Below are 288,358 nucleotides of genomic sequence, written 5' to 3'. Positions count from 1 at the left end.
TGCAAAGGACAATGTTTTCATTGCAAAAGAGAATTCCAGATGTAGGGCTGTGAGAAATGGGAGATGGGAGAAAACATCTGAGAACTTGAGGTAAGATAAGGTACAGAATCAAGAGGGTTTCCTGGAAAAGAGGGAGAAAAGGCAACTTAAAGCAGGGGAGAGAGAGTCTTTAACAACAATAATAAGGCACATTTCTACAGCACTTTAATCCTATAATGAAGGTATTTAGTGAGAGATACTCTGAGCATAATTAACTCCATTTTATGGATGAAGAAATTGATGTGCAAGTGATTAAATAATATGTCCGTGGTCACATAGCAAGTAAGTAAAAAGCAAGATTCACACCCTGATTTCCAATTCGGTTACACCATGATGCTCTCAGGAGAGGAGCTATTGTCTTGTCATATCTTTCCATCCTATGTTCCCAATGTAGTATAGAAGAAAGAATGCTTAACTTAAGAGTCAGAAACTAAAGATTCAAATCTTCTCTCACTATAGGTGAGGCTCAAGTCTAAGCACTGGGAATTTTGTGGTGGTTGTTGAGTCATTTCAATCATGTTCAATAGTTTGTGACCCCATCAGGGTTTTTCTTGGAAGAAATACTGGAGTGGTTTGTCAACTCCTTCTGCAGCTCATTTTATAGATAAGGAAACTGAGGCAAACAGGATTAAGTGACTTGCCCAGAGTCATATAACTAGTGTCAAGGTAAATTTGAACGCAGGTTTTCTTGACTCCAGGTCCCATGCTCCTTCTACAGCGCCACCTAGCTGCTCCCAAACACTGAAGTTGCAAAGACTAACTAGCTCCTACCCTAGAGAAACTTACTTCTCATGAGGAGAGGGACACATGTATACATATAGGTGTTGGACAATAGCTGGTCATTGATCACTCTTTCTTCATTGGTTTACATACAGAAAACAAAAGTCGGATAACAAAAGTAATGAGGTATTGACATATTAATGAAGTGTCATCTAACTGTAGAAAATGCATTTAATGATTGTACAATGTAACCTAAATCAGATTGCTTGCTTGGGGTGAAGTAAAAGAGGGAGGGAGAAAAATTTTGAAACTCAGTCTTACAAAAATGAATGCTGAAAATGATTGTATTATGAAAACATGTAATTGGAAAAATAAAATACTATTGTAAAAAAGAAGGGAGAAAAAAGAAAAGAAAATGCATTTAATCCTTTTATAGTGTGTAAAATCCTTGATTGAATTGGAAGGGAGTTGGGGATTGGTTGGTTGAAAATTGGTTACCTCCGAGTATTCCAAATGCTAACCCAAATGCTAAGCCTGAAAATTATAGAATCTATGGGAGCAGTTTGAGTGTTGTTTCCAGGAGAATCTAGACCCACAGCTACTGTGTTGAGGATACACCTGTACATAACCTAAAAAAGAGAAAATGGGGTCTCCCCACTCTCCTCCCATTAATCATGATGTCTAACAGAAAATCACTTTGCCTAGTCAGTTCAAAAGACTTCAAAGTAGAGTTGAGACATATGTAGAAGGAATTAGAGACATATACTCCAAGCAAATATGGATTTGGAGAGACTATTACTCAAGGAATGAAAGTTTCAAAGAACATGGCTCTGACAGTAGAGAGAATCAACCATGAATTCAAGGGAGAACTAATCCTTGAATTTGAAAGGTCCTTGATTGTGAAGAGAATAAAATGTCAAAAAGAGGAATCTGCTTTTGGTGCTAGAGGCAAGGAGAAACCTCTAGTGCTTACCAGTCAGAGAAGTGATAGGTCAGACCTATGTTATACAGTCTTGTATTGTCCATGCAGATACCCCACCAGCACCAATGTGGAATGGTTGGAGCAACTTGAAAGAAAAAAGCTGGCAAGAGGAATAAGAAAGGAGGGTTGGAATTTGTGTCACATTCTTTTATCTATTTTTTTCTTTCCCAAATCTTTGTTTATTAATATGCAGTACAAGATTAAGAAACATCAGTGTCATCATATAAAGCATTTGAATTAAATGTATCTTTTCCCATTTTAAATAGTATTTTATTTTTTCCTATTATATACAAAAACAATTTTTAACATTCCTTTTTTATAAAATTTTGAGTTTTAATTTTTTCTCTCTCCCTCCCTCCCCTCCTTTCTTTGTAAAATGGCAAGCAATATTATATAGGTTATATATGTGTAATCATGTAAAACATATTTCCATATTAATCATGTCATGAAGAAAGAAACTGATTCATTCTTTAACCAGATGCCATGTGGGAAAATGCTGGGTGTCTGGACATCTTTCTCTTCCCTACCTCCTCAATCTCACTTTCAAAGAGATAGTGACAAGCGGCAAAATTGCACCATCTGAGTCTGATGAAGGTTCCTGATGTACTGATAAGAATAATGATTGGTGAGATAACCCAAGTGTACCTCAAAAACGTTACCTTTCTTCCCAGTGTCTGGGTCATAGGAAGTGATTACCCCTCTGTTTCTTATTCCCATGAGAAGGAAAGGATCTGAGCAGACAAAGATGTTTTCTATTCTTAGGATCAGAAATTGCTGGTGCAATTGCATAGTTAAATCCCTTCTGCTCATTTATTCTTCTCCTTGTTATACTGTTTAATCCATCTTTTATAAAAGAAATTAGAGGACACTGACCCTCATTGCCTCTGTTTCTTTATTGTAAAGATGAAGATAATAATAGCACCTACCTCCCAGCATTGCTGTGAGGACAAATGAGCATTTAGCATGGTACCTAGAAAAGTACATCATATAACTTCTAGCCATTATTACTGTTGTTACTCATAAACAAATAATATATATGATAACTTCTGGATTAGGGAGTGAGCACCGACAAGCAGGAGGATCACAAAAGACTTCCTCCCATAAGATAGGGAATATTCAGTCTGCAAGCCACAACCCCAGGCAATAAGGAGCTAAAAGCTAGGTAAGACAACCTCCCACGGCTTGAGTTCTACGAGGTTATAATTTTGTATGGTCTGTGAATGTTGTTATTAATATCCAAATGGCCTTTGGCAGAAAAAAAGTTTCCCATCCCTGCCATAGGAGATGGCTCTTGGACTGAGTTTTGAAGGAAGTTAAGGATCTACAAAATCAGAGATGAGAAACGGGAGTGTTCCAGGTATGGTGTCTGTGCAAAGTTTTAGAAGGAGATTGAAAACTAAATACAAGGAGCACCAGGAAGGTCAGATGGATTGGAATGAAAATTGATGAAGTAGATGAATGTTCAATAAGCCTAAAAAAGGAGTCTAGAATTCAATTGTGTGGGGTCTTAAATGTCAAAGAGGTGACTTGGTGCTTTATGTTACTGACAATTAGGGAAACCCTGCCATTTCTTTGCTACTCCCCCACTTTCCCAAAGCTGTTGGTTTTATCAGATAGTAGAAAAAGTTGCTGCATGGAAGTGAGATTCAGAGTAAAGTTTGAGGTATTGTCCCCATATCCCTGTTATATCACATCACTCCCACATAAGCCTGGTAATGGCACTTACCTCACAGGGTTGTGGTGAGGAATAAGTGATATAATGCATGTAAAATGTTTCACAAACCTTGTAAACAACAAATTGCTACATTCTGCTTTCTAATATATTCTGCTATCCTTTTCTGCTTCAAGTTTGAGTATATTCAATTCATCTTCATTCTTATGATTGTTTATTGTGTATTTCCTTCTATCCTACCTTCTTACACTTTATCCTTTCTCTATCAAGTGCCCTGCTTTTTTTATAAAGAGTATGGTGAGAGAGAATTGTGGTTAAAAGAGTGGATTATATTTGATGCAAAGGGTTTTTTTTCCCTTCTTCTTTTTTCATCTTCTCACTCAGATCATACAATAGGTTTAAAAAGTTTTCTTTTAAATTCTCTTTCATGATGTATTCTGATGGAAGTGGATATCTTCAACATAAAGAAGAGCCAACTCACTTCCAGTTGATCAGTGATGGACAGAAATAACTACACCCAGAGAAGGAACACTGGGAAGCGAATGTAAATAGTTAGCACTACTGTCTATCTACCCAGGTTACTTATACCTTCGGAATCTAATACTTAATGTGCAACAAGAAAATGGTATTTACACACATATATTGTATCTAGGTTATATTGTAACACATGTAAAATGTATGGGATTGCCTGTCATGGGGGGAGGGAGTGGAGGAAGGGGGGGATAATTTGGAAAAAATGAATACAAGGGATGATGTTATAAAAAAAAATTGCTCATGCATATATACTGTGGAAAAAAAATTCTCTTTCATGATCCACCCTATAGATTGAATTTTGTTTTGTCTATGACAATATTTCCTTGAATATACCCTCATACTTAATCTTCCTTTTTCCCTGTCTCATTTCTTTTCTGTTTCCCTATTGAATAAAAGTACTTAGATATGTATGTGTGTATTCTGCTCTCAGATTTTCTCTTTTGTAGATGAAAATGAAGTTCAAGTGTTATCTACTCTCTTCACCACTTATCTGTATATCTAGTCTTATTCTTCACTTCACTTCTCATCCCAATTATATATGACAGTAATTTCTTCTCTTTTTGTCTCCCTTCTTCTTTAATATATTAATTTCCCCTCAATTTTCTTTCTTTCCTTAAGACATCAAAACATAACAAAACAATTCTTAGACCTTCCATCTTATTAGCCCCTTCTATGATCCTTAATAACATTAAGGTTTTAAAAGGTATATTTGTTTTTCCCTATTAGAATGTAAACACTGCTTTCCTGTATAGTTTCTAATTGCCCATATGAATTTAATTTTATGTTTCTCTGGACTCTTGAATTTGACTTACAAAATGTCCACTCAGCTATCTGCATCCAGAGAGAGAACTATGAAGACTGAATATGGATCAAAATATAGTATTTTTGTCTTTTTTCTTCTTGTTGTTTGTTTGCTCTTTTTATTGTGTTTTTTTCCTTCCATTTTTTGATCTGATTTTTCTTGTGCAGTATGATGAATATGGAAATATGTTTAGAAGAATTGCATATGTTTAACCTATATTGCATTGCTTGCTCTCTATGGGAGGGAGTAAGAAGGAAAGAGGGAAAAAGAAAGTTGGAACACAATGTTTTGCAAAGGCAAAAGATGAAAGATAGTTCTTTGCATGTGTTAGGTAAAATAAGTTATTAAAATAGGGGAAAAAACCTACTCAGCTCTGACTTTTTCAATAAGGATGCTTGAAAATTCTCTTTTTTATTAGAGATACATTTTTTCCCCTTGCAGAATTAGACTGTTTTGCTGGGCAAGTTTTTCTTGGTTATAAGTCCCAGTCTTTTCAATTTTTGGACTGTCTTATTCCAACCTCTCCTCTTCTTTTCAAATTTTAGCTGCCAAGTCTTATATGATCCTGACTGTCACTCCTTGGTATTTAAATTCTTTCTGGCTGCTTTCAGCACTTTTTTTTTTTTTTTTTTAACCTCAATCCTTTGGATTTTGACTATGATATTCTTTTTATTTATTTATTTATTTTTTTGCTGAGGCAATTGGGGTTAAGTGACTTGCCGAGGGTCACACAGCAAGGTTAGAAAGTGTTAAGTATCTGAGGCCAAATTTGAACTCAGGTCCTTCTGACTTCAGGGCTGGTGCTCTATCCACTGCACCACCTAGCTGCCCCGACTATGATATTGTTAAAAGTTTGGAGCTTTTGTTGATTTATTTTTTCTCCAAATGGGGATCAATGAGTTATTTTCAATTTTTGCTTTGCCCCCAGGTTCTAACATGTCTGGGCAATTTTTAGTTGTCATTTCTTGGAATATAGTATCCAAGTCCTTTTGTGATAGTGATCTTCAGAGTAGTATAATAATCCTTAGATTTTATCTCCTTTACCTATTTTCCAGGTATATTGTTTTAGAGGAGAGATACTTTACATTTTCTTTTTCTTAGTTTTTTTAATTTAATTTTTATATTTCTGTTTTCTCCTGAATCCATTGATTTTTATTTGGCCCATTCTAATTTTCAGAGACTCTCTTACTTGGATTAGGATTTTTAGCCTCTGTTCTAATCTATTTAGTCTTCTTTCAAATCTTTCCTCTAGATCACATATTTCTCTTCCATTTTTTCCTCTAGAATTCTAATTTCATCTATAATATGATTTTCAAAAATTTGTTACTTTTCTTCCAGAAATTTTAGCAGACCTTGTAGTAAAGCTCTTATTTTGAGATTTTGTTTATAGATGTCAAAGAGTTATTCTTTTCTTTTATATCTATGTTTTGTGTACCTTGGATCAAAAATATTTCTTTATCGTTTATTTTTTGTTTGCTCATTTTCTTGCAGTCTTCTTTCCTGGATTTGGACTTTATGTTAGGGCTAGACTATGTGAACTCCAAGAGGGAATGATGAAGCTTTAGGTGTGGTCCTGATCTGTATTATTGGGGATCCTGCTGCTTCCTCCTAGTAAAAAGTGCTACTTTCTTTTAAACACTCTCAGAGCTAACTCAGACCAGAAAACCATAAATTTTTAGGACTCTAAGTGGTCTTATATAGACCATGGTCTGCTTGCTGTGTTGTAGTATGAGCTTTTCATGCTAATTACCTTAGTTCAGTGTTTGAACAACCCAGCTTCAGGTTTGCTCTTAGTTGCATCTCTAATAGATAGCTGCTGGCCCCAGTCTTTCAGCAGACTGGAAAGTATTTATGTGGGCCTTCCCGGATAAATTCCCTTCTCAGAGCCTACAGGTCTTTTGGGGACAGAAAAAGGCACCCATTATCATTTTTCCTTGAATTTCTTTATCACCATTCTTCAATCTTTGTTGCTAGCAGTTGTGCAAGAGAATTTGATTGTACAGTTTTCTCTCACACTACCTTTTCTTTTCTTTTTTAGTATTTTATTTTCCCCCAATTACATTGTAAAAACAATTTTAGACATTTGTGTTTTCAAGTTGAGTTCCAAATTCTCTCCCTTCTTTTGACTCTTCCTCATTGAGAAGGCAAGAAATTTGATATAGGTTATACATGTGTAGTCATGCAAAATATATTTCCATATTAGTCATGTTATCAAAGAAAACAAACAACAAAAAAATACCCAAGAAAAACAAAGCAAAAAAGTATGCTTTGATCTGTATTCTGACTCTATCAGTTCTTTCTCTGGGAATGGATGGCATTTTTCATTATAAATCCTTCAGATAAATGTATTGATCAGAATAGCTAAGTCACTGGAGTTGATTGTCTTACTATATTGCTATTACTATGCACAATTCTCTCCTGGTTCTACTCATTTCATTCTGTATCAATTCATGTAAATCTTTCCAGATTTTTCTAAGAGTATCTAGCTCAGAATTTCTTATAGCAGAAAAAAATATATTCCATATATCACATTTAACTATTTCTCCAACTGATGGACATCCCCTCAATTTCCAATTCTTTGCCACTCATAAAAGAGCTGCTATAAATATTTTTGTACATATGGGTTCTTTCCCTTTTTCTTTTTTTATCTTTTTTTGGAATATAGAACTAGTAGTGAAATATTTTATAGGTTTTGGGGCTTATAGGCATATTACTTTATATAATGATTTACATATATAATTTACACACAATTCCACCAACAAAGCATCAGTGTCTCTATTTTCCCATACTCTCTCCAACATTTGACATTTTCTTTTACTGTTAATCTAGTAGGTGGGAGGTGGCACCTCAGAATTGTTTTATTTTACATTTCTTCAGCCAATAGTGATTTAAAGCATTTTTAATATGACTAAATTACTATCTTTTCTTGTACCTAAATCTGCTTTGCACACTTTAAAGCACTATATGAGATACAATACTATATTAATCATTATTTATTTTTGTGCTGTTTTGCTATTACTGGTATTCCAACTCTAAATCCTGTAACCATATTATGTTGTTCACTTTGGTAGCAGATTATAAATTACTTCATATCAAGAACTGGACTACCCTCTCTAGTCCAATCTTCTCATTTTACAAATGAGAAACTGAGACTGAGAAATTGCCTAAAGGTACAATGGGAAGCAAGTAAAAGAGCCAAAACTTTTACCCCAGTTTTTCTGACTACAGAACTAATTATATCAACCTGCCTTTGAAATATGTTAAATAAGTAATTGAATTTAGATTATCTCTAGTTAAATAAATGACTTTCTAACACTGAGTCCTCCTTAGGACCTTGGTTTGGATTTGGAAAGGACCTTAGAAATCATCAGTCTCATTTTCTTTATTTGTTTTAGCTATAGGAATAGAGATTACTTGTGATTTAACTAGTATAAGGGAACTCCTTTCTTTAATTTATAGTTCTATAAAGTTTTCTAGAACACAAAGATTAGATGATTTGTACAAGGTCACACAGCATATATTTGTCAAAGGTAAGATTTGATCTTTGGTTTTAAAATCAAGAGTAGCTCTCTATCCAACATACCTCACTGACTCTCCAGCCTCTTCCTTTTCACAGATGAAGAAAAAAGGCCAGAAAATGAAACCTTCCTGCAGGTTGCACAAATGATAAAACTAAGATTCAAGCTATTTTCTGATTTCAAATCCTTTGCTCTTTCCATTATGCCACAAGAGGTAAGATGTAGCAAATAATTATTGTGGAAAATACAACATAATCAATGTCACAATAAGCACAAAGTTTTCCGAATGTTTTGAGGAAGGAAAGGCCATTTTCTTTTTAAAAAAAAATATTTTTATTTTTCCCTAGTTACATTTAAAAGGTTCTTTTTTACATTTGTCAGATTATTTCCCTTACCTTCACCCCCATCCCCATTAAGAAAGCACATGTAAAGATATGCAAAATTTATATTTTGTATTTTATAAATCAATATTTTGTATTTCCATATAAGTCATGTTGTGAAAGAAAACATAGATCTCCCCTCCCCCCCAAAAAAGACCTCAAGATAAAGAGAGAGAGTATGCTTCAGACATAATCAATTCTTTCTCTAGATATGTATAGCATTTTTCATCATAAGTCCTTCAGCGTAATCATGGAACATTTTATTGCTGAGAATAGCAAGATCATTCATATCTGATCATCCTATAACTTGTTTCCCTTAGAATACTAATATTTCATTATAAACGCATATCACAATTTATTCAGGCATTGCTCAATTGATATGCATCCCCTCAATTTCTATTTTTTTTTTTTTTTTTGCCCTGAGAGCTGCTATAAATATTTTTGTACATATAGAGGAAAGCTCATTTTCAATAAAAAAGAAAATAGTGAACTGGGACTTGAATGAGGAATAAGGGCTTTCTCATTAAGTTATTGAACCAATTGACTTCTATGGTTCATTTCAACTCTAAGTCCTAGAAACCAGGACTGTGACCAGGACTTAGTCATCTTTCTAACTTTATCCCTACCTCTTACTCCCAACATTCAACATGGTAATCTGAAGGAAAAAGGAAGGAAAGAAACATTTATTATAATCACTTACTATGTGACTGACATTGTGATAACTGCTGGGAATACAAGCAAAAAATAAAGGGAGTCCCTGCCTTCAAGGAGCTTAAATTCTAAAGGTAAAAAACAACATGCAAAAAAAAAGAGCTAGAAAAGCAAGGAGTTGGGAGGAGATGAAGGAGGGATTGAATATGGTTTTGAATTCTGGAGTCAGGAACATAGCCAGGAGTGGAAGGAAGGCTAGCTTGGGCTCCTCCCTGTAATGGAAGTCTCAAGAGAAACTTACCAAAGGAGAAAGAAGCAGGCCTTATGGAAGGAATATTGTGTTAAAAAAAAAACAGAAAAACAAAAAAATCCATTGGTGGTTGAATGTTCCAGGGAAGGGAGGTATCAAGCACTGATGAAAATTCTAGGATATAACAATAATAGAGAGTTCTGTGCACAGGAAGCATTTGATAAAGGATGATGAAGCTGTTAACTTTAATCAGATTATCCATTCAAAACTTCCACTTTAAACCAATGAAAAAAGCTTGAATTTGCCCACTAGAAGTGTAATCAATCCAGTGAGTGGTTCAATATAAATCAGGGCTGCAGATCTATTATTGCAAGAGTAGAAAAAGATCATGGTACTTACAATGGGAGGAAAAAATTTAGAGATCATCTGTTCGTTTTACATACAAAGCCAAGACACAACTAAAATCAAGGAAAAGGAAATGACTTGTTGCAGTAAGATCCATAACAAGCCGGGGTAGATCCCAAGGCCTTTCAAATCTCAATCCAGAGTTCTCTCCAATATATACCAAACAGATAACTTGGAAAGAATTGCCAATGAATAAAGTAACTCAGGGTGTACAGAAGACAGGCCAAGCCCTGGTTTCAGACAACACCTCGCCCTTCTCACCCTCAGGGGAACCAAGTGGCTTCTCCCGGGGTGAAGAAGCAGAGACCGAAAGCCCAGCTTAGAAAAATAACCAGAAACCAGGTGGGGGGGGGGAAGCTTTGTGTCTGTTGCCTCTGTTCTGCTGGGTGACAAACTACAACGGAGACAGATCACCTTTCAGTAGCACCGGGGCCAGCATTCAAAGGGAATTCTACCCAAACGCATTCAACCAACATGTAATAAGTGCTTACTTTGTAAAAGAGAGCCAGATGAGATAGGGGATGGTGAACAGAGATAAGAAGCCCTTTAGCAAGTAGAACCAGAGATCACAAGAGCCCTATCAGGAAAAGGAGCCCTGGAAAGGAGGGGAAACACTACAAGATTACATGAGTGATGAGTCTTAAGACTACTTTGTAATTTCTGCTGACAGTCCAGGTGGACACACCCCTTGACTTCAAAAGATTTGTATTTTTGTATTTATTTTTAATAGGCTGCTGTTGATGGCAGAGATTAATTACCTCCACCCACATAGGACAAGAGACAAAAGTAGCAGCCAAGCCCAGAGAAGCGGGCGGGTGTAGCCATTACAGGGCTTCACAATGAGTCTCTCCCACTGAGATGGAGAGCAGGAAGTGTTTTCTTCACTCCCCCCACCAGCAAGCTGGCCCTCGGGCCCCCTCCCTCCCCAAACTGGGTCTCCCCAGATGCTTGGCTTTGGAGAGCTTGATCGAGTCCTGCAGGCTATGAGAGCAAGTGTAGAAGCAAGTGCATTGGGATGAGACTCCAGGACTTCAGGATCCGTCACTCCTTTGCTATGCGATCTTGGGCAAGACTTTCAAGCTCTCTCTACCCACTGAAATAACTATGAGGTCACTGCCTTTCTCTGTCCCTCTCTTAGCTTCCTCCTCTATACAATAAGAGGGTTGCACTAGTGATGGTGTCTAAAGTCCCTTCCAGCACTGATTTATAGGAAATCTTTAGCCAATGTCCTGGGGCTTCAAGGTGGCCAAACTGGAAGGGGAAGGGAAGAAGAAAAGGAGAAAGGCTGGGCAGCATAGAGGAAGAAGAATGGGCTTTGGAGTTACAGGTTTGAATGCCACTACAAGCTGAGAAGCAATGTAGCACAGTGTACTGAAGCTAAATCCAGAAGCTGAATTTCAACCCTACCTCAGGCACTCACTAGCCAAGTCACTAAGTGCTGTTTTGCCCAGCTTCCTCATCTATCCTCATCAATGGGGACAGTGAGAGCGTACTTCCTAGGGTTATTATAAGGATCAAATGAGAAAAACACTGGCCAGTGCCCAGCACGGGTCAGCTGCTATCTACATGCTAGCTACTTTATCTCACATGGTTACTAGGAGTGAACCATTTCAATGTCTGTTCCAAGAAAACTTCAAATGCCGTCATGAAGAGTCAGACACAACGAAATAACTGAACAAGGAGGGACCTGGTCATGGATCGTGAAGGAGGATTTGATCAGACAACTTGAATTCTGGGAAAGAACATAATCCGTACTGGGTTTTGCTGTAGTACGTCAAGCCCTTTGCAAATTTTAAAATGCTACATAAAAGTAGCATTTCTTACTTGTTGTTCTTACTTCTGTAACTATGGGCAGACTACTTGTCCCCTCAGGACTTCATTTCCATATCTATATAATGAGTTTTGGATTAGATGCTCTTTCAAGTCCCCTGTTAGTTCTCAATCTCTACTATAGAGAGAGGTGATGGGAGGATTTGGATGCCAGAATGTGGCAGGCCCCAGTCCCAGGCTCTGCTTCTATTTTTTTTTCTGGAACACCTGCAGGGCTGATGGGCAGGGGAGGCTGGGAGTAGCTAGGGCAGGAACCCAGACCAGGGAGGGGTGAAAGCCACCTGCTCCCTCCCTGCCTCCCAGCAGGGACTCGTGGCCTCTTCACCACCGCAGTCTGGCGCTCTCCTTCCGCACCCTCTTCCCTGGATTCGTTTTCTCCACCCCCTAAACTGGGGCCTTGCTCCCCTGTTCTTGTTGGCCACCTGCCTAGCGCCTCCACCTATATTCCCTCCCATCCCTTTACATCTGGGAACCCTTCTGCTGTTGTATGGGGGTGACCTCTGGTGGCAGAATTTGGAAACACAGCCCCAATTCTACCAGGTTACCAATAGGATTCAATAATCAGTTCAAAAACTTTTTATTAGTATTAATGACAATCACCACCACCAAAGGAAACTGTTACATTTCTGTAGAACAAGGAGTTTTTTTTTTTTTTCTCACAATTAGGGAGGAAATGCAAACAGATTCACAGATTCACTTCACAGATGCAGAATTACTTGCCCAAATAAATGTTAGCACTGCCATTTTGCAATGACCTAGATTTGGAGATGGGAATATGACAATGAAAAGAAACAGAGTGATAGCCATAAAGGGTTTTTACCATTTATTGAGTAGTGGAAGACTGGAAAAATGTACTGTTTTATAATATAAGAAAAAATCCCTTCATTTGCAATGAGAAGAGCCCCAGAGAGACTGACTTGCTCAAAATCATAAATAAAGTGGCAAACCAGTAATTATTCCAAGTCCCTTGATTCCACTGCACCATCTCTTCCAAGCCTAAAGCCTATGTTTCTTATAACTTTGAAAAGAAATGAGTAAAGAAAGGTTGTTTCTCCTTAGGGAGAGATTACCTGACCTGATGCAGAAATGGGTCCCTAGCCCTAACAGACTGGAGTCTGTTAGCCTTTTAGGAAGGCTGGTCCAAGCTCTGCTTCTTCCCAATCATAAAACACCTCCTATAGTGTTGTCATAGGGAATAATCTTAGGGTTCAGCTAGTTCTCCTTTTCCTCTTCTCTTTCTTCCTTCTCCTTCTCTTGCCAGATACCCAGTTTGAGGAATTTTGCTATGTTGAATTTGGTCCATTTTCTTTTTATCTGGTACATGCTGTATCCCATTCCCTTCTTTCTGCTTCCTACCTTCTACAGACTGTAAGCTTCTTGAGGACAAGGACTGTATTTGTTTTATCACTGCATCTGACTTAGAGCACATGACTTTATACATATGTAGTAAATGTTTAGTTCATTTGAAGTGAAGAGTTGAGTGAAGAGTTTCTTGAGAAGCAGTTGAAATAAAAAATAAGTGAGAATAAGGTTTAGTATCCTTTGTGACTTTCCTTGACCTACCACCCCATACCATCCCCTTTGGCTCCTTTCTACCACCATCCATTAGCCTGCCTCAGCCTTATAAACTGTTTTACTGTAAAAATACTTTTTGTCAGTTAATTCCTTTCCTTTCCTTTCTTTTCTTTTCTTTTCTTTTCTTTTTTTTTTTTGACCAAAGGAGTAAATGCTAACTAAGGCGTTAGCTAAGGCAGGGATGTTAACTAAAGTCCTAGCTAAGGCAAGGCTTCTTAAACTTTTTCCACTCATAACCCCTTTTTGCTAGAGAAATTTTTATACAACCCCAAAGATATAGGCACACAAAATAAGTATAGAAATCAAGTATTTACTGATAATAAATCATAAAGAAATTTATTTTAAAACAATTCTTTGGTATATATATGTAATTTTATCATTTATTAAAGATGAAATCAAATTTGCAAACTAATGAGATTGATGTACTTGTTTATTTTTACATAAATACTTACATCTTGGAGGAATGTTTGATATCTCTTATTGTTGCCAAATTTTCCATGACTCCCTAATTCAGTTAGGTAATCCTTTATGTTTTGACTTAATATAATTTATGAAGTTTTGAGCTAGGATATGAATACCTTCAAAGGGTTTTGGCATTTTAGCAGTACATTTTCTTCTTTTCAAAGAAGTTTTTTGAATCTAAGAAAGGAAGCTACAATTCAGTATAGGAGTTTAAAATTGTGGACAGGGCTTTGAATGCAATACCTACTTCAATAAAATATCATATTGAAGCAGTGAATTTGTGCAATGGATATGGAATGGATATGGAATCAGGAAGACCTCAATTAAAATCTGTTTCCAGCTGGTTGTGGGATTCCGGGGCAAGTTGGCTTACCACAGATTCCTCAACTATAAGATAGGGATAATAAAATCAGAAGCTACCTTCTAGAATTGTTGTGAGAATAAAATAATATAATATTTGTGGTGATATTCTCTTCTCTAAATTGTAATCGTTAACATCTTGTAGGATCAGATCAATCATATTGAACCATGCTAAATTAGATAATTATTGTCTCTTCATTCCAGTGACTTAGCACCTTCTAAGAATCCTAACAATTTGTAAAGTGTTTAGCTATGTGCCTGGTACACAGGAGGTATTTAATAAATACTGGTTAAAAATAGTATAATTGTATACAGTAATAGCAAGATTATATGATGATGAACTGTGATGAACTTGGCTCTTTTCAGCAATGAAGTGATTGAAGGCAATTCCAATGGACTTGGGATGGAAAGAACTGAACTATGGAAACTTTGTTGTTGCAGTTGGTTGGTTGCTTGATTTTTTTTCTTTCGCGTGTTTTTTCCCTTTTAATATGATTTTTTTGCTCAACATGATGAATGTAGAAATAAATTTAGAAGAATTGCACATGTTTAACCTACAGTGGATTGCTTGCTGTCTTGGGAGGAGAGCTGGGGGAGAAACAGAGAAAAATTTGGAACACAAGGCTTTGCAAAGATGAATGCTGAAAATTATTTTTGCAAATATTTGGAAAAATAAATAATATAATAGTGTAAAGATGAGTCAGCTAAGTGGCTCATTGAATAAAGCTGGGCCCAGAATCAGGAAGACTTGAGCCCAAATTTCACCTCAGACATGTCCTAGCTGTGAGACCCTGGGCAAGTAACTAACTTAATCCACTGGAGAAGGAAATGGTAAATCATTCCAATATTTTTGCCAAGAAACCCCCAAATTGGATTATGAAGACTCAGACACAACTGAACAACACAATTAAAGAACACTGACTGTGCTTGGAATCAAAAGTCCTGGATCTGAGTACTGACAAATGCAATACTAGCTGTGTGATGTGTGTCTATATGAATTAATATTAGTAGTGCGTAAAATCAATCACTAATGCAGAATCATTCGGAAGTAATCCCATATTTTAACCTTGCTTGACTTTGGGAAGGGTGGTCCTAATCCCATCTCCGAATAATTAGTAGGCAGCTGCTTAACATGGCTTAATGTTTATTTATCCCATTTCCTCATTTGAAAGGCGGACCAATTAAAACACTTAGGGAGGTGCTGAGGAAAGGCAACTCTAATCCCACTTGCTCATGATCACATGATCCAAATCAAAGTGGTGGTTCAGGTGTGTCTGATTCTTCCTGACATTTGGGTTTGCCCTTTCCTTCTCAGCTCATTTAATAGATTAATTTTTACTAAAGATGAAATCTCTATGGATTAAATGACTTGGCCAGGGTCACACATATAAGAGGCAGAATTTGGATTTGAGTTTTCCTGACCCAGAGTCAGCACTCTATCTAAAACCACTTAGTTTTACATTGCCTGTCTATAAAAACAGTATCTGGTTTGAATCCCAAGTTGACCCAGTCAGCAGCTAACCATGGCTTCTTCTGCCCTTGGTATTAATAAACTCCTTTTTAACTTTCTCTTTCTGAGTTTTCCTCTTTAATATAGATTTAAGGTCCAAACATGGATTTTTCCTCTTAACAGTATTAATAGTAACTTATTGTTGAGCTGTTTCAGTCATGTCTGACTCTTCTAAACCTCACTGGGGTTTTCTTGGCACACATACTGGCTTGATTTGCTATTTCTTTTTCCAGTGCATTGAATGAAGAAACAGGGAAACAAGGCGTCTTGTTCAGAGTCACATAGCTAGGAAGTGTCTGAGTTTGATTTGAATTCAGGAAGAAAAGTTTTCCTGACTTCATGCCTGACATTATCCACTGCACCACCTAAATACCCCCAATTCTATTTTCCCTCTTCTTCCTTATATCTAATCCATTACCAAGTCTCATTGAGTATCTTTGTTATAGTATCTCTTGCTCTTGCTCCCTTCTCTCCACTCATGTGAATACTAACTTTCTTCAGGACTTTCTCATTCCCCTTCTGGAATATTGTAACAATCTGATTGGTTTCTTAGGCTCTCTTCTCTCCGATTCATCCCCCACAATACTGCCAAAATAATCTTCCTCCTTCCTTCTTTCTCTTCTTCCTCCTTTTCTAATTGTTTCCTCTTCTTCTTCCTCCTCTTTCTTTTTCTCAATACAGACCTCATATCTCTTTGTTCCAAATAATTTTAGAATGCTCAGGCATGAAAAGAATCAAAGATCTTAAAAAATATTCATGTTGACAAATGTTAAGGGGGGATGTGGGGAAATTGGGGCACCAAAGCACCACTGGTGAATTTTAATTGATTCAACTATTCTGGACAACAATTTGGAACTATGCTCAAAGGGCTATAAAATTGTGCATACACTTTGACCTAGCAATACCACTACTAGGTCTGTATTCCAAAGAGATAAAAAACAAAAATCAAAACAAAAGGACTTTTATGCACAAAAAATATTTTATAACAGCTCATTTTGGGGTGATAAAAAATTGGAAATTGAAGGTATGCTCATCAATTGTAGACTGGATGAACAAGTTGTCGTATGTGAATATACTATAAGGGCTGATAAGCAAGATGCTCTCAGAAAAACCTAAAAATAGACTTACATGAAAAGTAAAGTAAGAACTAGGAGATCATTGATTATACATCGTAACAGTAATATGACAGTGAATGACTTAGCTATTCTTAGCAATATAATGATCTAAGACAGTTCCAAAGGACTTATGATGAAAAATGCTATTTCCAAATAAAGAACTAGTAAAGTCTGAATTCATATCAAAGCATATATTTTTTTAAAAATTGTTTTTGTTTTTCTTGGGTTTCGTTTGGTCTGTTTTCTTTCATAACATGATTAATATGGAAATATGTTTTGCATGACTACACAATGCCTTCTCAATGGGGAGGGAGGTAGGAAAATAATTTGAAACTCAAAGTTTTAATAAATAAATGTTAAAAATTGTTTTTATATGTAAATGAGGTGAGGGGAAATAAAATATTAAATAAATAATTTTTAAAAAGAAAATGTTCTTGTTTAAATCATTAAATATTGTTATTATCAAAAACTAGTCCATTAGAGTATTATTTTTCAATATTAGAAATTTTAATTTCTATTAATAAATACAAGTGTCCAAATTTTAAAATAAAAAGTAAGAAAATAAGCAAAATGAAAGAAAAAGAGATTACAAATGATTATATATATATATATATATATATGTACATTTCTGTTATCAAATCTTTACTAAGAGTTACAAGGCCTAACTTTAACAAAGAGATAACCAAATCTTCCCTTTTCTTTCCATGATCCCTTTTGAACTTTGTTTGTGTATGTGTATTTAATCTGGATTTGTTGTTGCTATTATTGTCTTTAATTATATAGCTAGAGCCAGTGTGTATATTGTTCACTTGCTTGTTTTCTTCATTCTGCTTCACTTCATCTTCCCACTTTTTTATTTCTTATGATGCAATAATGATCCTTTACAATTATTAATCATGCCAAAAGCCTCTGTTGATTACTCTGGTCCTTAGAATTCTTTCCTACTTCAAATTATATCATATTTAGTTATCTATATAAATGTTGCTTCCCTGAGCAAAGCATAGGTTCTTTGAAGGAAGGAAAGGTTTTTTTTTTTTTTTTTTTTTCTTTTGTCTTTGCTTACCTCATTTTCCTCCCCACCAGCAAAATTGTAGAAGGAGAGAAATTTAATTAAGGCTCATTGAATTAGTTACCTAGTTTGATTCATGGTTTGTTGTTTTTGTGTTTTTGTTTGCTATTACAATCTGTACTGCCAAGAACATTTTTTCACACATAAATAATCTCTTCATTTTAATAACCTCTTTAGGATGTATACCAAGAGAGGGACTACTGGGTTAAAAGTATGCAAATATTTTTGTACATTTCTGAATACATTTTTGTGTTTATATAAAGTTTTAACTCATTCAGAGCCCCAACAATAGCTTTTTTTTTTTTTTTTTTCCACATAAATTGTCAGATTTATTGTCATCAGATTAGGAAAAATAGCTCCTAACTATTTATTTAATTTTTTCTTAATTGGTGGTGAATTTATCCATTTAAAATTTTTTAAAAGATTTTTTATTTTCAAAACATATGCACAGATAATTTTTCAACATTGATCCTTGCATAGCTTTGTGTTTCAGATTTTCTCCTCCTTCCCCGCACCCCTTACCCTAGATGGCAAGCAATCCAATATATGCTAAAATATATGTTAAATCCAATATGTGTAAACATATTTATATAATTCTCTTGTTGCACAAGAAAAATCAGATCAAAAAGGAAAGAAACTGGATAAGAAAACAAGATGCAAGTGAACAACAACAAAAAGAGTGAGAATGTTATGTTGTAATCTACACTCAGTTCCCACAGTCCTCTCTCTGGGTATAGACACCCTCTCTTCATCACAAGATCATTGGAACTGACATTAATCATCTCATTGTTGGAAGAGTCACATCCATCATAATTGATCATCCTATAATATTGATGTTGCCGTTTACAATTATCTCCTGGTTTTGTTCATTTAACTTTGCATCAATTCATATAAGTCTCTCCAAGCCTCTCTGAAATCATCCTGTTGGTCATTTCTTACAGAATAATAATATTCCATAATATTCATACACTATAATTTATTCAGCCAATCTCCAATTGATGGGCATCCACTCAGTTTCCATTTTCTGGCCACCACAAAGAGGGCTGGCACAAACATTCTTGCACATACAGGTCCCTTTCCCTTCTTTAAGATCTCTTTGGGATATAAGCCCAGTAGTAACACTGCTGGGTCAAAGGGTATGCACAGTTTGATAACTTTTTGAATATAGTTCCAAATTTTCTCTAGAATGATTGGATCTGTTCATGCTCTACAGAATGGCTGAATCAGTTCACAATTTGTAATGCTGGAGAAACTGAGGCAAGATAAAGATTAGAGAGTTTTTAATATTTTATTTGAGAGGGAGAGATTGTGCTTGGGGGTATGTTGCCCCAAGGGCTGATGTCTCAAAGCATCCAGCAGGAATGTTAGTTTCTCATGAAATATATATGGCTTTAAGCTCCAGTAGATACACAAAAGGGGGGGGGGTGCAGAGGAGTCCATACTCTGGTGATCGGGAATCTCCAGGTAGGGACCATCAATCTGGTTCTGGCAGGTTGGGGGTTGGACCATAAATTCTTACAAATTGGGAGGATTTAGGAGGTGTCCAACTAGAGCCAGGAAGTCTGAAACTTAGAGATATAGATAATGCCAATTAGGTATCTGAGACAGGACATCTAGATTATCTTCTGTAATGTCAGATCTCCATAGCCCTAATTATCTCAGTTCTAATGAGCAGCAGAGATAGAATAATTCAAGGAAACTGAGGAGAACAATTCAGGGAAACTGAGGTAGGACAATTTAGGGAAACTGAGGCAGGACAATTAGAGGAGACTGTGGCACAATAAATTCTACCAACAATTTATTAATATCTCCTTTTCTCCACATTGTCATTTTCCCCTTCTGGTCCATTGATGGCTCACAATTTAAGAGGAGGGTAAAACAATGACACAAATAACTATAACCTACAATATTCCATGGCAAATTATATAATGTCTGAGCTAGCTCTCTTGAGGGCCTCAGGATCAGTCAAAGTCCTTGGTCTTTAGGAGGAGAAGTGAAGGAGGCAGGCAAGCTGCCATGCAGCTTGTCAAAGATGAATCCTGGACTCTGGGTCTGGAGCCTGAAGTCCTCTCTCCTTAGGGTGCTGTGGCAGAGAGACTCTGACCCTTTCCCTCAGCTCTCCAATCCTTGCCTTTGATTACCTCATCACAACACATTCAGCAAACCACTAATCATGAGGAGAGCCATCACATCACCATATATTTATAGAACCATTATCATACATTGAGTGTCAATTAGCCTTAAGTACTCTGCTGTCTTAGATTCAAATACACCTTTTCAGAGTTCCAGTCCTCTACAAAATTAAATGTGCAGAAATGTATGTGAAGCATCAAGAGAAGGGTCTTTTCAGACTAGTATGATTTGTAGGGGCTTAAGGAAGGATTTTGTGTTGGATTTGTGATGGATTGAGAAAGAAAAAATTATTCCAAGCACAGTGAACATTAAAAGTAAGGGTGAGGTGATGGGAGACGAAAGAAACAAATCCGGAAACAGAAGAGTAGGCCAGTTTGGCCAGAGAGAAGAGTACTTAGTAATAAAAGATAGGTATAATCCACTAAGTGCCACTTGAGTGAAATGGGAAACCGAGGACTTCTCAGAATAATAACTGTGGGTAATTCAAGATTGGGCACCAAGGATCTGATAATCATTAAGGCTCTGGGAAGAAGAGCAAAAGACTTGTTGTTCTAGAAGAAATACCTGAGATAACGCCTTTGATCTTTACTTAACTGCTTAGAGAAGAACCTGACTAATTATTTAATGGCCTGGAGATATTCAAGAAGTCTCCAAACTAGCAATCTCTATTTGTTGATTGAGGAAGCCTGAGGTAAACTAAATCTCCTTGGTTATTCTAGAAACCTTTTAACCCCTCCGGTTTGACAATCTCCTTATAGTGAGGAATTATGTGGTTTCTCATAAAAATCACTAATTAAGGTAGATTGATCCTATAATCTAAATTTTAGTTTATGAAGGCTTGATGGGTTTGGGGAAAATGAAATTCTTTGTACAAACCTTACAATAAAGTGCTCATACAAGTGAAGTGGATTGTGATCCCTATAAGAAACTGTATTTTCTATTGATCTGTGATTCCTTTCAGAATCTCAACCATTCCTGGGGAAGGCATATTTTCCCCAGATAAGTTATCTTTCCAGGATGTCACGGCCTTTGATTCAATTAGAAATCCTGGTCAAAAGTTCCCCTTTGAAGTGTTGTTAATTCCAATAGGAGATCTGGGCTCCCCCAGGCTGACCTTGTCCCAGCCCCCACCAAGACACTCAATATAATAGCTTCTATCAATGAAGATCTTTTGCAGATGGTCCTCAGTAGCTCACTCACCTGCCAGGATTTTCTGTCCACTGAGAACTGTATTCTCAGTGCAAAACTCCGTTTTCCCATAGATCTACCACTATAGAAGTCAGTCTATTGGTAAAATGATTTCTACCTAATAATAAATCTTCATTTTGCAACTAATAATTCGGGAATGAGTGAATTCTTTCACTCCTAAAACCTGTGACGGATTTAAAAGGGATTCTTGGCAATTCTCTTATAGTCAGTCTATACCTCTAGACCACCAGGAATCTGGACCACTCGAACAGCATAAGCACGCTTTATTTGCCTTGTGGGGTGTTATCTGTCAATAAAAATTTTTGAAGGTCGTCTTTATGACTGTTCCTGCCAACTACCTTGCCTCCCCATCTCTATTAGTAGCTTATGCGGGAACAGTGAATATAGATTTCCAGACTGAGCCTTTATTTCCTTATCTTTAAGTCAGAAATATTTACCTATATGACATCTGGCCTAAGAGAGAGGAGTGTCATAGAGAAGAAAAACGTGATATTCTCTATGTTAAAAGAATTAAAAGAAAAACTGGAGAAGGAAAATAAGTGGTAGAATTCCTTAGATGTACCAGATTCTGTTTTGTTCCCATTTGTATCAAATGTCTATCCTTTTTTGATAAACTTGTCAAAGAGCCAGTTTCACTGCAGCCCATTGACAATTCCCATGTCTTGCTCTATTTGGGAGATGCTGTCACCAACAAATCATATATCACCTGCTGGAAGCATTGCCATTGTAAGTATGCTGTTAAGTTTCTGACAAATAGAGGCTTTACACCTTGTGAATTCTATCTTTATGGAGCCAGAAGGGATAATGATGCTGTGATGATGAGAGGCACCTTTGAAAATATCAAGTTCCTGAATAAGTTTATTAGAAAACCATATTCTAAAACAATTAATTTTTCCATCAGGACAAACATGGAATATATTTGAGGCTGCAGAATTATGTAGAATATGTATTATAATGATTATTTTAGTAAAGAAGAAATATGGGTCTAAAAAGTGAAGCCTCTGAGCTGCCAAGGGACCATATTTGATGGGTGTGAAAGCTGTGGTAGCTGAGAGTTATGAAAAGATTCGCAAAGACTGTTTGATTGGAATCAACATTCCTCTATTATAATTCCTTCCAGGAGAAAATGCCAGTTACTTGGGTCTCCTGGCAGTTTTCTTTTTCATTCCCTAAAGATCTATCACTGGGAGTAACCTTAACTATAAAGACAAGCACTGGAAAAGCTTTTAGCATGATTGTTTCATTTGAAAATAATGTGGAAATAACATGTATTATTAAACCATGTGGCTCAAAAATTCTTCTAATATCTATTGAACATGGATCCCTTTCATACTGCTTAATAACTGTAAATACCTTGTTCGATGAATCCAGGAATCCATACTATAAATCTATAGACAGTCCCAATACACTCAATTATCTCATCCATTGTCATAAATGATTGTGATTTATCATACTGACCACAATGAGATCTTTTTTTTATTTTAAACACTATAAAAATGGTGCTTTTAACACTGCTAAAATCAGCCTAAGGGGAAGAGAGCTGTAAGTATGGGGAAGGAAGTAGAATACCTCATCAAACAATTTTGTAAACAAACAAGTCTGAGTTTGAACTTGAATAGTGATAAAGACTATTTTTTAAAAACAGCTTTCCTGAAGTTGTTTTTACCTAGAATAAAACTGAGTTCTACTGTTTGTTAGTTTAAGAGTAACAGACTGAGGTACAAGAAGCCAAATCTCATTACTAAATTCTGGAAGCTGAGAAACTGGAGTCTAAATGGAATTTCAGCTTTTATTTTATAAAATTGAAGTCTGCTTTAGTTTGGAAATAGAGGCCAACATTAGCTTCAATCAAAGGTCTTGATCTCCAGAAACAAGGGTTTTGTGTAGAAGAAAATGAGCCTTTCCAGTTTGGGAACAGTTTTTATCTATGAGGATCTAGGACGAAGATGAGCTTAGCCTATTCCATAGTAGTCCAACATATTACTTATAGACGTTTAGTAATTTGCTGGTTAAACAGCAAAGCATAATAATAGTATACAAATGAAACAGAAGTTAGTCACTTTCATGTGAAACTTTTACTTCCAAGAATACATCATTTACCAAAAACTCATCTTTTTACTGTTGCTCAAGAGCTGAGAAAGAAACTATTTATTTGATGGGACAACTATCAAAATGATCTTCTCCAGCCTTTTTGGAAGTGGCCTAAAATTATAGCAGATCTGTCTAAATTACAAGGTGGCTAAGCAGTCCAAGCAGTCTTTATTTTAAAATTTGGTCACCTTTTGAATTATTTAAAAACATTCTCTGTTCCTTTGAATCATTCTTTTATTTCTTTAGGCCAGTTTTCATACTAATTGTGTTATCACCCTATTTGAGAGCATCAATGTTTAACCTATTCTGGACACTCTTGTTTTGCAAACCTATATTCTTGCTTACTAAAATGAATTCCTTGGTATGACCCAAAGAAGTTGGACCACTTAGAGCTTAGTTTATTTCTGAAGCTTTAATAAGTTGTTTTAAATGTAAGGAAATTCATTTTAAAAAACTTAAGGAAATTCACTTTCAGAAATAAAACCAAGAGAAAGGAAAGATAATGTAGTATTCTTTTTGAAATATAATTACAGTTTTAAATAAATTAATATTACATATATAAGGATGATAAGACCCTTCTTACTATTTAAACCAGTGGACAGGGACCACTAAGTAACTGTTTCCCAGAATAACCTGTGTGAAAGTTTACAAATAAATCATAAATATATATTTGGATGATAAAATATATCAGGTTGAAGTAAATTATTTTTCTTCTCCCTTCCCTTTTCCTACCCACATGCCATGAGTACTAAAAATTAATTCTTGCCCAATAACATTTGTATTATTTAAACAACATTAAAAAAAAATACTTTATGTAGAGGGCTGAAACTGAATCAGACAAGAGAGCACTTAAAGCTACCTCTTTGATGTAAAACAATGTATTAGCATATAATTGGATGATGGCTTTTCTCACCATTGGTGCTTGCTGAATGTTTGGTAGTAAGATAATTGTAGGCAAGGATTGGAGGGCTGAGGGAGAGAAGTCAGAGTCACTTGCCTGCAGGACGAGGAGGAGTGAGGCTGAAAACTCTGGCCTCCAGAATCCAGGCTACATTTTTGGCAAGCCACATGGTATCTTGCCTGCCTCCTTCACTTTTCCCCCTAAAGACTAAGGACTTTGATTTATCCTGACTCTGGCTGACCCTGAGGCCCTCCAGGGAGCTAGCCTGTACTTTACAACTTTATCATGCTCTTGTGTATCCTTGTCAGTGTATATTTAAAATTTACACAGAAACATCTTATAGTTGGAATTGTTATACTCTAAATGATAAAATAGCCATGGTGATTTTCAAAAGAAAATGCTTGATTTTAATAATTGCAAATAATTTGGTAAAAGTCTTTATAAACTTGCAGCCTCCAAGTAGAGCTACTAATAGCAACCAACCAATTGTCTGATCCATATAAGGACATTTTGCATTTTTCACTAGAAATAAAGCATTTATAGACATTTAATCGTCAGTGGCAATTGTCATCTTGAGCCTTAATTTGTTGTCCATATCTTAATCTCATATTTGTATATCACAAAGGAGAATTTTCTTTCCCAGGAGATGACAAGATCATACTTCTTTTTCAGTAAGAATACCATTGGCTTACTATTTGTTACATGAGGAAATTCAGGCATTCAGTGATGAATTTGTCTTGTGCTCTTTTAGCTGTCAGTTTCTTGCATAGAAGACACCTCTTACACACTGAAACTAGAAGAAATAAAGCAATATTTAAGGAAAAGAAGTCCTGTGGACATGTCATAGATTCATGTCCAGTTGTAAAAGCTCACCATCACCTGAAATTTTTAAAAAAATTTTAACAACAAGTTATACTAAGCGGAACGCCCAATTTCATGGCTTATAAATCTGCGGTTCTCTGATATGAAGTCAGTGAAAAGGCTTTTTATTGTTCAATTGTGAGTGATCCCATGCTAATTGTATTCTGTGATTCTGACTAACATTTGAAGGGAAGGGAATGAGTTGCATCCCCTATGCTTTGGAGAGTAGGAATGTGATCCACAGCTACCTGGTCTCACTTTAAAGTTGTACATATGGCTGGGGGAATGGAGACATTCCCAGAAATGACCCATGGACAGTCCATCAGCTACTGAAGCAATTTGGAAGATTTCCCGTCTTGTCAGTACAAGAGTTGCCAGCATCATTTGCACCTGCCTATAGTAGAAGTCTATCTATAGTAGGATGGAGAGAATTTATACAACCACGATGTGAGCATAGTCCCAATTAAAAGACAACTTTTTTCTTTTGGCATTTGTCTTTGAGGATGGCAAGGGGAACAAAAAGACACCTGGAACTTTCCTTGGTTTGTTTGATTTGGAAGAATAAAACAAAAAAGATATTATTTGAGTTTTTTAAATGTTTATTCCTCAAATTGTGAGAGTGTTGCCGTTTCTATCCATTTGACATCTAGTGTAAGACTGTAGAACCATATATATAGTAATAACATTTGAATAATTGTAAATCAATATCTACTGCTTTAAGCCAAAAAACAGGATAAAAGTGTTAAAAGTATTGTATAGAAATAGATCTGGAGGCAAAGTTCAAATGATGACAATTGTGCACATAATGTAATCAATGCTTAAATAATGTCTAATAAAGAAAATTATATTATCAAATAAATAAATAAAAATGAAACCTATATGCAAGGAGTTTGTACTCTACCAGGTTTCCTCAAACCCAGTAGAAGGACATGCTCACAAATATACACAATATTTAAACCTCAGCTTGCTTTCACTTGTCCTGAAACCTCTTTGATCTCCAAGAGGTATCCATCATTCCCAGGAGAACAGCTGAATGTTTGCATTCAGTCATTATGATTTTACAAGTCATATTCCAGTTAACCATCATCAGTCAGGAAAAGGTTGATGGCCTAGCAATTAGTGTTCAGCTGGTTCTCCCTCAGAGAGGGAGCTCTCTGGGGCCCAAAACAGAGATTGAGATACACAAAGAGGGGAGGTCAAAATGGCAGAATAAAGATCAAGCAAGAGATTTGGCGGTAGAGAATCAACAGGAAAACTGAGATGACAGATGTTGAGAGTTCTGGCCAAAAAAGCTTAACAGGAAGGAGGAAAACAGCATGACCCAAGGGAAAGACCAGAGAGACACAGAATCTTTGTTCAGATCCTAGCACTGTCACTTAACCACCTGTATGACCTTGAACAAATCAATTATTTGTAAAATGATGGGATTGGCTATGAATGACTGAACAAATGGCATATGAATCCAAAGGAACACTCTCATGGCTCCAGATCTAGGAGCCTGAAGAACTGGATTCAGACAGAATGTTAGAGGTGGGCCTGATTTCCAGTCATCCAACCCCCTTATTTTCCTAATTGAAGACCTGTAATCTAAAGAGGGAAAATCAAGTCTAGCAGAATGGAACAGTGTGTTTTAAGTGCAAGTCCTTTGACACTCCTCTCCTCCAGTTAATTGGTATTTCTTATGGGTGATTTCTCATGATTCTCAGTGAGAATCAAACTATGGATAGGGGTAAAAAAAAAAAAAAAAGCCAAGAGCTCAAAGCTGTCAGCAAAGAGGTAATTGGCAGGATTCTTCTTGGGTCCCAGCCTAGAGTTCTTTTCCAGAGGGGTTGCCAAACAAACTGCCTTCTGTTCCTTAAAGGGGAAACCCTATCAGAAGCCAGGATCTGTTCAACAGGCTTTAATCTTATCTCCCAGCTTTTTCCTTTCCCCATGGTTGGGAAAAAGGTGGGAAGAGATTCAGGGAAGGTGATGGAGGCAGTGATTATTAACCTAAGATAAAAGGCAAATAGGAGTCAATCCTCTCCTATTTCACCTATTCTACTATTAGTAACAATGATGCTGAAACAACCGCTTACTTGATCCATCCAAAATCAGGTTATCTGGAAGGTAATTACAAAGGATCATAGGATATCAGAACTGGAAGGAATCTTTAAAAGTCCCAAGTTCTATATCCCAAAGATATTTAAAGAAGGGGAAGGAACCTGTATGTGCAAATGTTTGTGGCAGCCCTTTTCATAGTGGCTGGAAATTGGAAAATGAATGGATGTCCATCAATTGGAGAATGGTTGGGTAAATTATGGTATATGAATGTTATGGAATATTATTGTTCTGTAAGAAATGACCAACAGGAGAAATACAGAGAGGCTTGGAGAGACTTACATGAACTGATGCTGAGTGAAATGAGCAGAATCAGGAGATCATTATACACTTCAACAACAATATTCTATGATGATCAATTCTGATGGACAAGGACCTCTTCAACAACGAGAAGATCCAAATCAGTTCCAATTGATCTGTAATGAACAGAAGCAGCTACACCTAGAGTAAGAACACTGGGAAATGAGTATGGACCACAACATAACATTTCCACTCTTTTTGTTATTGTTTGTTTCCATTTTTGCTTTTTCTTCTCAGGTTATTTTTGTCTTCTTTCTAAATCCGATCTTTCTTGTACAACAAGATAACTGTATAAATATGTATACATATATTGTATTTAACATATACTTTAACATATTTAACATGTATGGAACTACCAGCCATCTATGGGAGGGGGTGGAGGGAAGGAGGGGAAAAGTTGAAACAGAAGTTTTTGCAAAAGTCAATGTTGAAAAATTACCCATACATGTATGTTGTATAGAAAAAGCTATAAAAACGTCCCAAGCCCTTCAGCTGACAGAGGAGGAAGCTTAAAATCAGGAAAGTAAAGTGACCAAAGGTGAAAAGGGTCCTGGGTTCGTGATCAGAAGAATGAAATTCTTTCTATCTTCTCCTCCCTCCTGTACCTCCAGCATACTTGTAAAGATTATGTTGGGTTTTTTTAAATGTTTAATTTTTTTCAATTAACAAGCATTTATTTTCTTTCCCTCTCATTCTCTCCCATTGAAAAATACTCAAAACCAAATCTTTGCAAAAATATAGTTGAGCAAACAAATTTCCATATTATCTATGTCCAAACATACATGTCTCAATCAGTGTTTAATAATACTTATTGACTGATTGATTATTGAATAATAAATGATGAATGTTTATTGCTTGATATTGAATCCATCACTTCTGTAGAGAGGTTGATAGCAGGCTTCATCAAGATTCCTTTGGTATCATGGTTGATCGCTTACCTCATTCAGAGTTCCTAAGTTTTTCATCTTGACAACGTTATTATTTTGTAAACTGTTCTCCTGGTTCTGCTTATTTCTCTCTGCAAAAGTAAATTAGAGCAGCTAGTGGGACAGTGGATATAGCATGGCTCTGGCATCAGGAAGACCTGAGTTCAATTAGACCTCAGACACTTAATACTTAGTAGTTGTATGACTGGGCAAGTCACTTAATGTTGCTTACTTTTGACTAATCAGTTAATAAACATTTATTAATCCTCTACTATGTACAGGGTAGCTTGTTGGAGTCAGGAAGACTCATATTCTTAGACAATTGCTAACTATGTAAACCTGGGCAAGTCATTTTAACTCTGTTTTCATTATTTTCACCTGAGTCTAATGCATGCAATCAAAGAATTTCAGAGTTAGAAGGAACCTCAGCAGCTATCTACTCCAAAATAAATTCTAAAAGACATTTCCACCCTTGCCTATCCAAGAAGTGGTCATCCATATAGTCTCCTGTTTCCTCTATTTGCTTTCCATCCTCTATTTGCACAGGATTCCTTGGATGTGTCACATAGAAAGATGCATTATCCTCTTAGGAAAACTAAGTTGGTATCTCTTAAAGAGGCATCTTGCCATGTTTCTCCCTTTTTAGCTCTAGTTCTCTCCTTAAAAGCCAAGTCTAAGGTTGTAGCCCAAGTGTATAATGCTACTGTAAAGAAAGAGCCAGGAGAGTTCCTCATATGGAAAGAGCTTAAGGAGATATGGGATGCAGAATGATCTCACCAGTCTCATTCTCTACAAAGCATTTACTAAGTCTACAATGTACAGATTAATCCACTGGACTTTGTTGACTGAGGTTCAAAGAGGGATAAGTTACTTGCCCATGATCACACAGCTTTTATCAGAGGCAGCTTACTATCCATTATGCTACATTGATTCCTCATTGTCTCTAGTAAGTTTATGTAACCCTTTAATTATGTTTTCATCTCTCTACATGATCTTACTAAAGCATATTTTAATTGTAATTCTTAATAATACACTTTAAATTTTTACTTCAATATATCAGTGGAACACAGATCACAACCCACTTATAACTTTTTCTTCTGTAGAAGTTTTGTCCTTGTCATCCCCTAAATCCATCATAAAGGATCCACTTCACATGCTAGTGACTTATTTCTGGGACTCATAATATTTCCAAGATATCACAGCAACCCTTATGCTATCCATCTGCTATTCTTCTTTTATCACATGATTGACCCACTCCTTTTTCTCTTGCCAACATTTTTCATTTAATTTTTTTTTTACATGTTGGTAATAGATTACATCCTACTTACTCTTACAATATATCTTTACATTGCTTTTAAGTCTTTTGTGGTCTTGATTATTGAGAGATAGCAATAAGGGATATGTCACACACACACACAAAAAAAGGTTAGCCAGTTAGAATGTTTAAGGGGATTAAATTAAATAGGCAATGACATATTCCTGACTTTTGACTAAATTATCATTTTATGAAAACTCTTCTGATTTATCAGATCAATGAGGCCATATTTGGAAGTATTAAAAAGATGATTTTTGGTAGCTGGTAGCAATTTGGGATTGGATTGTAAATGTTGCAAAATTTGTCCAAAATCCTACATAACTCCATCCTCAATCTGGGGCCAACTCATTATCTATCTATGGTGGCTTTCTAAGACATATGTATTAATGAATTAACTTAATGGGCTATATATACAACTGAATGTAATTATCTAGGATAACATGAATTCTTCATCCACTTAGTTTCTTCAGTGTGGATAAGCAGGCTAATATACTTCAGATGGAAGTTGATCTCATTCAAGAGATCTATCCATTTCTGGGACTTGATACAATCGGCACAATATCATAAAAAATGATGAGATATTCTCACCATCCTTAAGGATCTCTCTTCTATTGGACGTTATTCATGACATATTGAGAAGAGTTCTCTCTCCTTAACCTGCTTATGGTATCATGGAATCATAAATATAAAGAAAAGACCTTGAGGACGAGCTAATCCATCCTCCAAATTTTACAGATGATGAAAGTAATGCACACAAAATTGAGGTAATTTACTCAAGATTGAATAAATAAGTGGTAAAGTTGGCTTTCAAACCCAAGTCCTATTTCTTCTCAACCAGTGCTTTTTCCTCTGTATAGAGCTGCCTTTCTACATCCTTTTTGATTTTTGAACATCTTTGGAAAGCATTTGTCTTTATATTTCATGCTCAGCTTCTAGATGCCAACAAATTTATCTTTAAATAAATTTATCTCTGAACATGAGCATAGAAGATACTGGATGAAAGCTTTGGTTTACTAGTCTATGCTTAAAAAAAAAAAGATAAACGATAAACTCAGGGAAAGAGGAAACTATTGTTTTATGGCATAAACATTTTAAGTTACATTGTTATTTTACCATTTATTCAACTAATCTTTAATTGTTGGACATTAAACTATTTCCTAATTTTGTGCTATTACTAATTAATGGTTATTAATATTTTATATGGATAGTTCTTTTTATTTTTAGTAATACCCATAAGAAAAATTTTTAAAAGGAATAAAAAGTCTTTCTGTACAAAAAGAAATTATAGTCATATTATGTATTAATACATTATTGTAAACCAGGTGCCCAACAAAAGAATGGCTAAAGGAACTGTGATCTATAAATTAATAAAACATATTACCTAATGGGAGATGAATTTGAAAAATTGAAAGAAAAAATAGACTTATATGAAGTGATACAGCATGAAGAAGGTAGATCCAAAAAATTATATATACATACATACATACATATATGTGTATATATACTAAATACAATTATGGAAATGAATTTGACTGTTCTTATTTAGCAGTAAGATTATTATATATGCTGTTAAGTGCTCATTCCATGTGTTATGCTTACCAATTAACATCAGAGGGCATACTGAGGTATCAGACTAACTATCTGCCACTCCCCCTTATCCAGCTGGTGTTGGTGTTGCCTTTCCCATTAACCTAGGAGTTGGTGTGGATTATCCAGTCAGATAGTGGTTCAATATCACTACATCCTTTAAGATAAGCTTATCCCCCCCCCCCATTTTGTTCTCATATTTCTGATAAGATCCTTATACGTGAATACTTATACAAACTCAGGCTGATGAGATCAGAATTACACATGGTCAACCTTCTTGGGATGATAGAGAATGCTAAAGCTGGATTGTTTGCAGACACTCAAGAGAGCTCAGATTATTTCAAAGTTATTGTGGCCTTGAGAAATTGGCCTCTGCCCAAGTTCTGGGGTTCCAGACAGAAGAAAAACAGACAAGAATGAAACATGAAAAAATGTGTGAATAGAAAGGAGAACAAAAGGAGAGAAGGCAGACATATGGCAAGAATGGACTGGAGCTAAAACCAGATCAAACTGTGGATCATTATGGCAGTTGGAGAGAGGAAAATCCAACTAAAAGCTTTTTCCTTTCCTCTGCTTTTTACCAGAGCACATGGCTAGGAAAATTTGCACTCAGACTTAGAATCTCAATCATTTCTTTTGTAATCCTTCCTCAAACTCAGACAGGAGGAGGGAATAGGAGAAAAAGGAAGTGGTAACTCTGGCTGTGAGCTTCACTTCAGCTTTCTTTACCTTCTCTGTGTTTTTATGTTATTTGATATTACTAATAAATGCCATTGTTGGTGATTTTTATCTAATTTGTGATTTGATTCCCAAGGATTACTGCAATTAGAATTTATTCAGTTTTGATCATTTAGAAAGAATACTAAAAAGAATGAATAAGAAAGTGATTCAGTAGCAGAGAGATGGTGGGGTTAGTGAAGTTGTCATAGAAAGTACCTGAAAGGAATTGCATCATTCACCCACTGACTTACGGGCTTGGAGTCCATGAGACTTATATGCATAGGAACAAGATTGTAATGTAATTGATAGAAAGAAATCTTTGGGGGAAATAAAGAAATCTTGGGTGGAGAAATTGCCTTTCCCAATAGGTTAGCTTGTTTCTATCTTCTTTCTTGCCTATAATATTTATATGTATCAGAGCTTGGACTTGAATACAGGCTTTCATGACTGAAACCACTTCTTTTTTCTCTGCTTTTCTCTACCACTTCACATTGCCTCTCCCAGCTTGAAAATGATTCTTTAATAGGACCATTTGAAACAAATAAGAGCAAATAATATCAACAAACAACACCTCTGACTGCCTCAATCTGAGGTCCTCTACATTAGTCTGCCCCCATTCCTCACTGGCAAGAAAGGTCTTCAGATGCCCAAGCGTCTTATGCTCACCCCATGCTCACTGGAACTAGCAAGGCATTTATTTAAAAGATTTTTGGTCATTAAAGCTATAATGTTGGAATTTTTTCCATTAATAAGGAATTTTGGTCTCTCAAGAGGTTAGCTTAAAGCAGGTAGCTTTCTCTTAAGATTCCCTGTACGGTTACAATTAGAACAGAGAGTTTTGTGAGGGTGGGTATGGTTGTAGGAATCATTGTGGTAGGAGGGATGTTTGATGTTAACAGGAATCCTGCAAAGATGCTTCCTAGAGCAAGTCGTATAATAGGGTTGATTAGGTTAGAAGTTGTTGAAGTGTATAATGATCTCCTGGTTCTGCTCATTTCACTCAGCATCAGTTCATGTAAGTCTCTCCAAGCCTCTCTGTATTCATCCTGCTGGTCATTTCTTACAGAACAATAATGTTCCATAACATTCATATACCATAATTTATTCAGCCATTCCCCAATTGATGGACATCTATTCATTTTCCAGTTTCTAGCCACTATGAAAAGGGCTGCCACAAACATTTTGGCACATACAGGTCCCTTTCCCATCTTTACTATTTCTTTGGGATATAAGCCCAGTAGTAGCATGGCTGGATCAGAGGGTACGCACAGTTTGATAACTTTTTGAGCAGATATCAGTGATTTTATTAGTGAATTAAACAGTATAGGATTGTTTGTTAGCTATGTTAGTGCTGTTAGGGTAAGAATTATGAATGTTAAATCCACCATATATTACTTGTATTTATCAGCTGCTGAAACACTAATGTCTTAGGATTTGTTGGTTGGTTGGAGATGGTTGGAAGTGTCTTATGACCTTTGGAAAGCCCCTGCTGAGACCAATCAGTGAAATATAAAACCTCCCAAGCATATAAAAGTAGATAGTAGTTAAGATGAGAAGGTTCCTATTTGTGTGGAAGATTTTGGACCCAATCAACTCCCTAATGAATTGATGAATCATCCTGAAGTTCTCAGTGACTTTTGCTGCAAATCAGAAATTTTTGGACCACATAGGGACTTTAGAGATCATCAAAATCCAGTTCTCAAATTTTACAGGTGAGGAAACTCAGATAAGATAATTGACTTTCCTAGGATCGCACAGCTAGTAAAACTCTACAGGAGATATTTGGGTTAGTTTTGTGGAACTTTTCCCCCATTTAGTTTTTATTCTTTGCTACAAGGGGAGACTTCCTGGGTAGGGAAGCTAGGAGAGGGAGGGACATATTTGGGAAAAGAAGTAATGTAAAAACAAAAGATATCAATAAAAATTCATTTCAAAATTTAAGTACATTTTCTTTCTTTCTTTTTTTTTCCAAATGGCAGACTTACAGAACTATAAGATAGCATTTATTATCATTTACAACTATCATTTGCAATCATTGATTACCTGTCAGTAGACTTTGCTTTTACTTTGTGAGTTTGTTAAAACATGATTTCACAAAAAAGAGGAAAAAACACTGACTGATTTATTCCTAATGACATCATTACATATGGTAGCTTCTATCTGTCTACAGGGAAGGAAGTAGTGAGATTAAAAAAATAGGATGTGAAAGGAAGAACATGTGGGAGAATTAGATTGTACTCTTCAGAAGGGACAGGAGAAATCCAGTGGGTATTGCCTGGTTAGGCAAACTTCCACTACACTAGTCATGGCAGTTAGACAAGCACTTCCTCTATTTTACCCCAGTGGGAGACAGTATGTTACAATAAAAATATCACTGGTATTGGAATCAGAAGACAAGGATTCAGTTTTTTAACTATCAATTTTATCTGTCCAATAAAAATTGGTCAAGTCTCTTTACTTTTCCAAATCTCAGTTTCTTTACCTAAGAAATAAATGGAATGTGTAGGTGACTTCAAGATGCTCTTTTATAAACCATTAGCCATTTATTAGTCTGATAAGGTGAGTGGCCCCAGAGCCTAGTTTTATTCTCACAGAGCCTCAGAACTAAAAGTAGAAGGCTCACAGAGAATGTTAGCCTGGAAAAAACCCAAGAAGTGGGTTTCAGAAGCGATTTATTTCTAGGTCATTTAATATATCGTCTGGGATCAAATGTGCCTGCTTAAACTTGAGGCATGGCACATCTCAATTTTTCAGGCCCAACCTAAAAAACGTTTTCTGGAGTCAGGCAACACACATGAACTAGTTGGCCCCAGAGGCTTAACCATGTAAATTAAGTAGAATGTGATTTATTATATAATTCATGTGATCTAAACATATAGAAATTGCTGATCATATGGCTGATACAATCCTGTCTACTCTGACCAGCTTATTTTATAGAAGTGAAAACAATGATTTGTTCAAGATCCCACCTCTAGTCACTAGGAAAGACTGCCTTAAAATTCAGATTTCTGACCCATAAATCTAGTGCTTTCTTCCATCTTTGGAAGGGAGGTGGGAATAGGGTGCAGGTGGGGAACATTGGGAAACTAGAAGGAAAAACCTGAAGTTCTGATTAGGGGTTGGGTTTCCCAAATAAGATTGAGGAGAAGGAAGGGGGATGGAGTCAAATATCCCTAATTGGTTCCAGCAAACCTGATCTTCAGTTAAATACTGGTTAAATTGGGACTAGAAATTTTTTAACCTCGTAAAATTATCCATTCCATTGATTGGATGGGGGGGGGTAGATTTCTTCCTTATAGAAGTTTTTTTCTACAAAAAAATCCAAATTTGTTTGGGCTGAACTAAAGGGAGAAAGGATTACTCTACAGGTTGGTCAGTAGGGGGACCAGTGCACTGTTGGAGGATGGTACAGGTATGACAGCTGAAGCTAAATAATTCCTCCAGTGAAGCTGGAGCAGGTGATGAGGGGGAACCTAGAGAGAGGAAAGAAACAAGATAATTTAGGGGTAATGGTCCTTGAAGGACTGGGTCATCTCATGCCAGATCATAGGAATAGACCAGCTGAGCAAAGAAAGAAAGGGGAGGGAGAAGAAATTTTAATCGCCTCATGAATTGTAAAATGTGAAAGGGACTTTTAGAGAGTAATTTAATCACCTAATTTTACAGAGGAGGAAATTGAGGACTAAAGAATGGAAGTGACTTGCCAGAGCTACTAAGAGATAAGATTTACTGAATTCAAACTGCTTCACAATATAAGAGAGAAAATCAGGAGAAAACAGAATTGTCTTTGAATGGAATGTCTCCACTTTGGGAGTTTGCTCTGATGAAATCTGTAACTTTTAAAATTCTGGAGAGGCAGTGTAATGTAGCAAAAAGTATTACCAAGTTTGGAATCAGGTTGCATAGAATTGAGTGTTGTTGGAACAGATGTCTCAAAGTCCTTCTGTCTCTGAAGGTCAAGAATTCTAAGTTATCTCCTCTCTTCTTCATGCATCCAGCTCCTCAGAAGGTCCCTCAAAGAGAAAAATGCATCAAAGGAGAAAAATACTGAATCAGTCCCCAATTGATGGATTTTTTTTTCAACTATAGCAGCTTACAAAAACTGTCCACTGAGGTTTAATAGTGGGGGATGGAAAGGGTGGATGGAGAGGTAGTCTATCTTTTCTGCCTCCATTTACCTAGCATCTATATCATCAGAAGTGCAAATCTCTGAAGTAGGGTCACTGCATCATAAATTTAAGTTGGGAAAGACTTTAAAATTCACCTGATCCATGCCTCAATCAACATAATCCTGGGCTTGTGTCAGGAAGACCAAGTTTGAATCTTGCCTCAGATGCTTTCCAGCTGTATCATCTTGAACAATTCACTTAACCCTTTGTACTTTAGTTTCTTCATTTGTAAACCGGGAATAATAATAATTCCTATTTCTGAGGATGCTTATGAGGACCAACGGTGAAATGAATAGAAAGTTATTTACAAACCTTAAAGCACCCTTTCCCTTCAAAATTCTGCTCAACAGGCTGATTTCAATAAAGTCTGGGAAGAGTTACATGAACTGGTACTGAGTAAAGTGAGCAGAACCAAAAGAACATTGTATACAGTAACAACAAGATTATGTGATAATCAGCTGTGATGGACTTGGCTTTTTTCAACAATGAGGTGATTCGTGGCAATTCCAATAGATTTAGCATGGAAAGTGCTATTCACATTCAGAGAGAGAACTATGGAGACTGAATGTGGATGAAAGCATAGTATTTTCACTTTTTTTGTTGTTATTGTTTGTTTGTTTTTTATTTCTTGTGTGTTTTTTTCCCTTTTGTTCTTTCTCTTTTGATCTGGAAATATACTTAGAAGAATTGCACATCTTTAATATGTTGCTATATCTTGGGGAGGGATAAGGGACAAAAATTTGGAACACAAGGTTTTGCAAAAGTGAATATTGAAAACAATCATTTGCATTTACATGCAAATATAAAATAAATAAATACTATTAAATTTTTTTAAATGAAAAAAAATTCTGCTCATATCATACTTCTTATATGAAGTCTTTCCAACAATGTTTCATTATTTCCTCATAAAATCTTTATCTAATATTTGTCTTACATTTCATATATATTTCTAAGATACCTGTTTATACACATGTTGTCTCTTCCATTAGAAGGTAAACTCCTTGAGGTCAGTTTCTGTTTCATTCATTCAACCTAGCACAGTGGTTGGCACTTAGTAGGCACTAAGTAAACAATTGTTGACTGATGGGTCAACTATTATTATGAGATATTCCTAAATTCTTGTATTTTTTCCAAAATTTTAAAAGATTTTTCAATTGTGATGCAGTTATGACATCTGGAGTAAGAAAATCTGTATTAATATAATAAATTTACATTTGCTGCCTGTGTGAGCTTGGACACATCATTTCTCTTTCTCTGGCCTTCAGCTTCCACTACAAGTGATTTGACCTAAATTATCCCTATAATGCCTTCTAAATCCCATGATGCAAGTAAAACATAACTAAAATCTAATTTCTATATAGAGGGCTATCATATCAGGATCAGCCAGGAAGACCTGTAGATAAGTTCCCACTTTTGGACCAAAAGCAATAGTCTTTTTTGAATAGTTATAGTCCCAGAGTCAGGAACTCTTGAGTTCACACTTGGTCTTAGATGCTTAATAGCTATTTGATCTTGGGCAAGTCACTTAATCTCATTCTACCTCACTTTTCTCATCTTTAAAGTGGGAATAATAATAGCACATATCCACCATTACCACCATCCCATTACTGTTACAAAAGATAAAGTAAGATAATTTTTTGGAGCTCTGTAAATATCAAAAATGTTAACTGTTAACTATTAATATTATTATTTTCCTTTTCAATGGGTCTAATTCCCATTGTGATGATGCAATGACCCTGAGTTATTTTTAATCAAGCCCATGCCTGTCATCAATTTAAAATGAAGTTTATTTTGGATTTCGGTTTACCAGCTGTGCTAGTCTCATTAATTGTTTTCAAATAGGAAACCAACAGTGAACAGAGGATGGAAAAATCTGGAAAATCCCCTTTTGTTCAAATCAAATCTTCTCCCTGGCTAGGCAATTTCAAGGCAGTTTCCAGGGGTGTGGGCTGAGAAAAGTCCCACCAGTAGAAAGACAAGCACAGTGATAAATGAGTAGTGGAACTGTGAATCAGTCCAATCACTCTGGAAAACAATCCTAAAACATATGTTAAGAGTCACTAAACTATATATACTTTGACCTAGGGATCATAAGGTTAGGCACATATTCCAAAGAAATCAAAGAGAGAAAAAAAGGCCCCAAATATACTAAATGAAATTATAACAGCATTTTCTGTAGGAACAAAGAATTAGAATGGCTACACAAATTTGTGACATGCAAAAATAATGAAATATTTCTATATCATAACAAAGTATGGATATGAAAGAAACAGAAAAGTATGGGAAAATTAATTTCAATTGATGCAAAAGCAAGAAAACAAGATATCCAATGACTACAACCATGTAAGTAGAAAGAATGAAAATGCCTGAAACTATACTTAAACAAGTCTGAGAAAGAAATGAGAAAATGTACTTCTCTCTCCTTTCTTTGCAGAAGTGAGGGACTATAGAAGTAAAACTCTGTATATACTACCAAACTTAATTGTTGTGTTGGGGAGTTTTGTACTATATTGCTTCTTCTTTCCTCTTTCTTTTTTATTCTTTCTTTCAAGGGTTAGATCTCTGAGGAAAGGACAAGGATATTTGAAAATGAGATTCATAAAAAAAAATATTAATAAAAAGAAAAACAATGAATAGCATGAGCCTATCTTTGTGGAAAGAACACTGGCATTAAAATCAATGGACCTGGATTCTAATCCTAACTCTAGCACAAATTAGCTAGATAATCCTGTCAAATCCCTTCCTTCTAACCCTCAGTCTTCTCATCTATAAAACCATGGGATTTAACTAGATTATTGATGTTAGGATTACTAGTAGAGAAACCTCAACTTTCTCCTCTCAAAAAATGTTATATTTAGACTTATTTAGTTTTGAGAGGAGAAAGTTGAGGTTTCTCTACTAGTAATCCTAACATATTTCAAAATTCCTTTCACTGACATTCCATGTGTCTAAGACTTATTTTTATGTTTGCAATTTTCTGTTTTGACCCATACCTGATATTTCCCAGGTAAGTAAATGAAGAACTCATTACTATATGTTTATAGCTGGGCCCCTCATTACTTCAGTGTCAGATGTCCACATGATTATTTCCTCTGCTGAGCATGTCATATCCTTTACTGACAAAAATACACTTGGCTCTATTCATGGTGAGGAAATATCCTTGTCTTAATCCATTATGTTGGCAAATAAATCTCTGGCATCCCAGAATTGTTTATTTTTAACCTTAAGGAAATAATCCTGTTCTTCTATGAGGGGTTTCCTTGCTGGCTTTGTTATGATTCCATATAAAAACTCAAAGGAAATAGAGAAACATAGCCTGAGAGCCGGAAGAAGCCTTTATAATTCAAGTCCTTCATTTTCCAGATGAGGAGAATGGACTTAGAGAAGTTATGGGATTTACCTGAGAGGCAGTGAATACTTTAGAGGTGAGATTTGGACCAAGTCTAACCCTTTTTCCATGATGCTTCAGAGTGTAATTGTGAGCAGAAGAGGGATTGATTGTTCACCGAGAGTGAGTCAATTCAAGGTCATGATGCAGTACAGAAAAAAAGTATCTCAGCAAAACCTAGAGAAACATATGTATTCAGGGATACTTATCCAGGGATAATCCCTGGACTTGGAGTGGAAGACCTGATTGCAAATCCCAATTATCTACTTGATACTTACTACAGTATCTACAGTATCTGAGTGAAGCTGGGCAAGTTATTTTTTAAAAGAATGTTTTGGTTTTATTTTTTTCAATTACATGTAAAAACATGTTATTTTAAATTATTTTTAAGTGTCAAATTCCCTCCCTTCTTGAGACAATAAGTATAGACATAGATTGTACAAGACATCAATTTACATCTTAATCTTAACAGCTTCTTTCTAAGATTACCCCCAATGGATCCTGTATATCTCTTATGTATACATAGCTGTATGCGTGCTGTTTCTCCTATTAAACTGTGTACGACAGAGATGGTTTTTGTCTGGCCAAAAATATTAGTTGATTGGTTGTCCTCAGTTTTCCTTTCTGAAAATTATACGGACTGGACGAGACAGTCTCTTTCTCTAAAAATCCTTCTTTCTCTAAAATCCTTTGGAGTTTGGTAAGGTCACAGAATCCTATAATGTCAGATCTAGAAGGGACTTTGGAGATCGTCTCTAGTTCAAACCTCTCATTTTTTGGAAGAAACTGATGCTCAATGATGTACTCAAGACCACAGAAGTAGGGAGTAGCCCAACACTGACACAAGACCTCTGTAAAGAGAGTGACTGCTTCTTTTGTGCAAGACGAGCCTGGAGACAGTGTGGTTCAGCCAAAGGAACACTGGATTTGGAGACATGTCTTTGTAGGGGCAGGGAGGTGGTACAGTAGGTAAGGCACAGGCCCTGGTGTCAGGAGAGCTGACGTCAAATCCTAGCTATGTGACTTACTAGCTGGGCAAGTCATTTTTTTGCCTCAATTTCCTTATCCATAAAATGAGCTGGAGAAGGTAATGGCCAAACACTCCTGTATCTTTGCCAAGAAAACCCCAAATGGGGTCATCAAGAGTCAAGCATGATTGGAAAATGACTGAACAACAACTCCTTATTTATAAAAATAAAAGTACTAGATGATCCCTTTCATCCTATAATCTGTGATTTTATGAGGCACTAAATACTGAAAATCATGAAATTGCAAAATTACCCAACACTGGGGATCTTCAGCCTTATCCACCATCAGATGCAGAGGGGCTGACCTTTCCTTCCAAAAGAACAAAGAACATTCTATTCTGCACACCATTGCCAAATTAGTCTTTCTAAAACACCTCCTTCATCACATCTTTCTTGTTGCTATAAAACCTTCAATGTCTCCTCATTAGGTCGGAAAAGGTCCAAGGGTGCTAGTTTGGCATTCAAAGCCTTCCTCAGCCTGGCTCCAAACTACCTTCTTTCCTTCCTGCCCCCTTCACTCTCCATTCCCCAACATAAAACCTCTTCTTTAACCGTGCTGTGGTAATGACTTCCCCAGTGGGGGACACGCTCCCTCCTCCCACCATGGCCATTTGGAGTCAGATTGTGAAATCATCATTCCTCCCCGGAACAGAGAGGAAGCATTTCTGTGCCCCAGGCCAGGTTGGAAAATGACACTTCCTGTTTGTTACTAACTGCTGAAAGTTCTGACTTTCTTGAAACCCATGGGATTTGACATCACCAGAATGAATCTCTTTGGGTCACAGAGGGTAAGGTTTTCCTCTTATTAAACCTATGTGCATTTTTTAAAAGTCTTACTAAGAAATTTATCATTGTATTCACCTTTTCCCTTATTTTCTCCCAAGTCTTGACTTCATGTCCCTCTCCTCACCCTGAGCAACCTATGCAAATTCCAATTGCCACCAGTTCTTCTCCTGGAAGCCCTCTTCAAGGTCTCATATAAGTTCCACCTTTTAAATAGTGCAGTAAAAACTGTTAAGTTTAACTGAGTGCTGCTCTGGGCATTCACTAGCTGAGTAACCTTAAACAAATGACTAAACTTCTCTGAGACTTCATTAACTCACCTGCAAAATTGGGATTATGATAACTTGTACTATCTATGTCATGATATTATTGAGATGAAAATACTTTTAAAAAACCCAACCTGCAGACTTATAGAAATGTGACTTATTTAGTGAAAGCTTTCCTAAGTATTTTGGTTCAGACAATTAAGGCACTTAGTCCCAGTGTCACTTTTTAAACAATTACTCCAATATGACTTTCAACAAACAATTCAGAAAAGCATATTTAAATGTATTTATTATATACAAGGCTCTGAGGATATGTTAATGGTTTGCAGAATATAGATATAGATATATAAATCATAGATTAGAACAGCTATTTAAATTGATCCAGTCCAACCCACTAATTTTAGAAAGGAAGAAACAGGTCACTAGAGATTCAGTGATCACACGGTCACCCAAGAATTGAGTGGCAGAGCCAGAAATCAATCCTGTCTATTCTGATCCCAAATCCCAAATCTGTTTTGATTCAAACAAAGAGAATGGGAGAAAGTATTCTATGGAGAGAATGTTTGGTGAGACAGTACAGTGACTACAAGAGGAGTAAGTGACAAACTCATTTCCTTTTGGATTGTCATTGTAACTTATGAATTGATGTTTATGGGTTTGGACCTTGCACTATATCAGGTCAATATACCAGCATGGGGAACAATTGGTAGGAAGGCTGTGATGCATTCCAACCTTACCTATTTCAATGGCACAGAATTCCTCAAGCCCCATCCCAAGAGCAGGTTTTAAAAGGATACTGTGTGGGATGTAGAAGACCCTTAGCCAAAATGACTACTCAGAGATCACTCCATAGAAAGCAGAAAAGTTGCTTATTGAAAACCTCCGGAGGATGAGCCATCCATTGAGAGATAAGAAAGAGAAAGCTTGTGGTAGGAGGGCTAAAGAAGTAGTAAAGATACACAGCTTTTATAAGAGATTACATCACAAGTAAGAGAGCATTGAGAAGGGAAAGGGGAGGTATTTAATTGGTTGTTGCTATCCGGAGAGATTGGAATGGAAGGTTTCTGTTTCCCTGAAATCACTTGATTTCTAGGAAACAGAAAATCAGGCCTTCAGGCTTCAGATAGATAGTGGTCAAGCTAATAGAATAAATATCAATAAATATCAAATACTGATAAATGTCATCAGCTCAGCTTAAGTAAATATGTTTATAGCTGGCCAAGGCTCAAGTAAATATGGGCCTGAACATATTATACAGGTCATAGGGGAAACACAGAAATAATGAAAATAAAATACAGAAAAAGGATTCACATATTTCTGTAAGTTCTTCACCTTATTTCTCTATTCCACACAATACTAAGCAGCATAATATACTAAGAGATAGGTCTGTGTGGTGGGAAAGATGATATATTTAGAGGCAAAGGACCTGGATTCAAATTCCAACTTCATTGCTTGTCCTTTATATGACTTTGGACAATCTTTTTTTTTTTTTTGACAGTATATATGCATGAGTAATTTTAAAAAATAACATTATCCTTTGTATTCATTTTTCCAAATTTTCCCTTCCCTCCCTCTACTCCCTCCCCAGATGACAGACAATCCCATACATGTGTTACAGTATAACCTAGATACAATATATGTGTGTAAATCCAATTTTCTTGTTGCACATTAAGTATTAGATTTTTGGACAATTTTTTAACCTCTTTAGACCAAATGACTCGTAAGAACCCATCTAGGACATAGGTTTAACCAATGTTGGTTCAATGAATTCTGGGGAGATATAGCCCCTGAGTAATTTAATGGTCTGTGAAGCCTTCAGTGGTTTCTCAGCAATTCAAAGGACTCTTCCTACTGTCTTGAGAAAGAAGGACCCAGATTAAGGCAAGAGGGAAAAAGAGGCAAGTAGAGCAATCATAGTGCTTTGAGTTATAAAGAACTTTATATATCAATGGGTTCTCTCAGCAATTCTGTGACAAAGCTAGCACAAGTGTTAATATTCCCATTTTTCAAATGAAGAAACTAAAGCACAATGATGATAAATTATTTATATGAAGGTATATAACTTTTAAGTATTGAGCTGGGATTGACATGGACAGATAGTGAATATAATGGAAAGAGACATTGTTTTGGAATCAGAACTCTGTCTTCAAATTTCAATTCTTCTATGTTATTACCTTTGTGAATTTGGGCAAGATGCTTCCCCTATTTAGGCTCTAGAGATGTTTTCCTGCCATGGATCATAAGTAAGTCACTTAATCTGTTATAAAGTGAGGATGATAATTCCTTTTTCATAGGGCTCTTTGTGAGGATCAAATATTGGCAAAATCTTTGTATATTTTAAAGTATTGTATAAATGTCAGTAATTTTTTTTATCTGTAAAATAGAGTAGAGGAGGTGAGAGAGGCTCGATTAGTCAATTCCTCTTCTTTCAGTCTTTAAGGAATGAGATGTCAAGCTGAAGCTTGGGCATTTCTCCAAGAGGGTAAATTTGTCCCATTGCAGTAGAGGCCTTTGGCAGCCAGGGAATAGCTTAAAGCTATGTGTGTATTTTTTAAAAATATTATTATTTGAATTTTTTTTAAGTTAAAAAAAATTTAGCCCTCATTTAAAAAGTTCTCACTTCCAAATTCTTTCCCTCCCTACAGCCCCTCTCCTACATGTTAACAAGTTAAGCAATATGATGTGTACATGTCTTATTCCTCCCCATTGAAATATATATTTGTAACCCTGTAGGGAGGAAAATAAAAGGTGGTGTTGGAGGTGGAGGGGCAGAACAGTTCTAAAAACAAATATCCCTCTCTCCTCTACCTAGACAAGATCCCTTAATCAACTATCCTCCTATTCAAAGTGTGTTTGTTAGCATTTCCGGTGTTCCAGGATGTTAGGAAAGATGCAAAATTTAGATTAGATATAATCCTTGCCCTCAAGGAACTTCTAGGCAGCCTGGGGGAAATGATACAAAGATAATTATAGGAAGCATTACATGATAGTAACACATGTGAAGTCACCAAGTCACTACTATGCATGGTTCTAAGTTCAAGGAGGAAGTTCATTTCTGGTTTCATGGTGGCACCTAAATTTAATCGAAACTTTCAATATGTTTAAATAGGTGAAAAATATAATATATAGTTCTATAGCATTTTAAAAGCTTCTTTTGTAACATTTCTATAGAGCAGCTAGAACAAGTACCTCCATTTTTAGAAGGTAACTAAAAGAGGCCTTATGATTTGTCCATGAGCACACAGCTCATGTTAATATTATTATAGAATTAACAATTTTAGGAGGCATTTTAGAGGTCCTCCCATTCAACTGTCTCATTTTGCAAGTGAGAGACCTGAGACCCAGAAAAGTTTAGTCACTTGCCTTACAGGTCGCAAATGGGAAAAGTGGAATTGGAACTCAGATCTTATCAGGCATCTTTATCTCGGTGTTAAAGGCTGATTCTGTTGCTTTTCATTGTCCAATTAAATTGTTAATTAAGCTTTGAAGAGGATAACACATATTCAATTCCAGAGAAAGAACTGATGGAGTCAATGCAGATTGAAGCATACTCTTTTTAACCTTATTTTTTTTTGTGGATTTTTTGGGGGGTTTCTGTCTTCTTTCACATGATTAATATGGAAATATGTTTTGCATGATTATACAGCTCAGGGAGGGGAAAGAAAAAGAAGGAGGGGAAAGAATTTGGAACTAAAAAAAATTTTTTTAATGAATGCTAAAAATTGTTCTTACTTGTAATTGGGGGGAAAACAATACTAAAAGAAAAAAAAAGAACAGTATGTATGATTCTCTTCTTGTCTTTTATCCACTCTACCTCGTTTCATAATGATTTGTGTAAGTCTCATAGCAAGATTTGAAAGGAACCTTATCTGTCACCCAACACCACCATAGATCTTTTAAGTATTTTGTAAGATTTATGAGAGGATATGGTTTTTCTTCTTTGTACCTCTAGAACAGAACATAGTGCACTGTATGAAATGGAAGCTTAAATTAATAACTGTATCAAAATTACTCCAAATCACAAATAATAAGATTAATACAATTTAAAATAGCTTTGAAATTTTACTTCATACCTATCAAATTTATGGGGAAAAAATAGAGAAGATGAAAATGGTCAAGGGTTTAGTGTGACACAAATCTGCTTTTAGCCACCAGGTGGTGCTGACAGTCAGTCACTGTGTAATGCCTTTGCTCACCTAGGTGGTTTGCACATACCTAGCAGGGTGGGGGAAGCAATGCTTATGTGTCATGTTCTCCATGGTTACTGGAGAGTTACTATGTCATGTTCTCCATGGTTACTAGAGAGACAGGACCTACCTCCTCTGTTCCACCTTTCTCTATGGGACATTGTGCTCATGGGATTTTCAAGGAATTTATGGATTTAGGGAATCCACCAATCAGAAATTAGTTCGAAACCTCCACCTCATTATCTAACCCTGCCTCTTTTTTTTTTTTTTTTTTTTTTTTTTTTTTTTTTTTTTTTTTTTAATCATGTTGTATTTCAGTGACTTGTGATTATATAACTTTGATATATTGGACAAGGTCCTTTGGAAGTAGACACACAGCTGGAGTGCTGAATAGGATGCTTTTACATTTAGCATGGAATCAATAAGTAAACAGTATTTAATAACCAGAAAATTCAATGCATAATATATCAGCGATTAAGAAACTACAAGATCTTTACTCTCCAAAACCTGAAAGATTCCTCCAGACATAGTACTAACTAGACCTAGGTGGTCTAGGCAATTTATAATTTGAATCTTCCCTGGTAGGCAAAGGAATTTAACAATGCACTTCTAATTTGTTTCATTCACACTTTCTATAAGAAACAAATACAGAAGCTCTAGATCCAGAGTCTCAGAGCTTAGATTACTGTATGCATTATGAACTAGAATTCAGGTGGAGTTGCTGCTTTTTTGTCTTAGTTGACTGGTCACTGTTGGGGATCTCTGGCCCCATCTAGTTGTATCCAACCTTTTATATAACAGGGTGAGTGAAATTGGAAACCAGAACCAGAAAGGAGCCATGGCATCATTCATTCCATCCTTGAAGTTACTATATGTCTTTAACTCTTCTTTTGATTATTGCTCTCTGCTGCTGTCACATTAAATCATCTTCTCTGTGTGTGTCCCTGTGTCTCCCTCTATCTCTGTCTCTCTCTTCCCTGTCCATCCCCAGCCGAAAGCCTAATTATTCCTCAAAATACAAGAGAAGGCTAACTACAGAGTGACAGAGGTCATATGCTCTTGGTAAAACTTGGATCTGATCCATTCATTCTGGAAAACAATTTGAAATTAGACAGGTAAGAGTCCTGTACCTTTCCAAGGTATAGATAGCATCAAAGTCAAAACTAACCTTTTAGTCTAAATACCTTACTTAATTAGATTACTAAAGGTGCCAAAGAATCTTGGTAATGCCCCAAGAATCATCTATAAATTATCAAAAGACTAGGGAAAGGATTAAAATCTAGAAATTGATATCCTATATACTAGCTGGGCAGCTAGTAAAATGGATAGAAAGCCAAGTCAGGAAAACGTATCTTTCTGAGTTCAAATCTGGCCTCAGATACATGTGTGATGCTGGGCAAGTCACTGTTTGCCTCAGTTCCTCAAATGTAAAATGAGCTGGAGAAGGAGATGTTAGGTTGACCACTCTGTGTCTTTGCCAAGAAAACCCAAATGGGTCAAGAATTGAAAATGACTCATTAATAACAACAGAAATGTTAACTGATATGAAAGGACAGCTTGAGAGAAAAAGAGAGGCCTTAGCTTTGGTCTGCCCAGGTCTCCTTTTTTCCTCTTTGGCCAGAGGAAGACTTTGTACACTATTGATCTACATATTGGTGTCCAAGCATAGCCCCTGGATCAGCTTGTGGCAATGTCTGTATCAGCAGCCAGAGACAGAGTGGACCTATAGCTCTACAATGAGCCTAGCAAAAAAACCTCATCCTATCTATATATATTTCCTAAGGAAGAATCCACTTCCCCTAAACTCTTTATATACTTATGGGACAGTATTTGGATACATTTGGGGCATGTTTTATACCAACTGTTTTTCTAATACTTGTTTTTGAAAGCACCTTAAGGCGAGCTGTCTAAATTGATTCTTAAAGCATTAGATATAATCAATTATGCTGATAGTTTTCCTAATATTGGACCTGTCCTGCATTCCTAATATAAATCCTACTTGGTCATAGTGCTTTATCCTGGTGATAACTTGCTGCAATTGCTTTGCTAATATTTTATTTAAGATTTGCATCAATATTCATTAGGGAAATTGATTTTTATAATTTTCTTTCTCTGCTTTGACGCTACCAAGTTTAGGTATCAGCACCATATCTGTTTCATAAAAGGAATTTGATAGGACTCCTTCTTTCCCAATTTTTCATAGTATTAGAATTAATTGTTCTTTAGATGTTTGGTAGAATTCACTTGTAAATCCAGATGATAGCATTAGAGAAGAGATATTGGAACCCTTCTGAAGTACCTCCCTAGAGCTCTAAGAGGAAACCCAAGGGAAAAAGTGAATCTTCCTCTGGAACAGTGATTTCAGAATATTGCTACACAAGAAAAGTGACTAAAATGTTTATAGCCTTTGACCCAGAGGCATATACCCCAAGAAGGTCAAAGAGAGAAAGGTCCCCCATATGCCAATATATTCATAGCAGTATTTCATTGTGTTACAAAGAATTGGAAACAAAGTCGATGCCCATAGATTGAGAAAGGAATTTAAAAATTGTGGTATATTAATGTAATGGAATGTTATTGTGTTGTAAGAAATGTCAACTATGAGGAATTCAGGGAAACATTAGAAGCCATGAATTGATGCAGAATGAAAGAAATAGAATCAGTAAAATAACATATATACTAGTTACAATATTCTAAATAATAAGAACAATAAAATGAAGTCTGTATTTTTAAAGAACAATCTTAGGGGAAATGTGAGGAAATATGCTAATCAACTTCCATTGGAAAGATGGAATATTAGATGTTGACCACGCATGTGCTGTTAGACACTTTTGTTTGACTGTTTTTCTTTGTTAACAGTGTAATGGAGACAAATTGCAGGACTCCCTTCCCCCATCCCAACTACCACCACCATCTCTTTGCTTTGGATAGAGCATAGTCCATGGACTATTTGGGAATGTGGTGCTAGGAAAGTAAAGAGAGGTACATTGGGAAATGAGGATGATGTACAAAAAGAAGTTAACAATAATTTTTAAAAATGTAATATATGTTTAATACATGTTTTTTGAACTTTGAATCGAAATGGTTGGTGAAAGGTACCTTTTTCTTTTTCTCTTAGAAAAGAAAAAAAGAGAGAGACAGAGACAGGGAGAGAGGAAGGAAGGAGGGAAGGAATGAAGGAGGGAGGAAGGAGAGAAGGAAGGAAGGAAGGAAGGAAGGAAGGAAGGAAGGAAGGAAGGAAGGAAGGAAGGAAGGAAGGAAGGAAGGAAGGAAGGAAGGAAGGAAGGAAAGAAGGAAGGAAGGAAGGAAGGAAGGAAGGAAGGAAGGAAGGAAGGAAAGAAGGAAGGAAGGAAGGAAGGAAGGAAGGAAGGAAGGAAGGAAGGAAGGAAGGAAGGAAGGAAGGAAGGAAGGAAGGAAGGAAGGAAGGAAGGAAAGAAGGAAGGAAGGAAGGAAGGAAGGAAGGAAGGAAGGAAGGAAGGAAGGAAGGAAGGAAGGAAGAGATCTGGACTAGATGAATTCTGTAAGGCCCCTTCCAGTTTTCAACTAATGTTGCAATCCCAGGGAATCTGGAGTGATGTAGATGGTGTGATAGAAAGATTAGTGATTTTAAAATGACTGGTCATAGCTATGATTCTTTTAAGGCTGGGAGCTCAGCCCTGGGACAGAGGCATCTGCAATTCATGAAGTGGTTATTAGTCTAATTTATGAAAACTATTCTGGCACTGAAGGGAGACAGAGAGCCTCTATCTCTACTCTGAGCATAAGGATTGTGGCCTCTCTGTCCACTGGAATGAAAAAGGCAAATTCAATCTCAGATTTTGTCTTGGAGGGAAAAAAATAGAAACAGGACAAGGACATATTTCTGACAAAATCATAGAGGACAAAGTTTCTCTGAAATGCTGTCTTTTCTCTATTGGTCTTGAATTGGTCCTTGAATACTACTTTTATGTACTCTGATTTTTCACAGCTAAATCTGCTAGGTTAGAAAGAACTTTAGAAGTTATTTGGGGCCCAACATCATGTAGATAGTAAATAATAGAGTTGAGTTTTCAACTTGGATCCTCTCAAGAATCTGGCGCTCTTATCAAATAGGTTCTAACAAGCACTCCTTGAGCCAAAGTCTCCCACCGTATCTGGGGCCATCTTTAGTCATTCTGTTCTTTCTAATGAACCTAGATGGCTCTGGAGGAAAATGTGATATTGACGATATTGCACAATTCTGCTTCACTTATTCAATTCACTTACAATTTAAAGCATCCTCCTCCTGGTGTCACTGGCCCTCTGAACAAAGGACAAACAAAAAGAACTGGGTTGAATTGGGAGGAAAGCAAATACAATTATGTTTCCAATTTAGGACCCTCGAGTGCCTTTAATCTCAGATAAGGGTCTAATCATAATTTACTATACACCCTCTCACCTATTTTAATAGTGTTCTGGTTGTTGGCCCTGACTCAAGTCTTTCCCCACTCCAATCCATTATCCATTCAGTTGTCAATGGGATTTTCCTACAGCATGGTTCTTGTTGTCTGACTATGTCCACTTTCTGTTCAGCAAATTCCAATGGTTCCCTACTATCTACCAGATAAAATATAAACTCTGTTTGGCTTTTAAAGCTGTCCAGAATTTGACCCCCTCCTACATTGCCAGACTTCCTGGATGATTCCCCTCTATGCAACTAGGTGCAACTAAGTACACTAACTAATCTGCTATTCCTTGCATATGTTATTCCATCTCTGACCTCCATGGAGGGAGGCTGTCTCCACCATTAGTATGTGAATTCCTCCAGGGCAGAGATCGTATATTTGTGTTTATGGATGTATATGCACACTCATACGTGAGTTCATTCTAAGAGTTCAATGGTCAGACAGATGGCAAGGTCCAGGGGGTCCTTAAGATGGTCCTTAGGATGATAGTAATGAAGAATCCTGAGGGTCTGGTTAGCACTAGGCCATTGGGAGAATTAAAAAAGGAAATTAAGGAAAAGTTCTTTCTCCCCCCAATATGTTTGATTGGCTTCAGGGTTGTCAGGGACCTGAGGGACCCTGAAGTCCAGAGCTGTTGGGTCTTTTTTGGGCAAATAAGCTGGTTATTTCCTAGACTATAGAAATGAAGGTTTGACCAGATAGTCACAACATAAGTAAAGCTGAGGGCTCTCATTAAGAAGGTAGAAAGAATTGTTGAAAGGAAAGACTAAGTTTAAAGCCAAGACTAAAAGGATAACCCTGTTCCACCATCTTCCTGAGATATGGCAGGATCTCAGGGGAGTAGAACTGAGCTTCCACTAGTCCTATGATAAATATTCCTGCTCTTTCCCATTAGAGGATTGCAGTTGAGCCTGAATCTGGAGATGATAGAGACCAACCACTACCCAGAGAGGTCAATTCAACTAAGATTATTTAGGAATAAATTTTGAGGAGAACATGCTTCCTGAAAAGATGCACAGATTTGTGCAGCTGGAGAAGAGGAAGCTGAAAGTCTTATGCAGCTAGGAACATGAAAGTTGCAGCCAATTGCCTCTGAGGAATGAAGTTATATGGGCTGGAAGAGGGTTAGAACAGATGATGTGTTGTTGAGCCTCTGCCCACCCACTCTACATTTCCCTAGTTTCTTTTTTTCCCCTGGAGTTCCCTCATAGGGGCCTATAGCTTTTTTCTTTGGGTTTACAAAGTTATTTATCTTTCTTTATCTTAAAAGTTTACTTTGCATTAAATACAGATGCTTGCTGGGGTATATACTTATTGGGATTAGAGTTGAGAGGAAGTTTGAAATGGAGGAAAGAGATCATGAGAATTAAAACTGAGGTATTTATTTACCTTAGGGTTATCTCTGCTTGGTGGCTTGGAACTAGAAAGATAAGAGAATTAGAAATTATTCTTGTTACAATTTCCCAGAATAGTGCTTTTGCCTGGAAACTCATCTACTGAGTAAATAATAAGGTAGGAATGAAAAGAAGTTTGTAAACAATTCTCTTTACCACACTAGTAGAGCCACACACAGAACTATACACACACAAACATACATAGATACACTTGTATGTGAGATATGTGTCTGTGTATATAATATAATATAAACTCCTTGAGGGCAAGGATCATTTGATATTTGCCTATATCCTAATAATTAACGCAGAGAAGGCTTAACAAAAATGTTTTTCAGTTATTTGACTGACATGATGATATTGATTTTTTTTTCTTTTTTGTTTGTTTGGATTTTTGGGGACTTTTTGATGACATTGATTTTTTTTCTTTTTTGTTTGTTTGGGTTTTGGGGGAGTTTTTGTTTTTTTGCTGAGGCGTTTTGGATCATGATTTGCCCAGGGTCACCCAGCTAGAAAGTGTTAAGTTTCTGAGACCAGATTTGAATTCAGGTCCTTCTGACTGTAGGGCTGGTGCTTTATCCACTGTGTCATCTATCTCCCTGCCAGACATTGACTACTGATATGAAAACATATTAAAGCATCATGCAGTAGTGAATACTTGCTACTATTTGCTGTTGCTACTATTACTCTCATGACTTGCAACTGTTATTCCATGGTACTCTGAAATAATGCGCTGAGTTCTGGAATGAATGGAAGAGGATTGTTGAAGAAGGTATGGGATATATATACACATCTCATTTTCTTCATGGGGTTACAAGATGATGATGGCAATGGTGGTGGTCACACCTGGTCAGGAGGGATCAGTACCAAGTAGAAAGAGTGAGGAAACTATTGAAGGTTTAAGCAGAGAAGGGTTCAGGTCCAGCTGAGAAAAGCAGGAAGCTACCATGAATCCAGAATATAGGTCAGAAATTAATAAATATATCCACAAACATTTAAGTGTTTATTATATGCCAGGCACTCAGCTAGGTTCTGGGGATAAAAGATGAAAACCAAAATAGTCCCTGCCCTCAGAGAGTTTACATTTTCTTGAGGAAAACAACATGTATATATGTAAATATATAAATATATATATTTATTATATAAATATATATATAATAGAATATATAAATATATATAAAACATATATGGAATAGAAGGGAAATGGGATTTTCAAAGCAAATAGAGTAGTTGACCTGGAGTCAGGAAGACCTAAGTACAATCTGATCTCAGACAATTACTGTTACTCTGGGTAAGTCATTTATCCTTTGTCTCCCTCAGTTTTTTTAATCTGTAAAATAGGGAATAGCATCTACCTCCTAACACTATTATGAGGGGAAAATGAAATATTTCTAAGATACTTTGTAAACCCCAAATCCTATATAAATGCTAGTTATTATTATTATTATTATTATTAATACAGGATAACATTTTAATATGTAGATATTAACTGCATCTATACCCTATGATCCTTTTTAGAAGACCAAACTATTTTTATTGGGTCAAAAGGGGAACAGGTGATTGACTAAGCAAACCCCTTGGGGCTTTAAATAGCTAGATGTTTTTCAGTTTCTGTTGGAGAACTTTATAGTCTAGGCTTAGGAGTCCTTGGGGGAAGCAGAGATCTCTGCAGAGGAGAGAAGGGATTTTCCTCCCTCTCCACTGGCATGTCATTAAGCTAATGGACCAGTAGAACATAAGGCACCCAGTGTGGAGCAGAGATACACACTTGGGAACAGACACGGATTTAGACAGAGACAGAGGAAACAGTTTCAATTAGTGTGAATCCTCATAGTAGAGAAGAGCTGAGAATATGGATTCAAGAAAAGAGCAGACCCTTGGAGCACCACGCAGAGACAGCACGTGATGTCTGGACTAAGTGAGGAAGAACATCCTACTCATGCAGTACCAGCATTTATGAGTCACCACTAACCAGCTATGTGTCTCACTGTCATTGTACTCTAATGCAAGCAACCTTTCCCATTAACACTTTGTATACTTGTTGCAAAATATGTCCTAGATTTGGAGAGGGAATGTTTTGTATTAAACGCTCTACAGTGTTATCTTAGTAGTGGCTTTTGCTAAAATTTGATTATGTCCACTGGTTCATCCTCAAGAGAAGAATCCCATGGTGAAAACTTTGAGCTACAATGGAGAGAATAACCACCCACAGCGTTACCCCTAAAAGTTAAAGTGGCAGCCATGTTTGAGAGAGCAAGCTATGACTATGAGTACAATTGGGGGAGTAGCTCAGAGAGATACAATAATAAATACAAAGTGATTTGAGGGAGGAAACATGCAAGCAGGGAGGAGATCAAGAAAGATATTTTACAGAAGACGGTACTTGAGTAGGATTTTGAAGGAAATTAGAAATTCTAATAAATGGAGGTCAGAGGAGTTATTATATTCTTTATTATATTCTTCCTAAAGATTTGGAGACTTATCTGGGATGTTTCCTGTTTGTGAGGGGTCCCTCCTATACTGAATACTTGAGCAGGTACCCTCCAGAGAGTTCTCCTATGCTCCTTGGACTCAATTCAAGAACTCCCACTCCAACTGGGTAAATTCCTGAAGAGAGGTACTCAGAGAATACAGAAATGAAACTAAACAAAGTTCTGGACCAGGCTAACAAAGATAGAGGAATTATTTGGCTCAGGAGATAAGTCAGCATAGAAAAGTCTGGCATCAGTCATATAAGTTGTACAGACAACCCAGGTAGGGCAAGAAACTGGTGAGCTGGGAAAAGACTCTAAGAGCTTAGAGTCCATAAGAGTGCTCTCCTTTTGGCAAGAAACTGGTGAGTTTCCTGGGTCTCTAGGGTTGAAAGACTCTAAGCCGTTTGAGTCTGTAAGGGTGTCCAATTTTCCTTGGGTGAGATTGGGTGAGTTTCTTCAAAGGGGAAAATATACTGTGGACCTTGGGAAAGGAACTATCTAAGGTAACTGGTTTTAAAAAACCTCTCTGGTGTTCCGAAAGATACCCCATTAGGAAATGCTATTGTTTTATTTGGGCAGGCACTCCTCTCAGAGGAAATGTCTTCTGGACAAAGTATGGATCCCCCAAGGTCTGAGTGTGCCAAAAATTGAATCCATATATAAATTCAAAGGATCTATGTGATACTGAGTATGTAGCCTTGTGGATGCCAATGGCAGAACAATCTGTATTGAAGGAAGAAGAATAGGAGCCACTATCTCCTCCTTATGCCCCCCAGCTGGCCACTGCTCCTATGGCTACAACTTGGTAAACCTCCTCCTCACCTCAGCCCCAAGGAAGGGCCAAGAATGGGAGCTCGATTGATTTAGAACCATCTCTATCTCCTTTCCTCACAATCCTCTTTGAAGGGAACTTGAACAAATATTAAAAGATCAAAAGAAGAATTTAAAAGTAGTTTGCATGTCTGTATGAGTCTACATTTTGTCTTCTATGTTTCTCTCAATCAGATGAATTACAAAGGAAAACATCTGGTAATTTGAGATTTTTTTTTTTTTCTGAGGCTGGGGTCAAGTGACTTGCCCAGGGTCACACCAATTGAGATTTAAAACTTGTATGAGTTGTACGTTAACATTTTGTTAAATTTGTTAAATGTCCCTGCTGGACATGTGGTTTTAATTATGTTAGATTTGATCCAAACTTATTTAGATATTACCTATATTATGAATCTTAAGGTTTGTCTTGCTTTAAATCCCTTTAATAAAGAAATATACTTAAAGGGTAGAGTTAATAGGAAAAAGATTGTAGAGGGTCAGAACTCTGGAGAAGTATTCTTGAAACAAGGATACTTACAACAAGGTGTTAACTCATATGTACTTAGCATGGTGATGTAATGATTCTCTAGTTCACACAAAGTCTGCTATAATGATGTAATTGTAATAGGGTATTTAAGGGCTGAGAGAACTGGATTCTCTCAGTCAGAGTGAACAGACTGAAGGAATCAGACTGGGACAGACTGTGAGAATAAAGACTTTAGATTCTATTCCTGACCATCCTCGAGGTGACTATCCTGCTGAGACCAAGGCCGGTCTGGAGGACCTCCAGAAAGCTGGCCTGGACGTTTCAAAAGGTGATTTAAAAGCAAGAAAGGTTGGTTGGGAAAGCAATTGATAGGACTGGAGATTCTGAAGGAAATTTTTTTTTCTCTCTCCAAGCTCCACTATCCCCATTCCATGCTGTAAGGATGAGTGAATGAGATATAGAAGTAAAGAAAATATATTCAGCATAGTGAAGATGTTAAAAGCAAGTAGAAGAAAGCAGGAAAGGTATTGGATCAGAATAAGAAAAAAATAGAAATGAAACAGTCTGAATGAAGGATCTGAAAGTTTGGGGAACTTTAGGGAACCAGAAAAGTAGTTGGCTGCTACTTTAAGAACTCTAGCAGCAAACAACCTACTTTTCATCATCCAGTACTTAATCCTTTCCTGGTTCACAAAAAGAAGTGAAAGGGTTGGAAGACATTGGAGCAATTAAAAAAAAAACCTAAAGAATATTGGTAATTATCTTATAAGAGGAGAATGTTAAATAAGGCTATGACTAGGAAGATTTTAGCTAAATTTTACTAGGGAAGGCATTGGGGTGCTCAAACAATGTGTGGTGTCTTTTTAAGAAAATTTGGAAAGGTAAAGCTAGGGTGACTGAGTAAAGGCAGGAACTCATTCAATCTCTCCCAAATCACTCCAAATTCCTTTAAATGATGACACTAAACCAATTTTACAGCATCAGAACACCTGAATAGAACATTTTTTAGTTGAAGACAACTTGGAAGATCAGCAGAAAAATTCTGTGATACCAGGGCAGGAGTCTAGCCTGCAATCCTGGTGCAGGTTGAGTCAGTGCAGCCTTGGCCCCAATCCCAACTTGCTTGTCAACAAAGCAAGAAAATCTGGCATACTGGAATATGTATAATTGCAAAACAAATACCTGAAAAGTGTGTAAAATATCTAAAGATAAATAAGAAGATATTGGGGAGATGTCCTTCTGGAGGGAGGAAGCCTGGCTCCAGAATATTCAAATTAAATTTTCCTGAAATTACACCAGTGGGAAAACTGAGATACTGGTTATAGTGAATCATTTAATAGGATGGGTGGAAGCTTTCCCCTGAGTTCTGATTCCTTAAGAGAGTTAGTGGAGTAAAATTAGTTAGTGGAACAAATTGTGCCTAAGTGTGGATCAGTAAAAATACTATTGATTCTAATAATGGAACCTATTTTACTTTTTTTTAATAAGATTTTTTTTTTACTTTTTATAAGATTTTTTAAGCTTTTTTTTTTAAAGATTTTATAAGAAATAATGGAAAGGGATTGCAAATTGAGTGGCAATTGCATACACCTGGGCATCTGCCCTCATCAGGGAAAATGGTAAGAATGATCAGATCCCTACAAAATGGGTTACTAAATAGATGTTAAATACTAAATTGCTTTGGACCAAAAGTTTGCCTATTGCTTTGTTAAAGAATTAGAACTGTCCCCAGAAATGATCTGGGACTTTCCCCCATAAGAGATGCTGTTTGGTTTATTTGGGAGGGAAAAGGGAAAGACTATTTTTAAAAAGCTTTTTATTTTCAAAACATATGCATAGCTAGTTTTCAACATTCACTCTTGCAAAACCTTGTGTCCCATTTTTTTTTCTCCCTTTCTTCTCCCCACCCACTCTCTTAGATGGCAAAAAAATCCAATACATGTTAAACATATACAATTCTTTTATACATGTTTCCACAATTATCATCCTGCACAAGAAAAATCAGATCAAAAAAGAAAAAATGAGAAAGAAAACAAAATGCAAGTAAACAACAAAAAAGTGAAAATATTATGTTGTAATTCACACTGTCCCCAACAGTCCTCTCTGAAAGAACCTCTTTTTGAAACAAAGGGTAAGTTTTTTAAGGAATTGTGCACTGACTTTCAGTCCTAAGAAAGCAAGGATTGCTGGTCCAGATAAACCTTTATAGTTTGCAGTTCCAGGAGACTGGGTGCTTACTAAATCCTGGAAGGAGCAAATTGAGAAGGACCTTATCAGATGTTACTAATGACCGAGACTGTGATCTGGAGGCTGAGATGGGATGGATTTATTACACTAGGCTAAAGGACTTAGGGAGGAACCTCAAGGATGGACTATTAAGGATAATTTATAAACTCTAAAATTGACTCTGCACGAGCAATGAGGAATGTGTTGGTGGGAGGGGAGAGTAATTGTGCTTGTAGGAATTTAACAGTATTGATCAGTATTGATAGTGTAACTGTTATTTATATTTTCAGAAAAGGTTTTTAGGGACTCCTCAAGTGAAGGAAGTTGAATTAACACTTTTTAGGATGAAGAAATTATTAATGCTGATTCTGATGTTCTTTAACATTTAATGTTCTTTTAATGTAAAATTAGGACAGACCTACCCATTTCTATATTCTTTCCCTCTTAATACATTAGTGCAATTGGCAGATGTAATGACTGGTGCCAGCCACTGAATTATGGCCATGGTACCTTACATCCCTGAGTCTGCTCTGGATTTTCAATAATTGGTCAGATGTAAGAGATGGTGCTGGATTTTGGATTGGAATAGTCAGCCCCTCACTAAACAAACACAAGTATATCAAAGAGCACATCCCACAGAAAAAAACCCTAAGGGTAGTTGGGTGAACAGGCAAGAACATCAAGCTTAGCCCCTTTTCTGGGATCCCTGTGGATTTCCTTAATTTGAAACCTTGTTATGTTTCTTGAGACCATCTTATTAGCCTTAGGAAAAAAACTTGTTTGGATTTTATAATTTCCAACAAGGAATGGGTTTATTTGGAATCTACAAATTAGATATGTTAGTATTAATTAGTATTAGGTATGTTAGTTTTAATTGTTTGTATTGAATCATTTTAAAGTTGTTCCCATTGTTTAGGGGGATTATGAGAACAGTGTTCTTTGTCCCTTTAGATATGGTTAATACCTGAACATGTTTTGTTATAGATTGGCTAGTGAGCATCTTAAAGTAAAATGCTTTGTGCAATGTTGAATTTAAAACCATCTACTTAGTTTTGAAGATAAGCTAGGATAAATTCTAGGATGAATCTCTTACTATTATCAGTATAAGATTACATCAATACTTATTGTGATCCTTGAAAGCTAAATTCAGTTTTGATTAAAGAGACTTGCTATTTGAGATAAAATCTTTTGGGGCTGTAGCTGATATTATTTGGAGTTTTGAATTCAGGTATGATTGTGTCTGATGGATCATCAAGCCAGTAACCCACCATCTGAAAGAAATATGCCACAAACTACTCAGAAGAATGTGACCCTGAAATGCTACAAGTGGAGGTTAGTATCTGGGCAAGTGTTGAGAGGACAATTTTGCCTCTGCTCAAAGGGGGAGTCTTCTGACTCAATTTCCCAATGGTATTCCTTTGAACAAGAACCCACCTGATTATTCAAGTCTGGAATAAGATGGAATTGTCACTGCATGATAGGTTGGAACTGTGACAAAGTCACTGAACTAAGGATGCTTTATCCTCTCATGAAAGTGCTCTCAAGCTGAGACCTGAAGGACCCATTTTGATGCTATTATAATCATGTCCCTGCTTTTTCTTCTTATAGCAAATTTCTAAAATTAGAGCAAATGGTTAGTAGAAGCCATGAACATAATTCAAGTATGTAAGGTCTTACAGGTTTCAGTCTGAGAATATGTGGTCATTTTATCCTAAATAAATAGGCAAGTATTTGGCCTATTCATCTATCTGTTGCTAGATGCATATGTCTCTCTGTTGTTGCTGATTTTCGTGATAGGAGTCTATTTGTGAAGAGTTACATACTGCAATTACTGGGAGGCAAATGATTGGGGTAATGAGTGTCCCCTAGATGGAATTTGGGGACACAAAACCCCAATTTATGCACAGGCTATGCACAAAATAATTAAGGCACCGAATTTGTCAACAGATCAGGCTCAGAGGGATTGGAGATTGAGGAAGACATGGTTGAGGAAAGATATCAAGAAGAATGTGGGGGGGGTCTTCAAAGGTTAATAAATATGAGGAGGGATTGAATGAGTGAAGACCTCTCATAAGAATGTGGCCTCCACCTATACCCTAATTATAATTTGAAACTTTGCAGTAACAAGTTGGGTATAGCCAAAAGTCAGGTGTTTGATTATCTTAGATAAATACATTTCCCTAACTTCTTCCTGACCTTTTCATTAGCATTAAGCTCCTAATACAGTAAAAAATGTGTCATTAGCTAGTATTCTTTGTCTCTGGGGTAGATTTCTGCATTCAGAATGGGAGTCCAGACTCCCAGCCAGAAGGAAGAAGGGCTAGGAAGAGGGGAGTGGGCTTCAGTATTAGGGTCTATATAATACTGTGCTTTGCAGCTTGTGCTTTGCACTCCTTTACCCACATTGCTGTTGTTGGGAGCTTCCCTTTCTTTTGAGATAGTAATGAATCCTTTTTACTTTTTACCTTGAGAGTCTGATTTTAATTTGAGTAATGGTTGCTATCCCACACAAGCTGAACAAATGGCACTCTGGAGAAATTGTACCTGAGGGAAAGTGCATAAGGACATTACAAAGACAACACTACTCTCTGTGGTACCAATAGCTATGAGTTATAGTTGATACCTGAGGCTCACCACCATGATACTCTCAAATGTAAGACTGCTTTTCCCATCGATTCTGAATATTTGTTGGTTTAAGTGGGGAACAAAATATTTTGTAGCTATTGTATTAATTCTAGTTATTTGCTGAGCTAAACATATACACTGTTTTTTTTTTTTGTTTAATTTTAAATTTTTATTTATTTAAAAATTTAAACACAAAACAGAAAAAGAAAAAAATGCCATCTGCACAGCAGAACACAGGAAAGGATTCAAAATCTAAAGCAATAAATTTCCATTTCAAGAGGGCCTATATAATAAATAATACACATTGTGTTCAAAGCTGATCATCTTTGCTTCCTTGAAGGTTATCTTTTGTTCTCTGCTTTGTACTTTTTACTTTATTCTTTTCCTCCCCTTCTTTTCACTTCTCTTCCACCTAGAAGGCTACAATTAAGCTCAGATAAATGTATATATTCACACACACACATATACACACATACACACATTTATGTGTGTAAGTAGAAGTTGGAAGAATATTTCCCAGGGGCTATTATAATTATATTTATTTGAAAAACAAATTCAATTGCAGAATTCCCTTGAGAAAAAGGTAAAGAGGAATGGAATTAAGCTTTTGAAAAGTGTTTTTCACTACAAATTACTTGGTGCCTTTTCATCACCTGACTAGTTGTATGAGCTTAAGTAATTCACTGGTCTTTCCTAGTTCCCTAACCTTATTAATGCCTTTCCCTTCCAAATGGCTTTCTACTTAGTTTGTATATAATTTGTATGTGTCCAATTTTTGACATATTATCTTCCCCTTTAAAATGTAAGATCCTTGAAAGCAGGGATTGTTTGTGGTTTTCTTGGAATCCCCAGTGCTTAGCATTGCTTGGCTAAGAATAAGCCCAGTTAGGGTAGTATGAGTTTAATAAATGTTGACTTTATGCTGCAGTTTCTTCTTTGTAAAATGTGGGGCTAGAATATATGATCTTTAGGATCCTTCCATTTGGAAAATCCTATGATTATAAATCTTAGCTCTTTCTCCTAGACCCTATGCAAATCTGTTCTTCTGTTCTTCTCGCCTGTAAAATGGGCATCAAGTAATATCTGGTCTCAACCAGTAGTAAACCACAAAACATGATTTAAATTGGATTTGAGTCAATAAATATGTTGCATTCTTTAGTTGTGTTTTATATACATTTTTATATTGCATTAAACATTATGTGTACTTTATATCATGTAATTAATTATATGCAATTATACATATATGTATAATTATATAAATATATAATTATACATTTTATATATATTATGGGATTATATTATACAGATATTATATTATACATTTATTTTTACACATTTTATCCTGTCTAGAAAGAGGTTTGATCTAATTTTCTCAGAATTGGTTTTCTAAGTGAAATGTCTAAGATTACGCAGAAATAATTGGACCACATCACAAAAATTACTTATTATTTAAATTAACCCCCTAATTTTTCAGAGGAGGAAACTAAGATGAAGTGACTGCCTTGAGAGCCAAATTCAGGCTTTATTATAATCTATCAGATTTTTAATGAGTACAGTTGATTAAATCCCATTTCTAGGGATGCTACTTTTATCAATCTTACTGTACCTGGGCTTGTGACTCAGACTCAGTGCTGGTAGGGGAGGAAGAGCAAAGAGAAATGGGAACCCTGTGGAGATCAGACTGGATGAGGAAGGAAGTAGGGCGGTTCTGGGGGAAAGCCCCAGATATTTTCTACATACTATGTCTGTAGAATTTATACTATGTCTGAACGGGAGTGACTTTGGAATTAACCACTCGTTTTATGATGGGAAACACTGAAGCTCAAATTAGGGAAACCACTTACTTGTTCTAATCCACACGAGTATTTTGAAGTAGATTGAAGCCAGAATTCAGTCCTCCTAATTACTAATACAGCCTTCTTCCCTAACCACAGCTGTGAGACTGCTGGAAATTCTTGATTTGCAGACTGTTGTTTCCTTCTCCCATCCTCCTCCATTCTGTGGCTTGGGAAAGTCCCCACCATCACCAACTCCCCAAAAAACACCTTCTAACTCCCGAAGAGGGGGGAGAAGAAGGGGACCGCAGGCAGATGTGATGCTGGTGATTCAGGAAATGCTCAATCACCACTGAGCTGAGCTAGATTGTGGGGACCAGGAATTAGGATTCAAGGTGAATTTTCAGAGCACTCAGACCTACCTCTCTCTGTGGCTCTGTTATAAGCCAGAATTTGTGAAAAAGGCAGAACCAGGAAGGGGGAAGAAAAGCAAAGAATAAAGTGTGCTTTTATATCTTTCAAAGTCTATATATAACAAGGCAAAGTACTGCCCAGGTAGTAGTTGCTAGGGGCCTGCTTTAATGCTATGGAATTAGAGAGAGAGGGAAGAAGCATTTATTAAGTACCTACTATGTGTCAACTCAGCAGCTAGGTAGAGCTCCAGCCCTCAAGCCAGGAAGACCTCAGTTCAAATTCAACTTCAGACATTTACTAACTGGGCAAGTCACTTAACCCTCTTTGATTCAGTTTCCTCATCTGTAAAATGGGATAAGGAAATGGCAAACTACCTTAGTATCTTTGCCAAGAAAATCTTCATGAAGAGTAAGACAGAACTGAAATGACTGAAAAACAATAACAAAAATTAAGTGTCAGGTTCTGAGCTAAGTGCTTTACACATATTATCTCATTTGATGTTCACCAACAACCTGGAGAGGTAGGTGCTATTATTTTCCTCAATCTCCCCCCCCCACCCCAGGAGAATTTTCTCAATGGCTTGTTCGAACCAATGTTCTGACATTGCTGGTATTCAATGTCAAATTGGCTCAATATGTCATACAGAGTCCCAGATGTATATATATCTAATTTTCTTCAACCATCTGATTCCATGATCAAAGCACTTTACTCATCCTGATGCTATTAAAGACTTGGCTATTCACCTTTCATTGTTAGGTCAAGAGAGATAAACAAGCCTTTTATGATTATATTAGTTGTATTGGGGGTATATAAATGTGATATAACACTTTTACACTAGCAAACTTTCTTATAGGTAGACCAAAGATTATCTTAAGCCCAGTTCCTATTAAAATCATTAACATTCTTTTTTAAAAATAATTTTTATTATATATTTTTTATAATATTATCCCTTGTATTCATTTTTCCAAATTATCTCCCCTCTACCTCTACTCCCTCCCCCCGATGACAGGCAGTCCCATACATTTTACATGTGTTACAATATAACCTAGATACAATACATGTGTGTAAATACCATTTTCTTGTTGCACAATAAGCATTAGATTCCGAAGGTACATGTAACCTGGGCAGACAGATATTAGTGCTAACAATTTACATTCACTTCCCAGTGTTCCTTCTCTGGATGTAGCTACCTCTGTCCATCATTGATCATCTGGAAATGAGTTGGCTCTTCTTTATGTTGAAAAATCATTAACATTCTAATGGATCCGTTTTTCACTGTGGTCCCTTCTAACTCTAAGATGCTATGATTTTAAATGTTACCATAATTCACATTTATCTATAGTACTATAATATAATTTTGTAAAGCACTTTTCTTCCAACAAGTTTGTGTGATGGGTTGATACTAGTGTTATTGTCCCCATTTTACAGGTGAGAAAACTAAGGCCCCAAATTTTAGACTTCCATGGCACCCATCAGGGAAATGCATTGAAGCCAATATTCCAACTTTCCTCTCTCCTGGTTTCAGTGCCAGTGTTTTTCCCTCTATTCCATTCTGTTCTCTGAATACATAAGACATAGGTCATACAAGTCTGATGGTCTCTTTAAATGGAAGGGCAAGGATAAAACTGAAGATTGCTGCTAAGGACTTTTCAGAGAGACTTCAGAATAAGGTAAGGAAGAACTTTCTAACAAGACAGATGCCCACCTGTGAAACTGATTAACTGGGAGGCGATAGATATTTTATATTTTGTGTAGATTACACACTCCTTAACATTAAAGACTTTGATTTTGTTGTTGTTGTTCTTCAGTTACTTCCCACTCTTCATGACCCCTTTTTGGTGTTTTCTTAGCAAAAATACTAGAGCAGTTTGCTATTTCCTTCTCCAGCTCATTTTGTAAGGAAAATGAGGTAAACTGTTAGAGTCACACAACTAGTAAATGTTTGAAGCTGGACATGAACTCTCCTGACTCCAACCCCAGCATTCTATCCACGGTACCACCTTGCTGCCCCGTAGAGTTAGATTAGATTACCTCTAATCTCTCTTTTTTCTATGATCTTATGATAGGTCTTTTTATTTTTTTTAAAGCACCAATTTGAGTAAGACAACCTGAAAGTCAAAAAAGCTGAAGTGATCATAGGCTATATTAACATTAAAATCAAGGGAAGTGATTGTTCCTCTGTCTTGATCAGATTCACCATTAGTCTACTCTGGGTACCATATTTTAGAAAGGATATGGATAAAATGAAACATGTCTAGTGGAAGGTGACTAGGATGGTAGAGCTATGGATCATATATAGAGGAAAGGGCTAGCAGCCAGGAGACTTGGATTTGAAACCTAGTTCACTAACTTGTTGAAAGATGTTCATACTCTCTGAACCCTCTCTGTCTCTGTCTCTATCTCTCTCTCTCTCTGTCTCTCTCTCAAAAAATTACTCTGAGTTCTAAATTCTCTCCTGTTAGTCCCTCACCTTCCCATTGAGAAGTCATATAAACATATTTCCATGTTAGCCACATTGCAAAACAAAAACAAAAAAGCAAGAAAAATAAAGAAAGGGAAAAGGTTATGTTTTAATCTGTACTCAGAACTCCATCAATTCTTTCTTTGAAAGTGGATAGCATTTTTCATCTTGGATCATTGTATTGATTAGGGTTGCTCAGTCTTTCACATTTGATTATCCTTACAATATTGTTGTAATTGTGTGCAATGTTGTCCCAGTCCTTTTCCCTTCACTTTGCATCATCATTTCCTTTTATTTTTTTTTCAGGCTTTGCTCCATCATTTCTTCCCACAATAGTATTCTATCACACTCATAAACACAACTTCTTGCTGAATTATGTTTAACTTCATTATGCCCCCATTTGTGTATGATGAAGGAGATGAATTAAATGATCTCTAAGTTTTCTTCCAGCTCCAGAGAGTGGAAGACATAATCTTTAATTGTTGTCCATCTTTCTGCCATATTTCCTTTTATTTAGGGGTTAGGGACCTCTTGAAAATGTAAAAAAATCTAGATAAACTAGAGATGGATTTGGCCACATCCCCATCTTGATGCTGTGAATGAATGGTGGAAGATCAGCTTCCTCTCATTTTGGCAATTGTGTTTCCTACAAGCATTAAAGGTAAAAATGCAAGGGAAGGGTATGAGTAGCTTGCATTCACTTGGCTTATATCTTAGGCTATAGCAGGCAGCTAGAATGTCTTCATGTTTTGATTGCATTAATAATACTTTATTCTCTCAGTTGTATGTCTTAACACTGGGAATCCCTTGTAGTGGATTGTAATTACATATGAGATAAAAGGGTGACATGATAGTCAAGAAAACAAATTAGGTTTTGGTTACTTTGAGAACAGTGTTCAGAATGAGAGAGGTAAAGGTCTCACTGTACTCTGTCCCCAGGCCATGCTTGGACTACTATGGTATGTGGAACATTAATAAATGTTTATTGATTAACTACTGTGTTTCTTTTGGGGAGCCATAGTTTAGGAAGTCTATACATAACCTGGAATGTGTTCAGAAGAAGACAAGTAAAATGGCAAAGGAGACTGAAGAATGTCATTTGGAGATGAGCTGAAGAATTGTGAAAGCTTATCCTAAAGAAGACCAGATGTAGTGGGGAGGATATTCTCCTCAATTATATAAAGGATTTTCATATGGAAGAAGGATTAAATTTGTTCTATTTGGTCCCAGAGGGCAGAACTAAGAACAATGAGTGGAAGTTGTAGAGAAGTAGATTTTAGTTGCAGATTAAGAGTAGTTTATTATGTTAATAGATGTAAAAAAAATCTTCAACAAATTATAATATTCATTTATGTTAGAGTTAAATATGCTGTAAGAGACAGGAATGGAAGTTCCTTTCCATAATATGATCAAATGCATTTATCTAAGACAATAAGATAATGTTACTTGGCATAAAGAAATACTAGAAGTTTTCCCATTGAAATCCAGGGTAAAGCAGGAATTCTGCCTGTCTCTACCATTATTATTACTAGAAATGCTTACAACAACAATAGCAATAAGATAATAATAAGAAATTAAGGGAATGATCTTATTGTCTATGTGATCTGAGACAAGTCACAACCTTGTTGAATTTCAGTTTTAGTATCAGTAAAATGATAATATTTGTATGATCTATTTTCAGGATATATAATGAATCTTAAGTTATCCTATAAATGAATTATCATTATAATTGGCCCAAAAATATTCCTAAATGGGATCCTAAAGGATGAATTGAGTGAGTTTCCAGTTTTGCGAAGCTTATCTGTTATTTACAGACACTAGTGTTTTTTCCTTTCTTATAGGAGAGAAAAGAAAGCTCTATGTTGGGGTCCAGAAAGCATTGAGATCTTTAGTAAGGTAGTGAGAAATGAGAATTTTATCTTGATCCTAGCAAGGAATAGAGAGTTCAACTCTGAGTTTCCTTGTCTTTATGATGTATAAGTGCAATCAGAATTTGAATTGAAGCCCTAGGGAAGAGAGAAGAATTTTTAAAAATTCATTTGGTATGTCCAAGAAGAAGGATGTGGCCATAAATTTAATCTAGAGAATTTGTCTTATCTAGGGACCTGGAGACTGTAGAATGTAAACCTGCTAAAGAGACGGTAGATCATCTAGTATGGTCTGATCTAATCCATCTTCTAGCCATCACTTCATATGTGGACTATTGCAGTAGTCTTCTGGATCAGTGCTTCCTAATTTTTTTCCACTCATGAAAATTCTTGCCTGAGAAATTTTTTATATTACTTTGAATATATAGGTATATAAAATAAGTATCAAAATCAAATATTTACTAATCATAATTTTGTGACCCCCACATTCAGTTACAAAAACCCATATTGGGTCATGACCTACAGTTTAAGAAACAGGGTCTAGATGGTCTCCCTGCTCCAAATCTCTCCCTGATGTGATTTAGGAGAGCAATTTCTGCCAAATGATGTGTTTGGAGTTCAGCACCAAATGATGGGATTGATGTAGGTACCAAATTTTGGGGTTTGTTCATGTGAAGAATCCACAATGGCCTTTCTTTTTGGCAAAAGGTAGATTTATTTAGGAGAAAAGGTTACAGACAAAATGAAGAGATACAATAGACAGCCAAGAATGGTAAATATGAAATAGAGTTGGGAGAGCATATAGTTACCAAGGAAAAGGGTTTTTAACAATTAACAACGGAAAAGATAAGTTCCCTAGTGGAGCTCACACAGAGAAAGGGAACATCCCATGAGGATGGAGTATGCCCTTAGCTGATAGACTAAATCCCCAGATTTTAGCATCCTAAAAGATAAGTATAAGAAAGAAAAAGACATCCTGAAGTATGATGGGAGATGAGAAGAGAGATTGTGTGGCATGGGGGAGGAGGAAGGGCAAAGACACCACAAGACAAAGTGCCCTGGTGGGCTATAACCCCAAAAGGGATTGAGTAAATATAGCATGAGACATGGACAGATTTATAGAGGAAATTTTAGGGGTTTGACATAACTCAGATTTCTGACAGGACATAACAAGATAGGGCTACCAACAACCTCCACAGAAGACTATAGAGTTGAACTGATCCCCATTAGTGGCCTTATGTCAAGGAATAATTCCATCAACCCCACCAAGTTATTCAGTACCTCATCATCCCTACTCCATTACCAAAATGATTTTCCTAAAGTGCTTCTCTGACCATGTCACATATCCCTTCTTACCTCTCAGTAAAACCCAGGGATTCTCTCTTATTTTTAGAATTAAATATAAAATCATCAGTTTCCACTAATTCCACTAATTACTAGAGTAATCCTTTACTGGATAATTCCTTTAACTGAGGAATTCCTTCTAGGACCACAGTTTCAAAGAGTGCCCAGCCTATCCATGTTCATTTTTCATTTTTTCCCGCCTGCCCTCTCCCAGCTTTTCAGCTCCCTCTTATATGTTGTCTTCTCCCTCTGGGATATAAGTTCCTTGAGCATAGGGGATGTCTTTTTTGTTTGCACCTATATTTCCAACTGTTTAGTACAGTGTGTGGCATATAGTAAGTACTTAATGCTCTATCTGTTGTTATTTTGTGGTACCCAATTCTTCATGACCCTTCTTGGAGGTGCTTGTTTGTTTTTTCAAATATAGAAGACTGTTTTGGCTTTTCCTTCTCCGCGTATTTTACAGATGAGGAAACTGAGGTAAATAGGATCAAGAAATGACTTGCGGGGCAGCTAGGTGGAGCAATGGATAGAGCACCAGCCCTGAATTCAGGAGGACCCGAGTTCAAATCTGGTCTCAGACACTTAACACTTCCTAGCGATGTGACCCTGGGCAAGTCACTTAACCCCAGCCTCAGAGAAAAAAATATATATATAAATAAATAAATAATAAAAAAAAGAAATGACTTGCCCGGGGTCACATCAATGGTAAGTGTCTAAGGTCAGATTTGAACTGAGAAAGATGAGTCTTTCTAACTCCAGACCCAGCATTCTATTCATTGTACCAACTTAGATGCTTAACTGCTCTATATGTCACTATTTATTTATTATTTAAAGCTAATTATAATTGAGCCCTTTCCTCTTATTTATAGTTTACTCTTCTCTACATACTCAAAACCCCAGAATCACTTGGTCACTTTGCTGTTGCTCAAACAGCACTCATCTCATTGCCTTTTCACTGGCTGTCTCTCATGCCTGAAATATTCTCCCTCCTCATTTCTACCTTCTGGATTCCCTGGCTGCCTTCAAGACTCAGCTCAAATCCCTCCTTCTGCAAGAGCCACAAATTATTAGTTGGTTTATGAAAGTGGGCAGGCACGCTTAGTTCTTTGAGTATTCACTGAGAAAAACCATGATAACAATGGGGAGTGAGCCTGCAATCATACTTTAATGAGGCATAGAGGGTGTAGGGACAAACAGCACCGAAAGTACACAAACAAGCAGGAGGGGAGCATAGAGAGGCAGATGGCATGGGGATGGGGAGCAGGATGGTGAGGGAAGGCAGCAGCAATGGGCAAGATGAGGAGGAGGAGGGGAACCAGGGAGTATCACTTACTTAAGCATGCATTGGAGTTGAGAGCACTAGGTGACATGGACCTGATAGAAATAGAAAAGTGCTGGGGGGATTTTGGAGATTTATTTTTTTAGAGTTTGGGGGAACACTCTTATTTTTGCCACCATGGGGTTGATTCATTAATATATAATATATTAATATATGCAATAAATAATGTGATATTAATATATCACAAAGTTGTTAAAATTAAGATGTCCACCACAATCTCAAAGTTATCATTAATTCTTGATGTTCTGCTGGTCACCTGGATGTCTAGAACTTTTCTGAGATTTAGTATCATAGGACCAAAAGACCCTGAGATCAAAGCAAATCCTCTGCTTTCACACACAATGTGTGATTTGGGGTTATTATATGATATTGTTTATAAATTATGCTTCCTTGATTTGGGGAACGGTGTTGAAATTGGATCTTGTTCTGTTTTCCCTGACCATTTTATCACCTTTCTAGTCAACATAGTAAGTTGTAAGTAAGTAAGGAGCCAGTATAAAAATAACAATAGCCTGAAAGTATAAGTGTTAGGGGGAGCCTAAAATCACACATAAACTGTCCCCAAAATCAAAGAAGTACAATTTGAAAATGATACTATATATTAGCTCTTTTGAGTTAGGATTTTAACTCTAAATCTCAGTTTTTTCCTACCACATCATATCTCCCTTGTCAATTTTCATCTGATGGAGGAAATTGATCCTGAACTTTGTCAAAATGGTCATCTTGTAAGATAAAGAAGGATAGATGTGGTTAACAAGGATAAAGTGAGATCAAATCAGAAAAGGGACTGTCATTACTTTAGGACCTGAGGGAGAAACAGTAAGGGATGGGCTTCTCATGATAGGAAAAGAAACTTTCTCAGCAAAATGTTCCTTTCTTGATCATTCTTCCTTGAGGAAAATCTATCAAATGCATTTTGGGTGGACTGACATCCATAAGTAATTAAATCCGACTTTGATCCAGTGATATTGGCTTCCGAGAGCTTCATGAATAAGATTCACTATCTCTCTGCTGTGGACATTCTCTCTGGCTTTTTCCCATGCCTGGAATGCTCTCTTTCTTACACTTTCCTACTAACCTTCATGGCTTCCTTTAAGTCCCAACCTAAATCATGTTGAGAGGACAGCTCTTCATTTGGGCTTTTACCCTGATTAACAAGGCAAAACTCAGGAGAAAGAGAATTAAGAGGATTTATTATAAATACTTTGAGGTAGCAAAATGTAAAGGGGTTGTTCACCAGAGATCAGCCATAGCTTCAAGGTGGGGCTAGCTTTAATTGGGAATTTTTATAATGTGATAAAGACGATTCAAATAGGTCCATCTCAACAGAAAAAGGTTGGACCCTTTCATTACAGATCTTCCTCAAGTCAGCAAGTACAAGACAATTTGCAGGTAGGAGTAACAACATCACAGAAAGGGTTGGTAAAGAAGAACAGGTGATGGAAAAAGCTGCAGACTCAATGTCACCTTCCTCAATCAGAGCTTCCCCAGCTTGCTTTTTCTGATGAATTGTAAGGGCTTGTGATAACTGCTAGGCTACTTTCTTCATTGATTTGCCTTTTTTTGCTTATTCATTGAGATGTTATTGCCAAATGCAGAACCACTAAATTAATAACTTCTAGGCAAAACTTTTCCCACCGAGGAGAATATATACCAATTTCGTGAGTCAGTGCTATAGCTGCACCCCAATGCAATAACAAGAATCCCTTAGGTCACATAAGTCTCTTATTACTCCATTTCCTTCTTAGTGAGAACTATCCCAAGCCCACTTGGTATCTAGATTGAGGGTAAATAAATTAAATGCTTAAAAATAATATTAAGTAATATTTTGCTCTTCCACACACCTTAACAAATATTATTTGCCCAAGGTAGCTACTATGCCTGTATTTCATTAGCATGCTGATCATTTTTCATTTTAATACCAGAGGAAGTTTTTCGATCAAAATCTTAAACTATCCTATTCATCATGGACATCACCTGCCTCATCTGGTCCTTAGCCACATTCTTACCTTTCACTGTTGTTGTAGGCAGAAGCTCCAAGCCTTCCACTGAAAATTATCTCTATTTCTCTTTGTTGGAGGATGCTCTTTCCAAACAAGGTGTCCCAAAAGTCTTTGTGCAGATTTAAGCTCTTAAAGCTTTTTTTTTTTAAGCCTTTGCATATATCAGAGGCAGAAAATATTTTTTTATTATTTAATTTTATAATTATAACTTTTTTTTGGCAGTACATATGCATGGGTAATTTTTTACAACATTATCCCTTGCACTTATTTCTATTCAGATTTTTTTCCCTTCCTCCCCCAACCCCTTCCCCCAGATGGCAGGCAGTCTTATACATGTTAAATATATTACAGTATATTCTATATACAATATATGTGTGTAGAACCGAATTTCTTGTTGCACAGGAAGAATTGGATTCAGAAGGTAAAAATAACAGTTTACACTCATTTCCCAGTGTTCTTAAAGCTTTAATATTTAAGTTTTAAAACAGCTTAAACCTGCATAAATTCTTTGGGGACACACCATGCTTTGAAACTCCTCCCTGCTTTCCTCCATTATCCAAGAAATATGTAGGAACGCTGATTTTTTTAGATAATGAAGGAAGAACAAATAGAACCCAGTTATTTGAGGTTACCTGTTTCAAAGGAATCCCTCTATTTAAAGCTCTACTCAACATTGTTACAGTCTTACTTTAAAGTAAATACAGGACCACTTTAAAAAGTGCCATTCTGAAATGGGTCATCCAATCAAGGTGCTCCTCTGAGATAGCTTTGTAATATCTTCATTTCAAACATTAATGAATAAATAGAATATGGAAATAGTCAAAGCTAGAAGGGTTTCAGGAAAGTAGGCACACTAATATACTGTTGGTAGATCTGTGAATTTTTTTGAAAAACAATTGGAATTATGTGAGAAAAGTCACTAAACTGTTCCTGTCTTTTGATTCACCCATCCCCTTACTGGATATATATTGCAGTGAGGTCAAAAGCAAAAAAGAAAGATACCAAACCTATGAAAAATATTAATATCAGTTTTAAGGTAACAAAAAAATAGGAAGTAGGTGTCTATCAGTTGGGGAATGACTGAATAACTATGAATGAAATAGCATACTATTGCACTATAAAAAAGGACAAATAGGATTAATTCAGGCTAACAGGGAAAGACTTTTCTTTAATCCCCAATATTTAACACAGTTATTGGCAGAAAGTAAGCACTTAATACTTACTGACTAGACTTGTATGAACTTGTCATAGGAGGGCAGCTTCATGTTACCCCCAAACCTGGGTATCAATGATTGACCCAATGCAGGCAAGAGATACAAATCAATGCTTCCTTAGCTTGTAAGTTAGAGTAGACAAACATAGAGTGAGGATAGGTGTTGCTGGTCCCTGTTTTGGTTCTGGTTCTGTTGAGGACCATGACTCTCCTTTGTCTCCTGCAAGTGATGCTGGAATAATGATAAATGTAGCCATAGAGAAAGCAGCATTCTGAATAGGTGGGACTCTCCTTTCAAGGTTTTTTTCATAAGAGCTGCCTCAGGATTGCAAAGTCTGTCATTGTATATGAAACAAAGAAGTCTTTGTGTTCTAATTTTCCTATGCCTCCTGTTGCTTACGTGGCAGGTCTGTTATTCAGCAGCATCTCCTAATTCCCGAATGATTTGTAATCTGATCAGCTCCACAGCATAGGGGCTAACCCCTTGAAATTCTACCTGTGTCCCTAAGGCCTGCTCACACCCAGGGAATGGGCACAGGCCTGTCTGTGGCGTACCAAGAAACAGATGCTGAAGGAAGGAAGTAGATCCAGAAGAAAAAATATATATACAATGACTACAATAATGTCAATTAAAAATATAAAAGGCAGCTGAACTCTGATGAATTGTAATCATTACTCTCATTGTTGGAAAACAGATGACTAAACAGTTTTCCTCATCTTGGTAGGGAAGTGGGGGAATATGGATATGAAATGTTGTAGAAGGCAGACCCAGTTATTATATCAATTTATTTTGTTTCAATATTAGGCATATATTAAAATGATGAATATTCTTTAAAGGTATCAACAAAACTTTAAATGAGTAATGAAAGTATCATCACTTTCCCTCTATTCAGTTTACCCAATAATTCAATAATATTAAAAGTAATAGTAATTTTTTTCAGCCCTGTCCACTTTTCACAATCTTACTTGGGTTTGGTTTTTTTGGGTTTTTGTGTTTAGTTTTGTCTTTGGCAAAGGTACTGAAAAGATTTGTTATTTTCTTCTCCAGCTAATTCTACAGATTAGAAAATTTTGGTAAGTTTCTAAAGCCAAATTTGAACTCAGAAAGATGAATTTTCTGACCCAAGCTCAGTGCTCTATCTACCTAGCCACCCCAATAACAATAATAATAATAATATTTATAAAATGCAAAGCACTTTAAAATTTAATCTTCATAACAATCCTGGGAAGCTAGTGCTATTTTTATCTCCATTTTAAAAATGAGGAAATGAGGGAGACAGAGGTTAAGTGATTTTCTTGGAGTCATACAAATAGTAGTGGCTGAAGTGCAGTTTGAAGTTGGGTCTTCCTGACTCTAGGCCTCTAAGATCTTATCTCAAAGGAGATGTCAAGTAGACATTATATTGGAATACTCACATCCATTTGGGCTAGGAGAGTTAAAGATTTGTAATGAGGAATGAACATTTAGGGGGACCTGAAGAAAAGTTGAAGGTGGCTGAGACTGAAGCAGAGTGTCAAAATCATACAACGTCAGACAGAGCTGGAAGCTCTTTAACCAATTCCTTCATTTTCTAGCTAAGGGGAAATGAAATAGCTTCATGGAAACAGACTGTCAAATCTGGAAGAGAGTATTTTATTCACTACCTTCATTTTATAAAATGTCTCTCCATCTCATCCCACTTTAAAAATAGTTCCAGGCTTGCTATAGGAGGTGAGAGGTGACTTGTTTCCCCTTTTTCTCCATCAGTCACTGTAGGGGAAACACATCCCACAGGTTATGTTTTCACAACACAAAGTATATCCTCCCCCTCATATTTATACAACACTCAGGCTGGAGCAGTTCCAAACAGCTTGTCTCTCCCTTTGAGTGGACTTTTCTAGAAACTAAATTAAATACTGTTATCAGTACAGCTAGACTAATTAAAAATGGAGAAAACTGCCAGTCAGTTTTGACAAGATTCAGGAATTCCTCAGCCTCTGTCTATACACATCTTCTTCAGCTCAGGTTCTTCTCTTTAAGCTAAGATTCTACTTCTGCTTTAACTCTTGCCTCTCTCCTCTTTCAGTTTTACTCTTTTCCTCTTTAAACTTTTTCTCCAAAATTCTTAATTTCAATCACCTTAAACTCAATCTTTTGCCCTCTTTCAAAATTCTAGCCCTTCCAAATTGCTTTCTGGATTCATTTTCCTATTGCATAACCTGAGTACATTAACCTTTTTCTCTGTCTTCTGACAGGTTTCCCTTATGGACCCTGCATTTGTCTGGAGGAATTGTGATTTTAATGTAAGGGTTTATGCTTTAGCTTAAAGAGAAGGACCTGAACTGCAGATGGAAATGCTCCTGAGCAGAAGTATTTTAAAAAATAAAAATTTTAACTAAGGTAGGGCAACTGGAGCTTCTCTTCCAATAGCAGCATAAAAAGGGGACAGAAACTTTCTGTCTTCCGCAGTTCCAAGATCACACTTCTCATGACTTGAACCTCAAAGTCCTCTGCCAGCTTTATTTCTGCAGGAGTGGGGGTGACAGATAAAATTCAAAGTTGGCTGGAATGCAGAGTTGGAGAAGAAAAATAATGTGAAAAGCCTGGAAAGATAAACTGGGACTAGACTATGAAGGGATTTAAATGCCAAGTGGAAGACTTTATTTTATTCTAAGAGACCCATATATCATTTGACCCTGGGCCTCAGTTTTCTCATCTGTAAAATGGACTATGACTTGTGAACTACCTTCCAGCTCTACTATTATGATTGATTATTCTACTATATTATAATTATAATCCTATAATCCTATGAATACCAACTTCAGCATTTAGATTTTATCCTTTAGGCAATGAGGAGTCCCTGAAAATTGCTGAATGTGGGGAAGGACATATTGAAAATCGAGTACCACATTTTATCAAAGTTGAAAAATGCCTCCAAAGAGGCAAGAGGCAGGGAAGTTCAAGGGAATAGGGCAGCTGCCCACAGCTGCTCATTATTGCCCAGCTGTATTTAGAGAGCATCAACAATCCCTCGAACATGGCAGATGCTATATAATTGAACTGAATAGGTGTTCATTTAGGAGTCCAGCTTCTGGGTGCTTGAGTTAAAATGTGTTTGACAGAGGAAAGGGACTGAGTAGGTGTGGAGAAGAGGAATGGGAACAAGAGGGAGAAAGAATAGAGTGTTACTATGAGTCAGTTATCTTGGTCTATTAGCTCTATTTGGGTTTCTGATCTCAGAATAATTGACAGACTAGCCTTTGATTCCAGATAACTTAATAAGAACTCACAAAGATGTGAGGGTTAGGGAGTCTTTCTGTTTTTATCTAAATATTGCCACAGCCTAGCATCACAACAGACATAAAGTAAGCATTTAATAAATGCTTGTTGATTGAACAAATATAAATCCTACAGTATTGAAAGGCTACCATTCATTTGGTGTAGAAGGAGAAGTTCTCTTGAATCTGAGGGAGAAACAAGAGTGGTACATGACAGACTAATCAATCTAAAGTCACTATTATCTCTTCTCAGATCCTGATAGAGATAGCCAAGGTCCCTGAACCACAAGCCTGGAACTAGAGGCGCCATACCCTTTAGATCAAAGCTTCTTAAACTGTGGTTCTTAGACCATATGAGTTCATTACTGAATGTGAGGGTCATGAAATTATGATTTATTATCAATAAATGTTAGATTTGCATATCTATTTTATGTACCTACATACTCAAGGTTGTGGAAAAGTTTCTCAGGTGAAATGGGGTCATGAGTGGAAAAAGTTCAAGAAGCTCACTCTAGACCACTGGCCCTGCTTCCAACCCAGACCTTTCAGCCAGCATCAAGGAGAACAATTCTTAGGAAGAATGGACCTGATATCCTTACCATCACCAAACAAATGTCAATGATGAGCAAGTAAGGTCAAGAGTTTCCAAGAATAATCCCTCATGTGGGATGATTCAGGCCAATTCCAATAGACTTGTGATGGAGAGAGCCATCCACATCCAGAAATAATGTGGATTACAGCATAGTATTTTCACCTTTTTTGTCATTATTTTTTTTCATTTTTTTCTCTTTTTGATCTGATTTTTTCTGTGCAGCATGATAAATGTGGAAATATGTATAGAAGAAATATACATGTTTTAACATATATTTCATTGTCTAGAAGAGGGGTGGGAGGAAGGGAGGGAGAAAAATTTGGAACATAAAGTTTTGCCAGGGTGAAATGTTGAAAACTGTCTTTGCATGTATTTTTTTAAAATAAAAAGTTATTATTAAAAAAAAAGAATAGTAGGTTTCCCTCCACTAGCCTTCTCTCTCCCCCAGAACACTGATCCTGATTCCATTCTGGCCCCTGAAGCCATAATTCAGGAGAATAACCTTTGTGGAGATTTTCTCTGCAAGTGTTATAGTTCCTGCCTCTTCTCTTTGTAGCCACAGCTATGGAAGTCTCCAAAAATCAAAATTCTCACTACTTAAATCCTTGGTATCATAATGTAAGTTCATTGTAAGTCAGGATTGTTTCATTTTTTGTGTTGATATCTTTGTCACATAGACTACTGCCTGACACAAAGTAGGCACCTAATACTTATTGATTGTTTGACAATGTCAAATGATTCAGCTTTAGAAATGGATGTGGTTTTATCTTTTATGCAATGCGTTGCCATCCACTTTGCCCCTGTACTCTAAGGATCATGGGATGTTTATATCTGACTTGAAGCTGAAACCTTATATAGGTATTGATTGTTGCTATCAGAATGTAAATTCCTTGAAAATTGGGACTATCTTTTTTTCCAATTTAGCACAATGCTAACCATGGAACAAATGCTAAATAATTGCTTTTTCATCTATTCCAGTTTGCCTGGATCTAAAGATGCATGCTGCTTTGTACTTGTCAGCCTGCAGGGCCTTGTGGCTATTGGCTGAATGGTTTCAGAAGATCTCTGGGGAGTTCTTGTTCTCTTAGAAGAGATATTTATATTCTATAGAAAGACATGTACGTGTGTAAGAGGAATATAAGATAGGTAACTCTAGCAGGAAGAAAGGTAACAAATATTATTAAGCATTTACTATGTCTCAGGCATCATGCTAAGTGGTCTTCAATTATCTCATTTGATCCTTGCAATAATTATGTGATATAAAATAGATGCCATTACTATCCCCATTTTAGGTTTAGCATACTGAGGCAAACAGAAGCTAAGTGATTTGCCCAGACTCATATAAGTAGTAAGCATCTGAGACTGAATTTGAATTCAGGTACTGACTTCAGAATCAGTACAATATCCACTTCACTATCATAAAGGGAAGATACCTTCCTGCTGGGGAGGATCAAAAAAGACTCCTTGTAGAAGATGGCATTTTATCTGAATATTGAAGGAAATCAGTTATTCTAAAAAGCAGAGGGAAGGATGGGATATCATTCCAAACATGGAGGACACTGTGCAAAAGCAGAAAAGTAGGAGAGGAAGCTTTGTGCATGAAGAACAGTAATTAGATCCATATGGCTAGACCACAGTGTGTTCCTGGAGCAGGAAGAGGTGAGAGTTAAAGAGCTTTTATGACAGAAGAGTATGACATGGCCAGAATTGTACTTTAGAAAAGTCACTTTGGCAACTGTAGGGAAAATGCCTTAGAATGTTAAGAGTCCCTATGTGTGGAGATTAAGTAGAAGACTAAGGCATGATGAGGGTCTATGAGAGAAGAGAGAGAGAGAGAGAGAGAGAGAGAGAGAGAGAGAGCGCTATGATGTCATATTAAAATTTAAAAATTTCAGCTTTGGGTCATCACATGGCTGGAAACAGCCCCAAAGTTTCCATAGGGCTCATGGAAGCAGACAGAGACTGCCTCTACAATCCACCAGGAAGAGTAAACTTAAGCATTCTCCATATCTCTATTAAATAGAATTTTGGAGCATCTGCATAAAGGTGATTGCTATTTTCTTTTCCAACTCATTTTACAGATGAGAAGACTGAGGCAAGGAGGGTAAAATGACTTGCCTAGGATCACAGAGCTAGTAAGTATCTGAGTCTGAATTTGAATTTAGGTCTCCTTGACTTGAGAGCTGGTGCTCTATCTACTGTACCACTACCTGCCTAATTATGAAATGTTTATTGAAGACTAATAGCAAGATGAGTACAGAGAGATAGAGAATAGGTCTCCTGTGGTTTATAGATTTCTGACCTATGACACAAGGGTCAAACAAAACATATAAATATTTGGTAGTGTCCACGCTCACAACAAGATGGATGCAACAGAACAAGGCTAATTTGCTGTCCCTGTAAACAGTGTCCAGTGAATAAGTTACAGGAATGAATGAACAAAATATGATTCATTAATATTTTACTATGTGCTAGTCACTGTGCTAACTGGTGGGATACAAATACAAGAAAACAAAATAGCCCCAGTCCTCAAGGAGCTTCTATTCTGTAAGGGGAAAAGAGAGAGGGTCAGGGAAGGGTGGGAGAGAGGAAGGGAGGGAAGGAAGGTGGAAGGAGGCTGGGTATCCTATTTCAACTTCATATCATAAAACATATTTCTAAAATAAAAGAGATTCAGCACCCAAGTGAAATTCCTGCTGTTTTTGTTTATTTAGTGACCTTGGGACATTTAAAATAGGAATAATGGAAAATGAATCAAAGAATGTCGGAGCTGCAAGTGGACCTTAAATATCATCTAGGTCAACACCCTCACCCCTCCCCTCCCCGATTTCACAGTCACGAAGCTCAGACCCAGAGAGGAAGGGATAATAGGAAGGTCACACAGTTAGTTATTTAGCAACTGAACTAGGACTCAAAACCCAATCTCCTGACTCCCAGCCCAGGGCTCTTTTCATTACATCGTGACTGTCTCCCATTTGAGGAAGGGGAGGGGGAAGGAGAAGGGAGGGAGAAGGGGGAGAAATGGAGAGGGAAAGGGCTCTGGGAAAGGGGACCCAAAGGGGATAAAAGTAACAGCTTCAGCCTTGCTAAAATGTATCAGGCCTCTTATAACATAACCAGTTATCTGTAATAAACTGGCCTCTTCCTCAGGAACTACTTGAAATCTCTTAAAAAGGGGTCTTGTTCAAGCAATCCACAGACCATGAGAGCAGCTCAACACCTCCTTGCAGAAGCAAGAGCTGGTTTTTCACTGCTGCCCACGCAGGCTGCCTCCCCTGACTGTGATTCTTCATCACCATAGAAACCATCCCATTTGGGCGCCCTAATCAAGACCAACCTGGAGCTTTGGTTTTATCAATCTGCATTTTGTTCTCTGTGCTAGGACCACTCCTGGCTCTGCTGGGAGAGAAACACAGACCTTTTCATGACCAGACTGACTCTTTGCTAATTCTCAGAACTCACTCCACAAGCAAAGGCTATACCTCACTTTTCCCATCCCCATCCCCATTCCCTATCACACCTTGGAGGGAAACAAGGAGAAAAACCTGAGAGATTGCCTGTAAGTGTGAGTGGAGATTGGAGGAATACCGTGGAAGGGAGGTTGAGGCAGGAAAGGATTCACTGATGTCATCATCACTACATGGACAGATTGATAATCTGGAGTGGTCCTGGAGTTGAAAACATACCTTTTTTCCCCATAACCTAGTGGTGATCTTCTTCAAACTTAGCTGGTTGCCTTCAGTCTACCAGTGAGCCCTACTTCAAGCCTTTCCAGCTTAGTAGGACTTATTGGGCTTGTGCTTCGCTGATGTGGCCTCCTGGAGTTCAGGGCCACCTCCACGCCACAATGAGACATTGTTTGAGGACTTCACTGAGGCAGCCTTGGCATACTAGCAATTAACTCAGTTTTACTACAAATCTGCATGGGTTTCTGGGCCACAGGCAGACTGGAAAAGGTACAACTCTTTGTTATTGTTTAGTAGTCCAGTCATGTCTTAGTCATTGCGACCCCATTTGGGGTTTCTTGGCACAGATACTGGAGTAGTTTGCCATTTCCTTCTCCAGCTCATTTTACAGATGGGAAAACTGAAGCAAACAGGGTTAAGTATCTTGCCCAAGGTCTCACAGCTAGGAAGTGTCTGAGGCTAGATTTGAATTCAACTCCCCTTGGTTGCAGGCCCAGAGCTCAGTCCACTGCACCATTCAACCACTTCAAGGTATATCTCTACAGATGAGGAAAAAGAGATCTCTAAAGAAGGAAAGGGAAAGCAATTGGTTAGTTGCAGATTCTGATCAAACTTTAATCCAAATATATGTGGGTGCAAGGTTAGGGGCAAGAATAATGGACATGAAATGAAAAGACTTTATCAATTCTAGCAAAAAGACATTTCCTTTCCCTCCCTCAATATTATTTCATTTTTTCAATTACATGTAAAGATAGTTTTCAACATTCATTTTTCTAAGATTTTTGAGTTCCAAATTTTTTTTCTCCCTCCCTCTCTAACTTTCCTGCCTCAAGACAGCAAGCAATATGCTATAGGTTGAACATTACAATCATTTCGAACATATTTCCATATTAATCATGTTGTGAAAAATCAGAACAAGAGGGAAAAAAACACGGGAAAGGAAAAGAAAAAAAAAAAGGTGAAAATCATCTACTTCAATCCACATTCAGTCTCTAGAGTTCTCTCTCCAGATGAGAATGGTATCTTCTATTCCGCGTCTATTGGAATCACTTTGAATCTTCTTTTTACTGTGTCCTTCTTTTATATCTTTGGGATCCCAGAAGAGGCACTGCTGGATCAAAGGGTATGCACAGTTTGATGGCCCTTTTAACTTAGTTCCAAATAGATCTCCAGAATGGTTGGATCAGTTCACAATTCCACTAATAATGTATTGGTGTCCCAGTTTTCCACATTCCCCTCCAACATTTATCATTATTTTTTTCCTGTCATTTTAACCAATCTGAGAGGAATGAATATCAGTAGTTCTTAATCTTTATATTGCAGATTCTAGTTAAATTTCAGTTAGAGGTCAGTGAAAATTATAATGATTCTTTCTCTTTCCCAACCAAATTTATAGACCTCCCTAAAATCTAGCCATTGATTCTAGGTTAAGAATCAAATCTTGCACCAAGATAATCTCTATGATAAACATTTACTTTGGTACAATGGAAAAAGCATTCTCTCAAGAGCATTTTGGTACAGAATTAAAATCCTACCTCTGATTCTTACTGGCAATTTATTCTCCCTCTGCCTGTTTATACAACTGTAAAATGAAAAAGTTGGGATAGATAACATTTGAGGTTCTGTCCACATCTATAATCCTTTTATCTTGTTAAAAATGTCTTCTTATGATGAGGAGGCTGATTTTAGAAAAGCCGAGAAAGAATTACATTAATGGATGCTGAGTGAAGTGGGCAGAACCAGGAGAATATTGTACACAGTAACAAGATTATGTGATCAACTGTAATGGACATGGTTCTTCACAATTCAGTGATTCAAGGTGATCTCATCCACAAGACTATGGAGACTGAATGTGAATTGAAGCATAGCATTTTCATCTTTTTTGTTTGCTTGTTTTCTTTCTCATGTTTTTTCCCCTTTTGGTCTTATTTTTCTTTCATAATGTAACAAATATGGAAATATGTTTAAAAAAGATTGCACATATTTAACCTATCAGATTGCTTGCTGTCTTGGGTGGGGAGATAAGGAAAGGAGGAAGAAAAATTTGGAACATAAAGTCCTAAAAAATGAATGTTGGAAACTATCTTTACATGTATTCAGAAAAATAAAATACTATTGAGAAATAAAAAAAGAACTGCTGATATAGAGGAAAGGACATCAAAGTATCACTAAAGAGACTAGGTCTACCTACCACCAGCTGTGAAAACTTTGGCCAAAGTTTTTCCCTTCTCTAAGTCTCAATTTCTCTCTCTGTAAAATGAGAAAGTGGATTAAATTACTTCTACTGTTTTTTACTGTGATACAGTTGGGAAAAACCAAACCCAGGAGCTGGTAGATATAGGTTTCTACAACTCACTAGTGATATGAAGTCACTTTTCTCTGGGTCTTAGTTTCTTCCTCTGAAAAGTGAGAAGTGACTAGTGCTTAAAAGTGACTAGATACTTTTAAAGATTCCTTTTATCAATATTATGCTACAAGGTATGTTATTCAAGTTTTAAATTTCTTTTCTTTTATAACCAAAGATCATTTACATACAAGCAGGGGTTGAAATGGATGATTCACCCTCCATCTCTGCTGTATTTTCTCCTGGGTAGAAACAATACACAGGAGAGAACAGCTCCACACTTCTTGGTACATTAAAGAGCTATCCTTCCCAGGATGCCGCCCCCACTCCTATAATTTTCCTCAGAAAAAAACAGCTGCTGAATACCTTCAGCTCATACTTGAGGTAATTACACCCAAACTACCTTCCCTTCCAGCCTTCCTTACTAGCAGGGGTGGCTTTCTGAGGCCCACCCCTCTCAGGCCCTCCCACATGTCCATCTGGCCCCCAGAGGGTGTGTGGGCAGCTGAGGAGTAATTTGTGAAATAGGACTTGAGATCAGGCTTTAACAGCCTCCTTCTCCCCTTCTGAAACTGTCAGCCCTCTAAAATGAAGGAGAGAAAAAACAAGAGATTCAGTCTTTTTCCAGGCTTCTCAGTTTGGTCCTAAAAATCAGAGTTGCTTTGGAGGGTATTACTTTGCTGTGAGTCTGGCAAAGGGGGAAAGATCAGAGTTGGTTTGGAGCCCTCTCCCTGAAGTCCAAACTAGTTCCCCAACTCCCTGTTACATTGGTCTAAAAAAGACAGGAGCATACCAAGGGTGAATGATTTTGAAGATTTGTTACTTGACTTATCTCCCCTAGCAAATTAAGAGGTAAAAGCATTAGGAATGCAGGACCTGAGAAGAGGTCATTCTTGCCAGATTTTAGCCTACTCAAGGTAAAATTGTGAGATAGCAAAATAATGATAATAACAATCTCACCTGTTGAAGATGTTTTAAGATTTAACAAGTGACTTTCCTACAACAGTTCTATGAAATAAACAATTGTAGAGGAGGAAACATAATTAACCAGTTTCAGAGTTTAGTTTAATTCAATCAATTTAGTTCAATAAAGACTTATTAAGTACCTGTTATGTGCCAGGGGATACAAAAAGGCCAAAAACAGTTCTTACTCTCAAGAAGCATGCAATCGCTTTAAAAAATTGTTTTCAATTTATTTCAAACATCCTTGAAAAACATTTTTTTGAGTTCTAAGTTCTATCCTTCCTCACTCCTCCCTCATCTATTGAGAAGGCAAGCAATGTGATATCAATTATACACATGAAGTCATACAAATTTCCATACTAACTATGTTGCCAAAAAAAACACATATGCACAGAAAAAAGCAAGAAATATAAAGTAAAAAAATATGCCTCAAATTGCACTCACAGTTCTCTCTCTAAATATGGATAGCATTTTACATCATGGATCTTTGGAATTGTCTTGGATCATTGTATTGATCAGAGAGGCTTACCATTTAATGGAAGTTATAATAAGCAAACAAACCATAGGTAGGATAGCATAAATAGGAAGTAATTTAAAAAGGAAAAGAGCTAGAATTAAGAAGAGTTAGGGAAGGCTTCCTATAGAAGATGGGGTTGCAGTTAAGAATTAAAAGAAGCCAAGGGAGGTCAGTAATGGGAGTAAAGCAGAGATAGAATAGGGAGAACATTTCAGGCTTGTGGGACAGCCAGAGAAAATTCCTGGAACTGAGAGATGGAGTGTCTGGTTCGTGGAATAACCAGGAGGCCAGTGTACAGGATTGAAGAGTATGTAAGGGGAATAAAATCAGGTTTGTTTTAATGTCTCCAGTCCAGGATCTTTAGAATGAGGGACCTTCCTCCTTTTTATACATATCCTTCCTCCTTTTGTATATATCCTTGTTCCCTCAAGGGAGTCTCCCTTAATAGAGCTGGATTATGAGTCTGGAGGTATGGGTGAATTCCAGCTCAGCCACTAGGCTACCTTTTATTTCCTGAAATAATCCAGCCTATCCTATTTTGACTCACCCTGTCCCTTACACTTACTCCTTTCATCTGCAGAAAATCTTATTTCTTCAAGGATACGATTCCTCCATGAAGTCTTCCATGATCTCCTCTCTCCCATCCAATGAAGGTCTTTAAACCATATATACATGGACACTGGGGATACGTTGATTTAAGAGACCACACATTAATACAAACTATGTTTTATTGTATTTTCATTTATTTTGTTAAATATTTCCCAATAATATTTTAATCTATTTTGGGCTACACTCAAGAGTTTTATGGGCAGCACATAGCCAGCCCTGGGTTTGATATCTTTGGTAATCACAGCAAAGTTCTCCTTTTGCAAATGAGAAATTGAACCAACAAAAAGTCAGGACAAATGACCCAAATCAATCAATCAATCAATCAATAAACTAATCAATAAACATTTATTAAGTACCTACTATGTGCAGCAAAGTGCTAAGTGCTAGACTCAAACCTAAGCCTTCTGACTCAGGTCCTTTGCTCTCTCCATTGCACCATATAACATCTCCCATTTCCTCCACCCTGATCTTTCTCCTTTGGAGTAGTGGTCTTCTCTTAATCCTTCCCACTAACTCCTATTCCAGTAACAGACAGTAAGGGATAGTAAATAGAGACTAGACCTGCATTCAGCTCTTGTTTACTTGAACACAAGCAAGTCACTCGGCTCTCTTAACCTCAGTTTCCTTATCTGGACTAATACCATAATACCACAATAACCATAGAATTTCACAAAGTGGAGTGCTTTGCAAACTTCAAAGTGCTCTATAAATGCCCATTATCATTCCTTTAAGAATTACTTTCACACAAAACCCAGTCCTGTTCTTGAATGGAAAAAGGTATTGGTTTTTCCACCGTGGAATTGGATTGGAGGGGGGGAAGGGAAGAGAAACTCAGAATGAGAGAGCACATCAGGCAAATAAATTAAGCCTAAAATCTGGCGTAACCAATTTATTTAGACCTGAATTTGCTCTTTCCTCCTGTATTAACTAGGGGCCTGGGGTGGATAATTAAGGGGGGTGGGGAAGAAATTGCTGTTCTGAGAAATAAGGAAGGTGATTGGCCGCTCTGTAACCATGGCAATGAGTAGCTATGACAATATGGAGATCAAGCAGTAGGCAGATGCAGCACTTATTCATAGCAAATTGATTCTCAGGCATAGGGTGGGGGAAGGGATGGAGCAGTTTCATCTCAAATTGAGAAGGATCAAAACAGTGACCTTGACTCCGACCAAAAAAATGCTCTCAGTGAGAGGCTTGGGGATGCTGTAATATGGACCAACAGGGCTGACTTCACACATAGGGAGGAAGTTTAGTACAAGGGAAAGATCACAGGACTTAGATTCAGAAGGATGTCAGTCATACCGCCGAAGTAGCAAGTCTCATCCCTTCTCTCCATATTCAATTCTGTAAAATGAAGGTTTGGAAAAGGGAAGTCATTTTATTGCTCTGTGACTCAGTTTCCCCATTTCAAAAAGGTGGGGTTGAATTCAATGGTCTCTGACGTCCCTTTCTACATCTACATCTATTAAATTCTGAATGTGTGGTCTCTAAGGTCCCTTAAGGACTAGGAGAGAAACATAAAGCCTTATGAAGCAGCTTCTGCTACCCTCCTAGACTGGTACTTATATTCATTGAACAGATGGACTCTATACCAGGAAAATAACCCCATAATGAAGTCCATTGGTCCCATTTTGGATAAGTAAACTTTTAAAGAAAGTTTTTTTTCTTTTTTTTTCTGGCATGTTTGTCTGGCTCCAAAGAGCAGAAAGGTGTTTACAAGCCAGGAGCTGATTGCTGATTTGTATTGCAGAGAGTATTCCCTCATCAGGATCAACTTGTATAAATAAAATTTTCGAACTGGTTGAAAACTATAATGGATGGGAAGCGAATCTGCATTTATTAGGTGCTTTCTGTCTTCTGGACAATATGCTAATTGCTTTTTACAAATATTATCTCATTTGATCTCCCTATTTAAAGAGAAGAAAATGGAGGCAAATAAATGATTTGTCCAGGATTATATAGCTATTACATGTTTAAGGCCTGAGTTTAAATATTTCTTTCTGATTCCCGGCTCAGCCCACGGTGCTATTAGTTACTTCAACAATTCAAAAAGCACTCCCCAAAATGGTTAGTTGCAGAAATTCCTCAACGTTCTTTGAAATTTAGGTGAGGCTTTAACCATGTCAATATTCCAAGACAGCCATTAATCAATTAATGAACAAGCATTATTAAATAATGGCATTCATTAATTACTTAGTGTCAGGCACTGTGCTAGGTACTGGGAAAATGAAGAGCAAAAATTAAACACATGAAATGAAATGAAAACCTTTCTATGCTATGGACATTGTGGTGGTGGGGATAGATAAATGTCTTCACTTTTTTAGTGATTATAAACTGTAAGTTTGAAAAAAGACTGACTAATCTTCATCCTGAAAGACTTAGAATATGCTTTTATCATAAACTCAGATGTATATAAAATATAGACTACCTGTCCCTGAAGATGCAGGAACACTTCCCCAACACCTCTGCCAGAGTTTCTTAACTTTGGGTATATGAACTTCTTTTTTAAAAATATTTTCAAAATTGTTCATCAATATGATTGATTTTCCTTTATGACTCTGGTATTTATTTTATGCATTTAAAACATTTGGAGAAGAGGTACATAGGTTTCACATTATCCCAAAGAAATTCATGACTCAAAAAAGATTAAAAATGCCTGCTTCATGCAAGCTCCTATAATAGTTTATATTTACATAAAGATGTAAAGGTTGCAACATTCTTCCCTGCCTGCAAGACAGGTAATGCAAATATTATCTCCATTTTCTGCCTGAAGAAGCTGAGGTCCAGAAAGATGAAGGGACTTACCTATGATCTTGCAGCTCTTAAGTGCTGGAGCAAGGATCTCCTGATTCCAAGTCTTGAATTCTTTCCACCAAATCACACCATTATCTCATATGACCACTTTCTGTTACTGCAGAAAAATCAACCTTTTCTTTTGCAGTTATAAATTTGAGGCAAGTTGATAAAGTCCTTCTGCCAAATGCTAATTCTGTATGAAAGAGAAATGACTGAGAGGCCTTTTAAGAACTGTTTATTCATTCATTTATTTATTTATATTATTTAATTCATAGAAATTATAAATTGTAACCTGAAAATCTAGCTTAGAAAGGGAAAGAGTTTATTTTGCATGATAATGCTAATTGTAAGATTCTCTGTATGCTTGGTGTCCTACAGAAAAACTGGGGGTACATTCACTACTCATTTACTTAATAAGCCTTCCTTGGTTTTGCTTTCTTGGTTTCAGTTCTCATCTCTATGAAGATGATTCCTTGACTTTTATATTTCTTGAACTCTTGACTCCCATTAACTGCCCATTTTCCTCTCAAACTAAATATTCCAAATAATAGAACTAATTTTCTTCAACTTGTCCTTCTTCCAGGGCAACTTGATAGCATTTAAGTGCCTATTGCCAAGTGCAATGCTATGTTAACCAGTCAATAAATATTTATTAAAGACCTATTATGTGTCAGTCACTGGGCTCTGTTAGTCAGCCAGCCAATAAACATTTTTTAAAATATCTTTTGGACTGGAGTTATTTTGCTAAATATTGGATGTAATAATAACAATAATAATAGTTAGAAGAAATATAGTCCATGCCCTTGGGAGTTTATAATCTAATAAAGGAGGAAAACATACATACACAAGTTGATAAGAGGGATGTAGTGCAGTCCAGTCTAGGGAGTGCTGGTGGGAAATGGAGTTGGGTGACTGTGAGCCCCTTTTTCAATAGAGGCTTTGGGGGGGATGCTCTTTGCTTTTTCCTCTTGCTATTCAATCAAAGAAGAAGATACTAAGGTACTGAAGAAGTATGAGTACCAAAGCTAACATAATCCCTCAGGATGATGAATTTCCTGGCCTGGGAACATGATGATGGTGGAATCCAGTCCAAAGAAGGTAGCTGATGAGAAATGGAAATAGAAAGTCTACCCCCTTCAACATCCCACCCAAAAGACTTTGACTTCAAGAAATTCAGAATCTAGTGCTAGAGACATTAAAACAAATATGTGTATATATGTATATGGTGATTATGTATATACACATATGTATGTGTATATATATTATGTAATTTGAAATAATTTTAGCAAAAAGGCTCTAGCATTAAAGGGGATCAGAATAGACATATTTCTGATGAGGGTACTACCATTCATACTCTTTCAAGTTTGCAACCTCAGAGATATCTTTGATTCTTCCCTCTTCTTCAACCCCTAAATTCAGTCACGTATGAAGTTTAGTTGGTTCTATCTTCAAGACATAATATCTTATTTGGACTCTCATCATTTTTTTTGCCTAGGTTATTACAAGCCTCCTACTGACTTCTGACTTTCAGTTTCTCTCTAAGAATCAAATCTTCACATTTGCCAAAATAACTTTCATGTACCACAATTTAAGTCTGATCATTCTCAAGGAAATCTTATGCCTCCAGGATAAAATACATCCACTAGTTATTTAATGCCCTTTACAATCAGCCTTCAGCCTACCTCAGGCTTATTTCTCATTATTCACTTTTATGTATTTTATTTCCAGCTAATTTGGTGTTTTTGCAATCACTCAAACTCAGGATGTCATCTCTTACCTCTGTGTCTATGTTCATGCTGTTTTTTCTTGCTTGGAATGCACTCCCTCTTCATCTCTACCATTTGGTACCTCAAATTCCCCTTCTGTTCCATAGCTGTGAGGAAGCATTTTCTATTCACTTTTATTGTCAGGACTTTTTTTCCTCTCAAATAATTTTTCACTTTCTTTTTTTTTTTTTTGTATTTTTTTTCTTTTGGTCTTTGTCTTCTTTAACAACATGACTAATCTGGAAATGTTTTGCATGATTACACACATACAACTTAAATCAAATTGCTTGCCTTCTCAAGAAAGCAGAGAGGGAGGCAGAGAATTTGCAACTCAAAGTTTTAAAAAACTGAATGTTAAAACTTATCTTTACATGTAAATGGAAAAAATAAAATATTTAAAAATTTTAAAATCAAATACTCATGCATATGTTTATATATTGTATTCTTCCAATTGACAATAAGCTCTGTTTAAAAAATTTTTTTCTTAGTGAACCTAACACCTAGCATTTGTGCCTTGTAATAGTGATAATGCTTTCTTGTAAAATTGTCCCCTTTTTGGTACAGAGGCACCTTTATTGAAGTGGGAAGATATGCTAATCATATGCAGCAATGAAAACCTAATTGATACAGGTTTTCAAGAATCTAAAGATGCTCAGAAGTAATAGTTAATAATGCTGAAAGCAATAAACCTTTATTTGGTACATTTTAAGAGAAATCCATGGACATATGGATAGAATAAGAGAAGACCAAGGGAAGAAAGAACATAGTTATATATATAGATCAGACTTACTAGAAAAATAAGGACACAATCAGACTTCTGCAGAAGCTGGATACATCTACAACTTGGCCAGGACAAGTGGAGAATCCATGCTTTTGGTACATTGATACATGGAAGCAGGAGGGAGGAATTCAATGACTCAATCAGAGGAGATGCTTCTTGTATGGTATTCAGGTTGTGCCAGGTTTTCATCCCTCCTCTCACTTTAATGTAAACTTACTTGGGCTTCATCCCACATAACAGTCATTCAGCAATGCAGAAGAGGGCTAGGAGTTTTACAAAGAGGGATGGGTTTGCTAGTAGGCATGTTTGCTGGTTTTCCTACCTCTGATGTCCCAAGCAGGTTTTCCTATCTCAGATGTTTCAGTTAGCTAGGAAGCATCAAGTTTCCAGCAAGAAAGATTCCAGATATGGGAAACCAGGAGGAGAAGGGGGCGGATGTTAAGTTAAGGGGGTGGGTTCCAGAGAAAGGGCATTGTTAGGCCGGAGAAGAGAGGATTTCTAGAACGAAGATTGTCTATCACAATAAGGGTCAGGTTTTTCTGGACTCAGAGCAGACTCTAGCTAAGATGTACTAGTCAGATTTAGGATATCAAGGAATAGAAAATCTCTACCATTTTGATCCAACTACAGGCTTCAATGAATGATGTACAAAGCTTGTGAACATACCCACTCATACAGGGAGCTTAATGATGTATGCAACAATAACTATAACAATATAAACAGAAATAATTTTTAAAAAATGAAGTCAGTGTAATTATAATGACAAAGCTGGGCTTTGGAGAAGAGTTTAGAAAGTGCACCTCTCTCCCTTCTTTGCAGAAGTGGAAGATTATTATATATTTTCCAAAAAGGGGAGAAGGGAAGGAAAAGGGAAAGGGAAAGGAAAGGGGAAGGGAAAAGGAAAAGGGAAGAGAAAAGGAAAGGGAAAAAAGCAGGAGGGAAAGGGAAGGGAAAAGAAGGAAAAGGGAGATGAGAAGAGGAGAAAGGAAGGAAGGAAAAGACCATAGAGATTGGGTGAGATATGTCATGATCAAGTATGGTAAAAATTCTGATTTTCAAAAGAAGGGAAGAGAATGGAACTTAACTTCAATTCCTGACAAAATGTGTTTGGAATTTCTCCCTCTCCTCCTTTCCTCTCCCTTTCCTTTCTTCTCTCCCTCCCTCCCTCTTTCTCTCTCTCTCTCTCCCTCTCTCCCTCCCCTTTTCCCTTCTCTCCCTTTTTTCTTTCCCTCCCTCCCTTCCTCTCTTCCTCAATCTCTTTGTCTCTAACTCTCTTTCTGTCTCTGTCTTTATCTCTGTCTCTCTGTCTGTATGTCTCTCTCTTTTGTTGTTCTCTAACAAAAAACTATCCTAGGTCTGAGATACTCTGAGTCACCACCTACACACATATCTTACTAGCCCTTATTGATATGTGCATTTTTATCAGTCAGCCAGAGAACACAGGAGTTCAAACAAAATATTGAATGAAACAGCATAGCAAATAAAGTGACAAAAGAAGATTTCCTCTATGTGCCCATGGAGTATTCGCTCTCACAACTCTCAGTAGGAGGAAAGCACACAGAGAGTATGTCTCACTAGGGAACATGCACAGAAACACACATAAAGAATACATGGGATCAGGGACCATGTATGGAAAGACCTTCTCTTGGAACTAAGCCACCCTCTGGGCCAGGGAATCTCACACCTTTAACTCCTAGGGCTACTGATACCCTCACATTGCTCTTTCTGCTTCCTGGGTCTTATGAGGTTGGATTGTTCAGCTTCTGGCTAAGAGATCATCAGCTTCTCTCTTTTAAGCCACTTGTGGGTCTGCCCTGCTTGTATGTAGTAACTATAAATTGTCATCTTACCCTCCTCCCCAAGCTCTTTGATCATTACCAGAGGCTGTGAAGCATCTTTTACTCTGAGGCAAAGCCAAGAAAAGTGCTCTGAACCTCATAGTCTGAGGTACCTCACCTGGGGTACCTTTTCTTGGGGGAAGGGGGGAAGTCTCCCAAGCCCTCTCTGTCTTGTTCTGCCAAAAAAAAAAAAAAAAGAAAAACAAGCCAGAAAAGAAGCTAAGGGAAAGAGGTAAGGTCAATGCCCTTTCTATTCCAGGTCAAACTTCCAATTTTAATTATGTATGTCAGCCACAAAACTTCCTCACTTTCTTACTATATTTTTGACAAAGGGAAAAACAGATAAACAAAACCTCCCTGTCTCCCTATATCTGATCAAAGGATGAATAGTGAACATCTAAGAAAGAAAGGCAACTTGATAGAGCAAGGAACAGTCATGGCAAACTAACCTCATTTCCTTATCTTATAGTCATTAGGTTGGTAAAACAGGGCAGTGCTCCAGATATTTTTTGACAAAGTATTTCAAGCTATTATTAGAAAAAAGATGGAGAGATAGGACTGGATTACAGTTATTTGGATTTTGAATGAGCTATTTGGTTGAACCCAAGAAATTTAATGTCAATTTAGGAATAGCTTCCTAGTAGATTAATCTAGGGATATATGCTCTGGCCTATGTTGCTAAATTATGGTACAGTGACTGGAGAATTAGACTTGCAGTCATGTGATTCTGAACAAATGATTTCCCTTCTCCAGCCTCAGTTTCCTCATCTATAAAGTGAGGGGGTTGAACTGAATCATCTCTAAGGTCCCCTTCTGTTTCTAAACCCATAATCTTGTTTTTATGTGTACATGACTAAGAAAATAAATGGCATATTTTTAAAAAACATGTCATTGTTAAAAAGTTTGAAAGGGTAACTGGTGTATTTGATAGTTATCAGTTAGGTGTGCAGTGGAGAGTGCTAGGTATGAAGTTAAGATCAGAATTAAAATAACCTTCAGATACTTACTATGTGACCTTGGATAAGCTACCTCTGTTTGCCTCAGTTTCCTTGCCTGTAAATGATAAAAATAGCACCTATCCTGAAGGGTTATTGTGAAGATTAAATGAAATATTTGTAAAGTGCTAAGTATAGTAGTAGGCGCTATTTAAATGCTTGTTCTCTTCCCATAAGATCTGGAAAGATTTGAAAAGTTAATACATGGGGTCAAATCTAACACAGTGAAATTTAGTAGAGTTAAATGTGAAATTTCACAATTGAATGAGTTCCAAAAACCAACTTTGCATGTACAAAATGGGAAAGAATAGTCTGAAAAAATACCTGGAGGGTTCTAGAAGACCACAAGCTTAATCTTCTCATGGCTGAGAAGAAGTTAATGCAATATTAAGCCATATTAAAATCCATCCACGCAGGAGAGGTGATACTCTTTCTTTTTTGGCCTGGAAAGACCATATCTTGAACTGAATTTAGTTTTTGGGTGCCATATTTTAGGAAAGACATCGATAATCTGGAAAGCTTTACCAGAGGACAACCAAGATGGTGAAAGTCCTCAAGACAAAGTTCAACTGAATAAAATGGGGGTGTTTAGCCTGAAAAAAAAAAAGATTTAGACTGTGATAACTATCTTCAAACATTTGAGTGGAATGCCATGTGGAAGAGGGATTATATTTGATTTTTTTAGCCATAAAACTCAGAATTTGGAGTAAAGGCCAGAGGCAAAAAAGAAACAAATTTCGGTTCAATGAAATGGAAAGCATTTTGACAATTAGAGCTATCCAATGAAAGGAAGTGAGTTCCTCTTCACTGAAGATCATAGAACAAAGATTGGTTGACCACTACCCAACTATGCTAAAGGAAGGGATTTTGTTTAGGTCAAAGGTTAAAATAGATCTTCAATGTCCTTCCCATTTTAGGTTTTTGAGACCCTTCCCAATGTGAATATTCTACAGTTCTGTTATTGATGAGTTATTTTGGTTTTTAAAAAATTATTAGCATATTGCAGTAAAATCTGGAAAGACTTGTATGAACTGATGCAAAGTAAACTAAGCAACAATAGGAAAACATTGTACACAGTATCAGCAACATTGTGTGATGACCAGTTACGACTGACTCAGTTCTTCTCAGCCACACAATGATCCCAGATAAGTACAAAGGAAAGGAAAATACTATGAATAATCAGATAAAAAAACAGATGCACTCAGAATGCAGATTGAAGCTTATTTTTTCACTTCTTTCTTGTGTTTTTTTTCCTTTTGATCTATTCTTTCATAATTGTGACTAATACGGAAATATGTTTTACATGACAACACATGTATGAACTAAATCAAACTACTTATCATCTTCAGAAGAGGGAGGGAGGAAAGAAGGGAAAACAATTTGGAATTCAAAATCTTATAAAAATAAATTTTAAAAATCTTCTTGACATGTAACTGGGGAAAGAAAGAAAATACTATTAAAAAAGTAAAAAAATACCCCCATCTGATAATCAACTTTCTGGTGTCTTCAACCTAGGAGCAGGCCTCAGATTGCAGACTTTTTAGATGTCACTAATTTTACATCTGTTTCTTTCTACATTCTAGTCATTGGTTCTAATTTTACACTATAGAACTTCTCCTGCCCCTGAGGAACTTTAAGTGGAAATTGGTCATCTACTTTTCTAAGTCATTATAAAAGGCATTTCAGTTTAATTCTGCATTGATGAGTTAGGCTCTTAGAATGAAAGCTCCTTGTAAGAATTGCTATGTTCTTTATACTTATATCTCTTCACCTAGCATATGAGTGCTTAATAAAGATTTGATAGGTACCTATGTTTTAGCAGCTTATTTAGCCTAAATGTTTAGTCAGAATAATAACTATGGGGATTATGCTGGAAGTAAGACTAGTGGTTTGGAATGCTTTGCCATTTTCAAAGATTTTGGCTAGTTAGTGTTGGAGGTGGCAAAGAAAGTGGGCACCTTCTCCTTGTAACATTCTTAACGCTATAACCTTTTAAATATATTTTATCCTCACAGTTCTGGGAGCAGTGGTATATTAGTAAGTATTTAACACTTGGATCTCTGGTGTTAAAATAGGGAAAATGTACATGAGATACACTTTTAAGTTTAACCTATATTATCAACGTTTTCAAATTTAGACAAACAACAAAACAATAAACAAAGTCCTTTTGTCACATCCCAAGGAGTAAATGCTCTCTGAAAAGTTAACCACTTACTGACTAGCACAGCCTTGCCTGTGAGGAAGGTTTGTTATTATTCCCATTTTATGGTTGAAGAAAGAGATCCAGAGAGGATAATAATTTTCTTAGTGTCACATAGCTAAGTGTTTCAGGTTGATTTTGAAATTAGATCTTCCTGAAATCAAGTCTGTTGTTCTGTGTCCTATATCAATCATTTTGCTATTCAATAAATTCCAATGGTTTCCTGTAACCTCCAAGGTGAAATATGAAAATCTTTGTTTGACTTTTTAATTTCTCAATAATATTTCTAGTTTTTTTAAACCTTACATCCCCACTGTGGGTTTCAATGGCCTCTTTGCTATTCTTTGAACAGACAGTTCTGATTTACTGTCTCTTAATCTGAAATTTTCTCCCTCATTTTCACTTCCTGCCTTCTTAGCTTCCTTTAAGTAACAATTAAAATCCTATCTTCTGCAAAAAGCCTTTTCCCAATCCTGCTTAAAGCTCATGCTTTCCCTTGGTGCTAATCTCTAATGTGTCCAGTATATATGTCTTGTTTGTACATAGTTGTTTGTATATTGTCTTCCCCACTGGATTGTGAGCTCTCTGAGAACGGAGGCTGTTTTGTGCCTGTCTATGTATCCCCAGTGCTTAGCTCAGTGGCTGGTCTTATGCTATTAGATTCTGCATGGTAGGCTACTCTCTCCACCAGAATCTAAGAGGAGGTAATGGTCAAAATGCTTCATTCATCTTTACCCAAAGTCAAACAAATAGGAAACATATGAGGGGAATTTGAACACAGGCCTTGGGATGTTCTGAGCTATCCACATTCCACTCCACCATAATAGCATTATTTTTGGAACCACGTTATTTTAGTATCCCAGAGGATACAACAACCTTGATAGCTCAACTGCCATAAGATTTGGGATTGGAGAGTCTGGGTTCTAAACTCAATTCTATCACCAACTACTTGGGAATGATATCTTGGGCAAGTCATTTAGCCTATAAAGACTTATTTTCTCACCTGTGCAATGAAGAAGTTGAACATCTCCGGTCCTTTTCATCCTTAAATCTATGCTCTTTTATTCTCCTGTAGGTAATATATTTTTACAAAATTTTTCCTTTATAACAACCTGAAGGGTAGATAGTGCAAGTGTTATTATCACCTGAGAAAACTGAGAATCAGAGAAATTATGTGATTTTCCCAAAGCTATACAAGTACAAAAATAATGGAAGTTTGACGTGACCTCAGATCTTTTGCTTTCAAGACAAGAATTATTTCCACTAAATTACTCTGCCCCTTCTAACACTCCATTCTCTCTCAAATCCATTCTCTTTTTCTTACTTCAATTATTGCACACTGGTTCATTTCCCCTTGCTCCATTTCCTTGTCCTATCCCAATAGCCTCTTCACCAGTCTCCCTGCCTCTGTTGGGTCTAAATATCATGCCCTTATTTCATAGTTAGGAGGGATAGATAGAGCAACTTGCCTGTCTTCACACAACTAGTACATTTCATATAGCAACTCACTTTTAGACTGGTGCCCTTTATGTCACATATTTTCTTCAAAAGATACAGGCTTCCACAGAAGGCATACCTGATGAACACATGCACTTGCTCACCAAGTCAAGAGACAGGACATGGGAGGCTTCCTCTCCCTCCACCTCCTGCCTTTGAGCCGTGATGTGAAATGAAGTGAAAATGGAGCACTCCCATTTCACTGAGGATATTCCCAGCAGCTAAAACTGGAGACAATAGCTAATAATAATAGCTAGTATTTATATAGTACTTTGAGATTTTGCAAAGAACTGTACAAATATTATTTCATTTAATTCTCACAACAACCTTGGGAGGTAGGTACTATTATTACTCACATTTTATAGATGAGAAAACTGAGGCAGATAGACATTAAGCGACTTAGAGTCACATAGCTAGTGTCTAAGGTAGCATTTGAAAGCAGAGCCAAGATGGTGGAGAAAAGGTAAGGAGTTACCTTGACTCCCCTAATTTTCCTCAAAACAACTTCACGCCATGGCTCAGAATGAATTCTGGAGAAACAGAACCCATAAAAGGATGGGTAAAACTATTTTCCATCCCTCCAAAAGCACAAAAATGGGGGGAAAAAAGATGTCCAAAAATTTACTGAAAAAACAACTCCTTAAAAAGTAGAATTGGCCAGGTAAAAAATGAAATACTTCATCTAGGGTAGCATTTGAACTCTGGTCTTCTAGTTTCTACTGATCCACCTAGTTGCATAATTTCATCACACTTCTATTGCCTTTTTCTTCCAAGTGCTCTTCCTAAAAATTTGTCTTTTTCTCTTTTGTGGATCAGCCTAGTTCTCTGGAGTCCAGACCTCTGGAAATTCAACTAGATAGGCTTACACTGATTTCAGAGACAATATTATCTCTGTGGTCATATACCAAATATGGCTAGTAGAAATGCTCTTCTAAAGTTAATAAGATTCTTAGCCCTTATGCCAATTCCCCTCCCTTTTCTCCCCACTCTGACCCCAGTCAGTGAGACCTAAAGCTGGGTCTTTCTAATGTATTCTCTAGTCTGTGACAGAAGCAGTGACTTGTTAGATTAATGGAACCAGTACTATTCAGACAGCTAAGAACCAAAAGGGAATGTTATCAACTAAGTCCCACTGAAAAGGGTCTAAAGAGGCCGAAATATCCTTCACAAATACAAAATTAACTTTGCTCATCAAAGAGCTGCCTTTCCAATATGCAGTTAACTTTAAATTAGTCACCCAGGGAAGATTAGCTCAATAAAATGGATTTCTCAGGCTGGAGGATTCAGATTTATCATCTGCTGAGTCTGAGGCCTTGGGAGCCAGGACACAGTGTCTGCATACTTAACAAATGACTGGGCTTTCTTTCTCTCCTGTGATGATAGCCTCATTATCTCAGAGAACAAATGGGATATGAACAGACAGTCTATCCAGCTGGGGACTATTAGCAATTTTGCTGTGACACAATAATGCTAGCTCACATCACTATTGCACTTTAGACTTTACAAAGTACACTCTTCCCAAACACCCTGTGAGGTAGGTAGGTAGAGAAAAAATTAATATTCCCATTTTACAGTGGAAGAAACCAAGTTCAGAAAGGTTAAGTGATTGGCCCATGATCACATAGAAGTAAAAGTCTGGTACCACAATCAGGAAGACAGTATAGTTGAACTGTGGGATCAGGAAGAGGGAAGCTACAATCCATAATCCTATTGAGGACATCCGTTTTTTCCTTCCCTTTGAGGCAATCTATAGTTTATAAAACCAGAACTAATTCAGGCCTCTGGGCTGGGGTTCTCTAAACAGGTTTTCTACTGACATCACATGGCTTCATTTTTTGACAGGAAGGAAAGTCAGAGTCAGGGAGTCTGGGTTACCTGGATAACTCTCCCTTTGTGTTTATGTTTCTGTGTTGTGTTCACCAGAGGAAAGTCTTGCTCATTGGGTTGTGATGTCAGTTACTGAAGGTCTTAAGCACAAGGAAGTGGTGATCTCATTCTGCCAGCATGGGTTCAAAAAGAACAAATTATTGTATGCTCCCACAGACTTAATTCTGCCTCGAAAAAAAACAGGTCTATAATAAAAGCTTGTTGAGTTAGACTGAAATGAATTGGGTTGATTTTGAAAAATATTATTCTGTAGTTATATCAAGAAAATGTTATAGGCCAGTATTTTAGCAAATTATTTGGTACAATCTCTCATATCATCACGGTTAAGATAAAGAGAAGTAAGGTAGGTTCAGGACTGCTAAATCACTAGACCCAATGAGTAGTGATTAGTGAAATTCTAGATTAAAGTCTGTAATGGGATCTGTCCTTGGCTCTCTCCTGTTCAATATTGGTATTAATAACTTGGACAAAGTCAGAAATAACATGTTTATCAAATCATCAGGTGACACAAATGTGACAAGGATATTTAACACATTGGGTGATAAAATCAGCATCTGAAAAGATCTCTACCAGTTAAAATGATGAACTGAATCTAACGAGATGAAATGTAATAGGAATAAATATAAGATTATATACAGTTTCAGAAGAATAAACTGCAAAGTTATGAAATTAAATGAGTTATGGAGTTCATTTGAAAAAGGTCTGGGATCTTAATGGACTACAAACCCAATGAGTGAATAGTATGAATGATTTAACAGTCAAAAATCAAATGTGATCTTGGATAGCATTAATAGAAATGTAATGTTTAAACAGAAGTACTAAGAAGTCCCTCTGTACTCTTTAAGACAATATTTAGAGTATTATGGTCAATTTTGAATGATAAATTTTAGGGAGCATATTAACAAGCTGGATCCTAGATCCTTTTTAAAGGAAATAAAGGTGATGAGACAATTTCTGATCACATTTATGATAATCAATGAACGAACTAGAGATATTTAGACTTGGGAAGGAAGAGAATTATTACTATCTAAATATTTGAAGGATCATTATATGGAAGAGGGATTAGATTTATTTTGTTTGGCCCCATAGGAAAAAATTAGCGGCAATGGATAAATATTAAAGAGAGGTAGATTTTGGTTTGATATAAGGAAAAAGTTCCTAATAATCAGATCTGCCAAAAAGTAATATATGTGCTATCTCTGAAGGGAGTGAGTATCCAGCAGAGGTCTTTGGGAGGAGACAATATGATCACTTGTTGAGGATCATATAATCATAAATTTAGAACCAGAAGAGACCTCAGTATTTACCTAGTTTAATCCCCTCATTTTAGAGAAGAGAAAACTAAGGCCCAGAGAGAATAACTCAAGATCAAATAGGTGCTAAATGGCAGGGATGGGATTTAAACCTATTTTGTTTGACTCAGCAGATTTTCCATTGGAAGAGGAAAAAAATGTGTAGTCAAAGATAATTTCAAACTTAGATGACTTACAAATTGATGATACTATGTACCAGGAAATCAGTTTACCAGAAAGTAGCTTTATGGAAATTATAATAATGTAAAGGTGAGGTTCCTAGTTTTCTTCAGAAAATGCTAAAGTTCTGCAGAGGCTAAAAGCCAAAGACATTGAAAGGTAAAGCGGAATTACTGCTTTTTCTATCTTTTTGAGTAAATATTATGTCTTGGCTTTAACACAGTGATATCATTTTGGTCTTCAAAAATGTAGGCCAACAATCAACCAACTGGTATTATGTCTTTAAAAAATTACATACCTTAATTAAAAAATTCTAGCTAAAGAATGCTAACACCTGGGTCTTGATCAAGTCATACTCTTTTTGCTGGTGGATGGTCTTGCATCTAGTTGTTGATGGTTGCTGCCTGATGAAAGTAGAAGTTGCTGAAGTTTGGAGTCCTGTGACTATTTCTTAAAATAAGACAAAAATGAAATTTGCTCCATAGATTGACTCTTCCTTTAACTTAAACTGTTGTTGGGTTATTAATTGACTTAATTTCAATATGTATCTCATAGAATAAAGACAGAGAGAGAGAGAGAGTGAGAGAGATCTTATTGGGTGCAGATTTCACTCCAACAATTACATTAATAATATCAAAGATAACTTATCACAGACATATATATATATATATATATATATATATATATGTAGATATACAGACATAATAATAACGAAAATCCAGTAAAAACTGCCAAAATGTGATACACAGACATGATGTAAGCACATGCTATTGGAAAAATGGCACCCATAGTTCCATACAAGTTGCCACAAACCTTCAATTTGTAAAAAACAAAACAACAACAACAACAAAAAACAACAAGCAAACAGCCAGTCAACCCTCCCACCCCCAACGATATCTGTAAAGTACAATAAAACAAGATATGCCTGTACTACTTACAAGACAAGATAATCTACTTCATCTCTCTCAATCTGGTTTACCAATACTCCCCCTTCTTTAGGGTTGTTTGTAATAAAGTGTTTTGCTAATCTTTATGCATTATGTAAAAATGAATGATGACATTGATAATAAAAAGTAAAAGGCCTTTCATAAGAAGTTAGAGACAGTAATCAAATTTTTGTTTCTTATAAAATTCATAGGATTTAGAGCTGGAAAGGGAAGTTAGAGATTAATTAATGCAACTATCTCATTTAACAGGAGGAGGAAACAGGCTCACAGTTGGGAAATGCTTTTTCCAAGGTCACAGAGATAGTAAGTAGCAGAATAATAGAGACTAGGCTACTATTACAGAATCTTGGCTAGAAATTAGAGATGCTCAAAGTAATTCATTCTCACTGATGCTTTTTTATTAGTATTTTTTCAAACAGTATTCACAGATTTTTGTTAGACTGCCATAGTTTCTGGTATGATGTTTGACAATAACACAGAGAAATACTGTCCTTTTGCCATGGACAGGAACTAAAGTCCAGGAGGGCCTCTGTCCGAAATCATCTTGAAGATTATTTTCCTAGTCCCAACCCTTCTGGGCAAGAACTTACTATTGACAGAAAGATGATGTTAGCTTGACAAAAAGAGGTCAGGGTGTTTCTTGGGAGCAGTGAAATCATGCTTTTTTCTGGTCTGAGTGATCTTTTTTTCTCTCAGTATTACATGAGCTGGCATAGTAGCCAAGAAGGAAAGAAACCAGGAAGGGCATGGGTGACTCCCTATATACTCATAGTGCAACTCCTTACACAGCAAAGAAAAGAACAATAAGTTAATTGATTCTAAAGTTGTTCTCATTAATTTTGCAAATAATCCTAAGCAGTAATTGAAGGAATACAGCCTCTCATCATTCTTCTTGGCACATATCCATTTCTTTCCTAGGAGGGAAGGGAGAAGAGAACAAGTATTATTAAGTACCTACCTATGGGCCAGGCAGTGTGCTAAGTGCTATATACATACATATGTGTATGTATATATATATATATATATATATATATATATATATATATATATATATATATATATATATATATATATATATACACACACATACATGTGTATATACATGCATATATGTATATATATAATATATAAATTACTTTATTCTTATACCTCTGTTAGGTAGGTGCTATTACTATTCCTATTTTAAAGTTGATGAAAATGAGACAAATAGAAAGTAAGCTGTGTGATTCATCCAGGGTCACATAGTAAATGTTGAAGCTGGATTTGGATTCAGATCTTTCTGACACTACTCTGAGAAGCCCTATCTACTTTACCCTGTAGCTTGGAGGAAGGAGTGAGGGAGACAATCTTTTTGTGTAGGGAAGATTGCTAAAATAGGAACAACTTCCTGAAATGGGAAAGAAGGAAATACAAAAAGACCCTTCTCTTTTCCCCTGGTGATTTTTTTTTTCCTATGGCTGAATCAGGCTGGGGTAAGTGATGACATGAAAAACATAGAATGTTAGAGATAGCTGGTGGTACAGTAGCATGGTGCACTGGGTCTGGAGTGAGGAGGACCTGAGTTCAAATGCAGCCTCAGATATTTACTAGCTATCTGGTCCCGGGTGTAACTTAACATGTTTGCTTCCGTTTCCTCAACTGTTAAATGGGGATTTTAATAGCATTTACCTCACAAAGTTATTGTGAGGATCAAGTGAGATTTTTTTTAAAAGCTTCTAACACAGTGACTGGTACATAATAGGAATCAAATAAATGCTTATTCCTTCCCTCCCAACTGGAAGAGCCTTTAGAAATGATCTAATTACAATCCTGCCATTCCAACACAAGAAGTTGCTTTATTAAATAAGTTAGTTATTATCAGTCATCAGGAGGGTCATAGGACTAGTTAGGAGAGAAAATAAAGTTCAGTAAATAGTTATTGAGCCCTTACAATGAGTCTATCCTCCAACAGTATCTCTTCTAATAGGAGAGATAAGATATGAGGCAAGTGATGCAGTAGAAAAAGCTCAAATTAGAGTTAAAAGATGCAGCTCAGAATCCTGATTCTGCACTTAACTCATATCTCCTCTTGAGACTTCAATAAACTCATCTATAAACTGAAGGTATTCTTCAAACGTACAGCTGGGTAAGATCAATTTAGAAATCAACTTGTTCAACCTCCTCATTTTGAATAGATCACTGGGGCACCTCTTTTCACAGGTGGTCCCCCAGAAATGTTTTCCTCAGGTCAGCTAGCACTCACTCAAAACCGTAGCCATGAGCCCCTAACTATGGATTTGCTTTTATCATTGAGCCAGAATTTTCAAAACAAAAGTTAAACAAAATTTCATATAAAGGATCCAAATACATATATACATACACATACATATTTCCACCATCACCACCACCATGAACAGGGATAAATAGGAATCTTCTCATGGCAGAAAGACAATCAATGTGAGGGTTTATGCCTTAGAAATCAGCAAATATTACAAATCAGGGCTTGACTTGTTTTGTTGATTATCTAGATTTAAACATGTAAAGAAGCAGATGTTAATAAAGCAGATTAAGATCACAAGATGTTGTCTATTCTTTTTTTTTTTTTTTTTTGAAAACTAGTTGTTAAACATTTACCATCATACTCCGATATGTTGTAGCATAAGTTATCACATCACCAGTTGGGAAAGACATATGGGAAATATGTATACAAATATACATATTTCAGGAAACAGTATATAAAAGTAAGGAATCTTTGTAGTCAAGGAATAATCATGAATAGACAGATACCAGGAAGTCATGTGGTCAAGCCTATAATGATTTAGAATCACTAGTGTCCTCTTATAATATCATCACAATGCTCTCTGATCCTCTCTATTGAGTATTACTTCTCTGTTTTCTGCCTAGTTATCATGTTATCTCAGGTAAGCATCTCTAGTTTCTGAGTTCTTCTCTACTACTAGTTAATAAGATGTAATGATTAGAAAGCCTCTCCTTGACCTGGACAAACTAATAAATGTTTTGTAAATGGTTGAGATTATGAGTTACCACATCTCATTAAAAGAAGCCTGTCAGCCAGAATCTCTAAAGTTAAGATTAGGTATATTCACTTAACTGATTGTGTCTGATATAAGTTCATGATCACAGACAAGGATTGGAATATTCCTTATAACTCTTGACAGAATTCCTATGCCTTCAAATCTATTTTAGGGACTCCACTTAAAATAAACACAGAAATTAGGCTAATAGAGCCCATTTTGCTTTCCAAATCCTTTTTGACTGTCATATGAAATCCAGCAAAAGTAAAAGCTAAATGAAAAATTATGGTAATTGTCCTCTATTCTCATAATCCTATCTTTATTTTATGTGTGTATCAGTAATAGTAACAAAAAAAATCATTTTTTGAATTGTATTCTCATTAGCATAGAGCTCCCTGTCTTTTTTATGTGTACATAGCAATATGGATTTGCTTTTATCATTGAGCCAGAATTTTCAAAACAAAAGTTAAACAAAATTTCATATAAAGGATCCAAATACATATATACATACACATACATATTTCCACCATCACCACCTAAAAAGGATATGTAATTTGTACAGAAATAAATCTAATTCAAGGAAGACTATGAGAAATATATTTGAATATCAGTAGCCTTCCTGACCCCCCCCCTCCCCTCAACAAAGAATTTCCAGGGAAGTTCAAGAATCTCAAATTCATCGTAGGAGTGTAAAACTGATGGTAATGGTCCAAAGCTTCTTTCCTGTTAGAGGGAAGCTTAAATATCAACTAATCACCAACTTTCCAGAAATTATCCTTCCCCACCCCCAGCCCACTAGCATATCAGCACTAGATTCCTAATCTAGGATCCTTTATCCCTTCCCCCAATTCCCTACATCAGAGCCCGGGATTAGGAAAACTAATCTGGTAGTGGCTAGAATGATGAGTTGGGGGAAGGAGAAACTAGAGGCCAAAGAAATAAAGCTAAGAGGGTGATTTCAGTTATCTAGGTTTGTAACAGCATAGCATGACAGTTTAACTGTGGTTCAGGGTCCCTTCTCTGTAGCGAGCTGTCGTCTCCAGAAGCTGCTGGATCGCAAAAAACTATTACTTCATATAGACCAAATTTGATTCTAGATAGTGGCTCCAAGAAAACAAGTTTGTCATTTTGGCTCATTACCCCCACCTGGATTTACTACAGGAAAATATCCTAAAATATTCTTAGTATAGTACATATCTAGAGTTCCAGAAATGTACATAAAAGAGGTTCCCAGTTCCCATAGAAGCACTCAAGATGGCATATGCAAATTGGATACAAGACAACCTTTATTTCATAACACAAAAAATGCAGAAGATGCAAACGATTCCCAGAAATCCATAATCAGATACAAAACTCTGAAACAGTCCACAAAACTCTGAAATAGTTCATAGGTTCCTCCTTATCCTGGAAATAGACTAAGCTTGTGGTCATTATAAGACCAGATTTTTGGCATTCATAAATGCTTCTTTCCCACTAAATCCTATAGTGTCCTCAAGAATTGAGTACTGGAAATACTTAAGTACAGACCCACTCCCATCCCCCAAGATAAATTCCCTTTAGCAAATTGCTAAAAGAGAAATCCTGGTCCATGTTCTGAATAATAAATTCATTGGCTTTGCTCTCTAAATAGGAAGATTCACAGGAATTATACAAATAATCCTCTTATTTTATTCCCCAAGGATCTGGTTTTATCAGGAAATCCTCTTTTTTTTTTTTTTCAGGAAATACTCTTTTTTTTCTAGCTTCTAGAAGATTATAAATTTTACTTCTAGGGTCTAGAAGACCCAATTCCTAAATTCCTGGATATGGAGAATCTGTAAGATCATTCCCAGCAAACCTCACTTCTCAAGAGGCTGGAGTCTTCCATCATATTATAAAAGGAATTCAAAATTCTCTCCCTTCTAAAAGAGTTGAGGTTCATAAACCAATGTCCTTCTTAGACTGAGCATACATGTTCATCTGCTATGTTCTTATGTGAGAAATCTACAGGACTCTGGTTATAACCATCTGTTGAGTCCACTCTTAGGATCTCTCCTATCAAAATATTCAAAAAGCATATTCTAGCCTCTATTATGATCCTCTGAGAAAAGAGGGGAGAGGTTACAAATGTTAAGTTTTTTAGCTTGTTTTTTTATGGGTCACCAAAAATGGCAGCTTCTCCACAAAAGTCTTTCCTCCTTGGATCTGTCAGCCAATAACTGGAAGCTCTTGTCTCTAAGATGTCATGGGCATGAGAACATTTCTATGAGGAAATACCCCTTAACTGTCTACAAACAAAAGTGCATACCCTATAATCTTTATTGGGGAAGTTTATTGGGGAACTCATTAGACTGACTTTCAGTTTCCCTAATCAGTTTATCTTATAGTAGAAAGAAAACTGGACCAGTAATCAGGAGATGGGAATTCTAATCAGTTTTGTCACCAATTGTTTGACTATGAACAAATGATTTGACTTTCTTTATCAGTTATGTGAGGAGATTGGAAATGGGAAGATCACTAAATCTAGAATTACTTGGCCTAGGTTTGAATCCAGACTTTGCCACTTAATGTTAGTTCTATTGTAATGCCAGAGAAACTGAGGCAAGATAGAGATTAGAGAGTTTTTTAATATTTTATTTGGATTTCTGAGAGGGAGAGATTTTCTGGGACAAAAAGGATCCATTTTTGGTCTCAGGACTGCATTAGACTTTCATCTTAAAGAATCCAGCAGGGAATCTGAGTTTCCCATGGAATATATATGGCTCTAAGCTCAGATAGACAAAGGCAGGGGTGGGAGACAATGGAGTCCAAACTCTGGTGAGTGGGAATCTCCAAAAAGGGACCATCAGGTTGGAGGGGGGGTAGGACCATAAATTCTGACAAACTGGGAGTATTTGGTTAGAGACAGAATGTCTGAAATTTAGAGATAGAGGATGCCAATTAGATATCTGAGATAGAACATCTGGAGTCTTATCTTTTGGAATTTCAGCTCTCCACAGCCCTAATTATCCCCCTAATGGTCAGGAAAGGTGGGGAGGTTGCAACCAGGAGGATTGAGGCAGAACAATCCAAGGAACTGAGGCAGAACAATTTAGGGAAACTGTAGCAGGACAATTTAGGGAAACTGAGGCAAGTCAATTAGGGAAACTAAGACAGGACAATAAAAGGGAACTGTGGCACAACACCATAACTTTGAGAAAATCACTTGGACAGTTGGAGTCTTGTTTCCTCAATGTATCAAATGCTATGGTATACTAGATAACTCTCCAAGGTCTTTCTATAGCTAACTCAGTTATCTTATGATACTTTGATTTCTAAATCTCCTTCTAATTTATGTTTATGACACAATGATTCTCAATGTCTGGTTGACCTATAAAATCTCTTCTAGCGCATTACCTTTTATTCTATAAGGTAATGAGGTCCAAGGGGATTGCAGTTAACTTCTTCAGGGACTAACAGATTCCCTTAAGCCACAGCCTCCACTTTAGCAAGACAGAAAGGTCAGCTCTGGGCCAAAAGGAAAGATTAAGAACCTTTGTTTTCAACCCAGACCAAAGATGACAGCGACTGCAGCTGGTACCTTCTTGGAGGGGGTGAGGAGGGCTGATACCAGAAACAGCCAGTCTGAACTAGAGGAAGCAGGTGTTCACAGAAAAGTAGTTAATTAGGAGGTGAGAGGTTAGCCTTGGGAGAGGGATTAGGGATGATTAAGGGGGAGCAGCTGGATAACTCTGAGGCTAGAAGGCTTTGTTCCTTCTCTCCCTAAAATAAGTACTTGGGTGGCCTTCACAGAACAATCATAATAATACAGTGAGATCGTCTTTAATGTTTACAGAATGCCTTTCTCACAACAACTCCATAAAACCACTAGTACACATGTAGTTAATCGTATTTTATAGTTAAGTACTCTGAAACTCTGATAGGCAAAGTGATTATCCGGCAGTGTGGTGCAGAGAAAAGAATGTGAGATTTAGGAATAAGGTACCCACTCCAAATTCTAGTTTTGACGCTAGTTGTGTGCTATTGCTTGAGTGCCTTGAGTCTCAGCTTGAATATTTATAAAATAGAGCTAATAACACTTTATTAGAAGGATACTACAAAATATATATCATACTTTATGGAAAAAGCTAGCTGCAGTACAATTAAGTATCAGAAATAGAATTAAGACCCTGGTTTTCTACCTCCAAGTCAAGCCACTTCCAACCATATATATCTCAGTCTTCCTTTGATATAATAGGAAATAAGGGATGATTTTCTTTTCAGTGTAACTATCAATTATCAGTGTAGGACTTAGGAGGTATGTATTTTCTTCACTTTCCCTTCTCAACCAGAAAGGGAAAAAAGTTGAGCTCCTTAAGAGTCCACCTATCTCTGCCTGCCACACAGACTTTCTCCTCTAGTCCCTCCAAGCTTCAGCTCTGCAGTCTCCAGATGAAGTTTATTTATAGTGGCAACCAACTCATTCTTATAGGGAATATCTGCATGAGCCCTGAGTTCAAGTTTTAGGGTTGAGGGGGGGGAAGAGAGAGAGAGAGAGAGACAGAGAGAGATCGAGACAGAGACAGAGACACACACACACAGAATCAAACTTACATATTATCCTTTAGAGAAAGACTTCTTAAACTTTTTCCATTTGCAACCTCTTTTTGCCTAAGAAACTTTTTGTGACCTTGAAGATATAAACTGGGTATACAAATCAAACATTTACTGATAATAAATAATAAAGACACTTATTTTAAAATAATTCTTTTGTATACATATAATTGTACCATTTTTAAAAGATGAAGGTAAATTTGTATGCTAACGAGATAGATGTGCTTGTTTATTTTTACATAAAGAATTAAATCTTGATAGAATATTTGATACTGCAAAACCTAAAGTATTCAGAAACTTTTTATTGTTGCCAAATTTTTCGCCACCCCAATATTGGGTAGCAATCCATAGTTCAAGAAACTTTGCTTTAGAGAATGGAGAAATAGGAAATGAAGGAGGAGAAAGGAAAAGCTTCTGCTTAATATAACTCAGGAATTCTTAAATCTTTTTTGTTTCATAGATTCCTATGGTAATGTGATGAAGCCGATGTACCTCTTCTCAGAATGTTTTCAAATATGAAAAATAAAATGTATAAGATTGCAAAGGAAATCAAAGTGTAGTGAAAATAAAGATGTAATTTTTTTTTCTCATCCAAGTTCATGGATCCTTTGAAAGCTGCCCACAGACTGCTTAGACCCCAGATTAAAAACTCCTGTCTAAACACAAAATGAAGGAAGATGGGAAGAGAAAGTGGGATGGATAGAGAGCATTCTATTCAAATAGCAGCAATTTACAGAAATGGACAAAGGGGGAGGCAGAGAAGGGAAAGAGATACTCTCCAAGTTTAAAGTCCAATCAGTGCTGCTACTGTTTCCATTGGATAAAACTTTTGGCCTCTGGGGACCATCATGGAATCCTATTTCTCTGTCATCCCAGCTGCCTCTTTCCATCCTTCTCAATAGTTCCCTCTTTTGATCTGATTTTAGAGTTCCTTGGGCGTAATATAATGCTTCCATTTTCTCCCAAGTAAGGAGAAAGGGATGGAATTTGCATTTCCCAAGATGCCTAGCTATTATTCCAAATATTTGGCCTATGATGACCTTTGCACCAACCCTGTCCAAGATGAGTGTTAAAGTAGGATCATCAATATTTGAACTGAAAGAGATATTGTAGATCATCTAGTCTAACAACTTCATTTTATAGAAGAAGAAACTGAGGCTCATAAAGATTAAATTAATGATTTGTATCACACAATAATAAGAGTCAAAATTTGAATCCAGGTCCTCTGCTCCTAAATCCAACATATTTTCTATATTACTCTGAGCCTGTTGTATGTATGTATGTATGTATGTGTATCTGGATGTCTGTGAGAAGGCTGATGGCTGTCATCTGGGTAAGGAAGAGGGATAACTGCTTTCTCTTTTAGGTAGGTTATAAATCCCTGAGGTAAGTTGCACAGTGTGAGTTACACACAATTTTGTATAGTAGATAATTGCTTCTGGGCTTTTGGACTCTCTACCCTTCACTGTCCTACAGGTAAAGGAGACATTATTTCAGACCTGGGCATTATTGTGTTCCAGCTCTTCTCTACCTGAGCCTAGTTGAAGCAAAGATAAATCATCCTGAAATGCTCCCTAGGCCATATCTTATGGAAGGAATGGTTCTGCTTTCTGCAATAAAATCAGAACTGCCTTTCTGTGCTCTGCTAAAGAGATCATTGTTTCCTTTTTTTCAACAGTCTATTCATTACTTTTAAAATACCTTAAGTTGCCTTACTCTGAAATTTTACCATTCTCTACAAATATTGACCCTGTCTCAGAATCTCTATTTCCTTATTAAAGGCAGTTGGTGAATTGAAGGAAAGAGCTCAGGACCTGGAGTTAGGAAAACTGAATTCACACTCCAGTCTCAGATTTTTACAATATTTTTACAATCATTTAAACTCTATTTGTTTCAGTTACCTTATCTGTAAAATAGAATAATAATAATTTGTGAATGTAAAATGAGATTGGTACATGGTCTGGCACATTGTAGCTACTACATACATATTCCCTTCCCTTCATTCAAATGGGAACATTTAGACTGGATGATCTCTTTATGATTGGTAACCTCAAATGGTAACAATCTGGGGTACTATGATTATAAATTTCTTTACTTCTCTGATACTAAGTTTCTTTATCTGTAAAATGTGGGCAGGGGATAGTGAATGGACAATTCTAAATTCTATATCTGTAAACATGTCTCAGAATTTTCCTTTGGTTTATAATTGAAATTCCCTGTATGAACTCATCTTGGCTTCTTTGAATCTTGCTAATATTCTTTTCCTTTCAATTTTGGCTTTGCGAGAGGTTTTTTTCTGCCCAATCTCCTCCTGAGATTTACAGGGATTCCTTTTCTGACACCAGAGGCAGGATTTTGTTGCATTGCCTACTCGGATTGAGGTTGCAGTTCTAGGTCTTAATCCTACTGAGAGGAGGAACAACTAATACAACAGAACTTGTGATTGCAAGAGAGCAGGGACCCTGGACTCTGGTCACAATTCCAGAGTTGAAAAGAATGCTTGTGGTCACTCACAAACCAGTGTACAGTACAGGAGAGTGGTAAACACACTTCTTCCTAGATCAAATGACCTTGGAATCTACCAAAATTTACAGGTTCCCAAAATTACCTCTAACAACAGCTACACAAAAAAGTATGAAACATGGGACAGTGCCCCCTCCTCTTGGGAAGCAGAGCCACACTTTAGCATAGCGTTAAAAATAAAAAAAATAGATTAGAAAATGAGCAGACAACAGAAAAAAATTCTGACCATAATAAAGTACTATGGTAACAAGAAGAATCAAAACACACACTTCTATCAGTCAAAGTCAAAATTCCTGCATTCAAACCCTCAAAAAAAAGTATGAATTGGTTTCAGGCCATTGATGACCTCAAAAAGAATTTTAAGAGAAGTAGAGGAAAAATTGGAAAGAAAAATGACACTGATAAAAGAAAATCATGAAAAAAAAGATTCAGCAGCTTGGTAAAGGAGGCACAAAAAATACTGAAGAAAACACTTTAAAAAACAATAGGTCAAGGGGAAAATGAATAGAAAATGCTTAAGTGGCTACACTGGGCTCTCTCCTTAAATTGAAATTTTAGAGTTCATGTCTCTACCCTCCAATCAGAGGGGCAGAGGATATTGATGAGGTGAGAGTAACAAGAATGATTAGAGTTGCTAAAATAATGAGCTTTTTCAATGCTGAGTTTCCTGAGAGTATGGTAAAGAACTCCAAAAGAAGATAGCTAGGTGGGAAATGGAGAAACTTTGTGTTAAGGCCAGTCAGACTCTTTGGACTTCTCCATCCACTGCTCTCTTGGTCTGAGCTTTACAAGCTCCTAACTTGGGTTTGGGCTTGGGCAATAAAACCATAGGCTTGTCCCTAGTTTGAGCTCCCACAAACTACTCCTGAACCTAGCCACTGTCAAATGACTGGAAAGTTCTGAAAGTTCAGAGTATCAGAACTTGAGATTCCCTTTGGTCTGAGTGCTCTGCTTTGGTTATTAGTTGCAGGCTTTACATAGGACTGAATGTTGGATCTGAGACCCTGATATGTGGTTAGAACCACATATCTGATATCTGCTTCTATTTCTGCTCTTTTCCCAGAGTGTAGCCTCAGATTCACAATCACTTTTTATCTTCATCAGCCAAATCCATTCTGGATTTTATTATGGGAATATAAGTGATGGAGTTCTTTTGGTACCTGTTCTTTTTCCCTGAACTATGTTTGTACCATCTGTGCTGGATCCAATACTTCTCCTATATCAATTTACTTAAATGCTCAGAGTTTAAGCAACAAGCAAGAAAAATAAACGTCCTAAAGCAGGAAATTTCACTCATAGGTGCTACTGAGATTTGTTGAGCTAAAATTTATGACTGGAAGATGACTCTGGGAGCTATGACTTTTTCAAAAGAAACAGGATAGAGAAAATGGGGGTGTGTTAACACAATATATTAGGAAAGTATATCCATGAGAGAAAATCAGAAACCAAAGAAGTATATGGAGAGTATCAGGATGATGGTTTTAGGAAGGACAGAGGAAAGCAATAATATTTTTAAGGTTTACTTGAACATAAAGAATAAATAGATGAGAATTTTGGGAACAATCACAAATCTGATAGATTTGTGACTCAGTAATTATGGGAGATATTAATCATCCAGATATCTATTCTCTCTCTCTCTCTCTCTCTCTCTCTCTCTCTCTCTCTCTCTCTCTCTCTCTCTCTCTCTCTCTCTCTCTCTCTGTTTCTTCTCTTTCTCTCTCTCAAAAGCAAAGAAAAACCCTAAAAATTTCTCAATGATTCAAAGATAATTTCACCCTTAAGAAGACAAAAGAATCATTAATTTCTTGCAAAGACCAATTTTTTCCTATTTTTATCTCCAGCATTTATTTGAATGCCTAGTATATAGTAGGCACTTAAATATTTATTGATTAAGTTCCACTTGAGAAAATAAGGTAGGAAACATGAGTAAACAAAAAAGAAATCTCACAATAAAGAAATGGTATATTAATAAGGATGCCTAAGATACAAACCTAGAAGAGGAGAATACCTCTAAAACATGTACAAGCAAAGAAAACCTAACTTAGACACAAGTTCAATTAGAAATACAAGAATGAAGCAGATGTAAATTTAAGAGTTATTTTACAAGTGAAATGAAAATTCTAGAGGAAAGAATTGGAATAGAAAGGAAAAATATGAACGAAATACTTGGAACAGAGGTTTGTATCCGACTCTTTGAAAAACAGAATAGAGCAAATAGATGTTAATGACTGTGAGACAACAAAAAATATTTTTTAAAGAAAAGGTAAAAAGACCCTCCAAAAGAAGAAATTGTAAGGAATTTTATTTTTTAAAGTGACTTGAAAAACAGATCAAAAAGAAATAATTTAAAAATCACTAAATTAATAGTCATACCTCCTCCCCCAAAAGAGCATAGACATATATTTCAAGAAATCTGATCTCTTAGAACCAGAAAACAAAGTGAAAATAGAAAAAAATCTATCAGTTACCTCCTGAAAAAAATTAATATTTCAAGAAATATCAGAGTCCAGAACCAGAGTTTCCACAGCAAAGAAAATATACTTCAAACAACCAGAAGGAAAGAATTCAGATACCGAGGGAGCCATACTCAGCATCACACAAGATTTAATAGTAACTGCTATAAAGGAGTAAAGATGTTGGAATATAATATTTCAAAAATCCAAAGATTTAAGCATATAAGCAAAAAGCTGAGTATAATATTAGAGAAGGAAAATGAACTTTTAGTGAAGTAGAATATTTTCAGTTATATTTCCAAACTCTGAAAAAAAATAAAGATTAGTAGAAACACTGCAATCAAGAGAAATATAATTGTGTAAAAATAAGAGAATAATAAGAAGGGACCAAACAAGAATGTAGTGTTTATATTCTAATGGAGGTAGGGGAATTATATCATTGCCCTCTCAAAATACTAATATCCTCAGGATTAAAGAGATAGTTGAATGAGACAGAGGGCTTGGGAATGGATTTTTTTTTATGCTTTAATTATCTTAAAAGAAGAAAGGAAAAGGAGGAGAAAATAGTACAAGAAGGAAAGGAAAGAGGAAGAATTGAGGTATTGAATCACACAATCACAAGTATTACAAAACAAGTACTGCAAAACAAGAAGGAAAAGAAAGAAGGAACAGGTACATGAGTTTCACTTTCAAATGAATTGGTTCAAGGAGGGAAGAATACATGCACATACTTCCGAGGGAAGAAATATTTCTCTCTTTCAATTGAGAAGAGAAGGAGGAGAGATTGTAAATAGATTATTGCTTGTTTAAAAAAAAAACCTCTATTATGATAAGCCATGGTCCAGAAATTCAAATAGCATTTTCAGACACTACTTTATTCACTTGCTGTTTACCCCTCAAATTATTTTTTCCCCTCTTCTGTCTAACCCTTGCCTTAAACAGTGAGGAAAATACAGCTTGTGCCCCTAAGGTCTTTCATTTCTTGGTCAAGACTTCACAATAATTGACAATACTTTGTAGATTCTTTCTGGTAATATAATTTGTGTCCATATAGACCACCAGAAGTTTGGAACTGCTTTCATTTTGATAAATCTTGGGAGATTTTCTCATGCCTTGAATCTATGTCCCAATAAGACAAAAGAAACCATCAGGTCAACAAGTATACCCTAAACCTCATTACCCCTGGACAAGAAACCAATTACTCCTGCTTTCTCAATTTCCTCAGCATTTACTACATAGCAGGGATTATACAAGAACAGACATTGTAGGGACCATATTTGTATCATCATTGGTTCCTTTCATATGAAATCCTTTATTAATGTTTGGAATTCAGACTGAATGGACACATCTCATTTGCAAAGGCTAGTCTAGTAGGTATTTTAGTCTGGGGCAGAAATCAATGTTTGGGAAGAGAATGACAAAATCATGGAATGAGATGGTTCTCTTCTTATTTCTCTCTCATCTATGTCCTGTTCTAGGAAATAGGCAGAGGAGATCATTGTCATCATCATGATCAATAAAACTTTAATAAGCCAAATGATGTAGGGTTTATTCTTATATAGAATAAAGAACATTTTGATAGGAATTAATTGGAGTTGAACTAAAAATATCTTTTTTAAATGTAAGAGTCTATGATTCTGTGAATGATTTCCCTACTAGCTATTTTGACATTACAAAGACATGGCCATTAACAGGAATGTGGAGAAGGTTAAAAATTGGGTCACCTGCTTTCAGTTATAAAGGAGTTATTGCTCTCTTAAAAACTAAAAAAACTACAAGCTTCCATATTTTCATATGATCTTTTTTCAAATGCCCCAAGGTATCAAATTAATATTGACCTGCCTGAGTAGACTACTTCTATGATAAAACATGTTATTATTCTAGTATGATGTGTTCCTTTTTTTGTTGGCTTATAAAATAGTATTCTAATCTCTTGAGTAGCATTTTTCTGTTTAAGCCAAAAAAGCATTTTTCTGTTCTATCATGATGATCTTTAAAAAAGGTCATCATATTTTATTGGTCAATCTCAGACAAAAAGAACACAATTTCTCAAATAAAAAAAATTAATAAATGAAACTTTAAACCATACAGGAAACTATTCCAATAAAAATTAAGAGAATAAACATATGTGGTGGGAACCTAATAAAGTAAGCTTTGATGACCCCAGAAACAATTTATCATATAGCAAAAGAGACAAACAGGCTATTTGCTCTAGTGGTTACCTATTGTTAAGCAAAAAAACAAAAAAAACAAAAAAAACAAAAAAACAAACAAACAAACAAAAAAAAAAAAAAAAAAACCCACCAAAAATACAAAAGGACCAAAAGGACTAAGGAGTTGCTTGTAAGCAAATATGAAAAGTATGAAAAATGTTGTTATGATTCTTAGAGACCAATACCCATGTCAATACCAAGCAATCCTGCACAAGGTGTAATTCAGTTTTTATCCTAAAGGATGTGAAAAGCCTGGAAGAAAAGCATCTTTATTTTCTAAGTTGTCGGGAAGAATGTAGAATTTCTTGAAAAAAAATGGGAGAAGAGCTTCAAGGAGAAACTAAGAGAGGAAAGGGGCATGAAGGGGCAGAAGAGCATTTTAACTCCTATCAGCAGGTTGAAGAATATAAGAATATGACATAGAAGGCTGGGAAGAAAGTGATCTCTGAAACCTTGGAATTAAATAAAAGTCTAAGGCTCTTTCAGTGAAGGCAGAACTGAATGCTCTCAGGAGGGAGCAGCTTTTCATGTTCCAAGGAATAGTGATTCATTCATTCATTCCACAAGTATTTATTAAATTCTTATTATATGCCAGGTGCTGGGCTTAGTGCCCAATCCATAGGTAGCATCTGAAGAAAATCATCTACAATGAATTTTTTTTAATGAAAAATCATTTAAAATCATCAAATGTTCTAGAAGAAAAGATGAATGGAGATGGTTGGTGACTTCCTGCTGGAAAGGCACCAAAGCAGCTTTTTGCCAACCTCACATTTAAAAAGGAGGTCTGTTCTCTTCTCAGAACATGCATTCAAGACCTTGGTCATTTGGGATTGAGAGCTGGATAGGGAAACATTTTTCAGGAAAAATATGAGAAAAGTAAAAATATCCTCAAGTGGAAACACAACCCTCCCTGAGCAGTAGGATATCATATAAAAAATATTGGCTTTGGAGTCAGAAGTTTTGTTGTTATTTAGTCACTTTTTCAATTATGTATGATCCTTTGTTAGCTCTTTTGTGGTCTTCTTGGCAAAGATATAGGAGTTGTTTGCATTTCCTTCTCCAGCTTATTTGACAGAAGTGGAAACTGAGGTAAACAGGATTAAGTGACTTGCTCAGAATCACACAGCTAGTAAGAGTCTGAAGCTAAAATTTGAATCCATGAAGAGGAATTTTCCTGAATCCATGCCCAGAACTTTTTCCACTGCACCATCTAGCCGCCTCTTCTGGGGTCAGAGGACTTTGGTTCAAATCTTAGTTGTCCTGCTCACTAAACTCTGATAGTTGAACAAATCAATTTAACCTCTGTAGGTTTCGGTTGCCTCATTTGGAAAATGTGAATACTGGAACACCAAATGAGCTCTGGAGTATATGATTCTATGACTCACACCTGTGTGGCTGCTCTGTACTTCTGGAGCTACAGTATCCAGCAGACTGGAATTACCTTAGAGAGCCTTAATGGTCTATGTGGACTATGAAAGACTAAAGAGAATCTCATAGTCTTAAGTGGAAACAGTGGGTCAGTGACCCAGAATGAAAGCTGGCTCTCAGTCCAGTCTTTCCTTAAAATTCCTTAGTTATGATATTCTGAGATTTCACCCTCACCCACTCAGAGGAACAAAAAGTGGAGTGAGACATCAGCTAAGAGATTGTGTAATCCTAACATTGTAGTCTTGGGAAAAGACTTTAGAGATCATTTATTTGCAATTAACCCCCTCATTTCACAGATAATGAAACTGAAGCCCATACGATTGACTCTCAACTTTTAAGGTTGCATTATTAATATTTTCTCCATCATTTTCTTAATTCTAGACAATTAAGAAATAAATCAAGCCCTGATTTGTAGTGTTTGCTGATTTCTAAGGTGTAAATGATCACACTCAAAATTAACAATAGGATTTCTTGGCATATACTTGAAAAGTGATTTGCCCATATGTAGCAGAGCTGAGATTTGAACTGAGATCTTCTAGTTCTAAATCCAAGGTTTTTTCTTTTCTATTACACTGGATTTAGTCACTTTTTCAATTATGTATGATTCTTTGTTAGCTCTTTTGTGGTCTTCTTGGCAAAGATACAGGAATTGTTTGTATTTCCTTCTCCAGCTTATTTGACAGAAGTGGAAATTGAGGTAAACAGGATTAAGTGACTTGCTCAGAATTACACAGCTAGTAAGAGTTAATTGATTAATTAATCAACTAGCAAGTATCTATTAAGTGCCTATTATGTGCCAGCTACTGCTAAATATTAAGACTGCAAAATCCCAATTAAAATTATCTCTGTTCTCTATTCTAGCCTATGAAAATTTCTAATTGGTTTATTTTATATTATAGAAGAAGCAGGAGAAAAACCCTCTGTGGTGAAATTTGTATAAAACAGCTGGCTGCAAAAAAAAAAAAAAATAGAATGGAGAGATTGGCCAAGGATGGTCTTATGTTTGGTTTCAATCCAAAACCTGGAAGCTTGGTGAGCCTTCTTCTGGCCATTAAGTAAGTGAGGAGCTGGCACTCTGGTGATGGCCTTTAAACTTTCTAGGAGACAATCATTTTCTCCCATTTCAGGGGAGGATTGCTATGAACCACCAGGTGGAGAAGGGGAGCAGGCTGCCCTCCTTCTACTTGGCAGCCAAGTGTTCCTGAATACATGATGTCCATTTTTTTGTGTCTGTTATTTCCTTATCTTAGGTAAATGATTATCCAAAGATAAATAGGAACAAGTTGCAACCTTGTAAACTTCAAAATGTTGGAAGAGTTACTAGAAGGCCCCTTTAGCAAAGAGAATCAGTAGCAGAAACCGCTGGAGCTAGAAGCAACACTAGCTAAATCTATTAGGGAGCCAGCCCAGCCAGGGACTCGCTTGACTCAGTCCAGCAGTGGTACGATCTATCAGCTGGAACATCATGTCCTTCAAAGGACTAGGCCAGGTGATAGGGTCTTTACTCTACTATCTTGGCCCTGCCTGGGCCAATCTCTATACATGTGCCTGACTAACTTGGGGGGAAGGTGCACCCCTAATATGGGAGATTTTTCCTAACTTTTATCCTTTGTTTTACTTTCTCAGTAAATATCTCTTTGTAAAAGTTAATTTATATCACCTGGTTAATCAATATTGAGAAGAATACACCAGATTGAAGGGGATAGAACTTCTGAGCAATATTTTTAGAAGCCAGAGCCCCTCAAGGTTTACCCTCTAGAACCATGAGGGGAGAAATAATTGCTTTCTGCAAACTCAAGCTTCCAGTTTGAAAGGGAATTAGGAAAGTGAACCCAAAGGTGGTACTAAGAGCGGCGATCAAAGGTATAGCCCTCCTATTGTAAAAATACTTGTTGATTGATTAACTGGCAGAATTATTTTTCTATCATCTCACAGTACTCAATCTCGGCTGCTTCCTTGAACTAGAACCTTTGCATGTGTACGCTGGATTCTAAAAGTATAGAAGTTAAGAGTATCAGATGCTAAGCAAAGTGAGCAGATTGAAGAGAACACTGTATACAGTAACAGCAAGATTATGTGATGATCAACTGTGCTAAAATTGGCTTTTTCTCGGCAATGTGGTTATTCAAGACAATTCCAATAGACTTTGGATGGAAAATGCCAATCATATACAGAGAGAGAACTATGGAGACTGCATGTGGATTGAAGCATAGTATTTTCACTTTTTTTTTCTTTCCCAAGTTTTTTTCCTGTTCTGATTTTTTCTTGCATAATATGACAAGTATGGAAATATGTTTAAAGGAATTGCTCATTAAAATGAAAAGATCAAGAAAGTAATAAAAATGGTGCAGAGAAACCATACAAGATGTCATGATTTTGAAACTGCTTATAGTGAAGGAATGGGATTTATTCAATGATGACCTCTGAGAGTGACAAGTTGGCGCAATGTCTAGGCCATCTCAAGGAAAAGTCAGTTGGCATCCCACCTCCTTTTGCACCTCAGCTCGTGGCTGAGCGCTGAGTGTGGGGGCTAGAGAGAGAAGCCTGATTCAGCACTCTGAGCAGCCCCAGGATCCTAAGTAGCATAGGTACCCAGCAGCAGGTACACCCTTTGCAATTAACTTGTCCTCACTTAGCTGTCTCCCTGGGGGTGTGGACAAATTATGAATTCATTGCCCTAGTTATAGGAGAATTACCTCATGGCCCAAGTTCCCTCATCTGGCACTGTTTAGATGGACTGAGAAGTTAGGGCTGGGTCAGCGTCACAGTTGCCTGGCTCCTGTTTGAGTCAGTAATCTGTTTTGCCTCTGTCTGTGCAGTGTCTGTGTTTATTCATGTGTGTGTGTGCCCATGTACTTCATGATCTGTGTCTTTATGCTGGGAAATCTCCTGTCTCCGATTGAAACAACAAACACACAAACTGAGTACTTGGTTGGATGAGCTCCAGTCGCATATTGCCAATTGCCTCACTGAGTCCAATTCGTTTATCATTCTATAATCTGTAATAGAAAGTGCAATAGATTTGAATCAGTGAATCCGTTCTACTATTTACTATCCATGTATCTTGGGCATTTCATTAACATCTCTGAAATTGTTCTTCATTGGTGGGTTAGGGTTAGATGACACAGTGTTTAACAGGTGTAGTTATGTGTGGTGTGTGTGTGGGTGTGATACTTTAGTACTATGGTGAAGCCGTGGATCCCTCTCAAATATCTTTAATGCATAAAATGATACATACAGATCACAAGACATCAATTTATGGATGCATTATCAACAGATTAAATGCAAGGTCTCAGTGTAGGAAGCTCCACAGTAGCAAAGACTATCCCCTCAACATGTGATAGGGAGAGTTTCATTGTCCGGCTTAAAGGGAAACAAAATAGACATCTCTAGCTTCTCCCACCCTTCTCCAAGAAAAACTTTAATTCCTATCAGGAGAGAAAGCAGGAAGTTGGGGAAGGAATATCAGGCTAGAATTATATTGTTATATTGTTATGGATTTTATATATATATATATAATTTATGGATTTATGGAATTATATTGTTAGTCTTAAGATGATTTTCTTAAAATTTTCCCATTCTTATCCCTTTTTTGCCTGAGAAAATTTTATATGATCCCGACTATATAGGTGTATAAAATAGGTATCAAATATTAACTAATAATAAATCATAATTTCACAACTTCCATATTCAGTTAAGAGATCTTATATAGGGTCACAAACTACAGTTTAAGAAGCTCCCAGGGTTTAGGGCATGCGACCAAGTTCCACCTAACTTCTTACTGCTTTTCTATTGTTGGGGAGAAGCAGGAGCCCAAGTTTTATACCTAAGGATTGCCCCCTTTCCAACCAAATATCAGTTTCACAATAAACATATCTAGTGAATAACAAAAAAAAGTCATTTATCCAAATAACAGTAAAACATAAATCAGAAAAAAGTATACATAAGAGAGAATATAAACCAGACAATACAGAGTAAAGGAGCTTTCCTTTTGGGAGTAAGGTAATTCAGCTGAGCCAAGGCAAAGTACTAGATACTACCCAAGGGAACATTCCCTGAAGTCTCTATTAAAGAGCAAGTTGGGGATAGGGACATGATGAAGACTCCTAACTTCTCTCAGGTCTTCCAAGAGTGGTTTTTTCCCTTCAGCAACCTTAATTGCAGTTGATATCCTTCATCTTTCAACTTAAAGTGAACAGCCAGAAGTGTGGGGAGATACTTCAGCAATTTTGAGCTTAAAATGAGATGGAAGAAGATTCCTTTCTCTCCTACTCTCTCTAATTCCTCACACATCACAGAACATTGATTTCTACCAATAAGTAGAGAGTCCCATACTTTGGGACTGAACTTTGGGACTGGGGTTACATAAAAGTTCATATAGCCCAGATTAAGAACTCCTGTGTATATATATAAATCCACCCCAAAATTTTCTGCATTCTTTATTGTTATGTCCTGCTTTCTAGAGCCCCCAAGTTGGGGTGACAAAACATACTATACTTTCTAGAGTCCCCATGTCAGAGTGATTATACTATATCCTCTTAGTGGAAAAGTGATGAGGTAGGACTCCCAAGGATGGTGGAAATATGGAGTCCATGTATTCCAAGGTCTTTCCCCTTTTTATACCCTCATACCCTTATGTAACTAAAACAACACTGGCCACAGTTAAGTATACACTGCTCAAGTAGGGCCACAAAAACAACTTGTTATTATATGTAATTTCCCACTTGGTATCACTTCCACCTGCTATCACTCTACTACAAAGACAACACAGGTTGTCACCTCCCCCTTACTTTTCTGGAAGGCTGAAAGCCCTTAGGGGAGATGGGAGCCGAACCTGACACTGTCAGCAGCTTCCCTGTGGGCTGAAGGATCTTATACCTCATCCAGAGTTCCCCCACTGTCTATGACTCTCTACACTTTATGATCTTGATCATATTTGTTTTATTTGTACAAAAACTTTTAAATTTAATCAAGTTACTCATTTTGTACCTAACTTTGCTCTCCATCTCTTGTTTATTTATAAACTGTTTACCTATCCATAAGTCTAATAAGTCATATGTTCCATGTTCCTCTGATTTTTTTTTTTACAATATCTATCTTTATATCTAGGTCATGTATCCATTTTTACCTTGCGAAGGAAGAAAAAAAAAAAGGAAAAAAGAATTTTGTTGGATAACTTTATTATACTGTTATATAAATGCTCATATTAGTCCATAAATTAAAAATAAATTATCATTATTTTTCCTTGAGGCAATTGGGGTTAAATGTGTTAAGTGTCTGAAATCAAATTTGAACTCAGGTCCTCCTGAATTCAGGGCTGGTGTGCTATACTGTGTCACTTAGCTGCCCCTAAATTAATTATTTATTTACCTCTAAGGATCTATTCTAATTCCAATTCTAAGCTTCTGTGATCTATACATTTTATTACCTCATGTTGACTGATTTTCAGGTTTTGGTTACTTGCAATCTATTTCACAAAACTCAACTCAAACACAATCTTCTTTATGATACTTCTTCCCCTTTCCTAAATGTTGTCACAAAGATGTTAGAAGACTACAGCTAAGATGCATATGGATTTACTGCAGAAGCTGAAGTCCTTCTGATTTGGGGGGCTTTTGACCTTGCTAGATACATTCCTTTCAGGGAGAAGTCATCATGGCTGATAAAGGAGGGAGTGCACCTTTGGTATTTCATGCAGATCAACACCATAGTGGCCAGAACTCCTTGCTTATAGGAACCATGAGCAGAGATCAGAGAAATGGATAGCAGCTACAGTTCATCTGGCTGAAGATGGTAATCAAAGTGGGAGTGAAAGCAAGGAGTAGATGCAAGTGAAATAAGGGTAAACTGAGATTAGCCAAAGAAAAAGCAAATCCAGCCAAAATACCAAGTGTGTGATTGACAAGATAACCTGGGCCCAGGTCATAATTCTTTCACTGTCCAGGGAAATCCTCATTTCCTTTTACCTGTTGAAGTATTTTCCCCCTATTTCCCTTCCAACTAGTGGGGAGAAAGATAAAATACCTCATCATATCTCAGACTGCACTAATTGTGCATCTTGAAGGCCTCATTTATTTTAATAATTTTCTTTGTATTTTTATGTTATTTGAAACCGTGATTAAAGTATGTGATCATTTCTAATTATATTATTGAAAATTTAGAGAAGATACCAAATACAGAAGGGGAAAAAATTTCCCCAGATCAGACTAGAATGGTAGTGAGCTAGAGAGAATAATATTTTGGTAATATTCCAGAGAGTATACTAGACTGCCTTTTTTAACCTGGCGAGATTCAACAAGGACATGCATCTATAATCATAGTGGTATTTAATTAGGGATGAGCAGAGCAGCTGATATGGTTGCATCCAGAGGTGCTTTTGACATTGCTACTGCTGGAACCTAGCCTTGCCTTACTTTGGAGAACTCCTAGATACACATACCCTATAATATTCATGATTCTAAAACACAGAGGGCCCCCTTTCCCTTATACTTCCTTTCTACCACCTCCAGGAAGAATTTTTTTTTTTTTTTTTTGTCTACAGGCTCATCATTACATTTACTGCACAAGATCATCTCCATAATCATTTCAAATAAGGTTCAATAAATATTTAATAACAAAGATGTAGTGGTCTTGTGGAAAGTATGTCAGGATAAAGGAGGATTCAAATTCCATATGACAGTCATTATGTGACCACAAGAAAATTACTTAAGCTTTCAACCTCAGTTTTCTTATCTATAAAGCAGTGAAAATATTTATTGTACTTACTTCATAGGGTTGTGAGAATCAAATGACATAAGTACTTTTTTAAACTTTAAAGACCTATAGTGGTATGTAAATTATTTGAGATGCATCAAATAATTCAATTTATTGATTTAAACAACAAATCTTTAAACTTTTTATATTTTAAAGCACTTTAAAAATAAAATATGTTTTCCTTTATTACGATCATTTGTTTTACATGATTTAGTTCAGTCCATAAGATTTTGACATACATTCTTTAATTTTTAATTGTAAGTTTTTACTGGGCAAATTGAAGTTTACAATTCATTTTTTCCAAGTTGTTCCTTAATTGTGTCCCATACATTTTCAGTTGAATATTCATGCTTAGTGCAAAGTCATCTTGCAATATTTTATCACTATTTTGGAACTTGTATAACTGTGGAATAATTCTGCTTCTTGGTATATCAATATAATTAATGGAGTTCATTATTCCTTTAATAAAGACAAGACTTTCAGACCCTCTGAAAGTTAAAGAAAAAGTCTTTTCAATAATTTATTTGATGGAAATTTTAAGCCTGATAAAGATGCCTAGATCTTATTGGCTCACCCGGATTTTTTCTGAGAGGAGTTTTGGTATAGATTCGAATGAAAAATTGTTTCATCTGTAAAAATCACTTTTATTTCAATATTTAGGACACGTTTTATATTATCTATTGTTTTACATATGTAATATAAAGTCCATGACAAACTTTTATCCCCAAGCAATGGTTAACAATTTTTGTTATTATGGGTTTTTGCAGATAATCCAACTTCAAAAAGGTTACATTTAATAATAACCACTCCAGTTGTCCAGTCCCTTTGAAGGTCTTGCTTATTTTCTAAGTATTAATTAAGCTATTTCATAGCAAAAGTTTGTCAGTTCTTGCCATTGCTTTTTAAAATTTTTTGACTATATTTTATTTTCTTTTGTGCTTAGGTACATCTGATCCTGGTTCACTATGGATTTAAATAATACTTGAAAAACAACTTCCCCAAACCAACAATCATCAGAGTATCTCTAACAATCTTTGAAGGATACTCTTTGAGAGCTACAACTTCTGAATATTTTCTTGGAATAATTTCTAGTCTTAAAAACTATAGCATTAAAACATACACACTAAAAGAACAATGAAACACATGTCTATTGCACATAATACAGCACTCAACCCATAGGGAGCTAACTAAAGCTGGACAAACCAGTTTAAGATCTGATAAAGGTCAGACATTCAGAGTCAGTCCAATCAATTCATGTCACAAAAGGAAACCATATCAAATTATTACTATTCCAAATAATTCATACAAGATTGTATGTAAATGTTAGATATTAAATTTCTATTATACAGGGGCACAGTTAAGATGGCACAGTAGATAGAGCACTGACCCTGGAGTCAGGAGAAGCTGACTTTGAATCTGGTCTCAGACATTTACTACTTACTAGCTGTGAGACTCTGGGAAAATCACTTAACCCCATTTGCCTAAACAAAAAAAAAAAAACAACAAATTTCACAAAATTTCTATTATTCATAAATCACTATGATAAGCATTAATTATACAAAATTATTTGCCTTTTTATCATCCATTTATTCATTCACACATGAGAAAGGAAGAGTTTTTGAGTTGGAAAGTTAAGGAATCCTGGATTCCAAAACTATTTGATATTTATTGAACAAGGAGTTGTTTTAAGATTGGTTCATAATCAGGCCTTCAGAGATGAAAATTAAATCATCTATAAGATGTGTGTGAGATCAAGGTTGCCCATGGAGCCTCTAAGTTTAGCGAACTGGAAGTTTTCTAAAAAAGAAAAAAAAAAGATAAATGAATCTACGTAGCTAGATGTTTTATTTCCCCCCCTAAAATGCCCAATACCTCCTTTGAAAAATGGTGATGATATTTCTTAACACTTTACTTTATAGGATCATAATGAGGTTCTCACCTGTGTAGATCATAACCCATCTTCATACTCACTCTTAGCTATTCTCATATATGTCTTCTAAGTCCTCCCAAGAAAATCAACTCCACTCATGGGAGTGCTTCCTTTAGTTTAGTTTAGTTTTGTTTTGTTTTTAACAGAATACCAATATAATAGTCAGGTTGTCCTAACTTATATCCCTTACTCTTATTCTACAACCAGCCCACTTCCTTTTCCAATCATACATGTCCTTAACACTATCTTTTACTCTTCTAAAATGCAAGTGATCATTGGGAACATTGCTGCAACCTGTCTAGACTTACTACATATCAGCCTTTTGCCCTTTGGATCACCTGTAATTACAATTCTTCAGAGATCACAGCATTCCAAAATTCATGACCACAAACTATTACTAGGGGAATATTGGTTTGGGGATTGGGAGGCAGCACAATAGAAAGAAAAGAGGGTTGGGTTTGACATCAGAAAACTTGATTTGAATCCTGATTTTACCACTTATGACCTCTGTGACCTTCAGCAAATCATTTCAGCTCTATGAGTTTCACTGAGAAAATGAGTTATTGGACTAGATGGCCTTTAAAGTCTTGTTACACACATGTAAAATGTATGGGATTGCCTGCCATCGGGGGGAGGGAGTGGAGGAAGGGAGAGGATAATTTGGAAAAATGAATAAATAAATAAATAAATAAATAAATAAAGTCTTGTTACAGCTGTGAAAATAAATAGGTTGGGGATCAAATCCCAAATTTCTAAGTCTTTCAACTCAAGTGCTACTACACTTTTCCTAAATCCCTCAGTTATCAGTGCTTCTTTTCCTACAGAAAAATATTTTATATTTATTTTTTTTTATTGTTACTCAACTATGTATCTGTTCTTTCCCCTAAATAGAATGTAGGGTTCTTGAATGTCAATTTCATTTTTGTTTCCTAGTATATTGTCTGGATCATTGGAAGTGCCTGATAAAACCTTGATGAATAGATGAATAAATAAATCCATCAATGAAAGGTGACCCAGCTCCATCTCCTGCTTCTATTCAACACTGGATCCAGCTCACTAGCATTGTCCAAGACAGATGCAGAGATGGACCTAAAACATTTTTGCTGACTTTTAAAAATTTAAATAAAAATAGTTAGAAGCAATGTTCAATATGCCTTCCATTTGTGTAGTTACAGATTATAAAGTGTTCTTTCTTATTAATCAATCTCATTATCACAGTAACTCTGAAAGGTAAGGATTTTTATTTCCATTTTAGAGAGAAGAAAAAGTTTAGGAGGGATCAAATGATTTCCCCAGATCACACAGCTAGTAAATGGGAGAGCCCGGAATAGAATACCAATCCAGGATTTCCTTCCAATATCAAACTACCTATTATTGCTCATGGCTGGCATGAATTCTATCACTCAAAAATAGACAAATAAAAATAACTCTGGCTCTTTAGATTTTTAAAAAGGGTGTTTCAGAATTTATTAGGTCATCACCTTATGTAAAACTTCATGTGGATTTCCATTTGGAAACCAGAAGTTGTAAAGAAAGGCAGCACAAAAAAAAGCCTGTGATTATTTTTAACATCAAATATAAAGTGACTCAATTGCTGACCCATTCACTTTATTCAACCACAATTGGTTTTTATGGCTCTAGTCTGGGTATCATCATATCTGCCTATATTGCTGAAGAGTTGAATAAAGGGAGAAAAACAAAAAAAAGCTGCTTCTTCCTTGGAGGAAAATTGAGCAAGTGCTGCTCTCTACCCTAGAGAACCTGCCCATATACACTTCAAGAATTTCTTCATATTGCAAAATATCTGAGCAACACGGACTAATGAGTCCTTGACTAAAAGCTGGGCCAGGCTTACTATTGTGCAACTTTTAGGAGATCACATGAAATAAACCTGGTCCTACATGAATCAAGAACTAATAGGATGGAAATTTAAGGATGGGGACAGTTTAAGGAAGCAATAAAGTACAGAGGAAAGACAATTCCTTTTGAAGTCAAAAGATCTGCATTAGAACTTTGCCTTTGATCTCTATCTTCATTGTGATGTTGGAAAAGACACAATATCCTTGGATTTCTGGTTCTACATTTATTATTCTAGGAAATAATAGCCAGGGTCTGCTAGGTGGCACAGTGGATAGGACACTAGCTCCAGAGTCAGGGGACCTGAGATCAAATTCTTCCTTAGATAGTTACTAGCTGTGTGACCCTAAGCAAGTTACCCAGTTGTGAAAGAAAGAAAGAAAGAAATCAGCCCTGGCCAAAAATGATTTAATAGCTTGAGTTTATTTTCATCCCCTTCTTGGATCTCATCTAGAAACCGAGAAAAGTCATAAATACATGACCTCTGAGGTTCCTCCTTAGGATTCTATTTGCTTACCTATTTTTCAGAGCAGTCTACTTCTTCCCCAGTCTCCACCACCATTCAAAGCAGCATTTGGCACTCCGAAAGGCTTCACTGTACAGCCTCACTGGGGCTCAATGATCCCTGGAGTAATCAATACCTACTCATACAAAATTACTCACCCTCCTTCAAAAACAAAACAAAAAAGTTTTCCAAGTAAAGAGTCTTTACAATGTTTTTATTTTATAAATCATTCTCATTTTACATGCTTTATTCTATATCAACTCCTACAAATCTTCCCAAGTCTCTCTGAAATCATCCTCTATCATCACTTCTCACAGTCCAATAGTATTTGCCATATTTTATCTTTCTCTTGCTCCTGAATTAGCTTTAAAAAGTCTTTTCTGATTTCTGTTCATCAGTGGCTTCAATTCATTGTAATTATTATTAGTATTAGTGCTTCTGGCACTATTCTTAAAGATCCATACTGCTCTTTTTTATCCATTCTCAGTTTAGCTTCTTACATTTTCCTTACATGTCTTTCTAAATATGTTTCTCAATTCCCTGTACACACCAGTCTTTGGAGCAATTCCATCTTTCCTTCTTTCTCTTCAGAATATTTTCTGCTTAAGTCTTTGAAATTTAACTCTTGAGACTTTGCAGTCCATCTTTGACCAGTTTCTCCTCTAAAATATTGTCATTTGATCCTAAGTATACCTACAACACACCTTTAAATTGAATCTCCAAAGAGTGCTTCCATTGCGCTTTTCATTTATAGTCAAAATATCAATAGTGACATGATTCTGATCTGCTAATACTAAGTCAACTAATTGATCATTAGACAAGGATCTTTCCATGTACCAACAGTTAAATAATTTTTTATAAATGGTTTAAAAAAACACATGATTCTTAACATCCTCTACCCCCTTTCCCAAAATCTTACCAGGCATCAGTACAGAAATGAAAGGAGGCTTCCCAGTAGAGAGAGCCATTTTGTATTTTTCTTCATTTCATGCCACGACTGTAGTATTTACATAATCAAGGAATTTGAGAGGTGAAAGGTATTTCAGCAGTCATCTACTTCATTTAGAACAGAAGTATCAAACATACTGCCAGCAAGCATTGTAACCTTCAATTCAATCAGATTAAATTTCAATTAGGAAATATTTAACAAAACAAATAAAAATATAATAGAATGTAGACATTAATTTGTATTTTTATAAGTCAATAGAGATCCTTATATACAGTTTTGGCACTTCTATTTCTATTTGAGTTTGACCCACTTCTCTTGATGTAATTTTAATCACTGTATCTTTAAAAATTCATTCTAGAATCAAAGTTAAGCTCATTGACCTATAGTGTGCAGAGTATCCTCTTCCCTCTTTTTAAAAGAGTATTTTATTTTTTCAAATACACGCAAAGATAATTTTCAACATTCACCTTTGTAAAACCTTATGTTCCAAATTTTTCTCCCTCTCCCCCTCTCTAACCTCCCTAAGACTGTATCTCTTCCCTCTTAAAACAAAAATCTGGATTACATTTATCCTTCTCCAATCTTGTAGAAATGTTCCCATTTCCCAAGAAATTTCAAATATTACTGGCAGGGGACCAGTAATCATATCTGCCAGTTCTTTCATGATCCTAGAATGTAATCCATTCTGTTATAATGGTTGTTTTGAAAACAAAATATTCCAACATGATTGATATATTAATGAACAATTTTGCATTTTCTTAGATATGATTTTATCTGGAAAAACACAAGAAACAGAAAAATGCATCCTGTTGAACTGAAACATGTAGGAAGATATAATAGGCACATCTGTATATCCCTCAAACATCTACCAATTATCCCAGATCACCATGTGTTTTAGCATTTTTTAATATTTGTGACCTTTTCTATATACTAAAAAAAGCCTTCCTAGGTGATTGAAGAGATGATCCACCTATGGGGCAAAGAAGGAGACAGGAAGCTTAGCTTAATTGGGAGAGGCTTGAGCCAATAGACTGGTTCTCAAGTGGGACACCAAAAATGATAAGGTACAAGTCACAAAGGTAAGGAGTTGTCTGGAATGAGTTCACAGGCTTAAACCATCTCAAGCTAAAAGGACATAGCTTTATTATAACACTTAGCAAGTGGGCAAAGTGATGTTAAATGAAATGAGCAGAACCATAACTCCTATATTTCCATATTAGTCATGTTGTAAAAGAAAACACAGATCAAAAAATCCCCCAAACCCTATACATATATAAAAAAGTGAAAAAATTGTATGCTTTGATCAGCATTCAGATTATCAGTTCTTTCTCTGGAACTGGGTAGCATTTTTTCAACAAAAGTCCTTAAGAATTGTCTTGAATTACTTTATTGCTAAGATTAGCTAAGTCATTTATATTGTACATAATAACAGCAATATTGTATAATGAACAACTGTGATCATCATAAAATTTTGCTGTTACTATATGTGGGATAGGGATTCTTAACCTAAGATTCCCATGGACCTTTCAAGTGGTTCACTGAGAGATTTTAGGAGGTTAGAGAGGGAGGAGGGGGAATTATATTTTATTTTAATATAGTTTCCTTTGAAATCTTTTGTGTTTTATGTATTTAAAGGCATTTTAAGAAAGATTAATAGACTTCCACAAACTGTCAAAAAGATCCACATACAAAAAGATTAAGGACACCAGTACTAGTTGATGATCTCAGTAATTTGGGTCCTTTAGACAAGCTTAAGCACCCATGCCTCCTCATAATGCCCCAACACAACTCAAAATGCTTTCTTCTTAACTCTTTCTGAATTTAGTAGTATTGGAGCATATAGATTTAGAACCAGTAGAACCTCTACAGATCATCAAATCTAATTATTTTGACTTTTTTTTTCACTTATGTCATAGCAATATTCCATTACATTCATATACCACAAAAAAGTCGATGGGGATCCATACTTTTTTTTAACTCCTTGCTACTACAAAAAGTGCTGGTATAAGTATTTTTGCTATGTATGGGAAATATCCCTCTATCTTCAACTTCTCTGGGAACTCATATAAAGAAACTAGGACTTAGGTTAATTGACTTTCCAAGTTCAAAAGCTTACAAGTAGCAAAGAAAGGATTTCTTTTCTTGTCTTCCAAAATAGACTATAAACACCTGAAATAAAGAGACAGTGTCATGTTATTGGGTCACTTAGGTGGTGCAAAGGATAGAGTGCTGGACTAGTAGTCCAAATACAGCCTTAGATACTTAACTAACTGTGTGACTTAGCCCAATCATTCTGTGCTTCTCAGTTTCTTAATCTCTAAAGTGGGAGTATTAATAGAATTTATTTCTTAGGATTGTTGTAAGGATCAAAAATGATAATTGTAAAGTACCTGGTACTTTACAATATACAATATACAGTAGGCATTAGATAAATGCTAGCTAGCTATTACTATTCAAATATCCTCTTTGTACCATTCTCAGTTCTTTAGATATAGAAAACATATAGTAAAGTCTCTTCTAATTGACAATGGGCATTGTGGGGGTAGGGTACAGGGTCATTTCTCTTTGTATCTCTTCAGCACACAAAGGTATATAATAAGTATAGAGGGAAGAGAACTGGATTTGAAGTTAGAAAACCCAGGGTCAAATACAATCTCTTCTAATTCCTACCTATGTAATCTTAGGCAAGTAACTTCCCTTCTCTGGAGTTTGGGGAGGGTCTGGACCTAATAACCACAGAATTCCCAACTAGGATAAATCTGTCCATCTCTTAAGCAAGATCTGGGAGTCAGGAGCTTTCCCTAAAGGCAAGGCAAGGAAAGGAAGGCAGAAATCTAAGAATTGACTACTTTCCAACTCCTTGGGGTCTTCACTATTTATATCAAGAATTTTATTTTATTTTATTTACATTCTTTTTTTATTAATTTTATAATTATAATTTTTTGACAGTATATATGCATGAGTAATTTTTTTATAACATTATCCATTGTATTCACTTTTCCAAATTTTCCCCTCCCTCCCTCTACTCCCTCCCCTAGATGACAGGCAATCCCATACATTTTACATGTGTTACAGTATAGCCTAGATACAATATATGTGTGTAAATCCAATTTTCTTGTTGCACGTTAAGTATTGGATTCCGAAGGTATAAGTAACCTGGGTAGAAAGACAGTAGTGCTAACAATTTACATTCACTTCCCAGTGTTCCTTCTCTGGGTGTAGTTGTTTCTGTCCATCATTGTATATCAAGAATTTTAGATCCTTTTCAGGTTAATTGGACTTCAACAGAAATTTTGGAAAGACCCTGCAATGGCTTCTCTTGAAATAAACAAAGATCTCTTTCAGTAATAATTCATTGACTCATCACATCCTCAAACAAACCAGAGCTATTGGTGTGTATATAAAAGACAGAGACAGAGAAAACACACACAGAGATAAAAAGATAGAGGCAGACAGACAGACAAAGAGACAGAGAAAAAAGATGGAGAGAGAAACAGAGACACAGAGAGAGACTGAGAGAGAGAGAGCTTGAGAGGCATATAGGGATATAGATACAGGGAGAAATAGATACAGAGAGAGACAGAGACAAAGAGACAGGGAGGGAGGGAAGAAGAAGAGAGAAAGAAGGAGACAGAGATAAAAAGATAGAGAAAGAAAGAAAAAGAGGAAGAGGAGAGAGAGAGAGAGAGAGAGAGAGAGAGAGAGAGAGAGAGAGAGAGAGAGAGAGAGAGAGAGAGAGAGAGAGAGAGAGAAGGAGGAGAGCACACCTCTTCCTCAACAAGTGTACTTAAAGAAAATAAAGGAGGTGAGTAGTGGGGACAGAAGGAAGTGTGAAACAGATAAGAATAGGAAGCCATCAGAGTACATTGGACCAAATTTAATGTAAATAAAAAATGAAAGCTTAATTGAAAATAAAGTTTTCTCCACTCATTTTCTTCTCTCCTCCTTTGGCTCTAAAACTTACCTTCTGTGTGGTGATAATCAAATAATCCTGGGATCACAGAATGAGACTCAATAAGTAACTTTGCAGGAATTTGAATCTGGGTCCTTGGTTTCAAAGCCTGTGTCCTTCCCATAATATCAGGCTATAAACTACAGTATTCAGAGCCAGTAGGGACCTTAAAGAACTTCCCATCCAGCTCCTTTTTTTATGGTTAGAAAGCTGAGGCCCAGAGAGGGGAAGACCACCCATCTAGCGAGTAGCAAGAGTTGGGATTATACCCATGTCCTCTCCCTCAAGCCTCAGAGCTTTGTTCACTAGTTTACCATTTTGCTAATATCATAATAATATAAACTCTTCTGAAATACAAAGAAGTTTACATGCTTTTTCTCATTTGATCTTCACAATAAACATTAAGTGCCTCCAGTGTGTGAAGTACTTTTCTCACAATTCTGTGAGGTAGGAAGGGCAAGGATCACTTATTATCCTCATTCTACAGGTGAGGAAACAACTTCTCAGAGCACAAAGTAACCTGTCCAGAGTACCACAACCACGGAACTAAGACTTACCCAGCACCATTCTCAGTGAGCATGCTCCTTTAAGACAATAGCTGACACGTACTCTGATGGATTCATATGCACAAAGACCTTTGCTGGCTTCATGATTTAGGAGCATTGAGATTGGATTTCTAGGGTTTTCACTGTCTCTGTATTTTAGGGAAAAGAAAGCACCAACTCTCAGCTGAGTCAGCAGGTGTTCAGTTAAGACACAAGGTAGGACGTGACCTTGACAGACTGCCTTCATTTTGCACCATACCAGATTATCACTCAAAAGGCTGTTTCCAAGAAATCTGTACTAAATCACCAGTTCTTGAAGATGCTGAGAATGGCCCCAATGCTTTTATACCTAGAAAATTACCATGTTGAGGTAGTAATTGAATGCCATTACTGCCTTTTAGTGTGGTTTCTCTGTTAAGGAAGTCAGAGCAGCTAAGTAATGCTGTCAGCAAGCTGCCGTAGTGGGGAGTAACACTTAGGACTGCAGCAGACTCTCCCACCCAGAGTTTGCCAGAAGCAAAGAATAATTGCTGAAATTTCTAATTTTTTAGAGTCATTTTCACTTGTGTCTAACCCTCTGTGACCCCATTTGAGATTTTCTTGGCAAAGATGTTGGAATGGATTAATTTCCTTCTCCAGCTCATTTTACAGATGAGGAAACTGAGGCAAAAAGGGTTAAGTGATTTGCCCAGGGTCACACAGTTTATAAGTATCTGAGGCCAGATTTGGACTAAGTGTTCTTGACTTGAGGCCCAGTAGTTTACCCATGGAGCCACCTAGCTATTCTAACTGCCCACCTTAACCCACCCCCACCCTTGTTTCTCATAGCCTGTCTCATTATACTGATGCTATAGGACTGATTATCTTGAAAGAAAGGAGGACAAGAGGGTTAGGTGAAGCTTCTTTGCAGAAGGTGACTTTGGAACCTCATCTCCCTAGCTGTCCTGGCCCTGTGTGCTCCTCTGTATTGTGTATGGCTCTGGTGAAGTCCCCTGTCCTAATCAATACTACAAGCAGCCTCAACTCTTGGACAAAAGCGACACAGCGTGGGACCCTAGATTTAGAGGTAGAGAGGACCTCAGATATAGATAAGACCTATAGAGCTAATATAATAATAATAGCTAACATTTACAATTTTTACCATGTGCCAGGTACTATGGTAAGCACTTTACAATTATTAGCACATTTGATATTGACAACAACCCTGGGAGGTAGAAACTAGAATTATCTCCATTTTATGGATGACAAAACTGAGGCAGAGATTTAATGATTTGTCCAAAGTTACACAGCTGGTGAGTATCTAAGCCAGGATTTCCTGACTCTGGGCTTAGTGCTCTAACTATTGATGTGACTTGTCCAATAGTATTAAGTAGCAGAGACTAGGTTTTGAAACCAGATGACCTAATTTAAAATTCATCAGTCTTTCCACTGTACCACATTCTCTCCCTTGAGATCTGGGCAATCATTATGTCACAAGATCAACCACAGCTTTGTCCTTGCTAATAATTTTTGAATTTATTGCCAAGTCTAATCTATCCACAGAAAAAAATAGAATTTCGAATTGAAAGGATGCTAAGAAAGCATTAGTCCATCCCTCCTCTCATTCAATAAGAGGAAACTGAGTTCTAAAAAATGGAAACCGTTTGCTACTTGATGACAGAGTCAAGATTAAAACTCAGTCCTTACTCTAAATCAGTCCCCTTTTTTCTATTATACCATAATGTCCCTTTCAGCCTTTTCCTATTCTCTGAGGTATACCTGTGCCAAAGCAAAAACCCCGAGTTACTCACTCTTGGAGATCTTCATTATCTAAAATACCATAAGTAATATCATTCTGACCTCTAACATCAGTAAATTAAGATAAGATCCTAAACAAAATCATATTTCTCCATGGTTTTTTGTACATTATACTATCCAAGATGGCAGGAGACAAAATGGTAGGGTTTGCCCTTGATATCACCTTATCCCCTTTCAGTTTTATTGCCCTTCCATGCCCTCATCTCTTAGGCATTTTGTTTCTAGAAGTGCTCTGCACAAAGTAAGTGCTCAATGAACAATTACTGAGTCAAAAATGCATTTGTTGATAAGGGATTAAAAGCACTAGATTTGGAATTAGGAACTCTGGATTCTAGTATCAGCTATGTCATTGCCTAAGAAGCATCAGTAGCCTATTTTTGAAAGAAGAGGGTTAAAAAGTTATCAAACTGTGCATACCCTTTGATCCAGCAGTGTTACTACTGGGCTTATATCCCAAAGAAACACTAAAGAAGGGAAAGAAACCTGTATGTGCCAAAATGTTTGTGGCAGCCCTTTTCATAGTGGCTAGAAATTGGAAAATGAACGGATGTCCATCAATTGGAGAATGGTTGGAGTAAATTATGGTATATGAAGGTTATGGAATATTATTGTTCTGTAAGAAATGACCAGCAGGACGAATACTGAGAGGCTTGGAGAGACTTACATCAACTGATGCTGAGTGAAATGAGCACCAGGAGATCATTATATACTTCAACAACGATACTGTATGAGGATGTATTCTGATGGAAGTGGATATCTTCGACATAGAGAAGATCTAATTCAGTTCCAGTTGATCAATGATGGACAGAACCAGCTACACCCAGACAAGGAACACTGGGAAATGAGTGTAAAGTGTTTGCATTTTTGTTTTTCTTCCCTTATTTTTACCTTCTGAATCCAATTCTTCCTGTGTAACAACAACAACAACAAAAAAATTTGGTTCTGCACACATATATTGTATCCAGGATATACTATAACATATTTAACATGTATGGGAATGCCTGCCATCTAGGGGAAGGGGTAGAGAGAGGGAGGGGAAAATTCGGAACAGAAGGGAGTGCAAAGGATAATGTTGTAAAAAATTAACCATGCATATGTACTGTCAAAAAAAGTTAAAAAAAATTAAAAAGAAAGAAGAGGGTTACAGGAGATGCTCTCTAAGGTTCCTTCAAGTCAATCAGTCAATCAATATGTATTTATTAAGCAGCTACTAGGTGCCAGGAATGAAATTCATGGCTCAACATAGTTTTTTATTCTATCTTCACCTCTGCAATCTAAGACTTCTCTACCCTTCTCACTAATCTTTTTTTTTTTAAAGCTTTTTATTTTTCCAAATACACGCAAAGATAGCTTTTAACATTCACCTTTGCAAAACCTTGTGTTTTAAACTTTTCTCCTTCCCTCCTCCTCCCTCACTTAGACAGCAGTTTACTGTAAGTTAAACATGTACAGTTCTTCTAAACATATTTCCACATTCATCATGCTGCACAAGAAAAATCTCACTATTCTTTCTTGTTAGACTTATCAGTAAGTAAATATCCTGAAGGTTATAGGGTAACCAGAATGATATGTTATATCCTCAACATACTTTGCAACTAATTTAGAAGTAGATATCTCTGGTGAGCATGAAGTCATTATTACCAGATCATGAAATTTAAAATGCTACCAATCAAAAAGTGAGAGCAAAGGAAAGAGTTTATGTGGACTCCTTTGAGTTTTATCTTTGGTACAAAGAAGGCTGGAAAATTATAAGACAATGGTAACCAATAATAAAGATGCATTAATTATCAATTAGCTCTTTAACTCTTGAGAGACCAAAACTATAACTAAATATTTAAGAAAAACAAATGCATTGAGTTTAGAAAAATTCCTTTGAGCAAACTGTGTTATTTTCTTTAGCTTTGATATTATTAATGTCATATGATCACTTTCTACCAATGTCTCTTTCAGTATCACCTCTTTGGTCATATGGTTGTTTAGTTCAGGCTCTGATCTTTCATATTCATACCTTTACACATGAGATTCCCTGTGCTTGGAATGGAACCCTGATTTTACTTCATCAAATCCCTAGACCTTTAAAGGGCAGTTCCAAGGTCACCTCTAAATGAGCTTTCTTAATTTGTTCTTCAATCATTTCTGTGGTGTCCAACTCTTTGTGGCCCCATTTGGGGTTTTCTTGGCAAATATTTTAGAGTGGTTTGCTGTTTCCTTCTCCAGCTTATTTTATAGATGAGGAAACTAAGGCAAGCAGGATTAAGGGACTTGCCCAGGATCACAAGGCAAATAAGTGAATGAGGCTGAATTTAAACCCAGGTGTTTCTGATTCCAAGTCTGGAACTCTATCCATTGCACTCCAATTGTTAATGTCTTCTACTGAAATTACCTTGAATTTATTTTATAAATATTTATGTGCATATACGTTATTTCTCTTGATAGAATATAAGCTCTTCGAAGGCGAAGATGGCATATAGCTGGTGCTTAGTGTTTATTAATGGGTTGAACAGACTAAAATATGTTTTATGTTTACTTATTTCTGTCTATATTGTATATTCTCAGTAAAATATAAACTCCTTGAGGTTAGGAATTGTTTGATTTTTGCATGTGCTCAGTAACAGGATAGATGGCAAAGCCATACATTTATTATGTATTTACCATGTGCTAGACACTGTACTAAGGGCAGAAATACAAATATAAGCAATAAAACTGTTCATTGTCCTCAAGGATCTTACATTGTGATAGAGAGAAATAACACCTAAAAACTGGAAAGAAGGGCACCAAAGGGTGCTGGTAAGGAGGAAGCAAATTCCAAAAAGTGACAAGCTGAGAGGGAAATGAGTAAGATCTGGATCCCTTATGAAACCACAGTCTGGACTAAGGGCTCATTATGCCAGAAGAGCAGGTCTCAGGGTAGAGGTAAGCCTTGGTAGGATGAAGGTAGAGAAGTTTGGAGAGTGACTGATATGAGGAGCAGATGGTGGGGGTGCAATAGGAAATGTGTACTGATCTGGTCTGGAGCTGGCTAGACACACTGCTTCACTCACCCACCAAGGCAGCTTGCTCCTAGGCAACAGTGCCAAACTTGTGTGTCCAAACCCTGCAGATATTAATTTTGTAAGTCTATTCTCAAAGGATGTTCCAGGTAAGGAAAAAAAGGCCCAGTAATGGTAGGGTAGATAGAAAAATGGCCACTGTAGACAGTTGTTTGGGATAAGAAACATCTGTTTAACTTGTACCTGAACAGAAGTCTCCTTTCAATTCCCAATAAATGGCCATCTTTTATTCTCCTTTCCAAACCTCCGACTCAGAGGCAGAAGTTTGGGAACTCAGAATTCCTATAATTTGAGAAACAAAATTCCTAGCAATGACAGGACAGCAAATCTTATTAATTTCTCACTCTTTATGTGTTCCTGACTTAGAAATTGTTTATTTGCTTCTAGACTCCTCTGACTTTTAGTCCAGAATTCTTTCACCTATCCCATGTTACCTCCCAGCAGACCCATGCCCAGGTGAAAGGATGACTTTCATGACCAGAAAGATTTGAAAAATGTTTTGCTTCAGATCATGGAACCCAACTTGCTCATTTTATAGATGAAGCAACCAAAGGAAAAATGATTTGCTCTTGGCTATTCCGTTGGTATCAGAGTTGGGACTAGGAGGCTGGAATCTTGATTCCCAGTTAGGGAATTTCCATTGGCAACTGTTATTTCTGACAGCTATTAAAGAATAACAGCTATTATAAAATTTCCCTTCTCTGTTTATGTGATGTTTGGAGGGATCAAGAAAAGCTTCATGAGGAAGATGATGCAGAAGATGTATCTTGAAGAAGAGAGGCATTCTGGGACACAAAGGTAAGGAGGGAGAACATTCCACCAATGGAGACTCCCAATTAAAAGACATGCACACAAGAGATGGAGTGATATGCGAAAGGAACAGAAAGAAGGCCAGTTTGAATGGACCCTAGCAGATGGGAAAGGAAGTAATGTAAATGATGTTGAAAAGACAATTTGGAAGTGAGGTATGAAGGGCTTCAAAAGTTAAACAAAAGAATCTGCATTTTATCCTAAAGACAACAGGTTGCCATTGGAAAGGGAGCAATAGATAAGATTTAAATGCATGGAAAAAATCACTTTGGCATCTGTACAGAGAATGGATGGGAGAAGAGGAAAGACTTGAGTTGCTAATTAGAAGCCTGAAACAATATTCTGGCTAGAGTGATAATAATGGTGATTATATGAGTAAAGCAAACGTTTTGAAAGCAAGAGATGTGGTGATAGATTTGTTGTGTAGGAGTGGGAGTGAAAAGTCCAGAATAATACCATGGTTATGAACCTGGATGGTAAAAAATGAGAGAACTCTTCATAGAAACAGGGAAATTTCTTAGTGAAGAGGTTTGGAAGGAAAGGTAATGAGTTCTGTTTTAAATATGTGAAGTTTCAGATGTGATCCAATAGGCAGTTGGTTATATGAAACTGGAGCTCAGGAGAGAGATTTGAGTTGGTTATATAGCGAATAATAAAAACAGACAACATTTATATAGTGTTTCCTGTGTGCCAAGCATTGTGCTCAGCACTTTTTGTTCTCATAACAACCTGGGAGTTAGAATGCTATAATTATCTCCTTTTCATAAATGAGGAAACTGAGGCAAACAGAGGTTGTGACTTGACCAGTCATACAACTAGTAAGTATCTGAGGTCACATTGGAACTCAGATCTTCCTAACTCCTAGCTGCACTATGCTAGCTAACTGTCCCTGGATAGATTTATGAACCATCTATCTGCATAGAGGCAATAGCTAAGCCTACCTACAGAAAGCCTTTTCCTTTAGAGTTATGTAAAGCATGAGTAGGTAGTATTGTTGACCTAGTGGCAATTGTCTGAAAGATAGCATAGCACCCAGCCTCCACATGGTCTGTCAATCAGCAACCTTGAAATTCACACTTCTGCTTTCTGTTATCCTACCCATTTTCAGGAATTCAAGTTTTCAAAGAGTCAGTCACTTTAGGACAGAAAAGCAAAATAAGAGGCAGTGCCCCATGATTAATTTGTCAAGGCTCAGTTTCAAAGGCAGTAGCAATGTTTCATTTGCAGCAGTAGGCCTTAAATCTTATTGAAATATATGTGAAAAATTTAACTGTTGTACACAGTAGGCACTTACTAAATGTTGGTTTGAGTTCATAAGAAATCCAGAAATATTACTTTTGGGAAGTGGGAAGAAAGGAAATGGAATAGAGGGAGGAAAAAATGACTGCTGTGTCAGGAAAATCTAAGTTCAAATTCTGCCTCAGATACTTACTTTACTATCTGTGTGACCTTGAGCGTAATTTGACCTCTATTTGCTTTTATTTCCTTATGTGTAAAATTGACATAATAAAAGAGACTTTTTAACAAGTTGTCATTAAGATAAAAAAAACGTGTAAAACACTTTACAAACTTTAAAATAACATAAAATGTTTAGTTGGTTGGTTGATTCTAACTCTGTGACTCCATTTGAGGTTTTCTCAGCAAAGATATTGGAGTGGTTTGTCATTTCTTTCTCCAGCTTATGTAACAGATGAGAAAATTGAGGCAATGTGAAGTGACTTGCTCAGGATCACCTAGCTATTAAGTATCTGAAGCCAGATTTGAACCCACATCTACTGACTCCAGGGGATTTAAAAAATCTCTTTGGGATATAAACCTAGTGGTGCATTGCTGGATCAAAAAGTACACACAGTTTTATAATCATTTAGGCATAGTTGCAAATTGCTCTTCAGAATAGTTGAATCAGTTCACAACTCTACCAACAAGTGTACTGTAATTCTTACAAGGATGCCTGATTAATCTAACCTGGGGAATATCAGTACTTATGGCAGTGCAAGCCTGGTTCAGACAATCAGTTACTTCCCTTAGATAGGTAGGAATGGACATCTTTACATTCATTTGTCAGGTGCAGCTCTTTCATCCCTGTGTTTAATTAGTCTCTGAACTTCCCTTTCCCTCCTCTTTTTATCCCGACCTGCCTCATCACTGTATTCCCAATGTCTCACTCTTAGAGATCACAAAATCTTGAGAACTCACAAGTCAGCTAGTCTGATACATATCTACAAAGAAATTATCTATATGGCATCCCCAACAAGTAGCCTCTAAAGAAAGTCCTCCAATGACAGAAAGACTATTATGTCCTGAGGTAGTCTATTCTGTTTGGAAATAATTTGAATCATTAGAAATTTTTTCTATCAAACCTAAATCTGTTTTAAACTGAAAGTTCTACCCCTTGCTCCTCATTCTGCTTCCCCCCCATAGCCTTGTCCCTCTTTTACATGACAAGTCTTCAAAAACTTGAAGACAGCTATCCTGTTTCTCATGTCTTTTCCCCTTATTGCATCAAGTCTTTTAATTGACCAGTCTAACAACTCTTTTGTAAAAGAAAATGAAATTCATTGAGCATGGCTTGTTCTTTATAAAGCTTTGCTGTCCCTAAATGACCGTGTTTTTCCTTTCAAAGTGCTTACAGATCATCTCTTTATTGATATGTTCCAGATTTTTATATATAATAAAATCATACTCTTCGTTTATGCTGCTACATTACTGATCATCACATATGAGACAATCTATCTACCAAGCAATAAAGACTGTGTGATCTAAGTAGAAAGACCATTTAACTTGGAATGGGAACATTTGAGTTTAAATCTCAGCTCAGTAATTCATCAGCTCTGGACTGAACTAGATCATCTCTCAGTTCTCTTTCAGTTCCAAATCCTCTTTATTGAGCACATATATACATATTTTCAGAGTAATCCCAGTAGAATGATAACTTGGGATGATCAATGTTGACCTTTGTTTTGGATCATTCCCCCATTGCTACCAGGTGCAAAGAGATAGTTATTTGAGAGAAAACTTTAACCATGCTAAAGAAAACTTTTGCTAAAGAAAGTCTTCCAATGGGACTGTCCAGACAGATATGAAGCAAAAGGCACAGGGATGAAATAGCTGCACCTGGCAAATGAATAGGAAAATCTCCAGTCATACCTATTTAAAGTAAGTAATAAATTGTCTGAATCAAGGTATAACTTTTACCTATGCAACAGTACATTCATTCCCCTTGTTCCCCAGAATCCTTCAATACTGCAATTTTTTTTCCTCCTGGAATAAGTTGTCTTCTCTTCATTAACAATGATAGCCAGCTCTGTCCTTTCTTTTTTTTTTTTTACCACTTTTGAGTTATGGCCTCTGTGTAATTTGCATAATTCAGTTTAGCTGTTTCCAAAGAAGAGTTAAGTGAAAAAGGAACTTTTCTCACTAACCTTACTAAACCACCACCTCTGAAATCTGTGCTAAAGAAAACCAAAAGGCAGAAGCTTGCTCTGATGGGAATGGCTATAAAGAAGTGCTTCACTAGAGACCTGAAACAGACAGATATGAAGCAAAAGGCCAATGTATGACATTCCACTAACCCTGAATCCAATATGAAAAGGTCCAATATCAATCTCTGATTCCTTGAAATCATCTAGGGCAGGGACCAAGGCTAATGAAACATGAATTACACAACATAAGATGAGACTGAGATAGCTTTGAGATCTAGTCCAGCGGGTAATCACAATCAAAGGAGAAGGAGTCAAAAATTAGCAGTAGGAGTATATAAAGAAAATATACTGAAATCAAGAATCTGGTGAAAAAGAAAACTCATTTAAAGATCTTGATCATAAGCAGATAAACCAATAGAGAATATATCAATATCAGAATAGAAAATCTTCAGATCAGCTAAATAAGTCTAAACTACTGTGAATAAATATTGCAAGACTAAGTAAATTGAATCAATAACTGGTAAGATAGAGGAACCTGTGAATAACCAAGAAAACATGGAACCACAGTAGGATGTTTCTGAATAGTTTAAAAAAGGAATGAAGACTGGGAAAGAATTTGCCACATCAAAAAGAATTGGCAGAATAAAAAAACTTGGATCTGTGGGAGGTAAACCTCACCAAAGAACAAAAGAAAAAAGCAATTCATTGGAAATGCAAAGACATAATATAAATGAAGAACAGTCTGGAAGAAGAGAAGCAAAAAGCAATAATATAAAAAGAATATCCACTCTTCATAGAAGCAGAACATTGAACTAGAAGACATGACATGTAAAGACAATTTAAGAATTATAGATCTCCCAAAAGGACATGACAAGCCCCAAAACCTCATTACCAGAATGCAAGAAATAAAAAAAAGAAAATTTCCCAGAACTTCTGATCACAGAAAGCAAAGTACCAGTTGAAAGAATTGCCAGATTACTTCTAGAAAAAACCCTATGATGCAAATTCTAAGACACATAGTAGTTTAATTTAACAATTTCTAAGACAAATCACAAATTCTTCAATTGACCAGAAGAAAGACCTTCAAATGTAAAAAAAGGAAATTCAAATTTCCTTTAAATTTGATTATTCTCTACCCATCAGAAATTACAGAAGGGAATGGAATAACATGTTCTGAAGAATAAAGGAAAATAATGAGCTCAACCCAAGGTGATAATGTTGAAAATAGCAATCTAACCATTAATGAAAATTTTTTTTAAAAAATATGGACATTCATGAACCAGCTACTAAATAATTGGTTCTTTGCAGAGGAAGTAATAAGCATTATCTGCCAAAGAACAGTTGAACTTTTGACATCAGTGAATTATAAGTCTTTTCAGTATCCCTCAGTTTGTTCTGTAAGCTTTATGAGCCTAAAGTCCATGTAAAATAACTGTAGACAACATAAGATTCTTGGGGGTCTACCTGCCAAGACAAACCCAGGATCTATATGAACACAATTACAAAACAAAACACTTTTCATGGAATTTACAGTCTAACAGAAAAATAAACTTTGTTAAAGAGTTAAAGTAGAATTTCAGTGAAATGGGGCAAATGTTTAGACTCAGAGAACTATATTACAAGCATTGCAGCTTACCTGTATGACTTTGAGCAAATCATTTAACCTATCTGTCAAATGTGTGCTTGTGCTGGTTATATGTCACATTTCTATGATGAATCTATCTCCTTTCCCATTCATCTATCTCTTGGGTAATATCTCTTGCCATTTTTTTTTTTTTTGCACAATTCTTCATTAGTAGAATTAGTACTCATTTTCCTTATATGTCTTTCCTTAGCCTTTTGGATGAATGAATCATCCTGTTAAGTTCATTGGAGAGCTGCCAAATAAAGTGCTACTTATAAAAACATAGCCAACAAAGACCCTCTTTTCCTTGGCAATTGTCTTTCTAAACCTAAATTGGAGACTGTAATATTCTCTCTAAAATGTAATTTTCTCTTGTTGGGGTTTTCTTAGGGTTCTCTGGGAGCAGCCCTCCTTTCAGTTCAGTAATCACCCCAAATACAGCCAGATGTTTAAGTCCAAATCCTTTATTGTCTTTTTCCAAGTCTTGTCTCTTTCCTGGACCCCGTTAGCTTTCTTATAGTCTAGATCCTTTATTATCTCCTTCCTGGGGCTGGGCACCTTTCTGGAGAGCCTTTCAATCTGGCCTTGGTTCCGTGATCTTGAGCTCCTGCTTCCTTCTCTGGCCTCTGAATCTCCTCGAATTCTAAGAGTTTGCACTTAGCCTCCAGCTACAACAAAGGTGGAAGATGGAATGAATCTGTCTCAGCCTCAGAGAGCTTCTAGTGTGCTTGTCTTTCTGGCCCTGAGAACTTCTTGCTTATATTCCCCACACTGAGTATACACCAATCATTATATCACTAGGAAACCATTATTTGTTGTAGAATTAAATCAATGCTAAACTAGATTTAACCACTGTCTCCTCAATTCCACATAGTACCTTTTTTCAAGTTCTGGCCCATAACATCTCCTTGTAGGATTAAATCAATCATACTGAACCATGCTAAATTAGATAACTATTGTCTCTATCAATTCCATTGACTTAGTACCTTGTAAGAATCCTTTGTTTCAAGTTCAGAGTTTTGGTCCACAACAGGAGACGTTGTAATATAGAGAATAGAACTATAGGTTGAGAAGCAGGAAGCCTGTTTTTAGTGTCAGATCGATCACTGTCTAGTTGTATCATCTTGCACAACTCACAATCTTTCAGCTTTAGACTCCCTGTCTGTAATATTAGCAGGGGGAACTAGAATTAGGGATTCTTGGTTTGAGACCCATGAACTTGCTTTTTAAAATATCTTGATAACTGCATTTCAATTGATTTCCTTTATAAGCTAATGTATTTTATTTGAAGCATTTAGAAATATAGAAATATTTAGAAATATCTATTAGCCTGCTAAAGGATTCCATCCATGACACAAATTGGGTTAAGAATCCCTGGGCTGCCTCATTTCTAAGATTCCTTCGAGCTCTAATAGTCTGGGTCTATGATCTATGATCACAAACTCCTGGCTATGCTCATTTCTTTTCTTACAGAGAGATGGTCTCTGCATCCCACAAAAGCCTCATTAACTCAGGTTACAGTCCCCAAGGAGTGCTCAAAGCTAGAGTCTCCCTTCAAAGACCCAGCTAGAATGAGAAATGCCAACAGCTTTCTTTGCTGAATATTAATGAGATAAAAATCAAGATCTGGAGTGTCTCTTTAGAATCTTAATTTAAATCCTCTAACAGGATGAAGACAGGAAGGCAGATCTGAGCACAGTTTCCTTGTTTTACTTCCATCTCCTCATCCCAAGTCACACAGACAGCCCCTGAATAAAAATCATCTTTATATATGGCAATTTCTTTCAATCATAATCATCAAACTACTTCAAAGAAACAAAGGTTAGAATGTTATAATCTGAGAGGCATATAAATTCAATACTGCATCAGATCTAGGACTGACGATAAGGTATTTTGGCTAAATTAAACAAAAAGAGACAGAGAGACAGAGAGAGACAGAGACAAAAAGGAAGAGAGACAGAGAGAGACAGAGACAGAGAAAGAGAGAGAGTGCCTGGGTGGTATTGTCACTGTCAAAAGTTGGTTTAGGGTTTGAGGGACTGCTTAAGTTCAGTGAAGTTCCTAGGTACAATTTATTGAGGTCAAAACATGTGCTATAATGAGGATGCATTTCCTTAACAGCAATGTAGCCTCCCCCGAGGCTAATAGTCCTAATAGTCCAGTTGCTGGATCATAATGGGAGCTGGCTGGTTCTGCCCAACATTTTAAACCAGTTTACTGAGTGGGAATTAAGGCAGGACAATGAGGCCTTTGTCCCAGGGCTCTAAATTTTGACAGTAGCTACATAGCTTCAGTGACCTTTTCCCCAACATTGGCTTGCTCTTCCCTTTACTTTGGTATCCTAATCTTCCTGTTTGCCTACCACAGGCCTTTCCTGGTCTATACAGGATTTTCTTTCTGTCTACTTTCAAATGAGTACCTTTTGCCATTTGTCAAAAGGGCAAAAATTCTGAGCTGCTGCTTTACTAATCAGACGATATCAATTTCCCTCCCTCTCGCCAAACCTGCCAACATAGGATTTATATTTATGCTTAGGAGAAAACAAGCTGCTTGTGCATATAATCTAACAATCATATATGAGTCAGACATAAATATACAGTTGAAAGTAGTTTCTTTGGTGCTTTGCCATGCCATAAATTTGCCAGTCACCATTGGCTGTTTTTGTTGAAATATCATCCCTGTTACCTCTAGAGAGAGGAGCAGGTGAGGGTAAGGAGGAGTCAAGTCTGGGCAACCTATATCAATCATGAAATATAACTTTCTCAAAGGAGAGATTTATGAGGGTCTACAATATCTACTTTTCCTAGAGAGGATTTTGCCTGATAATCACATGATAAAGTAACAAAAATTCACTTTTCCCACCATATAGCATTATTGTTGTTGTTCAATCATTTTCAACTCTTCATAACCTCATTTGAAGTTTTCTTGGCAGATGCTGCAGTAGTTTGCCATTTCCTTCTCCAGCTCACTTTACAGATGAGCAAACTGAGTCAAGCAGGGTGAAATGACTTGCTCAGCTTCTAAGTATCTGAAACCAGATTTGAATTCAGGTGAATGAGTCTTCTTGACTCCAGCCCAGTACTCCATTACCTGAGCCACCTCACTGACATTTTGTTGATGGAAGTTATTTAATAAATGCTTGTCAAGTTGAACTGAGTGATTTGCCCAAGATGACCAAGTTAATAAAGGGTAGATTCTGGACAAGAAGATAGTTTGTCTGACTCCTGGACCTGTGCTGTTTCCATAGCTCTCCTCCATATACTTTCCTCAATTTGATGTAACCTCTCCTAAGGGAATAGGAATTTAGCATTCACGGGCATCCAAGTAAAATTACTTCCTTCCCTTTGCATCCTAGACAAACAGGTAATTCCTGAGATCCTAAAGTAAATTATTACCCTAATATAGAATTATCCTTTTCAGTTTCAAGATCACATATTTGATATTAAGTATTAAAGTACTTAATAAATATTGACTGGCTGATAGATTGAAAGCTTCATTTTCCAAATAAATTGCTTTCTTATGTAATAATAATACTACATTCATATAGTGATTTATGCTTTTCAAAGTGTTATTTCCATGAGAGGTATAATACTCCATTTTTAGATATGGGGAAACTGAGGCACACAGCAGCTAAGCAGTTTGTTCAAGTTCACACAATTATTGACCAAGTCAGGAATCAAAATCTGATTTTTGACAGCCATTTTTGTTTTCACTGCATTATCATTTAGTCTCTCACATCCCTCAATATCAAAGATAAATTTCTAAAAATCCTTTTGGCTCTAAGATTTTATGAAAACCAGACCCAAAACCTTAGAAAGTAGAGGCTTCCCAGTGATTTAATATCTGCCCACAACTTTAGGGAGAAGAAAAGCTGAGCACCAAAATAAGACATGAGCAGAGAGAAGCTGTCAAGGATTCCAGAGGCACTGCCCAAGCTAACAGAGAAGTGCTCTGAAGATGCTATTAATGATACAACTATCAATTACCTTTCACCAGCATCCAGTTTTCTCTTTGCCTGGGATTTCATGCACCTAATAGCAAAGCCTCAATTACAAGATTCTTCCAGGAATATAAGCATGTCCAAATAATGAGATTCTCCAGATCTATGTTGTTTTGCCACAAAGAAATCTCAACGTGGAAACTATATGGGGCAGATAAACTGATTTTACATATATTCAATTCTTATCACACACACTTGATTAAGACAGTTCTTATAACATTTAAATATTCAATTGAGATTCATTGTTCAGTCATCATTGAGCCTGTAGGATACCTTGCCACGAAGCCCAACTGATTGGAAGCTGATTGCACTTCCAGAGACAAGTATGATTTGGAAATTTGGATAATCATGGAATAATTCTTAACTGAGGACTACCCAGAGAGACACATCATCAACTCAGATGTGAGAGTTCCACCTTACAATCCTACATAAGTATTGTACCTTTTGATAATGAGTAGAGGATACATTGATTGTGCAACTATAGCCCATCTTTGTAGCATTAATATCCTCTCAACATTATATGAATGGTTTGCTCATTTTCCTTTAAGCCTATGTTTATACATGTAGTGTATTATGTAGCTACTCTCCCCAACAGGAACAAAATACTTTGGGATTCACATGTGAATTCCCTCCTTACTGTTTATACCACAAGTTTAAGTAAGGGTTAATGAACTATGATACTTTTAAAAAATTCTTTCTTCTTCCAAAACCCAAACCTCTGCAGTCACAGTTTAAGTGGCAGTTATGGGAAGAAAGGCCCAGACTTTCCCTGATTTTGTCTACTGCTTAGAGGCAGCCTCAGATTGAGAGAGGAACTGATGGTCTTGTTAAGAATATTGGTGGCAGCTGTTGCCTTCCTACCCCCACAGCTCAGCCTCGCCTGGGCTCCCTGATTGTGGTAACAGAAACAGAGGAAAGCAGGGGAGTAAGGAAAGGATTTTAATTATATATATTGTGAAGCAAGTAGATTTGACGACAGTTTTGAAAGTCCCTTCTCAACCCACCCTCCTCAATATAATAGGAATGTAGCTAAGTTAGATCATCACTTATACAGACATGGCAATTATGTGTTTCTAGTGTTTATGTAACACCCCTCAGTGGCAAAATTTTTGGAGCCCCTATGACTATTACATAAATTCCTGACCTACTTTCCTAATGAACCTCCAGTCATCAGTTCACTTCTTCTAGCTGATTGTTGCAGTTACTGGGGACTTCATGGGATGAATAATAGCAATCTATAAATCAACCAGTATTTATTAATCTCCTATGTGCCACACATTAGTACAAAGATATGATAGAATAGTCTTATAGGAGACTTACTAATATGACTTTTTCAGTTGAATCAACAAATATTTAACTAGATGAGCTTTATGATCCAAAAAACCCCTTCAAATCCTGTGGTTCTTTAATTCAGAAGAAGAGAGAGAAATTATAAACATGAGGAAAATTAAATAAGATTAATAACTCAAGGCAATGATGTAAAACACTGTCCTGGAGCCCCTACTTGACTCTGAACTAATTATTTGACCTTTTCTTCTAAAATGAAGACTGTACAACTGTGTACTCATGCCTCTAGGGTACAACTTTCTAGGATACAACATCTGGTTATGGCAACCCACAACCCTAAAGAGTTTCTGAATGCTGTGGGGACCACCCACAAACTAATCAGTGACCATGAAGGACCGCTCTTCTGTTAACCCAATTGAAGGCAGCCAATATTTTGTCTTTGGAGGTTTATAATTTTTTTAATTATATAGCTACAGAATTTCCGAGGGCAGAACAATGAAATAATATGGGGAAAGTTTATCATGTTTGCACACAGAATTTTATATTCCCAGAGTAAGAAAGAACCTTAGCCTCTATTTTAAAGCTTATCTAAAGTATAAATCTCCACTGTAATATGTCCAACAAGTAGTCATCACATCTCCATTTGAAAACTTATAATGGCAAGGGATGCATTATCTCCCAAGGTCTCATGTTCCATTATGGAACATTTCTGATGGTCAGAAAGTTTTTCCTTTTATATACATGTTAACATTTAACAAAAACTTAGGTTGACTTATTTGTCCAAGGCAATGTATGCAATATGCAAATGTCATTTTACAGAGAAGGAAACCAAGGTTCAGAAGGAAGAGAAAGATAATTTGCCCAAGATTTCAAAGCAAATTGGTATTGTACAACCAGATTTCTTGGATTGGTCTTAAAGAAAAGAACTAAGGACAAGAGTAAAATTCCAAAGAGGAAAATTTAAGTTTGATGTAAGGAAAAAAATTTTAATAAAGAAATCTAAAAGTGAAATGTCCTTTGGCAAAGTACCTTTGGAAGTAGTGTTTTCCCTCTCAATTAAATATTCAAGAGAAGGCATCACATTCCTTTTGTTGGAATGTATTCTCTCTTCCAGACTCTTCAGTTCCTTGAGGATCTGGTTAAAGTTTTTTGTAAAAAGACCACCATATCTAACCCTATCATTTTGCAGAAGAAGAATTAATATCATATCAGTGATTAACTCAAGTCTCCTGACCACCATCAGACCAGCACCTTTTTGGCCAAATTGGTGAGATTTGGCCTTATGGGATAAGGACAGAAAGATTTACTTGTCAGATAAATTGTAGGAGATTCTTAGTCCAATGTGGGGTGGATTTGAATACTTATAAAGTCTCTTCCAATTCTGAGATTCTGACTGCATAAAACCAGCTCTGAGATTCATATTCTATCACAGATTTTAAATGTAGATGGTACAATGGAAAAAGTAATGGCTTTAAAGTCAAGAAAACCTGAATTCAAATTCTGCCTTGGATGCTTGTCAGCTGTGTGATTCTGAATGATTTGCTTAACATCTGAAGCTTCACATAAAATGAGAGGATTGCACCTGATAGCCTCTGAAGTCTCTTGTTACTATTTTTTGTATGCCAATTCAATCATCCAACATATGAACCTCTTCCCCCCCCCCCAGTTTCACGTCTTCTGAAAATCTGATAACCATGTCATCCATGCCCTTTATTCAAGTAATTGAAAAATAGTTGAGCAGTACAAGGTCAAGGTCAAACCTCTTCTACTGGAAATCTCCTGCAAAATGATATTAACCCATTAATGCTCATTCTGTGGGCTTAGGCATTCAACAAGTTCCAAATCTGTCTAACTGTACTATTACTTAATCCATGTCACTCCATCCTGTTATCATAGCTTCATAGATTTAAAACTGGAGAGGACTACAGAGGCCATATAGTCCAAACCTCTCATTATGGGAATTTAGTTAAGGATTCACTGAACTTGCAGGGGATGCATAAAAATGAGCAAACTGAAGCTCACCCAAAAATATTAGAGATAGCACTTGAACTCATATCTTCTGAACTTTCTACTCTCTCATATTGCTTTCCTTTATTTGAGAGATTTTATCAAAGGTCTCACTGAAATTAGCACAAAATTTTAGAGTTAGTCAAGACATCAGAGCTTACCTGATCTGTTCCATATTAAAAAATAATTCTCTCTACAAATGCTCAAGAGGTGGTCATCCAGCCTGTTTAAAGCCTTCTGGTGATGGGGAATTCAATATTGCCTAACAGCTCATTATATTCTTGGATGTTTTAGCTGTTAGGAAGTTTTACTTCACAGGGAGCCAAAATCTACCGCTCTTTGACTTCTACCCAAGGGAACACTAACACTCCTGAAGTAAGTTGAAATGAAAGCTAAGCCATCATAAACTAAGCTATTTCTTGCAAATTACTCTCTGAGCATGTGCTTAATGACACATCAGATTTATGTACTCTGAGTATTTTTAAATCACTTTATGATCATTACCATATTCACACAGAATCATCTTGTGTGAGGTTTAGGGTAGGAAGTAGAGATTTCCTTTATAAAACTCCTTGTGTTAAAAAAAAAAAAAATTGGTATTTCACGGATGTTCATAGGCTTGTTATTTCAGGTGAAGGAATGACCCTTCTTTTGCTCTAGGCGGATATGAGAGGAAAAGGGAGAGCCGTACTTAATGTGAAAAAGGAGAATATGACACCAGTAAGGACTGATTGTAGTTGTTGGGAAAGGATAGAAAGTGTACCAGTTTCAGGACCAAAAAGGATCTTTGAATTTAGAACCACAAGAGATATTCAGGTCACTTAGTCCAATCTTTCATTTACAGCTAAAATAAATTGGGTACAGAGGGAGGAAGTAATTAGCTCAAGGTCATTAAAAAGTATGACTGTAAAAGAGCTTGGATTATAATTCAGGTCTTCTGACTTGATAAAAGGTTCTCTTTCTACTATGTAATGCTGCCTTCAAAGTAGAATGGGATGAGGTTGAATGAATTGAGATCTGGGTCAAAGACTATGAGATAAAGATATTAGGTCTAATAGTGACTAGCTACATAGAATGGTCAAGCTAAGCTTTCAAAAGAAAAAAGTATATTAATCCTTTTTTAAACCATTTGTACAATTTCTCCTCTTAGTTCTTTGATTATTCTCAATCTGATTCCAGAGTCTTAGAGTGCTGACAACTTCCTATCCTGATCCCCAAGGAAGTAAATTATTTTTTCCCATCATTGAGAGGATGACAATTAAGTTTGGGATAAAAAGGATTAACAATATAACAATAACTACCTGTTCTGGTACTGGGGTGTGTGATGCCAGATGGCAGAGAAAAGAGTGAACTAGGTGCTAGAAGATGGGTTCATTTCCCATCTCGGCCTTATTTCCTTTTACAAATTGGGGGACTGAGTGGAGAATAAGATGATCTCTAAGGTTTTTCTAGGTTCTGATACTATATAGATGGGTAGATGAGTTCAATCAGACTATTTGTTTCTTGTTATTGTTGTTCAGTTTTGTGTCAGTTTTCAGTTCTGCCTGACTTCATGACAGTTTTGGGGGAGTTTTCTTGGCAGAGATACTGGAGTGGTTTGCTATTTCTTTCTTCAGTTCATTTTATAGGTGAGGAACTGAGGCAAACAGAATTAAGTGACTCAGGATCACACAGCTAATAAGTGTGTGAAGTCACATTCAAATTCTTGACTCTAGGCCCAGTTCTGTATCCACTTCTCGACCTAGCTGCCCAGGTAGCCTAGGATCATTTTATTTAGAGCTGAAAGGAAACCATTATTCTGATCTACTTATCTTATAGAATAGGAAACAGAGATTCAAAGAGAGGAAAAAAGTTACTCAAAGCCAAATACTTCATGTATTTGTTATATTTCAAGGCCACATAATTTGAACTGTGGTGTTTTGTGAGAATAGTTTCAGCATGGAAGTTAGAAAGATACTTGATGAGGTGGGAAAATAACCTTGCTTCCTTGGGGACCAGGGTGGAAATCTAGCAGAACTCTGGAATAGGACTGAGAAAATGGAAACCAGGATAAACCAAGAGGAGAAACTGTAAACAACAGTTTCAAAACAACAACAAAAATATAATATGAAATGTTACTTTTTTATCTGTAGATTTAGCAAACATTTACTGGATTCTAACTTTATGTGAAGCTCTCTACTAGTACCCTGAGGGAAGAGGGGAAAAGAGAGATGGGGAAGGAGCCAAAAACACATAAATAGGAACCAGACATAGACTCCATCCTCATAGTCCTGTAAACACAAATACTGGATTAGTCCCAATATTGGCTTCCACCTCTAAAATAAAAATTTTAAAAGAAGAAAAATAGCCCACAAACTCTGAGTTCCCCTCTTCACCTAAGGACTGCCATTGGACAGAGAGAGAACAATAGCCACCATCCTCTCTACTCCCCAAGCAGGAAATCTTTCCCACTTTCAATCTCACCATTATATTAAAGGATCTCTAAAGCTCCTACATTTTTCCCTGCTTTCTTCCTTAGAGGAGTATGAGTATTGTCAGTATTGCATAAATTTTATATCGTGGGACAAAGTTCTGGTCACTTCACTCTAGTTTTGTCATTGCTCCAGGTCCCCTCCTTGAATGGATAGAACCTACATCCTGTTCTCTTGCTGCTCCTGTAGTTTGGTAGGTTCAAAGGCTAGCAGGGAACTGTTGGATCCCTTCCTTGTTCTTCCACATTGATGGTATTGTGACACTGGTCTTAGAAAGTCTCTTGTTTGGATGCTCCCAAGGACTAGCTTTTGTTATAGACTTGGATTATATCATAGGTTAGTGGGAATGCCAAGGTAAAGTTAGTGGGAATGCAGCTTAATACTGCAGAAGCACTTATGTCCTGTCTCTACTACCCCCCTTTCCCATTGTACAAACCTTCCTACTGCAGAGATTCAAGCCCCATTTTGGAATTAGTATTGACTGGCTTCTAAAAGTTTTAGCCACCTAGTCTTTGGTCAGTACTTCAGGTCTGACAAAGATCATCTTTGAGCCAGCCAGTGAGAGCAAAAGCTTGATTAACTTTGTGAGGCAAAGAAAAAAAGTCTTCATCTTCCTCCTTTCTTTGCAACTAGCTGTTCCAACCCCAGTGGGTCAAGGAATAAAAAAAATTGTCATTGCTTTCAAAGAATCTCAGGAAAAAAGAAAGCAAGTTTAAAGGGAGGGGGAAGAGAGGAAAGAAAGATAATAACTTCCTTAAGTTCTTTGAAAAAATTCTAGCATTGCAGAAGATTTGGAATAAATATTAGAAGGAGGGAAACTTCTATATTTTCAATGAATAGAAACATTATATATGTACATATATATGTAATTTGTATAAACTTAAGTGTATACTGTATCAGTTACAGTAGCTTCTTATTGGAGAAAACTTCCTAAACTATGAGTTGCAACTTCAATATGGAGTCATGTAGCTGAATGTGGGAGTTGCAAAATTATGCAATATTGCAAAATCTATAATTATTAAGTGTTTGATTTGTATATCTATTTATATACCTATGTACCTGGGATCACATAAACACTCAAAAGGGTTCACGAGTGGAAAAAGTTTAAGTAGCACTGTTTTTGGCCATCCAATGCTGTGGAATTCCTGAAATTCCTCTTGAATAGATAGATAGGGAAATAGATGGACATCAGAGGCAGATAATATAGTGTACAATGCTTACCAGGAGCCAGGCACTATAATAAGCAAAGGGTTTACGAATAAAAGCAAAGTAAGGGTACATTATAATCCTTCCCATAATGGTCCTAGAGTGTCAGAGGTGGGGGAAAAAAAGGCTTTAAAATTAATGATTTCGCTTCCCTTAATTTACCAATTAGGAATAATAGGAAAATTAACTTGGTCTTGCCTTCATACAAGGTCATATAGCTTGTTAGTAGCAGAACCTATATTTCCCAAGTGCCATACCACTGCATCTCCAAAACAAGCTGATGTATGGCAAAGAACAGTGCGTTAGACTTTGAGACTGTCATTATTAGCTCTGGGAGTTTACTAAATGACTTCCTCTCTCCGTTTCCTATAGGCAGAAGGAGAGGGATTGGACTAGAACTCTTTGTTCTCTTCTGGTTCTCTTTCTGTGGTATTATCATTCTGTGCACCCTTTAGCCTTTCTGAGAAATTGACACACACATTTGTTTTTCTCTTCTCTTTAACACTTACTGCTTTACCAGACAGTCACGACCTAGACCAACAGCCCCCTCAGCTCCCCAAGTGAACTTTTCCATGTTTCCAAAACCCCATGTTGATGTAATAGTTTCACAACATCAGGATTATATGTTTGCAAGAGCCACTCTTTTCAAACATGCAATTTTGAAGAGCAAGTTTCTTGGGAGCATTTACAATGACTGCATATCCAATTAGGAAAGCAGAGTGTGGGTTGGACTGTGGTGGAGGCTTTTAAACCTCCATAACAAATTCTCATCAAGTCCCCTATTTTAGAAATAACAAAGTTGGAGATAGGTTAGAAAGCTCTGCCAGGCCACAATTCTGGGTTTAAATGCTACTTTTAGTTTGTATTAATTATTTTTGACAGAAACTAATAGATCATAAACTCCTTGAGGGTAAGCCACTGTATGGCTTTTGATCTTTGTATTCCACATTTGAGCTCAGGGTCTTGTAGAGAGTATTTGTTCAATTTGTTTTATAGGTTGTCTAGCAAAGGATATGGATTAATTATATAGGGAAAAAAAGAGAGACAATGGAATCAATTTTCCCTTTTTGGTCCAAATCTATGACTTCATTGAGAACTCCCTCTACCAAATGAAATAGACATTTATACAATTTATAATTTAAGAGAGTTGCCTAAGGCATTGAGAGATTAAGGTCTCATAGACAGTATACATGTAAAAATGTACAAAATGTATTTAAAAGGTCTCTGGAATCTAAAGGCTAGCTTTTATCAAGTGCACCAAGCTTCTAACAAAATGACACCCCAAATAAATTGATACTCTAAAAATATTTAAAGAACCAATGGGGGCAGCTAGGTAGCGCAATGGATAGAGCACCAGCCCTGAAGTCTGTATAGATTATACATATATAATCATTAAACACCTTTCCATATTAGTCATATTGTGAAAGAAAAAACAACAAAAGGGAAAAACCACAAGAAAAAAAAAAGCAAACCAACAAATAGAAAAGGTGAAAATACCATGCTTTGATCTACATTTAGTCTTCATACCTCTTTATCTAAATGTGAATGGCATTTTCCATCTCAAGTCTACTGAAATTGTCTTAGATTACCACATTGCTGAGAAGAGCTAAATCTATCATGGTTGATCATCACATAATCTTGCTGTTACCATGTATGATGTTCCCCTGGAAAACAGAACTTATTTATTTTCCTCTCTTCTCTTCAACCTTCCAATTTTCCAAACTTCCGTAATACTCTCAAGGATACCACCATTTTCCTAGTCATCCAGGCCTGCACCCGTGGCATCCTCCTTGATTCCTCACTCTCACCCCATGTATACAATCTGTTACCAAATTTTGTTTACACTATGATATCTCTTATGTGTGTATGTGTGTGTGTGTGTGTGTGTGTGTGTGTGTGTGTGTGTGTGTACATACCCTTCTGTCTAGTCACACAGATCCTACTGCTCCAGGCTTTCATCACCTCAAACCTGTTCTATAACACTAGCCTCTTAATTGCTTTATCTGACTCAAGTCTCTTCCCATTCTAAAGTTCTAAAGTGATTTTTCCAAAGCATATATTTGACCATGTCACTCCAATGCCAATGAATTCCAAGTGCTCCTCAAGATCAAATATAAATGCCTGTTTAATATTTTTTAAAAATCTGATCCTTTCCTGTGCTTCCAGTCTTCTTATGATTTATTCCTTTCTTTGCACTCTAAAATCAAGTTTCAGACTATTTTTCATTCCTTGAACTTAAGACTCTATGTCTGATATCTAAGCTTCTTTTAATGGTTATCACAATGTCTGAAATGCTGTCACTGCACCTTCTTCTCCTACTTTCCCTGGCTCCCTTCAAGACTCATATCAAATTTCATCTTCTGCAAGAGATCTTTCCTGTCCCCACCAACTGCTCCTGCCTTCCCCTTCAAGATTTCCTTCCATCTCTTTGGTCCACATACTATACTTCCTAGTAATTTTTCAGTTTGTTTTATCATTATATTGATGAAAGAAATTGATGGGATAGTTTTGTCTTTCTTTGTATCCTCAACACTTAGCATAGTACCTGCCATTCAGTAAGTACTTAATAAATATTAATTGATTGATTGCTTAATTCACTAATAAGATCCTGTGAGACATCTACCCTCTTCCAAATGGTGGAAAGTCAGGTCCCTTCAGCCCGTTTCCTCCTTGCCAGGTGTACATTGCCATTCATAATAATTGGATTAGTGGGGAAGTCACTGACCAAAATTCTTTTTATAATGATCTTACCATCTAAGTTGGTACTAAACTCTACAGTCAGGAGTATACTAGTAAATGTTTAACAACTGACTCTCTTAAAATAAATAAATGAGTAAATGAATAAAAAGAGGAATGAATGAATGGAAAAATAAATGTATGCAAAGTTCATTTTAAATTTTGATCTACATTAACATTTTCTCCTTACTCTCTTAAGCCTGGAAAATCAACAAAATAATAAAGTTCTGATTTTAGCATTTTCTAATTTTTCAGGTACAAATGCTAACAGTGAAAATTTAAGTATTAAGTAATTCAAACCTATAGGTCAGTTTAGCACAGCACTACCTAAAACCTACTGGGCCTAAATGAATGGGATAAACTTCATTCAGTTAAGAAAATGGCCTTGATCTAGCTCTAATTGTGACTTGAGACTTTGCAATAACAAGTTGAGCTAATAGCTAAAAGCTGCCGGAGTTTGAATATTTCCCCACAGTCCCCCACCCACCTCTTAATTAGCATTTAAGTACTTAATGGGTAAAGAGTTTTGTTATATACTAGCACTCTTTCCTTTCTGGGATAGATTTCTGAGTTTAGAGTGTAAGTAAGCCTGGATTCCCCCAAACAATGAGAGAAAAGGAGGGGGGGCTTCTGGTTAGGGTCTATATAATATTGCGTTTTGCGGTTTGCACTTTGCATTCTTCTACTGACACCTTGTCTATTGGGAGTTGCCCTTTCTTATGAAATTATAATAAATCCTTTTTTTCTTTTTATGAGATTCTTTTATTTTAATTTGGGTAAGGGATACTGTCCCACACACTAACCATCTATTCCACCTTTATACCTTCTAGATCTCTGTGCATTGCCATCTGACTCAAGGACCTCTGGACCTTGTGATCCACCTGGCAGCTAAACCCTTCATCCATATGTTGTCTCTCCCAATTAGAATGTGATCTTCGGGAAAACAGGGGAGGGGTTAGCTTACTTTTCCATTTGTATCCCCAGAGTTTTGCATAGATCTTGCTTAATTAGTGCATTTTAAAAATTCATTCAGCCATCTAAATCTCTTCAAAAATTTAACTACATCCTATTTTTGCAGATGTTTTACATTTTTTCCCCTTCACACATTCTACAATTCAGCCAAATAGGTCAGTTTATTGTTCCCTTGACCTTTTGTGGACTCTAATTGACACAGAGCCAGCTATTGATTTTACCTTGCTATATGATTGATTCATTTTCCCCCAGTACTATATTTTTTCGATGTGTCTGATATTACTTCTCATATATAATTCCTAATTTGTAATATGTTTCAGTCTATCCATCATGCCCATTGTCCATTCTTTAAATATTAACATTCTTCCAATGAGGTCATATAGCTTCAAATAATAGAGTACTACCACTGTCTCCAAAAAAAAATTGCAATTCCTGGAGCAGTAGAATATCCACAAAGTCAGAATGTGAGTAACTTGGGGAGTAATAGGTGGGCAGAAGTATATTCCAACATGTGGACAGTGATGACTTGCATGCAAGAAGTGGCATAAAATCAATCATCCAAATGAAGAGATAGCTCTGACCATACCAACCCTGAAGCTCAAAGTACTTTAGGTTTCCTAGGGATTACCATAACATTTTAAAACTGTCCCTGCATAAGCACTTTCAGATACATGTTTTTCCCTAAATGAGGGAAATCAATCATAAAGTCTATCAAAAGGCATATGAAATAAATTCACTGAAAATTGAAGAAAGCAAATCTAATAAATTATCTAGTTGACCTTGGCAAGTTAGAACTATAGGCCCTATTTATAAAATGAAAGAGTTGGAATTTTGGATGACAAGATCTCTGAATAGTACTATGATCAACCACAGTTCCAGAGGGCCATTGATGAAGTACAATTTCCATCTCTTGGCAGAGAAATGATGGACTAGAGATGCATGAGACATGCATTTTTAGACATAAACAATCCATAGATTTGTTTTGCTTGTTCATTCCTTTTTCTTAGAAAGGAGAGATTGTTTGTTTTTTAATTTGAGGAGAATGGGAGAGGAATAAAAAGAATGTAGTGATAATGATGTAAAAAAAGAAAAAAGAAAACTTTTTTAGATGCATAGAAGAAAACAGAAATGTTTGGAGGGACAAACAAATGAGGATAGTTCTGGAACCAAAATATAAAATTGAATATATACTTTAAAAACAAAGTTGATGAAATAAAGATTCATGGTTTCACGAATTTTGTTTTCTTTCTTTACTTATCTTTATATGTGGAAATGTTCATGTTTGTTGAGATTAACAAAAAAAAAAAGAAAGAAAGAAAGAAATTTGGGTTCTTTTAAGTGTTGGACAAAATGACTTACTTATAAGAGTGTAGAGAGAGGCAGCTAGGTGACACAGTAGATAGAGCATCAACTCTGGAGTCAGGAGGACCTGAGTACTAAACCAGTCTCAGACACCTACTAGCTGTGTGACCCTGGGCAAGTCACTTAATCCCAATAGCCTCCTCCCCCAAAAAAGGGGGAGTTAAGATTTTTAAATGGGAAGGCATAAGGACTGGAGTCAGGATCACTTATCTTTCTGAAATCAGTCTGATCTCAGACACTTAGTAGCTATGTGGCTTCAGGTAAACCACTTAATCCTGTTTGCCTCAGTTTCCTCATCTTTAAAATGACTTGGAGAAGGAAATGACAAACTATGGCATATTTTTGCAAAGAAAAAAGGTCATGAAAAGTGGACATGATAACAACAAAAAGCTTTTTTTAAGTTCTAAGATAACATACACAGAATAGATTACAGAACAGTAAATACAAAGTATTTTGGTTCAATAGATCACACCTTTTTTTCCTGTGAAGAACTGTTAAGACCTCCATTAATACCAGTTAGAGTAACTAGTGGCATTATTGGTATAATTATATACCAATTATGTTAATGTTAACCAATTAACATAAGATATTAATCTTTTAAAAATGAATGTTTACTTCAAAGATCTAACAAGAAGAGAAGTATAATAATCATTTTATCCAATATCTAGAACATATTCTGTCTTGTACATCTTGGTCCATAGGGAGGTTATCCATTTGAGAAAGAGAAGTGAAATAAATGTGGATTGGAGAGATGGAAAGAGATGGAATGTGTGTGCGGGTGTTTGTGTACCCACATGCGCACACATGCACCCATCTATGTACATTCAGAAATTGACTTCTTCAAATGTTAACTGAATTCATGAGGGAACATGAGATCATAAAGAATAATCTCAAAATGGTGATATATTGAAAATTATGTTCTACTGTGCTGGAAATTGCTTAACAACTGCCTGCCACAGAACAGCTGTCTGGCAGGATTTAGGGTAGACTGGATGAAAATACTTCATTAGTGGTTATAAAGGAGGAAGACTCAGTATCTGCTCTCAGTCTAGTTAAGAAGACTGAGCATATTATTTTCAAGAAGATATAAGAAAAATCACAAATGAATGTGGAATAAGGGAGAGAGCACTGAACAGAGAATCAGGAAACCTGGGTTCTAGTCCCAGCTTTGTCATTGGCTCATAAAATCTCAGAATTCAATAGGACTTGAGAGGTCAACTAGCCCAACCTATTCCTGAAAAAAAGAACACCTCCTACCACAAACAGACAAGTGGTCAGTAAGTTTTATGCATGGACCTTCAGGGAGAGAGACCCTGCTATACCCAATGCAGCCCATTCCATTTTAGATAGTCATTTGGAAGTTGTCCCTTAACACCAACCCAAAGTATGAATGTTTGTGATTTTTGCCCATTGTCCTTACAAACCATATGCCAATCTGTATTTTAGGACTAAGTAGAAAAGGTTTAATCTGCTTCCCTGTGACATGTCTTTAAATACTTGAAGATGTCAATAATGTTCTATTCCCCATCCCATCCCCAGTTTAAATCTTTGAAAGTACCCTGTTTAATTTATTTTTTAAAGCAAGGAATACATAGTAGAAATTTGTTTATTTGTTTAGTTCTTTCAAATGATCCTTTTCTGGAATTATCTTGAGGCCCCTGCTCATTCTGGTCACTCTCTTCTGGACACTCTCCAGTTTATCATGCTTCTGGAGATGGGCTAAATAAACATTTGATGTGAGGTTATTTAGGACAGAATACAGTGTAACTATTAACTCCCTAGTCTTAAACATATTAGGACAGTGATGGGTTAGCAGAGAATGGGGGAATTGCAATTAGAAAGACATGAGTTCAAATTATGACTCAGATAATTTCTAGATATATAATCATTTAACCTGCCTATTACTTCAAAATCCCAAATGTATGTGATTTCATTAGTGGATGTTATCATTCCCTAAACATAGATCATATGTCTCACCACAAAAGATAATTTTTCAAAGTTGCTATAGTACAATTAATAATCATAACTGTAAAAGTACCTGGGATGAACTCAACCACAAAATGAATAAGATTAATAAACAAAATATTGTTGGATTCTGTTAATCACACTAGTAGGGAACCAATGATTAAACAAGCTGTTTCCTAAAAAAGAGGAGTGATAAGACTCAAGATGCAGAATGAGACATATTTCTGGACATGGCAAAGTGTGGTTTTGTTTTGCTTGATTATGCTTATTTCTTATAAAGATTGTGTTTTTTTTTCTCCTGAGAAAATGGAGGAAGTAGAGAAGAAGAAGGAGAAGGAGGAGGAAGAGGAGAATACCTAAAGCATTTTTTAAAATATGTAGAAGAAAACAGATGGAAAATCAAAGGAAACATACACCAGGACAGCTTTGAAAGTACCTTGTTTAATTTATTTTTTAAAGCAAGGAATACATAGTAGAAATTTGTTTATTCAAATATGATCTGTTCCATTTTAAATATAAAAATGTTATCTTTGTTAAATTTAAAATGTAAGTTTTTAAAGCTGAAATTTCATGTAACTTATATATAGAACTAAAAGCAGGATGCTTTAAAAAGATTATCTATAGTTTTTTGTTATGAATTTAGGAATAAAAATAGATATATTTATAAAAAGAAGACATGATTTTAAAACATAATCATATTTTCAAATAATCTCCATTTGAAACTAAACAAATTGGGTAACATATTAATGTTAATTCTTGTTAATAAGATGTTTTTAATACAGTATCATAAATTTCTAGAAATGCCAATGAATAGAAGATAAGCTTCTTGAGGAGAGGAACTGTTTTTCAATTTGTCCTGAAATTAATACTTATTGAATCAAAAAAGGAAAAGTTGCAATTGAGGAGGATATGATATTTAATTGTTTTAAAAAGTAAAATGTGAAAAAGGCCAAAAAAAATCTTTGAAAAGTTGAAGAAGGTAAGATTTCATATAGCAGGTAAATTGATATTCTCAACACATAGGTCTGACTATGTCACTCCTTTGCTTAAGGAGTTTCCCTATTGAGTTTGAGAAAAAAAATGTGAAATCCTGTGTTTGATATTTAAAATCCTTAACAATCTATGTCCAGCCTATCTTTCTAAACTTTTATGATATCACTCCTTATTTTGTGTTCTACGTTACATCCAAATTTATCTACTTTTTGTTCCATATATATGAAATTTTTTCTGCCACCCATGGCTAAACACAATTTAGTCTCATACCTGGAATGTTTTCTTCATCATTGCCTTTTATAATCCTAAGCTCCTTTCAAGACTCAATTCAGATGCTACCTGTTCTAATGAGGCCTTTCTTATTACCACTATACCAATTTTTAGCCTAACATTCATAGAAGTTTCTTTGTATTTATATATATATATGTGTTTGTGTCTTGTATTACATTTACTTATCTAACTTTATTCCATTTCAAAAAGTGCCCGTTTGTTTTGTTTGGAATGAAAACAAATGACTTCTGGTTTCCTTGGTCTTCCTCATACTCAGTGGAGGAAGAAGGAAGGAAGGAACAAGGAAATAGGCTTTCAGAATCTGTCCCTCTTCATGAAGAAACACTGAAATGATAGGACCTCAAATTTATTCTGTGCAGCAACTTTCAGGGAACTCCAAACCCTTTACATATTCCTCAGAATCTTATCATCACAAAGGCCTCATTTCAAGTGCCAGCTCGTGAAGAAAAACAGGCTTTGGATGATTTCCTGAAACCAGAATTGAATTGAACACTTCTTCTGTTTTTTCTCAAATGTGGAGGAGATTAAGGAAGCCAAAAGTCATCTACCCTCATCACAAATCACAAAAACAGAAAGAAAAAATTTGTTTGGAAAGTTTAGAATTTTTAAAAACTTGCCAGTTTGTCCTTAATATGCCCAGAAAAATAAGAGGACTAGGCATTTCTATAGCACTTTAAGGTTTACAAAGCACTTACATATATCATCTCATTGAGTTGCTAGAACAATTATCTCCTTCTTATAAATGAAAAAACTGAGGCTGATTTGCCGCGGGTCACTCAGCTAGTAAGTGGATTGATAGAGGATCTGAACTCAAGTTCACATTCCAACACTCTTATCATTTAGAAGTAATAATATTAGACGAAATTTTCTTTACCAAAAGTAAAGGGGTAGTCTCATTCTTTTGTTTGTTAAGTATTTTACTTTTCATCAATTACATATGAAAATAATTTTTAACATTTGCTTTTAAAACTTTTTAGTTCCAAATTCTTTCCCTCCCTTCTTATTGGGAAAACAAGCAATTGAATATAGATTATACATGCAAAACATATTTCCATATTAGTCATATTGTGAAAGAAAATAAAGACCCTACCCCCCCAAAAAAAACAAGAAAAATCAAGTTTAAAAGTGTGCTTCAATCTGTATTCAAACTACATCAGTTCTTTGTCTAGGGAGATTTGAATTTTTCATATAGTCCTTCCTAGTTGTCTTGAAACATTGTATTGTTGAGAATAGCTAAGTCATTCATAGCTGATCATCTCACAAAATTGCTGTTACTTTGTAGACAGTACATTTAACTTTGCATAGTAACCCCATTCTTCATTCCACATTTTTTAAACCTATAAATTGTTTTTAATGTCTTTCCCTATGCATCCAATAATTTGGTACAACTGTTTCTTCTGCAAGTTGTTGTTATGATTAATGGAAAATTATTTGGCCTGTTGTTGTTTTTCTGGGATTTCCTTTGGGAGCCTGAAAACCTTTCTTGCAAAAAGAGGAATGCTGCAGTCTGGGGTTGCTATGGTAACCACTCATTGTTCCAGGGCGGAGTTGTCACAGCATCAATGCCCTTCCTGCCTGGACTGATACATTTATCTGTTAGGAAAAACTGGGTAATTAAAGGGGTGGATCAATCAAACAGACTGATAGATGTAGGTACAGGTGATCATCACTTTCATTTCCAAGATGTTTTTATAAAGAGGCTAGCCACATTATGTTATGAAAAGAGCCCTGGACTTGAAACTGGGACTGGGTTTGAATCTCAGTTCTGCTATGTGACACTGGGAAAGTCTTTCATCTTTTCTGGACCTCACTTTGCTTATTCCTTCCTTTACAGTTTTCATTCTTGGCTGATTAGCTCCAAGTTTAAAGGCAGAACACTGCAATGTGGTTAGAAATGCTTCTCTCTCTTCCAAAGTGCCTGTATTCTCCCCTGCCATCAATAGAGACCTTCCCTGAGAGAATTCTACTGGTTTTGCAATAGCTGCCAAGCCCAAGAAGAGAGAATCTGCTTGCTTACCAGAGAGGGTGTGGGCCACAAAGAATACCGATTCATTTGTTCCTTAGAACTGGGCTCAGTCCATTTTCCAAGCAGGGAAGCCCTCTGTGTGGGTGAGCATTACTTAGTCCTTGGCCCTAATCCCCTAGTACTGTTCAAAGATGCTTGTTTATAAATTGCAGGGTCAGAGATGAGTCAAAATGCTTTCCTCCTCCCCCATACCACGCCTGGTTGGATAATATGTGCTTTCTAGTGCTGAGATCTCTTCAAACCCAACTCTTGGACTACTTTGTTGGATGCTTAGGGTTCAGCTAAGGGCTTTCCCCACTCTCTGGAATGAGTCACTATGGAAAAAATTTTGCAAAGGATAGATATACTGAACAGTGATGACCTGGGATCACAATGACTAGCTAGGAATCAGGTATGGATCAGATAGTTTATCCCCAAACAGAAAAAGGAAATACTAAACAATAAAGAATCTAAAATGTTTAGAAGAGAATCCAATAACACTACTACTATAGTGTAATCAGTTAGGAGGTGAATATTGATATACAATCTGCTGTCATCCTACTTATTGCTTTTTTTTCATACCAATCTCCTCCATATGCGCTATGATCCCATCAAACTGAATTACTTTGCCCTCAAACATACTTTGATCTGTGCCTTTACTTGCACTATTTCCTTTAATTAAAATATCTTCCCTTCCCTTCTTTTCCTTAAAAACTCCCACCCTCAAAAGCCCAGCTCAGATGCCACATATTCTGATATCCAATATTCTGATTAGTAGTAGTCTTACCTCTAAGGACCTCACCTAGCACTTAACTTTATAATTCTGTAATACAGTTATTGTACCATCTAATGTCTTATAATTTTCAAATTGGTGTCATCAGCCTATGAGAATATAAGCTCCATGAAAGCAAGGACTTCATATAAACTGACTCTCAAGCATCAGATATTAGTCTTTTTTATATAGTATCTTACTGGTGTTTTTAAAAAGGTTGAATATAATTGGATTAGTTGAATACTGCTTTGCTGTGGTGGGTGGAACTAACATTTTTGTAGTTAAATATATAATAGTAAGGAGAGAAGCAATTCTGAGAGCAGAATGACAGAGAACACAAAATCCCAGAACTTGAAGGTTCTTTAGAGATAATAATAATAATTGCTAACATTAATATAGTATTTAAAGTTGACAAAGTACTTTACATACACTACCATATCTGATCTTCATAATAGCACTTCCAGGCATTTATTGTCCTAATCTTACAAAAGAGTAAAGGAGGCTGAGAAGGTAATTGATTTGCCCAAAGTCACAGGCTAGCATTCTAACCATTGCACCACCTAGATGGCTCCATTCTGATACCTATCCAGAGCAGGAATTCTTTCTACAAGGTTCCCAAAAAATAGTCATACAGCCAAAGGAGACAGTAAATTTTAGCACTGGCTAGAATGCAACACAATTGGCAATGATGTGAGCAAGGTTTTTTGTTGTTGATATAATTAAGGAAGAAATTCAGGCCAGTGGAGATAGAAGACAGTGACTTTACCACCTTTGTTTTATTTCTTCTTTAAGTCACTTTGATGCTAACTCAAAGAACATCATATGTGTGAAATGGGCTTTGTATTCCAGCTTCTATAAAATTATCATAGGGTTATTTTAGTAGAGCCAATTGAAATAGCTCTTGAAGGTTCAAGGATAAACATGGATAGCAAGGAATTTCTTACTTTTTGTAAAATAGATATCTGGGACAACAGTCAATTCAAATCCACAATCAAGTAATTAAAAGAATGGTCTTATTCTTTGATTGCAGATACTTTACTTGATTTTTGGTTAATGCCTGTTGACTAGATGTAATAATGTAGCGTGCTGTCGTCTCTAGAAGCTGCCGGATCGCTCTCTGGGAAGAGATCTGCTGTGTCTACTCAAATCTTTAAGACAGATTCTTCTTCCTGTAGTGAACCGTTGTCTCCAGGCAGTTGCTGTTAACTCTTGTCCAAAGAAGTGACTTCCCTTCCTGCAGAGAGCCCCGTCAAGCCTGATGCAATGCAGAGTCTTTCTCTTGAATCCTGGCTCTGAATCTCCTCCAGCTCTTATCCTTCTCCAGGCCGATCTGCTCTCTGCGCCCAGTGCTCTCTCTTTTATTCTCCCAGAGAATGGGCGTGGGATAATGCAAGGGCTTCTGGGAAGAACCACTTCAGCCAATGGGCTTGCTCCTTCTACCAAGTCAACCTGAGTTCTCACCTTGTAACTATCCAGACAACCTCAGTTCTCACTTAGTAATCCTAACATAATAACTCATAGCTTTGGCTATGACTACCGAGCTCTTGGCCCATCCTTATCATCTTAACATAGCTTAACATTGAGAACCACAGTAAGCTATGGTGTTGAAGAAATGTGAAGAATACCTTGAAGTTGGGTTAGTTTTCCTGGGGAGGTTATATCAAGTGTCATCCAATTTTCACTTGAAGATGTCCAATAAGGAGAACTCACCATTTTCCAAAGCAATCATTACTCTCTTGAATGCATCTAATTGTTAGGGAGTTTTCCCCTTATATCCAGCCTATAATCTGCTTTATCCATTGCTTTTGATTCTACCATATAGGCACAAGTAGAACAAATCAGTTCCTCTTTCCATGGATTTGTCCTTTATATTTGAAAAGACCAATAATATTCCCCCTTAGTCTTCACTCCCTTAGGCTAGACATTGCCAGGCCCTTTACTCCTTAGATGGGCATAGTCTTGTAGCCCTTAATATTCTGGTCACCAAACACTGAATAATATCCAGCTTGAAAATACTATTCTTAAAATATATCCTCCAGAATTGAATACAAAAATCTAAATGTGGTCACAGTTGGGAAACAACACTTTGTTTGGAGTTTGAGTCTCACTTCTTATGCTTAATATATGTGTGACTTCTGTCATTTCATTTCTTTCAGTTTCAGCTTCCTCATCTATAATGAGGTGATTAGACAAAATGATTCCCAAGGCCTCTTCCTGCTTAGGTTCTAGGATACTCTGAGGAGGGCAGAGAATGTGGAATTATCGCTTTTTATGTCCATAAAAGATTTCTCCAAATGAAACCTAAAATTATGTTGACTTTTTCTTTGCTCTACTACTTCATGGGGTTTGCTTTTGTGTCTATATCACCATGGCTACCTTGTACTTTCTAAGTAGATATTTTGAAGTCCAGGAATGGGAGTTTATGTTTATCTCGATTATATTTCATCTTTGATTCAACTCAAAATCCTAATTTTTTGGTGGCAGAGAAGGGATGGGTGAGATATCAACTACCAATATACCAGTTTATTTAACTTCATGTGATCTGGAAATTTAACAGATATTCTTTTTTTCCCAATCACTTTTTTAAAAATTTAAATTAAAAAATAAATTTAAAAAATTTTAATTACATATAAAGATAGTTTTCAACATTCATTTTTATAATATTTTGAGTTCCAATTTTTTTTCTCCTTCACTCTCTTCCCCCTCTCCAAGACAACAAGCAATCTGATATAGGTTATTCATATACAATCTAATTAATATTTATATTTTAGTTGTGTTATGAAAGAATAATTAAAACAAAAGGGAAAAACACAAGAAAGAAAAAAGTGAAAACATTATTATTCAATTTGCATTCACATTCCATAGTTTTTCACTAGATGTGGACAGGCTTTTCCATTATGAGTCTTTTGGAATTGTCTTTGGTCATTTTATTTAGAAGTAAACCCATCAAAGTTAATCATTGTACAATGTTGCTGTTATTGTGTACAATATTTCTCTGGTTCTGCTTGCTTGGTTCAGCATCAGTTCATGTAAATATTTCCAGGTTTTTCTGAAATCTGTCTGTTCATCCTTTGTTATAGCATGATAGAATTCCATTTTGTTCATCTACCATAATTTTTTCATCCATTACTCAATTGATGGGCATCTGCTCAGTTTCCAATTCTTTGCCACCACAAAAAGAGGTGCTATAAATATTTTTGTGGGTCCTTTTCTATTTTTAATGATTTCTGTGGATTATAGACATAGCAGTAATATGTAGCTAGATGGTATGTGCAGTTTTATGCTCCTTTGGATATAGTTCCAAATTATTCTTCAGAATTTCAAAGAATTACTTTTCAGAAGTTCACAATTTCATCAACAATGCATTTATAGTGTTCCAATTTTTCCACATCTTCTCCAGTATTATCATTTTCCTTTTCTGTCATGTTAGCCAATGCGAAGTGGTACCTCAGAGTTGTTTTAATTTTTGTTTAATCAATAGTGATTTTGAGGATTATTTTTTCATATGACTATACATAGATTTAATTTCTTCATATGAAAATTGCCTTTAACAGACATTCTTATAAAATTATTTGCTTTCATCCAGTCATTGGTTAAAAAAAAAGTGCAACATGACAGGTCCTAGGATATTTCATGCAAAATCTCTCTATCAGTGGAAATGTTGTAAGACTTTGAAATTAAGCCATATAAGCACTGGTTAAGATAAGGAGAGTTTATACTTTCAAAAAGAGAAGACTTGAGAGGAATATTGAATACTATATGCAGATATCTGAAGGATTGTCACAAGGGGAGATGGATGTTTTGTTTTGTTTTTTGCTTATCCCTAGAAAACTAAGAGTAGCAGGTAGAAGATACAAAGGAGCAAATTTTGGTTTGATGGAATGAAAAACTTCATAACTTTTGTTGCTGTTTAGTTACTTCAGTTGTGTCTAGTTCTTTATGACCCCATTTAGGGTTTTTTTTGCAAAGATATTGAAGTGGTTTGAGAATTCCTTCTGCAAGGAAGGAATTTGTGGCCAAAGAAGAACTAGAGTACATTATGGAATGCAAAATGGATAATTTTGATTATATTAAGTTAAAAAGGTTTTGTACAAACAAAACCAATGCAGACAAGATTAGAAGGGAAACAATAAAAATGGGGGGGGGGGAATTTACATCCAAGGGTTCTGATAAAAGCCTCATTTCTAAACTATATAGAGAATTTATTCAAATTTATAAGAATTCAAGACATTCTTCAATTGATAAATGGTCAAAAGACATGAACAGACAATTTTCAGACAAATAAATTAAAACCTTTTCTAGTCATATGAAAAAATACTCTAAATCACTATTGATCAAAGAAATGCAAATTAAGACAACTCTGAGGTACTACTACACACCTCTCAGATTGGCTAAGTTGACAGGAACAAATAATGATGAATGTTGACAATGTCTCCAATGTCACTGGGACACTTAATACATTGTTGGTGGAATTGATCCAATTATTCTGGAGAGCAATTTGGAATTATGCCCAAAGGGCTATCAAACTATGCATAGCCTTTGTTCCCACAGTGTCTCTACTGGGCCTGTATCCCAAAGAGATCATAAAAAAAAAAAAAAAGAGAAGGACCCACATGTGCAAAAATGTTTATAGCAACCCTTTTTACAGTGGCAAGGAACTGGAAACTGAGTGGATGCCCATCAGTTGGAGAATGGCTGAATAAGTTATGGTATATGAATGTTATGGAATATTATTGTTCTATAAGAAACAATCAGCAGGGTGATTTCAGAGAGAACTGGAGAGATTTATATAAACTAATGCTAAGTGAGGTTATTCAGGTCACTTCCAATGGTCTTGTAATGAAAAGAGCCATCTGTACCCAGAGAGGGGATTTTGGGGACTGAGTATAGATCACAACATAGTATTTTCATTTTTCTGTTGTTGTTTGCTTGCATTTTGTTTTCCTTTTTGATCTGGTTTTTCTTGTGCAACATGATAACTGTGAAAATATTTATAGAAGAACTGCACATTTTTATATTGGATTAATTGCTATCTAGGAGAGGGAGTGGGGGAAGGGAGGGAGAAAGAAAGTTTGGAACACCAGATTTTACAGGGATGAATGTTGAAAATTATCTATGCATATATTTTGAAAATAAAAAGCTTTAATGAAAAAAGATAATTTCTTGGGGAAAAAAAAGAGAATTTCTTCTCCAGTTCATTTTACAGATGAAGAAACTGAAGAAAACAGGAATGAGTGACTTGCCCAGAATCACACAACTAGTAAGTATCTAAAGCTAATATTTGAAACTCAAGAAAGTATGTCTTTCTGACTCCAGGCTTGGTAATCTATCCATTATACCATCTAGCTTTCTCCTCCTAACAACTAGGACTATCCAAAAGTGAAATGGGCTACCTCAGAGGGTAATGCGTTCTTCCTAATTGAAAGTCTTCAAACCAGACATGACAATGGACATCTGTGTTATGTACTGCTTGGAAGGCTAAGGCTAGTAGACCTCAAGATGAGGAGTACTAAACTTCAGTAGAATTAAAGCTGAGAGGTGGTCACACTACATCCTGCACCAAGTTGGTGACATCATCCCCCCTCCAGGAGTAAAGAGCCACCTCTGGTCTGAAGGTATCCATAAATCTATCTCACCACTCTTGGAAGCCCACGAAGCTGCTTCTGCCTGGGAGAGGAGCCTCATACTTTTTACGTAGCTTCAAATGTTCAATGACCTTTCTACCCTTGGGCTATGTATGTGTGTATGTGTTTGTGTGTGTGTGTGTGTGTGTGTGTGTGTGTGCATCATGAGAATATGATGTTCTTCTATTCTTTAACTATTTAGCTCATCTCTAATCATCCTGATTAGAGATCTTTCCATTGGATCAGATGACTCCAGAGCAGAAAGTATGGCTGGCAACTTTGCAAAGCCCTCCCTCACTTAAATCCAATTTATTTCCATGTGAATCACCTCCCTGATGTCATGGTCATCTTCAAGAATGAAGGACAAATAACAACAAAATTAGGAAATGTATCATTTTTATCTGCTGTAAACATTTTGGTCTTTATGAGGACTTTCCTCTTATCAATGGTTTCCTTATGGTATCAGCTCAGTAATGGAGTCTTTAGCTCAAAAGATATGAACATTTTAGTTACTTAATTTGCAATCATGAAACAGTTCTTTCAAGGAACATTTCTTTTTCTTTGATAACCTATGTTCCTCCAGACCTTTTATCTTCTCCTGCAGACTAACTTGCACTTTGTACATACCTAGAAGTTAATTGCTACTGACATAAGCACAAAAGAGCATACTAACTTTCTGCAAAATTCTCAACTCCCATTCTTGCTTTTTAAGTCAGATCTTCCATTCTTTATCTTTTTCAGTAACTCTCTTGGCGAACACTGCAGTAGACTCTTTTGGCAAATTTCCTTCCTGACTTACCTATTCTCAGTTATTGAAGATGCCTCAGCAAGATGTAATTCTTGGGTGCTCCCCTTTCTGGAGAGATGAGTATTCTATCTGTTCTATTCCCTTTAATTGGCAGTTAACAAATAGAAGCCAGCCCACAAGCAGAAATCCAATTGTCTAATTAGCTCTACCCACATTGTTTCTCTTTGCTGCTGATTTCTAGATGCCTCCCTATACCTAAACCACTTGTCTCTCTATATATAGCTTCATAAAAAGAAAAATACACATCTCAAAATCAACATGTCCAAAATTGATTTAGTTTTCTTTCTTTTCATACCTTCTCCCTTTGTCCTAATTTCCCTGTTTTTGCTGAAAGCACTCAGATTCACAATCTTTAAAGTTCATCTTTAACTCTTCTTTCTTTCAAACTTCCTATATCTAATCAGTTGCCAAGTCTGTCAATTCTACTCTCCTCTTCACTCTCCCACCATAAGCAACATCTTTTGAATCCAGCCTCTCAAATCCTAGGTTATCACTCTATTTCAGGACTGTATCACTTCTTGCCTCGATTATTATAGTGGCCCCTCTGTTTCAAGCCTTTCCTTCACTAATCCATCCTTCACAGTCACTAAATTGTTATCCCTAAAAGCACAAATCTGACAATATTATCCTCCTGTTCAGGAAGCTCCCATTGTTTCCATTGCTTTCTAGGATAAAATATAAACTTCTCTTTTTGATATTTAGAGCCCTTTCAAAGAGCTTTCAAATTCATAAAGACTGAATGGCTTTGAACCCCAATCTGGCTTGAAATTATTCACAATCTGACTCCAGCCCATCTTTCTAAGCTTATTGTTATTACACATTACTCCCATTCACACATTGCATTACAGCCAAATTGGTCTGCATTTTATTCTCCATACACGACATTCAATATAAGGTTTCCATACATTTACACAGACTATCCAAAGTACTTCCTCACTTCCATCTCATAAAACTCCTAAATTCCTTCAAGTATTTGCCTAATTGCTACCTCCTATAAGAGGGCAGTTAAATGATATAATGAACACAGTGCTGGGTCTGATTGAAGAAGATCTATCTTCCCGAGTTCAAATCTGACCTCAAAAACTTACTAGATATGTAATCCTGAGCATATTTGTCCCAATTTCTTCATCTGTAAAATGAGTTGGAGAAGGAAATGGTAAACTACTCAAGTATCTTTGCCAAGAAAATCCCAAATGGGGTCATGAAGAGCCTGAAAAGACTGAAAAACAACCAAGCAGCAACAACCATCCATAAGAAATCTTCCCTGATCATTCCCTCCCCAGTTGCTAATGCCTTCCCTTCAAAATCTCCTTGTAATTACTTTGCATATATTCTGTGCTTGTCTATGTATATGTTGTTTCCACCCAACAGATTGAAACTTATTAGAGGCCAAAACTGTTTTTTGTCTTCTCAGTACCTAGAATAGTGCCTTACATATAGGAGATACTTATTAAATGCTTTATGAATGAATGAATGAACAGCATAATCTCAGAGGAATGAAGGAAAGTTCTCCTAAAATTAGAACTCTTCAAAAATGGAATGGGCTGCCTCAGAATTACTGGATTTCCCTCTCCCTGTAAATCTTTAAACAGAGACTAGATAACCATTTATCTAATATGTTATAATTAGAATTCCTTTCCATATATGAGTGGATATAGAAGGCACTTCTTGCTTTCAAAGTCTGTGACTCTCTAATTCTGGGAAAATTTTAGGAAACCCCCAAAAATGGAAATATGCCAATCAGATGTAAGCATGCTGAAGTACATTAGTGATGATGACACATGTACAAGAATGGTATAAAAGATATCATCAAGAACATGTGTTACTAGATAATGAAGTGAACCAGATATTTATCAGGACCATTGCAGAGCACATGGACAGTCCAAGGTAGCCATATTGATAGCCATACTATATTAAAGGATTCAGAGAAAGACCTCTACCATTTTGAATAGATCTTCTATAGAAGTTTTAAGGAAAAATATAAGTAAAGATCACTTACATGGCTCAAAAAAGTAGAAATGGGTTGTATTCTGCATAGCTGATAGAAAAACTCATATGGATAGAATAACAGATCCTTCCGAGTATTGAAATTAACAATAATAAATATCTATTAAGTACCTATCTACCTAATTAAATACTGAGTCTACATTTATAGTGTTTTATAGCAAAAAGAACTTTCATTTATATTACCTCATTTGAAGCTCACAGTTACCCTATGAGATAAGTAAAGGAAGTATGATTATCTCCATCTTATAAATGAGGAAACTGAGACTTGGGGAAAGTTTAGTAGCCTGGCCAAGTTCACACAGTAAGTAAAAGAGCTGAATTTAGAATCCAGGTCTTTTTAAGTTCAAGCCCATATTCTTTCCCCTACATGCGGGGGACCTGCCAAAGACATGAGAATATACAATATTTTAAAATCCTTCTAATGCAGGGGATTAATTTGCAATAGTATACTTTATTGTATATCAATAGTAAAATGATGTATTTGGCTGTTTTAAAGGAAGAACATTGAAATTTGAACATGATTCCTCCTAGGTTATTTTCTCAAAATATCCAGTTGTTTTAGCTCTAATAAGATTAATATAATCCAAAGGAATTCTTCCACATTGAATAAAACATTAAAGTTAGTTACAAAATTGTAAGACTAGCTTTCCTTTTTTGCTTTTCAAACCTCACTTGCCAATATACTTGGTTGGTAGTGAGTGCCACACTTTAAAAATTCCCATCTATGAATTTAGCAGCTCAGAAATATTCATTGTAAATATAATAAAGCAAAGATAGGTTTAAAAAAAAAAAAAAAAAAACTCTGTTAGCCAATGCAAACTTGAAATGCAATGCAAACAGAAACAATTGCTATGTACATTCACTGAGTCAATCAGGATCTAAACAAAGACCAATTGATCTTGGCCTGAGACCTATTTTTGATCAATCAATGAGAGCAAGAGTAATTTGTGTTTAAAGTATGGTTCTTAAGAAAGAAATCTAGTGAGTAAACCCCAAGATATCTTGAAAGGTTTCAATAATAAAAAACAAATTATGTTCCTTTGGGCAGAGCACCCACAGGTAAAGTATGGGGAAGGAAGGAAGGAAAAGAAGGAAGGGAAGGAGAAAGAGAAGAAAGGAATGAAGGATAGGAACTCAGTTAGGCAGCACTACTCACAGAGTTTGTCCTTCCTTCTAGAAGAGGACACGTTTGCAATAGAGGCAGTGTGGTTATAATGTGGTTATAGTGGGAAGATGTGTGGATAAAAGCCAGGGAGGAAACCTACAGTGTGGTCATGTGGAAAGAGTTTGGAACTTGAAATCAGGAGAAACTTGAATATTTGCCACTTCTGTGATCATAGGCAAACCACTTTAACTTCTCTCAGACTCAGTTTTTTCATCTGTAAAATGGAGATAATAATATCTTCTCACAGAAATATGGAGAGAATCAAATGACATGTTATATCAAAAGCTTTGTAATTATCAGCTATTATTATAATTATTTCCAGACTTAATATTTAACAACTGTATACCATGGGTGAATAATCTCTTGACCTTAAATTTTCTTATTTGTCAAATGAAGTGGTCAGAATAGATGGTCTTAGAGATCTCTTTCAGATATAAGACTATGGTTCTATGAATTGTATATTTGAAACGGTCTTTTCCCTCTATTAGCTTCTCTTCTGTTGAAGCCAATAAATTGATATTCAAAACCATTCTCAGTCCTATTTAAGATGCAAAACAAGATAAATTCTTACTGAAAATTGAGAAACAAAAGTGAGCCTTTTCCCAAGAAAACAGAAAATAAATATTAACAGAAAAGCAAACTATAGTCAATGCAAATATGAGATATATGGGAGAAAGTGAGTAGGTCAGCCTGTCTGAAAGAATGAGGAGAGAATGCATTCCAAGAATGAGAACAGTGGTAGAATTAGGAGATGAAATGTTCTAGGAAAGGGACAAATGGAAAGCCAGTTTGGCTGGACCATTGGTTGTGAAGGCAAATAATACATACTTGAATAGGCTAGAGTCACTTGATGAAGGATTATAGTTTAGTATAAAGGCAATGAGGTACCATTGATTCATCTTCAGCAGAGAAATGACAAAATATAGTCAGATTTGTTCTTTAAAAATATCACTTTGGGGAGGAGCCAAGATGGAATAAAGGCAGGGACTCACCAGAGTTCTCCCTCAAACCTCTCCAATATACCTTTAAATAATGACTCTAAACAAATTTTAGAGCTTCAGAATCCACAAAAAGAGAGAAATAATTTTCCAGCTAAAGACAACTTAGAAGTTTGGCAAGAAAGTTCTGTATAATGTACAATTTCCAGGGAGGAAATATAGCATAGGCTATGCCAGTGCAGCCTCAGCCCCAGTAAACTAGGAGTGGGTCTTGGGGCCTCTCAATCCGTGGTAGCAGGAGCAACAATCCAGACTTCTCAGCCTAGGAAATTTGAAAGGTCTTCAGGAAAGATTTGTTGTACCAGAAGGTAAGGGGAGCCCCAGAAAACCAGGAAGAGGCCTTTGGAGCAACTGAATCAAGAATTGTGGCAGAGGTAAGGGGATCAAACAGCTAGTCAGAAGGACATACTAGCTTTGAACCAGGACTCTGTTACTTTGCTCATACTCAATCCAATTTGCAGAGTTGGATCACAGTACAGGTCCCTAGAAGAATGTCTGAAAAAGCTTGGGACAGTGCACACACCCCCACCCTGAAAACAGAGCCCTACTTTAGCTGAATAGTAGTCTAGGAAAATGAGCAAATAGCAGAAAAATATTTTTATCATAGAAAGCATAGGAAAATCAAAATGCACACTCAGAAGTCAAAATCAAAGCCTCCAAATATATATATATTCTCCGGCAATGGAAGAGCTCAAAAGGGATTTTGAAAATCGAGTAAAAGAGATACAGGAAAAATTGGGAAGAGAAATTACAGTGATGCAAAAGGAAATACAAAAAGCTAATGAGAAGAATATCTTAAAAAGCAAAATTGGCCAAATGGAAAATGAAATACAAAAGTTCGCTGAAGAAAGTAAATTTCTTAAATATTAGAATTAAGCAAATGGAAGCTAATGACTTTTTTTGGGAAATGTTCTTTGGTACTTAAAGAAAGGCATAGCAATGCTAGTCCCCAGGGTGGGATACTTAGAAGAGGAGAACATGTTTTCCAATCTGATTGCCACAATCAATCAGCTGGCCAATGAAAGTGCTTAAGTTTTTCCCTGCAGGACAAAGAAAACTTGCTAAATCTGCCTAAGCTCCTTGCAGAGAGACAAATAGTTCAGCTTTTACTTCTCAAGAATTTCAGAGTTCTCCTGTGAGCACTCTGGAGAAAAAGAGGATAAAATGGTCTGAGTCCTCCTTTCTCTCACTCTCACTCTTCTACATAACTTTTTCTCATCCCAAGGATGAGAACTTTTTGCTTCTAGCATTTTCTCTTCTACTTTTCTTGATTAGCATTCTTTGCTCCTGCCAACAATTAACTCCTTAGCATTCTATGCCAGTAGTTAACTCCTTCTCAGTCTTTCAGCTAGGGAGCTCTGTGGGCAGTGGGAGTGTTCAGCATTATTGTGTGGGCTATCAGCCTCCTTAAGGCAGCCCACAAACAGGACTTGATGCATTTTTTGCAAAAGGCCCCATTCCCAAATATCACCATCTCCAACCTGGATGACAGCCCACTTTTAATCTGCTCCTGAGATTTGTTTTCTCTAGGCTTCAAGCTTATACATTTTCAACTGCTCCTCCAGCCTGGAGATAATAGGATGACTGATTGGGACACACAACACTCCTTAGATGCCACTGCTGCTGTCTTCCCCTCCTGGTATGAACCCCCAGTGAACTTAGGGATATCTCTACAACCCTTGCCAGCTCGAAATAATTACAGAAGAAAAGACCTTCTTCCCTTTATCCCAAATGAATTTGGGGGGACTGCTTGAGGGGGTAAAATTATCCAAATTGTGTCCCCCTTGACTTCTGGGGGGAAGAAGCACTCTGAAACTCCTCTGACAGAGATCCACCCTTTAAGGCAGTTAAGGGGTTTCATTAAGTTTAGCCCAGGACCACTCCCAATAGCTGGAACTTAAGTGGTCTCATTCAGTTGACGATCTTGACCTGATATTTCTATTGAGTGGATTAGCCCAGGACCACTCCTAGTAGCTTGAAACTCCCAAGAAAAGTACTTTCTTTTCAACTGGAAATCTAGGCCTGGGGGCAGTAACAACATTGAAGGAACCTCATTTAATGGAAGCCTTAGCCTCAAACTGCTGTAAAGGACAATTCTGAACTCCAAATCTCTGTAGAAATATGGAGTAGGATTATGCCTTGCCAAGGAACCTCTTGGCACAGCTGCCTGCCAGGACTCTTGCCCACTGTGAAGATACCTTTTCTCAGTGATTACCTTTATTTCCCTAACAGGATCTCTTGCCACTAAGAAGTCTGTCTTCTTAGCAAAGCTGGCTTCTCGGTGACAACAATAAAATCCCTTTTCGTGCTACATTCAGATTTCAGGTTTGTGAATTCTTTCACATTGGACCTGCGCCAACCAGAGGGGATTCTCACACCTCAATTCTCTGCATCTAGAACTACATAAAGTTTATATGAAATTTTAAAAACCAATAAAACAAAACCAAAGGATTGAAAAAATAGAAAACAATGTGAAATATTTCATTGGAAAAACAACTAACCTGGAAAATAGATCCAGGAAAGATAAGTTAAAAAGAATTGGTCTACCTGAAAGCCACACTCAAAAAAAGAGCCTAGACATCATCTTTTAAGAAATTATCAAAGATAATGGAGAGTAGACATGGCTGTATCTGACCTTCTCCAACCTTCTCTCAAACTAATAGTAGATTGAGCCTCTAAATTGGTTTTGAAGTGACAGAATCCACAAATATCTGGAGTACAACACAATTCCAGAAGAAGATAATTTGGAAGAACTTCAGAAAAGGTCTGTTTCAGTGGGGCAGGGGGAGAGGCTGCTGAGCCCAGACGCAGCACAGGATGTCCAGGCAAGGAGCTAGGGTGGAGAGCCAAAGTGTTGCAGCATCTACGTACTAAGGAATCTTCTGTGAGTCTCTTGGGGCTACTCTGTCCTGGTTGCAAATGAGTGATTAGCAGATCTACTATAAAACTACCCAAAAGCAAATACAAAAGGAAAATTGTAAGCCACTGAGCCCTGGAAGAATTTGGCACCTGGCCAGGATTACCCAGCTGTGGAAATCAGTCAGCAGAATTGCCCCAGGGCAAACTAAAGCTACTGTTGCTTCTTTGCATTAAGAGCAGACCTCAACTCTTTAAGAAAATGAGCAAACAAAGCAAAAAGAAATCTGACCATAGACAGTTTTTATGAAGAGAGAGAAGAACAGATCTCAAATCCTGAGGTTCCTAAAGACAAATTAACTCCAGATGAAGCCCTAAAAGGTTGGGTTCCCACTTCACAAGGCTTTCTTGGAAGATTCCAAAAAGGATCTCAAAAGAAAGAAGAAAAATGAGATCTTTGCAAGAGGGTATGGAAAAGGAAAAACAAATTTTTTTATGAAGAAAACTTAAAAATTTGATATTATGAAATAGGAAAAGTGCAATGATGTACTCCTTACAAAATAGATTTGATGAAATGGAAAAGGCATATAACTCCTCACAAAATAGATATGAAAAAGAAACCAATTTGTTTAAAAACAGAATTTGTGAAGTGAAAAAAATGCAAGGAACAAAACAACTCATTTAAAAATTCAATTGGCCAAATACAAAAGGAGCTTTAAAAAGGTAACTGAAGAAAATAATACACTAAAAATTAGAATTGAACAAATGGAAGTGAATGAGTCAATAAGACTTCATGAATCAATCAAACAAAACAAAACAAAACAAAAAAAAAAAAATAGAAGAAAATGTGAAATACCTCATTAGAAAAACAACTGACCTGGAATATAGATCTAGTATAGACAATCTAAGGATTATTGGGCTTCCAGAAATTATCAAGGAAAACTGTCCTCATATTCTAGGACCTGGGGATAAATTTAAAGATTAAGAATCTACTGATTGCCTCCTGAAAAAGGTCCCAAAATGAAAACTCCCAAGAATATTAAAGCCAAATTCCAGAACTTCCAGGTCAAGGAGAAAATATTGCTATAAAATCATGTATACTCTTTGACCTAATAATACCACTACTAGGCATGTATCCCAAAAGAGATTTTTTAAAAAGGAAAAAGATCTACAAGTAGAAAAATATTTATGGCAACATTTTTCTCGGGGCAAAGAACTAGAAATTAAGAGGATGCATATCAGTTGGGAAAGGACTGAATAAATTGTGCTATGTGATTATGATGGAATACCATTGTTCTATAAGAAATAATAAGCAGGATGTTCTCAGAAAAACCTGGAAAATTCTCCATGAGCTCATGCAAAATGATACAAAGTAATATCAATGTTATTCGATGATCAGCTGTGAATGACTTTGCTAGTCTCAGCAACAGAATGATCTAAGAATACTTTGAAGAACTTAAGATGAAAATGAAAATGCTATCCATACCCAAAGAACTGGTTATGTCTGAATACAGATTGAAGCATACTTTTTTTTTTTTTTAACTTTTTTTTTCTTGAGGATTTTTGTTGGGTTGGTTTTTTTGCATGTGTGTGGGGAAGGAATATGTGTTTTCTTCAGAAACATGACTTTTGTAGAAATATTTTGGATAACTTTACATCTACTTTCTCAATTCAGAGTTAGGCATAGGGAAGGAAGAAGAGTAAGAATCTGGAACTCAAAGTTTTCAAAACAAATGTAAAAAAAATTGTTTTACATGTAACTGGAAAAAAATATATATTTTTTAAGAAACCATTTTCTTCAAAAAATCACATTTAGTAACTGGCAAGTCCCAAATAAAGCTATTCAAATTAAATATATATGCATGTCTGTGTACATGTGTGTGAGGGGGATATGTATGAGTTTGGCAGCGATATGAAAGATAAATTAGAGAGAGGAGAAAGTAGCTAGGGGCAGGTCAATTAAAAGGCTGTATAGCCTGGGGCGGCTATGCCCTTGGGATATTTAGTTTAAATTGTAAGAAAGATTAATGATCAAGATACAATGGAGAGAGTGCCAGACTAGGAATCAGGAAAACTTGAATTCAAATACAGCATCAGGTACTTACTATCGGTTTGATCCTGGGCAAGATACTTAACCTCTGCCTCCATTTCCTCATATGTAAAATGGTGATCATAACAGCACCTACTTCAAAGAGTTGTAATATCTCAAAGGAGATAATAATTGTAAAGCAATTAATATAGTGCCTAGCACATGGTATTTACATATTAACTATTCTTATTATCATCAATGAGCATGATTTGGAAACTCCTATCGTATTAAAAATGCATAATAAAAATAAATTATATTTGTATAGCATTTTATGGTTACAATATACTTCTGTAAGATTCACAAGGGTAGGAACCCTATTTTAGTGAAACTTTTCTCTTCCCTGGTATGTAGCACAATCCTCTGTGCACAGTAAGAGTTTAATAAATACATATCTATATAAATGACTATAGTCTCTAGTTTAATTGTGAGGTAGTAGTGCCAAGTAACATTTTACAGGTGAGGAAACTTAGGTTCATAAAGATTTGAGGACTTGTCCAATGTCATCAACATAATGGTAGAGTCAGGACTCAAATCAGCTCTTGGGTTCAGAAGGGCTCTTCTTCAATGCTCTTCTCACTCACATGACTACCACCAGTAGTTCAGGCTCTTATTATCATTCCTCCTTAGTATTATTTCAACAATCTCCTCTTTGGTCCTCCTAACTCAAGACTCTCCCTACTAACTACCAAAATGATTTTCCTGAAACACAGGTTTGACCATATCACTTTCCTACTCAGTAGATTCCAATGGCTATTACCTCTAGGATATGTGGAGAGAGACAGAAATATGAATTTCTCATTTTTTATGTATTTATGAAGTTTCACATACACATATATATGCATATATTTATATATGTATATATATAACTATCATATCTCTCTGTCTCTGTGTCTGACTGTCTCTCTGTCTCCTTTGTGTGTGTGTATGTATATATGTACACACACACACATGTACACACACACACATATACATATATATATGTCTTTTTGGTGGTCTCACATATTACTGCTCTCCGTGCATTATTTTACAATCTAGCTATACTGATCTCCTTGCTATTCTGTATTCCTGACACTATCTCCAAGAGATCAAATGAGGTAATATTTGTTAGCAGTATCTGGCATATAGTAGGTACTTAATAAATACTTGTTCTCACTGATTGCTTCTTGTGTTTAGAATACTTTCCCTCTTCACCGCTCCCTCTTGGAATAACTGGTTCCCAGGGGCAGCTAGATGGTGCAGAGTGCCACCTGAAGTCAGATACTTAACACTTTCTAGCTGTGTGACCCTGGGCAAGTCATTTAATCCCAATTACCTCAGGGAAAAAAAAAAAAAAAAAGGAATAATTGGCTCCCTTTAAGATTCAGCTGAAGCCTTTCTACTCTGACAACTGCAAATGCCTTCTCTTCCCAAACTACCTAATATTGTATTTGTATTTCTAAGATACAATCCCTTTCTTATAGGAACATTTTATGTACTGAAAGGTATATAAAAAGGGAATTTGCATGAGTAAAAAAGAGAAAACAATAATAACAACCAACTAACATAGTGCTTACTATGTGCAAGGCACTGTTCCAAGGATTTCACAATTATTATTTCTTTTGATTCTCACAACAATATTGAGAACTAGATGCTATTATGATTCCCTTTTTATAGTTGAGGAAATTAAGATAGATAAATGACTTACCCAGGATCACTAGTAAGTGCTGAGTCTGAATCTGAACTCAGGCCCTGACTGCAGGCCCAGCATTTTACCCACTATGGCATCTATCTGGCCCAGAAAAGCATCTTGAGAACAAACACAGACAGTTCCAAATACCTGAGAGAAATAACTCCTCAGATAAAAGTTTTGGAAGCACTACAGTGAAAGCCGCTCGGGGCAAAGGTACTAACTGTTGTTAGAAACTTTGAAGTTTATTTCTGGGAAACTAAATCAATGACATGAATTAGTATTTTGGGACTATTATATAATGATTTGTGTCATGCTTGGCAGAAGTATGGATTTTGAGTTTCTCAATCTAAATCAGATTAGAGATGGGTCACTTCATGTGAGAAAGCAGGATTTGAAGCAGTAGAAGCCAGATCAGAAGTTTGAGATACCATCTTGAGAAGACATTGAAAGAAACCCACATGAGAAATGGACAAGAGGTATTGCTAATAAAAGACAGATTTGATCACAGAAGTTGACAAAGCTGAGAAGCCAAGAAAACAGAAGCTGAGAAAAAAATGATAGAAATAAATGGAGCTACAGAGCTAATAGATACCACCTAACTCAAGACATTCTCTTTCTGTAGGACATATGGGAATCTGATATGATTGAAGGAAAGCTTTGATATTGAGAGCTGATTGGTGAAAGCAGTTTTCTTTGTTATGTTTAAAAAAAAACAAAAAACAAAAAACAAAAAACAAAAAACAAAAAAAAAAACTCACTCAGGGAAGACTCCTTTGCTTTCTGGAGCCATCTACAAAATTAAAAAAGGGAAACTCTTCAAAAGCTTGCTTCCATTGTCCTTCACTGACCTATATGCCTCTAGAAGAGAAAACCCTTTCAAAGCCTATAAAAAACAAGACCTGAAAGCTTTTGCAGATACCAGGATGAAAAGAAACAGTCTTTCAATGACTGTCATATTGCCTCAGCCATGAGCGCAATTTTGGGAAGCTCTGCAGACCCTAAAGATCTAGCTAAAAGAACTTAACATTTCTTTTGTAGCTTAAGGGTAGCAGAGAAACAGATTTTTCCAAGAGAAACAGATTTTTCCAAAAGGAGAATGAGAGGCTCAGAAGAAAAGTAGGTAAAGTTAATTTGCTTATTCAGTGCCATATCAATCAAAGTATCAAAGAATTATTTTATAGAGCTAGGGAAAAAAAATAAATAAATGAAATTCATCTGGAAGAACGAAAGTCAAGAATATCAAGTAAATCAATTAAAAAATGTAAGGCAAGTAATAATAATCAAAATAATTTTGCACTGGCTAAGAGATAAAGTGGTAGATCAATGGAATAGATTAAGTATGAAATATATAGTGTAAATGATAATAATCTAGTATTTTAAAAGTTAAAGATCCAAACTTTGGGGGTACAAACTCAACATTTAACAAAAAATGATGAGAAAACTGAAAAGCAGCTTCAAAAAAATAGGCATCAGAATAACATCTCATTCTATAATAACATTTCATACTAAATGCCAAGATAAGGTCAAAATAGATAAATGATTTAAACGTAAAGGGTGACATAAGAAAATTATAGGAAAAAATATACCTGTCATATCTAAGGATAAAGGAAATGTTTTTGAGTAAAGAGATTAGAGAGATCCAAAGGAAGTAAAATGCATAATTCTGATTACATGAAATTAAAAGGCTTTTGCACAAACAAAACTAATGCAACCAAAGTTAGAAAACAAAACTGGAGAGAAATTTCTACAGCAAGTTTTTCTGAAAAGGTCTCATTTTGCAAATATATAAGGAACAGAGTGAAATTTATTTAAAAAAAAAGTTTTTTTTAAATAAAAGCCATTTCAGCCCTTTTCGTAGTGGCTAGAAACTGGAAATTGAATGGATGCCCATCAATTAGAGAATGGCTGAGTAAATTATAGTGTATGAATGTTATGGAATATCATTTTTCTGTAAGAAATGAGTGGCAAGATGAGCAGAATGGTTTCAGAAAAACCAGGAAGACTTATATGAACTCATACAAAATAAAGTGATCAGGACCAAGAGATAATTGTACATAACAACAGCAATATTATAAAGATGATCCAACTGTGAAAGACTTAGTTTCTTTGATCAAGACAATGATCTAAGAAAATTCCGAAGGATTATGATGAAAAATGCTTTCCACCTTTAGTGAAGGAAATAATGAACTCTGAATGCAGATTGAAACATTTTTTTTTACTATATTTTTCTTGATTTTTTTTTTTGCCTCTGTTTTCTTTTGCAATAAGGATAATATAAAATATATTGCGGATGACTTCATATGTATAATAGATCTTCTCAAGGAGGGCAGCAGAGAAGAAAGATGAAAGAAAATTTGGAACTCAAACTTTTAAATGAAATGTTTAAAATGTACAAATAATTGGAAATTATGTTTAAAAAAAAAAAAAGACGTGATATTTGGGCTGAACTGTTCTCTAAAAACTTCACAGAGTTATGAATAACCTGGACATTCTGGGTTTTTCTTCTAGTATGTGTCATCCATGTTCAAACAATGCCCCTACCTCCATCTACGGATGTGGTATGCCCTGATAGATGCTATGTTCTAGTTATTCCTGTTTTACTTTCTATTGAGAAATGTTATGTTATAAATATTTTTCTTTTGTCTTCTTGTTTAGTAAATGTTTTACATTTAAGAGTTAATTGTGTCTAAGTCAAAAAGAACTTATTAAGTGCTTACCATGGGAAAGGCACTAAAGTACTAAGCCCTGGGCATACATATAAGAACAGAAAGAAAAATAATCTCTGCCCTCAAAGAACTTAAATTATAATGAAATAGGCAACACATAAAAGAGGGGAAACCTGCAGGTATGGGTAAAGAAAATCCAGAGAGTCAGGAGTAATTGGAATGAAGACAGGGCTGATCTGGGCACTTTCCTAAAATGAAAATTCTATGAGGAAACAGCCAGTCAGAGGAAAGAACTATGGGAGCAGACTTTTCTTCCAATGTGAGAAGTTCAAAGGTAGAGTGAATTTTTATGATAAGGAGTTTTCTGTGATATGATACAAAAATAAATAAAGAATAAAACCTGAAGAGGAGTGAAGAAAACTAGGAAAAAAAATTCATTGTGATCTTTTTGTATAAATGGAAAGCCTTTGGGGCAGGGGGGGCTCAAGAGTCCCAGTTATGAATAGGGTTACACCAGGATCTTGAAAGAGAGTTTAGTAGCATGGCAGTTGGGGTTAAATACCCACAAACACTTGGGAAAGACCTCAAAACTTAGTGCAAACTGGGAATGAAAGAACTGGCTCATGGAAAGAGAAGGGAAGATATGAATGCTAGACTGGGTGCCAAGCACATGCTAATTACAGATATAAATATAAATGTGCACTTAATCTTCCCCATTAAAAGGTAAACTCTCTGAGAGTAGTGAGAATTTCACTTGTTTTTGTATTTCTAACACTTAGCATATGATAAATGCTTAATGGATGCTTGCTAACTGATTAATATATCACATCAGTTAAACTTTGATGTCCCAAAGTGCTAAAGTGCCCAACAAAACATTGCTTATTTTGTGTAATATAGGACCAAGAGCAACTCCCCTTGGATTGAGATGTTCCTAGGCCTTAATCTCTCCCAGGGCATAACAGCTTTGCCCTAAGCTACAGATTTGAACAGATGGCCAGCACATGCTGTAGTAGTTGTCTCCAACATATGAAAAACAGTCCATCTTGACTTCATTGGAAGATCATCTTTCATCAATTATAAGTAATAGATGGGGCGAGGAAAAAGTCATTGCTTAACTGTGTGCCAATTCATTATGAGCTTTCAACTGTGTAGCTGAAACCCACTCTAGCTTCCCTATTTCTGTCTGTAGGCTGTGGTACTGTAATTATCTCCTATGCTCACCACACATTATCATTGACTCTTCCTTCTCGCTCTCCTCTCACCTAATCAATTATCAGGTCTTTGTTCATTCTACCTTGCAAATATTCACTCGCTACCTCTGTATTCCCATTGTTGCCACCTCATACAGTCCTGATTTTCAAAGGTTTGGATGTATGGCTGAAACCTACTAACAGAATTCCTCATCTCTGCTCTCTCTCCATTTCAATTCATCCTTCATATAGCTACCAGTATAAAATAATATTTTCCTTACAAAGAGATCTAAACATATTCTCAAGTTCAAAAAATCTTCAGTTCCTCTCTAGATTTCCTAACTTGTTCTTCATTCTTGAAGAGGACCAAAATGACATCACTATGTTAGAGTCAAGTTAGTGTGTCCAACTGTGGCTGATCATATTAATAAGAGCTCAGAATGCTCTGCCACAGGTCAGACACAAAAATCCCCATGAACATTTGGGATGGATTCTCTGATTTTGTACATTTCATGTTTCTTCTGAGATAACTCAATTCTGCTTTGCATGTCACAAAGAACAGCACCTTTTCTGACATGCTGGGCAGTCCTGTGTCTGAGTTTCTCGTGTTATACAATTAATTCTAAAGTTCTTAAAAGAGACCTTGAGAGTGCCCTTGTATCACTTTTTCTGAGTACCTTGTGAGCGCTTGCCCTCTGTGAGTTCTCCATAAAATATTCTTTTTGGCAAGAGTGCATTTGATATTCAAATACCTTGGCCAACCCAATGGAACTGCATCCTCTGCAACAGAGATGGAATGCTTGGTAGTTTAGTTCAAAAAAGGACCTCAGTGTCTGGTAACTTATTGTGCCAAGAGATCTTTAGAATTTTCCTCAGACAATTCAGATGGGAATGATTCAGTTTCCTGGCATGGTGCTAGTATACTGTCCAGGTTTCACAAGCAGACAGCAATGAAGTCAGAACAACGGCTCTGAAGACTTTCAGTTTGGTATCAGTCTAGTACCACTCTTTTCCCACACTTTCCTTTAAAGCCTCCCAAACACTGAGCTAGCTCTGGCAATGTATGTGTCAACCTCATTATCGATGTATAGATTCCTAGAAAGTATACTGCCAAGGGAAGGAACTTAGCCACAGCATTCAGAACTTCTCCATTTGCTGTAACTGATGGTTCCACATATGGATGGTATAATGTTGGCTGATAGAATACCTGTGTTTTCTTAGTGTTAATTGCTAGTCAAAAATTATCACAAACATCAAAGATAGATCCATAGTTTGTTGCATCTCAGCTTCTGATGCTTCACTGAGTGCAAACAAAAAATCATGCACCAACACTCCTCCACTTTAGTTTAGGATTACCTAACAAAGAAATTAAATTTCTCTTACCTGGCATTCAAGGCTTTCTAGTGCCTGTTAAATCCCTACCCACCTATTTGAGTTCAACTCAAATGTCAAATCTTTCACTAATTCTTCCCTAATCATCACATTCAATGATAATCTTCCCCTCTTTGATCTCACAAAGCATTTTGTTGATCTCTCTCTGGACGATTTAATTTTGAGCATTTTGCTTGTCTACTTTGCAGTTCATCTGCCTTCTTAAATGGTAAACTCCATGAGGGTAGAAACCAACATGTTATCTAAATTTTGTATTTTCCTAGCACTTAGAACAATGTTCTGTACATAGTAGACATTTAATAATTTTCAAAGGGAGAGAAAGGCAGTCTAATCTGGCTGCATAGATAGAAATGTAAACTTGAAAGCTAACTTCCAAGATTCAAATTCTATTAAGAGGGACAAGATGTACATAAAGACGAAATACAAAAATAAGGCACAAGTGTCTTGGGGCATAAATAAAAGTTGTAGGAAGTGGAACTGTTGAGTCTTGAAGGAAATTAGGGCTTTTAAAAGAGAGGAAAGGAGGGAATGCATTGCAAATGTGGAATATAGCTTATGTAAAGGTGATATGATTTAGGAGAACAATTTCTAATTCTAAATGATGTGTTTGGGGTTTAGCAGCAAATGATGAGATTGTGGGCACCAAATGTTGGGGTTTGATCATGTGGAGAATTCATAATAGCCATTCTATTTGGCAAAAGGTAAATTTATTTAGGAAGAGGTTACAGACAAAATGAAGAGATACAATAGACATCAGAAATGGTAAATATGAAATAGAGTTTGGAGAGTATATAGTTAGCAAGGAAAGGGATTTTAACAATTAATGTTAGAAAAGACAAGTTCTGTAGCAGAAATTGCAATCACCAGGAGAAAGAGAACACCCCATGAAGTTGGAATATGTTTTTAGCTAGCAGGCTAAATCCTAAAGAAAAAAGAGTTAACTATAAAAAGGAGAAAAAAATAGAATAGAGGCATGATGGAAGATGAGAGGAGAGATACCACATAGCATGGGGGAGGGGATGAGGAGAAAGACGCTGTGAGGCAAAGGGGTTGGGCAAAGGGATTCTGCAAAGATGGTATGAGCCATGAACAGATTTATAGGGGAAAATTAACACCAGCAGTTTGTCATAACATGGATTTCTGGCCAGACATAGCAAGGTGGGGCTAACTGTGACCTCTACATAGGATGGGACTATGAGACTAAACTGATCCCCATCAATGCCCTTCCCTGCTTGCCTCAGGGAGCATTTCCATCAATACTTCAGTCCTCTGCCAACCTCACTTACTCAGGACCTGATCAAAGGCACGGAGACAGGGAAATAGGATACCACATACAAAAAGTAGCAAAATGGACAATTTAGCTGGATTAATGAGCATATGAGGGAGAGTAATGCATGATAAGGCTGGAAAGGTAGGCTGGAGTCAGATTTTAAAGTGCTTTTAAATGCAAATGGAGGAGTTTCTATTTTATTCTAGAGTCATGGGAGTTTAGTGAGGAAAATGACATAGTCATATCTGCACCTTAAGAAAATCACTTTCTTAGCTGTATTGAAGATGAATCAGAAAGTGGGAGACAGCTGAGGCAGGAGACTTATAGTAAGTCCAGGCAAAAGATTGTTTGAGTAGATAAGAGATCCTAGCACTACAGAGATCTAATCCATAAGTCTTTGCAATTATTTTGAAATGTTAAATTGAGGGATTTGCATCTTATTCATAAATTTAGAGCTGAAAGGTACCTTAAAATTTATCTATTCCAACTCTTTCATTTTATTGATGGTAAAGGCTGAGGTTCAGTGAATTATATAGATAATTAAGGTATTAAGTAGCAGAGATAGGATTTATATCCCATTTTTTTTTGTCTCCAAATCCATTGCTCTTTCTACTTTTTCACTCATACTGAGGAGTCAAAGAGGACTCCAAGGCTATGAATCTGGGTAACTAATGATAATAGCTAACATTCATATAGTACTTTAAAGTCTGCAAAAAGGAGACTTTTTTCAGGAGACTTATATATAGCTAGGGGAAACAAAGGCAGATAGTGGGGGGGAGGACATTGGGTAGTTCCAGGAAAGAATCATAACTTAGTCCTGACAGGATTGAGGTCAAGATAAGAAAGTTGAGAGCAGGAGACAGGGAGGTGATAGGCAATACTCAAACAGAGGGAGAATTATCCCAGCAAGGACATGAGATAAGGCACCTGGAGTTTCCATGGTATTTCAGGGCCTCCAGTTCTAATGGCAAAGAACAAAGGAGTCAGGCTATAATAATTTTATTCAGGGTATAACATAATAATTTTAATAATTCAGAGCATGACAATTCAGGACATAACACCCCTCACCACATTCGGCCCCTATCTCTACTTGGGGCACCATATCCTTATATGTGAGTGCTCTGTCTATAGGAATATAATTTTTGATTGCTTATACTTTGTAAAATATTTGGGAGTTTGGAGGGTAGATTTTTTTCCTAAAAGCTGGTTCAATTTATTTTTTGTCCTCACAGTTTTCATTTATGATTTCTTGAAATGTAGCTCTGAAAAATCAAGCTTTAAAAAAAAATTAACGGTTTTAAGGTATCCAATGATCTCTCTTCAAACTGAACTACTGACTATGCCCTTAAGACCAAATCACTTTGACTTTCATTGAACCAACAGCCCTCCAGTCCCAGCCTCAATAGCTAATTATTAGGTTTTGATGGTTTAGAATGGGTGTAAATAGCAATTATTTTGAGGATCTTTTCTTCCCAAATTGATATTTTTGTGATGGCAAATCTTTTGTCTCAATTCTTATCTAGCCTTTAGTCATTAAATGGATGTTACCTCAGACACACTGAAGCCTAGGAAAGATTAATTTAGAGAGACCAAGGTCATCCACTGCATCAGAACCAATTGTCACTTGCCTCTGATTTTTGTCTTGACTCTGGAAGAGAGAGTGAGGCTGATAAATCCAATTCACTCAAAAGTCAAGATATCCCTTTGGTCCTTTTTAAGAACAAAAGATGAACAAGAAGTGAACTGGACAGAAAAAAAAGGAAATTAGGAAGAACAGAGAGTATGAGTAAAGGATAATGAGTTCTGATTTGAAAACATTGTATTTGAGATGTCTTTAGAACTTTCAGTTTGAAATGTCTAATAGGTAAATTGGTGATAGCAGACTAGTGCTCAGGTAAAAGGCTAAGGCTGGATGTGCATATAATAGGGGCCATGGAAAACTCAGAGAGCTGGGTCTGAATGTTCTTGGCCAGGACTGAAGGACTCTGGTTCTTTGGGGATGATGAAGCAGCTCTTTTTGGCCTCTGAGCAGATAGAGCTGATGACCCAGTGGACAGTAAAAGAGAATGACCAGTAATGAACCCAGACTTCTTGAAATTCTCTTCTCTGGATTTTTAAGACACTAATCTCTTCAGGTTCTCCTCTTACCTGTCCAATTGTTCCTCAGTGTCCTTTCCTAGAAATATGTTCTGGATTCTCTGCTCTTCTCTTGCTATATCATTTCATTTGGTGATCTCATCAGCACTGTGGATTGGATTATGCTCACTAAGTTGATTATTCTCAAAACTACTCATCCAGTCTAATCTTTCTACTGAGATACAGTCTTACAGCTACAACTGAATGTCCATAAATATTTAAAACTCAACATGTGCAAAGCAGAATTCATTATCTTTCCCCAAAAACCCTCTTCCCCATCTCCCAACTCTCCTATTACTATCAACGGCACCATTGTGCTCCTGATCTCTCAGATTGACAAGTTAGATGTCATCTTCAGTCACATACACACCCCAAACAGATGAGCTCTCTCCTCTGAGCTCCACCATCCTACTACATGATCTCATTTTTTGTAGTAACCTACTGATAGGTCTACCTCCCACAAGTCTCTCCCCACTCCAGTCCATCCTGCACTCACCCCATACTCAGTAAACTTCAGTGGTTCCCTATCTCCTCTAACATCAAATATGAAATCATTTGCTTGGCCTTCAAAGCCCTTCATCATCTGCCTACCTTTCCTTCCTCTCTTAGGTGCAATGACATTGGCCTCCTATCAGTTCTTCACATGAGAACCTCCATCTCTCAGTTACAGATGTATTCAATGACTGTCCTTCATGCTTAGAATGCTCTTCTTCCTTATCTCTGCCTTCATACTTTCTGGCTTCCTTCAAATCCCAGTTTAAAATCTTACTCTCTACAGGAAGCTTTTGCCAATCCCTCTTAATTCTTCGGTTCCTTATTTTCCATTTATCTTATATATAACTCATTTGTATAGTTTGTGTGAGTTCCTTTAAGACAAGAACTGTTTTTTGCCTCTTTCTCTACTTTACTAAATATCACCACTACTTAGCACAGTGCAGGGTGCATGATAGATACATAATAAATGTTTATTGGCTGACTAAGTACCCATCCTCTGAGCATTTCTGGATGCAGATTCTGTGGGGATCTTTCAAACCTTTCTCACAAGGAGTAATAAGAAGCCTTGCACTTCCCTACCTGCCTCATATGGCAGTTAGAGTCTATATTCTACTTGAGTTAACCTGAGCCTGGATCTTCAAGATCTCAGAAGCTCTTCTGCTCTGTTCCTACATCTAATAATAGGTGATGAAGCAGTGATCCAGAAATGGACATTTCCAACCTTGGAGCTCCCTTTAGGAGTCCCAAAAGGCCAGAGTTCCTGGATTCAAAGGTTTCACACTATACTGTTTCACTTGGTGATCTCACCAGCTCCCCTAAATTAAATTATCATATGCAAATGATTCCCAGATCTTAGCATATATCACCAACTGTCTCTTGAATATCTCATACTGATGTCTCCTAAGTGTCTCAAACTGAATATATCCAAAGGATAAATCATTAACTTTCCCCCACAATTCTCCTTTCTCCTTCAAAATTCCAGTTCAAAAGCACTTTGTCCATGAAGTCTTCGAGGATTTCTACCTCCTAGCCCCCATCCAATCAAAAACTACCTTTTTCAGACTTCACAAAACTTTGTTTCTCTCATTTTCCTTTTTGTTCAGTCGTCTTCAGTCATGTCCAACTTTTCATGATCCCATTCTGAGTTTTCTTGGTAAAGATAGTAGAATGGTTTGCCATCTCCTCCAGCTCATTTTACAGATGAGAAAATTGAGGAGAACAAGGTTAGTTACTTGCCCAGGGTCACACAGCTGGTAAGTGTCTGAGGCTAAATTTGAACTAAGATTTAATTCTAGATCAGGCACTCCCTCCACTGCACCAATTACCTGCCCCTTCATTTTCCCATTATATTTTATTTAGCAACATAATTATTTGACCATATGCAGTACCCTACATATTAGATCTGCAAGCTCTGAGAGTACAGGTTTGCTTTTTTTAATCCTCACATCTCCCCCAGCACCTAGCATTGAGCATTGCATGAATGTACTAAGTACTTAATAAATGTTTCCTAATTGAATTGAACTGCAGCATCGGCAAGGAAAAAAAAAAAGACCCCATGAATAAAGAGCATTGTTAATTTCATGTCCTGGCATTGTCCTTGTGGTTTTAGCAAAAAAAAATCTCTGCAAAGAGATCCAAGTTCTGTGACAGGAGGTGGGAGGCCTGATAAAGCAGAGTGTTATTAATACCATAGTAAATTGCTTGCTCTTCAGTTCTGTCAGGCTTTTGCCCCACATCCGCCTTTGTCATCTGATAACCATCTCTGCAGCCTTGCTCACTAGGTTGAAAATCCTGGCATCTACTGCAGGGATCTTAAATCTATTTCCTGTAGTGCTCTGCAGGCTGGTGTTGAGTGTCTCCACTTTAGATTAGCTCAGGCTATATTCAGTGACTGCCTGAAGGGAGATAGGGTGGAGGAATAGAAAGTCAGACTTGGGGATGAATTCAGCTCTGGCTCTCAAGTAGTCTTGGGACCTTCGAAAAGACCAATGGGGGGGAGGGGGCGGAGAGAGTGAATTTTTATACCATGCACTGCTATTTGGTCAATGTTGCAGCATCCACTAGTCTCTTCTGATCTTTACTGTCAACCTTTTTCCAGAGTTAAGTTGTATTGGGGAGTTTATTTCTCCTAAGAATTCAGTTCAGAATGACATAGACATATCATAAAGTGTGTGTGGCGGGGTTGGAATCTCATAATGTTCCGATCAACTTATCAAGACAAAAATCACAGGTGAGGTGGGGACATCCACAGTGGTCTTATCCAATTATCTCAGGGCTGGTTCCTTTTCAGAAGGGTATAGTGGCCATATCAGGTTTGGTCACCAGGCTGGGGGTCTACATGAGCTGGTTCTGTAGCATAGCAGAAACGGATGCAGCAAGCAAATACTGCAAGGAATTTGTAAGGAATTTGCTTAAGAAATGCTCAGTTTGCCTCCTGCTTAGCTGAAGTTGATTCCTGGATCAGTTTGGCCTCCTCTGGATTATAAGGGAGCTTGAGGAAGTCAAGGTGGTTCGTAAACATCATTAGCTTCCTCAGTTTCACATTCCCACAAATGGCAATGGCAGAGGTATAAGTCTAACAATGAGCAGCCACCTTCTCCACTCTCAGAAATAATCACCAAATTGCTTCTTTCTTACCCCTTCCTCCTACAGGGATCAGAAAACCCTAACACTCAGCAGGAAATACCCTCTTCCTTCCTTTGGTTGACTGACCCGAGCTAGCACGGTTGTATTTTAGGATTTTACTATAAAAATAATAATTAAAAAGCACAAATGAAGTCTTTTTTTCCTTCATAATGAAAAATTCTTGCAGGGAAAAGGCGTGTGGGAGGTGGGGCTGGGTATTGTAAGATGCTGCATGAAATGCATTTTGGCTCTTGGATAGGTGGATAAGGGTATTTTTTGGGGTTTTTTTTTTTTAGAGGAGTGGCTTGGGAGAGGCATGGAAGTCCCCCCCTTTTTTTTCTAATATTTAAGGAATTGTTTGCAGCTTTCAACAACTGTTCTATGACTTCAATTTCGATTTTTAATGCTAGGAAAGGAGGACCCTGGCAGCTATCGATGTCAAGCTGAAGATAATTGTGAAAGTTTTGTTGCTTCCCCCACTTTCTATAATAAAATGGAAAAAAAAAGTTTTGGAGATCATTTAGGAATTCAAGTGTTATTTATATGTTGTTAACCTTCAGTCTTTTTTTTTTTTTTTTTTTGGAAAGGTTACCAGAGTTAAGTGACTTGCCCAGGATCACTTAGCTAGTAAGTGTCAAGTATCCGAGTCCAAAATTGAACTCAGGTCCTCCTGATTCCAGGGTTAGCCTTCTATTTGCTGTGCCACCCGCTACCTCCTTCCTTCATTCTTGAAGAGAACCAAGGAGGGTGAAGTCTTGACTTGCAAATGAATTGGATTTAAGTGAGGCAGGTCTTTGCAAAGCCATCAGCTTCACTCTCTCCTCCAGAGTCATCAGTGGCAAGATAGAAGTCAGAAGATTTGTTGACTGCTCAGGATGACTCTGAGAGACAATGGGAAACCTTGGCCTTTTTAAGCTTAAAGTTTTTTCCAGGGCTCAAGTTGTCTGAAACAATACCCATTCAATAATTAAAGACTAGGTAAGTACTGAGGCAAAAGATTGCCCTAGTTTACCTTCGATAAAAAAATTAATCTGTCAAATCAGACCAGAGTTCCTGGTCTGAAAAGTAAAAATTACTATTTATACTCACTCTAGGAATTCAAGTATTGTATACTGGACCATGAGTTCAAAGACCTAATTTTGAATCCAAAATTTATGACTTTATGACTGTCATTGAATAAGTCACTAAATTCTCTCAGCTTTAGTTTTCTTACCCATAAATGACAGAGTTAATGAAAAAATACATCTCCCTTCTTTGCACAGGTGATGGGTTGCAGAAGAGGGACTATGAATGCAGAACAATAACACTGTAGATTCAGTCAGACTTGGCTGATCTTGAACTTGGTAAGTTCTATTTATCTGTCCCCCCCCCCCTTTTTTTTTTTGTTACAAGGGATGGCTTACAGGAGGAGAGACACATCCAGATATTAAGGTGATAAAAATAATCTCTAAATTTTTAAAAATTTTAAATTTTAAAAAATGAGGTTTGACAAAATGACTTTTAGTATTTCCCTTGGAACCTATGTTAAGTAACTTAGTCTCCCTCTCTAAGCTTGTTTTCTCATCTGGAGCATGAAGAAATAAGAAAAAGAGTGGTGGATCAGTGGAATATATTAAATACGCATGACATAATAATTAGTGACTATAGTAATCTACTATTTGATAAACTCCAAAACTCTAACTTCTGAGATAAGAACTCACTATTTCATAAAAATTGCTAGGAAAAATAAAAAACTGTCAGAAACTCGGCATGGAGCTACATCCCACACCTCATACCAAAATAAGATCAAAATGGGTACACAATTTGGGCATAATAGGTGATACCATAAGCAAATTAGGAGAGCAAGGGATAATTTATTTATCAGATCATTGGAGAAGGGAGAAATTTATGACCAAAGAAAAACTAGAGAACATTATGAAATGCAAAATGAACAGCTTTGATATCAAGCTATTGCACAAACAAAACCAACACAAACAAGATTAAAAGGGAAGCACAAAGCTGGAGAAAAGAATTTGCAGCCAGTGTTTCTGATAAAGGCCTCATTTTTAAAATATATAAAGAACTGTGTCAAATTTGTAATTTGATATATGGTCAAATTGATTGATAAATTGATAAATGGTCAAAGGATATGAATAAACAATTTTCAGATGAAGAAATGGAAACTATTTCTAGCCATATGAAAAGATGCTCCAAATCATTATTGATCAGAGAAATGCAAATTAAGACAATTCTGAGACACCACTACACACCTCTCAGATTGGCTAGGATAACAGGAAAAGATAATGACAAATGTTGGAGGGGATGTCGGAAAACTGGGACACTGATAGATTGTTGGTGGAATTGTGAATACATTCAGCCATTCTGGAGAGCAATTTGGAACTATGGTCAAAAAGTTATCAAACTGTGCATACCCTTTGACCCAGCAGTGTTACTACTGGGCTTATATTCCAGAGATCTTAAAGAAGGGAAAAGGACCTATATGTACAAAAATGTTTGTGGCAGCCCTCTTTGTTGTGGTTAGAAACTGGAAACTGAATGGATGCCCATCAATTGGAGAATGGCTGAATAAATTATGGTATATGAATGTTATGGAATATTATTGTTCTGTAAGAAATGACCAGCAGGATGATTTCAGAAAGGCCTGGAGAGACTTACATGAACTGATGCTGAGTGAAATGAGCAGGACCAGGAGATCATTATATACTTCAACAACAATACTGTTTGATGATCAATTCTGATGGACGTGGCCCTCTTCAACAGTGAGATGAATCAAATCAGTTCCAATTGTTCAATAATGAAGAGAACCATCTACACCCAGCAAAAAAACTATGGGAAATGAGTGTGAACCACAACATAGCATTTCCACTCCTTCTGTTTTTGTCCACTTGAATTTTTGTTTTCCTTCTCAGGTTATTTTTACCTTATTTCTAAATCTAATTTTTCTTGTGCAGCAAGATAACTGTATAAATATGTGTATTGCATTTAACATATACTTTAACATATTTAACATGTATTGATCTACCTGCCATCTAGGGAAGGGGGTGGGAGGACAGAGGGGAAAAGTTGGAACAGAAAGTTTTGCAAAGGTCAATGCTGAAAAATTATCCATGCATATGTCTTGTAAATAAAAAGCTATAATAAAAAAATTAAAACTTTAAAAAATTGTGTTTAAAAATGAATGTACATGTATAACCAGAAAAAATAATGTGCTATTGCAATCTGAGCTACTGTGAAGATGATGATGATATTAGTTTAAGATTTTATCTCAAGATGTAGAGATATAGAGCTTAAAGGTAAAGGGAAGTAGGGAATTGAGGAATTATTCTAATCCTTTTCCTCCTGTAGACAGTCAGAATTGATTACTCAGGCTAAATAAGCTTTCATTTCCTCCCTTCAACGGTATATTTTGTTTCATGGGGTTAAGGGGATTTGAGAAGGCTGGAGCTTTGACCTAAATTACCAAAATAAGTATTTCCCTTTTCCATTCATAGTTGTCAAGAGAGCACTGCCTTAAAATCATAGGTTAGAAGGAATTTACTGGATATCTAGTATTCCAAACCATGTTTCCTATGAGTGCTTGGGAGGCTTAGTCAGAGTCTGTATGTATTCAGGAATAAGAATTTGGCTGGGTTTGGACAGATGCAGTCTCAACAAGGATCTTGCTATCCCTTTAATTCCTAAGTTCTATATAATTTTCATTAGCTTTTCATTCTTAATTCTATGATGGTGGAAACTCTCAATTCTTAGATCTAGCCATGTTGAGAAATCATTTAACCTTGATATCAAGAGAGTGGGGAGTTAGGGAAAACCCCTGATTTACTGGTATAAAAGTGACTAATCTTGGGGCAGCTAGGTGGCACAGTGGATAGAGAACCAGCCCTGAAGTTAGGAGAACCTGAGTTCAAATTTGATCTCAGACACTTAACACTTCCTAGTTGTGTGACCCTGAGCAAGGCACTTAACCCCAATTGCCTCAGCAAAAATAAATAAGTAAATACATAAATAAATAAATAAAAATTAAAAAGTGACTACTCTGGCCCCAACTACCTGAAAACCAGGGTATTACATTTCACCCCTACCTTAGTATATTTGGCATTAACCTTAGGGTATTGGCTAGGTGTATGGTCTCAGTCATTGACTCAAGATCCCAACAATTGTTTTACCTCAATTTTAGGGGGCCTCTAATACCCTAGTTCCATCATATGATATAAGCATGACATGTATGGTATAATATTGTGGCATGGTGCAACATGTATATGACATGGCATAATGTGTCCCACACTACGGTGGGTGACATGATGATATGGACTTGTACCCTTTAATCCAGCAGTGTTACTACTGCATCTGTATCCCAAGGAAATCATAAAAGAGAGAAAAGGACCAACATGTGCAAAAATGTAGCAGCTCTTTTTATAGTGGCAAAGAATTGACTGACATTAGGTGACAAATGCATGATGTATGTGATATGACAAGGGGGTAGCATTGAGTGATACATGCAATAACAGCATCCCATTTCCTGCCATGTTATCAAAGAATGATATGTGTTATTTGGCTGACACAGCACACTATGTATGCCATTGTGAGATATATCAAAGCATATGCATGATGTAACATGACATGGAAAAATATGATTATTCTCCTAATTCTGCTCATTTCCCTTTGCATCATTTCATAGAAGTATTCCTTGTTTATGCAAACGCTATATATTTTGTCATTTTTATAGCACAATAATATTCTATTATGTCCATATACTATAATTTGTTTGGTCTTTCCTCTAGTTCAAATTTTGGCTACTACAAAAAGAACTATTATGAATATCCTGGTATGTATAGGTCCTTCTATAGTTACTATGTCCTTTTCGTTGTTATACAAACTCTTTTGTGATTCCTTTGAAGTATTAAATTAATTTTTATCATTCTACTCAGTCATCAGTCAATAAATAATAACATAACAGTCAATTTACAAATTTCACCTTTCCATATAATACATCTTTGCATCATTACAACCAGAGAAGGGTACCAGTTTAGAAAGGCATCTCTTTGACCCCTCTAAATCTTACTGGTCTGGGGCATGCCTCTCTTTAGACTCAAACATAGCAATCACTAACCTCCCTAATTAGTCTTTTAAAGGGAAGGGAAGGTCATACAAACAAAACTGCATATTGGACTCCTTCCCATGAAATTTTAGTTATACAAAAGACCATCAGAAATATTAAATATATATTAAACCCATTTATTCAAGCAGACAGCAAACAGAAATTTAAAATGTCCTATAAATTAGAATTTTAAAAAAAAAGAAAGAAAAAAAGAAAAGAAAAAAACCATGAGAGCAAATTACCTCATTAGATGGAGTAATCTGAGCTTTCATTCAGCCAAAAGGGAGGTCGGATCTCATTCAAAGACTCTGAAGTTTTTAGGAAGGCAAGCTTCCTAACATGAGGACATGTTGAGGCATTGGTTTCCCTGACAGGTTTGCTCCTTGCAAAATCTCTCCCTTCCCCGGATTCAATCCCAAAGAGAGTCTAGAATTAAGTATTAGAGATGATTGCTCCCCACCACAAAGGAAATCCTGGAGAAGAAAGCAGGTATATCTCCCAATTTAGTGACTTTCTGAATGTGGAAATGAAGTCTAGCCAATGCTTACAGTAACAAGTAGATAATGGGTTCTAGGCTTAGGGTCAGGAAAACCTGGGTCCAAATCCAGCCTCAAAGATTTACCATCTGTGTCACCCTGAGCAAGTCACTTTATCTCTGTTTCAGTGACTTCAAATGTGAAATGGTATAAGAGTACCTACCTTGCAGTATTGTTGTGAAAATTTAAACAAGATATTTGTAAAAGGTTGCACAAATTTAAGCTATTATTATTATCATTATGGGAGTAATCTAGTGACATGATCACAATGATCTGTGATTGTCCCTATGGTGTCTCTAGGTATATCTGTCCATCAAAATGCTAAAAGGGGAAAACTGGACATGCAAGTGGTCCTCAAACTTTTTGGTCTTCTAGCACTCATTTGCATTTCCAATAAGAATCTGCCTCTAGCCTCTGCAGAGCAACCCTGCATTACTGACTCCACACTAGGCTTAATCACTCTGTGACCCTGATGCTCTCCCTGAGGGGGCAAGTTCTGACCAGAGCCTGACCTTGTTTTCCTTCTGGGAAGCCTCCACCTGCTCCATGGGGGACTGAGCCCCCTCATTGAAGGGTGCTGGGAAGAATGTTCCTCCCCAGAAGGGAGAATAAGTTGCCCCAAACCTGCATTTTTATCCCCATAATTGTCTTGAGAAGTACAGGACAGATAAGGAAAGTGAGACTTGGAAAGATAAATCAACTTTCACAGGTCACAAAACTGAAGCCAGGCCTCCAACTCAGGGCTCAATGTCCTTTCCACAAAGCCACACTTGGTATAGGAGAGAAGGGGCATGCTGTTTCCAGAACCCACAAGTTTCATTCTACTTGTCAATGGACAATGAAATATCATTCATTCAGAAGGTACATATTGAGGGTGGGGTGTTAGGGACTGATCTACAACTAGGGTAGCATAGCTAGAGTTTTTTTTCTAGGAAACTGAAATTTAGAGTACACACAAAAAAAATTTAACACTGTTTTCAGCAACAGTCACGATAGTAATTCTCAACCTTGCTTAACTGAATTTGCCTAAATTTCTTCTGATTTTCTTTTCAAATAATAAGTAACAAAGTTGAGTAGAAGGTGAACAATTCATGCTCTTTGCCCTGGGTGTTAAAATTGCTATGAATGGCTCTTGAATAGGGGAAGGAGGCCCTCTGGATTAGGAGAACATCAGTACAATGCATACAGTGGCTCTAGCCTATCCCTAGGTTGTTATTTGGATTAGAAACAGTTGTTCAAAAAAGTGAGACAGAAAGTAAGTGGACAGTAGACAGTAGACAAATAAAGCAGGCTATGATTTTAGTAGTGTGGTTTCAAAGGACCTGGGTTACCCCCGATGCACCTCCTCTTCATTCAAAAAAGTACCTCCCACAAATATCTCTGGGTTACTGAAATCCTGCTTTAAGAGAATAAAAAGATTCCCAGTAAAATAAATTCCAGTGAGGAGCTCACTAGAGAGGGAAGCCCAAGGTTTACCACTAACACTGAGGGAGGAGGAACAGCTTTGTCTGAAAATACCCTTATTGAGGGGAAGAGGGAAGAGAATTCTGATGCAGAACAATGAGGAGCAAGAAAAGAGGGACTGGGTGCCTTGAGCCAGAAAAGCAAAGCAGGAATGGAAGCCTGGGGGGCCTCCTCTTCCCCTCTCTCCTAGGATCCTCATCCAGGTCAATGCATCCTGTATCTTTACACAAATCTACCCTCACATTCCAGCACGAACTCAGCTTACCAGGTTTCTGAACTTGAATATATTTAGGTCAGAACCTCAGTGCATCAGAGATACATGTTAATAATTCATAGATTTTAAAACAGATTCCAAGAAAAGATTTAGAAAGAAAAGAGATGTGTTTCTCATTTATTATTTTCAATTCAACAAGTACTTAGTAGTTATCTCCTGTATGCACAAAGGCCAGCCTTGGAGAACTGATAGATACAAAGATTAGACTCCTTTCAATTCAACAAATTTGTTAAGTTTCTACTATTTTTCTCAGTTCCAAGTCCCTACCACACTTCTTGTATATTCCCAGAATCTTCCCCTTGTCCCACAACATGCACTTTTTAGTTCCCTTTATGTGTTGTCTTCCCCCATTAGAAGTAAGTATGTTGAGGGCAAGAACCATTTTTCTAGTTTTTGTCTTCCTAAAGCTTAGCACAGTGTCTAGCACATAGTAAACACTTAATAAATGCTTTTCTATCTGTCCATCTAGTTAATCAGCTATTTAACTGTCTGTCTCTTCATCTATCATCTATTTTAGTGCCTTCTCTCTGCTAATTTTCTATTTGTATTTACATTTATAAGTTGCTTTGTGTATATTTGTTTCCCTCTAATCTCCATTAGATTGTAAGCTACTTGAGGGGACTGGCCTTTGCCTCTTTTTCTGTCCCTAGCACTTAACACAGTGAATGATACATAATAGGTACTTAATAAATTTTTATTTATGTCTATCTGTCTGTTTGAAAGGTATCATGGTAGGCAATGGGAATGTATAGGTAAGTATAAAATATAAAATGCCCTCCTAGAACTTATCTTCTATTGGAAAATTAAATGTACTAAGAGAAGGGACAGAACAGAAACAATGGGAGCAACCCAAATAAAACTTTGCTGCAGGTGAGGGGTCAAACACCTGATGAAAGCTAAGCAGACCAAAGGAGAAGGGATTTCATTTTACACCCTAGAAAGAGTGTAAACCCAGGCAGGAACGCTAAAGAGCATGGTAGTCTGCATAGAAGATGAGAAATTCTCTAGTTTAGCTGCTATGTAATATGTATGAGAGAAGAAACATACTATAATCAGCAGACTGTCTTAACTTTCAGCCTGACTGCTCATATGTACCATCTCTCCATCCTCCAGGCATCTCTGATTCTATGATTATGTTTAATACTTGAGCCATGATGGGGAAGATTGGGGAGAAGAGAGGCATAGTGTCAGTTCATTAGAAGTGAAAGTTTGTAATGACAGCAAATGAATTCAATCTAAAAAAATTCTGATTAATGCTTTGAGAAGAATAGCTGGCATTTATATAGTATTTTATAGGTTTACAAAGTGTTTTACAAATATGGTCTTATTCTATCCTTATAACAATCCTAAGAGGAAGGTGAGATTAATATAGATTGAGATGACTGACATGCTAGGATCACATAGCTAGAAATTATCTCTGAGGTCAAATCTTCTTGAATCTAGGTGCAATGCTCTATCCACTGCTTCAAGTTGAAGAGACTATTTATTTGCATAAAGTGAGAGCACTGGTTGGACCCAGAAGATCTGTTTTCAAATCCCAGCTCTTTTACTTAATACCTGTGTGAATTAATTTGTTTCCTTCTCTATAGAAATATCCCTGCCAGCTCTAACTGTTAAAATTCTTTTAACCTCCCATTAATTAAGCAAAGTATAATTGAAAGAATACTAGTTTTTGGAATAAGAAAAGTTCTGACAGCAATTTATTGTGTGATTTGGGGCAAGTCTCTCTGAGCCCCACTCTGTTTCCCTATCTATAAAATGAAGCCATTGTCCCTTTTTAGTTCTGACATTTAGCGAAGTTCATTTTTTCATTCATATGTAGCATATATCATGTGGAAACAACACTGGGATTTGAGTCAGGAGAATATGAGTTAAAATTTTAGCTTTGCCCTTTATTACCTGTATGACTGAGCAAATCATTTCATCTTGTTTGGTCTTAGTTTCTTCATCTATAAAAATGAGGGGATTGGATTAGATCAACTCTGAGATCCCTTCCAATTCTACATTTCTGATCCCATGATTTTTAAAGCTTCCTCACCTTTCAACACTATTTCTAGGATCCTGTGATCTAAGAACCTATTTGACTTTCAAGGCCCCTATTGACAAAGTTTAAAGCAAACAGCACCAGGTTTCAGTGGGAATTTTCTCAAAGGAAAAAGTTAAAACACTTCCTTGCAATTACTCCCAGTGCCAGAAATCTATCTAAGTCAGAATCTTTTCACTCAGGCCCCTCTTGGCACGGCAAAGCTAGGTGTGTCCCTGACAACAGAATCAATACTGGAATAACATACTAATCCAGATGAATAACTAGAAACCAGAGGAAAGGAAAGAAAACATTAAAGGTAGAGTATGGTTATTTCTTTAGCAAATATAGGAATTTAAGGAGTGGGGTGGATCTGTTTTAATATAAAACTAGGATTTAATTGAAAGATGAAAATCTTCAGTTCATGGCTCAAAAGAGCACAGGAGTTTGAATTTTTAAAAAAGAGTTCAAATCTCAGCTCTACTATCAGAAATAAAGCTGTAATTATCCTGACTTTAATACTTACCACTAGAGGTGGTTACTTAAATTCTGATCTTCATTTTCCTCATCAGTAAAATGGAAGGGCTACTAGGCTCAATGAATTCTAAGATTCCTTCCAACTTTAAATTCATTTGATCATGGAATCTCATTTGATCATGGAATCTCAGAGTTAGAAGAGCTTCCAGAGGCCAACTATTCCAGACCATGATCTAACAAGAGTATTCTTCATGAAACTAACCAAAAGTAGTCATCCAATCTCTACCTGAGAAACCTGTTAGCAAAGCAGGGACTTACTCCATCCAAAGCAGTCCATGTCACTCTTGTACAGCTCTGCTTATTAGGGAGTATTTCTTTACATCAAAGCCTATTTCTGCCTTGCTCAGGCTTCTACCCATGGGCAAAGCATGACAAGTATAATCCCTCTTTCTCAGGACAGCTTTAATACTGTAATGCAGCTACTGGGTCTCTTTCTCAAGTTTTATCTTCACCAGGATATAAATTTTCAAACAATCCTCATATGATATGGTCTCCAGTCCCCTCAACCTCCTAGTTAAGGAGACCCTTTTCTGCATATTCTCCAGATTTTTCAAAGTAAGCTTCCTAAAATTAGGAACTCAAGAATTGACATCACACTGCAGATGTGGCCTGACCAAGCCTGAGCTATCAGTTCCATCATTCTGGACACAATCAATCAGCAAGCATTTATTGAGTATCTACAATGTCCCGGGCCTTGTCCAGGATTGCCTGGCTAGTATGTAACAGAGGACTTGAACTAAAGACTTTCTTGGTTAGAGACCAGCTCCCCAGTTACTATACTATGCTATCTCCCAAATGTATAAAAACATATACAGAATAAATATATGAGCCAGCAAAAACTGGTTTGACCAGTGCAGCCCCAACTCCTTGGATGCATATATACTGAAGCTTAATTGACTCAGAGACTGAGCATTACCTTCCTGTGGCTCAGTAAGAATGATTTTCTAGTTCCCTGTCCCTCATTTCTTATTAGACAACTAGAAAATACCCTGATTTTAGTGATCCAAACTACTCCACAGCATTGTTCTATGGGTAAAGGACCAGTCTTCTATTAAAGCCATGTCAACTCTTTGTCTAAAATTCTGAATCCTGAGAAACTTGAATAATACTTATTGGATTCCAAGCCTCTAGCCTGCCCATGGGGTTGAAGACAGTAGGAAAGGAGAAAAGATTGCCCTTTGCAATTGCCCACTGGCATTTGTCCAGCCTTTGACACAGAAGATCACTCTCTCCTTGATATTCTCTCTCTCTCTCTCTCTCTCTCTCTCTCTCTCTCTCTCTCTCTCTCTCTCTCTCTCTCTCTCTCTCTCTCTTTCTTTCCTTTCCTTCCTCTCTCTCTGTCTCTCTCTCTTTACTTCTGTCTCCTTTACTAGATCCTCCTCCTGGACCCTTTTATCTTCTATACTACTTCACTTGATGAGGTCATCAACTCCCATGGATTAAATTACTTTTTCTATACTGATATTTCACAGATATACTTTTAATGTCCCAATCTTTCTGCTGACCTCCAATCTTACATCTCCAAATGCCTGTTAGATATCTCAAACTGGAAGTCCAGTAGACATCTTAAACTCAACATTGGCAAAACAGAACTCATGTCCTTTCCTCTTAAATCCTTCCCTCCTCCTACTTTTCCTGTTAATATAGAGGGCAATATCATCCTCCCAATCCCTCAGGCTCAATATCTAGGCTCAGGTCATCTCTTACTACCCCCCAGTCCATCCCAAACTGCAGCCAATGTTCTTTCCACTGTGCCACATTCAAATCATGTTCTCAGAAACCATCTCCCTAGCCAAGTGTATACTCTCAAATCTACCTTTCTTTTCTAAAACCCTTGATTTTAGTCAGTAGTAACATGAAAACTACTTTATGAGAAAGAGTTTTAGTACCTTAATGAGAAAGGAAGAATCATATGTTCCCCAGGAATCACTTCCATTTCTTTGGGGGTTTTTTGGGGGGGATTGTTTCCTTTTGGGATTTGTAGTTGGGATTAAACAAGCATTAAGTATCTAAAGCCAAGTTTGAACTCAGGTCCTCCTGACTCAAGGACCAGTTCTCCATCCTCTGCTCCACCTAGTTACCCCACTTCAGTTTCTTAACATAACTGATTCCATTTTGTTTTAAGCTTCTATTTGGTAATTGAACTATTTTGAGTAAGTTGCTTTTCTATAAGTTGTTTTTCAATAATAAGATAAGCACTTATGTAGTATGAGGTAGTGAACAACATGTGTTTTAAATAACTAGTAAGCATATATGGGCCTACCTATAGAATAGACGACAACAGTAAAAAATATTATTATTTTTATCAATAGTCCATATAACCAACTACTAATCAAATTATGGGATAAACAGTTTAGGAACCCACAGCTAAAATTATAAGAAATCCAAGGGTGGACCCAACTATCAGCCTATATCCTATAACTAGGACTGGTTACTGTTTTCCATCAATTGAATATTTTCTCTTGAGGACACAATTGATTGACAGAGACTTGTCAGATGACCACTTTGGAGGGAGGTACATGGTCTCTAGCCAGTGGAGAAGGAAAGTTGTTATGGGCCTGGTCTGAAAGAAATTTATCAGAACTTCTAAGATTCAGGTTGGTGTTTTATTCTTAGAGAAGGATATTATTTGCACATTTTGGTTAATAAAGTTGGATTAGTTTCTCAAAATTGTCCTGGGAGCCAAGATGGTGGAGGCAACATATGTTTCTTTCTGACCTTCTCCTACAACCCTCAGACTAATTAGCAAATTCAGCCTCTGAATTAGTTCTGGACAAGTAGAACCCACAAATATTGGGACTGTGACAAATTGCCAACAGAAGATAATTTCAAAGATCACCAGAAAAGGTCTGTTTCATTTGGAAACAGGAGGGAGGCAGCCAGCGCAAGCAGCTGAGCACAAACACAAGTGTGGACTCTACATGGGGAAGAATCTATGGAGAGGAATCTACAGTAGCAGTGTTAGTTACTCTGCCCTGGCTGGAAGCTAGTAGATCAGTACAGAAGTTAGAAAACATCCAACACAAACACAAAAGGTAAAGAATGAACCCCAAAACACAAGAATCTCACAGGACCTGGCCATGCCCACCCAGCACCAGGAGTGAGTCAGTACAGCCCCAGCCTGAGCACTTCTAGAGGAAGCCTACAAGCTGCTGCTTTTAGAGGAAAACCTCTCCTACCCTAAAAGCCGACCTTAACTTTTTTTTTTAAAATGCGCTAAAAAAAGTAAAGAGAACTCTGACAATAGGCAGCTTTTATGGTGAAAGAGAAAAACAGATATCAAATCCTGAGAAGACTAAAGGCAGATTTTAGTCTCCAGGCAGATTGTCTCCAGATGAAGCCTCAAAAGGCAATATAACCTACTCCCCATCACACAAGGCTCTCCTAGAAGAAATTTAAAAGGCTCTTAAAAGAGAGCTAGAAGAAAAATGAGGAAAGGAAATGAAAACTTTACAATACGGTTTGGAAAAGACATATAACTCATTAAAAGATAGATTTGATAAAATGGAAAAAAGAAAACAACTCTCAGAAAAACAATGTTTGTGAAACAAAAAAGAAAATAACTCCTTAAAAAACAGAATTTGTGAAATGGAAAAAAGCATCCATAGAACAAAACAACTTATTTTAAAATTCAACTGGACAAACACAAAAAGAAGTAAAAAAAAAAAAAAAAAAGTAAATAAAGAAAATAATTCACTAAAATTCAGAACTGAACAAATGGAAATGAATGACTCAATGAGACAAGAAGAATCCATCAAGCAAAACCAAAAAAAAAAAAAAAAAAAAAAAAAAAAGAAGAAGAAGAAGAGAAAAGAAAAAAATAGAAAAAAAATGTAAAATACCTGATTAGGAAAACAACTGAGCAGGAAAATAGATCTGGGAGAGACAATCTAAGGATTATTGGACTCCCTGAAATCCATGATGAAAAAAAAGTGCCTAGACACTATTTTTCAGGAAATCATCAAAGAGAACTGTCTGGATGTCTTAGAATCTGAAGGTAAAATGACCATTGAAAGAATTCACCGAATATCTCCTGAAAGAGACCCCAAAATTAAAACCCTAAGGAATATTGTGGCTAAATTTCAGAACTGTCAGACCAAGGAAAAAATATGACAAGCAGCCAAAAAGAAACAATTAAAATACCAAGGAACCACAATAAGGATTACTTGGGACCTAGCAACTTCCACTTTAAAGGATAGAAGGTCCTAGAATTGGATATTCCAAAAGGCAAAGGAATTTGGAATGCAGCTAAGTTTACCCAGCTAAACTGAGCATTTTCTTTTGGGGAAGAAGATGGACATTCAGTGAAACTGGTGAATTCAAATTATTTTTAATGAAAAAACCAGAGGTAAACAAAAAATTTGACCTCCAAATATAGAACTCAAGAGAAGCATAAAAAGGTAAAAAGGAAAAAAAAAAAACTCTTGAGAACTAATTCTAATATGGATATACATAGAGAATATATGCATAATCTAATTTTACTGTTGTAATATAAAAAAGAAACTAAAGGTGGAAAGGGGATTGTAACAGAAAAAAAGGGGGAAATGGAAGTAAAATGAGGGAAATTACATCTCAGGAAGAGGCAAAAAAACCTATTATAATTGAGGGAAAGAAGGGAGGGTAATGATATTCTGTGACTCTTCCTCTCATCATATTTGGCTCAAAAAAAGAATATTAGATTTATTTGGTTTCACTGAAAAACTTCTCTCACCTTACTGGGAGGGGAAAGGAAAGAGGTAGGCTAAATAAAAGAGAAAACAGAAATAATAGGGAAAAGGTATAAGAAAGGGGGAAGGTCTCTAAAAGGGGAGGACTGCTTGAGGCAAGTAGTGCTCATAAGTAAAATACTGAGGAGGAGAAAAAGGGGAAAAAGAAAGAGAAAAGTTTAATTTGGGGTTAATAAGATGGCAGGAAATACAGAATTAATAGTTTTAACTGTAAATGTGAATAAAGTTAACTCTCCCATAAAACATAAGTGGATAGCAGACTGGATTAAAAGCCAGAATCCTACAATATGTTATTTATAAGAAACACATTTAAAGCAGAGTGATACATACAGAGTAAAAGTAAAAGACTGGAATGGAATCTATTATGCTTCAGGTGAAGTAAAAAAAGCAAGGGTAGCCATCCTGATCTCAGATCAAGCAAAAGCAAAAATTGATCTAATTAAAAGAGATAAGAAAGAAAACTATCTCTTGCTAAAGGGTACCATAGATAATGAAGTGGTATAGCATCTAAATTTCTAAAGGAGAAGTTAAGAGAATTGCAAGAAGAAATAGATAGCAAAACTATAATAGTGGGAGAGCTCAGCCTTGTTCTCTCAGAACTAGATAAATCAAATCACAAAATAAATAAGAAAGAAATTAAAGAGGTAAATAGAATACTAGAAAAGCTAGGCATGATAGATTTTTGGAGAAAATTGAATGAAGATAGAAAGGAGTATACTTTCTTCTTGTCAGTTCATGGAACCCATACAAAAATCGACCATGTATTAGGACATAAAGACCTCAAAATCAAATGCAAAAAGGCAGAAATAGTAAATGCATTTTTTTTCAGATCAAGATGCAATAAAAATTATATTCAATAAAAGGAAAATAGACCAAAAAGTAATTGGAAACTAAATAATTTCATCCTAAAGAATTGAATGGGTGAAACAGCAAATCATAGACACAATCAATAATTTCATGCAAGACAATGACAATAATAAGACAACATACCAAAATTTGTGGGATGCAGCCAAAGTGGTAATATGGGGAAATTTTATATCTCTAGATGCTTATTTGCATAAAATAGAGAAAGAAAAGATCAATGAATTGGGCTTACAACTATAAAAGCTAGAAAAAATAACAAATTAAAAACTCCAATCAAATACCAAATTTGAAATTCTAAAAATAAAAGGAGAGATCAATAAAATTGAAAGTAAAGAAACTATTGAATTAATAAATAAAACTAAGAGTTGGTTTTATGAAAAAACAACAAAATAGTTACCTTTAGTTAATTTGATTAGAAAAAGGAAAGAGGAAAATCAAATTGTTAGTCTCAAAAATGAAAAGGGAAAACTGTCCATCAATGAAGAGGAAATTAGAGCAATTATTAGGAGTTACTTTGCCCAACTTAATGCCAATAAATTTAACAACTAAGTGAAATGGAGGAATACCTACAAAAATATAGATTACCTAGATTAACAGAAGATGAAATAAATTACTTAAATAATCTCATCTTAGAAAAAGAAATAGAACAAGCTATTAATCAATTGCCTAAAAAAATCCCCAGAACCAGATGGATTTACCTATGAATTCTACTAAACATTTAAAGAACAATTAACTCCAATTCTATGTAAACTATTTGAAAAAATAGGGAATGAAGAACTCCTACCAAATTCCTTTTATGACACAGACATGATACTGATAGCTAAACCAGAGAAGGAAAACAGAGAAAGAAAATTATAGACCAATCTCCCTAATGAATATTGATGCAAAAATCTTAAATAAAATATTAGTAAAGAGATTACTGAAAATAGGATAATACACCACGACCAAGTAGGATTTATACCTGTAATGTAGAGCTGGTTCAATATTAGGAAAACTATTAGCATAATTGACTATATTAATAACCAAATTAACAAAACCTATATGATATTATGTCAATAGATTCAGAAAAAGCATTTGATAAGTTCCAACATTCATTCCTAATAAAAACTCTAGAGAGTATAAGAATAAATGGACTTTTCCTTAAAATAGTCAGTAGCAACTATTTAAAACCATTAGCAAGCATCATATGTAATAGGGATAAACTGGAACCATTCCCAATAAGATCAGGGATGAAACAAGGTCTGACCCATACCTAATACTGTATGCCAAAAGAAGGTCAAAATGGGTTCATGATCTAGACATAAAGAATAATATTATAAACAAATTAGAAGAATATAGGATAGTTTACCTCTCAGATTTGTGGAGAAGGAAGGAGTTTGTGACCAAAGAAGAACTAGAGATCATTATTGAACACAAAATTTATAATTTTGATTATGTTAAGTTAAAAAGGTTTTGTACAAACAAAACTAATGCAAACAAGATTACAAAGGAGCAATAAACTGGGAAAACATTTTTACTTTCAAAGGATCTGATTTCTAACTTTCTAAAATATATAGAGAATTGACTCAAATGTATAATAGTTCAAGCCATTCTCCAATTGATAAACAGTCAAAACATATGAACAGACAATTTTCAGATGAAGAAATTAAAACTATTTGTAATCACATGAAAAGGTGCTCCAAATCACTATTGATCAGAGAAATGCAAAATAAGACAGCTCTGAAATACCACTACATACCTGTCAGAATGATTAGGATGACAGGAAAAGATAAAGACAAATGTTGGAGGCAATGTGGGAAAACTGGGACACTGATACATTGTTGATAGAAATGTAAACAGATCCAACCATTCTGGAGATCAGTTTGGAACTGTACTCAAAAAGTTATCAAACTGTGTATGCCCTTTAATCCAGCAGTGTTTCTACTGGGTTTATATCCCAAAGAGATTTTAAAGAAGGGAAAGAGATCCACATGCAGAAATGTTTGTGGCAGCCCTCTTTGTAGTGGTAAGAAACTGAAAACTGAGTGGATGCCCATCAATTGGAGAATGACGGAATAAATTATGGTATATGAATGCTATGGAATACTATTATTCTTTAAGCAAGCATGGAGGGCAAAGCAAATTTTGCAGTAGCCTCAAGAAAGAGTGCTTTGCCTTACTTTCAGTGCCAAATTATACCTATGAGTGCCCTAAATGCAAGTCGGTCTCCTTTCTAGAGATAAAATAAAAGATTGGAGGAGTATCAGTTATCAGAGAAACTAAAATGATCCTTGAAAAAACAGAAGTGATTAAAAGTGACCTCCAAAATGATATGAAGATATAAAAAAAGGTAAAAATATATAAAGATATAAGAAATGACCAGTAAGATGATTTCAAAGAGGCCTGGAGAGACTTACATGAACTGATGCTAACTGAAATGAGCAGAATCAGGAGATCATTATACATAGCAACAAGACTATTCGATGATCAATTCTGATGGACTTGGCTCTTTTTAACAATGAGAGTATCCAAACTGATTCCACTTGTTCAGTGATGAAGAGAACCAGCTACACCCAGAGAGAGAACTGTAGGAACAGAGTGAGGAACACAACACAGCATTCTCACTCTCTCTGTTGTTATTTACTTGCATTTTGTTTTCTTTCTCTGTCTTTCTTTTCCTTCCTTCTAGATCTGATTTTTCATGATAACTGTATGATATGCTGTATTTATTTATTTATAAAATTACCCATGCATATGCTTTGTAAATAAATAAAATAAAGTTGGATTACATGCATTGAGGAGTGTAAGTCTAACTAGCAAATCCATTGCACTGGTTAACATACCTAAGTTGGTTATAAATGTGCATTATGTATTATATATTTGTGCTTGCAAGATCCTCAAATTTTTGTCTAAATATCATAAATCCATAATCATACTTTTCCACATATCATGTGTTCCTCATGAATCACATCAGAATTGGGTAGTAGTTGTCCAATTTGACATTTCTTAAGAAGCTATATCATCTTTCAGATACAGGTTTGGACAACTCCTACCCATTTCAGTACTCTTTATCAGGCTCTCACTAATCATCCTCATATTCCTCTTCCTTTGCTACTGAAATTTATCCTTTGATGGTACCTGTGATTCTGCAATATAATTTCTTAGTACAAGAAACTGCTTCCTCCTTAGAAGAATTCTTCTATGAGAAGAATCTCATATTGTTCAGGGGATCCTTATTTCTTTTTTTTTGTTTGTTTCATTCTTCTACTCTCCTGCCTTCCAGCACACAAATTAGGATTTTTCTCTGCCTCTTTATATCATTTTTGGGGTCACTTTCTTCAATTGAAGTGAGTTGTGGTCCCTTTAAGAAACTACATTTGTGATTCCTTTCAGATTGATCCGTGATTCCTTTCAGATTCCCTCCTGGCTGATGCATTATTAGTCCAAGATACCAGGACTTTGATTCACAAATCCTGGTCAAAAGCACCCCTTTGAATTCCAATAGGAGATCTAGGTTTGTCCCAGCCCCCATGGGATCTGAGCCAACTTGAGACTTCACCCACGGGCCCCTTTTAGCTAAAGTTCTCATTATAAAAAGAGTCAAACTAAAATCCTCTCTTTGCAGAGGTTCCAAACATGCCATGCTATGCTATGCTATGCTTAGCACACCAAGTGCCTCTATGCACTGGAATACTGTTTCCACTGCTATCCTTTCTTTACCCTCACCTATTTCCCTAACTAGACTTTAACCTTACTTTCAATCCCCATAATAAACCTCTTTTATCAATCTAGGTTTTTGGGTCTGTAAATTCCTTTACAGAGGATCTCTGCGCCACCAGAAGGGAGTTCCCCAAACTCCCTACTCTTGTGCCAAAACCTACCCTGAACCCTGAACCTACCACTAGACCTCATTTAACTTCCTGACCACCAGAAACCCTAATTTCATTTGAGTTCCCCAAATCAAAACTTCATCACAATCACTTCTGCTTTTTCAAGGATCATTTTAGTTTATCTGATAACTGATACTCCTTCAATTTTCTTATTTTCTCTAGAAAGGGGACTGACTTGCATTTAGGGCAATCATAGGTATAATTTGGCACTGAAAGTAAGACAAAGCACTCTTTTCTTGAGGCAACTGCAAAATTTGCTTTGCCCTCCATACTTGCTTAAAGCGGAGTCATTATTTCTTTGTCCCCTGAAGATACTTCTGGTGGGTAACTCACAAATCAAACTCTTGTAGCAAACTGAGGGCCACCTGTTCATAGCAATACCTGGGGTCAGTTGCTGGGGACTTCTGAGTAAGATTTAATTTATTTATTATGGGACTTCTGCCTTTTCTCCAAATAAGAAGATACTATCTGCTCAGCTCCCTTTAAATGTCAATTAGCACAAAACCAGTCAAGCCCTAAGCAAACAGATACAGAGATCCAATTACAAGCAAGGATTTCTCTAATTAAGCCTAATTACCCACCTTGTTTCTCCTTTGCTGCTGAGCTCCAGATAGCTCCTTGATCCTATGATCCTATTTCATCCCTTGTTATAAGGATTCCAATAACTTTGGCTCCCCTCTAAGAAGGACAATAATCACTATATAAGTTAATCAAGAGCTATAGTAGAGAGCCACAGGACTGTGTGATTACCCTGACTGTGGTATTAAAGTACTTCAACCAACCTGCTCCCTCTACTTCATTCTCCTCTCATTCAGGTACTCCACATTGTAGACAAACTGCTCTACTCTCTGTTTCCCATTCTCAACCTTCTTTCTCTCATTTCCATGTCTTTTCTCATGCTGTTCCCTATGTTTGAATTAGATCTAGTCCCCAACCGTCCCTATTTGCTGAAATTTTTTTTTCTTCCTACTTCAAATCAAACCTCTTCCTGGAATTACCCCTACCCTTATACACATACACACACACCCAAGTGAGGATTGTTACTCTTTATCTCTCCTTGCTGCTATAACACATTAAAACTTGTGTCATGTCATGTTCTTTCTCTATTGAACTGAGACCTTCTTGAAGACATATTTGTGCCATTTTTCCCTCATCTTTGTCTCTAGCACAGAATCTCGTACATGTATGAATGCTTAGTGAATTTCATTTTATAGAATGCCAATGGAAAGGGCATTAGACTTGGACCAAAAAAAAAAACAACAACCTGGGTTCAAATCTGTATGGAAACTCTCTTTTATAAAAGATTTTTAACTTTCAAAAAGCTGCTTGAAGAACAGAGACTGTCCCAAATCACCAAAACATCAAAACTAGGATTTGAATCCAGTCTTCTCAACTCTAAAAATAAGATTCTGTCTCCTATACTATTTTTCCCGTCTGTAAAATGGTAATAAAAATTATACCCCCTAACTGACAGGACTATTGGAAGGAAAGTACTTGTTAAGCATTTAAACACTAACTACATAACTGTGAGTTATCATCATCAAAATCATCATTTTCAAGTTTATGTTGAGGAGTGATTCTCAAAAAGACTGAAAAAAAAATACTGAACAACTAGGAAAAAATTTAATGGAATTATTACTGGAAAAAATCAACTAGGAAAATATCAATAGCTACAAACCTATGCTAGTTTTCTAGTTTTCTAATCTCTATAACATTTTTGTGAAACAGATCTATACATCTATGAATGGAACTGTCCACAAAAATATAAAAAGGAAGAAAGAGGAAGACTGTCAGGATTTTCTTCAAACCTGATCTTCATGATAGGCCCCAAAATGAAGCTAATACAAATTCCTCATTTGCTAATTATCTGCATAAAGTATTCAATCAGAGAAAAATGAAATTTTATACACTGAAAGATATTTCCCATATATATGTTAATGTCATAAAAGATTTTTTGAAAGTTATAAAACTAGGGGACAGCTAGGTGGCTCAGTGGATAGAGCACCAGCCCTGAATTCAGGAGTACCAGAGTTCAAATCTGGTCTCAGACACTTAACACTTCCTAGCTGTGTGACCCTGGGCAAGTCACTTAACCCCAGCCTCAGAAAAAAGAAAGAAAGCTATAAAACTGAAATTATTCTATCAATCTTTTTATAACCTGGTTATGGACTGATTTCTGAAAAAGTTCTGAAACCTAGATGGATTCTGGGAATTGTAGTCCTAATCAGACAGTCCTAATCTCTCTCTCTCTCTCTCTCTCTCTCTCTCTCTCTCTCTCTCTCTCTCTCTCTCACATGACCTCTCATGAGCTCATGAACACCTGCCTTAGGTAGTAGCAAGGCAGATATGAGAGATGTTATAGGGGTAGAATCAGCAAGACTTGGCAAGTAATTAGGGGATGAGAAAGGAAGGTATTGAGAATGACAACTAGGATTCAAGCTTAGGTGACTGGGAAGCTGGTGATGTTTTTGACAGTAGTAGAAAAGTTAGGAAGAGGAGAAGATTCAGGGAGAAAGATAATGACCTCAGTTTTGGAGATACTGGGTTTTGTGATATTTGTGAGAAATCCATAAATGTCTATGGGAAATCCAAGTTGTCCAAGAGGCAGCTAGAAATTTGAGACCAGAGGTTAGAAGAGAAGTTAGGGTCAGATATAGAGATGCTAATGGAGACCCTAGGAGCTAATGAGAAAAGCAAGCAAAAGAAAGATAAGAAAACTCAGGTTAGAGATGTGAAGGTCACTCATGGTTAGGGAACATGACCTGGATGAAAATCCAATAAAGGACACAGACAAGGAGCAATCAGACAGATAGAAAGAGAAAAAGGAAAGAGCAGACTCTCAAAAAACTAGAAAGAAGAAATATTAAGAAGAGAGGTCAAGAAAGATGAAAATTGAGAAAAGACCATTAGATTTGACAATTAAGAGAACTTTTGGAAAGAGTAATTTTGGTTGATATAGTTGGAAATCAGAGTGAAGAGGGTTAAGAGAATCAGAGGAAAGGAAATGGAGGTACTGATTATAGGAAGACTTCTGCGATGACCTAATATAGGGGCAAACCTTCCGCTTACAACTTTCTTTTGCTCTGAATACTCTTTAAGACTATTTTGTTTACTCCTCTGTTTTAGTAGCACATTTAAAAAATCCCTTTATACACAAATCTCAAAGCAAAGCCTTGGCACACAAGTTATAATGCCAATATGCATCTGTTATTGCAGGTAATTTTTCTAAAGATGTGTTCCAAAGTTTATAGCCTTGTTCTCTTTATCAGCTAGGTCAATAACCATCTAAGGCATTATAAATTACTTTGGCCTACCTCCTAGCAAGCCACACAGACATCTGCAACAAAAACCATCCCTTCAAGCCCAACATCTAAAGTAAGCAGAAAGGAAACTACCAAGCATCAGTTCTCTGCCCAAAACACTGCAGCAAGAGGGGAATTATCATAGCAAGTGGAGACTGAGTCAAGAGAGTTCAGAATATGTGAGGGGAGCTGAGATGATTCAAACAGTCAATTTACCCCAATCAATTTGGGGCAAAAACTAAATGACCTATCCTTCAAACTGCCCCTGCCCTATGCCATGGTCTCACATCTGTAGCCCTCTCTTCTGTCTTATATCTGGCTCTTCTAGAAGGGAAGGTGGCTGGTACTTTCTTTACATGTCCCAGGAACAAAGGAAATGGCAACTACACCTTCTTCCACCCCAGTCTCCAATTAGTTTTCAAGTGGGGGGAGAGGAAAGAATTGCTTGAGATGGTCATGGGTCATATAAAGTCTTCAACTGGTCTGTAAGTAGAATTATGTTGTAAACTCAAACAGAAAAGGGACCACTAAACCATATATAGGGATTCCTGCAAGTGTGCAAAAAACACATACAAATATTGTTTTATTATATTTTTATTTTGTTAATTATTTCCCAGTAATATTGTAATTTGGTTCAAGAGTATCTTAGATGGGTAGCATCTTTTGCTGTAGAAGACTCAGACTGGACTCCTGGCCTAAGTATACCTGACCAGAAGTAATTTATAAGGACAATACCCAAAGAACAATGAAGAGGAAGGCCAGGGCATCCTAGAGGTGAGATTTGGAGGCCCTTACCATAAATCTACTTTAGTTTCACCCCAATCTAGTATTTCCCTGATTGCTTCCCAAGACTAGGCTCTTGACCTCCTCCCTATATTCTCTCCTTTCTTGACCCTGATACCTGAAACTTAGTTATAGCTTTGGCAGAGAGCCACAGAGACAGATTGGAGAGAAGGTAAAGATATGAAAAACTGGGCCAACATTTTTCTAGTTAAGTTCTGCTTTCTACCCTGCATCTGCTATTGCTAGCTTCTTTTAGCAGAATTAACAATTACTCAATTCTATGAATATTTATTGAGCAGATAAAAGAACCTGTGCTAAAATTTTTAGTATTTTATCAATCAGAGCAAAGTAATTCCATAGATCTCTCGGAATGCTCCTAAGCTACCTCTCCCAGCTAAAACAAAGTTCAGAGCAAGAGCTCATCTTTTAAAATTTCCCATAAAGGAAGTTAATAGTAAAGATCACAGGATTTAGGGCAATAAGTGATCTTATATTCAACCCTTGCATTTTATAAATGAGAAGCTAAGTCAGAGAAGGTAGGTGAATTCCCAAAGTCACAGCAAAAATGGGGCTGCACCAGAACTCAACCTCAACTTTCACTCAATTGCATTTTCCATTCTATTAGCTAGCTTCTCTTCCTTTTGGGGTTTAATTTTCATGGACACAAAATACAAGGGAACTCTGCCCGTGCACAGGGGCCTGGGGGTTTTTTTTGAGTAAGCTGAATGAATAGGAGGGCTCAGAAGCACAGAAATGTTTTCAAAGCTGACAGTCTCACCTCTGAGAAGGGGTGAAAAAAGAGGAAACAGAAAGGCAAGCATTGAAGTACAACAGGATATGGAAGACAGATGGTCGGGCAATAAAAGAACCAGTTTCACAGAATGAAGCTGTCCCAGAACTAGCTCAGAGAGTTAGGCCCTAGAGAAAAGAACAGTAGAATCATAAAACTTATATTTTAATACTATATCTATCATTTATCATCTTGAGATTCAATCAGGAAGTGGCATAGGATAACAAAAGGAGCATTTGGAGTCCAGGGACTTGGATTTGAATCTTGCATTTACTTTTTAACCTGTGGTCCCCGGGAGGGGGTGGGAGAGGATGGGAGAAAAGGATGAGACATTTTGACTTAGTAGCAATTCCCAGTTTGAAATAAATATGCGACAAAATTCACAATGGCCATTCTCTTTATCAAAAGAAGGTTTACTTAGGGAAGAGATTATAGAAAAAATAAGAGGTAAAATAGGCATTAGGAGTGACAAATAGGAAAATATAAGAGAGCATGTAGTTAGCAAGGAAAAGACAAGTTCCCAGGGGAACTCACAATTAATCAGAAAAAAGAAAATACTGCATGAGGTAAGTAACCAGGTTAGATCCATAGAGTTTAAATGACTGACCAGAGTTAGTTAGAATAAGGAGAAAGGAGCTGATGTGGGTTGAGATCTCTTTAAGATTCCTTTCTAATTGCCCAACCCATGGCTGACCTTGATTCACAAATCCTGGTCAAAGGCACCCTTTGAATATCCCGGCCCAGCCCCCCACTCTCAACTCAGCTTCCCCCAGCCCTCACCTGATCTGAGCTAACTGAAAAGCCCGCTGAGAACTTAGGGGTACCGCCCATCATCTTCTAGGTATAAAAGAAAGGAGCAGAGCTCCCTCTTTGCAGGAGCCCTTCCTGCCAACATTCATGTATCCTTCCAGCCATGTAAGGGTTCCTGCCCGCCCAGCAGCACCTCTGGCCCTGGCATCTTTCTAACTGAACTTTACTTCCAAATTCCTACAATAAACCTTTTATTTATCAATCTAGGTTTTCGGGCCTGTAAATTCATTTTACAGGGGACACTGTGTCTTATGGGCTTATCTATGCACCGAGAAATGGGGTTCCCCCTTTCCTTTCCCTCATTAGTTGGTGGCCCTCACGGGGACCCCAAAAATTGTTACCCTGAAAACTAACCTTAACCTTTTCAGGTCTCTCAGAACTAATTTTCGTCTTTAGCAGTTTCGAGCAGCTTCCAGGAAGAATATCTATGTTCCTACCCTCATCTCACTCTATCTCTAAAACATAGGGCACCCAGACCAGGTTTGGGGGGCAAGCCAAAAGTCTCCAGTGGAGACTCCCTTTTCCAAGGCATTTCTAATCCTTTTATCTCCCCAGAAAAGCCTGCCCTCAGGCTGCGTCTCTTCACCCCCTCCCCCCACCACGTGGCCATCCTTCTAGGGTCCAGGCCGGCAGTCTCCTTGATCTCTTCTGGGGGAGATATCTGTGTTTGAGCCCCTCTCACACTCCACCATAGTGGTCAGGCTGTAACCACGAGGAGACGGTCAATGGATCAGGGCGAACTTGGAGATGTGTCTCTACCCAACTGCGTGAGCCTTCACCTTCGCCATCCGAAAAGCACTGGGTAAGATAACATCTCTCCCTTCCCCCATCCTCTCTCTTTTCCAACCTCTCCCATGTGGCTTAACCTGCCATTTAAATGCTCCCATCCTGTCCCCCTCTTGGGATACAGTGAGGAGATTTGGGGACTCTTCAAGATCTCTAGAAAAGTCTCCTATTCACTTTTAAAAGGTGCTCTGCCACAACTCTGAACGCCCCTCCCATGGCTTCTACTTGGCTCTTAAAGGAGCCAAGGCTTCCAGTCCTCTCAGAGAACTAGCTTGTCCCATACCTTTTAAAATGGGACTGATTTAGTCATCCTGCATTAGAACATGCTCTCTAGGCTTGGAGAGACTTACATCAACTGATGCTGAGTTAAATGAATAGAACCAGAAGATCTCTGTACACTTCAATGTTGTATGAAGATGTATTCTGATGGAAGTGGATATCTTCAACATAAAGAAGATCCAACTCACTTCCAGTTGATCAATGATGGACAGAAATAACTACACCCAGAGAAGGAACATGGGGAAGTGAATGTAAATTGTTAGCACTACTGTCTATCTACCCAGGTTACTTATACCTTCGGAATCCAATACTTAATGTGCAAAAAAAAAAAAAAAAAAAAAAAGGTATTTACACACATATATTGTATCTAGGTTATATTGTAACATATGTAAAATGTATGGGATTGCCTGACATCAAGGGGAGGGAGTAGAGGGAGGGGGGGGATAATTTGGAAAATTGAATACAAGGGATAATATTATTTTTAAAAATTACTCATGCATATATACTGTGGAAAAAAATTCTAAATAAAATAAAAAAAAAAAAGAAAAAAGAACATGCTCTCTAGGCTGGATATAAGATTTTAAAACTGCACATTTTCTTTCTAAGCCTCAGGGCATACTTACTTGCTCTCTAAAGCCTAGACAGAGAATTTAAACTAGTTGCTCAAGCCTTTTTCTCTGTCTCAGCTCTCTCCTATTCTTCTGGATTGGCATCCTATACCCCCTATTCCCCATATGCCAAAAATTAAAGGCTTCTTTTCTGAAATGCAGCTTTGGCCACGCTATCATTTCAGAAAGGAGATCTTTGTAATTTGGGCTGGGGAACAAATTCTGAATCCAGGAAAATTAATTGTTAAGAGAGTGAGAATAGTTTCTTTTGATTTCTCCTTTTTCCCCCCCCATCCTGACTGCAGGCAGGCAGGGGTGAATTAAAATGATTGAAACTATTTAAACATTCCTTAACTACTTTTAATTTGGCACCTCTCTAGAATCTTGATCTGTTCTGGTGTGCAACAGTTCTTTTTTTACTGCCTCAGTTTTCTTAAACTGTCTCTCTTGCCTCAATTTCTCTGGCTTTAGTCCAGGAAGTCCAGGGATATAGAATAGGAATAGACTCTCCCTCAAGCTGCCTTTTAGAGAATGGCTAAATTAACATCTGATTCTATGTAGAGTTCCAATCTCTCTCTCTACTCGCCCAACCCCCATCAGAGCCATTAGAGAAAGTACCTCTTAGTGGGTTTATTCCTGAAAAGGATTTAGCAAAGATCTTCATTATATATATTATATGTTATAGATCTTTTATAGGGGAAACACAGCCTTGGGGGTTTCTCAGGGAAACCAGAAAAGTAAAGACAGGAACTCAGGGAGGATCAAGAAGGAAGGGAAGTGTCAGGGAGCTCTGAGGGGGGATGAAAGAGGGGCCAGATGGAATGCACCTGGCAGACCAGGTTCCAGACCTGTCTAAGATATACTAATCAATCTGTATCTCAAAAGGCTAATAGAGTTCCTACCTCACAATTACTTTATACAAATAGGATAGTCTGGGAATTGATTGTATCTGATAATAGTTGGCTGTGACAGGAAATCCACATCAATTTGATTTCTCTAAGCTTCAGTTTTCTAGTTCCTGAAATGAGAGATTGGATAGATAACTTCAGAGTTAGTACATCCCACTCCTACAAACAAAGTAATATTTAAACGTTAGAACCAGAATAGATCATAGGGGTGATCTGAACTAACTTTTTTGTCCCTAACTTTCAATTTTATAAATGAAGAAAGAGAACTCTAGAAAACCTTATCCAGGATCACACAGGAAATAACAATAATAAGCAAAAAAATAATTTAAATGTAGATCTCATGTCAAATTCAGCATTTCTTCTACTATAACATTAATGACTCTCTGAGTTAGTTGTTACTTTTTTTATTTTATCTAATTAAATGCCAATAATTTTATTTTTTAAAAGATTTATATCAACAAAGAAATATATGTACTGTAACGAGCTGTCGTCTCCAGAAGCTGCCAGATCGCTCTCTGGGAAGAGATCTGCTGTGTCTACTCAAATCTTTCAGACAGATTCTTCTTCCTGTAGTGAACCGTTGTCTCCAGGCAGTTGCTGTTAACTCTTGTCCTTAGAAGTGACTTCCCTTCCTGCAGAGAGCCCCGTCAAGCCTGATGTAATGCAGAGAGTCTTCTTCTTTCTCTGAGAGTCCTCTCTTTTATTCTCCCAGAGAATGGGCGTGGGATAATGCAAGGGCTTCTGGGAAGAACCACTTCAGCCAATGGGCTTGCTCCTTCTATCAAGTCAACCTGAGTTCTCACCTTGTAATTGTCCAGAAAACCTGAATTCTCACCTTGTCACTGTCCAGACAACCTCAGTTCTCACTTAGTAATCCTAACATCTCCCCCTTTCTTTTGATTTAGAACATAGGACAGTCATGACCTTGAAACATAAATCCATCAATATGGGAAGTATTACAGATAATTACATAAATGACCTTGAAACATAAATCCATCAATATGGGAAGTATTACAGATAATTACATAAATTACATAATCATATAGTAACATAGTAACATAACACATGCTAGAAGTATATAACATAATCATAAATTGAAAATTTATAAATGTCCATAAGTCCATTGTCCATTAGTCTCATCTTGTGTGAGGAAGTCCAATGATTCCTGCTGGTTTTAAAGTTCTTTAACAGTCTTCTTATTATCCATGCTCTTTCAGTGTCAGATGTTTCTTAGATCTTCTCTTTTATTTTGAGGTCTTTCTCTTTTTCTGTCTCTCTCTGATGGACAAGGCGAATATGACTTGTTGGCACCCATCTGATTCCTTTTCCTGCTGAAGAAATACAAGCAAACCCTCTCTCCCAGGCAGTTAACCTATCTAATTACCTTCTATTTACCACTTTCTAAATATCTTCTCATCATTTGGCAATTACATTGGAATTGTTTGCACTGGACACAGCCCTGTTGGTTTAAAAGGCCTGTATTCTCCCCAAGTGTAATCCATTTTTGCAATCTGATTGCCTTTTGGCTCACTTATCAGGTAATCCCTTTCTACCATGTGATTACTTTTCTGCTGGTTGATCAAATCAGAGTCCTGGCCTTCTAAAGGCTCTTTGGGTGTAACATCAGCTGCCATCATGCCCCAAGTCTTTTTTGCCTGGGGCCCTGGACCTGGGCCCCTCATCCCATTTCCCTGAATTAGTTTACACTCTGATGCCCAATGGAGTCCTCTGTTGCATTTTGGACATGGGGTTTTAGGTCTTCTCTCACCCTGTCTTCTCACTGTATCTCCATACCTACACTGAGCTCTTAGATGCCCAATTTTTCCACATTGAAAACATCGCCGAGTTTCTCTAGAAGTCCCTTGCCAGGAGGGACCCTGTCTTTCCATGTTCATCATTGTCCGGGTGTAAAAAGCATTTGTTCCCACTGTAGCACAGCGTCTTATGATCTCCTCTAAAGGAGCATCTTTGTCTAATCCCCATATAATTCTTTTGCAAATCTCATTGGCATTTTCCTTAGCCAGATGTCTGGTCATTATTTCTGTAGCTGAATTTTCTCCAATAGTTCTTTTGACAGCAGTTTGCAAACGTCCCACAAAATCTGCAAAAGGTTCATTGGGACCTTGCTGTATTTTAGTGAAAGCCTCTCCACGATCTTTCTGTCCAGGAAGGACACCCCAAGCTTTTATTGCAGCCTTAGCAATTTGCTCATATATTGTCATGGTATAATTAATCTGTTCCGAATTCTCTCCATATTGACCTTCACCAGCTAAGTGCTCAAAAGTGAATTGTGTGTTAACTCCTATTTCCAAATTGCATCTGACTTGAATTTTACATAATTCGTGAAATTCCGCAAGCCATAATAAATTTTCTCCAGGTTCCAGACATGTCCTTGCTATGGATTTCCAATCATTCGGGGTTAGGACTTCATAAGACAAACCATCTAGTAACATTTTGACATAAGCTGATGTAGCCCCATAAAGGGTACAACCTTTTTTCAAATCCTTAATTGTATTCAAATCTAAAGGTGCATATCTTCTCCTTTTTTTACCTACAGAGTCAGTATTTTCAATCACAGGATATGCATGTATAAAATCACTTATATCCTGTCCTTCTCTCTTAGCTTTAACCAATGCTTTTTCTAATCTTGTCATAGGCTTAGGCTTCTTCACAGGCAATTCTGTTTGTGTTTCTGCCTCTTCCCCTCTTTCTTCCTCCATCTCTGAAGGTGGGGTTGATGTGGGCCTGTCAATAATCTGTTCTCTAGGCAGGGTTGAAGCTTCTTCAAGAGAATCATACCATAATTCCTCATTTAAATCCTCTTGCTCTAGGGAAAGATCTTGATCTTTCCTTTTTTCCTCACACTTCCTCCTCTGTTCATTTTTAGAACTTTTCCTTCTCCTACAACTTGCTTGATAGTTTAAGGCTAATTGAACTATGTTGTAGATATAAAATACTTCTGCAGAAATTGAACGAGGCCCATTTTTTGCTTGAAATTCTTTCATTTCATATCCCACTAGCTTCCATTTATCTACATCTATCTTTTCTTCCTCTAAGAACCAAGGGGATGTACGTCTTAATGCAGCCAAGAGTTTAGCAATCTGTACCCAGGTTACAAGTAAACTCTGCTCCTCAATTATCTTGATTATACTCTCTATAGTACCACTCCTGAATGGAGCTGAGGTTGCGTCTGGGGCTGAGGTTGAGTCGGCTGAGGTCCAGGGATTGAATATAGCTAACATCTGCCCCATTTCAGCTATAAGAGATTCCTGGTTTAGCCCTTAACAAGTTAAGTTCCTTATTTATCTATTAGCACGCTCACTTAATCTTTAACAAAGTTTCCTCGTTACTCACGGTTCTGGGTCAGAGAGACTGAGATCTAGATTGGAAGGTTTTCCACTGGAATCAGGACTGTGTCTGTCCCTGTTCGGGCGCCAAATTGCGAAGGTCTGGTCTAGCTCCTCTTGTCAGGATAAGCAAAAGTCCTTGCCCCACGTGTGGACGCCAATTGTAACGAGCTGTCGTCTCCAGAAGCTGCCAGATCGCTCTCTGGGAAGAGATCTGCTGTGTCTACTCAAATCTTTCAGACAGATTCTTCTTCCTGTAGTGAACCGTTGTCTCCAGGCAGTTGCTGTTAACTCTTGTCCTTAGAAGTGACTTCCCTTCCTGCAGAGAGCCCCGTCAAGCCTGATGTAATGCAGAGAGTCTTCTTCTTTCTCTGAGAGTCCTCTCTTTTATTCTCCCAGAGAATGGGCGTGGGATAATGCAAGGGCTTCTGGGAAGAACCACTTCAGCCAATGGGCTTGCTCCTTCTATCAAGTCAACCTGAGTTCTCACCTTGTAATTGTCCAGAAAACCTGAATTCTCACCTTGTCACTGTCCAGACAACCTCAGTTCTCACTTAGTAATCCTAACAATGTACAAAGAAAAATAAATAAAAGGATTGGCAGTCAAATACTGAGATTTAAGAACAACCATAGGAATGGTAGTTCCTTGAGGGGCAGTGTGGTTTTTTGTTTGTTTGTTTGTTTGTTTTTGCATCATTAATGTTTAATATAATACCTGACACACTTTAAGCACTTAATGTTTGTTGACTGATACCCAATGGATAGCCAATGAACCCAATGGAATCTTCTCAGTGCTAAGAAAATGCCATCAAGTCTCCTTAGGCAAATTTAAGGGAGAACATGAATAAGAATCAAACAGAATAGCCAGGCCTGGATGGGTCACAACTTTCATCACAGTAATGAGCTCATGATCACAGATTCCACAGGGAATTGGGGAGAAAAGAAGATGAACATAGAAGACACATTCCCTAGCCCAGAAGAGTTTATAGAGAATACCTTCTACTAATTGTTACATGTAGCTGCATAATGACAGTGTATCCTGTCTTGTTAAAATTAAAATTTTATTATTTAAAATATACAAAACTAAATAAGTATAAAATAAATCTAAATAATAACTCTCAAAAAATTTGTTAGTTTGTAGCATTTATATTCCTGAATTTATTAAAGCTTAAAACTTCACTAAGACTTTTGAGACATTTATAAAAGTAACTATGCAAGACCTAACTGGAGGGTGGAAGGGAAAGATATAAAACCCAGGGTACTTACTCTCAAGAAGCTTTCCTATAAAAGAATGAATAAAGGAAAAGTCAGGCATGCAAATAACTATTGTATGCATTAGACCAAAGCTTCTTAAACTGAGGGTCTCCATCCATTATGGAATCCAAGAACCAAATGTGGAGGTCTCAAAAAATTTGGCAAGTCAATGGTTTCTGAACACAACAACCAAAAAATAATTCAAAATCAAATATGTAATGAATTCTGGCAGTGCTTGTCTGTGTTGCATCATGCAACTTCACTGTAGCCTTGTTTCTGAGCATACATATGCACTTTGCATTGCATATGCCAAAGGCTGCCAGAAACATCTTGGCTTACATTCAAGATGGTTTTGTGTAAAAATTTCTTGGTTGAAAAGGGGTCATGAGTGTAAAAGTTTAAAAAAACCTTAGTTTAGATTATGATTGAATACATAGAAGCTAACCCAGAAGGATGAGAGATTTCATCCCCTTTTCTTGAAGGAAAGCAGGGGAGGCTTCATATCTGACCTAATTTTTGAAGGAAGAAGAGTTTCTGGATGGAAATACGAGGTGGGAGTACATTCCGGCTTTGTGTCCTTTGCAACGGCACCAAGGTATGCAAAGACAGTACAAGATTTGGGGAATAGTTATTCAGTTTGGCTGAAACATAACATGTCAGAGGGGATTAAAGTTTAAAAAAAAATAAAATTAAAAAAAAAAAAAAAAGGTTAGAGGAGAGTCAAAAGACATCCTTAAATGACAGCCTAATGAATTTGTATTTTATTCAGTAAGCAATGGGAAGCCACTTAAGATTTTTGACCCAAAAGACAATATAATACTTGCCCATTAAAAAGATAACACAGAATGAAGGATGGATTAGAGAAGAGACATAATAGAGGTGAAGAGAGCAGTGAAAAGCCATATTGCAATAGGCCAGGTTAAAAGAGATGAGGAATTAAGAAATGAGAATGAAGAAGGAAATTTAATGTAAGAGGCACTGTAATGAAATGGAGAGGATTCATGAATTATGAAAGACATAGAGAAGTTGATGAGAGCAGCAGCTAGGTGGTGCAGTGGATAGAGCACCAGCCTTGAATTCAGGAGGACCTGAGTTCAAATGTGGTTTCAGACACTTAACACTTCCTAGCTGTGTGACCCTGGGCAAGTCACTTAACCCCAACCTCAGGAAAAAAAAAAAGAAAAGAAAAGTTGACGAGAGTGAACTCTGTAAAAATTGTGTAAAATAATCACTGAAACCATGTCCCCTTTAATCTGCAAAGAAGAGAGATCAGGGTTTCCCAGACTCCAAGGAGTCTAAAAGAGAGGGCCCATCTTTCCAGGATGAGAAAAGAAACATTATTTAAGAGCAAATTAACTCCCATTGATCTTTTGGGAAGTCACATCCTCATTCAGGAAATTTTCATTCAATTGAGAAATCCTAGTCTGATTATCAATCCAAACTGCCCCAGATTTGCTCTTAAAGTGGGTCTTTGCCAGTCATTCTTTGCAAAATATTTTTTCATTAAGAAATAGGCCTGCTAAGGGGAAAGCCTCAGTGTAAAATAAAACTTCCTCTTTTTGCCACAGCCTTTGGGGTTAGCAAACTGCTTCTGAACCTATATCTCTGAGCAGAAGGGATCTTATTCATTCATTCACACACCTCATCAAAGTCAATAGGATTCCAAATGCCAGAACCTGGGTGAGGAGGGAGTTGACTGTCCATCAACACAATGAAGACAAAATATAACAGGGAAGATGATAAATTTGTTTAGGAGTGTGTATTGGACATCTACTTCCTGATCTCTGTTCACTATCTCATATCCAGTTTTCCCATTTAAATCACTAAATGTCATTGGAAAACCATTTTTCAACTTTGCTCAATTCAACAAATATTTATGAAATACTTTCCATGTGCTTAAGACGCTATAATAAGTAAAAGATACAAAGGCAATGTGAAATGGTTCCTTCTACTAAGTTAGCAAGGGAGTGAGATTTAAGTAGTTAAGTAGTTAATATAGGATAATTTGAGGAGGGAGAAAGCATCAGCAACAGAGGAGAATCTGGAAAGGCTTTTTATAGCAGAAAAAACTGAACTTTGAAGGAGATTAGGAATTGTAGGACTGGAGATGGCAAGGGAGAATATTCCAGGTGCTTCTGATGAGGTTCAGCACACAACAGTTGTAGGACCCCATTCTGGTCCACGCAAGTCCTTCGTAAATGAATTTACAAACCTGAAAAGTTAAACTGGTGAAAGAAGTTTATTATTAGAACTGAGAAGTCAGTTTTTGCAGACTGACTTCCTTAATGGCAGGTCTGGACAGAGAAGTAAAGGTCTAGCAGAGAAAGTGAATAGAGTCCTGTTAGGGAAATAGATGAGAGAGATAAAGAGGGAGTAATGCTGAAAGAGAATGTTTTTTCAGCAGCCAGAGGGTCAAAGCTATGCCAAGAGGAGAGAGAAGTTCCTTGGCATGATTAGGTCTCTGTGAGGAATGAGCCCCAAGTTGCCTCTTTTTATAATTAAAACTTTGGCTGGAGGCTGGGGGACAGTTTGAGTTATAATCAGACAGAGATTTTTGGAATTGAATAGAAATTTTCCATTTGAATGAGTGGCCCTGGACACTCAATAGAATTGGATAGAAATCTCAATCTCCAGCTCCGGCTAAGTAAGAGTGGTCCTGGGACTCAACTAGTCCCACCCAGATAACAGAATGAAACCATTTTATATTGATTCCCTGGGGTGGGTCTCTCAGGGGAGAGCTTCTCTGAGGGAGTTTCCCAAGCTTTCTCCCCAGAGACTGAGAGAGAGAGTGAGAGTGAGTTTTGGGGCTCCCCTCATAAGTTCAGAAAGTCACACTTCCTGCAGCTGTCTGGGGGTTTTATGACCATCAAGTTCTTGGAAGTCCTGAGATGAAAGTTGTCACAGAAGCTAAGACTCTTGCTCCTAGCAAAGTGCCTCAGGGACAAGAATGTTAACATCTTATTACTGATACTTCTCTTGCTCAAAGTTAAGAAGACAAAAAATAGAGAGATTGATATGGGGAAATATTGGTCAAGTAGTCAGGAGATTTGGATCCAGACTTTGCTCTAAGCTCACTATATGCCCCACAGTTATCGTATTATTTTTCTGGGCTTTGGTTTTTCTCCATGTCAAATGGAGATTTCACAGGACCTAGAACTGGAAGGAACTATATATAAAGATTTTATAGTCCAATCCCCTAATCTTACAGACGAGGTCAAGAGAAGAAATGATTTATCACAGAACATATAGCTTGTACAAAATTTTTTAAAAAAACATAAGATTTTGAATGACAAGTGCCATTAGAGTTCATCTAGTCTAAAAGTGTCAAACACAAAGCACACAAGCTGCATCGTGGGCCCAAACACTCTGGAGTGCTGCTGGAACCACATTAAAATATAATTAGGGGATATTCAATGATGGGATGAATAAGATCCTAGCAAAAGGACCCCAGGTCCTTGTTAGCTAGGTGAGCTGTGGGCAGGGGAATTGATAAGAGAAGGCTTTTGTTGAAGTGGAATTTAAGGGGGGTCTCAATTTGCAGTGGGCCCTAATTGAATTCCCACAGCTACTCCCTCAGGTAAGCAGTGGACTATTTTGCCCTTAAGTAGACCTTTTGTGATCCTTAAATGGATCTTTGTTGCAGTAGGCCCTTGTTGAATTCCTTGCATTAACATGATCATGACCTCATAGTTACTGTATCCAATCAGAAGGCCAAATTACAGATATGTACTTCTGAGGTTATTTTTCTCCTGGTACCTTTCTGCTTTAATAACTCCTTTAAGAATTTAACTTGCTTATTAACCAAAAAGTGTCACTAGATCTGGTTCTTTACAAGCTGCTTGCCTTATGACAGCAAGTTCTGGAACTTTGTCTGCCTGGTGGTGTTTTTCCCCCATAACTTGTTATGGCATCTTCCCCCTTATTAATGGCAAGTCCTGCAAGGGAAATTAACCCACATCTTACTCCTTGTTAATGGCTAAACTCCTTTCTGAAACTTAGCCCGCTGCCAACCCCATAATAAAATCTTTGCTTCTTGATTTGGAAATTGTTTAAGCCTACAAATTCTTTTAAGACACCTCTTGACATCGACCCCAAACCTCAATGTGTTTTTGAGTTCAACTTCCCCACACCAACATTTACAAATAAATGAAAATACCATAGAACATAGATAAAATGTCAATCTATGACTTTCCAAGTTAATATGCAACCTTCAGAAATACATTTCTATTTCAGTTTGACACCACTGATCTAGCCCATCTTGTCTTATACATGTAGCATGACTCCCATATTACTCTGGAACTACTTACCTCCCCAGGTTCAATATAATCATAGTCATGCTACTATTGCTTGATCCCCCTTGCAATGCATCCTCTAATAAACAAGCTTATCAAGATCATAAATCAAATAGTGTCACATTTAATTGAGACAGAATAGGAAAATAAATATGAGAAAAACAAGCAATAGAATTTGACTTATTCTTCTTCCATATGAAAAGAAATACAATCTCCCAAAGATTCCTGAATCTGTGGGAAAGGAATATTCTCTAGACAAATTAAACTCCAAGGAACGAAGGATCTGAATCTATAGATGTACCATCTCTTAATAGTTCCATCTCTAATCACCTTGTCATATCTCACTGTTGTTTTTCCCTGCCTTTTTCAATAGGAGATTCCAGTTCTAAAAACCATTTACTACTTCTCTGCAAAGGTGCTAACATCACCCACTAGATTTTTCATCTTCTACTGAGACTTATTTGGTTTGGGGTTTGGGATAGTATTAGAGCTCTTCCCCTCCCCCCCCCAAGCAGTTCAGGCCAAAAGGCCTTAGGGATTAATCAATACATTTCTAGCTTTTTTTGTTACAAAGGTTCTCAACATACACAGCTGATAGACAAAAGATCAATTAATTGTCAATACCTTTTCTTTCTTTTTTTTTTTTTAATTAACCTCTCCTCCAATAGAATATCCTCTACCCAAAAGGGTCAATTAATTTTAATTCCCATCAATCCTTAAGCAACTAGCACCAAAGTCATGCAAATAACATAGAAGTTTCAATAACTCTCCAGGAAACATTTAACTACAGTGGAGTGGGGGGGGGGGGGAAGCTTGATAAGCATATGCTGATACTAAGGTCCCCAACCCTTTACTTAGTGAGGAAACTGAGTCAGAAAGAATTGAAATTACTTGATCAAAATAATACAACTAGAAAGTGGAAGAGTCAGAATTCAGATCTTGGTTCTCTACTTATCTTCAGTATTCTTTTCACTATACTAATGTTCTGAATCTAAATCCAAGGTTCTTTCCATGGCACCAAGTTTTTCCTAGAATTTCAGGGTTCTTAGATTTGTCATGAACTTCTTTGATAATCTAGAGATATCTATGGACCTCTTTCTCAGAATAATTTTAATTACACAAATTATAACAAAAAGATTACAAAGAAAACTGAAATCCAATTTTATATGTACATATGGGTGTATACCTACATATATACACACATAGACACGTGTTTTTGAACTGCAGGTTGAGAACTCTTGTGCCTAGATGATCACTAGAAGGTCACCCTTTAATCTGGAAATCTATGTATGCTTCTCACCTATTCTCTTAGGACAAGCTTGACTTTTATAATTCTTTATCAGGTGTGACCTGAACTCAGAGGCTGCTCTCAATGAACCATAGTGAAAGTAGGGCCTCTATCTGGTACAAAGGGCCCTGCTAAACTTATTAAATGGAATTTCTTCCCCAAGGATTTTGAGTTCAATTTTCAATCCAGGATCTCTAGTGAATGAAAACAATTTAAGAGGAAAAGGACACTTTTGACACCAGAAATTCCACAATACCCCATACACCAACCAAGAGAAGAAGAGGTAGGGAGACACAAGACCTGTTTTACAAGGAAGAGCACAACAATCACTATACCTAGGTTCAAAACCCACTTTTGCTACAGTTGTTCTTGTCAGATTTGTGTCAGTTGCTTCTTAATTTCCCTCCCTATAAAGTGATGGATTTGGAATAGACAATCTCTTAGGTCCCTTAAGGCCCCAAATTCTATGACTCTGCAATAGGATAAAGAAGAGGAACAGGAAAAGAATGGAGCAGCAGAAGAAAAGATTTTTGAATGCTTCAATGCAAGCTTTTAAAAGGAGATCGCAGATTTCCTCCTGGTAGGAAACACAAACTGAGGGCCTGAACCTAAGTCACTGGACTGGTTTTCCTGATAGGATCAAAATGTATTGGTATGTTTACATTACTTTTATCCAAATCTCATCAAAAAATAAGGGAGGCCTTTGGCATTTTAAAGGGTACTTTGAGCCAACACTGAATCTAGGTAACATATTTAGAGGAAGTGTCAGCCCCCACAAATAGGGGAAGGACCCAATTTTTATTCTGTTCCTCTCTGAAAGGTCTCTGAGTTTGATGGTTAGATCACTACTTCCTGGATAAACCCCTTAGCTTCCAAAGCCTCAAGTTTCCTCAGATCTAAAATGATGATGGGAGGAAGAGAACTAAGATACAATCTACCTCTAAATCAAGTCTATGCTCATCTCTATGATCCTAAAAAAGTTCCTTTTTTAACTGCAGGGTAATTCTGTATTGCATTCCCATATAACTTGGAAAGCTAAAAAACGTCAAGAAGAAATGCAGTCCCATAGAACCAATTGTATGGGATACTGGAAAGCACCCTGGGCATTTAATGAGAAGACCCAAGTTCTTGATGTGCCATTCCTAAACCTGCCATTTACTTATGCTGGGTAATTCACTTAAAATATTCTAAGCCCATTTTCCTCCTCCATAAAATATAAATAGGACCATATAATTTAGAACAGGAAGGAAACTTAGGTCACTTTGTCTATGTCATTTTATAGATAGGAAACATACATCTCAGAGTTACTACAAGGAAAATTATTTGCAAACACATTACAAACTGGGAGCTACTTTTAAACCATAAGAACATAAAAGTCTTCAGATCTTTGGAACTTAATTTTTTAAAAATGTTATAAAGTTTTAAAAAAAAACAATTGGATATGACTGAATAAATTGGGATATATGATTGAGGTGAAATACAGAAGTGCTATAAGAAATGAGGGGGATGGTTTCAGAAAAATCTGGGAAGACTTTTGTGAACTGAGGCAAAGTGAACAGCAGCAGAACAATGCTGCACACAGTTACAACAATATTGTAACAATGATCAATTATGAAAGACTTAGTTACTCTCATCAAGACAATGATCCAAGATAGTTCCAAAGGAATCATTGATGAAAAATGCTATTCACCTCCAGAAAGAGAACTGATGAACTCTGCTTACAAACTGATGTATAATTTCTTTTATTGCTAAAATAAAATATTTTTTTGTTGCTTCTTTTTTTTTTTTTTTTTTTTTTTGGTGACATGACTAATATGGAAACAATTTGCATAATTTCACAGATATAATGGATAACATTGCTGGAAGGGAGGAGAAAATTTGGAATTCAATATTTTAAAAAAACAACTATTAAAAATTAATAATAGTTGGGTTTTTTTAAGTCTTCAGATTACTAAGGTTTCCAGTGTCCTTTCTTTTCTTTCAACCTAGGTCTTGAGTTTTAGTCCTGCTTTCCCAAATAGCAGTTCCCAGCATATTGTCATATCATATCTTCTTTTAAAAGTTACTCTGAAATTATAGGTCAGAAATAATTGAGTTAATTCAGATTATCTCACACTGGGGAGTAAAAAATAAGAATTCAAAATTCTGAAGGTAGAGAGAAGGTTTAAAGGTTTACTATCTAACTCATAGAATTGCTGTGAGGAAAACACTTGTGAAAATCTGAAAGTTTCTTCTATTTATCAATACAACAAACTTCCTCAAAAGAACTGTGTTGGGTACTTCGTAAAGGTACCAAGTTTAGCTATTCATACATATCTACTCTCAAAAGAACTTTCAGTTCAGTGTGGGAATAGGATACAAACACAGCTAACAGATATGCATGTTCAAGGTTACTTACTAAATTCATTAGAAATATGCCTGAGATTAATATATGTAAAGTGCTTTGCAAAGTTTAAAGTATCAGTTGCTAGTTATATTATTGCCTGAAAAATCAGGGAAGATTTACTGAGTCAGCCTTATTTAAATTAGACATTTGAAAAAATGTATAGAAAATTCAACAGGAAAAGGGACAGAATTCCCAGAAGAACAGAAGGGATTAATGGAAGAGCATATTGGATTATTACAAGCAATACTAATCAAAAAAGAGAAAACAGTAATGCAAACAAGGGTGAAATACTTGAGGGAACATTGGCTAGGCAAAATGACAAGGAACAAGCCATTTTATAAATTCTATGATTTGAAAAGCTAGTCTAATGTTGGAAAGTTCTTTAAGAATCAGCATTGGATATTTTTAAAAGTACTGATTCTATAATCAAAGGACTTGGATTCAAATCTTGTCTCTCAAAATAAATTATTTAATATTCCTAGGCCTCAATTTCTATAACAGTAAAAAAGATCAGATTAGGTTGAGCTTTGAGGTTCCTTCCAGTTCTAAATTAAGAACCATTAAATAACCTCTCCATACACATACACTCCGTTTCAGCGAGTAGTCCTTTAAGTTTTGTACAAAGAAAAAAAAATGAGGGACCCCTGAAGGAATGAAGAAAATAATATAAATAATAATATAAAATATTATTATATATAATCTACTTTTTAAAAAATGGAGCTTTAAGAAGAATGATGGTGTTGTTTTTTAGCCTATAAAGGACCAGCTTAAGAAGGATGAAGACTATTCTTTCCTACCCTTAAATATGAATAGGCTTAACCATGGAAGAGAATTTGGACTTAAGAGCAAACATTTTAAACAAGAGAGTTATTAAACTGTGGCACAGATCCACCAGTAAATATTGTGAGATTTCCTTTTATTGAAGCGCTTTTTAAAGTAGGGTAGATATCCAACTCGATGGATGGGTTAAGTCATCCTTGCTGATAAGTTTTGGGAAAAAAAAAGCTGACTCTTCTTTCTGCTGGATATTTCTCCCTTTCTCTTTTTCTGCTTCCTCCTCTTCCTCCTCTTCCTCTTCCTCCTCCTCTTCACCTTCCTCCTCTTTTTCCTCTTCCTCCTCCTCTTCCTCATCTTCTTCTTCTCCCCCCTCTTCTTCCTCTTCTTCCTTTTCCTCTTCTTCCTCCTCATTTTGCTCTACTTTCTCTCTCTTCCTCCTCCTCTTCCTTTTTCTTTTCCTCCTTTTCCTGCTCCTCTTTATCTTCTTCCACCTCCTCTTCTTCATCTTTAGCCTCCTTCTCCTTTTCTGTGTCCTCATTCTCTTGTTCCTCTTCCACATTTTGGACCCCTATAGTGGAAAGAGCACTCAGACTCTGGAGTCTGAGGACTGGATTTGAATCCTGGCTCTGCCACTTACTAACTTGGGCAAAGTCACTTAATTTCCCTGGTCTAGTTCCCTCATCTGTAAAATCTGGGGAATGGGGGAGGGGAAAATGGAATGTGCATTATCTGACTTCTAAGGTCCCCCTTACAACTCTCTAAACTTACAACCCATCCTGACAATTATGCTTTTGGAGACTAATTCCTAGCTTAATCATTACTATTAGCTGTCCCATCACTCTGTTCCCAAGAGTGTCTTATTAATACAGTGAGATCCTTATATCTGTCTTTGCCTTTCTTCCTAGACTATTGAGTGGTAGATAATCAGGACCCTAGGCAGATCTTGAAACCGTTCCAAACAAGTGGAATAATGTGATAGAAAGGAATCAGAAGACCCAGGCCTGAATCTACCTTTACCACTGTGTGTGACCCCTGGAAGCAAGTCCCTCTGGGTCTCAATCCTCCTGTAAAATGAGAGCATAGCACTCCTTTCCCACTTTTCAAACAATACCCGATGATTTGAGATAACCTCCAGTTGTCAGGAAATAATTATCATTTGTTTATTTTTATTTTTTTGATCAAAGGTTAAAAACCCAAGAAAAAAACTTCAGGAAAAATTCTGAGAGCATGAACACATGACAGAAAATAGACCAAAGATGTATTTCTGGTCCCCTAGTCTCCAGATCTCCATGAAATATCTTAGGCAGAACTGAGTGGAAGGATCTGGGGAAGGAAGAATTTTTCTTCCTGTACTAAAGAAGGTTCTTGGACTATGATCTCCAAGACCTTTTTTAGCTCTAAAATTTTCTGTTCTGTGTTCCAAGGTTCCATTTTACTTTGCTATTCTGTATTTTATGTTCTGAAGATCCTACCAGTTCTAATTGGTTAACCTTTTCTTCTCCAAAAAGGTCACTTACAACCAACCAATCAAAAAAAAAAAAAAAAAAAAAAAAACATTTCTATTAAGGACCTACTGAATCTCATGATATGAACTAAGTCTCGAAGAGAAATTTAATAGAACCCTATTGCTTTGAGACTATCTCACCTAAAAGATAATGGCTCTAAATAAATAGTTAGGTGTAGTAACAACAGGTCTGGCCCATGAGGGCCCAGTTCTTAGGAGCTTGTGTAGTGGGTTCTGCTTGCTGACAGCCCAAATGAAGACCTGGAGAACCTGCTTCTGGAAATCCAGAATGACATAGGATAGACAGATCTGGCTCTCCCTTTCAAGGCAGGCTTGACTATTCTGCATGCTTACTGTATGGAAAAGAGAAGTTCTTTTGGTTGACTGAATCAGAACTGAAATGGACATACCAAAAAGGCTGCAAGTACCCCAGTGATGAATCAATCTTTCCTTCTTATAGATACCACTTAGTATAAGAATGACTCTGAGATCTGGAAGACTGGGAGTGGGGGGGATTGGGGATTGGGGGCTGAGGAGGTTAGCTGTCCTTCCTTCCATGGAGTTAGCCCATGAGCACATGGCCTCCTGAGTAAACCATTATTCTAGGATGGGCTTACCTTATATTTCTATTAGAAGACAATAATATATACATGGAATAATAGTGAAACTCTGAGAATTACTCTCCATGAGTCATACTAGCAAATTTAGGGTCCCAGAGCTTGTTCTCTACATTTCCCTCAGGATTTTAGAAGGAACCCAAAGAGTTTATGAGATTTGTCTCTAATGCTTTAAGTTTGAACCCCCATATAATCTGCCCATTATATGCTTTGCTAGTGCCATTTAATATCTCAATATTATCAGTACTAGTGATTAGTGCTCCATACTATCAATTTAACTATTATCTCAATTTTTAATCCCTGGGGACAGTGGGCTCAAACTTAAAATGGCATCTAAAAACATTCTTCCCACCAGTGAATTCAGTTCTAGGTGCTTCATAACTGATAGATTGGGCCCTTGCTTGCATGAATTTCTCAGCTGTCAGGTTAATCCCCTGCTAGGCTGGGTCAAGCAGGTCGCCCCTCATGCCTGGCTCTTTCCCAAACTCAGCCACAAGACTTGGTGGCTATTTTGGCCTTTCAAGATCTCGTAAGGCCTTATACCAAAGGAAAGAAGACACCAACAAGAGGTATCCCATCCAGACACAAGTTTACCTAGGAGAGTGTGCTCAGGAACTGACTGGTGGGAGGGAAAGACAACTAGTAACCTACCAAAACCTTTCAGAACTCAAGAGTTGTCATTCCTTACCCTATCCTAATTTAATGACTATCAAGAAGGAAAAAGAGCTAGTTTCTCAATTGGTCTTTTTTTGTATATACTTTTATTTCTGCCTCATCAGTCAACCAAAAGACCTTTTCTTTATCATAAAGTAAACAGAATAGAAAAGCATTATACAGTACTTGCACATGCCCTCCAATAAAAAGCCCGGCCCTTCAATTCCTTGTCTACTTGGGTTTCTGAAGGCAGGTTCCCCAAAGCTCCCCATGGGCAGGCAGCAGGCAGAGCTCCCTGAGATTTTCTGAGCACTGAGATCGTCATTGACTTGAGGGATACTTATGCCCCTCAACGGCAGTTTGAGAGAAAATGAAAATAGTGGTTTGAGTGAGTGGTGCTCTGTGAAATACTGAAATCTCCTTTCATAGCCTCTTTGCCCTTTAGACATGAGAGCATTGTGAGGTAAGAACTTAGACTGTCTCTGTTCACAGTTCTAGATCCCACCCCACCCCTTCATTCAATTCAAATGTTAAGGGTTTTCTAAATGCAAGGCATTTGGTAGGCACTAGGATTACAAAAAAAAAAAGCAGTCCCTGCTCTCAAGGAGTTTATATTCTAATTTCCTAGGAACTAGAAAATCATACAACTATTAAATAAATAGCCAAATTGGGATTCAAACTTCAGTCTTCTGCTTAAAAATCTACCACTCTCCACTATATCAGGCCACTAAGTTCCCCAATCTACACTGAATCAAATGATTATTTTCTCTACAATTTAAGAGTCTTGTGTGAAGTAAACTGAAAAGTTAGATGACTTGTTCAGGGCCATATAACCAGTACAGTGAGGTGTAGGACTTGAACCCAGGACTTCCTGAATCTGAGGCTAGTTCTCTATCCATTATTCCAAGCTGCTTTCTCTTGTCTTGCACATAATAAAGCATTTAAATATTCATCTTGATTGAATTGAATTGATCTCCTAAAAATGAAATCCAATTTAACCAAAATTTGTTAAAGTACTTGAAAGATAAAGGTTCTAGGCTAAAGCTATCAGGAATACAGAGATAAATTAAGGACTAGTCTCATACCTTCAAATAGTTTACTGTGGAGAAGGGAATTATTTGCCTGACATTCAAGGCCTTTCCATAATTTGGTGTCACCCCATTTTTTTAACAGTTATCTCACATTATTCCCCTCTATAATCTCTATGGTTCAAACTGGGAATATAGTGTCTACCCACAGAACACATTCTGCTTTCCCACCTCCCACCTTTGCCATCACCCTCTGCCTATAATATTCTCCACATATCTCTCTTGATCAGCTGAGTTCCTACCCATCCCTTAAAGCCCTTCCTCCTCACACCTCACAAAACACTTTGTTTTGTAACCCTCTGATCCATTTGTCCCGTGTAATGGGGGCAGCAAAGATCTCCTCTGTCATTAGTGGACATGCTTCCATCTCCTTTTCAATTTGTCCATAAATCCTGGGATATTTAGCTGTCGGCATGATGGTGTCAACCAAACCGGGCGAACTCTGATAGGCGAGAAGCATCTTTGGTCATCAGTGGAGGTGGGATGAATCTTGTAAAAGAGGCCAGAAGCAGTTTCGGGTACAAGATCAGAAACTAGAGCCAAGGAAAAGATGGATGCAGAATCAAGAAGGCTTCCTTCAGCTGCAGCTAAATTCATGGCAGAATAGGGGCAGCAAAAGTGGAAGCGGAGTGAGAGGTCTTCAGCTCCAAAAATGTGTTGCTACTGTACTGAGAAGAGGCAGCATCAATCTCCACTGTACTTTCTGTTTGCTGTTCTGAGAAGCCCAAAGAAAAGGTAAATACCACTTGCTGCATATACTCTAAGGTCCTAGCATCTTCTTGTGAGTGAACCTTTAATGGGCCCCTTCTGCTGTGATGGAGATGGAGGCAGGGAGGATAGAGAGAGTTGACTCCCAGCCTCAACTCCCTGGATGTTTGGTAGGTGGTAATTTAGGGAAATGGATGGTACAAATACTTGCTGCCTGGTTTTAACCATGTGGTATTGTTTGCCTGGCCTTTGTTTTAAGTCAACATCCTTTACCTCACTATGATGTCATGTGTTGATTTTTGGTTTTATAGACCAAATGGAGACTCATTTTTTAGTGGAGTGTCTCAAGCAGGCTCCAGGAACTTGAATGTAACATTAGGACATAACACATGTAATGACATATGTAATGTATATTAATAAGTATCATATATATAATAACCTTTTTTATTTGACTGATGTCTTAGCATCCTTCCTGGTCCCTTATTGACTGGTCTATAAGCTCCATGAAGGCAGAGACTTATTACTGAAACTGTGTATCCTTGTATGGCCCAACACAGGGATGCTCTGCACATAGAAGATGTTTGATAACTGAATGATGTACTCTTTATCAGGGAAAATATCTGAAACAAAGACAGATGATATTGGTTTCTTTCATTTAAAAAAAAAGAATAAATAATTTTAAAAAAAATATATATATATATAAAATGAAGGACTTAGACTAGAGATTATAGAGATCTTAATAACTAACCATCTACTCTAAGTCCTTCATTGTATAGATAGATACGGTGGTTCAGAAAAGGGAAGTTATGACTTGCTCCAATCTATTCAAGTGAGAAATAACCAAGCCCTGCAAGATTAGTTCTCTTGTCCTTTGACTTCAAGTTTCAGCTTTTTCCACAAATGAGGGAAGGAGGCTTTGGATAAGGACTGAGAAAAAGTTATAGTAGTTGACTATACTGATGAGGGCAGGGATTGTTTCACTTTTGTAGTTGTGTCCCTAAGCACTTAACATAATGCTTGGCACATAGTAGGTGCTTAACACAAACTTGTTTATTGATGTGAATTGGTGAAGACAGCTAGATGGTCTAATGGAGAGAGCCCTGTGTTCTGGAGTCAAAAAGACTTGAATTTGAATACTTCCTCACACATTTATTAGCTGTTTGACTGACCATATCACTTACTTTCCTTTAGCCTCAGTTTCCTCATTTGTACAAATAGAATAATAGCACCAATCTCACAGAGAAATGTGAAGAGAAAATATGGGTAAAATAAATACTCTACAAATCCTAAAGTTCTATCTAAATATTAGCTGTTATTTTTGACTGGTTGATTTGACATGAACAGTTCAAACAGAGATTTCATAGTTCCTGAAAGTTAAGCACTGGTATCATTCAAGAGTCTCATGGAAGCTATGCTCACCATATTCACCTAGCAGACGGTACCTCACACCACAGGACCAGCTAACAACCACCACTATTTTTTTTTTTAACTCAAACTTGGCTCTGTTAGAAGAGGAAATAAGGAAAGCTTTGTGTAGGGTGTGGTAGGAGATGCCTGGTCATTTGCTTCCTCAGCAACAGCAGAAAAAACTTGAACACAAATACCAATGAGGGAATATTAGAGGTGGTTGGCAAATAGAGGGGTATCTTGATTTCTAATTTTGGGCTGTGAGATACAGAGAAAAAATCTCCAAATATCTCTATTTATACCAATCTCCCTCCCTCCCAAGCATATATACCAAACATATATGTATCATGTGGCCTGATAGACTCGATCCTATGGAAACCAAAGCTAGCATGGCAAAGGAAGATCTATTGACTAGATCTATCTAGTAGAATAGGGAGAGGGACAAGACCTGTTCATTTCATTTTGTACATGCAACCCCTGAATAAAGGAAATTCCTTTGCCCAAACCAAGTAGACACCTTCTCTACAACCTTGGTTGCCTAGAGCAATAAGAGGTGATGTGACTTTCCCAGGAAGTAACACAGTTTGTGTCAGAAATTGGATGTGAACCATGCTTTTCTACAGGACTAGCTCTTTCCATTATAAAGCTACCTCTCATATCCTAAGATATGATGTTATAGGAACATTATGATGTTATAGGAAAAGCTCTGGACCTGACATCAGAAGGCCGAGACTTAACTCCTGCCTTTCCAACTCACTTGGGCAAGTCATTTTAGATGGAAGAATTTGAAATCAGAAGGCATCTCAGAAATTATCTAGTGTCTTTTCATAGTTGAGGCCAAGTGAAGTAAATTTAATTCAAAGTTACATTAATGAGTTCCATTCAATTGCAAAAATATGGTCATTCATCTACATAGAATCTTAGAGTTGCTCGGGACTTTAGAGACCATCCAATCCAACCTACTCATTTTATAGATGAGAAAATGAAGGCTCTGAGAGTCAAAATCATTTGCTTAAGTCACATGATTGGTTGGTTGTCCTTCATTCTCAAAGAGGACCCAAATGTCATCACTATTTTAAAATTAACTGTCCAACTGTGGCTGATCAGAACAATACAATCCTAGAAGGCACTACTACAGGTTGGGCACAAATAGTCCACATGAACATTGGAGTGAAGATGTCTCTAAATTTGCACAGCTTGTGATTCTTTTGAGCTGCTGCAATTCTATGTTGCTCATAAAACATCTTTGATGGATACATGCCATGCTGGGCAGTTCTGTGCCAGTGTCTCTCGTGTTATGCAATTGATTCCAAAATTATTCAAAGAGACCTCAAGAGTGTCCTTTATCGCTTCTTCTGAGCACCATGTCAGTGCTTACCTTATATGAATTTTCTATAAAATATAAAATGTGTCTGGCTTTTGAACAATGCTCTCTAAAGTGGAGTTAAGGTCACATAGTTAGAAAATAAGAGATTTAGACTAGAATCTAGGTTTTCTGATTCCAAATCCAGTGTTCTCCAGTTATGTAACTCCTTCATTTTACTTATGGGTAAAAGGTATTTATTTATGTGTAAAATTAAGGGATTTAACTTGAATGTGTACTTCTCATTTAACTAAATGATTAACTCCTAGATAAGGTCAATATCATATGTTCATTGCTTTGCATATTATTGGCATTTACATATTGTTTATATGTACAAAATCAATTCTAAGGATCATTACAGTTTTTTAAATTTTCATGATTCAATGATTATAAAATATCTGCTTGATTCAATGATTATAAAATATCTGAAGAATATGTACCTTGTGCATTGTGCCAATCATACCAATATTACAAATCTTTATAAGATGCATGCAAGCACGTTCTATGCTATACAAATACACATTGTCACTTATCTATCTAATAAGAAAAATGAGTTAACTAGTTTGTACTATAAGGTTTTAAGAGGAGTAAACTAGGAGAGAGCCCTTATTAAACAGAATGACTCAAAGCTCATTGCCGGACACATTTGAATAATAAAGGAAAGAATTTAAAACAAAGGTAATTGAGGTAGACGATGTTATCTTTCTCTCCTCCAGTTCTTTTTCAAGGGAGAACAATAAAAATCTTCAGACAGTTCCATTCTTTAGAAGTTGGAAAAGGAAGATCCTGAAATGACTACGAAGGGATGTACATTAAGTTGAAGTTAAAAGAACTTTCTAACCCTAAGTCAGATTGAGGCTTGGAGAAGCTGCCAATAATTTGGTGAATAGAAAGTTGAAATTTTAAAAAAGAACATAGTATTTGCAGATGCTACTTAGTTGACTGGTTGTTCCATATTCCAAAATAATTATTTGCAAGAGATCATTCTCTCCTTTTGAAGAGGAAAACCTATCAAGGTTAGCTGACTAGATATAGAGGGTTAGGACTCCGAAAAGGTGTACTTGAATACAGAACAGCAGAGTACTTAAAGCTCATCACCATATCATCTAAGTATATGTTTATAGAACCATTATATCACATTAAGTAGAAATTTAGCCTTAAATATTCTACTGTTCTGGATTCAAGTACACCTTTTCCGAGTTCCATCCCTCTGCATCTCTGCTTTCTTTAGTTTAAGAACAAAGGTGATTATGCTCTCCCTGACTTCTCAAGGAGATGAGAATCCCAAAAAGGAGGTGATCACACCCTCTCTCTTTTCAGAATTCCAGCTCTCTACAACTGAGTAAGGATTGAGAATGTCATAGGGATATTCTCTATGTTCTCTAGGGGAAAAAAAGCTAAGTATTTTTTCCCTAGTCTGATATAAGGTACAAGACTTAAAGAGAACACCTAGTTCCAACCTCTTCATTTGGAACAGATTTAGAAACAGACAATCCAGATTATCTAAGGTTACACAGTTAATGAATCATGGGCTTCTAATTCTCAGTTTACTTTTCTTTTCATTATGCCAGAGAACCATAACTTTTATTTGTGTGTCATTGATCCCTTTTGCAATCTGATGAAATCTAGATATTCCTTCTGATATATAATAATAAACAATATTGTACACAAAAAAATATTTTTTAACATTCATAACTGAAGGAAATACTAAACTTCAAATAGAAGTTAGCAAAAATAAAAGTAAAATCTTTTTCCCAATCCAAGTTCAAGAGATACCTGAAACCTGAAATTAAAGTTAGCTGTTTCTATTTTTTAGATGTTTTCTAAAATTCACTTCCCTGCCAAATTCCTTCATTATAAAATCTAAAATTGCTTTCCTTTTAAAACTTTATTCATTTCTAAACTCTTTGTTCATCCCAAGATCAGTAGAGTCAATCAAGAAGGATATCCAAATACTGAAAACCTCCATAAGTTGTTTTCATTTGTAAACTTTCTCTTTTAATTCAAAAAATTTATGAGTCATTACAGAAAGATTTACCAAAAGAAATTCTGCTTTTTTAAGGTTAATGTACATTCATTGTGCCTTATTCTACTGGTAGAATTTAATACCGAAAAGCAGACAGGAATTGAGATTTTTTTTTTCTAGCCTGGCCCTTCCATAGTTACCTTGAAGGCAAATGCATCTCCTTGTTTTGCTGACCTACTCTACTTTTCTGGAGTCACAAACATTCTAAATTTTTGTAATTATTGGTTGAAATAGAAGGACTCATTAGATTTTAGAATGAGGAGGGACCTATATAAATCTATAGCCTAAGTGTTAGGAGAAGAGCACCCCCACAATCTGAAAAATCTCCATAAAAAATTTTGGTCCTACCTTCATGTCAGAGAAGAAGTCTGAATTTTTTCTTTTTCTTTGAGCAAGTATTTACAGTACCTTATTACAAAATTTGGGTTAAGTATTTGGTCACAGGCTTTTTGTCATCTGCTGGCTTTTGCATGTCATCCAAGCCTAATGCAAAACTCCCCAAATCCCATTTAATTTCTTATGCTGACCTGCAGTATAGTGAAACCATCATGGAAAAAATGATGATGTGGAAGAGATAACTATTCAAATCCTGGCTCTTATACCTACTATAAGTGATAGCCCTAAAAGAAAATCATTGATCTCATCTAACCTACTAAACTTGGTATATACTGATATAAATCCTCTATATCCTCAATCTGTCAAGAGTAAAAAGGTTCAGTAGCCTAATATTTTGCAAAGAAAATTAGCCTGGGAGCAATGAAAAAATTTCAAGAATGAAATTCTGAACACCAAAAAAAATTATCTCTGAATCTGAGTTTTCCCAACTAAAATAACAAATAAAAGTACTTTTAATATTAGTAGAAAGGATACCAAACATGTATACTATACATGTAACTCAAAAAAAATTAAAAAGATACATGGAAGCAGAGGTAGGTGATGAAAAATAAACACAAAAAAATAACATCATCCATAGCTTAGCACAAAATCTAAAATTATATTATAAAGCAGTGGTCATCAAAACCATTTGGTACTGGCTAAGAAATAGAATGGTGGATCAGTGGAATAGATTAGATACACACTACACAATAATCAAGGCCTATAGCAATCTAGTATTGATAACTTCCAAACTCCAGTTTCTGGAATAAGAACTCAGAATTTCACAAAAATTTCTGAGAATATTGGAAAATAATATTTCCGAAATTTGGCATAGAGATACATCTCATACCCCATACCAAAATAAGGTCAAAATATATATAGGATTTGGGCATAAAGGATGATAACATAAACAAATTGGGGGTACAAGGGATAATTTACCTATCGATCTTTGGAGTTAGGGAGAAATATATGACCAAAGAAAAACTAGAGAATATCATGAAAGGTAAAATGGACAATTTTGATTACATTAAACTAAAAAGTTTTTGCACAAACAAAACCAACAAAAACAAAATTAAAAGGAAAGTACAAAGCTGGAACAAAATCTTTACAACCATTATTTCTGATAAAGATCTCATTTCTAAAATATATAAAGAACTATGTCAAATTTATAAGAATGAAGGTCATTCCCCAACTGATAAATGGTTAAATAATATGGACAGAAAATTTTCCGATGATGAAATTAAAATCATTTATAGTCATATGTAAAAAATCTCTAAATCAATATCGGTTAGAGAAATGCAAATTAAAACAACTCTGAGGTACCATCTCACACCTCTCAAATTGGTTAAGATGATAGGAAAAGATCATGATAAATGTTAGAGGGGATATGGGAAAACTAGGACACTAATGCATTGTTGTTGGAGTTGTGAAATGATTTAACCATTCTGGACAGCAATCTGGAACTGAACTATGTCCAAAGTGCTGTAAAACTCTGCATACCCTTTGACCCAGAAGTGTCATTACTGGGTTTGTATTCCAAAGAAATCATAAAGGAGGGGAAAAGGACCCACATGTGCAAAAAAAAAAAATGGTTGTAGGGGCAGCTAGGTGGTACAGTGGATAGAGCACCAGGAGGACCTGAGTTCAAATCTGGTCTCAGACACTTCACACTTCCTAGCTGTGTGACCCTGGGCAAGTCACTTAACCCCAGCCTGGGGGGGGGGGGGGAATGTAACAGCTCTTTTTGTAGTGGCAAAGAATTGGAAAATAAGTAGATGCCCATCAGTTAGGGAATGGCTGAACAAGTTGTGGCATATGAAGGTAATGGAATATTATTGTTCTATAACAAAATGATGAACAAGCTGATATTAGAAAGGCCTGAAAAGATTTACATGAATTGATGCTGAGCAAAACAAACAGAACCAGAAATATATTGTACACAATAATAGCAAGAATGTGCAATGACTTGGTTCTCCTCAGTGGTTCAGTGATTCAAAGAAATCCCAATAAACTTTGGACAGAAAATACCATCTGCCTCCAGAAAAAGAATTAAGAACACTGAATGTAAATCAACACATGCTATGTTCACTTTTTTTTTCTGTTTGTTCTTTTTAATCTCTATCATGGATTTTCTCTCTTGCTCTGATTTTTCTCTCCCAACATAATTCATAAAGCAATGTGTCAAAAAAAATTTTTTTAATTAAAAAATAATAAAAAGAATTACATCATTGTATAAGAATAGTTTCAAGATCACTAAAGCTTCACTGAGCTGAGGTTGATAATATATGCTGGTAACAAAAGGGATGTTTTATTCAGAACAGAAGGGAGTATAAGAGATAAAGATGTAAAAAAATTACCTATGCATATATACTGTCAAAAAAAGTTATAATTATAAAATTAATTTAAAAAAAATTTTTTAAAGAAGGAATGTTTTAAACCTGTTGTTGGTGGCAAGCTGAGGACAAAAATAAAGACAGGAGGGGGAAGCTAGGTGGCGCAGAGGATAGAGCACCAGCCCTGAATTCAGGAGGACCCCAGTTCAAATCTGGTCTCAGACACTTAACACTTCCTAGCTGTGTGACCCTAAGCAAGTCACTTAACCCCAGCCTCAGGGGGAAAAAAAAAAAAAAGGTAAAGATAGGATTGATCTTGGGAGTATAGAGGATGAAAGGAATGGAATGATAATAATGGATGGCAGTTGAAAAGGCAGAACTATTGCCTTTTCTTCCAAAAAAAATTATCTTTGGGTTGGGAAAGTAGAAACCAAATGATTAGCAAGGAGTGAAAATGAAAGATAAACAAAGAACTAGTCCAAAAGTATCTAGCTACTCACAATGAGTGCCGGCAAGCAGACTCAAATGAACTGTATATAAGCTGGTAGATAAAACTGCTCAGTTTCTGCTGGTGATCTTAGAAAGATCTTGGATTGTTAGAGAAATACTGCATGACTAGAGAAGAGCAAATATTATATCTGCTTTCAAAAAAAAGAAAACAAAAACAAAAGTAGGAAAGCCTGTAAACTATAAAACTTCACATCTAGAACCTGCAACATTCTAGAATTTAGGGTATGGTTTGTGAGAACTATAGAATCCTAATAAATACAAGCCAGGAGTCTCAGACAAGCAGCTTGGGGTAGGCAGTTTCCCAGTTATGGACTCAGGAAAATGATTAAAAGTAGGCTATATAAAAGAATGTCACAGTTTCGCTAGTATTGTCTATTCCAAACACATTGTCTAAGAGAACCAGCGTGCATTTACAGCATTTTTGAAGTGTGCACTTTTCTTGTACAACAGATTGGAATGAAGTCAGGGACTCAGTGTGACCCTGATCAAATCACTTAACTTCTCTAAAATTCATTTCCCCGGTTTGTGAAAGGAGTGGATTGAACCAAGTGGTTTCCACAGTCCCATCCAACTCTTAAATCTCTAGATCTTAGATACTTTGAAGCTCCACGTTCATCATGGCACTAGGTTCCTATTTCTAGCTTTCTGATATTGGACAACAATAATAATTGATCATTGACTTAAAGACTTGTGAAGTGTTCTACATATGCTTTCTCATTTGATCTTTACATCAATCCTGTAAAAAGAGTTTCTCCAGATGCAATTATCCTCATTTTACAGATAAGGAAACTGACAGAGAAGCAAATTTGATTTACCTATAGTAAGTAACACAGTTTGTAAATGTCAGAAAAAGGATTCAAATCTAGGATCCATCTGACTTCAAGCCCAGCATTCTTTCCACTGCAACACACTACCTCTAAGTGCCACTTACTTTCTGTGGACTTAAGACTTCTCACTTGTGAAATAAGGGAGCTGAACTCAGTGTTCTTTAAAATCTTTCCAACTTGAGACTTCCGGCCAAGATGGCAGCTTGGAGGCACACAGCTGCTTGAGCTCCGCATTTTCTCTCAGAATTTACTTTGTGATAAGCCTCGGAGTTAATGCTTGACCAGAAAAGAAACCCACAAATAATCACTAACAGAAGACATGCTTGAAATTCACCAGAGAATGTCTGTTTGCTCCGGAGAGGGGACAAACAGATTGGGCGCAGATTGAGGGCAGGCAGCTCACACAGCTCAGACCGGAGGGGGGAGGGGTACGATCGCTTCCATTTCTGCAAAAACGACCTTTATCCCAGTGTGGATGTTCCGTCTTGGCAGCAAGCCAGGAGCAGGGGAGAGGGTGTAAACACCGGAGGTGAAGAATAAAATCCCGGATAGCTAGCGTTTCTTGGGACCCGGCCACCCCCACCCCCACCCAGAGTGACTCAGTGCGTTCTCAGAGCCTCAGAGCATAGGCGCAGCACAGCCATCACTTTCCTGTTAGTGCCTCGCTGCTGTCTCCTGCAGTCTGTAGAGGAAGCCTAGTAACACCATCCAGCCCTATCCCCCCCCAAAAAAACAGACCAATTGTTTCTCTTGTCAATTTGTTTTCTTCAATTCTCACTCTGACAAAATGAACAAAAAATTCAAAAAGGCTCTAACCATTGACACCTTCTGTAAGAAAAGAGAACAGACTTCAAACCCTGAGGAGACTAAAAGCAGACTGTTTCCAGAGGAATCCCCTAAGGGGGATTCAATGTGCTCCTCAATACACAAAACTCTCATAGAGGAAATCAAAAAGGCTCTCACAAGAGAGCTAGAAGAGAAATGGGAAAAGGAAAGGGAAGCTTGGCAAGAGAGTCTGGAGAAGTCATCCCAGGTATTTAAAGATAGAGTGGATAAAGAAAACATATCATTGAGAAACAAAATTAGTGAGCTCTCTAAAAAATAAAATGGATGAAATGGAAAAAAATTCCATAGAAGAAAAAAACTCACTTAAAAACTCAATTGGTATTGCTCTGTAAGAAATGACCAGCAGGATAAATTCAGAAAGGCTTGGAGAGACTTACATGAACTGATGCTGAGTGAAATGAGCAGAACCAGAAGATCACTATACACTTCAACAACAATACTTATGAAGATGTATTCTGATGGAAGTGGATATCTTCAACATAAAGAAGATCCAACTCACTTCCAGTTGATCAATGATGGACAGAAACAACTACACCCAGAGAAGGAACACTGGGAATTGAATGTAAACTGTTAGCACTACTGTCTATCTACCCAGGTTACTTATACCTTCGGAATCCAATACTTAACGTGCAACAAGAAAATTGGATTTATACACATATATTGTATCTAGGTCATACTGTAACACATGTAAAATAAATAGGATTGCCTGTCATCTAGGGGAAGGAGTAGAGGGAGGGAGGGGAAAATTTGGAAAAATAAATACAAGGGATAATGTTATAAAAAAAATTACTCATGCATATATACTGTCCAAAAAAATTTATAATTATAAAATTAATAAAAAAAACTCAATTGGACAATTACAAAAAGATATAAAAAAAAGTGAGTGAAGAAAATACATCATTGAAAATTAGAATCGAACAAGTAGAAATGAATGGCTCAAGGAGAAACCAAGAAGTAGTCAAGCAAAACCAGAAAAATGAAACAATTGAAAAGAATGTCAAGTACCTTATTGGAAAGACAACAGACCTGGAAAACAGATCCAGGAGAGACAATTTGAGAATAATCGGACTCCCTGAAAAATGTGAGGAAAAAAAGAGCCTGGACACTATTTTCCAGGAAATTATCAAAGAGAACTGCCCAGATATTTTGGAAACAGAGGGTAAAATAGACATTGAAAAAATTCATCGATCACCTACTAAAAGGGACTCTAAAATCAAAACTCCAAGAAATATAGTGGCCAAGTTAAAGAACCATCAGATGAAGGAAAAAATACTGGAAGCTGCTAGAAAAAAGCAATTCAGATATGGAGGAGCCACAACAAGGATAACCCAGGATCTAGCAGCGTCCACATTAAAGGAATAAAGGGCCTGGAATATAATCCGAAAGGCCAAGGAACTTGGTATGCAGCCAAGAATAACTTACCCAGCAAAAATGAGCATCGTTTTCCAAGGAAGAAGATGGACATTTAATGAAATAAATGAATTCCATCTATTCTCGATGAAAAAACCAGATCTACACAAAATGTTTCATCTTCAAATACAGAACTCAAGAGATTTCTAAAAAGGTAAAAAAGAAATCTTGAGAACTATATTTCTGCCATAAAGATATGTAAAGAACACATGTATAATTTGTCCTAGAAACCAAAGGTGGAAAGGAAATTATATCATAAAAAAGGGTAAAGTGGTGGTACTATATTTCATGAAGAGGCAAAGGTAACCTATTATATCTGAGAGAAAGAAAGGAGGGGAATGAACATAGTGTGTATCAATTGACATATTCGATTTATGGTGAAACTTCTTCCACTTCATTGAAAAGTGTGTGGGAAGGAGTAAGCTAAGGGGAAGGGAATACAGAAATTGTGAGGAAAAGGGTTAAAATAGGGGGAGGAACTTTAAGAGACACTAAAAAGGGAGGGCTGTGAAAAGCTCACAAGTTTAATTTTGGGGAGGGGGGTAAGAGGGAAGGAAAGGAGAAAAGCATGAGCAGGGGTTAACAGGATGACAAACAATATAGAATTAGTCATTCTAACCATAAATGTGAATGGGGTAAACTCCCCCATAAAGAGGAAGCAGTTAGCAGACTGTATTAAAAGCCAGAATCCTACTATATGTTGTTTACAAGAAACACACCTGAAACAGGGTGATACATTCAGAATAAAAGTAAAAGGGTGGAGCAGAATCTACTATGCTTCAGGTGAAGCCAAAAAAGCAGGGGTAGCCATCCTCATCTCAGATCAAGCAAAAACAAAAAATGATCTAATTAAAAGAGATAAGGAAGGGCATTATATCTTGCTAAAGGGTAGCATAGATAATGAAGCAGTATCAATATTAAACATAGATGCACCAAGTGGTGCAGCATCTAAATTCTTAAAAGAGAAATTAAGAGAGCTGCAAGAAGAAATAGACAGCAAAACTATAATAATGGGAGATCTCAACCTTGCACTCTCAGAATTAGATAAATCAAACCACAAAATAAATAAGAAAGAAGTCAAAGAGGTAAATAGAATACTAGAAAAGTTTGATATGATAGATCTTTGGCGAAAGCTAAATGGAGACAGAAAGGAATATAGTTTCTTCTCAGCAGTTCATGGAACTTATACAAAAATTGATCATATATTAGGACATAAAAACTTCAAAATCAAATGCAGTAAGGCAGAAATAGTAAATGCATCCTTTTCAGACCACAATGCAATGAAAATTATGTTCAATAAAAAGCCAGGGGAAAATAGACCAAAAAATAATTGGAAACTAAATAATCTCATACTAAAGAATGACTGGGTGAAACAGAAAATCATAGACATAATTAATAACTTCACCCAAGAAAATGACAATAATGAGACATCATACCAAAATGTGTGGGATACAGCCAAAGCAGTAATTAGGGGAAGTTTTATATCTCTAGAGGCCTACTTGCATAAAATAGAGAAAGAGAAGGTCAACGAATTGGGCTTACAACTAGAATACTAGAAATGCTAGAAAAGGAACTAATTAAAAAACCCCAGACAAACACGAAACTTGAAATTCTAAAAATAAAAGGTGAGATTAATAAAATTGAAAATAAAAAAACTATTGAATTAATTAATAAAACTAAGAGTTGGTTCTATGGAAAAAAACAACAAAATAGACAAACCCTTAGTAAATCTGATTAAAAAAGGGAAAGAGGACAAACAAATTTATAGTCTTAAAAATGAAAAGGGAGAACTCACCACTAATGAAGAGGAAATTAGAACAATAGTTAGGAGCTACTTTGCCCAACTTTATGGCAATAAATTCGATAACTTAAATGAAAGGAAGAATACCTTCAAAAATATAGCTTGCTCAGATTAACAGAGGAAGAAGTAAATAGTCTAAATAGTCCCATTTCAGAAAAACAAATAGAACAAACTATTAACCAATTCCCTAAGAAAAATTCCCCAGGACCAGATGGATTTACATGTAAATTCTACCAAACATTTAAAGAACAACTAACTCCAATGCTATATAAACTATTTGAAAAAAATAGGGATTGAATTCCTTTTATGACACAGACATGGTATTGATACCTAAACCAGGTAGGCTGAAAACAGACAAAGAAAATTATAGACCAATCTCCCTAATTAATATTGATGCTAAAATCTTAAATAAAATATTAGCAAAAAGACTACAGAAAGTCATCCCCAGGATAATACACTATGACCAAGTGGGATTTATACCAGGAATGCAGGGCTGGTTCAATATTAGGAAAACTATTAGCATAATCGATCATATCAATAACCAAATTAACAAAATCTATATGATCATCTCAATAGATGCAGAAAAAGCATTTGATAAAATCCAACATCTATTCCTACTAAAAACGCTTGAGAGTATAGGAATAAATGGACTATTCCATAAAATAATAAGGAGCATATATTTAAAACCATCAGCAAACATCATCTGTAATGGCGATAAACTGGAACCTTTCCCAGTAAGATCAAGAGTGAAACAAGGTTGCCCACTATCGCCATTACTATTCAATATTGTACTAGAAAAGCTAGCCTTGGCAATAAGAGCCAAGAAAGAGATTCAAGGAATAAGAGTAGGTAATGAGGAAATCAAACAATCACTTTTGCAGATGACATGATGGTATACTTAGAGAACCCCAAAGACTCTGCTAAAAAGCTATTAGAAATAATTCAGAACTTTAGCAAAGTTGCAGGATACAAAATAAATCCACATAAATCCTCAGCATTTTTACACATTACCAACACAATCCAACAGCAAGAGATACAAAGAGAAATTCCATTCAAAATAACTGTCGATAGTATAAAATATATAATAAATAAAATATCTACCAAAGGAAAGTCAGGAATTATATGAGCAAAATTATGAAACACTTGCCACAAAAATAAAGTCAGATTTAAATAATTGGAAAGACATTGAGTGCTCTTGGATAGGCTGAGCGAATATAATCAAGACAATACTCCCTAAACTAATCTATTTATTTAGTGCTATACCAATCAGACTCCCAAGAAAATATTTTAATGATCTAGAAAAAATAACAACAAAATTCATATGGAAGAATAAAAGATAGAGAATTTCAAGGGAAGTAATGAAAAAAAAATCAAATGAAGTTGGCTTAGTTGTACCTGATGTAGAACTATATTATAAAGCAGCAGTCACCAAAAACATTTGGTATTGGCTAAGAAATAGACTAGTTGATCAGTGCAATAGGTTAAGTTCACAGGACAAGATAGTGAATAAAAATAGCAATCTAGTACTTGACAAACCCAAAGATCCCAACTTTTGGGATAAGAATTCATTATTTGACAAAAACTTCTGGGAAAACTGGAAATTAGTATGGCAGAAATTAGGCATGGACCCACATTTAACACCATGTACTAAGATAAGCTCAAAATGGGTCCATGATTTAGGCAAAAGAACGAGATCATAATTAAATTAGAGGAAGGAAGGAAGGAATTAGAGGAGGAAGAAGGAATTTGTGACCAAAGGAGAACTAGAAATCATTATTGATCACAAAATAGAAAATTTTGATTACATCAAATTAAGAAGCTTTTGTACAAACAAAACTAATGCAAACAAGATTAGAAGGGAAGTAACAAATTGGGAAAACATTTTTACAGTTAAAAGGTTCTGATAAAGGCCTCATCTCCAAAATATATAGAGAATTGACTCTAATTTATAAGAAATCAAGCCATTCTCCAATTGATAAATGGTCAAAGGATATGAACAGACAATTTTCAGATGATGAAATTGAAACTATTTCCACTCATATGAAAGAATGTTCCAAATCACTATTGATCAGAGAAATGCAAATTAAGACCACTCTGAGATACCACTACATACCTGTCAGATTGTCTAAGATGACAGGAACAAATAATGATGAATGTTGGAGGGGATGTGGGAAAACTGGGACACTGACGCATTGTTGGTGGAGTTGTGAAAGAATCCAACCATTTTGGAGAGCAATCAGGAATTATGACCAAAAAGTTATCAAACTGTGCATACCGTTTGATCCAGCAGTGCTACTACTGGGCTTATATCCCAAGGAAATACTAAAGAAGGGAAAGGCACCTGTATGTGCCAAAATGTTTGTGGCAGCCCTTTTCATAGTGGCTAGAAACTGGAAAATGAATGGATGTACATCAATTGGAGAATGGTTGGGTAAATTATGGTATATGAATGTTATGGAATATTATTGATCTATAAGAAATGACCAGCAGGATGAATACAGAGAGGCTTGGAGAGACTTATATCAATTGATGCTGAGTGAAATGAGCAGAACTAGGAGATCATTATACACTTCAACAATAATACTATATGAGGATGTATTCTGATGGAAGTGGATATCTTCAACATAGAGAAGAGCTAATCCAATTCCAATTGATCAATGATGGACAGAATCATCTACACTCAGAGAAGGAACACTGGGAAATGAGTGAAAACTGTTAGCATTTTTTTGTTTTTCTCCCCAGGTTATTTTTACCTTCTGAATCCAATTCTTCCTTTGCAACAACAACAACAACAAAATTCGGTTCTGCACATATATATTGTACCTAGGATATACTATAACATATTTAATATGTATGGGAATGCCTGCCATCTAGGGAGGGGGTGGAGGGAAGTAGGGGAAAAATTCGGAACAGAAGGGAGTACAAGGGATAATGCTGTAAAAAATTAACTATGCATATGTACTGTCAAACAATGTTATAATTATAAAATTAATTTAAAAAATAAAAAAAATCTTTCCTACTTGAAATTCAATAAAATCTCTGATATTTTGCTCCCTATAATTTCATTTCAGGGGGAAGGGGTATAAACTACAGTTCACTTGCTCTTATATTTTCTGGCATTGTAGAGAACTCTAGAGAGAGAGAACAGTGCTCTTTTTTTATTATTATTATTTTAATAGTTTTTATTTACCACATATATGCATAGGTAATTTTACAACATTGACAACTGCCAAACCTTTTGTTCTAATTTTTCCCCTCCTTCCCCCTCATGGCAGGTTGACCAATACATGTTAAATATGTTAAAGTATAAATTAAATACAATATATGTATATATGTCCAAATAGTTGTTTTGCTGTACAAAAAGAATCGGACTTTGAAAGAGTGTACAATTAGCCTGTGAAGGAAATAAAAAATGTAGGCAGACAAAATTAGAGGTATTGGGAATTCTATGTAGTGGTTCATAGTCATCTCCCAGAGTTCTTTCTCTGGTTCAGTTCATTACTTCTCTATTGAAACTAATTTGGTTCATCTCATTGTTGAAGAGAGCCTCGTCCATTAGAATTGATCATCATATTGTTGAATATGAATCATCATATTATTGTTGAATATTATCATTATTAATAATTATTATTAATCATTATTAATGATCTCCTAGTCCTGCTCATTTCACTCAGCATCAGTTCATGTAAGTCTCTCCAGGCCTTTCTGAAATCATTCTGTTGGTCATTTCTTACAGAACAATAATATTCCATAATATTTATATAGCACAGTTTATTCAGCCATTCTCCAGTTGATGGGCATCCACTCAGTTTTCAGTTTTTGGCCACCACAATGAGGGCTGTCACAAACATTCTTGCACATACAGGTCCCTTTCCCTTCTTTAAGATCTCTTTGGGATATAAGCACAGTAGTGACACTGCTGGGTCAAAGGGTATGCACAGTTTGATAACTTTTTGAGCATAGGTCCAAATCACTCTCCAGAATGGCTGGATGTATTCACAGTTCCACCAACAATGTATCAGTGTCCCAGTTTTTCCACATCCCCTCCAACATTGCGCATTATCTTTCCCTGTCATTCTAGCCAATCTGACAGGTGTGTGGTGATATCTCAGAGTTGTCTTAATTGCATTTCACTGATTAATAATGACTTGGAGCATCTTTTCATATGCCTAGAAATAGTTTAAATTTCTTCTTCTGAGAATTATCGGACAGTGGTATTTTTTTGTGAAAAACAAAACTTTTGGAAACACAATTCAGACAAGAAAAATCATTATGGAATTTTTTTCTGATGGGAGCTTTTAGGAAGACTCTGTTGACTGAAACATACACAAGAAAATATTTCTGAGTTCTTTTGCCTTTTAGCTGGAAAACAGTAAGCAGAAGAGTCTAACGTGAATTTCTATTCCTCTCTATGTATTAACCTAGTTAATTTCCTAATCTGGAAAATGAGAGGGTTAAACTAGAACCTGAACTTCCTTCCATCTTTAACACTCATTTTATTCTTTGCTTCTATGGACACCATCAGAATAGAACTAGCTACAGAAAACCATGGTGTACTTGAATGGCAAAGACACATGGATCCCCCACCTTGCCCAAGCCCACCTGATACTATAAACAAAACACCTCCCAGGAGATAGATCACAATGTTTCACTAATGAAAGTTATAATTTTTAAAATCTCATTAAAAAAAGAAATTAGATATGTTATGAATATAAGCATGGGAAGATCTATATAAACTTAAAAAATGCAAAGTATACAGATCCAAGAAAACAATCTCTATGGAAATTACAGCAATGTAAATGAAAAGAACCAAAAAAAATTAAAAATAAACATTACAAAATTATAAAGCTAAAGAAAGAAAGAAAGAAAGAAATCAGAAAAGGTAAACAAAAAAGAGAAGTTTACTTTCTGTTTACATTCTCACATGGAAGATAATACTTGTAACTCCTAAGGATTTTATCATCATTTGAGGACAGTTAGAAGCAGTATACACAGAAGATAGGAGTGTGATGAGAATATATAAAAAGTAAAATTAAGGGATGAGAAAGAGATATTCACTGGACAAAGAGGAAAGGAGTAAATAGAATGGAGTTAATTATTTCACATAAGAGGCTCAAAAGACTTTTCCTAGTGGAAGGGAATATGGAGAAGATAGAACCTTAATCTCATCAGAATTAGCTCAAAGAGGGAATAATAGACATACTCCTTTAAGTATAGAACTCTATCTTACCCTACAGAGAAGTAGGAATGGAAGGAGATAAGAGAAAGGGGTGGTGAGGGGAAGAAGGAATATTATGATTATAATGAAATACTATTGTGCTATAAGAAATAACTAGCAGGATTGTTTCAGAAAAACCTGGAAAGACTTACATGAGCTAATAAGCATACACAGTAACAACAATAATGCATGATGATCAGTTATAAATGACTTAGTTCTTCTCAGCAATACAATGATCCAAGACAATTGCAAAGGACTTATGATGAAAACTTCTACCTACCTCCAAAGAAAGTATTAATGGAGTCTGAATGCTGAGCAAAATGAACTTTTAAATTTTTTTTTTTGGGGGGGGAATGTCTGTGTTTTTTCACAACATGATTAATATAGAAACAGATTTTGCATGATTCCACATGTATAACATATGTCAAATTGCTTGCTTTTTCAATGAGAGGGGAGGAGAAGAAGAAAGAGAGAATTCAAAACTCAAAATTTTAGAAAGTGAAAGTTAAAGATGGCATAGTGGGTAGAGCATTATCCCTGGACTCAGGAAGACCTGACTTCAAATTCAACCTCAGAAACTTAACACTTACTAACTCTGTCATCTTGGGCATCACTTAATTCCAATTGCCTAGCCCAAAAAAAAAAAAAAAAAAAAAAAAAAAAAAAGTTAAAAATTGTTTGTATATGTAAATGGTGAAAAAGCAAACTATTAAAAAAAAAAATCAAAGGCAGCGGTAAAGTAAAAACACTACAGGTTAGGAAGCCTGAGTTCTAGTCCAGGCTCTCTTGCCAACCCATATTACACAAATTTCTTCCTCTCTTTGAGCTTTGATTTCCTCATCTATAAAATGAGGAGGTTGAATTCAGTTGAAGACTCTCAAAGAATGGCTCCTCCAGACCCTTTTTGGAAGTCCACAAGGTCAGAACGATTTAAATAACAGTATTATGTTGTTCTCATTCCTAATACAATAAATATCAATAGAAGTAACCCATATAAACAAAAGCTCTTTAGGATCTTTGATAATTTTTAATCAAGCAAAGCTAGCTTGAGATTAAAGAGTTCAAGAATAGCTGAATTAGATAATCTCTAGAATTCCTTCCAGCTCAAATGTTTCATGGTTCTATAAACTTCCTCGCCCAGATAAACCATCTTTTCCCTGAATATAAGGTAGTGGAGGGGGCATCCTAAAGCCTCCATCCATTACCCTCTAGAGAAGTATTGCAGGATTAATTAGAATTATTCTGCAAATTACTCTAAAAAAGGAAACTTCATGTGCTGATGATTTCCTGGAGATTCATTTAGCATTTGATGTTAATGGAAGGCCTTCGCTGGCTCACATCTGGTATGAGCATATCTCTTAATCATGAATGAAAAGCAAAGTGTGAATGAATTTCCTGCACTGTGGTTACATGAGAAGGGGCTGGCTTTTGAGAAGAGCAATTTGACATTCCCCAGACTTGGCTGGAGATGGAGGGGCAGGAATGTGGCTAAGTATTTGCCTGGACACTGGCCAAAAGGCAGAGCTCGACACAATGCCAGGGTGTTTCTGGATGAACAGTTCTTTAAAATGAAGAAGATACACACTTAACAGGGGAGGCTTGTCCCAGAGGTTCCATAATCTGAATTATGGATTATTCATCCCCTCATTCTCAATTTGATTAATAAATGTGTAATAAATACCTATTCAGGGAAAATAATTTGTGCTATATTTTGACATATTTAACATGTATTGGACTACCTGCCATCTAAGAGAGGGGATAAGGGGAAGGAAGGAAAAATTTGGAACAGAAAGTTTTGCAAAGATCTTTTGGAAAATTATCCGTGCATATGTTTTGTAAATAAAAAGCTTTAATAAATAAAAAAAAGAAAGAAAAAGAAAATCATTTGTACTAGGTAGTGGGACAAAGATATAAAAATACCTGAGTCTTAGTTCCTGCCTATAAAAGGCTTAAATTTTAGTAGTATTATATAATCATGTATATACATATATGTATATGTAATACACACACACACATATAGAAAGCAGGATACATCCGTAAGAGAGATTCAGAATTATTCTTTAAAGAAGAGAAGATTACAGTCTTTTCTGTTCTTAAGGGATCTGGGACCCAAGAAAGTTCCCAGGAGAAAGTGATATCTGAGCTGAATTTTGAAGAAATAGGTAAGCTTTCTATGAGCACAGATGGTTGGGAAGACATTATGGACATAGGTAATATCCTTTACATATTGATGGGATTCACTATCCATCCAAACATAGACAACTATATAATATCCTTGAATAAACTCAGCTTGAATATGTTCGGATTTGGTTTTTCATCTTTTGGTAGAATGGTAGTATGCTTACTATACCATTATCTATTTAGAGAGCATATGCTACTAAATGTTGGGAAATGAGCAGGAAAAAGTGATCATTTCTTTAGCTCTCAGAATTAGCTTCTCAAATCTAGGACTAGATTTTATGACTCTACAAAGGAAAAATTAATAAGTAGTCTCAGACTGGTCCATTAACTACTTTCTTCCTTTGTCATTTCACGAACTTTTAAAGAGTATCTTGATGGCATATTGCCTGATGCTATTACTTAAATGTATGGTAGCCAAATCTCCCCTATTAGACTGTAAGTTCTTTGAGTAGAAGACTGTGTTGGTGCAGAAAAAAGAACATTGCCCTGAGAGTCTAAAGATCAAAGTTATCCTTTTACTTCTACCTCTCACTAGTTGTACCACCTTGGGTAAAACACTTTCCATGCTAGACTTCAGTTCATTCATGTGTCAAATGAGGAGGTTGAACTAAATCAACATATCCCAACTTTTTAAACATAAGGTGATATAAATATAATTTAAGTATAATATAAAATATTTGATGACATTAATAGAAGTTGCAATATTGGAATCGATTGAAACAACATATAACAAGAACTAGTAAGAATTCAGGAATAATTTTATATTTTTAAATTTTTTTCATCTCTTGTATTTCCCACAAGATTCCCTTCTCCCCATCTTTTTCAGAGAGCTATCAGTTATAACAAAGACTAACATATAAAATTAGGCATATATTGTAAGATCAGACCAACAGGATTTATTTTGCTTACCTATGCTTGTATGTTAGAAAGGTGAATTCTTTTTTTTTTTTTTTTTTCTTGTATGGGTACAGGCAGTGTCACTGGAAAGTGACAATGATATGTTTTAAAAGCATCAGTTTTAAAAAATCAAAACCCTGAGTCAAATATGTTGAACATGACAAAGTTTCATTTTACAAACTCATCATGGGTCCCTCTTGATGGCGTTAATGCTAAATGGGTAGAGGGGCACAGGTTACTATCCTACTCCCATAAACCCTCAAGAATTTCTCTCAAACTAGGTCTTAACATCCAACCCAGAATCACCATGTCAACAATGTAGTTTCACAGACTCGGACTCAGTTTTGTTCTCATCCTTCCATTATATTCACTGAGGTTAGTCTCACTTATAGAAACTCACTTATATTCCCACTCTCACTGCTTTCCATACAACTGACTCAATCCTCTAAATCACTATTTCCCTCCTGACAGTGTTTGGGTCTCTATAGACTTCCATCTCCTAATGGAATATCCCTTTTTTCCCTTATCTCATTAGTGAGTTTCTTCTTGGTCCTGTATTTTGAGAAGAACCTAGACTAACCATATTTTATCCTCCATACTTTATTACTTCTTTATTACCTTCACAACTTGCCCCACCTTCAGATTCTATTTTTTGTTGACTTCTCCCTTTAGAATGTAAATTCCTTGAAAGTAAGGAAATATTTTTTGTTGTTGTTTGTATTTGTATGCCCTCACAGAAATTGCCTAATAAATACTCAAACCCCATCTCTCTCCCTCCCTCCCTGTCTACCTATTTCTTTCATTATTTCCACACTTCTAGGTTCATCAATATTTGTGGCCTTGTAATTTCTACAACTCTAACCACTTATCAACCTAGAAACTATGAAAATAGACCACTAAAATAATCCTATGGAATTATGTACACCTTCCCTAATTCCACTTCATCCTTATCCCCACAACATTTGGGTACAATTGCATTTGCCTTCTCCCATTTGCAAGTACCTTCCCTCCTTAATTACTCTGGATTAGTTTTGTATTTATTCTGTATACATGCACACACACACCTACATGCATGCTTTCTCCCCCAATACCAAATAATCATATCAAGCTCTTTAAAAGGAAGAATTATTTCATTCTATGTATATTTATCCTCAGTTCCTAGAACAGTACCAAGTATATAATAAACGTTTAATAAATATGTGTTAATCTTTTTGTTATTTGCTTGCATTTTGTTTTCTTTCTCATTTTTCCCTTTTTGATCTGGTTTTTCTTTTTTTTATTATTATTATAACTTTTTATTGACAAAACATATGCACAGGTAATTTTTTACATCATTATCCCTTGCACTCATTTCTCTTCTGACTTTTCCCTTCCCTCCCTACACCCTCTCCCTTATTTGGCAGGCAGTCTTATTATATTAATTATGTTATAGTATATCCTAGATACAATATATGTGTGCAGAACCGTACAGTTTTCTTGTTACACAAGAAAAATTGGATTCAGAAGGTAAAAATAACCTGGGAAGAAAAACAAAAATGCTCACAGTTCACACTCATTTCCCAGTGTTCCTTCTCTGGGTGTAGCTGATTCTGTCCATTATTGATCAATTGGAAATGAATTATGATCTGATTTTTCTTGTACAGAATGATATATGTGGAAATATGTATAGATGAACTGCATATGTTTAACCCATATTGGATTATTTGCACCTAGGGGAGAAGGGGAGAAGAAGGGAGGAAAAAAATTTGGAACACAAGGTTTTGCAAGGGTGAATGTTGAATAATATCCATGCATATATTTTGCAAATAAAAAGCTTTAATTTAAAGTAAAGTAAAATAAATGTGATTTATTTGACCCCCACATTATGCCAAGATTTTGTACTTTATGTGAAAATTTATAGTTTAGATATTCTCTCTTATCTCCATGAAGATGTGGTTTAGAAACTTGAAAGCAAAGAACAGGAAAAGCAGAGAATTTCATTTACTTAGCATCATCAGAAAAATAGGTTATTCTATGTAAGTGAATTCTCTACATAACTGAAGCTCATCCCTTGCTGTGTGCCAAAACTTTTAAAAAATATTTACCGAAAGTTCCTTTGGATCAGGGACTAGTTATGAGGGGTGGAGTCTCATGTCATGGAATTCTGTAACATCCAATTAATGGGAAATCAGGGGAGAGACTTGTGCTTCAGGATGGGAAATAAAATGTTGCCTTTGGAGTTTTAAAGGTATGTCTACTCACTCAAGCACCCATTTTTGCAAAATGTAAAATAAATCTTTTCTACATTCAAAAAAAATTACTGATGAAAATCTTTTAAAAATCTATTATAAATACCTTCTTGAACAGAGGATATCTTCATACTTCAAATATTCGTGGTTTCACAAGTATGTAGTCACTGCCTCAGCTGAGATAGATTGAATTCTCTCAATACTTTAATATTTTGGAGTTTCAGTAATGAAGAAAAAGATCATTTTTGAGTGATCATCCTTGTGGTATTGAATCTCTCTAAACTGAGATAGTCTAGCTCCCAGATGACAGGCACACAATCTATCACTGGGTCCATACTTAAAGCTTTTCTTATTTAGTAGAACCTATCAGAGTTTGGGGTGACTAAGTGGCTACAACTCTTCCAGCCTTCCTAGGTTCAGAAAATTATCACCTAGTCCAGATCCTTTATTTTCTCCTTCAAGTCTTGTCTCCTTCACTTGGGGGCTTGGCTAGCTTTCTGGAGGCCTTCCTCTCTCTTTGGTTCCCAAGAGCTCTTCCCCAATGTCTCCAGCCAGCACGAAGGGCGATGTGGGAATGAATCAGACTCCGCCTCCAAGAGTGTGGGATTGTGGGTTTCCCAGAAGTCAATCCTAGGTGTGAATCTCCTGGAAGTCTATGAGCAGGCTTTTCCTTTAGACTTGTGAATCTGCTGGACTTGTGAATCCACTGAATGCTGGCTCAGAATCTCCTCGAGCTTCCCTGAAGTTCTCCTGGGAAGTCTTCTCCTTGACCCAATCCAGACTGACTTCCTCACTGAATCTTGGCTCCTTATATCCTCCCAGAGAATGGACTTGTGGATACTCCCTGGGCTTGTGGGGGCTCCTTAAAGGACCGATGAGCAGACTCCTTTAAAGGTATAAATTCCTTCAAAGGCTTGAACTCCCCCAAAGGTGTGAACCAAGCACATCACACCATCTCAAGTTCCTGCCCATAACATCTGTAAGAATCCTAACAGAGAGGGAAAAGAAAGAAAACTGTCTCTCCCTTACTAAAGGCATTTCCTCTCAGGAGCACTTGACCACTGGTTTTTACTACTTATTCTACTGACTGACTTAGAACTAGATCCCTATTTTTATACATATCCTCAATTGATTCTATTCAACCCATAATAAAACATTTCCCATGCGGCATCAGCTCCAAAATTGATTAAGGACTTATCAGCAGCTGGCTCACTTTTTATTGATTGATTTATTGATTTATTTAGATGAGCTTTCTGTGATTAATTGCACTGTGGTATAATGTAGTGATTCCCTCAGAGCTTAGAAAGATATGTGGGATTCTCCTCCAAATACAAAATAATGCCTAACTTGTGCTTTTTGGAGATTGTAGCATAGCTTATTATGGTAGTTCTACATCATTACTCACTCTGAGGCTATCAACTACAGGACCTTGCCATTGTTTGTGGGCTTGCCCTAGCAGCTCTTTACCCCATTGCACTCCACACTTGTGACCACACACATTCACAGAATCACAGAGTCATAAGGTACCTCAAATGTCAATTCACCTGTATCCATACCAAGTCAGGAATTCCCTCTACATTATCACCACTTAGTTATCCAGCTTCTGCTTGAATTATTCAGCAAATCTATATTAAGATCTGCTATATGCCCAGTATTGTGCTAGGAAATAGAGTTACAAAGACAAAGGTAATATGATTCCTGCCCTCAAAGAGTTTTCATTCTATTGAGAGAAGGTATCATGTGTCCAAAAGGATATACAAAATAAATGCAAGGTCAATTATGGAAGGAAGGCACCAGAGAGATCCAGAAAAGATTCATATAAAAGGTAGCACTTCCAGTAATAGAGAATTCATTGCTTCTGAAGGATAACTCATTCCACCTTCAGATAGTTCTAATTGTTAGAAAGGTTTAAAATTTAAATGTTACTTACTGGGTTGCAGCTAGGTGATGCAGTGGATAGAGCACTAGCCCTGAAGAAATGGAGTACTTGAGTTCAAATTTGGCCTCAGACACAACATTTTCTAGCTCTGTGACCCTGAGCAAGTCACTTAACTCCAATTACCGGAGGAGGAGGAGGAGGAGGAGGAGGAGGAGGAGGAGGAGGAGGAGGAGGAGGAAGAAGAAGAAGAAGAAGAAGAAGAAGAAGAAGAAGAAGAAGAAGAAGAAGAAGAAGAAGAAGGTGTTACTTACTGAGGCATGAGAGGGGGGAAGAAGAGGAAAGGGAGAATGCTTCAATTTTCCATCTTATAAAATTTCATATTTAAAAAAAAACATGTAAAGCAGAGTTTAAAGTAATAGTTGAAAAATAACTATATTTATTAGGAAATATATACATTTTGTAGTGTGCATTAAGAGTCACATTAGGGTTTCCTGGTAGATTCTCAATATCATGTTTTTATTATTTCTATTTCTGTTCTCCCCTGCATAACTTACCCTTCCATAGTCTGTTTCCTAAAGGGTACAATTAGCAGCATTCCACTTACTTATCTGCTCTTTTGCTCAGCATTTCAGAATTTTCCTCACATGTCAGAAGGGTGTATATCTACAGATATATTTTCAAGTTTTTGTGTTAGGAAAGTGTTATATAAGAATAAGTTCCTAAAAGTAGCAAACAAAATGGCCATGGTTTCTAATACTCTGATGATTTGCTATTCCTATTCAATAGTAGCCAAGGAAAACAGATAATGAAGTGTCTTTGAATTGTATCTAAAATAAGAATAAAGAGGGTTTAAATGAGGAACTGAGAAGCTTTCCTATAAATAAACTGCATGGACATGGTGACATATACTTTACCTGCTGCTTAGCAGCCTATTTTCCTTCCTGACAGATTCTCAGCTGTGCATTGTGGTTCTGGGGCTCCTCAGCATGTCCCAAAAAGATGGGAAAAATATCTCATCACTTTCACAGATATATAACCTTATTCACCTTACAGAATTTTAAAATGACAGAATCTCAGCGTTGAAAGAAACCTCAAAAGCCAGGTAGCTTAAAACATAACTGAATAAAGAACTTTTCTATAACATCCCCCAAAATAAACATCCAGATTTTTAAATTTTTTAAATAATATTTTCTTTTTTCCCAATTACACATAAAAACAAATCTTAACTTTTCTTTTTTAAGAGTTCCAAATTCTATTCCTTTGTCCCTCTCCTTATCTCTCCCTGAGAGATTAAGCAATCTGATATAGGTTATGTGCAATCATGTAAAAGATTTCTATATTTCCTGAAATAATTTAAAAAACAAATTTGATCACTTGGCAGAGGAACATGAGCTGGAAAAAAGGAATGGCTTCTTCTTCCCATGTTCTGGAAAATTTACATTATATAGAATCTGAGACATCCAGTTTTTTGCTGACACTGAGCCTAGCCTGTCTCTTTGCAACTTCTAAATATTGGGGGGGGGGGAGGTTGCTGAGGCAATTGGGGTTAAGTGACTTGCCCAGAGTCATAGAGCCAGGAAGTGTTAAGTATCTGAGGCTGAATTTAAACTCAGGTTCTCCTGATTTCAAGGCTGGTGCTCTATCCACTATGCCAACTAGTTGCATCGTAATGAGGGGTAGAGACTCTTGTCATGTAACTTATGTAACATCCAATTAATAGGGAATCAAGGGAAGGACTTATAGTGTTATTCCTAGTTCTAGAACTCCCTTAGTACTCAGTAGGACACCCTGATATGTGTTGGATGCTCTAGTAGAAAGATCCTCAAAACACTATATAAATATTATTATTAATCTCTCATCAATTTGCATGTTTCCTTATACAATGTAGAACCTTTTCCAGGGTCTTGCCTATATATCTTTTCACAAACTCACCAACATGCTTGGGTCTTTCTCCTGCTATTACCAGGATGCCCATCATTACTTCCATGTAACCATTTTTTTTTCTAATCATGCATTTATTTGTCTGATGTTGTTTTTTAAGTTCCTGATTCATTACGTTAGAGCCTACTGGATCCCTATGTGCCTCTTCATTGCCCTCTGCATAATATAGCCTTATTCTCAATTCTTCCGAGATTTTTATGTTCTATGTCTCACAGTAACATGACCACACATCCATTCATTCTCATAACAACACTATGAGGTAATACTATTGCTGGTATTGTTGTAATATAAAGGTATTTCCTATCCCATATGGCTGCAAGACATTTCTAGGATTTTGACTCTGAAAGGAGAGATATAGGAGGATAGCTTGAATGGCAGGATCATAAAAAATGTGAATTAAGTTGGTCATATCTAGAAGCATCAGGGAAGTGTGTACCAATGAAAACTCAGGTACATTTTCCTTGTAGGAAATAGAATTAGAAGCAGTCTTAGGGACTAATGACTCCATCGTTATTTCATTTTTCATAGAAAGAAAGTTAGATTTGGTACACAGAGACTTGGGATGCTCTAGGAAGTCTTCCCAGAGAAGAAGGACCTTGAGCTAAGCTCTGGATGATGGATAAAGGGAAAGTAGTGGGGAGGATAATTGACTTAGGTGAGAAAAGATGAGAAAGGATCAAAAGATTATAGGATTTAGAACTGGAAAAAACCTTGGAGAACATCTAGTCCAAATCTCTCTCTTTTCACAAAGGAGATAGGGAGTGATACAGGCAGGGAGGGAGGGAGGGAGAGACAGACAGACAGACAGACAGAGACAGAGCAAGAGAGGGGGAAAGAGAAATGGGGGGAGAATATCTTGTCTCAAGGTCACCTATGTACTAAATAGTAGAGTTAGTATTTAAACCAGGATCTCCTGACCTCAGATCTCCTCTACCACACTGCATCTGTGATTCATTTCAGCTTGTCCAGACTCATTTTGGAGAAAAGCATTCTGACTCCCTGGCTAATCCTGAACAGTATAAGGAGACTATGAGCTCCAGTGTTCCCACAGGGTTCTATCAGTCAAGACAATTGGCTGCCTGCCTAAGCCAAAGAACTGAGTGCACAAGATGAGGAATGATTGGTTGGAGTGCATCCACTTTCCAACCTTGAGCCTGTCATTCTCTGCTTTGAGCACCCCAGGCTAATGAGGAGGATGAAGCATTAATGCCAGGAAGGCTGTGGGTAGGAACAGGACCCGAGCAACAAGCTGAGGCAATTCTCATCCTGGATTGATGGCACGAAGCTGCTGAGAAATGATATAGCATGAAGAGGAAACCAAAGGGTTCCAGCTTGTAGTGTGTCATCTGTCCTTGTTAAATGGGAAGCATCTAAGAAAGGGGTGAGAATAAATAACTGTACTTCTCCCCCTCCCTAAAAAAAAAAAAAAAAAAAAAGATACATTTCGTAAAATCTTGATTAATTGGAACAAATGCTCAATTATGCTATTACTAACTACTTATATTTAAATAGTGATTTAATAGCAAATAAACCTTTTTAGACACATACATTTGCTACTTAACAACCCCGTGAGATAGGAAGTTGCCACTATTATTACCCCATTTCACTGATGAAGAAATTCGCATTTAAAGGGTATTTTTGGTTTTGGTGTTTTTGGTTTTGGTCTGAACATGTGATTTTATTGGTAAGGGGAATACCTTGTATGTAAACTCCTTTTCTTATTGTATATAAACAACTCATCTAGTCACATATAGTATGAGGATTTCCTGTAGCTATGACCACACAGTTAGCATATTCCGGTGGCAAAATTTAAACCCATTATCTTCCTGGACTCTGTCTTCATGATGCTACATTACTTCTTCATATATATTGAACCTGTATTATTTATAACAAGTCAATATTATTCACGGAGGGAGAAACAGAATTTGGATAAAACCTGTTCTCCTGTAGATAATCTATGATCTACTTAAACTTGCTCTCTTCCATATTCTATACTACAAGTCTGTTCCTTTGTACTAGCTCAGCTCCCTACTTTGGAATGCCTCCTCTTCTCTGGCTTCCTTCAAGACTTAGCTCAAATGCCACCCTCTATAAGAAGCCTTTCCTGGAGTCCTCCACCACACTTAGGATACCTTCCCTCCCATTTACACTGTATATATCTTCCACAAAAGTAGTTGTTTGCATAGTGTTTCCTCCATTAAAATATGAGTTCCTGAGATGAGCAACCCTGTTTTTGTCTTTGTATTTTGAGCACTTAGCACAGTGTTTAATAGATGGTGGTGGTGGTGATGGTTGTTCAGTTGTTTCAGCCATATCCTACTCTTCTTGACTCCATTGGGATTTTCTTGGTCAAAATACTAGAATGGTTTGCCTTTGCCTTTTTTAGCTCATTTTACAAATGAGGAAACTGAGGTAAGCAGGGTTAAGTACCTTGCTCAGGATCACACAGCTAGGCTTTCCTGACTTTAAGTCCACCACACTCTATCCACTATACCACCTGCACCACATTATTATTTTTAACTGTTTATTTTTCAGTCATGTCTGACTTTTTGTGACCCTGAAAAACATTCTGTACTTGGAATTTTCTTGGCAAAGATACTGGAGTGGTTTGACATTTCCTTCTCCAGTGGATTAAGGCAAGCAGGGTTAAGTGACTTACAGAGGGTCAAACAGCTGGTGAATATCTAAGGTGAGATTTGAATTCAGGTCTTCCTAACTTCAGGTTCAATACTCTATCCATTGAACCACCTAGCTGCTTCCCACATCATTTAATTTGACTTTAATTCCAATATCCTTTCCTCTGACTAAATTTCCAATACCCAATACATATAACTGACTTTATATGTTTTTCAAAAATATGTACACAGAAAATAACTTCCAGAGGATGTCCTGGGGTCCACAAATGTTCAACTAAATCTTCACTTTCTCGGGTGGTAGCATGGCCCTGAGGAAATATTTTAAAAGGAAAAATCAGATGACATGAAATCCTGGAATCCAGTCCAGTCTCTCATAATCTTGCTGTGTGATCTTCCTTGGACAATCAATTTATCTTTCGGGGAATGAATATTTTCCTCTGTAAAATGAAGGGTTTACACTAGATGATCTCTAAAATCCCTAATGGCTTAAAAAATTCTGTGTTCTAAGCATCAGATTTCCTAGAATGCCTGGTCTGATCTCTCCCTATCTCCTTCACTCCTAAATTGTCTATAGGTGGTTGTATATACATTGTATCTTCTCAGGTACAGGGGCTGCTTCATTTCTGTCTTTGTATCACCAGTGGCTACAGTTCGTGGCACATAGCAGGTGCTTAATAAATATTGGTTGAATGGAGGAAGGGGAAGAGATCAAGAAATTTTAAAGTACTTATTATATGCTGGACATCATGCTAAGTCTTTACCAGTATTATCTCATTTGATTGGATTCTAAAGTCCTTTCTAACTCTGACATGTATTTTCTGTTCTAAGGTCCTTTCCAGCTCTGATGTTCCATGTTCTAAGAATCTTTCCTGCTCTGTCTTTCTATTTTTAAGACTCTATGATGCTATGATTCTAATGTTCTATCATTGTAAAATTCGACTATTTCACGACCCTGTTTTCTACCATTCTATAATTCTAAAAACCAATGAATGTCCCTTTGGCAGCTAAAGCTTCCTGAATTCAGGGAACCATACTGGTATTCCCTGAAAGAGCAAGCTAGAAATACTGAGAAATGTACCAAGAGAGGATGCTGAGTTTCTGGCAAAAGCTTAGAGGAGGTGAGCTGCCTTTCACACAGTGAAAGGCTGACACTCCAGCTGTGAATCATCACCCTAGGAATGGAGGCAGAGATAGTGTGAATTCCCTCCCACTCCCAAGCAGCTGGACATTTGTTCCCCACCCTCTACCTTCCAGCTAGCTGTCCAGTCAGTGGCAGCAAGGGGAGGAGGGGGCAGAACAAGTGGGGCTCAGAAAAACGCAGGACATTCTTCTACTCACCCACAACTTACACCCACATCTTGTATCTGCCTTTCATTAGTCCATTTCAAACCAGACCCCTGCAACTCAGCCTGAAGGGATGAGGGTGAGGGGTAGGGGGTAAAACGTGCTCAGACAGAGGACAGCAGCTGGAAGCTTCAAAGAAATGTAGGGAACAACAAGAAGGCACTACCCATTTCCCGATACTGCTTTGCTGGGAGGGTTTTTTTTGGGGGGGGGTTGACATGTCTTCCTTCCAGGATCTCTCCAGTACATTTGTTCCCCACTTGCCTTCTCCATGCAAGTACAGACCAACCTTACCATAGCTAGGATTGGTGACTGCTTCTAGGCTCATAAGCAGAGTTGGAAACAAACTATGTCGTAGGATCATAGACTTAAAGTTCTAGAAGTTATCTAGTAACCCCCTCATTTTACACATGTGAAAACTGAGATCCAGAGAAATAAATTACCTGCTTTGGATCATGTAGCTAGTCAAGTGCCAGAGCTGGAATTTAAACCCATGTTCTCTGACTTCAAACAGTGCTCTTTCCTCTATTTCATTCTACCTCCATATAATTGCAGGAATTCCAGCAAATCACCAGTACCCCACAAAATCCTCCCTTCACCCCTGGCTAATATCTGAAATCCTAATGTTAGAACTTGCCGTGTCTGCTCTAGCCATTCCTAAGAGCACCTAGTTGGTGTATTGAATTGGGAGTCAGGAAGCATGTTCAAATCCCATCTCACTAGCTATATTATCCTGGGTAAGTCTTTTAACTGCCTCAGTTTACTCATCTTTAAAACAGGGGCATAATAGCACCTGCCTCCCATGATTTTTGTGAAGATAAAATAAGGTAATATTTTGTAAAGCATTTTACAAACCATAAAGTACTATATAAATGCTAACTATTATTATTACTATGGTGCCTTTTTTTTTTTCAAGTAACAAGAAAATATTTTCTCTTTCCCACCTCTTTCCCTCTCACCTCATCCCCAGAAGTGAAAGATGAAGGGAAAAAAAGACGCAACCAAGCAAAACAAATTCCCACATATCCAGAAATGTGTGTTTCATTCAGCACATTTCTCTGTCAGGAGATGGACAGTGTTCTTCACCATGTCCAATTATGGTGCATTATTGCACTGATGAGAAATCTTAAGACTAAAAATTTTGCAGACATTTTTTGCAGTTTTGTTATTGTACAAATTGTTCTAGTTCTGCTTACTGCACTCAGTATCAGTTCATATAAATCTTACCAAGTTTCTTCAAAACTAACCAATTCATCATTTTTTTAATTTGCTATTTTTAAGTTTGGGGTTTTAATTCTATTCTTCCTTCCTTCCTTTCCCCCTTCCTGAAACTGTACGCAATCTGATATAGGTTATTTGTATACAATCATGTAAAACATTTCCATATTAATTATTTTGTCTATAATATCTTATGGTACAATAGAATTCTATTACATTTCTATATCATCCTTGATCCATTTTCTCCCCAATGATATCGTACTGTCTATTTAAGGATTTCTTTTTCTTGTTATAAGCTTATATTTAGGGTAGCAATATGAACCGTGTGAACTAGCCTGAGATAGAGAACTAATTGATACCAGCATGGAAAATGGGGACAAGTATCTAATACCCACTTGCCCTAAGAGGCATCAGTCATATAAGCTCAGATCTTGACTGAGAGTTAGAGGAGGGTCACGGGGAGCACAGGTCAAACCAAAGCACACATTCAATCTGAAAGGATTCCTCATTCTGAGTCTCAAGAAGGACCACAGCAGTATGCAATTTATCAAGTACTGAGCTCACCCTTACCACGCAGCCTGGGGAGTTGGTAGGGAGAATGGGGGAAGTGTAGAGTTGTTCTACCAAAGTAATAGCAATGATGGATGGAGAGACAGAGAGAATTCCCAGATGACAGACAGACAACTTGGTCTCACTTTTTCTTTTTCTTTTCTTTTCTTTTCTTTTCTTTTTCTTTCTTTTTTTTTTTTTTTTTTTTTTTTTTTTTGCTTTACAGTTTTGACCCTAAAGTTGAACACTTCAACTATCCTTTACCATTAATTTCCTTGGCCTTCCCCTTTCCCCCTTGCTATTGAGGCTTATGCCTTGCCAATAGTCAACCATGGATCATCCCCAAATCAGTCTTCTCTGTCCAAATAGGTAATTACTCCAAATAGATAATGTTATCTAGTCATTACACCTTCAAGATATAATGGCTGTAGAGCTATCCTGGGTACAAATTTTGCCTCAACACATATTATGTAACCTTGGACAAACCACCAAACTTCTTGTCCCTCAGGCAATGCTCTAAGACCACAAGTTACAGAACAAGTCTTCATCTTTTGGTAGAAAAAGCTGACTCATTTAGAGTTCTTTACACTAATGAAATCATCAATTGGTAGAAAACAAAAAACAAATAAATAAACAAAAAACTCAAATGAGCCCTTCCACTTGCCATCCTTGATTAATTTTTTTCCTATTTCCCTTAGCAGCTATTCTAGCCTTTCTCCTAGCTCCTTGTACCATAGAAATAGTCAACTCTCTCAGCAGATATCTGTACTTAATTAAGAAAATCAAAACTAAACCTACAAAGCATCCTCATACTTATCATTTCTTGTCTCCTGTGGGTTCCTGACCTCCACAGTCTCTCTCATCTTTATTCCTTTTGATACTAAGCTCAAATAGAAACTCCTTTGTTTGATCTTTAAAAACCCTTTATAACCTTACCTCAGCCTATTTTTCCAGCCTATTTACATATTACTGCCCTTTTTTTCTCTCTATTGCCTGGCCAAAATGACCTTGTTATTGTTCCTGACACATGGCATTCCCATCACTCATTTCTCCACATCTTTCCATACCGGGGCTTTCTCACTGAAAACTCCTAGAATCATTTGTTTCCTTAAAAACTCAATTCAGATCCCACCTTCTACAGGATCCTTTTCTAGTCCTCCTACCCCTCCCCTCAGCTGTCTGCTAGTGTCTTCCCTCACAAAACAAGCGTATTCATTTTGTCATTTTGTATATATATATTCTATATTTTTATATATTATATGTTGTCTCCTCCCATAAGGTATAAGCTCTTTAGGAACAGAAACTTTTATTTTTTTAATTTGTTTCCCCAAAGCCTTATAAAAATGTTTGCACACAGTAGGTACTTACTATAAAAAAAAATTTGTTGATTAGTTGATGATCTGTAGATCAAATTGGACACTATTTCCTACCACTTACAAATATATTCAGATCTAAAATCCTTCACTTGATCCTACCAACCCCTCAGGTGATCATACTATACTCATTTTCCCTTTCATTTCCAAATTAAAGAAATATAAGTTTTTGCTATTATTGCTATGTCTACGTTCCTAAGTGTACCTTATATTATCCTTATTTATGTAGGACAGCTAGGTGGCATAATAGAGTGCCAGGTTTAGAATCAAGAAGACATTTAGCTGGGTGACCCTGGGCAAGTCACTTAACTCTGTGTGCCTCAGTTTCCTCATATTTAAAATGATCTGGAAAAGGAAATTGCAAACTATTCTAATATCTTTGCCTAAAAAGCCTCAAATGGGGTCATGAAAAGTCAGACACTTAAGCAACAATGCTATCCTTATTTAATACATGTATTCCTCATCATTACCTCAATAGAATGTAAATTCTTTAAAGGCAAAGACTTTCATGTTGTATTTATAGTCTCAGCCCTTTGAATGTATCAGGTACTCAACAAATGCTTGTTGAATCGAAGTAAATAATAGAAAAAGTCCAGGAAGGTGTGCACATTGCAGCCACAATTCTAATAACTGAACAAGTACCAACTTCCCACTGAGAACTGGGCTTCAGACTTCTGATAGCCCTGGCTCTGCTTCTTTTCAGCCCACCCTAATTCCTTTCCATCCCTGCACCAAACCTTATGGCTTCTCATCTTTCCAATTTGAGCCACATTACTGATGATGACATAACTAAAAATAAAATGTTCCCCATGGGCAGGCCACCTGGTAGATGCTTGAAGCCAAAAAAAGAAATCTTCACTGTATGGAATTCTTTTTAAATTTTATACATACTGTAATGTGAGCCTCCAACTTAAGCGCCTGTGTACTTCACAGAAGAAAAATATTAAGATAAAAAAATAAATATTAAGATAAAGGGAATTTGGAAGGAAGATATGAAGCCTGATGTATCCGGGGAGAGAACCAAGTTAGAGAAGAAGAGACAGAAGAGCTAGTCACATCTCCACCCTTAACTTAAATGAAGCAATTTTCTTCTATAAATTAGTATTCTCTTCTATAAAATGAGGGGCCTGAATTTTATGCATTCTCTAATGTCCTTGCTGCCTCTAACAACCTGTATTCTAAAGGTCCTCTTCCAACTCTAACAATATGTTCTAAGTCCTCTCCCAGTTATGATAGTCTTTGTTCTAAACCCAACTTTCTATATTCTAAAGTCTCTTCCAGTTCTAACTTTCATTATGTCCTAAAGTCCCTTTTTAGCCTTAACAGTCTTCACTCCAAGTTTCCCTCTGAGTACTTATAATCTTTGTTCTAAAATTCCCTCCTGGGTCTCACTCCAGGATCGGTCACCAGCTCTGACATTCTATGTTCTTTGTTCTAAGGTCCCTGTTAGTTCTGAAATCTCTTGTTTCATGGTTCCTGCCAGCTCCTATAGTCTCAAATCTGATTCTGTGACTTGTAGTCTGCTTTATTCTGCTTTTTCCATTCCAACCTCTGCCCCAGGACCCTTTTCAGGGGCAATTTTGAGCAAATAGAAATACAGCTTTGAAGTTATATCTGTTATTTCATTACACCCACATAGACCATTATCTATCTGAACTGTGCAAGAGTACTTCTTTCCTAAATTGTTTTCTGAGATATTTAGAGCAATAGATTGCTATTTGAACCAATTAAAGGACCCCAACCTGCTCCTAGGAAGTTCAGCAAACTGTTCCAAATTAAATACTGTGAGTTCCATTTTCCCCTTTTTCTCTCCATGTCAAAACAACTTGTATCCAAATTTGCCTTAGCTGGTGCCTACCGTGTGCGTATAGAACTTCATCACACACCACCATTTTGTTGAGTTTTTCTGTAAATGCTAAGAGAAAATTAAAAATAGAAACAAAAAAGTTACCCAAATGTTTCTCTAATATAGATTAACAAAAATGAGATTGATAATAACCCACCCATTTGAGGTCAAATTCAGCCAAACACACTGTACCTTGACTCTAACATAGTAGTGTTCTTTAAGAACAAAGGACAACAATCAGCAATGATACTGTAGATGATCTAATTTTCCTGAGACCCTCATTGTTATTACCAATTTTGAGATGGCACTGAAGCTATACATTTATTTTTCTGTGTCATTTTTGTCACTATTTGGACCTGGATTAAAATCGTGGCTCTACCACAAAATACCTGTGTGGTTTTAAAAAAAAAGTCTTAGTGCCTCAGTTTCTCTATCTACAAAATGAGAGAGGTTGAGCTAGATGATTTCTCAGGGCCCTTCCAGCTCTAATATGTAATTTTTTGATCCCCAATCCTGTGCTTTTTGTGTTGTTTCCTTGATTTTTGTGGATTTTGGGAAGTAGACTTTACAAGAAAAGGGAGATGGTTAAAAAAGTGATCTCACAGACATATGGACACTTTCAGCTCTTTCTCTGGTTGGCTCTATGTCTGCACGGCTGTTTTGCCTTCTGTAGGATAATTCTATCCTGAGGTTTACTCAGTAATTGGTTAGGCTGCCTGGAACTGCCATGAAAACCCCCAGCCACAGTTTTCACTCCATCTCCTCATCCTAGGATGCCCTTTTGTACTTGTTTGGATTCCTATTCATCTTTTCAATACTTTATTACTTCAGTGAATAATATTTTCATCTTTGCAAGTATTCACTCCATTGAGGCAACTACTCTATAGTTCAGTCTTGGAGGATAGCTGTGGCTAAAAAAATACATCATTCTGTGGCTAACCTGTTGATAAGTCTTTTTGATAGACTAATTCTTGCACAATAGACATATATATATATATATATATATATATATATATATATATATATATATATATATATATAATCACATAGACTTTTACAACCTAAGATCAACTTCATCCTACAGTGAGACATAAAAGGTACAAGTACCCTGGAGTCAAGGACATGTATTTAGATTCTTTAAAACCCAATTAGTAGTCCAATCAGTAATGACCTTCCTTTGCTTGTCATGTAATACTATATACACTTAACAACTACCTTGGGGCCCAGTCACCCAGCCCATACAAGCTTTGGCAGGTTGGGTCATCAGAAGAGTGATTACTATGACTTTCAGAGTTCTTAGGATCTGGGTAGTTATCCTTCTAACAGTAGCCCACAAGCCCTCATCAGTGTGTTTTCCCTTAACAGTTCTTTGCCAAATCCAACCATTCTGGAGAGCAATCTGGAACTATGCCCAAAAAGTTATCAAATTGTGCATACCCTTTGATCCAGCAATGTTACTACTGGGCTTATATCCCAAAGAAACATTAAAGAAGGGAAAGAAACCTGTATGTGCCAAAATGTTTGTGGCAGCCCTTTTTGTAGTGGCTAGAAACTGGAAAATGATTGGATGCCCATCAACTGGAGAATGGTTGGGTAAATTATGGTATATGAACATTATGGAATATTATTGCTCTGTAAGAAATGACCAATAGGATGAATACAGAGAGGCTTGGAGAGACTTACATCAACTGATGCTGAGTGAAATGAGTAGAACCAGGAGATCATTATACACTTCAACAATGATACTGTATGAGGATATATTCTGATGGAAGTGGATATCTTCAACAAAGAGAAGATCTAATTCAGTTCCAATTGATCAATGATGAACAGAATGAACTACACCCAGAGAAGGAACACTGGGAAATGAGTATAAACTATTGCATTTTTTTTTCTTCCCAGGTTATTTTCACCTTCTGAATCCAATTCTTCTGGTGCAACAAGAAATTTGTTTCTGCACACATATATTGTATATAGGATATACTATAACATATTTAACATGTATGGGACTGCCTGCCATCTAGGAGAGGGGGGATAGAGGGAAGGAGGGGAAAATTCGGAACAGAAGTGAGTGCAAGGGATAATGTTGTAAAACATTACCCCATGCATATGTACTATCAAAAAAAAGTTATAATTATAAAATTAATAAAAAATAAAGTTAAAAAAACCCAACAGTTCTTTGCTAATGTATTTTACCTAATCTTTTCTTCATAAAAGCATTTACTCATTTCAATGTCTCTGTGCAGTAGCCCTCCCAGATCTCCTGGGTTAAAGTCTCACTGCTGCACCTCTTATTAGACATATATTAGTTTTTAGTATGTGTTCAATTACTGTCCTGCTCCATGAGAAAAGGGATCATGTCCTTTAGAAACTTTCTATTTTCTTCATCATTGAACATAAGAGCCCTTGTTTGTCAAATGAATGAATTACTGTGTCATCATAATTTGCTCCCTATATATACTATTATGAGCACAAATTAAGCCAGTTATCAACACCACCAATAGTCCTCATATCAGAATTAACCTAAAAGAAGGAAAAAACCCAAACTAAAACTCTATGTCTGAACCTTTCAGCCTTCTCACCTCCTGCCTAGCAACTTACTTGTGTTTGGTAATTTACCATTCCTTCTATAGCTCATTTATTTACTGACTTACAGGCAATCTCTCCCTCACTATTCTGTTTTCTCCATATTGGTACCTTTAGTCATTAATCACTATATAATAGCAATCAGCTATTTTCTGGTACCCAGATACTCCCTTCCCTGTCTGCTGCTAAAGAACCTACATATATTTCTTCCTTTTCTGCCTCCATAGCATTTCAGTTTAACATGGTGCTTTGCATAACTTTGAAGCATCTTCCTTATACCAAATATAATCCCCTTCTTATAAGTTCTATGAAAAATTCATTCCTACATCACCTGTATATACTTGTAACCTTCTCCTTTCTTATAAATATAAAATTCTTGCCGAACTTTTGCAATGACTTAGGTCTAGCTCTGAATATCTGGAACACAATTGTTAGAGCTCTGGGCCTGGAGTCAGGAAGACTCACTTTCCTGAATTCAAATATGCCTCGGATAATTACTTTGCATTTGCTTCAATAGAATCTAAGATCTTTGAAGGCAGGAACTGTTTCTTGTTGACTTTGTATACCTATGGCCTACCAGAATTTCTAGCACAAAGTAGAAACTTAATAAATGCTTGTGAAATAAATGAACGGATGTTTATAGAATTGTCCTTCCCACTGTGTTCTTCACGTAGTAGTTACTCAATAAATGTATGTTGAAATGAATTTGAGAAGTAATAACAGCAATAATAATAACTGCTTTCAGAGATGATATAAGTTCCTTAGATAAGGGACTTTTTCATTTTTGGCTTTGAATTCTTACTATTTATCTTGGTATGGAGTAGAGGCTTAATAATTGTTTGTTGATTGATTATTTCACTTGCTTCTCATAATAAGTCGATGAGGTAAATAATAATGGTTATTATCCTACCCATTTAATAGAAAAAGTGTTGAACTTGAAGTCAGAAGTCCTGAGTTCAAGTCCTTGGTGCACCACTTATTCACTGTGGATCTTTGACCAAATCTATTCCCTTTATGGGTTTCATTTTTCTTATTTGTAACTGACATGATCACTAAGGTGTCCTCTAGCTTCTGTGTAATGATCCCATCCCAAAGAATAACCAACTTGTACTTCAGAGAAAGCATACTTTCTCTGCTCTCTGTCTCTAATTCTCTTTGCGTGTCTCTATTTCTGTTTGTTTCTCTCTTTCTCTGTATGTATGTGTATCTCTCTCTACCCTTCTCTTTTTCCCTCTTTCCCTCCCTTCCTCCCTGTATCTCTTTCTCTCTGTCTCTATGTGTTTGTCTCTCTGTCTTTGTTTCTCTGTCTATCTATCTAACCTCTTAACAAAAAGTAATAAAAGTTGGAGAGTTTGCCCTAAGCACTTACTCACCTTACATGGAATGGAAACCACACCATTCACTTCACCTTTAAAACTCTCCTCTTCACCTTTCCACATCTTACTTATTCTTCAAGACCTAGCTCCATTTCAGCCTCCTCAAAGAAGTCTTTCTTAATCACTCTAATCAGAGATTTCTCCCCAGTTTCATCTGCACTGCTCACTTGCTAATTATGAGTTATTGTCTGGTGCCATCTTTTATATTGTTTTTTTATTTCACTTTTAATATTTTTACAAAATCATGTATTTTTAGAGCTGAGAAGAATATTGACTATAAAATGAAAAAAGAGGGAACAGCCTTAGCAAACATCAAATTCAATACTTTCATTTTACAGATAAAAAAGAGAGCAATAAATTAATTGTCCACAGTCACAAAGCTAGCCAGTAATAGAGTGCAGACTGAAGCCTAGATTTCTAATTCCAGATGCTCATGGTTTTGTTTGTTTGTTTTTAAGACCATGTCAATACATATGTCTTCTCTCTCCTACTAGATAAGTTTCTTTAAAGATATAGTCTGTGATAGTATTTATTTTTTATTCACCTTGGTATTCAGCACATGATAGCTGGCACTTAAATATTTTTTAAGGACAGCTAGATGACACAGTGAATAAAATGTCAGGCCTAGAGTCAGGAGAATCAGAGTTCAGATCAAGCTTCAGATACATAATTATTAGCCGTGTGACCTTGGACAAGGGATCTTTTTGTTTCAGTTTTCTCATCTGAGAAGGTAGTGGCAAATCATTCCACTATCTTTGCCAAGAAAACAAACTTAATGCAACTCAACTCAGTTAAAACAACTCAACAAAAAACAACAAACATTAGTTGAATGTGTATATAGTGAGTGTGTGTATGTGTGTGTGTTATGATACTCCTACTTCAATAATTATAAAAAGCTCAGTCTTCTCAATTGAATCTAATTGACATATGAACTAGGTTTAAACTAGGCCTAAATATTTCCATTAAGTCAATCAAATTACCTCTCTTTCAGGTCAATCTACCAAGTAAATCAATCAATTAATCAAAGACTTTAATGAAAAAAGCCCTTACTCAACTTAGAAGTCCTTGAAAGCCATTGGATGAAATAGAGAGACATTAACTAGGAAGTATATTTGTATTGGTTGAGGAAACTTTGATATTCCCTGTAGGGTTTGTATTAAAACAGGAAGCTAGTTTTGAAATCAGACATTTAAGCATCTGGCAACTTAGTTTAGTGGTAGAAGTTTTCCAGCCAAGTCCCTGAAAAGGAACTACTTGGGGGAAAACAAGAAGATATATTGGCCTAAGTCTTAGTTTCTTCTCTCTACTTCTTAGCCAAAGGAAGACTTTGTGAACTCTAAAAGGTCAAAGGAATTGGAATTTTCAATCAGCACCCCAACAGAATCTCAGAATAGCAGTGTCTGGCATCAGTGTCTATAATGAGAATGAATGAAGAATTAGACACACTAAAGAAGGCATCTTTAAGATTCTACAAAAAGTCCACCAAAAAACTTACATTATACCAAAGGGGATTATCTCAAGAACTTCAGCAAAACACAAATAAACAAACAAACAAACAAAAAATTCTAAGAGCTATGAGATATCCTCCCCCTCCCTTTTTTTAATTACAGAAGCTCTAAGTTTAAGCCCACTTTCTTTTTTTAATTAATTAATTTTTATAAAGCTTTTTATTTTCAAAACATATGCATGGATAATTTTCAACATTCACCCTTGCAAAACATTGTGTTCCAAATTTTTTTCTCTCTCCCTTGCATGGCAAGTAATCCAATATATATTAAACATGTACAATTTTTCTATACATATTTTACAATTATCATGTTAAGCCCACTTTCTCCTGAACAATGTAAAACTGGTATCATACACTTTGAAAGGGATGTTTTTGTATCATATCACCTTAGTAAATAACCCCTTCTAAAAGTTAATTATCTGTCTGACTATTGATATCAACTGATAATCATGGAGGAGAGGGAATACACCAATAGACACTCATGAGCTATAGCCCTAGAAAATCACCCCTCCACCTCTCAGAGACCTCTGGGACAATGAGGGGAAAAATATTCAGTCATCTTTTGGGGACCCAACCTGCTAGTATAAATGGAGATTTGAAAATGCAGCCCCAGAGCATATGCTATAAATGATTCACTGAATGCCTGGCAACTTGATGGTGTTGTTTTTTTTTTGGGTTTTTTTTTTTGCTGATTTATATCTCAAATAGCTCTCCTCTATTAAATATCAAAATCTTCACAGTACTGTTCTGCCCAGCTTTGAATACTTTTCCTTCTCCCCTACTAATATCTGAGCCCTTTATTGCTGCCAAAGTGAAGACAAGGGGTATGTCTGTGTCTGTGTCTATGTCTGTGTCTGTGTCTATGCTTGTGTGTCTGTGTGTGTCCATGTGTTTACAAGCATAAATCCTTGGGAAAGACTGAAATCTGTGCCCTCTGTGTGTCCTACTCTATAATTCTCTGACTTTCCCAAGATCTTATAAATAGCAAATGATAGAGCAGAAACTCAAATCCAGGCATCTAATTCTAAATCATTTCTCATTGCAACTACATCATGTTGCTATTGCACTTGTAGGTGTACAGTAATGTTGTATGTTCTTCACTCCTGAAGAGAATCAGTGACATCAGGAGGGATGTCTTGACTCGCAGATGAATTGGATTTAAGTGAGACAGAACTGTGCAAAGTTATCAGTCTTACTCTCTCCTCTAGAGTCATCTGAGTCCAGTGGCAAGATATATAGATCAGGACATCTGAAGATGGTCCCAGATGTAATGGAAGACCTTGGCCTTTCTAAGACAAAGTCTTTCCTGGCCTCCATTTGACTGAGGCAACACTCATTTGGTGATTTAAAGCTAGTTAAGAAAAAAAAGGCAAAATGTGTTCCACCAAAAGATATGATCTGTGCCCAAAGGGCTATAAATTCATGCATATCCTTTGACCTAACAACACTACTACTAGGCATGAATACCAAAAGAGCAGGGCAAAAAATTGGAAATTGAGGGAATGCCCACCAATTGAGGAATGGCTAAATAAATTGTGGTATATGATTGTCATGGAATACTGTTGTTCTATGGGAAATGATGAGCAGGATGTAAGTCCTCCATGAACTCAAATAAAGTGAAATGTACTGTATATAAATAACAATGTTCTGGGAAGACCAGCTGTATATGACTTTGATATTCTCACAAGTATAATGATTCATGACTACACTGAAGAACTTATGAAGAAAAATCCTATCCATACCCAGAGGAGAAACTGATTGTGTCTAAATACAGATTGAAGCATTTCTCTCTCTCTCTCTCTCTCTCTCTCTCTCTCTCTCTCTCTCTCTCTCTCTGTCTCTGTCTCTGTCTCTCTCTCTCTCTCTCTCTCTCTCTCTCTCTCTCTCTCTCTCTCTCTCTCTCTCTTCTCTCTCTCTCTCTCTCTCTCTCTCTCTCTCTCTCTCTCTCTCTCTCTCTCTCTCTCTCTCCTTTCTCTCTCTTAACTTTATTTTTCTTGAGGTTTGTTTTTTTTTTAATTAGGGTGGGAGATCTATGTTTTCTTTCAAAATGTTACTTTTATGGAAATGTTTTGCATAACTTCACATGTGGTTTCTTAATGGGGGCTGGGAGTGGGGATAAGAGAGAGAATCCGGAATTCAAAAGTAAAAAAAAAAAAAAATATATAAAAAATGTTTTAAATGTAATTGGGGAAAATGTTAAATAAATAAATTTTAAAAGAAAAATAAATGGGGCAAAAAATAGCTTATTTTTTAAAAAAAATCAAACTGGAAGGGAAAGACTCTCAAGATTTTTGGTCAGAACAGAAAAGCTGCTATTTACAATTTTAAGCCATCAACACCCAAACAATGACCAAGTGAGACTTCGGCTGAGACTTATTGTTGGTCAAACAGTGAAAGCCAAAGTAATTTAGTTAAGTTATGGTCCAGGAGCTCCATTGGAATCCTAGTGAGCTTTATCAAGTCTTGATTTTCTAGTAGTGTATTTCAAAAAATCATAAATGAAATTACATTGGACAAAAGAGTTAATTATCCCTGTTTTTTTTCTATGATAGAATAAATAAGAAGGAAAAAAATCTAGCTCATAAACCCCAAGAAATCTTGTGAGGTTTCAACTATCCATATTTATATTCCTTTGGGTCAGAGTGTGATTTCCCCATATGGTTAAAGGGAGAAGAGACAGAAGGGAGAGGTGGGGAAAGAAAGAGAGGGGAAGGAAGGAAGGAAGGAAAGAAGGAAGGAAGGAAGGAAGGAAGGAAGGAAGGAAGGAAGGAAGGAAGGAAGGAAGGAAGGAAGGAAGGAAGGAAGGAAGAAAGGAAGGAAGGAAGGAAGGAAGGAAGGAAGGAAGGAAGGAAGGAAGGAAGGAAGGAAGGAAGGAAGGAACATGATGCTAATACATTTGTAGTCATACAGTAGGAAATCACTAGATATTTGTTGAATGAATAAATGCTTCTAGTAAACCTGCTCATTTCATTCAGAACTTTCTAGCCAGAGTGATAGATGCAACAGAATATTATCATTCTATAGGAGGTCATGGGCAGACTGGTTTCCAGAAGGTCTGGAGGGACTTGCATGAGAACTGGTGCTGGGTAAAGTGAGTAGATCCAAGAGAATGCTGTACATAGCAACAAGAAGATTATATGATGATCAACTGTGATGGACTTGGCTCTTTACAACAGTGAGGTGATTCAAGCCAATTCCAATGGATTTGTGATAGAAAGAGCCATCTGCATCCAAAGAGAGGACTATGGAGATTGAAGGGGGAGCAAAGCATAGTATTGTCACCTGTTTGTTGTTGTTATTTGGTTGTTTTCTTTTTTCTTTCTCATTTTTTCCCTTTTGATCTGATTTTTCTTGTATAGTATGATAAATGCAGAAATATGTTTGGAAGAATTGCACATGTTTAACCTATATTAGATTAGTTATTGTCTAGGGAGGGAAGAAGAAGGAAAGAAGGGAGAAAAAATTTGAAATATAAGGTTTTGCAAGGGTGAATGTTTAAAACTATTTTGAAAAATAAAAGCTACTATTATTTTTAAACCTCAAATAGGTCTTTGTTTTTATTTTGTTTTGTTTTAATTTTTAAAGGATTTTATTTTCAAAACATATATATAGATAATTTGACAATATTGACCCTTCCATAGCCTTGTGTTTCAGATTTTTCCCTTCTTCCCCCCATTCCCTCCCCATATGAAAAGTAATCCGATATATGTTAAACATGTTAAAATATGTTAAATCCAATATGTATAAGCATATTTATACAATTCTCTTGCTGCACAAGAAAAATCAGATCAAAAAAAGAAAGAAAATGTGTAAGAAAACAAAATACAAGCAAACAGCAATAATGTTATATTGTGCTCCACATTCAGTTCCCACAGTCCTCTCTCTGGGTATAGACAATCTCTCTTCATCACAAGATCATTGGAACTGACATCAATCATCTTATTGTTGGAAAGAGTCATGTTCAACAGAATTGATCGTCCTATAATATTGATGTTGCCATGTACAATGATCTCCTGGTTCTGCTTATTTCACTTAACATCAGTTCATGAAGTCTCTTCCAACCCTCTCTGAAATCATCCTGTTGGATATTTCTTACAGAACAATAGTATTCCATAACATTCATATATCATAACTTATTCAGCCATTTTCCAATTGATGGACATCCACTCAGTTTCCAGTTTCTTGCCACTACAAAAATGGCTGCCACAAACATTTTTGCACATGTGGGTCCTTTTCCCTCCTTTAAGATCTCTTTGGGATATAAGCCCACACTGCTGGATCAAAGGGGCACAGTTTGATAACTTTTTGAGCATAGTTCCAAATCGCTCTCCAGAATGGCTGGATGTAGTCACAATTCCACCAACAATGTATCAATGTCACAGTTTTCCCATATCCCCTCCAACATTTGTCATTGTTTTTTCCTGTCATCTAATCCAATCTGACAGTGGTACCTCAAGTTGTCTTATTTTGTATTTCTCTGATCAATAATGATTTAGAGCACCTTCTCATATGATTAGAAATGGTTTTAATTTCTTCAACTGAAAATTGTCTGTTCATATCCTTTGACTATTTACCAATTGGAGAATGGCTTGAATTCTTATACATTTGGGTCAATTCTCTATATATTTTAAAAATGAGGTCTTTATCAGAAACCTTAAAGGTAAAAAGGATTTCCCAATTTATTGCTTCCCTTTTGATCTTGTCTGCATTAGTTTTCTTTGTACAAAAACTTTTTAACTTAATATAATCATAATTAGCTATCTGGTGTTCAATTATTAATTCCAGTTCTTCTTTGGACATAAATCTCTTCCTTCTCCATAGATCTGAGAAATAAATTATTCTATGTTCTAATTTGCTTATATCATCCTTTATGTCTTAATCATGAACTCATTTAGCTCTTATCTTGGTATGTGGTATTAGCTGTGGGTCAAACCCTAATTTCTTCCATATTAGTTTCCAATTTTCCCAGCAGTTTTTGTCAAATAGTGAGTTCTTATCCCAAAAGCTGGGGTCTTTGGGTTTGTCAAGCACTTGATTGCTATAGTTATTGACTATTTTGTCCTGTGACCCTAACCTATTCCACTGATTGACTACTCTATTTCTTAGCCAATACCAAATGGTTTTGATGACCACTGCTTTTATAATATAGTTTTAATTCTGGTACAGCTAGACCACCTTCATTGACATTTTTTTTTTCATTAATTCCCTTGAAATTCTTGACCTTTTGTTCTTCCAGATGAACTTTGTTATTATTTTTTCTACATCTATAAAATAATTTCTTGGGAGCTTGATTGGTATGGCATTAAATAGGCAGGTTAATTTAGGTAGTATTGTCATTTTTATCAGAATTCCCTCAGCCTATTGATGAACACTTGATATTTTCCTAACTGATTAGATCTGACTTTATTTGTGTGGAAAGTGTTTTGTAGTTGTGTTCATATAGTTCCTGACTTTCCCTTGGCTGATAGATTCCCAAATATTTTATACTATCGACATCTATTTTGAATGGAATTTCTTTTTGTATCTCTTGCTGCTGGACTTTGTTGGTAATATATAAAAATGCTGATAATTTATGTGGATTTATTTTATAGCCTACAACTTTGTTAAAGTTGTGAATTGTTTCTAGTAGTTTTTTTAGTTGATTCTCTAGGGTTCTCATATCATCTGAGTGATAATTTGATTTCTTCATGACCTACTCTAATTCCTTTAATCTCTTTTTCTTCTCTTAGTAGCTCTTAAAGCTAACATTTCTAATATAATATTGGATAGTAATGGTGATAGTGGGCAGCCTTGTTTCATTCCTGATCTTATTGGGAA

General features: G+C 36.5%; 1 protein-coding gene across 1 annotated transcript; it reads right to left on the bottom strand.

Moving 5' to 3' along the window:
• Positions 1 to 236,418: 236,418 nt before the first annotated feature.
• LOC141555333 (uncharacterized) lies at positions 236,419 to 241,095 on the bottom strand. Its single transcript, XM_074288111.1, has 2 exons — positions 240,431 to 241,095; positions 236,419 to 236,864 (listed from the first exon to the last, which is right to left on the bottom strand). Exons 1-2 carry the CDS (start codon positions 240,617 to 240,619, stop codon positions 236,451 to 236,453), a joined length of 603 nt encoding a protein of 200 aa, XP_074144212.1. The 5' UTR covers positions 240,620 to 241,095; the 3' UTR covers positions 236,419 to 236,450.
• Positions 241,096 to 288,358: the final 47,263 nt, after the last annotated feature.

Source organism: Sminthopsis crassicaudata, chromosome 2 (assembly GCF_048593235.1).
Source record: "Sminthopsis crassicaudata isolate SCR6 chromosome 2, ASM4859323v1, whole genome shotgun sequence".
NCBI classification, from domain to species: domain Eukaryota; kingdom Metazoa; phylum Chordata; class Mammalia; order Dasyuromorphia; family Dasyuridae; genus Sminthopsis; species Sminthopsis crassicaudata.
This window is presented reverse-complemented; position numbering and strand designations above follow the sequence as displayed.

What these genes read in the sequence shown, in the direction of transcription:
- LOC141555333 (XM_074288111.1), bottom strand. Translation starts at nt 240,619, where the DNA reads ATGCTTCTCGCCTATCAGAGTTCGCCCGGTTTGGTTGACACCATCATG. An exon ending in AAAACAAAGTGTTTTGTGAG is followed by an intron (nt 236,865 to 240,430) that starts GTGTGAGGAGGA and finishes TTTCCACTATAG; the next exon opens with GGGTCCAAAATGTGGAAGAG.